Raw genomic sequence first — 216413 nt, 5'->3', positions numbered from 1 at the left:
TGTGTGTGTGTGTGTGTGTGTGTGTGTGTGTGTGTGTGTGTGTGTGTGTAAATACACACGCACATATATATATATATACACACATATACATATATAAAGTATGTATGTGTGTGTGTGTGTATACACACACATGCTATTGACACAGAGATAATGTGAGAGCTGATGAGATGAATAAGATGTCTGGAGAGAACAGGGCTCACTCAAGTTGTTGACTTGGGAAATGGGAGGGTGGGAGTTGGATGTTGATCCAGCAATTTGAGAAGTGGTCAGATGGGTGAGATAGCAGTGTTAACCGAAGTCAAAAGAGGACTGTTGTTGTTTGTCCTTCGTTCTTGAAGAAGACTATGGGAGGTGATGCTGTGACTTGCATGTGAATTAGATTTAAGTGAGGCAGGACTGTGTAAAGTCACCAGCCTCACTTTCTCCTCTGGAGACATCTGAGCCCAGTGGCAAGATGTAGATCAGGACTACTGGAGATGTCAAAAAGAGGACGTAGCATCTCAGAGGAGGGAGGGAGTAGTCAGGATTTTCAACAACAGTATAAAGTCAAGGAGATTGAGGCCTGAGAAAAGGCCATTGGGTTGGAATGATCCTTGTTGACTTTGGTAAGAGCAGTTTTAGTCGAGAGGTTGGGTTGAAAGTTAGATTATGAGAGACATTGTATGTGAGGAAGGACACTGTTTCTCTGCTATGTTGTCTTGCTTTTGGCCTCCCTAGATGTAAGGGAATGGTGAAATCCAGGAGACTTGGCCCTTTCATTAGCTAGCTTTTTATCTTGAACAAACAATTTCCTCTCTTTGCCCTCAATTTCCTCATTTATAAAGTAAAAGGAATGAGTGAAATGATCTCCAAGGCGCTTGCTAACTTTGGATTCTTTGTCATCCAAGAAAATTTAGACTTTCAAAATTCAGCTTGAAAATCAGCTAATAGAATCGGTGGTACAAGCTACTGCCAAGGCCAGCCAGGTATTTAACACCTGGTGAAGTTTTGCTCTACTCCAGTGTCCAAAGTAGCTCCTCAAACGTGTTCTTAATCTACCTAGGAAGCATTAGAACAAGCTTATCAATATTACTCCTTATCTGTGTGGTCTTATCAACTGTGCCCATTGTAGCAAATAAGAAAAGTCCTGATAAGCAAGTGGTGGTGACTTATAATTATAAATTTTATTGATGCTTTTAAAAAATACACAGTCATTTCCCAGTATAACCTCACTCACATCAAACCTGCCCTGGTAAAGAAAAATTCTACCGAAACCAGTTGATGTAACAACTACCTCTGAAAGTATATACCGAATTCTGCACCCTTGATTTTGTTCCACTTTACTGAGGGAAGATGGTATCACCAAATTCATTAGGTAGGTTTCATCCTTTGTTCTTTAGGACTAAGATTGGTCATTATGATTTATCGTAATGGAATTATCTTTTAGTGTGACTTTCATTTACCATATTATAATAATTGAATATAGTGTTATCGTTCTGCTTAACTTGCTGTACAACAGTTCGTGTGAGTCTTCTCCTGTCAACATTTGTATACCATGATTTATTCAGCTATTCTTTGATGATGGGTGTTTACCTTTTTTTTTTTAATTTTTTTATTTTTTAAAGCAGCTAAGTGGCTCAGTGAATAGAATGCTGGGCCCAGAGTCAGGAACACTGGAATTCAAATAGGGCTATTGACACTTACTAGCTGTGTGACCCTGGGCAAGTCACTTAACCTTTGCCTCAGTTTCAACATCTGTAAAATGGGGATAATAATAGCACCTACCTCCCAGGGTTATTGTGAGGCTCAAATGAGGCAATAATTGTAAAGTGCTTAGCACATTGCCTGTGCAACTCCTGCTCTCAGAGAGCTCACAGGGTATTGAGGGAAGCCCTATGCAAACAGCTATATACTGACAAGAGATAAATACAGGATAAATTGGAGATAATCTCAGGGGGAAGGCACTGGCATTAGGAAAGATCTGGAGAAGCTTCATGTGGAAGGTGGAATTTTAGCTGAGACTTGAAGGAAGCCAGGAGGTGGAGATGAAGAGACAGAGAATTCCACACATGTGAGATACTTCATCTAACATCTTCACTCCATTTTACAGAGAAGGAAGATAAGACTCAGAATCCTTAAATGACTTGGCGAAGGTCACGGAGCTAGGAGCGTGATGCAGAACTCAAGGACGAATCTTCCTGACTCCAGCTCCATTACACCATTCACTGTGTCGGGCTGCTTTCTGCCTCATAGATGCTCCTAAATTGCAGCATGAGAGATGGGAACAACCTGTTTTAAAGTGATATTCTATTGGGTGGAGGTGGTGATAGCCAACTCTAACGGGGAAGGCTGAGTTTGATGGATTATGGATAGCTTGAGTTTGAGTGTTCTGTGCTGCAGCAGGATTAAAGACATCAGGTATCCCCACTAAGTTGGGAACCAGTAGGTTTATCCCTAGGGAGCAGAGGGCCACCCCGCTATGTAAAGAGGGGTGCACCAACCTAGGTCAGAGATGGAGTAAGTGAAATCGCCCTTTGGGATCAGTAGTGGGCTCTAGCCTGGGCCAGATAGGGAGACTCAGGTTAATTAATAGATAAATGGATAGAGTAGTTCTTTAAAAAAAAAAGTACTGTTTTAATATGGAGTCCCAGAAATGGGTCTTCTCAAGAAGATGGGCAGTAACTATTTCTAAAGGAAAACTTGACTAATTCTAAAATGCACACCTACTTTTTAAGGGGACCATTATAGAAATGCTCATTTCTCCTGAAAGGTTGAAGACTTTTTATGTTTCTCTTGGATTGCTTAAGTCCTTAAAGTAATTTTTTTTCTTTTACTGGGAGAATTTCCTCCTCTGAAACTGAGAAACCATTTTATGGAATGTCTCCAGCAAAATTACTCTAACCGCCAGTAGTTATTTGGGTCAGAATTCACTGCAGCATTGATTTTAAGCTTATCATTTGAAATACTATCTCGTGCCCCCAAATCATGAAATTCTTCAAAGTAATTCATCAGAAACTGATCCTTCTATCGCCTATCAGTTGTGGGAGCAGTTTGTTAATGTTCAGACAAACAGGAAGATGGTCAAGGTTGCTTTCTGAGTGTTGATTTTCCGGTTAAAGTCCAAGAGAACCTTCAAGACTGCTTTGGAAAGTGATAGTACTGGGTTGTAGGTCTAAAAAAGGTATTGATCTGTTTGTGTGTCTCCTTTGTTCCTGCTACTTCCTTACCCTGTATTTCTTCTGCCTCTCACCACTGTTCTTATGAACCCTTTCTCTGTGCCCCTGCATTCTTTTTTACTATTTTCCCCTCATTTTCTTTTGTGTTCGTTACTATTCCAGTGAGGCTCCTAATTTTTTTCTCATCTTTAGGGCAGACAACAAAATTGCCACCATATAGATGTAAGTGCTCAGTAATGTTTACCCCTCATGAACAGGATCAGGGACTCTTTTGGCAGTCTGGTGAAGGCTCTGAATGCCTTCTCAAAATAGGGTTTTTAAATGGATGAAGTAGAATACATAATATTACAAAGGAAACCAATTCTACCAAAAATACAGTTATCAAAAAATTTTAATTTCATGGACCCCCTCCCCCAAAATCTTATCAATGGACTAGTGAACCCTAGGTTAAGAACACCTGCTCTATTGGGTCCCCCTTGGTGGTGTGCTGGTATTTTATTTCTACCAAAGGATGATAGATTTTATTAAGTACTTAGAATGTGTCCAGCACTGTGATTAGCACTGGGGGTCCAATTATATGTAAGCAAGAAGGTCCTTGCCCTTAAGGAACTTAACCTTCAATTTAGAGAGGAGCTGGAAAGGGGGATGGGAGGGAGGACACGCCAGAGAGGATCATGGAAAAAAAACCAGTCCTTTGTAACTTGTCCTGTATTGGTTTTTGTGTTGAGAAGGAGGAAGAGAAGGAGGATTTCTTTTCAAGAGAGAAAGATAAAAAACTAGTCTGGGTTCCTGGGCTGGTTGTGACATTGCCAGTCCCAAAAGAGGCCCCCAGGTGGGTCACCAGGGCTGCCCACCTCACAGCTGTTCATTCTACAAGCCAGCTGTGAACTGAGTTGGCCCGAGCCTAGCTCCTAGGGAGTGAGTGTGAAGTCTATAACTGCCCAGGTCTGTTTCAGAGAGGGAGAAAGAGCCCTGGAGGTCAGGATTAACAGAGGGAAAAATGTTTCTCTCTGAGGCTACCCTTCTTTTAAGAAAGAACAGCAGAAGCCTTATGGGTCTTGGGGTCTTCCCCAAATAATACCCTTTTAAAGAACATTCAGCTTCACTTTTATCCATTTGAGAAAAAGAATGATACTAATAATAATGTGGTTTCATTTTGTCCATCTATGGAGAGATGGCTAAAACTGGAATCAAACTCATACCCTTACTTCCCTCTTCTAAAAAGGAAAAAAAAATTCCTGGAGCTTGAGGGTAGGGAAAAAGCAAAGAAAATGAGATGTTGGTTTGAGATCCAGCAAATGAAGGCAGCTGGGGCTTGGGGCTTTAGCTTTGTGGCTTTTAAGGGGGAGTGCATTTTGTTTTTGTAAGAATGGGCACTGCCAGTCTTCTTGGGGGAAGCCAGGCTTTTGCCAGCTCTCTCTACGTTTCTTGGCCTGATTCTCATACCTTGTGGCTCTTCAGCTTGTGGAAAATGGTCTCCCAATTTTAAGGATGTTGGAATTAGGTTTCTTTCCCTTTTCCCCCCTTTACTATTTTTAAAGAAAGAAGGTCATCAAGATGTATTGAAAGGCCAGCGATAACTCTCCAAGGACTGAATTTGGGGCTTAGCCAATGGTTTTTGTAAAACCTGCAGTTTGGGCCTGTTTCAGCAGTCTTTTTGGCTGGCTCTGGCCATGAGCTGACATGCTACTTTTCAATAACTGGGATTAACTAAGCTGCTAAAAACAATTTAGCAGTTGGGTGGTGCTGATTTTTATCCCTTGTGTTTGATTTGGGGAAGTCGGACAAGTGTTTAACATTAGCTCATAGAATTTAAAACTTGATGGGGTCTTAGAGATCATCTAGTCCAATTCCTGTACGGCGTTCCAAGAATTTAAACTAGGACACTGTGTTTAAAGCCGGGAGCCTTACGGCTCTCTGCTACAGGACCCCTTTGGGGACTCTTTTCCTGTATGGGTCCTCCAACGTAATTAAACCTTACACCACCCTGAGCCCCAGAAAAGAGAACCGTGGATTGCTTCACTCCTGAAATCCACAGTGTCTGGGCTGGAAGGTGGCAGCCATTACAGGCTGGATGTGATTAGGTTAGGAGATAGGACGAGAGAGCATTGAAAAGGGAAGGGAAGGAGAGGGCTAAATGTGATGGATATTTTATATTAAAATGACTACAGGAGAGGGGGAGTGTGTGTGTGTGTGTGTGTGTGTGTGTGTGTTTTGGCTGATACCTTACTTCCTTAAGGTCTTCAGACACTGCTCTTTGTGACCATAGACTGGCATCTGTATTCACCTAAGACAGGAGTGAGGAACCTGTGGCCTCCAGGCCATATATGGCCTCGAGCCCAAAGGTTCCCTACCCCTGCGTCCTAACAGCTTCCCTTCTGTGCAGTTACCTGTTTTAGCACCAGAAAGATACAGTTGCGCTGGGGATGGGAAGATAGCAGCTGTACTCAGTTGTTCTGAGGAGTATCCTCTCCTCTCACACTGGGCCTACCTGCTTCCATTAAAAAGCACATAAAAACGATGAGAAGCACTGCTAATATTACTCCTTCGAATAGTTTCCCTCCCTTCTTACCTGTCAGTAGAAAGCATGACACTCTGTAAGGACTCTTAGGACACTAATTGGTCTCTCTCTGTTCCAGTCTTGTCTTCCATACAGTTACCAATGGATTTTTTCATAAGTACACGTCCTGACCAAGTTCTTTCTCTACTCAGTGAACTCTAGCAGCTCCCTGTTGCCTCTAGGATAAAATCTAAACTCCGGTTTGGTTTTTAAGGCCCTTCCCACCCTGGCCTCCGCCTATTTTCCCAGTCTCGTTGGTTATTATTCCCCCTTCCTCACTCTGCAGTCTGGCCAAGCTGGCCTTCTCCCTGTACCTCACACTATCCTCCATTTCCCATCTCCATCCTACAGGGCTGGAATGTACTTCCTTCCCACCTGTGCCCCGTAGAATACTTTTCTTTCAAGATGCGGTTCTAACACCACCTTCTTACAGGATGCCTTTCCTGATTTCCCTACTAGTACCCTCCTTCCCAAACTACCTTGTATTTAACTACTTTGTATTTTTTTCCCCTGTATATACTTACGTGTGTACTTGTTGTCTATTCCATTGGAGTGTAAGCTCCTTGAGAATAGACCTTGTTTAATTTTTTGTATCCCTATTGCCTAGCACAGTGTCTGGCATATAGTAGATGCCTAATAAATGTTTGTCGACTGTCCATTGATTAGTCCTCTTGATTTTCCTTAACTTTAATAAGTTTACATTTTATAGTGCCTTAAGGATTATAAAGTATTTTCCACTCACTCAACACTCAGAGGTGTGTTAAGTAAAGAATGTCTGTCCCCATTTTACAGATAAGAAAACCTCAGGCTTAGAGGTGAAATATTTTCTCATAGAGCAAGAGAATAAGCCACTTATACAGTGCCTACTGTGTGCAGGACACTGTGCTATGTGGTTTTTTTTTTTAATAAATAATATCTCTTTTGACCTTCACAACAACCATTTAGGTAGATGCTATTATTACCCCAGTTTTAGGATTGAAACTGAGGCAGAGGTTAAATGACTTGCCCAGGGTCACACAGCTAGTAAGTGTCCAAGGCTAGATAATAATATAGTAATAGCTATCATTTATATAGTGCTTAATATGTGCCAGGCACAGTGTTAAGTGTTTTATAATTATTATCTCATTTGATCCTCACAGCAACACTGAGATGTGTTTTACAGATAAGGGAACTGAGGCAGACAAGTTAAGTGACTTGCCAGGGGTTACGCAGAAAGTATCTGAGACTGGATTTGAACTCAGGTCTTCCTGATTCCAAGCTCCAGCGCTCTAGCGCTCTATCTGCTCGTACCATCAGCTGTCTCATAGTTCTAAAGCTCAAATAAATGTCAGAGTCAGAATGTGAACTCCTGTGCCCCACCTTCAGTGAGATTGGACAGAGCCCTTGGCCCAGAAACCTCACCTAGTACCGTCCAGGTTCCCAGCTCACAAGGAATCTTATTCAGCCAACTGAATTTACTGCTTCTTCCTTCCCATAGTTTTGTTTTTGGTTAACAAACCTCACTCCTCCCTGAATTGCTTTTCCTAAGTGATGTATCTTTTCTTGGAACCTGAGTAGTGATTTTTCATCTCTACTCTTGACAAATTGTACTGTTTGTCATCCAATAGCTCGAAAGCCAGGGTCCTCCATCAGGACCAGTCATGTCAGCAGTTTTATAGGATAAAAAGCCCTGAGAAGCTCACTTTGGCGGTTATTTATTTCTCCCTGTCCTATTTTTTTTCCACCTCCCTTGGGTTTGGAGATTGGCCAGCAGCGGGTATACACTGCAGTGTCAGTCGCTTCTTTGCTCCGTTTGTTAAAATCCTGCTTGCCTTCTAAAAGCCCCGTTCAGCATTTCTCTCTTCTGTGAAACCTTCTCCGAAGCTAAGAATGATCTCTTCCTCTTTACCTGTGTCCCCACATTGAAAACATGGGCTGTGCTGGGGATGAGGAATAAATAATTATTAAAGGATTGATATAAAATAAATGTAGTAAGAGTGGGATTAGTAGCACTGGGAGAATCAGGAAAGGCCTCCTAAAAGAAATAAAAGCAGTTTATTTTCCTTCCTTTTACAAATATTTATTTTCTAAAGCCACAGACTAAAAATAGAAAGGATAATGGGGGCCATGGGTATCAGTTGCATTATCATAAACAGAAGGGGAGTCATTCTTCTGAGTTGAGGAAGAAGATGATAATTTCTGTTGACTTATGTTTTGGTGCTCAATGCTGTAATCACCAGCACAACAATGTTGTGGCTGAGGCTTGTCTGAAGAAATATGCCATTTGAGGACATGTTTAGGCAAGAGGGCCCCTGTTAGTAAAGATCCTGGTGGTATTGGTTCATTTGTAGGGCTAATGACTTTTGGAAGGCTCCTTTTAGTGTTTTGGTCCTCTCAAGCAAAATTCCAGATGTGTTTTAGCAGATGTCCAGTGATGCCACCATTGTCTCCAGATCTATGGGGAAGTGAGAGGGAGGGGTGTTCCCAGGCGTTCAAGGGGGAAGGGAGACTTACCTATTTTGAAATTGGGGTTTGCCTAGTCCCAGGTACTTAACCTTTTATTGTGTCATGGACCCTGTTTGGCACTCTGGTGAAGCCTGTGGACCCCTTCTCAGAATAATGTTTTTAAATATATAGGATTACAAGAAAAACTAATTATATTGAAATATAGTTATAAGTGTATTTTAAGAAAACAGAGTTAATGTTTTTGAACTGTTGGTTGAGGGGCTCAGAAGGGCAGGATATTGGCTTCATTGGGCAAGGTAAAGGAGTTTTCTGACATTTATTTGCAAAGAGTAACTTTGGAAGGGGGAAAGAAAGGAGGAAGCCAAGTGTTGACTTATTAACTGGTTCTATTGGCTTGTATAGGGGTTGGGTTTTTTGTAAGGGCCCTAAGCAGGCCAAAGGGAGGGGGAAGGGGGGAGGGGGGAACCACTAAGCGTTGCTTCAGAGAAGCTGGGCTGCAGAGAGAAAACTGTCTTGCTTTTGCAAGCACCCCATGTGCTAATCCCTAGGGGTTAGCCTGTCTGGCAGGGTTTCAAAAGGGACTAATTAGGTTTGCTAGTCAGTGATGCCAGGTTAACCAGTCTTAAGGTGGAATGGTTCTGCCCAATCTCGAAGCTTTCTAGGATTGGTAATAAAGATTCAATAGTTCTCTCATCCTTTAAGACTTACAAAGTGATCTCCTGGCCACAATAACAATAAATGATATTTATATATTCCTGCAATTTTTCAAAGTACTTTATTTATGCATTATTTCATTTGACCCTCACTATAACCCTGTAAGGTACTGCATCTTTTTTAAAAAGCCTGAACCTATGATTTCTACATCCTGGAGAAGTGAGGAAACTCCCTCCCTCCATGTAGTGTAGACAGGTATCTATTCAACAATACATTGTCTTAGAGAGTAGCCTGGGGTACTGAAAGGTTAATTGTTAGTGTTTCTCTTACCACAGGAGATAGGCCTTGCAAATTCACCCATTTTGTAAAGAAAGCAAATTAAGCCACTGAGATTTGAAGATGTGCTGAGGGGCAATGAGTTTTCTTCAGTTAGGGGCACCCCTTCACTAAGTAAAATTGAGGAAATATGCCAGGCTCTGGTGGTATTTTATGCTTTTAAAAACCTTCTGAGAAGGGGTCCATAGGCCTCATCAAATTTCACCCTGTCTCTTGATGAGGGATGCAGGAATAAATAAGCTTGGTACTGCTTGTTCCTCTCCTCCTGGGGGGAGGGGTGTGGAGGAGGGCGGTTTGCCACCCCTACCCTGTTTTCACACTGACAGGCTTTTAAAATGTTGATTTTCCCCCTGCAGATAGAGATGCCATATGTCAGGTTCCCTGGGGCTCTGTGCCCCTGATGGTGGGGGGCGGGAGGGGACTGGAAAGGAAGGAGTGGAAATTTAAATTGATTGTTTTAAACTGTGTCTGGCCTGCCTGACTCCCAAGAGGCCTCTTGTTTTTAGGCTTAACAAGGACATTTCTCTCCTAGTTTCATAAATTTATTGGTTCCTTCCATAAGTCATCCAGGTTCATCTTTTTTACCCCCAGCCTGTGGTATAATAATTAATATTATGACCACAAAATGTCTTCATACTTAAGTATTTTTTAAAAATAATCTCTTGATATGGTTGTTGAGATTTGGGGTAATTTGCCCCTAATGGAGGAGAACGCTAGTCATTGAATCTTAGGAGGTAGAGCTAAAAGGGTTTTTTGGAAAAGCTTCTTTTATTCCCCCTGCCCCCCAGTTTTTTACAGTTGAAGAAACTGAGCCCCACACATGTGAAGTGACTTGCTCAAGATCACACAGGGAGTAAATATTTAGTCTTTGACATTTCAGCTTTTGCAGAACATTGTTTTCAGGTCAAGAATTTATAAAATTAGAATTTAGAATTTGCAAAATTGCATTTTTCAGTTCAACTTAATAAAGTACCTACCTTGTGGAAGGCATTATACTATTTGGGAATTTAGAGATAGAAAATGATGAGGCCCCTGCCCTCAAGGAACTTACAGTCTAGCAGGAGATATGACATGTACAGATGAGTAGGGTACAAGGTACAATGTGATAGGGTAAAGGAGACCCAAACACAGTAATTTAGGAAAATTTGAGAGAGACTGTTTTTCACGAGGAGGATCAGAAAAAGCTTCATGAAATATGGTTCACTTGAGCTGGTCCTTGAGGAGAATTTTAACTGGCAGAGATGAGGAAATGGTTCCTTAGAAGCTGAAGCTTTGACATTTTAAAGATTTTTGGAAAAGAGAAGGAAAAAGCTAGGGATTTCTTGAATCTTTTCACCTTTTCCCTTTCCCTTTTAAAAATGAGTTTTATTGGTACCTCTTGCTGTTATAGTACAGTCATTTCTGGATAAGTACCCCCATTAGCCCCAGACAACAAAGAAAAACCGACAAAGGGATTGTGTTTGACAGCTTATATCACATTCTTCACTCTCAATACTTCACCTTTCGCAGGAACAAAATCGTCAGTCACTTAGAATTGGCTTTATTTTAGTGTTCTTTTCCAGTTTTTGTAATTCTTATGTATGCCGTATTCCCGATTCTGTTCACTTCCCTCCGTATCAGTTCATAAAAGTCATGCTTTATTTCTCTCATTCTTCGTAGCTGCTGTTTCATGTAGTACAACTAATATTCCATTATTCATGTAACACAGTTTGTTTAAGCCCTCCATTCTTGGGTTAATGGTCACTCATATTCTTCCTCTTACTTTGTTACTACAAAAAGTGGTGCCAGGCATATGTTGGTATATACAGGGTCTTTTCTGTCCTTTGACCTCTTTATCTTATCTGCCCAGTAGTAGGGTCTCTGGGTCAAGGGTTTAATAGTTTAGTGACTTTTCTCCCTTCAGTCTAAATTATTTTCTGGAAGGATTGTTGAAGCCACACCTTTTTTTTTTTTTTTTTTTGCCCCAAAGGAATTTTGCTGTTATTAATTCAGAATTTAGGCCCCCAAATCTCAAGAATATTGTTTGTGGGCTGTTGTGTGGTTTTGTGCATGAGAACAGAGATTCTCTGATTTCAGGCTTTTTTCTTTCTAACCCTGTATTCTGCTCTATCTATCTGTTTGGTTTGTAATGTCTGTAATATTCACCTTTTTTTCATTCCTGCTGCTGTCCTGGAGGCCATCAGGCCCTCTTCCATCACATTTGGATTTCTGTGTCTAGTTTTCCTGACTTCCGGTCCCTCCAATTCATTCTATCTACGGCTGTCTGATTAGTTACCCTAAGATGCTGCCATTTTGGTGCGGTAGAAACAAAGAATGTTCATTTGTGACTGCAGTCCTGCTTCTCATTCTTCCTTGGATGCTGTAACATTAAGCTTGAATTCTTCTGCCAGGCTTGTTCTGTAATTTGGCCTGATTTTAATCTGTCTGATCTTACCTTCCACTAGGATCATAGAGTTTAGATCTGGAAGCCAGGAACACAGATAGATGGTCCGTAGCAGAGTCAGGATTCGAACCTAGGGCTTTCTGATTCCACATCCTTTCCCCACAATACCTTGTTCCCTCTTCTCTGAAGTAACACCTCCCATTCCAGTCAGTCTCCTTATTGACCCTTTAATAAATCATTCTGACTCTAGGCCTTTACATTTCTGTCCCTTGTCATGTCCTCTGAAATCCAGTTTCCTTTCTGCAATAGGCTTCCTGTTTAGGCCTCAGTCTGTTCATTTGTTCCCCACCCTATGGGCCATGTTGTCTGTGGGTTCTTTTTTTGGCAAAGATACTGGAGGGGTTTGCCATTTCCTTCTTCAGTAGATTAAGGCAAACAGAAGTTGTGACTTACATGTCCAAGGTCACATAGCTAGTAAATGTCTGAGGCTGGATTTGAACACAGGTCTTCCTGACATCAGTCCCAGTGCTCTATCCACTGTATCACTTAGCTGCCCTTCTGCCAGATGCCAAGTTCTAGCTGCCTACCCTTCTCTGATTAGTTTAACCCAAATCTACTAGGTTAAAATTTGTATTTCTCACAGTGCTTACTTAGCAGAGGGCTAGGAGCGCAGTAGACACTCAATAAATACTTGCTCAGCTCAGGAATCTGTTGGTACCAACACTGTGGTATCCTTGATAACCAACTTGCTTCCTGCATGTATTAAGTTCCTGTTGTGTGCAGAGTGCTGAATTTGGAGTCAGAAAGACTTGAGCTCACATTTAGAGTCTGGTACTTACTATACCTGGGTAACTGACTGAGTCCTAGAAGAAGGGTATTGATCTGCTTGAAGAGAATTCTCACTGATGAAATCAGTATTGATTAACTGTAAACAGGATTTTAGGCTGGGCAATAAGGGAGACACAAGTTTGGGGGAAAATGTGGAACCTCTGTGACTCTAGGCTGCCTGCCTCAGTTTCCTCAACTGTAAAACAGGCAAAATAATAACATCAGGGTGGTTGTGAGGTTGTGATGAAATATTTGTAAAGCACTTAGTACACTGCTGAGCACTTAATATGGGATCAATAAATGTTTGTTTCCTTCCTTCCACTAAAAGTGGAGTTCAGAATTTTATAGAATGATTTTTTTTAAAGGAAGCCTTTTAGTTAAAATAAACTTTTCATCCTTTGAAACTTTGTCCTCATACAAAAATGAATTTAACAAAATCAGTTCAGTTTTGAGCTGATCTTCACATTTCTCCTAGATTTTTGACTTTGTGATTTCACTCCGTGTCTCTAGGGAAGTCCACGGGGGTCACGTCTAGTTATATCATGGCCTCTGTCTCTGTTTACATATAGGGCACACATAAACACACATATATATGCACACACCCCTAGTTTTGAGAGTAGTATTAGTTTCTGGCAGGGTAAATATTAGTGCATTCCTGATGTTTCTAAGCTGCTCCTGTGGAATGCTAAGCTACTGAAAGTTCAGAAGGAAGATTTTGAAAATTCTCCGAAAGAGTAGGAGGTGGTTCTGGTATAGTGGACAGAGCTCTGGACTCAAAGTCAGGAAGGCCTCACTTCAAATCACTACGTGGATACTTAATACCTCTGTGATCATAGATAAGTCATTAATGCCTCCACACTTCAGTTTCCTCATGTAAAATGAGGGGGTTGGCTTGATGGCTTCTAAATGTCCCCTCTCGCTCTAAATTTATTGTCCTGTAATGCAGGAAAGAAACTTCAGAGGCATGGATCTTATACCAGGAATGAGGATTGTGTTTTGGAATTAATGTCAGTTTGGGGGCCACTGGGTTGTGTGTGTATGTGGTACTGCTTAGTGTCCCTGTGAAGTCTGGACACTGGAAGGAAGGAGTAAATTGGATTATGTCATTTTGTGGTTTCATGTAAAAATCTAGGTGTAACTTTAAAAAATTTCTTTTAAAAAGAATCTATATGTCACGGACAGAGAGATGGCCTTGAGTCAAGATGGTCAGAGTTCTAACTCCTTTTCTGACACATGCTGACCATGTGACCCTGTACAAACCAATTTTTCTCTGAGAGTGCCTCTGGGAACTCTCTGAGACTCTTAAGTTACATACTGTTTCAGGTGTTCTACCTAAACAAATGAGACCACAGGTTCCTCTCCTCTCTACCAAAACAAAAATACTACAGAGTATGCAAAGCAAAGGGTTTTTTTTTTACTTATAAAATATTTAAAGATTTAAAAAAATTGGAAGGTAGCTTGTTTGAGACAGCTGTTCAGTCCTGCCCTTTTTTTTTCCACTTAGAAAATCATTTAAGATTCTTACTGTCTTTTGACAGTAAGGCCTCAGTTTCTTTTATCTATAAAATAAATGTAAATGGAAGGAAGAAAGGAAACCTAATTCTACCATTTTGATGACTAAAGTTGGTCCCAGACAAGAATTGTGAAAATATACCTCTGTTCTTTATTTTTAGAGAAGGGCCGTGGATTTGTAATATTGACATACACTGTCAGATATGGGTGATATGTTGTTGTTTTTTCCCCACTCTTTTTCATTTTTTTTCCTATTTACAGTATTCTTTGTCCCAAGTGATGGTTCATTGTCTAGGGGAAGGAAGAGGGATATATTTAGAAAGGAAGGCAAGTAGAAGAATATCAATAAAAGTAAGATTTAAAATGTGAGGGTTGAAATAGATTACCTCTAAGGTCCCTTCTAGTTTTGAATCCCATGAAAAGTCATGTGTTTATTACCTGCCTCATAAATGAACCAGTCAATAAGCATTTATTGAATACCTATTAAGTGCCAAATGGGCTGGAAATCTAAAGAAAATCCAAATAAAGCCCCTGTTCTTAAGGAACCCACTCAAATGGGGGAGATGACATGAAAGCAACTGTGTATGTGTAAAAACAAGCCATATAGATGATAAATTGAAAATAATCAATGGAAGGAAGGCACTAACATTAAGGGGGATTGGGAAAAGCTTATTGTAGAAGATGGGATTTTAGCTGGGATTTGAAAGAAGCCAGGATTATTAATTAAAAGGAACTGATTCAACATGTATCTGAGGATTTAGTCACTTATTAGTGACTATTATTCATTTGAACAGTCTACAGTATTTTCTTGGTGGTTGGTACCAATGTTATAAACTTAGCACTGTGCTTGGCACATAGTAGGCACTTAATAAATGTTGACTGATTATAAACTGTAGAACACCCTAGCAGAAGTCAAACTTTGTGCTTTGCTTCATGGCCTATATCTAGAGCTGTCCAGTGCTTTATTCTGCTTTGGATTCGGAATGACAGTGACAAATGACAGGGAGAATTGGGTTCCATTTTCTTCTCTTTCTGTCTCTGGGAGTGTTAAAATAAAAGGGAGAATCGGTTGTTGGCTTGATAGAGGGGAATAAAAGAGAAGGTTGGACTTGTCTTAAGGTGACTTGGGTTCTAGTCAGTATTGCTTCTGCTGTATAACTTCAGGCATATCACGGAGCCATAATTTAAATTTTTAAAATTGCCATAATAATATATGTACTTCCAACTTCTTTGTGGAAAAAGGCTTATCCCCTTAAAGTCTGATTATTATTAGTGTTTTTTGTTTTTGTTTTGTTTTTGGCATTCTTACCAGCCCTTAAAAGGTTGTGATCCATGAGGAGGTCACTGGGATTGCGTCTCTCCAATTCATTTTCCTTACAGTCAATCTCGAGTCAGTGAACTAGCATTTTTTTAAACACCTGTTATGTGCCAGGCACTGTGCTAACCGCTGGGGACACAAAAAAATCCCTGCTCTTAGTGAGCTCAAATTACTCTTCCTAATATTCTCATCTGACTTTGTCACTGTAGTGTTTAAGAAACTTTAATGGCTCTCAGTGGCCTCTAAGATCAATGCCAAATTCTCTGTTTAACACTGGAAGCCCTTCACAGCAATCTAGCTCAACCTCTCCTCCCAAACTGGTTTCATGTTACTTCCTTTTATGGATTTCATGTTCCAATCAAATGCCCCTGCTCGCTTTCCCTGGAACAGAACATTTCATTTCTCACCTCTTTGCCTTTGTCCAGGCTGTCTCTTATGTCTGCTTTGCCCTCTTTCACCTCCGCATCGAGGATGCTACTTCATACGTGAAGGCCTTTGCTGATTTCCCCCAGTTCGTACTAGTATTTACCTACCTCTCTGTGTGTTGTTTCCTTCCACAATTGAATGTAAGCTCCTTGAGGGGCAGGTGGCTGTTTCAGTTTTGTGTTTTTGTATCCTTATGATCTGACATATTATCTAGCATATAGGCTTTCAATAAATACTGAGATGAATTATGAAATCATGGGGCTTTCACAGTGTCAGAGTAAAAAGTCCTATTTCTCTGAAGAGACTGAGAGGCATTCAATTATAAATATGGACAGTGATACCTGATATTTTAATCAGCATGACACAGACTGAGCCCCGTAGCCTCTGTCACATCCTGTGAATGAAGAGCTGTGCCTATACTTTCAGCTGAGAGTATATTATGTATATTATAATATTAAAATATGTTAATGTATTATATGAATCTTGTAACATACCACAATATTAAAAACAAATTCATGCTAGAATAGCACAAGCTGAAGAATATCTGCAAAGCAAGATCAGAATGTGGTACAGTGGAACAAACACTACGTTTGGAGTCCAGAGACTTAGGTTCTAAATCTGGCTCCTGTCATTAACTGACCAAGTGACCTTGGGAAACGACTTTACTTCTCAGCTCATTTTTAAAATGAGGATTTGGGCTGGAGAGGATCTCTAAGGTCCTACCAGTGTGGAACAGCAAGCTTCTGACTCAGTTTTTCCCACCATTGGGCTTGGCTGGCCTTAACTCTCAGGACTGTCCCTTCCCACAGTTTGACTGACCAGTGATTCTTGTTTGTGAAACCAAAATAACAATTGCTCAACATTTTTCTGCAGGTGATCCTGGGAGCCCAGGCATTGGAGACCGTTTCTTTTCAGATTATTCTGCCTTAAGGCCAGGGTCTGTCTTTTGCTGGTTTTGGGGGTTTTTTTTGTATAACTGCACTGACACTTGTTGTTTTCAGTCTTGTCTCATTCTCTGTGACCCCATTTGGGGTTTTCTTGGCAGAGATACTGGAGTGGTTTGTCATTGCCTTCTCCAGCTCATTTTACAGATGAGGAAACTGAGGCAGACAGGGTTGTGATTTGCCCAGGGTCACATAGCTAGTAAGTGTCTGAGGCTGGGTATGAAATCATGAAGGTGAGACTTTCAGACTTCAGGCCCTTACTCTATCTGTTCTAGCTAGTTGCCCCATCTCTGGAGAGATAGGAAATGATACAGGTTACAGAGTTATCTAAGGCAGAGTTAGATTTAGTAGAACCCAAGTCTTGTAACTATTACTCTAGAGATCCTTGTATCACATACCTGTTGCCTCCTTTTCTTTCCTTTTTTTTTTTTTTTGGCTAGGCAGTGGGGTTAAATGACTGCCCAGGGTCACACAGCTAGTAAGTGTTGTGTGTGAGGTCAGATTTGAACTCAGATCCTCTTGAATCCAGGACCGGTGTTCTATCCACTATGCCACTTCTGCCCATTCTTTCCTCTTTTCAATATTTGTTGCTTTTCAGTTAGTTATGGGACATAGTGTGACACACTGGGAAGACCATTGACTCTGAAGTCAGGGGACTGGGTTCAGATCCTACCTTTGTAACTACCTGTGTGACCTTGGGTAAATCACTTAGCCTCCTTGGGCTTAGTTATTACTTAGCCTCAGTTTCCTTATCTCTGTAAAATGATAAGAGTTGGACTAGAATAGTTGTGAAGTGCCTTGGGATGAGCTCTTAATCTATGATTGTATAGTTATATAAGCCGGTAAAAAGCTAGCCTTTCCATAGCCTTAAATTCAATGCTGTCTTTAATCTGACTCTGATATACCTGTCTAGACTTACATTTCTCTCCTTCATATTCTCTTTTTCAGCCAGGCTGGGCCATTCTCCAATCTATGTTCTCATCTTGTTAGTTCCCACACAGTCGATGGGTAGAGCTTCTGGTCTGGAGTCAGGAAGACCTGAGTTCAAATCCAGACTTAGACACTTCCCAGTTGTGGGACCCTGGGTAGGGCACTTAAACTCACTCTCCTCTGTTGTAAAATGAGAAAATAATAGCATCCACCTTCCAGTGTTGTTGTGAGGATTGAATGAGATGATATTTGTAAAGTGTCTAGCACAGTACCTGGCATATATAAATGTCAGCTAGTGATGATGGTGATGCCCATGTTACCTTTGCTTATGTCTTCCCATCCCTAGTGTCTGTTTTCCCCTTTCCTCTTAGTTTCTCCTTATTGATTTCCTTTCCTCTTATTTTATGTTCAGATGCCACCTCCCTCCAGAATGTTTTTGGGAATTTTGCCTCCCTTCTAGGTGAAAGCCATCTGTCCACTAATTTCCTGTAGTACTTTGTATGGACTTTTCCTTCATATTCATTCTTCATTATCTAGTTACTAGTACTTGAGTTTTCCTTCCTTTCAGGTTGTAAACATATAGTTTGTTATAAAAAAAAAAAAGAATTTCACCAGTGCTGTGTTCAGATCTTGCCTGTGTGACAGCTTACAACCTGTGTGACTCTGAGCTTACCTTCTCTGGGTCTTTTAATATCCTTCTCTGTAAAATGAAAAGAATGGACTAGACCAGTAGTGTCAGATTCTGTTAGAGAAAGATATCCCTGGGGAAGGGAGTAAGAGCTGCTTAGAAAACCACAAATTAACATTATCTATGTTTTATTGCCTTTTTATTATTTTGTTAATGATTTCTCAATTCTATTTTACTTTTTTTTTTTCTGGTTAGGCAATTGGGGTTAAGTGACTTAAGCCCAGGGTCACTCAGCTAGTAAGTGTCAAGTGTTTGGTCTGAGACCAGATTTGAACTCAGGTCCTCCTGACTTCAGGGCTGATGCTCTATCCACTGTGCTGCCTAGCTGCCCCTCAGTTGTATTTTAATCTGGTTTTGGCCTTACTAGGAGGTTTTGCTGGCAGCTTGCTTGTGTCCTTGCAGTAAATGACTTATGATATCCCTTCTAGCTCCAAGTCTATGATGCTTTCAAGGCAAGAATTGTCTTATTTCATTTTTTTGTATCTTCATTGCTTAGCCCAGGGTGTTTTGCACAGAGTAAACCCATAAAAAATGTTGGTTGAACTGAATTCAAATAACTCTTTCTAGTTCCCAGTGCAGTAAATAAATACTCTGCTTTGTTTGGTGCTTAGCAGAGTGCCTTAATAAACGCTTGAGCTGAGTTGAATTGAATTTTGCCATGGTGAGTGATTCCCCAGCCAACCATGTAATAAATAATGTTAGAGCTAGAAAACACCTTAGAAATCTTCCCCTTATTTTACAGAATAGGCAGCTGAGGCCCAGGGAGGAAGTCATTTGCATTCCATCATCCATTTACCTTGTAGCAGAAGGTAGACCAGAAGCAGGCTATAGGTGCCAGTGGTGATTTTTCTTTCTTATTTGTGCTGTACTTCCTCCTCTTTGATGTCGTTTGGGGAAGTTGTAAGACGTGTTTTAACTTGTCTTGGGAGGTCAAAAGAAAGGTGGAGGAGAAGTATAACTCAGGGGTATAAGTCACATCCTGAAATGGTCTGAAAGAGTTAATAGCATCACCGCCTCCCTCCCCTCCAAATTTGCATCTTACTCATTCTTCCACTGGTAGAATCAAGGACAACATTTTTTAAAAATTTAGTGCCTTTCTTGTTTGGCGCTTGATACACTTGGAAGATGTGTCTTTTTTAGTTATTTCCCTGTTTTCTCGTAATTGACATTCTATGACAGCTTGTGGTGTGTATGTCTTATTTACAAACTAACTGTGAGAATAATCTTGAAAGTCTTGTGTTAAGTGGAGAATCTCTGTGTGGGATACCCACCAAGGAAATTAGAGAGCCAGCTGGGGCGGCATGAAAAGTAGTGGATTTAATCAGAATTTGTGTAAGGATTCTAGCTTTCCCCCCTTTGACTTGTGTCCTCATCAATAACATGAAGGGTTTGGACCCCCTCACCAGTTCTGTGGATGGAGGTTCCTGTTCTGCTCTAGGTAGAGGCCGGGGGTGTTAAGGTGAATCAAATGACCTCTGACCACCCTCTTTTGCTGTGAGATTCTGTCCCTGAGCCCATTTCCTTTCCCCCACCCCTTTTTAGCCACCATCTTTAGGGGCTGTAAGGAATATGCATTTACGTGTAAGGGCATGAAGACTAAATTAGTCTTGATTGAGAATATCACCAGCATATTTCAGAGAAAGGTGAGTTATTTGGAGTCACATGCCAGCTACTACTTTCTTATATGAACTTGGTCAAATAATTTGCTTTCTCTGGGATTTGAATTAGAGGGAAACAATGAAGAGATTTCTGAAGTGTTAGGACCATTATTTCAAGGGAGGGGTATGTGTAGAGCCAGCCCAGTGTGGGTTTCAATGGAACAGGTTTCCTTTGTAATCCTGTGTATTTTATTTTCTACAATTAAAAACATTATTCAGAGAAGGGGTCTGTAAGCTTTCCTAGATTGCTAGACACACAAAAAAGGTGAAAAACCTCTCTGTCCTAGGTGGTACAGGACCCCTTATTTTTCACAGATAGCTTCCTGGGACAGCTTGCTTTGGGAGTGCATTGCTAATTTATAAATCTGTCAGAAGAAAAACTGTTTTGAGAGTCTGCAGAACTATGCAGATTTTCAGGGTTTAATACAAATAAATAAAATATTATGTTCTCATTTTGAGACTGGCTTTGGAAATTTGAGGGGGGGGGACTTTGAGGAAGAAATGAAGCCACAAAATAACAACATTTTAACTGGAAGGGTATTTTACGGGATACCTCATCTGTACCTGGGACTGGTTTTTTGTTTTTTGTTTCCTTTAGTGTTGTAACTTGTTGGGTGTGTGTGTATGTGTGTGCATGCTCATGTGGGTGCAGGTGTTTTTAACATCCTTTTGATGCCTTCACCCTCATTTCTGTATTTTTCTGCAGAGAGGATGGTTCTATAGCCGGGCAGTTCCTCACTTAAATGTCTAGGCCCTGGATTGGCTTAGCTGGCCTCTCTGGTGACTGTACAAAGACTCTCAGAATCCAGTCTCCAGCCCCCTGTTGGGTTGAGAGCTGGACTCCCATCCCCCCTTCCCTTGTCATTTAGAAGCAGTGTTCCGAAAAGCAGCAAAGCAGAAAAAGCAAGTAATAAAATTATCTCCAGGCTGTTGCCTTGTGAAAAGCACTTGTCCCCTTTAAGCCCTGTTGATCTTTGCCTTGATGCAGGGTTTGGAGACAAAACCCTTTTTTTACTCCTAGGATGCAGAGGTCTTTGGTGTTTCCCCTCAGAATCAATAGCCTCTCTCACATGCTAACTGGGAGTAGGAGTTACATATTTTTGTTTATCTGGTGCACCCTACTCAAGCCCTTCTGAGTATCTGCCCCTTGTTAATTATTATAATTATTGTACAATATATAATAATTATAATTATTTCCTATTTATCTTGTATATAGCTTGCTTTATATATATTTATTTGCAGTTGTCTCCTCTTTTGGATTAGAAGCTCCTTGAGGGCAGGAACTGTCTCTTGACTTTTTGTATCCCAGGTGTTTGGCACTGCGTCTGGCACATAGTAGGTGATTAATAAATGTTGCTTGATGAAGCATTTGTTTCATTTCTTTCCCCTTATGGGGCACTGTTGAGTCATAGAGCTGCCATAACACTCACTGATATACCTGCTAATTAAAAAATGACAGTAACGGCAATGATAACTAGCGTTTATTGTTGTTTAGTTGTTTCTCAGTCATGTCTGACTTTTTGTGACTGCATTTGGGGTTTGCTTGCCAGAGATACTGGAGTGGTTTGCCATTTCCTTCTCCAGCTCATTTTGCAGGTGCGGAAACTGAGGCAAACAGTGACTTTCCCCAGGTCACAGAGCTAGTAAGTGTCTGAGGCTCGATTTGAACTCAGGAGGATGTCTTCCTGACTTCAGGCCTGCCATTCTATCCACTGGGCCACCTAACTGCCCTAGCTAGATAGCATTTATATAGCACTTTAAAGTTTCCAAGACACTTTTAAAACATTATCTCATTTTATCTTCACAATGACCCTGGGAGGTAGGTACTTTTATTTTACCCATTTTGCAGATGAGGAAATTGAGGCAAATAGGTTAAGTGACTTTTCCCAGGGCCATACACCTAGGAGAGGTATCTGAGGCTGGTTTTGAACTCTTTAGTTAGACTTGGTCTACTGTCCCTCCGTAGAAAAGGCGGTGGGGGGGGGCATAGAGTGAGTGCTAAAGAGTTATCTTGACCCAGTATGAACTCACTGGGCTAGGCAGGTTTGGTCAGAGGAATAATTTTCCTTCTCAGGGAAATGAACTTCTTCCTGGACTCACTTTCCAGGACCCCAGGAAGTATAAAGCATTTACCAAGGGCTGCCTGTTATGCTGAAGCCTCAGTCTTCCTACTAATATTGTCTCTTGCTTTAAATTTTCTGGAAATGCACTTTAATTTTTTCCCATAAGAAAATCCTAGAGATGAAACATTTGGGGGGTATTTAAAAATTCTCTCCTTTTAAGATTGAGGAATAGAGGATGTAGAGCTTTATTTTCCCCCAAATGGAAAAAAAAATCTTGTGTCACAAGAAAGTAAGAAACATGTCCATACATACACCACAGAGAGAAGACAGAGGATGCCCTGAAGGATTGTAGTCGTTAAACAACCATCAAATCAGGAATGAAGCAGGAAAATGTGTTGAAACCAGTCTTAAGGATAGAGATGTTTAAGTGTATGTGTATTTCTGTATATATAATACAGCCTGTAATTTTGGGGTATGTTCGAAGCTTGCAGTTATAAGGAGGTGTTTTTTTTTTTAATCCAAGGTGAGTCATTTCAGAAAGTTATCTCACTAGGAAACATCCTGAACAACCTTTCCCATGTTAATTTAGGACTTATAACGACACCGAGCAAAAACGTCCAATAAAATTAAAGTTATGTAAGAGATGGAAGCTGCCATTTGGAATTGTCTGTTCCTGTATGAGATGTTAATAATTCTGCAGTATACTAGTAAACCAACACATCCTTTCAGCCCTGTACTTAATTTTGTTTCAGATCTTCCAGATTCATAGAATCTAATAAGGTTTTATTTGAGAAGGACACTAGAATGTAAAATGTTAAAGAGTTGAAAGGGGACCTTAGAGAGGTATAGAGTTTAATCTCATTATTTTTACATATGAGGAAACTGAGACCTGGAGAATTAAAATACTTCCTCTTGGTTACAGAGAGAGTTAATGACTGAAGTATGAGTAGAATTCAGGCCCTTTTATTACATCCCTCTTTCTTTCCATTGTTTCCCTGCCTCTCAAGATGGAGACAACCTGCCTGTATTCCTTGCATCTCATAAGATCTCGTGAGGTTGCATTCTTCTCCACCCCTATGTCCCTTTCAAGGCAACCATCACCCTTTAATTTATTTCAGGATCCTGCAGGCAACCTAGAAAAAGTGGCTACCCTCCTCCCCCAATCATAGATTTAGAAATGTAAGGGACCTTTGAGGTTATCTCATCTGATCCCCTTCATTTTATATTTGAGAAAACTGAAGTCTTGGGAAATTCTGTGATTTGGCCAAGGTCTGTCAGAATTGGAACCTCTGAGGCTAAATCCAGTAGTCTTACTTACTGTACCAACACTGTTCTCCCACCCCGATTATGCCTTTTCAAATAAGAGACAGCCAAAAAAAAAAAGTTATGGGCAGCTGTTTGAATTTGAGCAATCAGAAATGGAAATTAAATGCTAAGAAAGTTATTGGGTAAGGAGAGCATTTATGGAAGACATGCTCTGAATTCAAATCAAGATGTTCTAGTGTGCTTGTCCTAACAACCTAGGGTCCCCCCAGGCATTTTCCAGGAGTTACCAGTTATGAGGCTACCTTAGTTTTCCCAGTAACTGTGTCTTGAGGTTTAATTCAGTTCTACAAATATTTTACTAAGTGCCTTTCAGGTGAAAGGGATATAAAGGTGAAAGATTACACAGTCCCAGCAGGGTCTTTTTTTCTTAGCCACAGCAGCTCTCAGAGACCATTTACTAAGTTAGAAAGAGGTCACAGTTAGGTGTTAGGAGGAGAGCACATAATGAAATTATAAATTCTTGAATTCTTGAAGTAAGGCTGGAATGGTAGGTCACAGCAAAATTAAGGAGACCTTTGAATGCTAGGTCTAAGACATTTATGCTTTTGTTCTTTAGGCAATGGGAAGCCGTTGAGGACTTTTGAGCAGAGAATTGATGTGAGCGGTGCATTAGGAAAATTACAGGGTAGTATTAGGAAGGCTCGATTAGGGGAAAGGAGACTGCAGACAGAGAAACTAGTTAATTAGGATGTAGTGCAGTGATCCAAGGGGAGTGAGGGCTTGAATGAGGGTGGTTACTGTGGTGGTAAGAAAGAAGCGGCTAATTTGAGAGAGATGATAAAGAATGGCAATGGACACGTTAGATAATAGATTGGATATGTTGGGTGGATGGAGTTCCTAAGATGATTTTTCTAGGGTACCAATGTCTTCTTGGTTTGAGGAGTATGGATCATTTAAGTTGTGGGTTATGAGCTCAAATCTTGGTGGAACCAAAAATGAGAAAGGCTTATTTTTTCTTGGCCAAATGAGGCAGAAATAGGAGAAATGGGTGGGAATTGGAGAGAGGTGGATTTCTATCTGGATGTCAGGAAATAATTTGAACAATCCCTGAATGGGTCTGCTTCAAGAAGGGAGAGAATGTCATAAGTGGATTCTTGTTCCAGGTTTAGGACAAGAATCAGGACAGGAATCATTATCCTGCAGTCCATGAACTTATTTTTAAAAATGTTTGCATAACCATATTTGAATGTTATTGTTTTCCTTTGTAATTCTGTGTATTTTATATTTTACACTTAAAAAAATATTCTGAGAATTTGCCAGATTGCCAAAAGGGTCTATGTTTTGAGCTACAAAGACTCCAAGATTCTTTCCGACCCTTAAATTCTGTGACCTTTTTTTAGACACTGAGGCTTGTATGCATTGTGACATGGTGTATGAGGTTGAAAAGGCAGGTGTATAAGGATAGCCCTCCCTAATATCTTACGCAGAGCTTCCAAAAGATTAAAAATGTTGAACAAGGTGTATCAGATTGTGACCTAGTATAAAAGAAAGTAACCCTACTCTTTTGCTTCATCATCTAGTAATAGGTGATGAGACAGAGCTGTGAAGGTCAGTAAATGAGTCAGGGTTTGCAAAGGTAGGATTGCTGATAAAGAGTAAAACATAAGGCCAGGTAGAGGGAGAAGAGGGGGAAAAGCATTTTTTTTGTGGTTGATGGGCAGGGAGGTAGAAGTTTTCCACTTGGAATTTGTTTAAAAGATGGACCAGTCTGGAGATATGAAAGGGAATACAGCGCCCCCCCCCCAAATCAGGAAACACATGATTTGCCAGCTGCTGGTGCTAACCAGTCTGTTGTACCCATTTTGGAATGGGGAGGTGCTCATTAAACATTAATTGTGAGATGCCACCTTGTTTTTGTCTCCCTGGCTGCCTTCTTTCCCATGAACACTCAGCTGTTCTCTTCCCCCGCCCTGCTTTATGTGCCCTCTCCTGGAAGGGTTACCCCTGCCTTTCTCATTTTTTAACATTAGTCAGTCTGTGTTTGCTGTGCATGTCTTTCAGATCTCCAGAAATAGCTTACTTCACAAATCCAGGGTAAGGTGGTGTTTGCATGAAATCAGACATACAGATTTCCACCAAAATCCAGATGCCTTAATGTCATTTATATAGAATACTGTTCCTTGCATAGTCTCCATTTTCTTAATTTGTTTTCAGGTGTCATATAGTCACAGCTTAACAACTCTTTTAAAAGGGACTGTATCCTTGGAACTGGGGTTTTGGGTGGTGGAGGAAACTTAGTCTTTCCTAGGGGATCAGGGGTCAGAAAAAGAAACGAAATAAAATGTTCTATTCTCCATAAATGCCTTTGTAACAACCATAATGATATTAGCTAGTATTTATATAGTGCTTACTATGTGTCAGGCATTGTGTTAAGTGCTTTACAATTATTATCTTATTTGATCCTCACAACAGATAGGTGCTATTATCCTAATTTTACAGATGAGGAAACTGAGGCAAAAAGAGGTTAAATGGCTTCCCAAGGGTCACACAAGCCAGTAAGTAAGTGTCTGAAGCTTGATTTGAACTCAAGTCTTCCTGACTCCAGGCCTGGTGCTCTATTCACTGTGCCACCTTAACTTGGGATCCATGAACTTGTTTTTAAAAATATATATTTCAGTAAGTATTTCAAAATGATAATAATAAATAGCTAGCATTTAAATAATGTTTGAGGTTTGCTAAAGTACTCTACAAATATTATCAAATTTTATTTGCAGATCAACCCTGGGAGGTGGCTGCAATTATTAAGTGACTTGCCAGGGTTACATAGTGTTTGAGGTTGGATTTTATTTTATGCATTTAATAACATTCTGAGAAGGGTTCATAGGTTTCCCCAAATGGCCAAAAGGGAGTCCATGACATGCAGAAAAGGTTAAGGACCCTTTCCCCTTTGAGAAGTAGTATTTCTTGATCAGAAGTATTCCAGAGTTGGGAAAGGGAAAATGTTTTCATAATCTCGAAGACATGCTGTCCTTATGGATGCCAAGGTAATACTACTGGTTGCCAGCAATAGGGTGTGTTTGCCCTTCTACCATATATCATCTTTAATTGTATACATCTGTTTTATATCTCTTATTAGATTATACATAAACTTCTTGAGAACAGGGGTCTTGTTAGCAGAAAGGGGGCTGACCTTGATTCAAATCCAACATCTGACACTCACTACAGGAATATAGTGTCAAGTCCCTTGGATTTTCTGAGTTTCAGTTTCCTGATCTTTAAGATCAGTAGGATACACCTTTAGGGTCCCTTCTAGCTCTCAATTTATTGTCCTATAACCCCTCATCTGTAAAACAAAGATAATACCTGTGGCGCTTACTTCCCAGAATCATGAAGATTGAATGAGATAGTGGCTGTAGAGCACTTTGCAGACTTAAAAAAAAACTATATGAACCTCAGTTTTCATTTTTAAAAAGTATAAGTAAGGGAGACATTATGATGGAGTGGATAGAGAGTTGGCCCCATGTGAGGAAGACATGGGTATAAATCCAGCCTGTAATATTTACTGGCTCTATGACCCTGGACAGGTCAATTAACCTTTCAGTGCCCCAGTCAAATCTCAAAGACTCAAAATTTCACAACAGTTGAAAATATTCATTGGTGGAGGGAGTTTTGTTACCTAGAGTTTCCCACAACTCTGAAATCTTATGTCCAAACAACAATAAAAAATTCTGAACTGTTACTCTTTATTATCATTATTATCCATTAACTCCCCTTCATCTACTTATGAGGGGTAGGGCACATTCATAGAGGAGTTGGCCTTGATTAGGGGACCAGTCAGAATATCAGAGCTGTTTCTTTATACAGTGATCGTTTCTAGGATCCTTTTCAGTTCTGTATCCAGTGATCTTCTGACCTCAGAGGCTATCAAGTTCAACCTGACCCTAAATAGGATACCTCTTCAACATTTCCAACTAAAGTCATCATTGGAAAGATTCCCCAGTTGTAGTAACCTGCCCTAAGGACAGGTGAAGTTTGAAGAAGTGCTGTTAGTCTCTGGTGGACAAGGACATCCTAAAGTTTTGTATGAAAGTATGTATTTATTGTCCATGTCTTCCAAATCTCTTGTACTTAACCCCACTCATCAAAAAACTGGATCAAGTATAAGAGCCAAAGGTGAACTGTTTTTGATTTGAGTCCAAAGAATGAGATGGAACTGCCTCAGAACAAGATGTCACTGTTTCAGACTTTGTACCCTCCCTCCCTCCTTTCCTTCCTTCCTTCCTTCCTTCCTTCCTTCCTTCCTTCCTTCCTCCCTCCCTCCCTTCCTCCCTTCCTTCCTTCCTCCCTATCTCCCTCCCTTCTTCCCTCACATCCTTCTACCTCATCCTGTGTCTCTGGAAATGGTTTACCCCACTCATCAAAAACTAAGTCAGATATAAGACCCAAAGATGAACTATTCCTGATTTGAGTCCCAAGAATGAGATAGAACTGCCCCAGACTTTGTATCCATCCACATATCCATGCTTGCTCCCTTCCATCTCTCTGACCGGGTGTCCCTACCTCACCCAGGCTGAAAGTGTAGCCGCCACTCACATGTACAGATCCTGTAGTGATTGACATAGGACGTTCTTTGTTTGTGTCCTGGATTGGTTTGCCTCTCCTTCTGGCAAGCTGGTGGCCTCCTGCTTCAGGGACTGTCTTTATCGGTGCTGGACTCAGTACAGACGTGCTATCAGTGTTAGCCCTACTGTAGCTCTGAAGTCCTGAACTCACGAGATCGACCAGCCTTAGCTTCCTCCACGAGTAGGATTACAGGTGTGTGCCACTGCCCAGCTGCACTGTCAATGTTAATTCAGATCCCTCTGAGATGAAAGGGTTCTGGACAGTCTGTAACCCCCAGACCTGATCCCTCTCCTTTCCTCTTTCACTTTCTTGATCTTTTTTTTTTGGTAGGTGATTAAAATAATTAAAAAAATTAATAATACATTTTGTTTTGACACAACAAACACTTCCAAATACCCAGACAAGCAGTGCTCCCAAGTTCCCCACAACAGTTCGTTTATTGATTGGTAATAGAAAAAGCAAGATTTGCCTTAAAGTTGATAGTGTGGTACTTTGACCCTTGCATTTCACCAGAATTTTGTTGTCTTAGTGTTGACTTTATTTATGCTCTTATTTTTCTATGTAATTTTTTTATAATAAGGAACTTGGTAAATATCAAGAAATACGAACATTTTCTTATATAAAGGAGAATAAGACAAAGAGGAACGTATATGAAACTAGGTTTACCTTGGTTTTTAAAAAGTTTACATTATTTACACTCTTTTAGTATTTCTATTATTTCCATTATTTATGTTGACTTTCTTTAACCTTGTTCTTTTGGCTCTGTGGTGGTTGATATCCTGGCATAGTAATTCTTTTCTTTTCTTCGGTGAGGCAATTGGGGTTAAGTGACTTGCCCAGAGTCACACAGCTAGTGAATGTTATGTGTCTGAGGGTGGATTTGAACTCAGGTCCTCCTGACTCCAGGGCCAGTGCTCTATCCACTGCTGCCCCTCTGGCATAGTAATTAGAGAATCAATCTTGTAGTCTGGAAGACCTGAGTTAGTCTTGCCTCTGACACATTATCTCCTGGGCTTGTCATTTAACCTCCTGCAACTCCCTACATGGATGAAATTATAGTTCTAACTCCTAATCTTTCTGCCCACACACATTTTTTGCTTTGCCATCACTTTATACACATTTTCCCACATGTCTCTGAATTCACTTGTTCCTTATGCTGCTGTATTATCTCACCTAATTCATGTACCATAATCAGTTTGGCCGTTTCCCAGTTGTGGGACGCACATTTTTTTTCTAGGCTTTTGTTCTAAGTAATGCTTCCTTGAACATTTTTGTACTAAGCCTTACTCTCAGTTGCCTCCTTGGAGTATGTTGTACTCATGGAATTTCTGGGTTTTCCATTTAATAACTTTTCCTGCCAGTGTCCAGATTGGTTTCCAGAATGGTTGAACCATTTCACTATGGCACCAGTAGTGAATTAGCATCCCTGTCTTTCCACAGTCTGAAGGATGATTTTTTTCAGAGTTCTTTTCATTGGGTTTTCCTTTTCTCTGGAGATTTGGGCTTCATGCTTGGTTTCTTCTCATTTAAAACTATCCTTCTTTTGAAAAAACAAACACAAAAAAATAGCTTTCAGTGTCCATGGAACAGAATGAAGTTAACTAATACACATAGGGACTGTGCTAAGGGGCTAAGCCTCATTAGCACCATGGTCTCTTACCAGCTGAGCAGACCAGCTGGACTGTGGAGTAGCCAGATGTGCCCTGGGAATATGTCTTATTCATGAAACTGGTCATCAGTGAGGGAGCCTGTGTTTGCTGTCCCTTAGAAAAGGTACCTACAGCAGATGGATATGTGTCTCAATAATGCTGTAACATGGAGTGTAGTTAGACTCATCAAATTAAGGGGATTTAGGGCTGGAAGGACCAGAGAGCCTGTGATCCAACCTTTTTGTTTGAAAAAAAGGAGAAACTGAGGCATAGTAAGCTTCCAGAATTGGTTTCCCTGTTTCTAGTTTCACCCTGATCCAAACCATCCTACACATAATTGCCAAATTGGTTTTCCTAAAGCATAGGTCTGACCTTGTGACTCCCTGTAGAGTCAATTTTGGTGTCTCCCTTGTAGGATCAAACATAAGCTCCCTTGTTTGGCATTTAAAGATCTTCATAACCTGGCCCCTTCCTGCCTTCCTAGCTTTATTATACATTATTCACTTCTTCTTACGTATTCACTTATATATCTATATTCCATCAACATAATGTAAATGACTTGAGGGCAAGAATTGTTTTGCTTTAGTCTGCATCACCAGCACTTTGCCTGGTGCCTAGTACATATTAGGTGCTTAATACTTGTTGATTGATTGTTCAGGGCACCATGGTATATTGGAAAGCTTTTTAGGTCAGAAAACCTGAGTTGGATTCTGCACTACCAGCTGGTAGCATTGTATCCCCAGTCTAGTCATTTAACTTCCCATGGCCCTAATTTCATTAGTTGTGAAAAGGGGAAATCAATATTAAAATAATAATAAAAATAAAGTGGCATTTATATAGAACCCTAATTTTGTACAGAATTTTACATATATTATCTCATACTATGAGGATCAAATGAAAAAAGCTATGTATATAAGGCACTTTATAAAATCTAAGCTAGAGTTATTATTAATTATGACTGCAACATCATATTACTACTTCTCCCTTTTCCCTTCCCCTCTCTTTTTCCCCTTCCCTCCCACAGCTAGAGCTATTGGTCAGATAATCCATATGACTTTGATTTTAGTGAATTATATCCTAGGGTTTCATTTGGTTGAACATAAAATTGCTCCTTGGCACAGTCTTGGATGAAAGAAATACCACCATTTGGAATGCCTTCCAGATGTTAAGTGGCTAATTTGGGCAGAAAAGAAAAAATATTGCCTATCTGCATATTTCAGTATATCAATGTTAGCATCTCACTCTTCTTACTTTTTTATATTATAAACTTAGTAACCATAAAAAATTAAAATGAAATCATACATAAAACCATAAAATCCAAACCAATTATAATTTGCTGCAGAAAAGTGGAGTACATAGCTTTTAAAAAATACAACTATGACATGCTTATTGGCAGAAGCAATCTCTGTGGTGCTTATGAGATTTTATTTTGATGGATTTAAAAAAAAGCAGTTATAATCAGTATGCATATTCTGGTTCTGCTTTCTTTTCTCTGTATCACCTAGAATCATAGCATTTAGGGCTGAAAGGAATCGATCTAGTCCAACCTAATTTTACAGGTGAGGAAACTGAGGTCCAGAGAGATAAAGGGATTTGCTTAAACAAGCAATAATTTGTAAAGCTGGGATTTTATTAGCTCCAGGACTTTCTATGCTAAATAAATTGCTTTTTCTACTACACTAAGTACATATTTATTTCTTTATATTATTTATATCTGTCATTTCTTAGTGCATAGCAATATTCTATCATATTGATAAGCCACATTTTTTTTACCTCTTCTCCAGTGGTTGAATAGATAGATTGTTTACAGGGTTTTTTTTTTCTATTACAGTAAAGCCATCTTGGCTATTTTTGTACATGCCAGTATTATTTTTCCTCCTTTGAATGTCATATATACATAGATAGAATGTATCCTACTACTGTGATCACTAGGTTTGAGGATCTGATCAGTTTTCTAGATCTTAACTATCTGTTGCCCTATTGCTTTCCAGAAAAATGGCACCAATTCCCATCTCCACCAGCAGTTTAATAGTGTGTGTTTCTCAACAGCCCTACCACCATGGGCAGAGATTACTAAAAGGGACAAAATCCAGTTTGGTGGATATAAGGCAGTAGCTTCAAGTTGTTTTAATTTTCATTTGATTATTATGGAGTGTGAATAGTTTTTCAGGTATTTTTGGTATTCTTATAGATTTAGAACTGTAAGTAACCTTCTAGCACAGAGAGCACTTGCCTAGGATCACACAATGAGTAATCATTGTTTTTCCAGATTCCAAGTCCAGTGCCCTGTGCACCATACCGTACCACTTTACATAATAAATGATAATTTGTGGTTCTTTGAGATCTTCCTGTTTATATCTTTTGACCATTTTTTTCCCCATGGGGGGAAGGAGGAGGGAGGGTTGTGGTCTCATTCTTATTGGAGTTTACTCTCTTAAGGTAGCAACCTGAAAATATGAGTGGATTGCCTTTGTGTCTCCCAAGTGAGTCGTAGAAATGATCTTCCCATCAGAAGTGGGTATTCCCATGTTAAATCTGGCCCTGCTTAAGTTAGATTTATTATAAATCCCCCAGTTCCTTGTTCCAGCGTGCAGTGTACAATAAAATGCTTTATAACCCGTGCAAAGGGCTTTTGTCTTTCCACAATCACTGCATTTCTGAAAGAAGTGTTCTGTTCCCATAGGTGTCCAGTTTCTCATCAGCCATTCACCAGTTACTTAGTCTTTGGAACAGGTTTTGCAAAGTAAACCGACACCTCTGAGCAGTGCCCTCTAAGGAGGAGGATGGGAAAATTTAATAAGTTACTTGAAAAATGTATACTGAGCCAGAATCAGTTACTCTGTTCTCACTCTTTTCTCTCCTCACTCTTAATTTAGAGAACAAAGTGCTTTATTTTTCTTCCTTGATGTTGGAAGTTGAGGGTTTGATCAGAATTAGCAGCTTGTCATTCAGTCTGTGGACAAGCATTTATTAAGCGCCTACTCTGTCCCAGGAACTTCGCTGAGGGCTAGAGATACAAAAAAAGGCAAATGAAATATCCCTTACTGGCAAGGATCTCTAGTAGGGGAGATGACATGAAAACACCTATGTGCAAACAAGATATACTCAGGATAAATGAGAGAGATTTTCAGAAGGAAGATGTTAGGATGAGGCAAGACTCCTATCAGAAGATGGGATTTGAGCAGAGATGTTGAAGAGTCCGGGGATGTCAGGAGGCAGAGATGAGAAGGAAGAGAGTTTCAGCCAGCAGAACGCCCAGGAGATAGAGTGACAGACTTGGTTGACCTGAATAGTTTAGCTTCTGCTTTTAGAGCAGGATAAATGTTGACCTTCTCTCTGATAGCCCTGGGACTGAAGGCAGCCTGGAAAAACTTGTACCTTCATGAAGGCTCTCAGGAGAGACTTGGAGACCTTTCTAAGGAATTAAATCCCAGTACTTGGAACACTTAGAGCTGGGGTATAGCAGGTTAATTTTTCACGAAATGAAAAGGGGCCAAGCTCACCAGCCCCGTGGCAGATGGTGAGAAGAAAGGAGAGGGGGCACCTTGTAAGGCAGCTGCCTGCATTTAAACTTTTCATGTGGTTTCACAGGAATGCCTTTGGGCCTGGAAATATCAAGTATACAGGGGTGCATGGGTGAATAGAGATCATGCAGGTTGAGATGGTGATTGCTGGGTTGGATGAATGAATGGACTTTGAAGTGGAGAGCTTTCGATGGCCAGTGTAGTGGTGTAGGGAGGCATGGATTGGGAGTATTAGCTTACAGGATGCTAAGCTCCCGAGCAGGGTGATGATGGATGGTGATGGAATGGGGGCAGAAATCCTCACCTTTTGTGTAGTTGGCAAACAAAGCAGTTAAAAAAAAAAACATCAAGAGCCTTTTTTTTTTTTTTTTTTTTTTTTGCATAAGGAAGTGTGGAGTAGTTGATTAGATTGATAAAGACTGCTGGTCTTGAGAATAAGGAAGACTGGAGTTCAGAGTCCTCCTTATACTGGCTGGGTGTCCAGTGCCCAGGCAGCTCTCTAAACCTGGAAATGCAGATTATGCTGGCGGAGGGAGCTTCCACACCAGGACTTCCTTAGATTGATGAAATGCGTCAGACCCCGCTCTTACTGTACAAGGCAGAGGCATTGAGACTTTGGTTTAGTTGATAACAGTGTTGGGCTTGAAACCAGGAAAACCTGGGTTGATAGCCTGTCTTTTCATTTATCCTGAGTAAGTCAGTTAACTTCTATGTGCCTTGAATGATTCCTGGTGCTTATTCTAGTTAGATAGTTCTGATCAGTGTCAAAAAATCACAGTTCTTTTGAGTATTTGTATTTGTGAAAGATACTCTGTTATGCTCTTGCTAGGTAACAAGGCTTGGAAGTAGACCTGTGCCCAGATAAAGAAATTCCCTTCACTAGCGCAGGTTGGCATTTTTGCAATCTTTAGTGTTTTTTTTTCTAATAGATTTTTATTGATCTTTTTTATTTTCTTTCTTTTTTTTTGGCTAGGCAATGGGTTTAAGTGACTTGCCCAGGGTCACACAACTAGTAAGTGTTATGTGTCTGAGGCTGGATTTGAACTCAGGTCCTCCTGAATTCAGGACCGATGCTCTGTGCCCTACTGTTCTTCTCCCTCCTCCAATCAGTGAGCCATCTCATATAACAAATAGCACTTTTTTTAAAACACAAAAGAGGGAGAGAGAAATGAGGAAAAATAATCAGCACAACCCATCCAAACCTCAAAAAAGTCTGAAAACTATGTGCAGTGTACATTTGTAGACCTCTCCTGCCTCTGCTAACAGATGGGGTCAGGGTGTCTTATATCTCTTTTTCAGACCATGCTTATTGTCTTTAATTTTGCAGCGTTAATTTTGATTTTGTGTATGTGTGTGCATGTGCGAGAGATTCTTTCCATTCACCTTGTTGTGGTTGTTATACATTATTTTCTTGGCATTGCTTACTTTACTCTGCATCAGTTCATGTAGTATTTCCATACTTTTCTGTATTCATCCCATTTATATTTCTTACATCGCTGTGATATTCTGTTACATTCATGTACCACAATTTGTTTAGCCATTCCCAGTTGATGGACATTGACTTTGTTTCTAATTCTTTGCTATCACAGTGATATTTTAGTGTATAGAAGGACTTCTTAGCAATAAAGTGATTTGCCCAGGGTCACACAGCCAGTATGCATCCATATGTGTCAGAAGTAGGTGATGGGGTCATGAAAAAAGATTATACAACCTCTGCGGGACTAATGAGTGTGGTCAGTTGTGCTATTTGTTTTAAGAGACGATTGGCTGGTAGATTGATTTCTCATTTCAAATTGTTACAGAGTAGGATTTCAAAATTGGTATTCCGGCCAGTTAAAACCAGAGCAAAGCTGTACTGGGGTCGTTTATGGGAAGAAATGGACAAGAACAACACAGCATAAGGTTGTAGATGAGTGGTGATCTGCACTGGTGGAGGGGGTGCTTACATTGCTGAGTCACAGATACAGAACATTTTGCCATGCATTTAAGGAATTAGGTGTTTTCTCCTCCAAAAGTCTTCATGTCTGAGGATCACAGTCTTTCCTCTGTACTTCTCTTGAGAGCACTGAACTTGGAGTCAGGAGACCTGGGTTTTGTCTGACAATCAAGCTTTTGTAATTCCCTGTTTCAATTCATTGCAGTGAAATAGTTTTATGAGATATTCTTAGAGACATCCTCAGATGGATGAATGACACATTTAAAGAAAGCAGGCTGATTTTACATTGCTGAGAAAATGAAGGAAACAAAAGAGCTTGTAGAAGGCAAAAAAAAATCATGGGAAGAAATGAAGTTAGAATGAAAGGATGCTCAAAAAGATTAGGAAGAGATAATAAAGAAAATCACCAATATGGAGCATATAACAGTAAACTGTGAAATAAACAGTGCATAACCGACAACTGATTTACCCAGTGGAATGTAAGCTTTTGGTGGTGGTGGGAGGGAAGGGGGCTATTTTTCATTCTTGTGTTTGTATCCACTGTACCTACTAACAAAATGCTTTTCAAATAGTATTCACTTAATATTTATTTAATGGTATATTTCGATTTGACAAGTATTAAGCACCTGCTGTGTTCATGAAAATGATCTGGGGTTCAGAATGGAATTAAAATCTGGCCTCATATATCTACCAACTGTGTGACTCTGGAAAAGTCACTTAACCTTCTGTTTGCCTCAGTTCCTCATCTATAAAATGGGAATAATAATAGCATCTATCTCCCAGAGTTGTTGTGAGAATCAAATGAGATAATTGTAAAGTGATTAGCAACAGTAGCTGGCACAAAGAAAGCGCTATATAAATATTAGCTTCTATTATTGTTATTATACAAATGTGAAAAATGACTCACTCTCTGTAGAGAAGATATGACCATCCACACATGATAGAGACAAAGAGAAATAATAAGCTGCTCCAGGACAGTAGTGTCAAACATAAATAAAAATAGAGGTCACTAAACTATACATAAGGGGCAGCTAGGTGGCACAGTGGTTAGAGCGCTGGGCCTGGAGTTAGGAAGATCTACAAGCCTCAGATACTTCTTAGCTGTGTGACCTTGGGCAAGTCACTTAACCCTGGATGCTTCAGTTTCCTCATCTGTAAAATGTGCTGGAGAAGGACATGGCAATCCACTTCAGTACCTTTACCAAGAAAACTCCAAATAGGGTCACAAAGAATCAGACATGACTGAAACAACTCAACAACAAACTGTATGTAAGAATCCCTGTGGGCCATATATTGACTTAGATAACCACACATTCCTTTTTAAATGAATTCATCTGTATATTAAAGTCAGATAGGAAATACATTTTAATCTGGTTTGGGCTGCACTGGGGAGTATTGTGGGCTGGATATTTGACACCTTGGCTCTAGGACAGTGTGAAGAGGGAAAAATCCCTTTTAGCTAAAGAGATCAAGGGAGGCTTCCTGGAGGAGGGGGTAACATCTGAGGTACATCTTGAAGAAGGAGGCATTTGAAGGTGGGAACTTCTAGAGCTGAAGGGTGTCCTTCCTGAATGTATAGAGATGAGAGAGGGCAGGACAATATGAGGGTGTAGTCAGTGGTCCAGTTTGGCTGAAACATGAAGAGGAGTTATCCGATATAGGGATGGAAAGGTAGATTGGAGCAAGATTTTTGAGACCCTGAAGAGCTAGGTTAAGGATTTTGTATTTTATCCCGTAGGTAATAGGGAGATTTTGAAGATTTTTGAATAGAGGAGTAACTCGAACCCAGTGCATTTTGCTCCCAGGCTGCCTGGCACAGTCATTGCCCCAGCTGGAAGGAACTTTGAGGCTGGATTTCAAGTGCAAAAACCCTTCAGTTTTAGGTTAATAGTGCTTCTTTCCAGCTACTGAAACATGGATTCTGACCAGCACCTCTTTATCATGTTTCTCTTCTCTAAGTTTTCTTTCTCCTTGGAGAATGTACCTTATAGAAAATCAGCCACATTAATGCACTGTTGGTGGACCTGTGAACTGGTCTGGCCTTTCTGGAAAGTAATTTGGAATTTTGCCCAAGGAGCTGTTAATTAAATTGTGCGTTCCCTTTGACCTAGTGATAACAGCTACTAGGTCTATATCCTCAAAGAGATCATAGAAAGAAGACAAGGACTGATATGTACAAAAAATTTTTTTAGCAGGTCTTTTCATGGGGGCATAAAATTGGTTACTGAGGGGGAGCTTATCAATTGGAGAATGGCTGAAAAAGTTATGGTAAATGAAGGTGATGGAAAATTATTGTGCTATAAGAAATGATGAAGGGACAGTCTTAGAGAAACCTGGGAAGATTTGTATGAACTGATGCAGAGTGAAGTGAACAGAACCAGGAGAATAATTTATACAATAATAATAATAATAATATCATAAAGATAACTTGAAAAGGCTTAGGAACTCTGAGTGATACAGTGGACCCACTATGATTCTGGAGAGCTCATGATGAATCATGCTACCTGTCTCCTGAATATGGACTCAGAGTATACATTGAGACGTATTGTTGAGGGGGATGTGACCAATGTTGGAATTTGTTTTGCCTGACTATATACATGTTTGTAACAGAGGTTTTGTTTTTCTTTTTATTATGAATGAGGGTAGAGGAAGTGGGAGGGAGAAATGGATTTTTGTTGATTGACAAAAAATTAAAAAAAAAGAATTTCCCTCTGATCAATCTCATCAGCTAATACACTGCTTCCTAAGTTTTTCCAGCTGTAGCCCTTCCAATTTGGATAAAGTCATTGCATTTTCAAGCCCCTTTTGAAAACCTTTCTTTTTGTCACCAACAATATCTGACATATTAGTGATTAGTCTTTCAGGGGGTGGCAGGGAGAAATAGCTGGACCAGGTTAATTCAGACAAGCCTTTATTTCTCTAAAGTCTTCTAGCCTTATTAGGAACAATGGATAGAAGTTTCAGAAGGGCAGATCTGGGTTTAATACAAGGAGGAACTTCCCAATGGAGCTATCCAACAATGTGTCCTTTACAAAGGGATGATGGGTGGATATTTTCCAGGGGAAACTGAATAACCGCCTGTCAGGGATTTTCTGGATGGGATTGCCCCCTAGATAAGGATTGAACAAGATGGCCTCCAAGGTGTCTTCCAGTAAGTTCAAAGGTTTTACGAGTCTGTGATGTTGTTGTCATAACCATAGCCGCCACTTTCTGATGTTCCTCAGGGTAGGGCTAGGAAGGTGTGGCCTTCTATTAGTTAGCAGGATCCCGTTTCGATAAATGATTGTGAACCAATATCGAGATTATATTTCATTTTGAGTTGCCAGCTCTTCATTCTTCCTTCTCATTTCCTCTTGTGTTATTTGCTATCCCTGATGAGGACGTCTTGCAGATACTTTGCAAATAAGACAGGAAGAGGAAGCTTGGAATCAGAGCAGGTCTGAGGGACTATCATATCCTTTGTTACATCTCAATTTGGAGATCTCTTTGACAGAATACTTGTTCCTTCTTAGGTTCACTTCCAAATTCCATTCAGTCTAACAAATATTTTATTGCATGACTACTATGTGTCAAGCACTGTGTGGAGAGTTCAAAAGAAACATCCCCTATTCTCAAGGAGCTAGGACCTAGGTTCAAATCTCAGCCTCTCTAACTTTTGAGTACTTCAGCTCTTAGCCGTAATTTCCTCATCTATCAAATGAGGACTAGGAATGAAATGAAAGTTTTTTGTTTTGTTTTGTTTTGTTTTTTTTTTGGTAAAGTGTCTTTCTGAGTTATTGTAGTCTCTTTTGGTTGGAGCAGAGAGTCGGGGCAGGGCATGCTAGTTAATGCTGGGCCTGGAGTCAGGAAGATTCATTTTCTTGAATTCACATCTGGCCTCAGACACCACGGCAAGTTGCTTAACTCTGTTTGCCTTGGTTTTCTCATATGTGAAATGACCTGGAACAGGACATAGCAAACTGTTCCAGTATCTTTGCGAAGAAAACTCCCAATGGCGTCATGAAGAGGCAGACACGACTGCAAAATGATTGAGTCACAACAAAGAAGAAAGTGTTGAAGTGGAAAAAGCCCAAGCTCTGGAGTTAGAGGACCTGAGTTCAAATCCTGCCTCAAATGCATGCTACCTGTGACCTTTGGCAAGTCACTTATTTCCCCAAGCCTCCGTTTCCTCAACTCTAAAAAGAGGAGGTTGGAGTAGGTGGCTTCTGACATGGCTTCTAGCTCTGAATCTATAAACATATTAACACTAACTTCCAGGCCACTTAGGGCAAGAGTGTCTTATAGACAAACCACCAGGGGACAGGGCAAGATGATATAATTAGATTCTAAAATGGACACAGAAGTACTTACCTTAGGAGGTCAGAAAGTTTTTGAATTCTAGGAGAACTGGGCTCATCAGGACCTGTGAAAATTGTAGGCAAATTCTGTACCTTACTTTACTCATTTGTTGTGTAAGTTTACTTACTTTATGCTATGCATGAGTATATGATGAAACCACTTGCTTGTGGTGTAAGGGGTTTTGAATAAATGAACTCTAAGGTCCCTTCTGGTCCTAACACTGTGATTTGAGGCAGTGTCCAACCTGGGTCTTGAAAAAGTGATGATTTGGATGGTTAATAAATATTTTAAACTGTCCTTGGCCATGACTTTTTGTTTTTATTTTCTTAAATAGATTTTTATTGATATCTTTCATTTTCATATCACCCATAAACCTCTTCCTCCTACCTCGCAGAGTTATCCTTTATAAGAAAGAATTTTAAAAGAGGAAGGAAAAAAAGTTACACAAAATGAATCAACACAGGGCCTTGACTTTCAAAGAAACAAAGGCCAAGTGGTTACATCATGGGCTTGTGTATAATTAAACTTAATGCCATCAACCCTCCATGTACTTAGCATGTTGCGGTATTTTTTTGGTTTTGTTTTAATAATTAACAACCAGGAATGGAGAAAATATATGACTGTCACAGGCTTAATTTTATATTAAAAAAGACAAAGATCCAGATCATAAACCACAAGAGAGCTTTCCTGTATCTGGATACTTGTCATCTAGATGGAATGCTAGTTTCTACTTGGCCAGATGAAGAAAGCCCTTAAAGTGGTTGTTAAAAGATTTGGGGTTTCATCATCTGGATGATTAGTGACCAGCCTTCAAGAGTGCATCTCATACAACCCCAAAATCTTAGGTAAGAAACAGCAGTGAATCAATTCTCCAATATACGGGATGTCTCAAGAGTCTTAATGCTGTTTCAAGCTAGTAAAACCTATCACTGTCACGTCATTTCTTTGTTTCTGGATGTTAATTAATAAAACAAAACCAAAATACATGTTTTAAGCTACTAACGCTGAAACAGCTAAGACTTTTGGGACACCTTGTTGTGTATCCCCAAAGTGTGGGGAGAACTCAACTCTGCACTTGTTAACTCCTATCTGAATAGGTCCCTTATTGTACTTTTAGGGTACATGCATGGTGTGGGGTGTAGTGTTTCCAGTGATGGAAGTGTTAACTTTCTTTTAAGAGAATTCGGACGGAGGTTCAAAGCTCTCTTTTCGAGCGTTGGATTTCTGTTTGGCCATTTTCAGATGGTTGAGGTTGATATCTCTTCTTTCTTGCCCCGCTTGGTTGAAAATCAGCCCAGCCCTTCCTAAAGTAACTTCATCCTCCAACCTCTGGCGCCACTGCTTTGATTGAGTGACCTCTTTTTTGACTGTATTTTGTGAAGCCTCAGACAAAGTAAGGCAGTCTCCTGATTTCCATGGTAAGATATACCATGGGCCGCTGTTCTCTGTTGTGTGTGGTCATAAGTCACGGGATAAAGAAAACATAAACCAGAGAATATTATTTCTCTGTGTTGGCCATGAAACTTGGAAACAACCGAAGCATCAGGTTATTGGAATACCTCTGTACTTCCTAAATCTGTTGTTAATCTTACTTGCTACATTCTTTCTTCTTCCTCCTTGTCTAATCGGACTTTCTAGAGCTGCCCTGCCGGGGCCCAGGAAAGTACAGGTGTTCTTTACTTTGGATTTCAGCTGGATTCGGGCCACATTTTTATAAACTGATGCTGTGTTTCCATAAGCTTATATTATAATTTTACAAATGAGTTGTTTTTCTTAGAGATGAGTTGCTAAGAATTTAGGGCAATGTTTCTTTCCTCTAGATTTTTCATCAAGTAAAGGAATTCCTACTTGTCTTCAACGGAGGTGTCCAAACTCAGGTCCCATGGGAAGCAGGAAACAGATTAAAATGTAATTGAAAAGTGTTTAACAAAATAAATAAAAATACAATTCAACGTAGATTATGTTAATTTGTAGTTTTCTAAGTATGTGGCAGGCAAGCAGGGATCTGTTTCTGATAGAGTGTGACACCACTGGTCTAAAATACAGTTCAAATTTTGCTGAAAAATTACATATAAATCCAATTAGTACACTGAAAGGAAACTTAAGGTGACCCTTTTTGCAAACTTCAGTTTCATTTAGTAATGCAAAAAATTATTTTGAATGTGTAAGTTTTGTTTTGTAAGTTTTCTATGTATGTGCCCCCATGCATGATTATTGTGTATTCTCAATTATCCTACCAATAATTTTTGTGTTTGTGAGTGTGCCCTAAGTTTATGGTGCAGGAATTTTTCTTAACATGGTACTTTATGCAATGCCTTTATTTTGAACTAGGTATGTCTTTGGCTGATTAGAGAAAGAGTAAACACACCAATTGGGGCTTATCAGCTATGGTTTTGAGTGGATTCAGACCTACAGAGTATCTTGAACTGGGTCGCAGCTCTGTGTATGCCAACCCAAGCTACTCCATTTTTATAGTTCTTTAGCTCTTCAAATCTGTTACCTCATAACAACCCTTTGAGATAAGTGGTGTAATCTCCATTTTTTAAGAGGAAGAAACAGGAGAAGAATTTAAATGATTTGTCCATAGTTACAAGGATAAACCTTGTGACTGAACAAGGCTCAACCTACAGTCAACCTCGGAGAACGCCATTAAGATGAAATATAAAGTGCCAAAAGTTTTGGGCAGATTATATGTAGAGGGAGAGGTCAGGAAGGTGGGAGATTTGTGTAGAGAAAATGTAGTAGTCTTTCTGCTCCAAGGCCAACATTATACTGGCCAACGTCCTTGTAAATTGAATGAAACTGAATTGGAACCACAGAAAAATGAATGAGAAACTAATCAGTTAAGGTGTAATTGAAAGAGCCCTAGCCTGGGAGTCAGAGTATTATTTCTGGGTTCAAATCCCACCTTCGATACATACTATCTGTATGACCTCGGACAAATACTTTCCCTGAACCTCAGTTTTCTCCTGTGTAAAATGATGAAATTTGGAATAGATGGCCTCTTCTTGCTCTAGGTCTGTGATTCTTTGACCTTGACCAGCAAAGAGGTTGAATGAGTAAAAGCTAAGCTAAGCTAATCGTCAAATTGCTTTTAGGGTTACCTTTATAGAATTTCATACTGTGAACTATTAGTCAAGCTCAGCTGGCATGTGGTACCTGGGAGTTGACAGCTAACAAGGTGAACAGATGTAAGCAAGTGGTTTTGCTGGGATAAAATCTGATGGGGAATGACTGGAGTGGTTTCAGGGGAGTGAGCGCAGATGGAGAGAGTATTGATTTGGCTATTTATGTCAAATTCTCATTCTTTGGATTGTGTGGACTTGCTTCAAGGAAGTGGGTGGTTCAGTAGCATCGAGCTAATTGAGTAATGAAGTACGTTGGGTGCCACTCAAATCCTATCGAGGAGAGGGAGGAGCCCTACCATGTGGGTGCTCTCTCACTGCAGCCCCTGGGGCAGAGAGGAAAAAAAGGGGAGTCAGAGTTTATTCGTTACTCAAGACAAACCCCAAAGAGATAAAAAGGCGATCATGTTTGGACTGCTCTGAGTTTTTGTTTTTCTTTTTTTTTTTCCCCATGTCAACTGGGCTGCTAGTGTGTTCTTGGGCTCTTTACTCTGACATTGCCAGGTGGATTGAGGTGTCTTGAAGATTTTGATGTAAACTCTTCAGTGGTACTTCATTCTTTCTCCATTCTGGACAAATTTTCCTTGAGCCTGTGCACTTGGAAATTAATTGTGTTAGTACCCTAAGGATTGTTCTGTTTTTACCTTTATATCTCTCCAAACTCCTCCCTGGCACATACTAAGTTCTTAATACTTGTTGATTGATTTTCACCACCGGATTTATCCTTCTTGCCTGGAATGGCTTTTCCTTTCTCCCCACCCTTCCCATCAACCCTTCCAAACCCAGCTGAAGTCCCTATAGGAAGACTTCCCTAATGATTCCAGTCAACACCTCTCATTTCTCTTGTTATCTAAAAATAAGGTGCCAGTTGTGTATCATATGTGTGTGTGTCTCTATCTTTCTGTGAACTCTTTGACAGTTGTGATCACTTGTGTTTCTTGTATCATTTCCCATAGTATATGAATTATATATAAGCATTTACTAAATGCTTACTATGTGCTAGGCACATAGTATGCACACAGACGTAAATGAGATCTCTGCTCTCAAGCAGATAGGATAATCTATCATATATAGAAGCTGGCAAACAGAGTTTGTACTCAAAATGTACTTGCTGGTTTCCTGATTGTTTTTGATGTCATAAAGTAGGATTTTGTTTTACCTTTTGAGGCTCCTCAAAATCCAGTCATCTGACAAAAATCGTTAGCTCAGCTACCAAAATCTTCATAAAGCCTTCCCTAATTCCCTTGAGTTATTATTACTTCTCTCCGTCAAATTACCTATTGTTATAGTTCTTTGTGTATATGGTGCCCCTAGTACAGGAATTTTTAGCCTTTTTGTATCATGAACGCCTTTGGAAGTTTAGGGACAGACCTCACAATAATGTGGTGATGTTTAAATTCATAACAAAAGGAAAATGCTAAATGTTAGAGGTGAGTGAACTTTATGGTGTATTTTTTTGGGGGGGGCGGAGTTTAGGCAGTGGGGTTAAGTGACTTGCCCAGAGTCCCACAGCTAGTAAGTGTCAAGCAAGTGTCTGAGACTGGATTTGAACTCAGGTCCTTTTGACTCCAAGGCCAGAGCTCTATCCACTGCGCCACCTAGCTGTCCCCCACATAATAGGCTCTTAATAAATGTTTACTATTGAATTGAACGGAATTGAATTAATGAGATTTTGCCATGTCCACTGTACTCTGAGTGCGGGGTCCTCTTCCTACACCAAGTTACTACATTCTTGGCAAGCTCAAGACATACCAGAGAGAGTATAAGGATAGAGTTGATGTCATTTGCCTCTCCATCTGTTCTCCCTACCGCTGACCAGAAATAATCTTTCCTCTCTTCTCTATCTCCATAGCATTCTTTTGACTCTTTTGACTTCCTCATAGTGCCTTGTATTGTAATTGTATGTATTTTGTTTCCTTCTATTAGCGTGTGATTACATGCGGAAAATTTCCCCCCACTTTTAAAAAAACAGTTGTTTAATCCACAACTCTTATCATAGTACTTTGCTCATAGATTTAGAACTGGAAGGGATGCTGGGGGTCACCAAGTCTGGCCTCTCATTTTACAGGTGAAGAAACTGACCTTGCCCAGGGTTACCCACCTAGCAGGTATCTGCCCACATCTTACTAGTTTCAGTCAGATCTAGTTCCTCTGTGCATTACACCACAGCTGCAGCTGAATTTGAGTGTTTTAGAGTCAAGGTAGCCTGTCTGACCACCACCTGGGACTAAATTTCAGAGCTCCCACCGAGGCAGACCCAGAATTGTCTTCACCCTGAGTACTCAGTTTTCTAGGAGAAGCTCTGGGGCAGCCTGGGAGATCAGTCTATTTTTGAGACAGAAGTCACAGAGCATAGAAAGAAGACATATCTGGGTTTTTGCTCTCTTTCCCAAACTACCTTGTATATATTTGTATTTATTCACTTGAAGCTGTATATATTTTCATGGATCCTTTGCTACTAGAAATTGTTACGTTCTTTGTACTTGTGTTCCTAGTGTCTGTGAGCACGTTGCTTGGTTCATAGGAGGTGCTTAATAAGGGCTTATTGATTTATTGATTTTTCTCTAACACAGCCCACATTTGGACGTGAATGGACTCACACTTGGCAACTTAGCCACCTTACTGTTGAGGAGTAGTTGCTTTGTTCTCCCCCTGGAAAATATTCCAAGAGAGGGTCAATGTCTGCCCAGGACGGCGCCTGTTTGTGTAGGGAAGGCTTTGGCCATTGGTTCTGGGTAGATGGGCTGTTGGTCACAGCATCATTTGTGTTTGTACATAGCCACTGGTAAAGAGCTGCCAGGAGACTGTTTGAATAAACATGGCAGTTTAATTTGATTTGTAAGTATTGGTCTTTTTTTATTGAGTCTACCTTCCCACTAATGTCTCTACACCGTGGTGGGTGGAGACTCATGTGGTTTCCTCAGTCTGTAAAAAAACTTAGTTCTGTGGTGTGGGAAAGAAAGTCCCTGTAGATGAATGAGCATCCTTTACAATAGAGTGCCATAGATTTCTATCTTTAGCCCTGTTGCTGTTCAACAATTTTATTGATGTTTTCATTGAAAACAAATGGCATGCTTATGAAAGTTGTGGGAGATACAGTGTTGGGAAGGATAGTCAATACATGGGATAACAAAATTGGGATCCCAAAACATTTAGAAAGACAGGGATGGTAGGCTGAAACTAACAAGATGAAAGTTACCAAGGCTTGGGATTCACATCAGTGAGGATGAGAGGGAAGGCATATGTCTAGAGAACAGTTCTTGGGTACTACTTGATCTCTGCTGGCAGCTGAAAAAAATAAAGTAATCTGACATTGTATTAATAGAAGGGAGGCGATAGTCCTGTCATATTCTGCCCTGGGCACACCACTTCTGGAATATAGTATGTCTAGTTTTGGGCACATTTTAGAAGGGAGTACATCCAGAAGAGTGAAGGGACTCAAAACCACGTAATGAGTAATGAATGGTTGAAAGAAATGATGATGTTTTACCTTGATGAAAACAACTTTAGAGGGTAACTCATAGCAGTTTTAGACATATTATAGAGAATGCCATGTAAAAGTGAGATTATTGGATTTATTCTGTTTGATCCCAGAGAGGAGGGTGAGGACTAGTGAATGGAAAATGCAGGGATTCAAATTTTGGTTCAAGGTAAGGAAAAACTTCCTAACCATTCAGGCTGTCCTAGGTGTACTGTGCTACCTAAGAAGGTAGGGAGTTCTCTGATGCTGGAGATGCTTAAGTTGACCAGTCCTTGAAAAAAGTACAGAGGGACAGAATTTCTGTCCAGTTTCTGGTTGATCCTGTGAGGTCCCTTTCAGCCTTGAGATTCTGTGAAGAAGATACTGTCCTTGCCTACAGGAAACTTAGAACAGGCATGATGGAGTGGGGAGCGTGGCAAGACAGACATTCATTCATTATTTGTTATTATTTTGCTATGTAGCAGTCCATGTAGAACACTGAGCTGTTAGTTGCTGGGATACAGTACAAAATTTAGGTAAGGCGTAACTGCTGCCATATTTCATAGAATTTCAGGTCTAGTAGACCAGTACAAAATCATCATTGTAATGATAGCTAACATTTATATAGTTCTTACTACATGCCTGCCAGTGTGCAATTCTTTGTTGTTGTTCCTTCATTTCAGTTGTGTCCAATTCTTCCTGACCCCATTTGGGGTTTTCTTAGCAAAGATACTGGAGTGGTTTGCTATTTCCTTCTCCAGCCCATTTTACAGATGAGGAAACTGAGGCAAACAAGGTTAAGTGACTTGCCCAGGGTCACACAGCTAGTTAAGTGTCTAAGGCTGGATTTGGACTCCGGAAGAAGAGTCTTCCTGATTCCAAGCCCATTTCCTTATCCACTGCACTGCCTTTACAGTTATTAAATAACCATAATCCAAGGTATAATGTGTAAAAAAGGGTACAAAGGTAGTATGGTGGGGGCTTAGAGGATGGAGCCCTTACTATTAGCTGGGGTGATCCTCTATTCTTTGTATCAAAAGCAAGCTGAAGTTTGGAGTATTTGCTCATGCCTGTGCGTAGACAAATTCCTAAATTCTTAGTGCTACCTAGTTGGTTTGGTTTTTTTTTTTTGGAGGGGGTTGTTTATTTTAAAATGTCATTAGTAATTTGCCCTAAGGAAGTATTTTAATAACATTATAATGTGGCTTTAAACTTGTGGCTGTGGGCATATTTTTTGGGGGAGAAAAAACACCCAGTTCCCTTTTACTTAACTTTTTTAATCACAAAAGACTTCATTCCAGCTGTAATTTAAGGGTTGCTTGGGTTTCAGTGAAAGCTGTTGGAAAGAGAAAAAAGAGGCCAAGACCCTCCCCCTTTTGGTTTGACTTACTCTCTTGTTCTGTATTGTTTTTTGCATTTTCCTGATCAGTCCAGAGACACATGAATGGTGGACGGACCTCCCTGACCTTGAGTTATTTTAGCTGGTGAAGCTTACAGACTTTAGCTCAAGTGAGTTTTATACATAAATGCACATTATTAAAAGTCTCTAGGAAGGATTACCAGAATCTTCTACTGTTAGGAGTCTCATCCCCATTTTACAGATGAGAAAATCATGACCCACAGAGGCTGCTGTCTTAGGTCGTATAGCCCTTTAAAAGAAATGCACTAGAAACTTCAGAATGCTGAGTAAATGTGAACTCTTACTTTATTATTGTTAATACTGCAGCCCAGTTTTCTGTGCCTTAGTCTCTTAAGATTTCAGCCAGGCAAACAGGAGGTACATGGTCAATAACTCTTACTTAATGAGCTGACATTAACAATTAGACAAGCATTTGTATAGTGCATTAAGATGTACATAGCACCTTACAAAATTACTATTTTTTTTATCCTCACAACAATCCTGTGTGGTAGAAATGCGGATATTATTATTGCCATTTTGCTGATGTTCGCTAAATATATGTTTTGTATTTTTCTTTGCTCATATTCTTGCTCTCTCTTGAAATGCCATCCTTCATTGATGGGATAATAGGATTTAGAGCTTGCAGGGAATTGGTGGGAAACTGAGGCAGTCAGAGGTTAAATGACCCACCCAGGATCACACAGCTACTAAAAATCTAAAGCTGGATTTGAACACAGGTCTTCTTGACTCCAGGTCCGGTGCTCTCTACTGTATTAACCTCGGTGCCTCTGTAGTCCAATATAATGGACTCTGTGTATTTTATTTTGTGCATTTAGAAACATTGTTCTTACAAGGAGCAGTAGAGTTCACCAAAGGTTTCCATTAAAAAGGTTAAGAATATCTGGCTTAGTCACTGTTCCCCAAATACACCTTCCTTGTGTTCCTTTGTTCATACTATTTCTCTCTTGGACTGTTATTCATGGTTCATTGGACCACAGGATTTAGAGCTTGGAGGGCATGGGTGGGAATTAGATTTATCTAGATCTGTCCCATAATTTAACAGATGAGGAAGGAAACTGGAGGCCAGAAGGAGGGACTTGCTTAAGGCCACTTGTGTCATGTATTTTAAAATCAATACTCTGTCCTTGATACTGTGCTCTTTTGTGCGTATCCAAATCCCACCCTTCCTTTAAATTCCACTTCTTTATTTCAACATGGACTTATATGTTTCTATTTGTATAAATTTTATTGTATAAATTTGTATTTTGATGGCATTTGTTTTGTATCACCTAGATTTTCCCCTGTATCTTGCCTCCCTTCCCTCTCCCTAGAGAGCTATCCTGTCCTATCCCATCCTATCCTATCTGATATATATCATATGTGATATATTATTTATATCATGTATACTTAATATCTATGATATGTGATGAATATATAGCATATATTAGTGGGTTTTTTGCTTGTTTGTTTGTTTGTTTTTTAAGAAAAAGAGGCAAGGGGGAAGCTAGGTGGCGCAGTGGATAGAGCACCAACCTTGAAGTCAGGAGGACCTGAGTTCAAATTCGGCCTCAGACCAAACACTTGACACTTACTAGCTGTGTGACCCTGGGCAAGTCACTTAACCCCAATTGTCTTAAAAAAAAAACCAAAAAACAAAAAGAGGCAGTAGAACTGATTGGAAAATCTGACATTATATTCCATCTTGCCCACCTGTGCACCCAACCTCTGCAGAAGAGTTGGGGAAGGGTCTTTGTCATCTCTCTTCTTTGAGGCCAACCATGTTCTTCATAATTACGTAAGGCTCGGTTGTGATTGTTTTGTGGTGGCTCTTTCCAAGTATTCTGTTGAAGTCGTTATGCCTAATTGTTCCTCCTGGCTGTGCTTACTTTACTTTGCATCTGTTCATATAAACCTTTCCATGCTTTTCTGTATTCATCATGTTTGTCATTCCTTATAGCATAGTCATAACTCCTTGAATTCATGTACGTTTTAGAAAGCTTTCCCTGGACCTGTCAGTTTCTTCATTTGTAAAATGGCAGAATTGGACTAGATGGTCTCTGAGGTCTCTTTTAGCAGAAAAATTCTGGGAGGCATTAGTGATGGAACCAGGAATTGTCAAGATGTCTGACTTGCCAGGAAATCAGCAAGCATTTATTCATTGCTTACTGTGTACAGGCATGATGCAGGGAATACAAAGACAGAAAAATCAGTGTCTGTCCTTAAGGAAATGATATTCAATTTCCTTTACAGTTATTAAATAACCATAATCCAAGGTATAATGTGTACAAAAAAGGGGACAAAGGCAGTATGGTGAGGGCTCAGAGGATGGAGCCCTACGATTAGCCAGGGTGATCCTCTATTCCAAAGCACACTGAAGTTTGGGGGTTTTGCTCATGCCTGTGAGAAGACAAAGTCCTAAATTCTTGACACCTGTCAGGGTGGAGACAACATGTACATATTATATATGTACATATATATATAATATTATGTGTGTATATGTTTTATATGTATACATAATACTTCATATATAGTATTTGTAAAAGTATATATAAAATTAATGTATTAGTATATTATAGTATAGTTAGTATAATATAATTATAGCATAATGATTAGTATAATAATATAATTAGTATAATATAAAATAAATAAAAGGTGGTTCTGTGGTCAGGGAAAAGGGAGGGTCATGAAAGGCTTCAGTTTGAAGGTGGCCCTTAAAGAAGACTATTGTTTTCAGAGATTAGGAAGGAGTTCATTCAAGCATATGGGTTAACCTATGAAAAAGTCCAGAGATGGGAGATAAGTATGTGTGTGAGGCACAACCAGAAGGCCAGTTTGGCTGGACTGTAGAGTGCATATATTATGAAGCTGAAAAGTTAGGTTGGAACCGGGATAAGAATTTTAAATGCTCAGGGAGTTTGTACTTGATTCTTGAGGCAGTAGGGAGGGAGTCATTGGTGTTTATAGAGCAGGGGAGTGACATGGGTTCAGAACTTTGCTGTCACTTTGGCAGCATTGTGAAGGATCAGTTGGAAAGGGGAAAAACTTGAGGGCAGAGAGACCAATTAGGAAGTTACTGAAATGGGCTAGAAAGGGATGATGAGGGCAGTGGCAGCCTTGTGAACAGAGAGAAGGAGAATGGCTGTTAGAGATGCGTTCTACTGAGTTCAAATCCAGCCTCAGACACATAACACTTACTAGCTGTGTGACCCTGGGCAAGTCATTTAACCCCCATTGCCCCCCGCCCCCCAAAAAAAGAAAAAAAGAAATGTGCTCTAGATAAAAGCATCAAAATGTGGATACTTGAGGGAAAGGGGGGCATTGATGGCAACTTCAGATTTTTAAGCCTCATGGACTAGAAGGATGCTGAGTATCCTTCATAGAAATAGCGACATTCTGATGACTTTTTTTTTTTTTGACATGACCATCCTGTGAACATGTTGGGAGATTCTCATTCCTGTGATGACAGATCTTCAGATGGAATTTCTTGGATTGGGAACGACTGCTGCTTCCCTGCCCAGCAAGAAATGTCTCCTCTGTTCTGGCATGTACTTATGACATAATGTCATGTAGCGCTGTTTTGTAAGCGTGTGTCTCATCCACCCAGTAAGAGTGTACATTTCTTGAGGGTAAGGATCAGGTCTTAAGACCTTTTTTCCAGAGACCCTGTAAGAAGAGCTTAGCTCTTCATTTATTCACTCATTTCAGTTGTGTCTGACTCTTTGTGACCCCATTTGGGGTTTTCTTGGCAAAGATACTAGGCTGGTTGGCCATTTCCTTCTTCAGCTCATTTTATAGATGAGGAAACGGAGGCAAACAGGGTGAAGTGACTTGCCCAGGTTCACACAGCTAGTAAGTGTCTGAGGCCAGATATGAATTCAGGAAGATGCAGGGTTCTATCCACTTTACCACCGAGCTGTTCCTCAGTACTTGGCTAATTAAGTGATTACGAGGTCATCCTGGTGATCATTGCCTTCTGTCCAAATCAGTCGGGCTGAACTTAGAGAAGGATGCCAGTATCCAGCTAACTGGGAGTAGTTTCTTGTGGGTGTATGTAATCCAATACTTGGGGACCGAGAGTTTGTCAGCCTATTTAGTCAGTCAGTTAGTGAGTGGTGCCGCTGAGGCTGTGGTCATGAATTTAATCCTTATATAGATACCAATTATTTTCAAATATGACCATGGGTGATATTCTTGACCCTAGCCAGCTGTCTCAAAAATCTTTGTTGTTAGTCATAATGGGGCCTAGGTAAGAGAGGGTGGATGGCTCGGCCCAAATCTAACATCTCCACTGGAAAAGTAACTCCGAGTACATCTTGCATGCCTGTTGGTAGGGTCATTTTTGTGTAGAAATAACAATACTAATAATATTTGACATTTATATAGCTCTTTGTGTACTTTCTGTTCTAAAGCACTATGCCCTTGTTTTCAAGTCACTTATAAGGAACTGAATATAATACTTTTTATTAGACAACACGGAGACAAATTAGACCCAATAAAAAGTGATTTGTGAAAGACTTAAACAGACCACAAAAAACAAACACAAACCAAACAATTAACGTCTTAAACCTTGCAAACCATTAATAATAAGTGACATTAATATGTCATGTCATCTCATTTTGTCATAAAAAGCAACCCCTTGAGATTGGTAGTTAAAATTATTATCCTCATTTTACCGATGGAAGGATCAAGATTAGGTAATTTACACATAACTGGTAAGTGGCTTAGGCTGGGCTTTTGAACACAGATCTCCCAACTACAAATCCAGTCCTCTTTCCTCTTTGATCAAGGCTGTCTCTATTTGATCCTCACTACAGACCTAGGCTAAAAGTAGTATTCTCCATTTACAATTGAAGAAACTGAGGCTTAGAGAAGGAATTGAGGTCTCCAAGGCTTGTGGAAATGGGTATTCAGACTCAGGTGTCAGCTCCCCAGTCCAGGGGTCTTTTTTCACTGGCCACATTGTGGCCTCTGGAAAATGCTTCTATCTTAAATGAGGAAGGAATTCACCGTTTGCATTTCTTGGACATGTGGCTTTGAATATGGAATGGTGTGGCATTTGTTGTTTCATTTGGAGTGTGCAGCTGTTTTCTTGTGTCCCTGTAAGAGGACAGTTTTAATTTTTTTTTTGTCTGTCTTCTTCACTAGGAAATCTCATTGGGGTTTTACCAATTCAAAATTTACTCTTTAAAGTTTTCCTAAGCCCCATCACTCTTAGTCTTAGGTCACAAAATGATGCAGAAACCTTCCTGACAGTTTCTGTATTACGTGGTACTTTTAATTCAGTTGTTCAGACAGTTGCCCAGAAAGAAAGCCAGTTTATGCTTGGAAAGTAATTGTAATTTTTGACTTTGTTTATTTTGCCTCTCTCATGTTCACTGCCAAGCTCATACTATACTCTCAACACCTCTTAGATCAAGACATTTAACTGGGGGTGGGTGTAGTAGGGGCCTGGAAGGCCTGACTGATACCATCATGCCTCCACCATCGTCTTTAGTAGACAATAAATAGCTGAATCTAAGAATCAGCCTTTGTTAAGTTCATACCATGATTAAAAATAATCCCCAAATAATTTCTGCCCTCAAGGAGCTTACATTCTTTTGGAGAAAACAATAGAAAAAAAATTGAAATAAACTCCAACCTTTAAGGAGCTTACTTACTTTTAGAGAATACAACATTAAAAAAACTTTTTTAAAAAAATAACTCCTGCTGTCAAGGAGTTTGCATTCTTTTGGGGAAGACAACACAGAAAAAAAATTTGAAATAATTCCTTCCCTTAAGGAATTTTACATTCTTTTGAGGAAGACATCATGGATATATAAGTACAAAATAAATGAAAATATTCAGGGTAATTTTTGGTGAGGAAAGCCTAAACAATGGATAGAACCAGAAAGGCCTCATAGAAAGTGGTATTTGAAGTATAAGCAATTAAAAACACATCTCAAATGAATAACCATTTGTGGAAGACATTATGGGGAAAATTCACCTACAGGATAGAGGCAGTGTGACTAGATGGTCAAGTCTAGGAGGTTTCCTTTGGCACAATGAAAAGAACATTTACCCTGGAAGTCAGGAGATTGGGTCTCCCCTTGGGTACTAACATACCATATCACTTTTCTTCTCTTTTTGGTTCCGCAATTATAAAATGAAGGTGTTAGATTCAGTGTTTTCTCAGGCAGAGGTTCTTAACCTGGTATCTGGTGAACTTAAAAATACGTTTTTGGTAACTATTTCAATATAATTGGTTTCCTTTGTAATTTTATGTGTTTTAAAACATTATTCTGAGATGGAGTCTGTAGACTTTACCAGATTGGGTCCTGGACAAAAAAAAAAGGTTTAAAAAATCCCCAAATTCCCCCTCATTCTAAGGCCTCTTTCAGCTCCAAAAGTGCTTCCTTTAATATTCTCTGGTTATTTGCTTTTAACCCAATAACTTGACCCTATTGAGTCACCTGCCTTGAAAGTGATGATGTCTGTTGAAATGTTAATTTCCTGCTAAGATATTAGTCATAAAGAGCCAGTCATTTCTTCATCTCCTCAATTCTTAGGCCTTGGGCTTTGACCTTGGTCACCATCCCCTACGGACTAGCTGCAGGAGAAAAATACTCATATGAATTAGAAAAATCTCTATTTTCTGATGCTTTCGTTTTTGGATATTTTTGAAGCCTTGCTGTGTACCTCTTCTTGGAGGTATAAGATTCTTCTAATTCTGAGAAATGACTGGTTTACAGGGACACAGTTGGTCTTGGCATGATGGCACAGCTCTTAATGTTTTATTTGCAGGTTTTCTTTCAAGACCCACTGGAAATTAGTGTGTAATGATACTTTGATATAGACCACAATCTATCCTTGCCTTCTCATATATACTGTATGATTTCTCCCATGCCCTTCCAGAAATCCTCCAAGAAGATCCACCACACTTGTTGAAAGCTCTTTTTAGAGCTCTATTAAAATTGAATAGATAACAATGCAGGCTCTCCATTTGTTACAGGGGTAAAATTATGAGTGTCTCCTGAAATGTCTAGAAGAGCTATAACTTGGTCTGGCTGAAGTATATACTAACCAACTGTGGGGTTAAATATGTCCTCACTCTCATCCTTTACATTCTTAAAATGCTTCTCCACCGCGCCCCCCATTCTCCATATGTTGAGTTATCCCACTATCTTTGTTACCCTGCACTTAACAGTATTTATAATAGTAATTATTGCAATTAAGCTTACAAAGTGACTTCCTCATAATACTCATTTGAGGTAATGGTTCAAGGGCTATTATCTCGATTTTACAGAAGAGGAAACTGAGGCTTAGGGAAAGATGCCATGATCATGGGCGTACAACCAGGGTATCAGAACTGCAACTCCCATCTGAGTCTCCAAAGCCAGTGATCCTCATTCTGTACTGTGCTGGCTGTGCATTCATGGGATAATAGCTGTAGAAAAGCTATCCATCTAGGCCAGCCCCCTTGTTTTACATAGGAGAAAACTGAGGCTCAAGGAGGTTGGTTGTGGCTTTTTTGCTTCCTTCCTTCATTCCACCATTATTTCTAGAATGCTGTAGGAAGCCTTCAGTGAATATTTGTTAAATTGAACTGAATACTAACATGGCGCAGGGAAGGGTGTTGGATTTGGATTTAGGATTTGTGTTCAATTTCTTCCACTGTTGCTAACTGTATGGCTTTGGGCAGCTCACCTGTTTCTTCATCTGTAAAATGAGAGGGGTATGTAGAGTTAGATGGCCTCTAAGGTCCCTTTCAGCTTTGCATCTGTGATTTGGTAATCCAGTCTTAGAGATTTACTTAGAGCCCAGAATGCCAAAGCCAAGACTTGAACCCTGATGTCTCTGGCTTTGAGGGCTGCCCTCTCTCTAGGGGGATAAAATAAGGAGGGAGACTAATATTGGTGAATTTCCCTATTGGGAGAAGGATTTATATAAATAAATTTATAAAGATCAGCTTTATAAAGATTTGCCCAGGATTAATAAGTCTTTTGTATTGTTTTAAAATTATGTTTCTGGCTAACATGGAAATGTGTTCTCCATGACTGCACATGTATAATCTGTAGCAAATTGTTTTTGTCTTCTCAAGAAGGGGAGGGAAGGAAGGGAAAGAGAGAATTTGGAGCTCTAAATTTTATAAAACGTGTTAAAAATTTTAATGTAATTGAGAAAAAAATAAAAATAAATCAGTTATGTTTTTAAGAGTCCAGCCTTCTCATTTTACAGAAGACCAAACTGTGGGGCCCAGTGATTTTCCCAAGATCACATTGCTAGCGAGTTGCCCAAGAGTGACATTCATAGGATTTAATGCTAGAAGAGACCTTAGGAGACCATCTAGTCCCCACCCTGCATTTTATACTTGAGGAAACTGAAGCCCTAAGAGGAGAGATAACTTACTTAATAAGTACCAGAGAAGTACATAATAGAAATTTGTCTGTTGGTGCTTTTTTCTTTTAGATTCAGAGATCCTCTGGAGCAGGGAGTCCTTGACCCCAGCCACTTCTGTCTCTTAGCTGTGATCTTGAGAACCACTGATGGCTGCAGCCACTTAGAAGGTGGAGGGAGGGGGAAAGGCCACCAGCCGCACACCCTTCTGGCAAGGTTTTTTTTTTTTTTTTGGCTGCTTCTGTGACTCAGGAAACTTCACTCTCAGTGCCTCAGGTCCATGTCTGTTGATCTTATTCACAGCTTGCTTTGCTGATTACTGGTTGTCTGTGACTGGTTTTAGATTTGTTCCCAGCTGGGTGTTTGGTGTTTCATGGTGCTGTTCCCCCCACCTCCCTCAGCCAGAGTCAGGTTCATGTTTAAACAAGCTTGCTTGTTGGTTTGGGGAAAACCAACCTGCCGCTGGAAGCTTCTTAATATGCTCTCCCATTCCTGCTCCAGCTTGCATATCAGTGATGAGAAAGCCAACCATCAAAACCATTAGGCATTTATTATAGAAGCTCTTTTTGTGTTGGAGGTGAATTAGAAATCGAGAGGATGCCTGTCAATTGGGAAACTGCTCAATGAGTTACAGCATAGGATTATAATGGAAAACTGTTGTGCTGTATGAAATCAAGCAGGATCGTTTTGGAAAAACTTGGGAAGCCTTATATGAACTCATGCAAAGTGAAGTGAGCAGAACCAGGAGAACATTGAACAGAGTAATAGCAGTTAACAATGACGAACTGTGAAAGACTCAGCTGCAGTGATTAAGACAGTGATCCAAGACAATTCCAAAAGGACCCGTGATGAAAACTATTCAACACCTCCAGCAGGAGAGCTGATGAACTCTGAATATGGATTTGAAGCACACTTTTTTAAAACTTTATTATTCTTGTTTTGTTTTTCGTCTGTTTTCTTTTGCAACATGGCTAGTATGGAAATATATTTTACATGATTTGTATAATCAATATCAATTGCTTGCCTTCTCAAGGAGTGGGGAGGCAAGGGAGAGAAGGAGAGAGAGAATTTAGAACCCCAAATTCTAAAAAATTACTTAATTTTTTTTTACACGTAATTGGGAAATATTTAATGAAATAAATATATTTTTTTAAAATTAGGTATCTGGAATGGTGACATCAGATATGCCAGCTGTGTGGGATTGTCTCGGGTTTCTGTTGGACGCCCTGCTGTTGAGTGGGTGATGATGTACCTTAAATCCCTTTTCCTGTACTTGTCCCAGAGGAAGGCCTCTTCTTGCCCTGTCTCAGGGGTAGATGTGCCCAGGGCAGGTAGGCAGGGCTTCCAAGGACACAGTAAAAACCGGCTTGGAATAGCCCAGTCTTGCCTGACTCATCTGAGAAGCACCTGATTGTTTCTCATCTCAAGTCCTCTGACCCTATGCTATAACTGGGGGCCTGAAACTGCTCGTTTCAACCTCTGACATTTCAGCCAAAAGAGTAGAGCCACTGCTTTCATTTCAACCATGGATGGCCCCACCCCTCTGGCCTCGGTAAAGGGCAGAGGGCTTAGGATTGGAAGGAAGTTTTATTTTTATTTTATTTTACTTTTTTAAAGAAGGGACCTTTGAAATAGACTGGCTTCATCCCTTCCTTTTACAGATGAGTTATGACACGTGGCCAGGGTAGAACAGGAAGAAGGCAGACTCCAGATCCTTTGATTTGAAATACTCAGAAGCAGGAAGGGACAGTCCAACTGTTTTCTTTCAACCTTCATACTTTTTCTTCAGGCGGAACTGCCCCTATGCCATCTGAGGGGAGTAAGAATTTATATTGCTGTTCTTTTTTTCTAAAAGATCCTCAGAAAAGGTTCTACAACCACCTTTGGTTGCCTGTTTTATTATCTTAACAGTTCTTGCTGCCCTGAAAGTTGTATCTGATCTTAGATCCCTTATGCTGCTGTTTCAGTCCAACCTTGCAGATTCCATATGGCAGAGAATGAAGAGAGAGGACAAGAGGAAGGGAAATCAGCATTTATACAGTGCCTACTACGTGCCAGATACTTTGGGGGAGGGAATAACCATTTGTGGAACACCTGCTATGTGCCAGGCCCTGGACCAAGCACTATACAAATGTTATCTCATTTGATCTGCACAACAACCCTGCATGGCAGGTGCTGTTCATATCTTTGTTTTACAGTTGAGGAAACCAAGGCAGACAAAAGTTAAGGAACTTGCCCAAATGAACCTTTCTCCTTAATCACTGAGGAACAACAGTATTAACTCATTTCTTTCTGCAGATACTGGCACTGAAGAAAGGAAAGAAACATTCCCCTCCCTTAATCCTAATACCTTCCCTCTGTTGATTACTTCCCAATTTGTATTGTGTATATATTGTTTTCTTGTTACCTCTCTCATTAGACTTTATCTAAATCCCAGTGCTTAGCACAGTGCCTGACACATAAAAGTCACTTAAGAAAAGCTTGACCAGCTGACTCACTATTGAAATGTCCAGCTGTTATTAGATATATCAAATTGGATATCCAAAACAGAACAACTTGTTATTTACCCCAAATCTATCCCCCTTCCTAACTCCCCTGTGATTCTGTGAGGCACTGCTTACCTCCAAGACACCCTGACTTGCAGCCTTGGAATCCTCCATCACTCTCCTTTACCTCCCATGTTCAATTCACCGTGTCAGTTCCACCTTTACGGTATCTTTAAAATCTCCATCTGTTGTGTTTTCTCCATTCAGAGGCTGCCACCCTGTTTCAGGACCTCATCACCTCTCACCTGGAGTCTTTTATTAATCAACTAACAGCTCTCCCTGCCTTCAGTCTTACTCACTGCAGTCCATAAGTTGCCAAACTATTTCTGATGCACAGTTCTATCTATGCTGTGCTCCCTTGCTCAGAATTCTCCAGCAGTTCTGTATTGCCTCGAGGGATTAAACATAAACTCTTCTGTTTGGCATTTTGACAGCTTTTGAAAACTGGCTTCTTCCACGCTTGGTCTTCTTGCTGTTTCTCACACATGATAGTCCATCTCTGTATCCATGCCTTTGACTGGCGACTGTCCCCAGTGTCTGGAATACCCTCTCTGGGCTACCTCTGCCTTTTAGAATCCCTAGATCCTTCAAAACTCAGTGCTGCCCCCTTAATACGAGGCCTTCCTTGATCCATCTCCCATTCCCTGATAATTTTATGTTTATAGTTTTTATTTACTTATCTGAGCATGTGCTGTTTGCTCCAACAGAATATAGGTTTTTTCAGGGTAGACTCTCTATCCTTAAAGTCCACTAAAATAAATACTTAAATAAAAAGTAAAGTAAATCATTAAATATTTGTGGATTCTTTGGTTACTTATTGAGTATAGGTTGCTGACTTGCTGGGGCTGTTGAAGAGTTTTTAAAAAGTTCGTCCCTTGAGGCTATATCCTAAAGAGATCACACAAATGGGAAAAGGACCTACGTGTGCAAAAATATTCATAGCAGTTCTTTTTGTGGTGGAAAAGAACTGGAAATTGAGAGGATGCCCATCAATGGGGGAATGGCTGAGCAAGTTGTGGTATATGAATGTGATGGAATACTATTGTGCTATAAGAAATGATGAACAGGCTGACTTCAGAAAAACCTGGAAAGACTTGTACGGTCTGATGCTGAGTGAAGTGAGCAGGACCAAGAGAACGTTGTACACAATAACAGCCACGTTGTGTGATGACTAATATTGATAAACTTAACCCTTCCTGGTAATACAAGGATCTAAGACATCTCCAGAGGCCTTGTGATGGAAAATGCTATCCACACCCAAAGAAAGAACTATGGAAGCCGAATTGTTATTTTTTTTTTCTCTTCTGTTGAGTTTTGTTTCCTCTTTCTGATGGTTCCTCCTATTGGTTTTAATTTCTAATTACAACATCACTAATGTGAAAATATGTTTAATATGAATGTAAATGTATAGCCTATATCAGATTATGCACTGTCTTGGGGAGGGTGATGGGGAGGGAGGGGGAGAAAAATTTTAAACTCAAAAGCATATGGAAGTGATTATTGATAAATCAAAATAAATTAATAAAAAATTTAAAAAAAGTTAGTCCCTTGAGATGAAAAAAATTTCTAGTAGAATAATTCTGGGATCTATGTTTATTAAAGCCTTGTGTTGCTTAACATTATTATCAGAGATTTGGATAAAAGCATAAATCGATCAAGTCAAATGGACAACGAGCATTTATTAAGGGCCTACTATGTGTCAAGTGCTGGGGATACTAAGAAAGACAAAAAAATAGTCTTTACCCTGACGGGGCTCCCAGTTTAGTGATGTGGAGAACTTAAAGTTATGTACAAACAAGATGTGTACACTGGATAAATAGGGAGTAGTTTCAGAGGGAAGGCACTAAGATTAAGGAGGGCTGGGAAGGGCTTCTTGCAGAAGGTGGGACTTTCAGAGAGCCAAGGAATACAGGAGGTGGAGTTGGGGAGGGGGAGAATTTCAGGCATGGGGGAGAGCCAGTGAAAATGCCAGGATAGGGAGATGGAGTGTCAGTGTGAGATGAACATCATGGTAGCCAGTGTCATGGGATTGAGGAGTATGCAGAGTAAGAGGGTAAGGGGGAGAGGGAGAGTAAGGTGTATGAAAACTGGAAAGGTAGGAAGAAGTCAGATAAATTTGCATGGTTCGTTAATGGTCCTCTACAGTTCTGGTTGGTCATCAGATTCCTCAGAGTTCAAAATTGCTTGTCTTTATAGTGTTGTTATTGTCTAAATTATTTTCCTGGTTCTGCTCACTTCACTCTGCATCACTTCATATAGGTCTTTTCATGTTTCTCTAAAAGCATTCCTTTCTTTTTAAAAAAATTATTTTATTTTTAATTATGAAATGAGATGAAAATTTCCATAACATAGTAGAATTAAAAAAAAAAGATGATTGCGCATGAAACCGCAAACCTATCATTTGTACAACTTCTATTCCTTTTAAATGTATAATAAAGTTATGAAACCACAAACCTATCATTTGTACAACTTCTATTCCTTTTAAATGTATAATAAAGTTATCTTGTAAATTTGTTTTTCTCCTCCCTGCCCTAGAGATGGCTGTCTGGACATATCTATATATCTATTTGTCAGTCTGTCTATCTTTGTAAAACCATTCTATACATATTTCTATTGATCAGTTCTTTCTGGATACAGACAGCATCTTCCTTCATAGATTTTTTTGGAGTTAATTTGGGTATTTATAATAGTCAAAATGAACTTAGTCGCCCAAATTTGTCCTTAAAACAGTATTGCTGTTATTGTAGACAACGTTCTCTTGGTTCTGCTCATTTCTCTCTTCATTATTTTGTGCATGTCTATCCATGTTTTTCTAAGCTCGTGGAGCTCATCATTTCTTATAGCCCAGTAGTATTCCATCACAATCATGGACCACAATTTGTTCAGCCATTTCTTTCATCATTTCTTATATCACAGCAGTATTCCATTACATTCGTATATGTTTATTTGTTCAAACATTCCCCAATTTATGAACACCCATCAGTTTCCATTTCTTTGCTACCTTGAAGAGAGCCGCCATACCTATTTTTGTACACATAGGTTCTTTCCTTCTTTTCTCTGATCGCTTTGGGGACTAGACATAGTAGCAGTGTTGCTGGGTCAAAGGGTCTGCAGTTTAGTAACATTTTACAATGCTGCGATTCTCTGAAAAGTCCAGTTTTTGCTTCCTGCAGCTACTTTTTCATTTACTTTTCATGACAGTTTATATATACTTTGCAAATAGTTTTCTAAGTATCATTTGCTTGCAGAAGGTTCCCTTTGATGTGGAAATTCGTATTTATTTGGGTGGTGCAATGGATAGAGCTCCAGTCCTGGAATCAGGAAGACCTGAGTTCAAATGTGGCCTCACACACCAGCTGTGTGACCCTGGGCAAGTCACTTAACCCTAATTGCCCCCCAAAAAAATAAAAAGAAGGGACTATACCTCTATCATTCCTAGGTAATTAGGTAACTATCTACATATACCATCCACCTCTTGGAGAGGGTTGAGGTGAGGAAGAGACTGTAGTAGCATATTACAGAGGAAAGACAATTGACCATGAAGCAAGTTGTTTTTCAGTGGTTTCAGTCCTGTTTGACTCTTTGTGACCCCCTTGGGATTTCCTTGGCAGAGATACCAGAATGGTTTGCTCTTCCTTTCTCCAGCTCATTTTATAGATGAGGAAGTTGAGGCTAACAGGGTTAAGTGACTTGCCCAGGGTCACACAGCTAGTAAGTGTCAGAGGCCAGATTTGAACTCGGGTCTTCCTGACTACAGGCTAGGTGCTCTATCCACCGTGCCACCTAGCAGCCCATGGAGCAAGAAGGCACAGTGTTCAAATCTCGGGGCCTTTGACATTCACTTCCTGTGTAATCTTGGCCAAATCACCTAATCTTCAAGAGCCTCAGTTTCCTCACCTATGAAATAGGGATATTGGAATAGATGGGCTCTGAGTGCCCTTCCAGCTTTATATCTGTGATCTCCTTGAAACACATAAGGCTAGGGGAAGGGAATAAGCATTTATGTATCTCCTACTATGTTCCAGGTACTGTGCTAGGCATTCTTTTATAAATATGTCACGTAATCCTCATAACCACCTTGGGAGGCAAGTGCTATTATTATCCTAATTTTGCAGTTGAGAAAACTGAGGCAAAACCTGATTTTACCATCAAACATAGTGAGTATAGGCATGAAAATCATTCCAAGGGAATTTAGACTAGTTAATTAGATGAATAACATTTCCTGAAGTTGTGCCCGGTTAACTTTGTTTTGCTGCTGCAGTAATGGGACTTATAGGGTAGGGAAGGTAGATATGGTACCGGCCTCTCCTCCCCACCCCACCATGTGCAGCACACAGGGGTATAAATAGGAATACTTTTTCATGGGACTTTTTATAGATATGGCTATTTTTAATGCCAGTAAATTCCTTTCTCCTTGGAATGAGGTTATTTATTTTGTGATACACCAAGTGGTATGCATTAAAGTAAAGACTCAAAGGTTCCTGTGGCAGGCCAGCAGCACTCGAGGGGGGCCAATTTTCATGCCTTGCTAATAAAGGCACATGAACATTTTTGCTTTGTCTCTGCTTCTGGCCCACTTTATAGCAACCTTTGGGCTGATGATATGCCAGCCCACTAGTGTCTCAGTAGAGACAAGAGCTAGAGCTGGAGAGGGCTTTGGTTTGAATTCTGGTTTTAGTACTTATTCCCTGTGTGACTTTGGCCAAGTCACTTTCCCTCCTTAGGCCTCTTTTTCCTCATTTGTAAAATGCCAGGGTTGGACTTTGACTTCCAAGCTCCTTTCTGTCTCTAAATTCTGTGATCCCTACCTTTCTACTCAGTCCCTCTCCTTTATCAGCCCCGTTGATGGGGACACCATCCAATGTATGCTTAGGACGGGGACTGCTCTTATCATTAGCATCAATTATCTGAAGTCACAGTGAGTTTTTGCTTCTTGGTGGTGTAACTCATTTATTCTCCCGGATCCCTTCTCCCTCCCCCAAAGCATGCAGAACAAAATTATGCCATTAACTCAAAATTGGTACTTAAGCACGGTTATCAAGTCCAGCTGGAGACTTGAGATGTAAGTGTTACCCAATTTATTCCATAGGATGCCCTATTTCTATACCCTTCTAGCTTTGTGCACCCTCGTGGCACGGTTTTAGAAGTTTCTCTGTGTTTGGTTCTGACTTTTGCTCTATGGTCAAATCAGAATAGAAGATATTTCTTCCTGTCTATCCCAAATGGACCTTTCCTGTCTCTGTAAACACAGTCATTAGGATGGTTGTGCTGTGATTATCAGATTATTAAGTATTTGGCAGTGAGAGTGTTCATGGTGCTTACTGGATAATGGCGCATTTGGAACTCAGTATAGAAGTGAATATTGTTTAACTTGGACACAGTTGACTCACAGATTCTAAATCTCAATGAATTAATTTGAAGATGCCAGGCAACTTTATCAGGCCAACTAGGTCATTCTGTGTGCTTGTGTTTAAAACTGCTTTGGGACCCTGGAGACCACCTTAGATTAATTGAAATTATGTGGAACAGATGGATTGAATCTAGGGGTACTTTTCAGTGATAGCCCTTTAACAGAGCACACTTCATTACCTACTCATTTTGCTGTTAGTAAAGCTTTTCAGGACTAGTTTGAGAATGAATTTTAAAAAGGGAAAAAAAATACTGGGAAACATTTGTCCATGTGGAATTACAAACACATGGTGCCTTCGGCCCAAGCTCTAAAAGGAGATTTGGAGCATTAATCAGCAGACTTTTTATTTCCACTCAGTAGTAGAGTTAGTAAGTAGATATGCTCTTGGTTATAAGATCCAGAGAACAGAAGCTGGTGTCTGACTCATAGAATTTTAAAACTGTTAGGGACCTTGAAGATTTTCTAGTTTGTTTTCCCAGAGGGATTCCAAGAGAGGAGGAAGTTTGTGACTTACCCAGGGTTCACACAGCAAGCCAGTGGAGTGTCAAGGCCGAGGCTGGAACCCAGGTCTGCTAATAATCCTTAACCTGATGTTCTTTTCCCTTATACCACATTATACCACTTCGTCCTTGCTGGGGTTGTACCAGTGTTGGAGAAGAGATGATCTTTAAAGAATCCTAGGATGAGTTCCTATACTGAATGCTTGTAGGTGCTCTCTTTGCTGACTTATTTAAAACTCTTACTCCAGATCATTAGCATACTGCCTCTGCCTGTTGATTTCAAGAGATCTGTCACAATCTGCATTAGCCAACAATAAAATCCTTTCTGTCAGGGATCTTCAGGTGACCCTACAATCACTGGATTTTAGAACTTGGAGAGATCTTAGATGTCATCTAATCTCGCCTCTTCATTATACAGATGAAGAAATTGAGTCTTAGGTTAATTGACTTGTCCAAGATTACATAGGTGTAAGTGGCTTCTGAATGTATATCAGATGTCTTCCAAGTATAATGTGCTTCTTCAGTCTTTCAAATCATAATCCTAGAATTGGTTACTTAAAAAAACAAACACGCCAGAGCAGAAGTCCCTGAGGGATTAGGTTGGGGAGTTAAGAGATGATTTAGGCCTTCACATCATCTCTTGCAGAGGGCACTGAACATCTCATGCTGCCTTTTTTTTTTCTTTTTTTAAATCAGTATTTCTGGCCAATGGTCAAGAGGCAGCACAGGTAACTAATATTATTAGAGAGGCATAGTATTAGAATATCAGGCTTTTATTACTATGTCAGTACTTGTATTTCCATTCTGGAGTCTTAGTCTGAGATTGAGACATTGACTACTCTGGCTGATTGATTAATTGCAACAAAATTATTGTTGTTATTTGTGTAGTAGGTTTATTTTTCCTTAAACTGAAACCTTGATTTTATTACCTCTTTAGCTCTGATTTTCTCCATATACCCTTCTCTAGGGAACTTCTGCCTACCCCTCTCATAGGAGCATGCACACATTTTGCTTAGAAGGGAGTGAGCAATCCAGTTTCTCTGCCTTTGTCTTTTCTGTTCCCACTGAGACTTCGCTGCATAACTGTCAGAATCAATTATTCAGAAGAGATGAAGCAGTGTGTGTTGAATGACATTCCATTTGTTTCTACCCAGGGAGGTGCATTTTGCTTTAAAAAAAAAATTGGACCTCAGTTAATTTTCTGATGGCCTGTATACAAACAGTGAATCATTGCAGAGGAAACTAAAATTCTTAATCAAATAGTTAGGTCATGCAGTTGATGAGTGTGCTAGGTTGCCTAGGAGACAAGGACCTCAGAATACAAGTTCCCTGAGTGGCTCTGCATGAAGTAGAATGTATGTATAAACCCATGCAATTAGGAATTTAAACTATTATCCTCTCTCTTGAAAAACCCTATTATGTTATTCTTTAAAACAACGACAGCAAAAATCAGCAAACATCTGTGATTTCATTGGTGTAATGAACTGTGGATAAGGAAATTCTTACTGCCAATATAGAAAATTATCCTTTTAGAGAGTTAACTGGGGCAATGAGAGGTTAAGTGACTTTTCCATTAGAATGTAAGTGATTTGAAAGTAGAGATTGTTTTATTCGTTGTATTTGTATTCTCAGCACCTAACACAGTGCCCTGCACACAGTAGGCAACCTGAGTAGCCCTGGGACTTAACCATCTGCTTCACTTTTGCACCTTTAGAAATTCTGGGCCTTGCTATCTGCCCTGCAGCTGAATACTGCTTTATGTGTTGTCTGCCTCAATTAGAGTGTGAGCTCCCGGAGAGCAAGGACAGTCTCATTTTTTCTGTTTGTAGACCTAGCATTTAGTGCATAATACTAAGCGCATTGTAAACACTTCATAAATGCTTTTTCGTTCATTCCGTAAATGTTTATTGATTGATTCCCACAGGTAATTACTAAGAGTAACACAGTTATTCTTGGTTTCCACTCTTTGCCATCACAAAAATAACTGCTACAAATATTTTTGTGCATATAGATCCTTTAACTATTTCCTCTCCAGGTTGCACTCTAGATTTCCTGCCTACTAAGCCCAGAACAAGATACCTTTGTTTCCTCCTCCATGAGAGCAAGGCCTGTCATTCTTTCTGCTTGAATTCGTGTTCTCAGCCTTCGGGGTGGTGCCAGGCACTTAGGAAGCAATTAATAAATGCTTTTCAACTGACCAGGTCTTCCTAATTCTGAGGCCAGTTTCCTTTTTATTATACCAGAGTGGTTCTCATGCATTCCACATTTATTGTAAGTCAGTGTTTGATGTTTTGATGGGAAGTGTTGGGCCTTCATTCAAGATTTTTATGCTATTATTTTTATTAATTTGGATTGATGTGATTATTTTTATTAAGACCAAGAGCTTATTATTACTAATTATAACTCACTTCTGTGTAATAATTTTTTGCAAAGAGCTTTCCTTACAACAAGTGCCTACAGGGGCCATCATTTGTCTTAGCCATAGATCTGAACATACTTATCATGGAGCTCTTTGACCCTTAAGGCCAAGCAAACAGCACACAAACTTCAACTAATTAATTATTTTTCAGAGTTGATCAACATGCACTTTCTCTTCCATTTCAGGTCAGATCCTTAACTAGTTACTAGAAGTTGTATTGTAGAGTTATTTCATATATATTTGTTGGTGGCAAGCACAGCACTACCTTGGGCAATGTGATTTTATTTTATTTATTTATTTTTTTTTTATTTTTTGGCAGTGTGATTTTAAAGAACAGTGATAAACAGCATCTGTTGTCCTGAAGGAGCTTACAGTCAATCAATAAACATTTATTAAGTGCCTACTGTGTACCAGGCCCTGTGCTAATTATAGGTACATCCTAAATATTCCATACAAAGTAGAGAGCATGAAACACAAACAAACAAACAAAAAGGAAAGAATTAGCTTGGGTTTAGCACATCTCTTTGGTAAAGCTATTGGATTTCTCTTTCTTTGTAATAATTACAGACAAGACTAATTCTGAATAACTAGATCTTTAAAAAATCCTTTTTTTATCTCTTAAAGGCTTGTATGTGTGTTTAATAAAATGAAACTCCAAATAAAAAAAAAACAAAAAAAAATCAAAGAATATGACAAGTATGGAAGAAGAGTAGTATAAAGTATAAAGAGCCAGTATAAAGTATAAAGCAGTATAAAGAGTAGTACAAAGTAGTATAAAGTATTAGGAGAACAAAAAAGGGAGAGATCACATGCAGTTTTGGGAGTGAGAGGGGTGATTTAAGGGGAGGCCTGGAAATGTCTGAGCCCTTCTGTTACAAAGAAACAGAGAAGAGGATTTTTGTGAGCTGGTATTTTGTGTTTGCATCTTTTCTTATTTTTTCTTGTTAAATCAACCCTGAAATTCCTTCAGATCTCTCCTTATTTTTAATAAAAATTTATTTTTCAAAGAGGATCTTCCAGTCCTTGCACATAGTAAAGCCCTTAATAAAAAATACATTTTTTAAAAACATTTTACTTTGGTTCAGCTGCAATTGAGATTCACTTGTCTGGATCAGTGAGCCAAGGTCCTAATGGAATGTGCATCTTTCATTCTACCCCCCCCCCCCCATCCCCATATTCTGTATATTCCAACCAAAACAACTCCTTAATGTACTCCCGAACACATCTTTTGCCTTCTCACCTTCAGGCTTTTTAAAATTCAATGCTTTTTAAAGAATTTTGAGAGGTAAATGGAACGTCCTCTAACTTAAATGATTCTTGACCTCTAGATTCCTTCCTACAACCTGACTGGCAGGTGATCATCTATCTACCATATTCACTTCTGTATAGTTCTAATTTGGCGTGATGTCATTAAATACTATTTCTGCTACTCTTCACCTTTCATCCATTGCTCTTAATTCTGGTCTTTGGCGTTCAACGGAACAAATGGGATCCCTCTTCTTTTACCTTAAAGACTGCTCTCAGACTGTCTTCTTCTGCCCAGCTTTTCTCTCTGCTAAACATCCACAATTTCTTTAACTGAATCATTTGAACAAACATTTAAGAGCATCCTGTATTGCAAAGCGCTGTGCTAAGTGTTGGAAATATAAAAACAAAAATGAACTTTCCCGTTGCCATGAGGCTGAGCCTTGAAGGATGGTAGGAATTCTGAGAAAGAGTTGAGGAACGAGTACCTTCTAGACATGAGGACAGCCTGTGACTTTTATGACTCTCACACTTTTGGACAGAGTTTGCTTCGTCTGCATCCTTTAAAAAATGAGTTGCTCCAGAAACAGAACTGTATTCCAGATCTAATCAGTCTATTACTTCCCTCATTCTGGATATTACATCATTCAGTGCCACTTTGACTTTTGGCTGCTGTGCCCCACGGTTGGCTCATTATTGCATACAATTTATTTAAAACCCCCATATCTTTTCCACAGAAATTGTTGCTTAACCATACCTCCCCATTCTTTAGTTGTGAGGTTGTTGGGTTTTGTTGGTTTTTTTTTTAATCTCCAAGTATAAGACTTTAAATCTCATCTTTTTCAACCCATCCTATTACCATGCTCACCTGTGCAGCTCATTGTAGAACCTTATTTGGTCTTCTGATCTGTTACCAACTTCTCTCAGCTTTGCAGATTTGACTAGCATGCCTTCTATACTTTCATTCAGGTCATTGATAAGAATGTTAAACAGCATGGAGCTAAGGACAGATTGCTGGGATGCTCCATTAAAGACCTCTCCAAGTCCATGTCCATCCGTTAGTGACCCATTAGTGTTTATGGTGCCCAGAGTGCCCTCCCTATGTTGACAGTTGTATCCAGTTTTTAAGACCTAATTCAAATTGTACTTCTGTTTTAAAGAAGTCTGATGTCACAAGCTGGAAGGATTCCTCCAAAATCTGATCTCATAGAACTTTGAACTCCCCTTATGCAGGTATTCCAACTGTATCCTCATAAGGAGGAAGGGTGATAGATTGGAGAGAGTTTTAGATGTGGAACCAGCACACTCAGTTTCACCACTACAACCCCCACCCCAACCCCAATTATCTGTGAGACTTTGGCCATGTTTTTTAATTTCTGTTGTTAAATCAAGATGAGTGTCTCTAAAATGTAAAATGAGAAGATTGGACTGTATAGATCTCTAAGGTAGATCCCTTTTTGCTATCAGTCTGTGGTCTTAGGATTCCCCTTGCATAATTATCCTGGCTTACCTAGTGGGATTACCCCATTTATTTTTATTATATTTGTCTATATGCATGATCTTTCTCCCCAACTAGATTATGAGCTCCTTGTGGTTAGGGACTACATAATAATATATCTTTGTGTGTCTTCCTTAGTACTAAGGACTGTTTTATGTATAGGGGGGAGGGTAGGGACAGCAAGAAATGGACCAGTGGTTTTCATGGGTATAGGAAGCTCCACCTTCTAATGCAGATCAGCACAAGCTCTGAATGAATGAATGAATGAATGAAACAAAGTATTTATGTAAGTGCTTACTGTGTGCTAAGTCCTGCAACTCTTTATCATGTATCTTAGTTGTCTGACCAGAGTGCTTTAATATTTAAGGAAGGAGTAAATAAACTTGATTTCTGCTGTAAAAATTTTAACTGAAGAGTAAATTATTTTCTTTCCCTTTCTTCCCCTCCCATGCTTTTTTGGCCCTGCTCAGTTAACTTCAGCTGTCAACTAATTGTTGGTTATAGAGCCCTAGTAGCATGCCCAGACCTTGCCTTAAAGAGACAGTTGTGAAATAGGGGTCTTTCCTTAGAGTTTTTCTTCTAGCAGAGGAGACGGGACAAATGCATATAACATGTAGGTAGTACAAATGAAAAAGTCACGTGAGTCTGTCAGTATCAACCGTAGCCGTTATTCTTAAGGGCAGGAACTGTTTCTGGTATTCCTTGTAGGAGCGGAATAAGTTCCATTTGGTTAATGGATTGATTAATTGATGACTCATCTGATCTGATTGAGAATAGTCTGGGTAGACTTCGTGGAGGAAGTGAGTTTTGAGTAATAACAATGATAATGATGGCAGCTAACATTGATATAGCACTTACTATGGGCCAAGCACTGTGCTAAACACTTTACAATTATTAGCTCATTTGAGTTGAATTCTGAATGCAGGTCGTTTTGGTAGAGATAAAGGGAAAGACTGAAGAGAGAGTAGTGAGGAGGTGGGGAGACCTAGCAGCAGGGGTGAGTTAATTGTGTTGGAGACAGAAAGAATGTGGCTGCCTGGGTGCATTAGGGAATGGGCCTGAATTTGAAATAGGGCAGTAGTACCTCAATGGGTTCTGACAAACTGTTTATTAGTGATAGCTAATGGCCAGTTTCTTGGTCTCTAAGGGCCTGTGTGTACCTCACCCCTAGTGCCCCCACCACTTACTGTGTTCAGGACAGTGTCTAAGAGATTATCAACATATGCTTTGACTGTTAACTTATTGTTCAGTCAAGTGTTAGTTTAGCAGGTAAAATCATTAACTGGATCTCTTCTGGAACTCATTAACTGCTTATGTCTCTTACTCTTCCATTCCCCTTCATCTCCCACAGAGCATGAAAAATTTTCACGAATCTGTCTGTGGTCTGTTGTGGCTTCTTATTGTGACCGTTTTCCTTAGTTTTTCTCCTCCCCTTGACATTTTCAAAAATAATTGAACAATTTATGACAGGAGCAAGGAATAAGAAAAAGGAGAAGAAAGGGTTTGCTTTTTCTTGTAATCTCCCTGTTTTCAACATTTTAATCCAGTCCCTATACAGCTTTAGCTCTTCTGCCTTTTTAAAAAAATACATTTTAATTGCTATGCTTTGTTTTTTACATCCTTGAATTTTCCATGTAGCTGTTATTTCAAGGGAGTGAGGAAAGTCCTACAAGGCCCGGCTTCTGGTTGTTTACAGCATGGGCTGTGCCTTTTTCATCTGCTTGGGTCTTCCTCATCCCTTGCAAACACAGATGCATCCTTTCTCTGGTGGCAGCTGGTGTGATAGACAAGTGTTGCAGCTTCTCTGGAAAGATTAACGACATATTTACATTTTCTTGGCCAATATTGCCCGTGATTCCATGGGTTCTTTTTTAAAAAAAGTTATATCTTATTTTTGTTGATCCCTTTTGTTTTTATATGGCACTCATTTCTGGATCTGTCCTTCCATCCCAGAGAACCATCCTTTGTAAGAGAGATTTAAAAAGAAATGGGGAAAAAACTGCTCAGCAAAACTAACTAATGCATCAACCCATGGCTAAGAGTACATATGGTATTCAATCAATTAATAAACATTTATGAAGCTCCTATTATATGCCATACATTGTGTCTACCTGTACAATGAAGGAGAGGTATATTTTCTCATCTCTTCTTTGGAAATCGTCTTGGTCATTATAATTACTCAGGACTTGAGTTTTGTTTCTTTCTATTCTTTTGATTTATATAGTTGTAGTTGTGTATATTGTTTTCCTGGTTCTACTTATTTGACTCTGTATTAGTTGGTATAATTCTTTCTCATGTATCTTCACATCCTTAGTATTATTTCTTACAGCTCAGTAATGTTCGTATAACACAATTTGGTTCGCTATTACCCAAATGATGTACACCTACTTGGATTCAAGTTCTTTGGGGGAAAAAAGTGGTGTGATGAATAATACGGTGTGCGTGGGACTTCTCTTTTCCATATGCATATGACATATATACATGTGAGTGTGTACACAAGTACACACGAATAAAGAACAGTAGGCTCTTTGGATTAAAGAGTAGGGACATTTTAGTTACTTTATTCCTACAGTTCCACATTCCCTTTCAGAGTGTTGAATGGATTCTCAGCTCTACTTAATTTTTTAGCAGGGGGAAGTCTTCTTGATGTATTTTGTTTTTTATACCCCAGTCACATCCCAATGTTACTATCCACAACATATACACCTCACTAACATTCCATACCAGAGAGCTTTTAGATAAGGGTTAATTTATCACGTTCTTAAGGAAAACTATAACCCTTAGTTGGACTTGAGCACTCAACCAGGTCTTGTATTTTAGGCTCTTGAATCTTAGGACTGTATTCTGTAAAGAATTACTGGGTGGGTATGAAATAGGTTTTTCCCCCCGTTTCTCTTCCCCTTTAAACATTACTAAGGACTTTCCACTCCCTCTTCCCCTACTTTCCAAGCTCCTCTGACAGAGTCCAAGAAGACCCTCTCCGGGTCCCTATGTTGTGATTTACTTTCAGTTGGTTATGGTTGATTAACTGTGGGGATTATGCTGTAAAACATTGTGTATGCTTTCATATATTAGAAAGAAAATATACTTCCTTTTTTCTGTCATTTTATATAGAATCTCTTCTTATTGTAAACCTTTGTAAAGAGAACTTAGGTGGTCTGAGGAGGAAAAGGACAGGGGACAGAAGGGACTAGTCCTTAGGCCTCGAGCCTGGGTTGCCCCTACCCTGCAGAGAGTAGTCACTGGGAACACCGCAAACTTTTGGCAGTCTGGATTCACCCCACATTCTGTGTCTAGCTACTAAGACCATAACAGAGCTGTGGATTAGACAAAAGCAACAAGAATTTTTTATCCATTCTTGCTTCAGGACTTTGTAAATACAGTTCTCTTGACTGTTCCGCCCCTTTTCTAAAGGAATGCTGAGGGGGTTGGGGGGGGCGTTGTCTTGGTATTTGCATTAAAGTCAGTGTGCTGCAAAGCCCATTAGCAGCAGGTAGGATTATTTGGTGGTAAACTCAAGGACATAATTTGTGTTACATCTTTTTGAGACCAAGGGCTGGCAAAGTTTTGTTGAGTCCCTCCCTGCCTGGGGAAAAAATGTGTAAAAGAGCTTTTGGATTGTGACTCAGCAAAAGGGTTAGCCTTGAGTTATAAGTGCCTATTGCAGTCCAGGATTTGGTTAAAGGGCTGATTGTGGAAGATCTAGGCTGGCTGTGCCAGAGTTTTTAATTGGGGAGAGGGGGAGGAGAGAAGGGGAGAAAGAGAGAGAGAGAGAGGAGATGGAGGAAGGGAGAGAGAGAAAGGGGCTGGGGGGGAAGGAGAGAGAGAGAAAAGATAGATGGGGGCAGGGGCAGAGAGAAAGAGAGAGAGAGAGAGTCCGAGTACTGAGCAGGCAAGGGAGAACTGTTGCCCTAACAATAGTTTTCTGTTTGGCCATCCAGACCCTGGGCACTGGGCGCCTTCCTTTAAAGAGCGGTCTCTGCTTTGTGGACAGACACTGTCGTAGCAGAGCAACGAGCCTGTCAGAAATCTCCTCACGTTCCTCCCAGACGTATAACTGGCTCCATCAGTCCCCAGCGTTTCCCAGAGGTCCGAGCTGGTGAATGGCTTTTTGGAAAGAGTTTACATGAAGGCACAGAGAGAAAGTGTTCAGTCTGATTGAAATTCAGTCCCCCTCTATTTTGGTTGAATTAGGGAGAAGGGGCAGCAGGGAAGGGAGGTGAGAAAGGAAAAGCAGAAGTATCTGATTCTTCATAGAAGCTCTGCCTCCTTTATGAGTTTCATGACGTTCAAATTCTTGATGGTTTACCTATTATTGAATACCTGGAACGCATTGCCTCTGAAACCTGGCCAAATCTCTACGCTCCTTCAAGGCAAGAGCCTTAGCTGCCACCTTCCTTGAATGAATGAATACATGAATAAATGAATGAAAGACCAAGCATTAGTTGGTCCTTGCTGTGTGCCAAGCACTGTGTTAATTGCCAGGGATGCCTACTCTTGAGGAATTAACATTCTTACTGGGGAAGGCAACATATAGAGGGGAGTTCAGCGGCAGGCTTGGTGATTACTAGGATGTGTGTAGTTGCTGGGCAGATGGCAAGGCTGTGAGGGGTCCTTAGGGTGCATCAGTTTGTCAGATGGTAGTGCCCAGGGCTTTGGAAGATACAGTAGCAGACAGATGATAATGCCTGATGGTCCTCCATCTTACCAGAAGGATTGTAATTAGTGACTCCCCATACCTCTAAATGATATGACCAGCCATGTCCACCCTGCTAGGAAGTTTGGGGAATGGGTTGAAGGATCCTGGCCCAGTACCCTTGGGTGGTAAGGGTTCTAGGGTTGTCACAGCGTAGGCTCTTGGTTCCTCCTGAGAGGGTTGGAGATAGTGGTATCAGCATCCAGCCAAGAGAGAGGGGAAAGGAGCATTGGTAGGAAGATTGGGGGATGGCTTCCTGTAGCACTTGACCCTCCAATACCTGGTAGACTCTAGCCCTGGAAAGCCTTTCCTGATGCCCCTCAGAAGACCCTCTACCATTTCAAATTATTTATTATTTTGTTACTAATATGTACTGTATCCCCAAAGTGGATTGTAAGCTCTTTGAAGAGAGTTATCTTTTGGGTTTTGGCTTTGTATTCCTAGCTTCTGGTACACTTCCTTGAACATAGCAGACCTTTAATTTATAACTGTCAAATTGAAATTAATTTCATCCATTAAAAACTGACCAAAGTGCAGGTTAATTGAGATTTCTGAGAGAAGCAAGCAGTTCATTAACTATTGGGATTAGAGCAGGAGTCTAGACGTAGCTACCTCTTGGTGGTTTGTAAATGAATAAGTCAAAATGTCCCTGTTGTTTCAAGATTAATCAGCATACGGGCAGCTAGGTGGCACAGTGGATAGAGCACCGGCCCTGCAGTCAAGAGGACCTGAGTTCAAATCAGACCAAACACTTGACACTTACTAGCTGTGTGACCCTGGGCAAGTCACTTAACCCCAATTGCCTAAAAAACAAAAAATAAAACAAGAAAAAAGATTAATCAGCATAAATATCATACATGCAGATCTCAAATGTCCCTGCTGAAGAAGGGAAGAAATGATTCAGAATGTACTATATGTGATTGGGAGGAGGGGAGGGGTAGAGAAGTCACGAGTGACATCTCAGGTTTATCTTCCGAACAATGATTTGCTTGCATTTGCCATAATGATAATAATTTTGTGTTTACAAAGTGACTTCAAGGTTTACCAAGTTTTTAAAGCCTCACAAACCCTGTTCAATAATTGGTACAAGTATCATTGTTCCCATTTTACAGATGAGGAAATTGAAATTTAAGAGAGATCAAAGGATTATGTATTTACAACTGAAAAGGAACTCAAAAGTGAGCTAGACAAACCCTCTCATTTTACCGTTGAGAAAACTGATGTCCAGAGAAGGTAACCATAGTGTCACAGGCATCATAGTAAGTAGTGGATCCAGAATTTGAACCCCAGGTCTTCTGACTCCCAAGGCCAGCACTCTTTCCACCACACCATTTTGACAGTATCTGTGTCTCTTCTCCAATGCAGAATCACAAATTTTTTGGCCATAGCAACTCTCCAGTACTATCTACTAACTCTTGGAGGGATTGGTGTGACTGTGGTGGAGAGAATATCCCCACCAGTGAAATTGCAGATCATTGAAAGGTTGATACATTTTGGTAGCTTTTTAAGGTCTCCATGTTGTTCTCCTTTTCATTCATATAACAGACATTTATTAAGGACCAACTGTATTCCAGGTACTAGGTGAAGTGTCGTGATACAAAGACAAAAATTGAAATAATGCTTGCCCTCAAATAGCTCACTAGGTCTCCTCAGAACAATCCTGTTGGGTAGTTAGTGTAACCTTTATTCACTTATTAACAATAAATATGTGAGTTACTATGTAAAATGATGTATTATAGAAATGTTATTATTATTCCTATTATTTTATATAGGATCCTTGATTAAGAGCTGAAAGAAAACTTAGTGGTCATTTAGTTCATTTTACAGTGGAACAGCCGAGACCCAGAAAAACTTGGTGACCGACCCTTGGTCACAAAGGTAGTAACTAGCAGAACTAAGATGTGAACTCAGGTCTTTTGACACCTGGTAACCTCTTTCTTTTGTGCTGTGCTGTTTCTGTGAGTGTGGCCAGACTTCGGAATAGACAGAGGAGAGGGCGGATATAGGGGAAGGGAGGGAGGGAGGGAGGAAAACAAAATTCTTGGTTCTGTGGACATTAAATTTGTGATGAGTAGACCTTACCATATGGATAGAAACCAAGGAGCATTATGTGACATCCCAGAATTAGCAGGATCTAACAGCTTGAAAGCTAGCCCTGGAGAAGTCTCTGGGTGAGTTTGTGGGCCTTGAAGATTTTGAAGAGATGAGCCACGAAGTCTTATTTCCTTTTAGGGATACCTATGAGTAGATGGTACTTTCTCTCCCCTTTCCTAGTGAGAGAACAGAGGTTTGCCTTCACTTAGCTCCCAACCAGGGGGAACCAGTCAATCGATATTTATTAAGTGCCTACTGGTTGCCAAACATTTTATCTAGAGACTAAGTTTCCGCTTGGGTATGATGAGAAAGATGGACTTCAGCTGAGAAAGAGCTTTCTGCCTTTGGAAGGGGTTAGGTCCTGGGTCTAAATGGAATGTGCAGTCTTTGTGCTATGCTTCAGTGATGCTTAAATTTTTGTTATGTTCTGTATAATCCAATTAAGTGCTTTGTGCAGTATGCCCTTGTGAGTAATCTTAAATGGGGATGAATGGGAGGAACCAGCAGCATGAGCTATGAGATTTGATTAGATAATGTAGACCCAATCCCAGTCTAAGAAGGAATCCAAATCCACAAAGGGGCAGAATGAAGATGTGAGTGACAGCTAGCTTCTCTGAGGGCCTGACAGAGGCAAAGGAAAAATGAAGCCTGGCAGGTACTTCCCTGCCATACCATACTTGGTGATGTATGTGCCATGTAGATAAGAAACTGAGGTGCTAAAATGATGCATGCATTGGCTATAACAGAATAATAATGACTAAACCAGTAGTTTATACTCAAGCTGAACAAGGAGGTATTTTAAGAGACCCTAGTTGCCCATGTCATGTAATCTGACCCCGAAGAGTTAGATGCTTGGGTATTGAATGAATTAGCATGTGTGATTCCTAGGACATCGGCAGTGGTTGTTGAAAGATTGTAAAGAAAGGGAGAAGTCCTACAGGTCTGGAGAAAGAGCAAATATCCTCATTTTCATAAAAGGGAAGAAAGCCTGCAACCTGTAGGTCAGTGAGACTGACATTGATTTTTTGGAAAAATTGTAGAGAGCATTATAAGCCACAGTTTGGTGAAGATTTAGAAAAAAGGGATCTATGATCCCAGAGAACTAACATGGCCTCATCAAGAACAGGGATGTCAGATGTAAGCTTTTTGGAAAGGATTTATAAATGAATGGATGGGGAGAATGTTGTCAATGTTGTTTACCTAGATTTTAGCAAAGCATTTGAGAAAGTATCTCATGGTATTTTTTACACAAGAGATATGTAGTAGACAATAATAATCAAATGCATTAAGAACTGGTTGAATAGTGGGACTCAATTTCCACTTGAATCAGTTACAGCTTTGTAGGAAGTTCCTAGTGGAGTACCCCGCTTGTGCTTGGCACTGTGCTCTTTGTATGATTTGAGTATAGTCATAGATGCCATGTTCATCAAATTTTCAGATGGAATCGCCAGTGGCATCTGGGATGGACAGCTAACAGATCACATGAGAAGACAGGTCATGATCCAAAAAGATCTTAATAGGCTACAGCATTTGGGCTGAATCTAATATAATGCAACTCAGTAGCAATAAATATAAATTCTTATACTTAGATTCAGAAAAGTCAAGTTCACAGGGATGAGTGTGAAATGGTTAGAATTTCTGAAAAAGATCTTTGATAGTTTTAGTGGATTGCAAACCCAATTTTCTACAGTAGTCAAAAAAGGCTCAAAAAACCATCTTTGGTTGCATTAGGAGAGGCATAACTTCCAGGAATAAGCAAGTGTACTCTTTGTACTCTACCCTGGTCAGCCACATCTGATTGTGTTCTGTTCTGGGCACCACACTTCAAGGAAAACGCTGATAATCTAGAGAGTGCCTAAAGGAGGGCAACCAGGATGGTGAATAGCCTTGAGGTCACACAGTATTAGAATTAGTTGATTCCAAGTCCAGAACACTTTATACTCAACCATATCACCTTTGTGGGTGCATCTTCACAGCCCAGCATGCACCAGATGGGCACCTGGGTTTAGGCTCTGCAAGATTGCTTTTCTTTCTCTTTAGTACTACAACAGGGTTGTAAGGGTCAAGTAAGATAATGTGTGTAAAATGATTGGTAAACCTTAAAGGTATTATGTTGTTAACTTCTGTTTATTTCCACTGCAGATTAATTAAGTAGTTATGGTGTCTTTTCTCCTACACCAAGTCAAAAATAAGTGTAAGGATGATTTGATTCTTTGGATTTTCCATAGGGTGGCTGGTCCACCATCCTGGGCTTGTTGCTATATTCATCCACTCCATTTATACCCTTGTATAAGGCTAAGGCTGATATAACTGGCAACATAATTTTTGATTTATCTGACAATTTAGAATACCTCACTATAACTTCCTTCTATTAGCACATTTCATTGTTAACTGGCAGTATTATAAATGGGGCACGCTTCCCTCTTTGTGCTAAGGCTGCTTTGAAAGTTGTAATTTTTGTAAATTATTGAGTCCTGTTTTAACTATACCAGAGGAGTTTGACATGAAAAAGAATCCCAGAATGAACTCATTTTATATGGGTTCTATGGCTCCATTTGGACAAATCTCTAATTATATGGAGAGAGGAGGCCAGGAGAGGGGCCACTAGATTTGGTCAGAGGACTTGGGTTCAAATTTGCTACTTAGTACTTGTGTGATATAGGGCAGTAATCCTGTAACCTTTCTGGTCCTGAATTTCCTTTCCTATAAAGTGACAGGTTTACATGATCTCTAATTATTCGACTCTAAATCCTTCTATATTTTATATTTTAATATATAAATTTTAATTTATTACATATATTTTATTTTTATTTAATGTATTTTATATTAGATTTGTTTAAAGCTAGGGACTCTGTATAAGGAAGAAAAAAAACAGTGTCAGTCAAGACTCAGTAAATATTTTGCATGGAAAGCCTTCATTGACTGAACCTGTATTTTACATGCCTCTAAGCCTCCTAGGCAGGAAAATCCTTGCATTATCCTTTACAGCAAGTTCAGGTACCTGTACTGTAAAACTGCTAGGATCCTCCCAGCATCCAGAGAGTGAAAAGACTTGTAAAACACACCTTTCAAGATATGACTGATAGCTTTCTCAGTGAGAGGGGGGCAGGGAGGGAAGGAGAGAATTTGGAACTCAAAATTTAAAAAAAAGTTAAAATTTTTTCACATGTAATGGGAAAAAATTAAATATTTAAAAAATAAAAAAGTGGTTTAATGTGTAAAAGAAAAGAAAAGATATGATTGATAGCCAATACTGGGACCTCCTTCTAAGAGGGCTCAGATTACTCTGGACCCTTAAAGGCCCAGAATGCAGCCAATTTCCTCAAGCACAGTAGTCCAGATAGGGCATAGATTAGCTGTGATTTATGTCCATTCTAGAGAAGTCAGTGCTGTTTGAACTTAACAATTTGCAATGTTTCTCATTTGGGACTTGCCCCCATGACCCATTTTAGGTGGTCTTCCATCCCACATTGCTTGGTTGTGCATGAAGTAAAATCTCTCTGAGCTTTGTTTCTTATCTCCTTTCTTTAGGAAGTCCTCCAGCAGCTGATTGTAATGAATTTACCCAATGTTTTGATGATTGGCAAAGACCCCCTGTCTGGTAAGTATGTTCTTACATCTCCAAGCCTGGTCAGTTCCACAGGTTTTTTGTACAGCTCATGGCAAAGGGCTGCTAGGTTGGATCCAACACAATGTGGAGGATCTCCATGGTCTCCAGATTTAAAACGATAGGTTTATTATCAGTGGCATTAAGGCAAGAGCACATTTTCTCCTATAAGGATAAATCACTTTCCATTTCCCATCCAGCTGATTCTTGAGGGTGATAAGATATATTCCAGCCCTGAAATTCTCTGATCCCAAGAACTTAACATCTGACTTGCAGTTTGTCTTGGAGGACTTGTCTGTGCCATTCATTTGTTCATTCATTCATTTATTCATTCATACATGCTTTCTCCCAAATAAAATGTGTGGGCATATTAATCAGTAGTGGCGTGGATGTTATGTGTACATTCATTAGTAAACCTGCATTAAGCACCTACTCTATGTAGTAGTCTCTGTTTGAAATTAAGCAGCAATCTCTCTGTAAAATTGATGTAAACAGAATTAAGTGTTCTAATGCCCTGCCCCTGACACAGAGTAGGACATTGTGAAATAGCTGTGGATGGATTGATGGATAAGCAAGGCTAAGACCTTTGTTTCTTGTTGACATTTCACTTTATTGGTAGGTGGTAGACATAAGCTTTCAGGTCCAGAAGAGGTCATGTTACTAATTGTAACCCTTTCCTGTCTTTGTTGACACTTGATTCAGTTTTCTCATCTATTAAGTGGGATATTAATGTCACCTTTAGAACCTACCTCCCTGACTGTGAAGCCAGCATGGATTTGGTGTGGCCCCAGGGGAAGGAAAGGTAACAAGCATTTATGAAACCCCTACTATGTGCTATGCACTATGCTAAGTGATAGAAAGATTTTATTTCATTTGAACCTCACAACAACTCTGGAAGGGATGTGCTCTTTTTATCTCCATTACACAATTGAGGAAACTGAGACCGAAAGGTTAAGTGGCTTGCCTGGGGTCACGTGGCCTAGCATCTGAAGTAGGATTTGAGCTCAGGTCTTCCCAGTGCTCTGTCCACTATGCCCTGCCCCAAGGTGTGCTGGAACACCTGACCACCCTCTTTGTAGTCAGACTTATGCCTCTCGCATTGGCTTGTTGTGAGAACCAAAGGGGATGATACACATAAGGCGCTTTGCAGACTTTAAAAATACTCTACAACTGTCAGCTGTTGTTGTTATTCATCTTTTCTGAGCATTTTGTAACGAGGGGAATAGGAAAATCAGTCGAGTCTAAGTCAGTAGGAAATGAAGAAGTGCGAGATCGCCAATTTAAAATGTATTTCAGTAACTCCCATTTACCAAGGCACAATGGTAGGTGCTAGGTATGCAAAGACTAAAATCCCTCCCCCAAAACCCAATATTCCCTGCCATCTCGAAGCTTACCTTCTTGAGGGTCAGAGTGATGATGACAATATAGCATGTACATGGTTGCATATAATTCAAATAATCTAGAAGAAAGAAAAACAGCTACTAACTAAAGTAATCAGGGAGTGTGCTTCACAGAGGGGGTGACAGGCCTGAGGACAGTCTGGAAAGAAGATAGGAATTCAAATGAGGTAATATTTGTCAAGTGATTCGCATAGTGCCTGGCACATAGTAGGTGCTATATTTCCTTCCCTTCTTCAAAGCATTGATTACATATTTGGCCCCATAGGGATATGTAGTCCAGTAGAGGTACTGCTGCCATGTATGGTCTGTCATGGCGTAGTTAGAAACAGGTTTAGAAAGCAGAAATGTGTTCCCCCTCTCCGCACCTGCTGTGCCTTCCATCTTCCATCTTCCATCTCTGTTTAATATTAAAAAGTCTGAATCCTGGATTCTGGAGCTGTGTATTTGTTTTCCCCCTCTGTATCCCCAGTGCCCAGCCCAGTATCTGATAGATATGTAGTAGGTGATTAATGAAATGTTGTTAATTAAATTGATTGACAAGGAAACAACAGACACATGTGGATGACAGAGGGAGAAAACCAACTTTTTTTTTTTTAAGCAACATTAACCCCGAGTTGAATTCCCATCTCTTCAGTTTTAGAATCCAGGGAAGGCTTTAGGCCATTCTGCCTGACAAATCTCTGTATCACGAGATCTGAAGATGGGACCTTGGAGACTTTTTAATCCACCCCCCCCATTTTATTTTTTTCTTAAATTTAATTTAATTTTATTTTCTGTTCTAAATTATCTCCCTCTCCCTCTTAATTCCCCACTCATAGAGAGGGCAAGAAAAACAAAGCACATTACAAATATGTGTAGTTATGCAAAAGAAATTCCCACAATAGCTGAGTAAGAGAGAAAGGAAGGAAGAGAAAGAAGGCAAGAAAATATACTTTGATCTGCACTGCAGCTGTCTCTTCTCTATCTAGAGGTTCTTCATCATGAATCCTTTGGAAATGTAATTGGTCATTGCAACCTCCTCATTTTACAGAGGAGGATGCTGAGGCCCACAGAGTTAGAAGAAAGTTGGTTAAGGCCACCCAGTTATTTGGGATTTGGACTAACTCCAGTCTTCTTTCTGCTCCACCCTGCTTGTGTCCCAGTCCTTTGGGTTAAGTCAGCTTTGGCGGTCCAGTTTGGTTTCTGTTCTCTACCTGGTCGACCTAGCAGTTAACTTTTAGCGTATTCAAAGAAACAGATTTACTTAGGCTCAGGCCTAGCTGGATCATAAACACCACATAGCAGGAAACCCCATTTAAGTTAGGGGAACATTGACCTTGTCAGTTCCTGGTAGTAAACACCTCTAGTAAATGCTTCTCACTAAAATCCTCAAGAAGTTAGATCCTTCACCAATTGACTTTTCTATCATTTGCTTCTTTATTTTGTTTCACAGCTGTCCTAAGGAATGACTAAAATATGAAATGCAGGTTTTCTTCTCTTCAGTTCTCCCTTTCTGATGACCCCTTTCTCATGTTAGACTTCCTTAAGACAGAGAGTGACTTGAATGAAAGAGGCCCTGCCGTCCTGCAGACTCAGAGTTTGGGGGGTTCAGTATTTTAAGGACATTAACAAACATTAGACTGGACTCAGAGGATCCTAGTGAAGACTGTTGAAAGGTCTTGAGACCAGACTACACAAAGATCAGTTGAAGAAATAAGAGTTTTTGGAGCAGCGAGGTGGCGCAGAGCACCAGCCTTGAAGTCACAGGACCTGAGTTCAAATCTGGCCTCGGACCAAACACTTGACACTTACTAGCTGTGTGACTCTGGGCAAGTCACTTAACCCCAACCCAGTTGCCTTGAAAAAAAATGAAGAATTTTTAACCATGAGAAGACTTGGGTAGGGACAAGGGGGTATGATTTTTCCTTTCCTTGGCAATTATTTTACTTTGATTAAACTTTAATAGGAAATGATGATTGCCTTTATTAATGCCTGTTCTATTCCATTTCCTCTCTAGGTCAGGTTGGAGCTGTTTTAATTGTACACCTTATCTTGTCTTTATCCTTAATTCTAAATTGATGTTTTTCCTTTCATTAGATTGTAAACTCCTTGAGGGCAGGGACTGCCTTTTTGTATCTTTGTATCCCCATCACTTAGCACAGTGCCTAGTACATAGTAGGCACTTAGTAAATGTTTATTGATTGATTTTCTTAGGATACTTGGTTATCCCTCCTGGAAGTGTTAATGATGACAATTAGTGCTGGAGTTGGAGTCAGGAAGACTTTATTTCAGATCTCAGCTCAAGACTTAGCTATGTGATGACTGGACAAGTCATTTAACCTCTTTTAACCCAAGTTTCCTCATCTGTAAAATAAGGGTAATAGTAGCACCCACTTCCAAGCTTGTTGTGAGGTTCAAATGAAATAATATATGCAAAGTACTTTGAAAACCTTAAAGTGTTATATAAATGCTAGCTATTATTATCAAATTATTATTATTATTAGCATTAGCCTACATCTGCTGCAGGGATGAGGAGATAGAGAAATTCTATAAAGGATTTGATAAGTCTTTCCAAATTAAAAAATATCTACATAAATAAGTACTTGAATATTTGATGATTTCAATGCAAAAAAGGACATGGGAGGTTGGAAAAAATATGTTGGAAAATATGACTCAGACTTAAGAAACGTAAGAGGCCAAAGGCTTTTTGACGACATAGCTTCTGTTTATCATGAATGTTTGCTTTACGAAGAGGCATCAGACATGACAAACACTAAATAACACCACCAGAAAATGAAATTGATTGTGTGTTTACAGACAGGAAATGACGACTTACCAATGTGAGCGCCATTTCTGATTCATCTGACTGCATAGGTTGGACCTTTGGCTGGTTGGAACATAGATCAAAAACCCAATTAACTTTGTGGAAAATATAGGAGTAGAAGATTTGCTGCAAGACAGTACGCAAGTGATTCAGACGGTGATCCGTGGGCGCTCCTAAGGTTATAGAGTCAGAGATTTAAAACTCAAAGGACCCTCAAAAACCGTGGAGACGAGCTCCCTTTTTGTACAGATGAGGAAGCTGAAGCCCAGAAAAGACTTAAGTGCCTTGTCTTCAAATGAATAGCTGATTTGGGAGGGATTCTTCTGCCCTGGAGCAGCCAGGGAGGACCCCGTGGATCTCGAATTTGATTTTGGGTAGGCAGAGACAGTGGAAAAGGCGTTTCAGTCACAAGCGAGACTGAAGAAAAGACTTGGAAAGAGGAAAGCTGAAAACATTTGCTGGATAGAATTTGTTTTCATTGTTCCATATTTTCCAAGATGATGTGAAAAATGTTTTGTATTTCTCTTTTTAAAAAACCATTAAGTTGCTTTTTAATTCTTTTAAATTTTAATTAATTGCTTTTTAAAGTTAATTTAACATGGTTATCTTGGGGTTGCTTTTTTATTTGCTCATACCAGTGGTGGCATCTGCAGTAGGTATTTGTCTTATCATAGAATCACAGGTTGTTAGTGCTGAGAAGTATGGTTGAAACCATTTATTTCAACACCCTTCACTTACAGAGAAGCAAAGTAATCAGCAAAGTGGATTGTCAGTTTTGTTTCTGACCAAGAAATGTTTTAATTATAAAAATCATAGGTCACTTTGCTCATCTGTAAAGTGAAGGGTGTTGAATTCTAACGTTTTATTTTCTTTGGATGATGAATGAACCGTGCTCTATCAATTCCAAGAGTAAGAACGGACCTGAACCAAGTCATCTTACCTGTCTTCCCACCTCTAAGCAGGACTATATTTAGGCCACACTCAATAGATAAGCATCTCTCTTACTTCCCAAGATCTTCATAGAAGATCATTTCATGCCCTTCCATTTGTGCAATTTACCGTCAGCAAATTTTTCTGTAGGTATAAATCGCTTAACCAGTTAATGACATATCCTGTTTTTCTCTTCTTGTTCAAGGACAACTCATTGTAACTTTGTGTATAAATTCTCCCTATTTTTAAAATATGATTTTACAAGTCTCTCTTTGGCCTTTTCATCTTTAAGTTTCCTTTGACACTCTATTTACTTTGTATCATCTCTGTGGTTTCCATCCCCTGAATACCTGCAAGTTTTACCTCTATTCTCTTGAGCGGTAGAGATTTGCTGATAATGGCTTGTTCACTGCTGAGCTTGATGTGGGATTTACCTCCCTGTCTGCTTTTATTTCTGCATGTTTACATTTTTGTGTCCAGTATCATGTTTGCTTTTTAAGTTTCATATTCTTGTCTACTTTGTCAGTTTTCCTGTGTATTTGCACATGATGCATAATCTACTTTATAGTCAAGAAGTGTGTATGTGTGTGTGTGTTTCTTCTCAGTCACCATTTCCAAACTTTGCCTCCTGTACTCCCGCCTTCATTGTCATCCCTATCTTCGCAGCCCCCAACATTGGACTCTACTCTTGGAACCACCCTAGGCTCTTAGGGTTGAGCTTTTAACTTGTCTTGCCCAGAAAAAGGCCTCTTTGTCATGTCCCTGCTACTCTTTTAAAACCCCAAAGCCTGCTCTCCACCCCCTCCCACAGTAACTGCCCTTTATGTTGTCTTTCCACTATTACATATAAGGTCCATAAGGGCAGAGACTTTCTTATATTTGCATTTACACTTTATACTTAGCACAGTGCCTGAGACATACTTAGTAAGCTTTAATAAATGTGCTCTCACTTTGTGTGCTCTCTCTGTGTCTCTGTCTCTGTCTCTCTGTCTCTGTCTGTCTGTCTCTCTCTCATCTTTGTCAGGAGAGCCCCAAATGGAGTCATTACTAGTTGGACACAACTGAACAGCATCTATCTATCCATCCATTCATCTATGTCTGTCTGTCATCTGTCCGAATGTCATATTTTGTTTATACCTATTTTTACTTACCACTTAGAAACTGAATAAACTTTTATCCATGAATTTTTTATTTATATCGTTTGTCTTTACATCACCTACATTTTCCAACGTACCGTACTCCTACCAAAACAGTCACTTAAAACAAAAAAATGAAAAGGAGTGAGGGAAAAGGAATTTTAGCACAATCAACTAACAGATCAAAAAATTTCCCTCATTTCTACCAGGAAGGGGATGGAGGGAGGTGTCCTCCTAGCTCTTCTTTGGGGTCAAGCATTGTCATAATTTTTCAGTGTTCGATTTACATTGTTTTGTTGAAGTTGCATATGTTGTTTTCCTGGTTTTGCTTCACTTTATAACTGTTCATGTGAATCTTCCCATGCTTCTTCATATTTCTTATTTCTTGTTTTGTTTTGTTTTGAGGCATTCAGGGTTAAGTGACTTGCCCAGGGTCACACAGCTAGTATGTGTCTAAGGTCAGATTTGAACTCAGATCCTCCTGACTCCAGGGCCAGTGCTCTATCCACTGTGCTACCTAGGTCCCCCCATATTTCTTATTTCTTACAACACAGTAATATTACATTGCATTCGTTCACCCCAAATTGTTTACCTATTCCCCAGTTGAAGGGCATCTCCTTTCTTTCTAATTTGTTGCTACTACAAAAAAAACTCCTATAAATATTGGGGCACTTATGGGGCCTTTCTTGTTCTCATTGACCTGCCTGGGGGTATATGCCTGGCAGTGGAATCTCTGGGTCAAAAGGTAGAGACATTTTAGTCACTTTCTTCACATAATTCCAAATTGAACATGAATGTTTTTTCATTCTTCTAGTTCACTGATAAAAATGTCAAGTGTCAGTGGACCAATACTACTTATGTCCAGGCTGCTGGTCATTCATCGATGTCAGTCTCTCTGACTACTGTATTCCAGCCAGCTGTGTAGTGTATCTGCCTTCACATGTTTACCCAATTAATTGATGATTGGCTTGGACACAGTGGAATCTGCAGCATTGTTGAAACCAGGAGAAATCATAGCTACTTCTTTCTCTGGATCAACCAGGTTTATCACTCTTATCATGTAAGGAGATTAGATTGGCCTGACAATCAATATAAATCAGTAAGCATTTATTAAACGCCTGCTGCGTGCTGGGCATTGTGTTAAATGCTGGGTAGGAAGCAAGAGTTATTCTTAACCAGTACCCAAGGTGTTAACAATTTGATTTTTGTTACAATCCCCTCTTTTTGGTAAGTCTAGAAGCTATATAGTTTCCAGGATATCATTTTATTATCTAGGCATGTATATAATGACACATTAGGCAATGGAAATTATGTACATACAGTAATGGAATGTTAGACCTGAACCAGACCTTCAAAATTGTCTAGTCCAACTCTTCATTTTCAGATAAGAAAACCAAAGCAAAGAGATGGACACTCATCACAGAAAAAGTAAACGTCAGAGGTGGCACTGCAACCCAGGTGTCCAAGGGTAGTGCTTTGTCCGTAGCATCACCTACCTCCTGTTTGTAGAAATAGGAGCATCTGATCATAGGCAGGGAACTGCCACCGTCATTTATTTGTCTGCCTTGATGGAAGCTGACTCTAGCTACCAGGCTAGAATTCCAGTGGGCTCAAAAAAATAGACTAGCCATCCCTTTACTCCTTTCCCATTATGACTGACAAGGACAGAGATGGCGCTTGAGAATGGTCAGAGAGAGGGTTTCCATCACCACTGTCTCATACTTTGAATCTGCTTTTCTCTCAAACTCTACTCCTGGTGTGACAATAGAAGTGTTTTTCAGTAGATTTTAAAGTTCTTTTTGAAAGGCAGAATCAAAACATTATAAAAAGATAAGACGTTATTGTGGGTTTTTTCAGGATTTTAATTGTTTTTTGTTATTTGGCTAGACTCAATTACTAATTCTTTCTACTTCTTTTGTTGATCTCTGAAGTTGAAGTTGGTTTTGTTTGTGATTCTGACCTCTCCACCTGACCCCTCCCTTTTTAAATCGCTCCCTTACTTGCCTGTTTCTCTGAATGTAGTGTGTTTCTATACCAAACACTGTAAATGTGTGCTTAAGATAAGAAAGAGGTCCGTGTGATGCCCACTCCCCCATCCCTTCCTCCATATTTGTATCCTCTTCTTTTTAATTGGTTACATTTTATTTGTTTTGCTGAAGATGCTTTACACAAGGTAGGCGCTATTCAAACAGGAAGGCCGTTTTTGATAATTGATACCTTACATTTTCCTAAGTTTTTTAATCTTTTGAATTTGTTCTAATATTTCTTGTTGTCTCCTGAATCATTGAGTTCTGTTTTCTTTATTTTTATTTTCAGGGAGTCCACTATTATAGTAAGAAAGTACCGCTTTTTGTTCAAAAGCTATTTATTTGACTTCCTGGTTTTTTTTTCCCTCCAGAACTAATTTTTTTATTATTTTTTAATGTCTTGCTTTTTCCACATACTCTTGAAGTCTTTGAGGCCAAGCCTAAGCCTTTTAATTTCCCTGAGATTCTGCTTATACTTGTGAAGTTACTCTCTACTTTTGGCTTTAATTCTTGAGTTGCTGTAGATGCACAGTATTATTTCTTCTTTGTGTTTGGTCATCTTCTGTTTACTAATTTTCCTAATCTTCCTGATTTGAGACTTTGTGCCAAAGCTGGGCTGCATCCCTCCATACTTTTGGATAGAATAGGTAGGGTCTGACCTCAAGCTGGTGGGATCCTGCATAGCATTTGAAGGTTTCAGTTTTCCTCTGAATCATCATAGATCAAAGCCCTGCAGTCTAAAAGGCTCCCTGGAGTATCTATGATCAGAATGTGACAGAGTCACGCCCACCCCACCCACCCCCAGCTTCCCTATCAGAAGACAGCCTCCAGTAATCCCATCTCCCAGAAGAGCATCCCAGTCTTAGGGTATCTCTGAAGTATTATTGGTAGCTCTGGCAAACTTTTGTGCTATATGTTATATTTACTCTGATGTTCTTAGTGGGACTATCTCCTAGTCCAGTCCTAGTTTGGATAGAGAAATTTATTATTGTTCTTCTTAGCTTTACTTATCCTTATTCGATCTGGTGTCCTTTTTAAATCTTTGCTGGAGTATATGTGGGAGAACTGGGCCCTTCAGTGACCTTTCCTAACCAGTGGTCATTATTCTTATGCAGCTAAGAGCAGGGTAAGCTGGATGCTAATGATAATTTGTGGTTATGTTCAGTCCATTTGGCTGAGAACGCTTATTGCATTAAAGCAATGGCTAGCTGTTTGTCCAGTATAAAACACCAAGAGGTTCTTTATACACTTAATATATCCAGCTTGGACCAGTAGCAACTGCTTATGATTGAGATAAGTCAATAAGCATTTATTAAGCGCCTACTACGTGACAGCTACTAGGGAAGAAATGACCTTGCCCATCATTTCAAACGATTTTGTAAGATTAGAGAGAAATAGAATTTCTGAAAACATGGTCTGTAATCTTAAATCCACTTAGTGCTTGTTTTCTCTTGTCAAGTCTGCCCTTGGCCTGCCTTTCAAACCTCACTCTTTGGCCTCCATCAGAATCTTTCCATCTATTATGTGCTGCCCTGATGCTTACAACTAGTCATCACTCTGGTGAGCAGACAAAACTTACTGACCTCCATGCTGGAAACAGGACAAGTTTTTAAAAATGTGGTATTTGAGTAAGTGTTAGAAAACAGCCTTGTGCAGTCTTATGTTGTCCCTCTGAGTATAGTCAAGTGGGCTTTCTGTTTCTTTCCTTCCTAACCCTTGCTTAAGCCATGTCAGCATTTGGGGGGAAATGAGAGGGGCTGTCCCAGTAGAAATTAGTCTGATTGTACCAGCAATCACTGAAAGGGTGAAGTTTCTGTTCTGCATACTAATGAGATGAGAATTGTCAGAAAAGAAACCTAACCCCATGACAAACGATCCTGCTTGGTGCTTTACACTCATGCATCATATCCATTTAGGGGGCTAGAAAATGAGTTCTTGATTCTTTCTGAAAGTGGGAGGCTCTTGGGGTACTTGGACTGGTTTTGCTTTTCTCAGACTCTCTAGTGGGTACCTAGCACAGGAGTGTGGGGCAGACAGTCACAAGCTAGCATGCCGAGTTTTACCAAACTGACTGTCAGATACTGCTGCCTGGTTACCAAACTTTGTTTGCTGGACCTCTTAGAGACCGTCTGTAAGCACGGAGAATATGCTCACACCGCAGCCAGCCTGGAACCCACCATGGCTTCTAACAGGATTGCCTTTGCATGCGGCATCCGTCTTAGGAGCGGAGACGTGTTGTTGGTTAAAGGTTATTTTGTTGGTATACTAATGTTGGGGCTCTGAATTTTCTAGATAATAGTGATCCTCCCCTCCCCTCCCCCCACCTCCCTCTGCCCTCCTTCCTCACCTAGTTGATTCTAGATCTATCATTGAAATCTTTGTAACTGGTCATGATTTTGCTTTTTCTTTCTAAGTTTGGAGCTAGGAAATAAAGTAGATTCTGCCTGTTGTTTGGATAAGAGTGGGGGTTGAAAGAAGGGGTGGTATTTTGTTATCATTCTGAGATACTCCTATTTTGGTTGTGTGTTTATGGTAAATGTGGAATCCAGCTGTTTTAAATTGCCCTGGGAAGCTATTTCATGTGCTAAGATTAAAGGCTGGGTTCAGATCCTGCTTCTCAAGCATACTACCTGGATGACCTTTTGCAGGGCACTTAACTTGCCTGAATCTCAGTTGGTGATTAGACAAGGTGACTTTTGAGGTCCCTCCTACTCAAGATCTCTGATGACTCTATGATATCTGAGGCTTTTTAGGGACACACATACTAAAACTGTAGGGGATGGAAGCTGTTTTCATGGAAAAATTCCCCTGCCTGGAGTTTCCTTCCCTTGTTAACCCTTGAATTATGAGTTAATCTGGCCTCCATCCATGTTGTGTTTATCTGTGGCCACAGGTGGTGGATCTTGTCATTGGTACAGTATTCTATAAAGTGAAAGACATTGGTTGTAGGAGATACTGAGATATCGCCACAATATGTGTGCTGTTTGATTGCCTCCCTAACTCCCAGTCAATTAACCAGTAAATAATTTCTTATTGATCACTCCAGTGCGGGGTTCTGAGGAAAGCAGTTTAAAAGGAGTTGATAGTGTTTGTTCAAGTGTGGTCCTTGAGGTCAAAACTAATTTCCTAATAATGTTAAGATGTTTTCATTTCCATTTTAGTAAATATCAACAGATATAACCCACATAATCAAAAGCTCTTATTAATTTTCAAGAGTATAAAGGGATTCTCAGATAAAATAAAATTTGAGAACTGTTGGTCTACACAAATCTGAGCAGGGCCAGTGAGGGGTGTAAAGGGGGACTTTTAACGGTGGCAAATGGACAGAAATCTCAGGTGGATTAGAAGTACTATACATAGCTTTAAGGGGTAGGGGTTTGACTATGAAATTCTAGGAGAGGCAAATTGGGTCATTTCCAGAGAACTTGGTTATTCTGAAAAAGTGGTTGGTAGGCTGTGCTGATGTGACTCACTATTTAAAAAACCCATCCTTACTACCCTGTAATCATGCCTAGGAATTTATCAGTATTTGAATCAACAGAGTATAGTCAGATGTTGACTTTAATATGAGAGGCATGAAAGAACAGAGTAGAGGATTTTCAGTTATCATTTAAAACATCTCATCCTGGAAGGCAGTACAGTAGCTAACATTTATATATAATACTTTAAGGTTTGCAAAGCATTTTGTGTTTATTATCCTATTTGATCATTGCAACAGTTTTGTGGTGCAACAGTCCTGATTCTTTGTTACCCACTTGGGATTTTCTTGGAAAAGATACTGGAGTGGTTTACCATTTCCTTCTCTAACTCATTTTACAGATGAGGAAACGGAGGCAAAGAGGGTTAAGTGACTTGCCCAGGGTTACAGAGATTAGTAAGTGCTCCCATTTGGAATTTTCTTGGCAAAGATACTGGAGGACTTTACATTTTCTTCTCCAACTCATTTTATAGACGAGGAAACTGAGACAAAAACAGGGTTAAATGACTTGCCCGGGGTCATACAGCTAGGAAGTGTCTGAGGTTGTATTTGAACTCAGGTCTTCCAGCCTCCAGGCTCAGCACTCTATCTACCATGACGTTTAGCTGTCCTTAAATCCTGTGAGTTAGGCACTATTTCTGTTTCCATTTTACAGATGAGAAAGTTGAGATGGAGAGAGGTTAAGTAACTTCTAGGATCATACAGCTTTTGTCTGAGGCAGGATTAGAAGTCAGATTTACTTAAATTTTAAATTTATGGTGTCTCTTTGATTTATTCCAAGCAGTATTTTCTCTTAACAGTGAACATTAGTTGGAGGCAGTTGGACTGTAAGTTATAAAAATAAAACCCAGCCTTGGTGTTTTGTAGGCCACTGTACCTTTGTAGCAGTGGCGTGCCAGGCAAACATCATAGATTTCTAATTTTCACTCTCATCTCTGCCGTTCATTAGCCACTGCACCATTGTGAGCTAAGACAACCTCAGCCGGGACAGTGTGGTCAGCTGTGGGGAGATTCCAGTTGGTAAAGGAGATCTGCTTCTATTTGTTAACCAACCTGAATACCCTACTATAACACGTCTCAGTGAGAGAAAATGACAATATGTCTTAGTTATTTAGAAACTCTGGAAGGAAGAGCAATCGTGTTCACCTACAGAAGGGTAAATTTTATAGATGCATAGAATTCTAGAAATGGAAGAGGACAGGGAACTTGGAATATTGGGGTGATGGGGAGGCATCATTTAGCACCCTTATTCTGTATTGTTCTTTCACTGATCCTCTACTCCACCCACTCCATTACCACCATGGGTGGGTGACTTTAGACAGTTTCCTCCTGTTTTAGAATGGATTGCTGTAAACAGTGTGCAGCTGTGTATGTTTGGCTGCAAATGTCCACCTCCCATTTTCTGCCAAGAAGTCTTGAGTTAGGTTACTTTGCTTGTTAATCTCCAGGATGCAGATAATACCGGCGCATGTTTTCCTTAGGCCTTGCCCTTCTGGCTTGTGCTCTAGGTTGGATTTCCACAGTGATTCCCCTTCTCCAAGCCTCCCTGGGGACGCAGTTCTGTGGAGTATGGTGAATGGTCTTTCCAGGTTCCTCACCTCAGCAGTGTGACTGCTTATGACTCACAATGGGAATCTGCATGCACTTTTCCTTTGTATATATTTGTGGTCTCCTCCAATAGAATGGAAGCTCCTTGAGGGCTGAAACTGTTGATTTTTGTCTTTGAATCTCCATCTAATCCAGTCTATCTGTCTGCCCATCCATCTGTCTATCCATCCATCCATCCATCTAATTATTTTATTCATTCCTTCGTTTATTGGTCCAGGTTTGTGATTTTTATTGTTGAAGGGCAGCATGCTGAATTTGGAGTCAGGAAGACCTGGGTTCGAATCCTACCTCATACTCATACCAGTTCTGAGACTCTGGGCAAGTCATGTAATCTCTCAAAGAATCTCATTTGTAAAATGAGAGAGTTGGACTTAACTTCTGAGGTCCCTTCTAGCTCAGTGATCCTAGGATTCCAAAGTGGAAACCTTCCTTCCCATTGATGCATCTCTAATTTGTAGTTTTTTGTTTTTGTTTTTGTTTTTGTTTTTAAGCAAGGCAATTGGGGTTAAGTGACTTGCCCAGGGTCACACAGCTAATAAGTGTTATGTGTCTGAGGCAGGATTTGAACTCCGGTCCTCCTGACTCTAGGACCAGTGCTCTATCCACTGTGCTGCCTAGCTTCCTCTCTAATTTGTAGTTCTTGAGAGCTGCCTACATCACTGAGAGGCCGAATGATTTTTCTCAAGCACATACAGCCAGTTTGTGTCAGAGACAAAACTTGAACCCAGGTCTTCCAGAGTCCAAGGCTAGCCCTTTCTCCCATAGACTGTGCTGCCTCTCATTTTACGGATGGGGCAACTCATAGGCCCCCAGCAAAGTTAGATGGTTTTTCCAAGGTAATAATAAGCCTATCTGAGAATTGAACTCAGGTCCTCTAATTTTAAATTCAGCGTTCTTTTCATACGCCACTGCCCCTGTTTTCAAAGAGCCCGTGTTCTACTTGGGTGGATTAAAAATGTATGTAAATAACTATTATATAGGTAGAATGTGGGGAGAGGTCCAGGCAGAGAGCTGCTTTGAGAAATCTGAGGAGGGTAGGAGTCACTTTTAGGTAGCTAATTGCAAAGACTAGGGCTGGAACCAGTTAGCAGATTTTATATAATTATAACTTCAAAGAGTGCCATCAAATACAGGCCACCACTGGACTTGTCCATAAATAAATGGCTAGTGGTTAGTAGAGTAGTGTGTGTATACATGAGTTAAATTTCCTATGTGACTCTTCTTTTGTTTTAGGTAAAAGTATGGATGAAATTAAGAAGGTCCTCTTACTGGTGCTGGGCTGTGCTGTTCAGGTTGGTGCATGGAGTTGGGGATCTGGGGGTTGGGGAATTGGGGCTGGGTGAGGGATGAGATTATTGTTATGATACATGGTGTTTTAGTTGGTTGATGGTACAGCCCAAGGATGTATCAAAGCCAACTATTCTAGAATAAATAAGAACTTAATAATGTTATTAATTAACCTAACAGATGTGCCTAATACATAAATGACCTGTGACTTTTATCCCCCTGGAAACTCCCTTCCCTCATGAACATTGCAGCTGTCTCTAATTTATATAGCCTTAGAGAGTTAGTATCAGAGGTAGTATTTGAACCTAATTCTTACTGACTCGGTGTCCACCATTTTATCCCCAGTACCATGCTGCCCCTCTAGGAACATGCAGCTCCTATAATAAATTACACTTTGTGTAGGTAAGCCAGGTAAAGGGAGCATTTGCCCTGTGCCCCTGAGTAGAGATTGGACAGTTCTTTGATCAGTTGCTACATGTTGCTTTTGCCTGGATTTATGGTTTCATTGGTATAAGGAACTCCTGGTGAGAAACTCTTGGGGACAGCTAGGTGGCGCAGTGGATAAAGCACCTGCCCTGGAGTCAGCAGGACCTGAGTTCAAATCCAGCCTCAGACACATAACACGCACTAGCTGTGTGACCCTGGGCAAGTCACTTAACCCCAATTGCCTAGAAAAGAAAAGAAAAAGAAAAAAAAAACTGTTACTGCTTGGTACCTGTTCTGAGATCTCTAGTCTTAAAGAGTTGCTTGGGCCACAGAAAAGTTAAGGGACTTGTCCAGGTTCACATAACTAGCATGTGTCTCAGGATCAGGATTTAAATCCACATCTTACGGACTCCAGCCCAGCTCTCTATCCACTGTATCTTGCTGTGTTCATGTGTGGGTGTGTGTGCATTTGTATATGAAAGGGAGTATGCTATAGAGACTAGAAGACTGGCCTTGGAGTTAGGAAGACCTAGGTCCAAGTACTGCTTCTCAAACATGACTCTGACCCTCTCAGTTAAAGATGAGCTTTCAGCTTGATATTGGTGGAGGGTGTTTCAACACTGGGAGTTCCCTCAAACGATGAAATAATAGGTTGAGTGCCTCACTGCCTCCTCAAAAGTGCATGTGTATATCTATGTATATCCACCTCTAATATAGTGACACTTTAGAGTAGAAATGGATCTGAGAGCCTGCTCTGACAAGAACATCCAGGTGCAGAGAGGTGATTTGTTTCGTGGTAAAACTGGGAATAGAAACCAGATAATCATAATAATGACTAACTTGTATATTGTGCTTTAGAGTTTGTAAAACTTCTTTATCTACGTGCAGTCAAACTGACAGATTGCATAGATACATATGCATACACTTTTGGGATACTCAGCCTGTTATTTCATTATTTTATGGAATTTCCAGTATAGAAGTGCCCTCTGCAAATATCAGCTTGAAAGCTCATCTTTGACTTAAAATCTTTTTTTGTGGGGGGAGGGCAATTGGAGTTATGTGACTTGCCCAGGGTCACCCAGCTAGTGTCAAGTGTTTGGTCTGAGGCCGGATTTGAACTCAGGTCCTCCTGACTTCAGGGCCGGTGCTCTAGCCACTGTGCCACCTACCTGCCCTGACTTAAAATCTTAGATGCCTACAGCCCTCGGAGGTTAAGAGGCTGGCCTGTAGTCAGATTTATGTAATTTATCTCATTGATGCTTACAACAACCCGAGAGTTGGGTGCTGCGATTACCCCATTTTACAGATGAGAGAACTGAGGTTGGCTTGCCTGGAGTCACACAGCTACTAAGTGTCTCTGGTAGGATTCAGACTCAGGTCTGCCTGCCTCTTCAGTCCAGTGGTCTCTCCATTGTATCCTCTAAGTGTCCATGTCTGCTGACTCACAGGGCAGCACACGTTTAAATACACCAAGTGACTAGGTATTAGATTTGTTTCCACCTTGGGCTGCTTGTGTGGTGGCCAGAGGAGGATCCTCTGGGCCTGGGGACTGACTGCCCTGATCATGGAATAGTCAGTGCTGTGGGGAAAGTGCCTCCACTGCTTCTGGCTATTTGCAGCGCTTTTTGTTAAAGAGTCTCTGTACCGTAGGCGTCATTGCCTTTCTTCAGCATGGGGCACGTCACCCAAAGGAATCAGGCACTGAGGCTAAATGACCCCACGATCCCTGTGTGGAAACTTGAATGGAAGTGTTAACCAGAGCGCCATGGGGAGAACTTCTAGGACGTTAAGAGAGGTAGCCAGATTGGGCAAGAAGGAAGTTTCCTTTTCTTTTTAAATTCATTTATGTACCTGAGGTAGCCTCTCCGTTAAAAAACGGAACCTGTTGTTGACCAAGAAAGCAACTTCCATTAACATTTCATCCCTTTACAGTGTGAAAGGAAAGAGGAGTTTATTGAAAAAATCAAACAGCTGGACATCGAAACCCAGGCTGGGATTGTGGCACACATCCAGGAGGTGCGTTGGTTCTTCTTCTTAGCTTTTGTGAGGTGGGCTGTGTCTTTAGGGGTACGTGGCTGTGGGGTACCACGCCGGTGATGATTATGAGGTTTGAGCTCTCAGTACTGGATTAGCTTAAGGTCAACACCATTGCTAGTGCTTTTTATTAATTTGGAATTTCATCCAGCACAGGCAAGATAATTACGTTTGGAAATACGATCATAAGCCATTTAACATATGTGTGTGTTCTCTCTGTCTGTCTCCGTCTCTCTCTCTCCTTTTTTTTATAAGCCCTTAATTAAATCCCCTTTTGTTTCCTACTTATTACCTAATATGGGCTGAGACTATTTTTAAGAGTGATGTTGTCAGTTGGTTTAGGCTCAGAATTGATTTACATACTTCTAAAATGTACTCTGGCAAATGTCACCCTGCTTTCAAATATTCGTTTCTTTTTAAAGAAAAAGACTCTGCTACTGTCAGTAGCGAGGAGAAAAGACACTGAGTTGCTGTCATTTTAAAGGATGAAATCAGAAATTTCTAGAAGTGCTGCCCCCCCCCCAATCCCAGTGCAATGAGAGTCAGCTTGGGTATTCCTGGTGGGACTTTGCAGCTCTCTCTCAGAGAGAGAGAGAGAGAGAAAGAGAGAGAGAGAGTGTGTGTGTGTGTGTGTGTGTGTGTTCAAATGCATGTGCCTGCAGGCTTGTCTTGGTGAGTCAACTATTTTAATGTAGCTGTCATACTCTTGAGACAATAATTGGTAGTACTTTGGGCACTTACCTACTTTCCCCCCATCTTGATCAAGGAAGATAACACTATTGCTGAAGCTGTTACCACTACAGCTAATAGTAATCATCATTATAACCAGCTTCAGGTCTTCGAGCAGGGCTATGGTGGATACCTGTAAGGAGTGCTGTAGACAGAGAGTTAGAATCCTACTAATTAGGTGGTTGGTAATAAATATAAAACCTGGTAGACTTGAGAGTATTGGGGAGGGGGGTATTGTGATTAGGGGCAGGATAATTGAGAAAGGGAATCTACTTAGTGTTATTAAATTGATTTTTCTTGACTCTTGACTGACTTCAGTGAAAATCTCTTTTTTGGCATTAGTTTCTGGAGTTAGGGCTACTCAGTAGAACAACGCATCCAGGTATTCTCGGGACAAGTATGACTTTGTTCAATAAGGCTTAGTTTAAGATAATTTTTGAAGTGCTACCTGTTTCTGATTCCATTTGGCAAATTGCCTCGGTGTGATGGGATTAATAATTCACCTGCCTTCCAAAGGAGACAGGTGTTCAGCAGAAATTTAAAGCCTACATCTTATATTTGTTCTGATCCATTTACCATTACCAATTCCCTGCTCATAATTAACTTGAGCCGTATTCTTTCCTCCTCCCTCCTTTTCTAAGAGCCCCCATCAACAGTGTCTGTCATTGTTTGCAGGTGACCCAGAACCAAGAAAACGTGTTTGACCTGCAGTGGTTGGAGTTGCCAGACATGGCCCCAGAGGAGCTGGAGTCTCTCTCAAGAAACATGGTGTTTCATCTCAAACGACTCATCGATGAGAGAGACGAATGCACAGAAGTATGTCTGAGAGGTCCCCCCAGTACTCGAAAGAATGGCCTGGCAGAGGATGGGGAGGGATTGTGCAGAAAGGCTGCAGGGGGCTGGTGATAATAGCAGTCTTTGCCAGGGCATTAATATCTCTGATTTCTTTTCTTTCTTCCTTCCTTTCTTTCTTTCTTTCCTTCCTTCCTTCCTTCCTTCCTTTTCGTGAGACAGTTGGGGTTAAGTGATTTGCCCAGGGTCACACAGCTAGTAAGTGTCAAATATCTGAAGCTGGATTTGAACTCGGGTCCTCCTGACTCCATGACCAATACTCTATCTGCTGTACCACCTAGCTGCCCTTCTGCTGCCTTTCCCTGGGACAAGTTTTTTATTTTTTTTTCCTGATATTCCTCTTCAGCCTCTTAAGACTCATCTAATTTAATATGCCCTCTTCTTTCTCTCTACTCATTCTCTGGTCCATATCTAGAACTGTAGACTTTAGAAGTGGAGGGCCCCAAGAGAATATCTAGTCAATCTCTCCAAGAACTAGTGAGGGACAGGTATAATGCAAGGGATTTGGAGTCAGAAAGACCAGAGTTCAAACTCTACCTCAGACACTACCTCATACTCACAAGCTATGTGACCCTTGACGAATGGTTTAACCTCTCTGAAACTCCGTTTCCTCACCTGTAAAACTAGAGGCTGTATCATTGGCCTTTAAGGTACCTTCCAACTCTAAATCTACAATACTATGATACATGAAATTGTATGACGAGAATACAGCATAAGTGATTTGGAGGGAACCATCGTTGTATGGCCCTGGGCAAGTCACTTAACTCGGAGCCTCAGTTTGCTCATCTATAAAATGACTTGTACGCCTTTAAGGGTCCTTTCCAGTTTTAAATTGATGATCCCATGCTCATCTTTCTTCCTTTGTCTCTTTTTTCCCTCCTAACTGAAGTTAATAGTGGATCTTACCCAGGAAAGAGATTATCTGCAGTCTCAGCAGCCACCCAGCCCCCTGAAACTGTCCAGCACTGACTCCACCCCCAGCCCAACCAGTAGCCTCTCCAGTGAGGACAAACAGCATCTGGCCGTAGAGCTCGCCGACACCAAGGCCAGGCTACGGAGGATCCGGCAGGAATTGTAAGTCATCGGGAAACTTGTCCCTTCATCAAAGAGCTCAAAGTTGCGTTTTAAATTGTCATTTAGTTATGTGATGAGTGAATTTCATTTGATACGGTTCTTACTATACTTAACTGTGTTGTTTTTTTTTTAAAATGTCATATTTTATTTCCCTCCAAATTACACGTTAAAACAATTTCTAACATTTGTTTTAAAAAAAAATTTTAGAGTTCTCAATTCTCTCCCTTCCTTTCTTCCCTCCCCCCTCATTGAGAAGGAAAGCAGTTTGATATGGATTATACATGTGCAGTCATGTGAAACTGTGTTGCTTTTCAAAAAAACATATCTTTTATCCCTTCCTCTTCCTCCCAACCCTTCCAACAAATTAGGGCCTGAATTAAATATTACCTTGTTATACAAGGTGTCCCAAAAGTCTTAGGGGAGTTTTAAGCCTTAAACTTAAAACTGTCAGAAAACTTTTGGGACACCCTGTTTAACAAACAGTTGGTTTTTATTAAGATTCAAATTCAAAATGACTTTATGACTTTTGGGACACTTTGTATTTTCTCAGTTGGAGACAGGCAAACTTAAATATTGTTATTCTAAAAGTGCCCCACCTCCCTTTGATTACTTTGTCTTTCCTCCCATTGGTTGGTTTTCACGGTGGTCTCTCCGTCTCTCCTTTATCTTGGGGTTGCTCTTTACTCCTCCACCCTCAGCGGAAGTCCCCAAAACTTCTTGGTTCAGGGGAAGAGGGCTGGAGGAGATGGTGCTTGCAGCAGGAACTCAGATCCCTGTGATCAGACCTTGGTCATAAGAGTAATTTGTGGAGATGAGTTCTTCTTTGTCTGGTACAGGTAGTACCTTGGCAGGGGATCTGTCATGCCTGGTGGATATGAGCTTAGGGAAAGGCCAGGAGAAAACAGAAGGAATTCATAAGGCAGATTCATTTCTGCAAACTCCATTTACATTTGTGGCTTTTCCCAAAGGACTCAATTTCCTTTCCCCCTCCCACTCCCTCTCTGACCCTGTACAGGCTTTGTGTTGTTGATATTGTTATCTCTCTGAGCTCTCACCTCTAAATCCCTTTCTTCAGGGAGGAGAAATCAGAGCAGCTAGTCGATGCTCGGCATGAAATTGATCAGCTGGTGCTGGAACTGCAGAAAATCAAGCAGGAGGTAAGGAGGGATAGGCTTCCATCTGGCAAACATTTATTAAGCACCTACAGTGTATAGAATACCATGTTTTAGGATTAAGAGTTAGAGGAGTGGGATTGGGAAGGTTAATAATAAAAGCCAAGAAGTTAAGGCATTCTTCATCGGGAATTCTTTTGGTTTTGTTTTTTAAAGCAGAAGCACATTTATTTCCCAGTATATTCCGAGGTGATAGCCATCTCCCACAGCAGTGCTCAGTATGTGCCCAGCCAACCATGTAGTTAAGGAGTACTTCATCAGAAGTTGGTTTTTTTTTTTTTTAAAGCAAAAGTAAAATTATTTCCCATATAGTTTCTTAAGAGTTTTCTGAGGATAAAGCTAACTGAGAATATTAAGAATTATAGTAGCAATAGCCATCTTCTGCAGCAATTCTCTGCATGTGCCCACCTACCTACTTGGTAATGAATGGTTGGTAGACAGTTTCTTCAGACACCAGCATTTTCCTTTTCCTGCAATTCCTGGATACCCTTAATTCCCCATGTTTCTTTTTTCAAGCAATAGATCCCTCTCTCCCTGGCTCCCTAGCTCTTGTTAACATGCCTTGACATCTGAAGATAACATGGTGCCCGGTTTTCTTCTTTCATTGTCCATCTATCCAGAATATCCACCTTGGCGCTGATGCCCGCTCTGCACGAGCCTACAGAGATGAACTGGATTCTTTGAGAGAGCGGGCCAACAGAGTGGAGAGGCTTGAAATGGAATTGGTCAGGTGCAAGGAAAAACTGCATGATGTGGATTTCTATAAAGCCCGTATGGAGGTGAGGCTTATTACTAAGAAACAGTTGTCTTGGGTAGTTTCTTTTTCTGGGGTCAGGGTTGTTACCTCTGGTTGGTCATCAGAAGCATATTTGGATGGATCTGTCTGTGCTCTCCTTTGAAGGAACTATGAAGGTTTATGTAGGTTCTGTCTCTCTACTTTCGAGCCAGTGTAGACCTCCACAAAGTACCCCTCCCATTCTCCTATTCAGTAGATCCCGGACTGGAAGTCAAGAGATCCTAGGTTCAAACCCTGACTTGAACATTCAATAATTATGTGTCTCAAGACAAATGACTTAACCTCTCTTTGCTTCGGTTTCCTCACGTGCAAAGAAAGCATGGTTGGAATGGGTGGCTTCTCTTCTAGCTATAAATCTAACCATCATTACTTCAGTTTTTGGATCTGTACACATGGCATCTACTCAATTAAGGATCCAATTTCTGTTTTCTCTCCTAGATTTTAGTTTCCTTATTTGGGCTAGACTTAAAATAACCAATATTTATGTAGCATTTTAAACTTAACAAAACACTTTCCTCACAGCAGTCTTGGTTGTAGGTAATTTTTTTTAATTGTTGTTTTACAGATGAGTCAGCATAGACTCAGGTCCAAGGAAATAAAGCTGGAGACTAAATCAAGACACCAACTCTTGTATTCTGACCTAAAATCCAGTGCTTTCTGCTCTGTACAATGTAGTAACATGCATGGTGACTTTTGGGGAGAAAATACTACCATCCCCAAATACCTCCCTCATGCCCTACTAATAGTTTCTGAAATCCTATCATGAGAGCTTTATTACTTTGAATTATGACATGGTTACAGTTTAAAATGCAAATATCCCTGGGGAGATAGTGAGGTTGAGTTTTAATAAACAGCTTAGCATGAATTAATTTATTGGATTCCCTTAGGACAACAGAAATGAGAGGAATTAGATGGAAAGCTCTTAGAAATGAGATTCTGAATCCCCAAGAAGAAATTATTCTGATGAGGAATAAGTTGAGCTGCTTAAAGAGACTGATATGGATATACAAAGAACTTACTGGGGATCGGGATAGGGCCTGTGTTTTCATCAGTATTGAAGATTTCCGGGTGAGGAAATTCCCTTCACCAATGCAGGTCAGTGCCTTTTTTCCAAGGTATTATCTCAGTGCCTGGAGCACTGAGAAATGAAGTGATTTTTCTGGGCTTCCACAGCCAGTACATGTCAGTATGCAAGACTTGAACCGAGGTCTTCCTGACTTTGAAACTGACTTTCTCTCCATTTTGCCACACTGCCTCACTGACAGATTTTTAAAAGACATGTATAGAAGATGGAACCAAGGATAAGTAATTGAGGATTAATAGAAATAGAAAAGAGCAGAATGGTCTTGGAGGAATTGTCAGGCATCCTAAATTCCAGAATGATGTGAATTTGGAAAAAATGCTAAGACCAACAAAAAGCTTATTTCTTTTTTATGATTTTAAAATCTTTGTTAGAGACAAAAGATGGATTGAAGAAGGGATAATAGGACCACTGAGAATAGGATAATAATAGAGCAGACACACGTGAGAAGGCTGAAAGCTTCAACTTAGTTTGCTTCTGTTTTCTCTTCCAAGGATAAGATCTTTGGACCAGAAGAATAGGGGCGGAAAAGTTAGCAGGAAATGGAAATGCAAAATAAATGAAGGAAATGATCAAACAGTATTTGGTCGTACTCAGTGAGTTCAAGTCAACAGGCCTACTAGATCATTAACATTCTAGGGTACCGAAATAGCTGATAGCTGTCCTTTGTGGGCCTCTGTCAGTGATCTTTGAAAGATCTTGGAAAATAGGAGAGATGTCATAAAGGCTAATGTAATAGGGCTATTACTCTACCAGTTTGGAGTGGGGGGAAGAGGGAAGGAGGAAAAAGTGGAATCTATAAGCTGTAAACCAAGGAGTCTGACTTCTAGAATTTTGCCAACAATAAATAGAACACATCAAAGGAACGGTTTGTGGGCACTTTGAAAGGGAAACAGTGATTTTTGAAAGACAACATGACTGTTAAAAACTGGTCATCCTAGACTTAAATGCCGTTCCTGTTTTTGGCAGGTTAGTCTGACTTGAACACGGAATATAGTAGATATATAGCATACTTAGATTTCAGCAAAGCACTTGAAAAAGACTTTAATGCTAAATCTATGCATAAGATGGAATAATTGGTCTAGATCAGGGATTCTTAACCTGGGGTCGGAGAACTTTAAAAAATATTTGGATAACTGTGTATTTAAATAGAATTGGTTTCCTTTGTAATCCTATGTACTTTCTGCATTTAAAAACATTATAAGAAGGGGTCCAAAGGCTTTACCAGAGTGCTGAAGGGGTCTTTGGGAAGAAAGCTATGGCAAATCTAGACAGCATACTAAAAAGCAGAGATATCACTTTGCTGACAAAGGTCTGTGTAGTCAAAGCTGTGGTTTTTCCGGTAGCAATGTATGGCTGAGAGTTGGACTATAAGGAAAACTGAGCATTGCAGAATTGATGCTTTTATATCTGGTGCTGGAGAAGACTTTTGAGAGTCCCTCAGATAGCAAGGAGTTAAATCAGTTAATACTAAAAGAAATCAATTCAGGCCATTCACTGGAAGGTCAAATACTGAAGCTAAAGCTTAAATACGTTAGCCACATAATGAGATACCAGGATTCATTGGAAAAAAAACCCCTGATGTTGGGAAAGATTAAAGGCAGGGGCAGCAAGGTGGCGCAGTGGATAGAGCACTGGCCCTGAAGTCAGGAGGACCTGAGTTCAAATCCAGCCTCAGACTAAACACTTGACACTTACTAGCTGTGTGACCCTGGGCATGTCACTTAACCCCAATTGCCTAAAAAACAAACAAAAAAAGGTTTAAAGGCAAAAGAAGAGGACAGCAGAAGATGATATGGATAGATAGTGTCATGGAAGCAACGAACATGAGGTTGAACAGACTTTGAGAGATAGTGGAGGATAGAAGGACCAGGCGTGCTACGGCCTACAGGGTCGTGGAGATTCAGACATGACTGAACAAAAACAAAGGTGCTCGTGAAACAGAAATGATTACGCCCCCTGGGGCTAGAAGATAATACAGTTATGGGGATTTGGAACTGCATGAATGACCATACCCAAACAATCGTCCACTGAGTTCCATATTTTTTCAAGTTACTATCTACCTTATTAATCACTACTCAAAGAAGTCAACTTGAACTTAACTAGCTTAATATAATATTTTAAAGTTTACAAAATACTTTCCCCTAACAGCCATGTGAAATATTGTAAATATTATCCTTGTTTTATAGAAAAGGAGATTGGAGTTCAGACATTATCTCACGTGTCTGTCCTTGGCCCTGAGCTGATCAACATTTTTTATGTTGGATGACCTAACCTCGAGGGATTCTTAACATTTTTTGTGTCATGAACCTTTTAGCAGTCTGGTGAAAACTACAGATCCCTTAGAATAATGCTTTTAAATTCATAGAAAATGCATAAGATCACAAGGGAAGCCAAATATGTTGAAATACACCCCCCAAATTTTTTAAAAATCAAATTCCTGGACCCAAAGTTAACAACTCCTGGTGAGGTTCCACAAGGATCTCAGAAACACCAAAGGATGTGATGGTCCAAATCAAAGAAGATAAAACTTTAATAGGAATAAATGTGCAGATCTACACTTGGGTTCAAAAAACCAACCACTAGTAGATGATGTTAGGTGTGGGACTAGACAACAAATCTTTTGGTGAAAAAAAAAATTCTGATCATTTCATTGTAGTAAAAAGTTCAATATGAATCAATAGTGTGAGATGGTAGCTAAAAAAAAAAAAAAAAAAGGAATGCTATCTCACTCTGAATTTAGAAAGTCAGAATGCCCAGAACACAGGAGGTAATACTAGTTCTGATATTCTATACCTTGATCAGGTCATATCGTTGTTTGGTTCTTAGCACCATTTTTTAAAAATAAAATTTTATCTTTTTTTTTTTTTAAATATCACCTACCTTTCCCAATGTATAACTTCCTTCCCAGAAAGCCATACCTTATAATAAAGAATAAAAAAGAGGAGAAAAAAGTTCAGCAATACTAACCAACCTATAAAAAAAGTCTGAATATATGCAGTATTTCATTGTTTGGTACTTCTGCAAAGAAGGAAGCAAGTACCATTTTTAAAAAGTGAGGGGTATTTTTTGTTTCTCTATCACCTACGCTCCCTCTATTCTGTTTTTTCCCCCTCCAGCCAACTCGTAAAACAAAGATTTTTTTTTTTAAGAAGAAGAGAAAATAACATCCAGGGGCAGCTAGATGGTGCAGTGGATAGAGCAACTAGGACCTGAGTTCAAATCTGTTCTCAGATGCTTACTAGCTGTGTGACCCAGGGCAAGTCACTTAACTCCAATCACCTCAACAAACCAAAAAAAAAAAAAAAAAGGAAAAAAAGAAAATAACATCCAAATCTATCAGTTCATTGAACAACATTTGATTATATATTGGGCACCATGTTTTAAGAAAGACTTGCTGGAGCAAGTTTAGAAGAAAGCAACCAGGATAGTGACAGGACTAGCAGATTATCAAAGGAACTAGAGAGAGAGTTTATCTTAGAGAACAATAGATTAGGGATAATCTGAGAGCTGTTTTAAAGTATCTGGAGGGCCATCATGTGGAAGAGAGATTAGATTTTTTTCTACTTGGCTTCAGAAGGTGAAACTAGAAACAATGGACGGAAGGAGAAGAGGGGCAGATTTAGGCTTGACGTAAGCTCAGACTTCATCACAGCCCAAAGGCGGTGGGCTGCCTGCCCAAGAGTTGGTGGGTTCCCCATCATTGGAGGGCTCCAGCTAAATGCTCGGTGGCACCTTGTTGGGAAGATTGTAGTGAGACTGTTCAGGGACAGGTTGAATTAGACTCTTTGTTTCCTTCTAGCTCTTAGGCTCTGTGGTTCTCTCCTTTGGGAAGGAGAGAGGGAGGAGACTTTTGGAAATGGAGCCCGCAGAGGAGCAGGAGGGATAGTCAGAGAAGCAGGGGAATATTCTAAACAGACCTCGAGTGTGTCATGAATTGGACAAGACTTGAAGACATTGTCCCATCCAAAGAGGGGAGACTGGCTATAGCAGGATGGGAAGTCATGCCGCCCTGATGTGTGTGTGTCTTTGAGACTGACGACGCAGAGGTGCTGGTCTCAGCAGCCTGGTATGCTCCAGAAGGATCCCCGGCCAGCGTGGCTGGGCGTTCTGCACCCTTCTGACCAGAGGGAGGTCAGGACTCACTGTCACATAGCTCACAGGGAGTGACCAAAGCGTGTTGGCCCAACAGGACACATTTTCTTTGAGCGATAAGCAATCAATTAGCACTTTATTTTAAGAAGATGCATTCTCACTATCAGCACCCTACCCACCCCCGAGGGTGATGGTAGAGGGGGGCTATGAAAGTCATATGGCAATAATATTAAACGTATGACCTGGGCACAGTCCTTGAAAGGCAGCAGAAGTAGTCTTATCAGAATAGAATTCCTTGTCGTGTCAGATTTAAACAGCTGCTATGAGATATTTTGTCCCATTGGGTGAAATTGTGCCTGGTGGCCTTCTCTGGGAAATGTCATGTATAACTTGAAATCTAGCCTGCTGTGCAAACCTGGGTGACACATTTAAGCAGCCGCCCCCAGCAAGGACATACCAGCCGTAGGATTGTTCCTTCAGGAAATACCGATGGGATTTAGATGAAATCCGGGCATGTGTTCAAAGGAGTGGAAAAACAACAGTGCCTTTTTTTTTTTTAACCCAGCTGTACATATTTGGCTATATTAATTGGATAAAAATTGAATTATCATTTCCCCCTTCTATATTTATACACATACACATATACATATATGTACGTAATGTGCTTGCATGTAAAATATGTACATATTCATGTATATACTCACATAACACAAATGGTATTTCTAAATACATACACACATAGTAAGCTATTTCTGCTAATGGGCATGACTAAGGACATAGATAATTTAAAACCATTGCATTTGGATTTGAACCACTTGAGGGCATAGTGAAAATTTAGTGCCCTAATTATGTTTTACATTGACTAATGGGATATGTTTTGAAAGGGGCACTGGTAGAGGCAGAAGCTTCTCATCCCCTCTGACACTTAGCAGCTGTGTGATCCTTTCCAGGCCTTCATATAAAATGGGAGAGATAATAACATTACCTGCGGGAAAGGAGGGGCTCACTGTATATTAGATGTTTTTCTGAAGGCTCTTCTTTACTAATACCAGTTTATCTTATAAATCTGAAAATGGGCAGTGATTTCGTTGTTATAGATCAGGTCTGCTTAACCTGTGGCCCCCTCGGGCCACTTGCAGCGTGCCAAAGGATCTTGGGTGGCCCTCGAAAAGTGTAGAGGAAAACATTCTTTGTATGTAGATTCAGAAATCCTTTGGTGGGTGGCAGGTTGGGCAGGCCTGTTATGGAGAAATCCCTGGTATAGAAACTTCCTCATCAGTAGCTAACGCATATGTATGCTTTAATGTTTGCAAAGCACTTTACACGTTAACTCATTTCATCCTCACTCCAACCAACCAATCATTAAACATTTAAATGCCTGTTATGTGCCAGGCACTAGAAAAAGTGCTAGGGATACAAAAAGAGGTGAAAGACAGTCCCTGCTCTCAAGAAACTCACAATCAAATGGATTAGACAGCGTGCAAACAAATGTATACAAATAAGCTACATACAAAATAAATAGGAAGTAACAGAGGGAATGCATGCACTAGGACAACCCTATGGGGAAAGTGCTATTGTTATTCTCATTTTGCAGATGAGGAAGCTGAGTCAAGTTAAGTGACTTCCCTAGGGTTATAATCTAGTAAGTGTCTGAGGTAGGATTTGAACTCAGATCTTCCGACTCCAGGTCCAGTACTTTATCCGCTGCACCACTTAGCTTCTTCTTAGTAATTACCTCTATCAGTGTAGGCCAATGCCTTCCTTTTCTGCAACTTAATCTTTTTTAATTATATTTTTAATTTTTTTATTTTTTACATTTATTTTTTAAAATGTTGAATTCCAAAATTCTCTCCTTTCCTCCATCCTCTCCCCTAGTCACTGAAAAGGCATGCAGTATGATTAGACATGTAAAGTCATGCAAAACATGTATCCCTGTTATCCATGTCTGCAATTTAATCTTGCTGCCTAGAGCACAGAGAGGTTGGTAACTTTGGTAAGGTCACACAGGCAGCATTTGTCAGAAGAGCACTTGAATCCATGACTTCCTGGCAACATGGAGGACACTGGACTCAAAGTCAGGCAGACCTAGGTTCAAATCCAGCTTCAGACACTTAGTGTCTGTTCAGCCTTAGACAAGTCAGGTAACTTCTCTGAATTGTAGTTTTCCACTTTGTAAAATGGAAGGGTTCGACTAAGATGACTTCTAGAGTATCTTCCTGCTCCTAATCTATGGATGTCTGTGGTAGTTTTAAAACTAATTTGTATTCCCTGAACATAGACCAACTCATTTAATTCATGTGCAGCCCAAATGGGTATTGGGTGTGTTGGCAAGCCATCTTGAGATTTTGAAAAATTGGTCTTTGATAATCCACGGAGTGAGTACGGAAATAATTAGAAATGGACTCTGTGTGTGTATGTGTGTACGTGTACACACTATATATATACACAGACACACATATATACATATGTGTGTGTATATATATATGTATATATATGCAACAAGTATAATAAGGTGTGTAAAGTGGTTTGCTAGCCATAGTGCATTATGTGAGTGTCCAGCATTGTTATTTAATTCTTCCATGTACTTAGGCAGGGATGTGTTGGAACCAGTTTGTGCTAGCTCTCAAGAGCCAGTTAAATTTTCTGTTTGAGCATTTACACCTTGGAAAGCAAACACTACAAATCAGAGCTTGACTTATTGTTTTGTTGATTGTTTAAACTTAAGAAAATGATGGAGAATATGTTAATAATGTAGATTAAACTTTAAAGTGTGTCATGAGTACTTTTTTGTGGAGAATTGGTTGTTAAACATTTACCAACACACCTCCGCCTGGGACACACATTTCATTTCATTTATTTATTTATTTATTCATTCATTCATTTATTTATTTATTTGACTAGGCAATGGGGTTTAGTGACTTGCCCAAGGTCACACAGCTAGCAAGTGTCAAGTGTCTGAGGCTGGATTTGAACTCGGGTCCTCCTGACTCCAGAGCCAGTACTTTATCTCCTGTACCACCTAGCTGCCCCTGGGCATACATTTTTTAAAATATTTTAATACATGAAAACATACATGATTTCACTAGCATTGCTTCTTATCATACTGATACAAACCTTAATGCCGTCACACTTCAAAGGATAGTTTCTGTGAGTTCTGTGAGCAAAACAAAAAATTTTCACCTCATTTTATAGCCAACTTTTTTTTTTTTTTTGGTGTTTGTTTTTTAGGCAGTTGGGGTTAAGTGACTTGCCCAGGGTCACACAGCTAGTGAATGTCAAGTGTTTGGTATGAGGCTGGATTTGAACTTAGGTCCTCCAGACTTCAGGGCTGGTGCTCTATCCACTGCGCCACCTAGCTACCCCTATAGCCAACTTTCTGGTGATGATTCTTTCTCAACTAAGACACAAGATTATTCTGTTGTGTATTAGAGATATAGTCACAAAGAACTGTATGGGAGTCCGGGGAAAGGTCATTAATGGCAAGAAAATTAGGAAACCCTTCATGGAGGAGGCAGCATTTGAATTGGGATTTAATGTTTGGGAAGGAGGAGGAAAACAGCCCATGCTTAGGGAATACTGTGAGCAGATATGGAGAAAACCCATGAGTGTTTCAGGAAGAGAGTATTTCAGCATTCTGGCTTAGCTGAGATACTTAGTTCATGGAGGAAAGTGATGAGATAAGCCTGGATATGTAGGAGGGCACCAGGTCGCAGGGTATATTGACTGCTCACCTGTTAAATTGTCACTCTCTAGATTTTTTTTTTTAATCCTACTTTATAATGCAAAAGGACCAAAGGAAAAATAAGCAACTGAGACATATGCTGGAGTCCAGTGAACCAGCATACTTATTATATGGAGAGATGTGGACTAGATAATATAATTAGATGCATTCATAACTTGGTGGGGTGGCCAGACTCAAAACAGAATCATTAAAGGTTAAGGGGTCTCCAGTGGGATTGTACTTGGCCCTGTGCTTTAAACATTTTTATCAGTAACCTGGGTAAAGGCATAATATGCAATTTACAGAACATATTAAGATGGGAGGAATAGTTAATACAGTGGGTAACAGAACCAGAATCTAAAATTATCGTGGCAGGCTGGAACATAGGGTTGAGTCTAATCAAATGAGCTATTATAGGGATCGATGTGCAGGCTTATCCTTGAGATGATGATATTAATAATACGAATAATGATAACTAGCCTTTATATACCACTTTAAGGTTTGCATAGAGCTTTATATAGATTATCTTGATTGATCTCATGAGGTAGGTGCTAATTATTATTATCCCCATTTTACAGATAAGGAAACTGAGGTGCAAAGAGGTTTGTTTTGCTCGTAGTACCTTTTCTGGTTATTTCTGATGTTCATGTCAATTGTACTTATCATGAAAGGGGTCCAATTGATGTCTATTTATTTGGATATATTTATTGGTAGTAAACAAGAGAATTCCCTTCCAACCTCTGCCCCTAGAAATAACATGATTAAAATTGCAGAGTAGGGAATTTTTTATTGTTTCTGTAGGGGGATGAGAGCTGTGTTGACTTTGGGGGAAGAACTTGGTGATCGTATGTTTTTGAACTTACGGTCAACGATATTAAATGATTAATAAATAATTGTTGACTTGATTCAACATCTTTGTGTAGTTCTTTGTTAAGTTTACACATTTTTTAAATTCATGTGTTATCTGTGGATTCAGGAAGTGGAAGAGATTAATTTTACAGGGTCATCTGTGTTTCAACCTGATCTTTTATTTCCCTTTGAAAACATCTTTATTTGTCTCTGTTCTGCTAGGGGTGGGGCATCACTTGTAGATGAGAAGGGAAAGGGCAAGCAAAAGCAGAAATTCCCAGGAAGATTACACTGGTTATGATGTCCTTATTGTTGTCTTATAGATGAATTCCTATAACCCCCAAACATTGAGAAAGCCAACTGAATCTTCTTGGTTGACTGTTGCTGTTGATATCTGTTCCTGGCAGTTCTGTGAGGTTCCATTTGTCTACTTAAGTTCAGCATCCAACCAGCATTTACTAAGCATCAGCTGTGATTGATCCAAAGTTTAAAGAAGAGTTAGTTTCTGCCCTCATGGAGCTTACAGTTTTGGATGGTATGTGATACCTCCAAGGTTGTTTGTGTACAGTACCCTGACACAACTTATTTTCCGCCTAGTTTATAGTTGTTGGGAATTTTTGTAATCTCTAGAGCAGTGAGTTTAATTTCTTTTTTTTTTAATTATTCTTAACATTTAAACATTTTTTTGAGTTCCAAATTCTTTCCCTACCTTTAGCCCCTCCCCAATCACCGAGAAGGCAGGCAATATGATTCCCATTATGTATGTGAAATCTAGTTTAGAATCTTCTAATCACTGTAGTCTCATGGAAAGAGCAAGAGATTGGGAGTTAGGAGACCTGAGTTCTGGTCCCATCCAACACTGCCTCCATCTTACTTGGGCGAATAACTAAAAGAGTTGGGCCAGATGATATCCTGTCTCTGTGGTTCCATGGTTTCAAGAGCATATTGGGAATGAACCTATCGTTGTAAGAACATTTAGTCAAAACTCTTCTGAGACGTGAATTCTCTGAACTTAATTACTCCAGAGAAGGTTGTTGAAAGTCCTCATGCTGTTTCTGCCATTTTAAGAGTAGATACCTGTTTCTGCAGATATCTTACTGTTCTGTGAACAATCTTTAAAATGTTATATAGCTTTTCAGACAATAAAATATAATTTAGGCACAAACTGTGCAAAGTTCTGTCTTGTGTTGAAAGGGATGTAATAATTGTGAGATTGAATTCCTGTCATTGAAAGTGATGGGTATAATTTAGTGGAAGCAACACTGAATCAGAAGACCTAGGTTCAGGTCCCAACTTCAGATGCTCATTATGTCTGTGACTTTTTCAGCAAGTGATTTTGTCTGTCTGGATCTCAGTTTCCTCATCTGTAAAATGGGGAAGGGGGTAATTGGACAAGATGATTTCTGAAGTCCTTTGTAGCTCTAAACCTATAATCCTAAGGCTGGGCTTAGAGTGCTTTGGTGCTATGTTGCTAGGTGACACAATGGATAGAGCTCTGGGCCTGGAGTCAAGAAGACCTGAGTTCAAATCCAGCCTCAAACCCTTGCGAGCTGTGTGACCTTACACAAGTCACCTAACCCTGTTTACTTCAGTTTCCTCATTTGCAAAATGAGCTGGAGAGGGAAATGGCAAATCATTCCAGTCTCTGCTAAGAAATCCCTGAATGGGCTTATGAAGAGTCAGACACAACTGAAATAACGAAACAACAACATTTTGGTGCCGGAGAAGACCTTATAACAGGGGTGGGGAACCTGCGACCTCGAGGCCACATGTGGCCCTCTAGGTCCCTCGAGTGCAGCCCTTTGACTGAATCCAAACTTCACAGAACAGATCCCCTTAATAAAAGAATTTGTTCTGTAAAACTTGGACTCGGTCAAAAGGCTGCACCCAAGGACCTGGAAGGCCACATGTGGCCTCGAGACCACGGTTTCCCCACCCCTGCTTTAAGAGATCATCTTGTCCCAAAGTCCTGCTCACTATTTTTTCAGATGAAGAAAACAAGGTTGTAGAAGTAGTGAATTACCCAAAGTCTCATAGCCAGTTAGTGGTAGGACCAGGACTACTAAGACTTCTGGCTTCTGTCTTACCAGCTGTGGTAAGAGTAGGGCTTGGTTCACCTTGGCTAAGCCAGAGACCACCAGCCCCCTTTACCAAGGTTTTCCCAGTAAAGTCGAACAATCCTGGCTGCTATTGACAGGTCTAAGAGTTAGCTGGATTGAAGGAAGAAAGAGACAAGAAGTTAAAAGGATAGGAGAGGGTTAAGAGGGAGAGCTGTCTAAGTTAGAGAATTGAGTGTGTGGAGTGCCGCTGAGGTTTGCTTCAGATAACAGGTAGTGGTATCTCTCCAAGGATCATGGTATAATAGGAGCAGTATCATCTCACCCTCGCTGATGTTTATGTAGCACCTTAACATTAGCAAACTGCTTTACGGATGTTATCTCTTTTAATCTTCACAACAACCCTGCTGAATTAGGTGCTACCCTAATGTGGAAAACAAACAGAAAAAAACAAAAGTGTCTTTCATGACTTCTTCAACCAGTTCTTTTCTATCAGTGAGGGTGAATCCACCACATTTGGACTTTTAACGTCACAGTTCCTCTGTGACACTCAGGAAAGCAAAGACGAGAAGAGCACTGAGAATAAATCAGAGGACACAGAGGGAAGTCTGTTCAGGTGGCAACACAAATTTGAGGACATTGAGGGTTAAAAGGAGAAAGATGGCAAACACTTGGAAAATCTGGCATTGTGATGGGGGGGGGGAAGGTTAGAGAGAATCACGATAACTACCAACCCATGCCCTACCTTCTCTTCTCTGTAAAATTTTATATGGATAAAAAGATAATAATAAGAGCTAACATTTATATAGTACTTACTATGTGCCAGGCACTGTGTGAAGCACCTTATAGTTATTATCTATCTCATTTGAACCACACAACCACCCTGGGAGATAGAGGCTACTATTATCCCCATTTTACAGTTGAGCAAAGTGAGGCAGATGGAGATTAAGTGATTTGTTCAGGTTTGAGACAGGTTTTGAACTTGGGTCTTCTGACTCCAGGTCTGGTGTTCTGTCCTCTGCCACCTAATAATCTGCACATATATGGGCTTTCTTGAGAGATGTTGTAGAGGAGAATCCTGCTAAAATAGAACTAGATGATTTTCTCAGTCCCTTCCAGCATGGATATTCAGTGTTACTTATTAAGTTCCTATGACTCAGTTTCTGGAGGCTGAGTGCAGTTCCAGACTTGCCTTGTCAGGAGGTTTGGGTGCCTCCCCTTAAATCTTCAGGGCTGAAACTATAATGAGAGTGTCTGAGGTATTTCAAATACTTCACCCACCCATCTTCTTTTAACAGTTTTTAAAAGTTCATAACTGAAACACCCTCAAAAATGAGCATTTCTGTATGTATATAGAACACAAAAAAGAGGATTCTGTTTCAATCTATGAATTTCTTTTCATTCTGCTTGCTTTTTTGAAAAAGCATGTGATAAAGTAAATGCATCACTTTCAAAATTACCATGCTTGTCCAGGTTTCCTTATGTTCTCCTCTTTACCTAAAAAATGTTTCTATGACTCTTTCTTTTTGGTATTACTATTGCTTACTTCTTCTTTGAACTTGGCCCTCCGTTTATAAACAGAGAGGGGAAAAAACCCCTTGTAACAATAAGCATAGTCAAAATAAATCCACCCAGTGTCCATGTTCAAAAATATATGTCTCTTAATCTTATTGCATCTTGCCTTTATCATCTTTTTGTAGGTAATATGCTTCATCATATATCTTTTGGAGATGCGGTTGGTCATTGCTTTGATCAGAGTTCAGTTTTTTTTTTTGTTGTTTTTAAATAGTGTTATTGTCCCTGTATTAATTGTTTTACTGGTTCTGCTTACTTCATTCTTTATCTGATCATTCTTTCCATGATTATCTAAAACTGCCCTCTTCTAGCTATCTCTTGAATCTTGTACTTACATTTCAAAGTTCCTATTTGGTTCACAAGTCTTAATCAGAGATGCTTGAAAGCCCCTGTATTCCATTAAATGTCCACATGTGTGATCCTGTGTTTCCTTGGTCCTTGACCAAAAAAAAAAAAAAAAAAGAATGAAAGAAAGAAAATAAAAAAGAAACTGGATTTTAGCTATAACATTCCTGGGACTTTTTTCATTTTGGGGCTCATTTGAGGAAATGATCAATGGATACTTTCTGTTTCTACTTTGCCCTCTGGTTCTTGGCAATTATTTGGGATTTCTTGAGCTATGTCCTGGATGTTTTTTTAAATTACGGATTTTAGAGAGTCTAATGATTCTAAATGATCTTACCTTAACCTTTTTTTTTCCAGGACAGTTTTTCATAGTATATAGATTTTATATGTTCTTTTTTTTTTAAATCCTTAATTTGGTTCTAATATTTTTTACTCTTTCATGAAGTCCTTGATTTTTGTCCGCTTTCTGTTCTAGTTTTCAGGGAGTCTTTCTTAGGAAGATTCATCACTTTTCTCTTCTGAAAGTCTTATTCTCCTTTCCTTTAGACCTTTTATTTCCTTTTTTAAAAATTTTGCTTCATTTCTAGGTATTTATCTAGTTTTTGTGGAAAGTAAATTTTTTCCTTTGAATCACTGCTTATTGTTGTGGTGTTACTCACTTTGAGTTTGAAATTTTAAGTGTATCTCTTAATCTGTAATAATTCTTGATAATGGTCAGTATCCTCTTCTGTTTGCTCATATCTCTCTTGATTCTCTTCCTGAATTGGAGCCTGGTGAAAGGGCTAGGCTCTACCCTCTGATGTGCTTTTGGGTGAAATAGTCAGCTCTGCCTGTTCTTGACTTAGGTCACCTTTGCTATCTCTAGGCTTCTGGGTGACTTTTTATGTAGTTCTGGGGTGGTAAAAGTCACTTACTTATGTTTCTCATTTGATTTCTTGATCCATATTTGGTCTGATGTGATTTTCAGGGTTTTTTCTCAAGTAGATATGTGGGAGCTGGGCTCCCTGACTCCATCCAGTAGCCTTCTTAGCCAGAAGTCTTCATATCCAACATCTGATAAGCTAGATAGGATAGGGAAATGCAGAAAACAGGAATGAAATATTTCAGGTGTAGAATAAAATTATTTTCCTAAACTGAAAAACCAAGAGAAAGACTAAACAATATAGCTGAATAGTTAAAGATAATATCTCAACCTAACAACCATTTCAACACTTCTTTGTTCTCTGCTTTCCAGCCCCTTGGCCCTTAGCCCTAAATGACTAGCCCCTCTCCCTTCCACCTCCATCTATCTCCTCTGATCCTGCTCTTGAGCTAGGATAGCTACTGTCCTTATGACTAGATACATTACAAATTTATATAATATAACTTCACCTGGGCCCTCCCTACATCAAGGCAATCCTTTTTCCCTCACTAACTGATTCCATTTCTCACTCCTTGCAGAGACATAATTCCCTACTTTGACCTTTCTCCTAGTCATTGACAAAGAAATAGATTTCCTTGTCCAAGGCCAACCCCTCTACATGTACATTTCATCCTTTCCCATCCTTTCCTCCTTAGTAGATTATATTCTCAAAATCATTCCCCTACCCCCATCTTCAACTTCTCCCTATATACTGGTTCTTTCCCTGTTGCCTTTGAACATAACCCAAGTCTTTCTCATTCTTAAGAAACATTCACTAGACCTTCCCATCTCCTCAACTTATTGTCTTATACTTCTCCTTCCTTTCCCAACCAGATTGCTTGAAAAAGTCATCTACACTAACTGTCTCTCCTCCATCTCCTCTCTCTCTCATTCTTCAGCCCTTTGCAGTCTGGCTTCCATTCTCATCCTTCCACAGCTCTGCTCTCTGAAAAGTTACCAGTGATCTCTTGATTGCCAAAACTCATGGTCTTTTCTAGGTTCTAATCCTTCTCAGCCTGCCTGCTGCATTTCACACTATTGACAACCCTCTCCTCTTGGATACTCTGTACTGTCTAGGATTTTATATCAATATTGGTTATTGTCCTGCCCATCTGATAGTCCTCTGTCTCTTTTCCTGACTCATCATCCATATGCTGCCTCCAGCCATACGTGTTCCCCAAGATTCTTCTGTAGTTTACTTCTCCTTCTATATTCTCTCTTGATAATGTCATTAGTTCTCATAGGTTTAACTATTATATGTATGCAAATGAATGAAATAGATATATTTAATTCTTAAATCGATGTAGTTTATATATTTTACATACATCTGTATTTGTGTATAGAGAGTATGTATATATATACATGCATGCTCATGTACATATACACACATATATACACGTGTGTGTGTGTGTGTGTGTGTGTGTGTGTGTGTGTGTGTATGTGTGTATCTGGCCCCAGACTCCCCCATGATCTTCATTTACACATTACATTTAAAAGTGGATGTCCCGGAGACATTCCAAACTCCACATGTCCAAAACTGAAGTCATTATCTTTCCTTTCCTCCAAATATCCCTGTTTTTGTCAAAGGCACCACCATCTTTCCAGTCTCGTGGGTTCATAACTTCAGCATTGTTCTCAACTCCTCAGCTTCTGTCACCCCACGTATGGCCAAATCGTGCTTTTTCTGCCTCCACAAAACCTCTCATGTGTGATCCCTTCTCCCCACTCTCATAGCTACCACCTTAATAGTTCAGGCCCTCACCATTTTTCTTCTTGAGTATTGTGGTTGCCTCCTAATTGGTTACTTTGATTGAAGTCTCTGATCCCTACAGTCTGTCCTATACACTGCTGCCGAAGTGATTTTCCTTAAGCATAGAGCTGACTATGGAACTTCTCTACTCAGCCAGCTCCAGTGACTTCCTTTTGCTTCTTGGTTAAAATATAAGCTCATTTATTTAGCTTTTAAAGGCCTGCCCAATCAGCAACATATCTGTTCAATCACACTGGACATTGTTCACACTGGCCATTGCTCTGCTTTCCTGCATCCCCATCCAGCCAAATTGGTTTTGCCTGTGTTCTTCATGCACAACACTCATCTCTATCCTCCGCACCTTTGCATTGGCTGCACCACCTGCTTGAAATGTGCTTCATTCTGTCTCTGGCTCATTGAGTGTCTCTCTCTTCCTTTGAGATGTAGCTGAAACACTATTTCTATATCACATATTTCCTGATCCATTAATAGCTAGTGCCCTCCCTTTCAAACTACCTTGTAATTTAACTACTAAGTATTTACTTGAATTTATTAATTTAGTATTTATGTGAGATATGTGTATACATATATCTATATGTGTACATATACATGTCTATGTATATATACATACATACCTATACTGTATACCTATCTATATGCATGTATACATATGTATGTATATACACACATACCTGTACATGTATCTATACATATATTTATATGCTTATATATCTCACATAAATATTAACATGACTATAGATATTATATATTTATGTATATATGTGTGTATGTATGTGTATTATATATTCATACACGCACACACACACACCCCAATTTATTTATTTATTAACTCCCCCATTAGAATGTAACTTCATTGTGAGTAGGAATTGTTTCTTTCTTTGTACTTGTTTCTATATTGCATAACATAATGCCTGGTATATAATATGTGTTTTAAAATGCTTCTTGACTGATTGATTTTTTAAAAATAATCAATGGTTTATAATTTTTTCTTAGTATTTTTAAAAACAACTTCTTTCAGTTATCAGTTCCAGTTTTTTGATCCATTTTATCTGCTTCTCTGATTTTCTTCTTTTGTGCTTGTTTTGGAGTTATTAATTAGTTGATTTTTCTAGTTGACTTAATTAATAAATTTTTATTGCTACCTTTTAGTTTTAGATCAGATACATTTCCCAATCCATCTCTCTCTTCCTCCTTCCCCTTCTCAGAGAGTTATCCCTTAGAACACCAAACAAAAAAAGAAATTTAAAAAAAGGTTAATAAAACTAACCACAATGTTCCATACCCATAGTTCCCCACCTTTGACCCCATTTGGGGGAATGCCTTCTTGAGATATAGCCAAACCATCTACAGTTCTTCATTCTACCCTTTGATTACAACTTTGCCCATTGACCAAAGGGAGTGATTTTTTTTTTTTCCCACCAGTCCTTTTGGATTCCGGCCTAAGTGTGCCCCAGCCAATTTTTCTTGCATCTCTGTGGGCAACCAGCCAGCTGCAGGATATGAATGACCTACCTAACCCTGTTCTTTGTATTATAATCAGTGAGAGTAAGGGGGTAGAAAAACTAATAACAGGCTTCTTGTCCACCCAGAAAAGACTGTCCGGATTCCCAGTGCGTGCTTGAAGGCATTCAAGGGCGTGGGGGGGCATTCTTGCAGGGCCCCAAAATGGCTTTTCAGAATGGTGAAAGGTAAATACAAAGAAAATGAAAACAGTTTTCCGTGGGCCCTTCTAATGTGGAGTGCAGCAGTGATGTGAAGCGAGAGCACAATTGTTTCCTTCAGATTTGTTTAGCAGTTGGTCACAGGGCTAAAGTGGCAAATGTACCCCTACCCTCTTAGGTCTCTGTGGGGCAGGCAGAATTGCTGTGTTTGATTTTGGGGCATTACCTTTGCTGGAGAATGAGAATTTTTCAAGGCAGAGAACTTTTAATTTTCTGAAGGCACAAATGTGGCATTAGAAAATCCACTTTGAAAAAGGAAGATGGACCGAATAGGTATTTTAGTGCCAACTGCTTCCTTGAATCTCTAAGGCTACCTACTTTATTTAAACCTCCTGTGTGCTTCATTATTTTCTAACTTGCATTATGATTAAAGGTATCTTATCATCTCTTTCCTCTTCCCCTCTCCTATTATAATCTTAGGTCTTTAAGGACAGACATTCAGGTAGTCTTTTTTTCTCACACATGATACCCCATCTACCATCCTACACCCTCTTACCTAGACAATTTTCCTTCAATACAGACCTAACTGTATTACTCCCCTACTCAGCCAACTCCAATGGTTTCATATTGCCTTTTGGATAAGTAATAGCTAGTATTTAAATATCAGCTGCTATGTGCCAGGCACTGTGCTAAGCACTTTACAAATATTATCTCATTTTACCCTCATGACAACCCTGGATGTTATTATTATTTACCCAATTTTACAGATGAGGAAATTGAGGCACAGAGAGGTTACAAAGCTAGTGTTTGAGGCTAGATTTGAGCTCAGGTCTTCCTGACTCCAGGTCAGAGCTGCCCCACCTAGCTGTCCTAAGTTCATAAGATACCAAGTTTTCCGCTTGGTTTCTGAACGCCTACAGAGTCTGCCCCAACCTATCTTTCCAGCCTCACTGTACATCACTCTTTCTTCCTCTAGTCTGCTATCCAGCCAAACTGGCCTTCTCTCTGATCCTTATATACAGTAATCCATCCCCAAAGTCCTTCCCTTTGCAGTGGCCTCCCATGAGCCAGAAATCTACTTGCTCCTTATCTCTGCGTCATAGACCTTCTTCTCTTCTTTTAAGGTGCAGTTCGGATACCTTTTTTTTTTCTTTTTTTTTTTTTTAGTGAGGCAGTTGGGGTTAAGTGACTTGCCCAGAGTCACACAGCTAGGAAGTATCATGTGTCTGAGGTTGGATTTGAACTCAGGTCCTCCTGACTCCAGGGCTGGTGCTCTGTCCACTGCGCCACCTAGCTGCCCCATGGATACCTTTTTTTGCATGAAACCTTTCCTCATCTCCCTTAGCTGCTAGTGCTTTTCCTCCCAAACCACATTGTGTTTGAGTTAAAGAATGAATGAAGTAATCCCAACTTGCACTGTGCTTATATTCTAATAGAAGAGACAAGTATATATACAAATACATACAGCTTAAATGAGTAAATAAATACAAGTAAGGATTATTTCATCCATTCAATGAATATGCATTTATTATTGTTGTTCAGTCTTTTCAGGCATGTCTGATTCTACATGACCCCATTTAGGGTTTTCTTAGCAAAGATATTGGAGTGGTTTTCCATTTCCTTCTCTCCAGCTCATTTTTCAGGTGAAGAAACTGAGGCAGACAGAATTAAGTGACTTGCCCAGGGTCACACAGTAAGTGTCTGAGGCCAGATTTGAATTCAGAAAGACAAGTCTTCCTGGTTTCAGATCCAGCATTCTATCTACTGCACCACTAGCTGTATAGGAGGTACTTAATAAATACTTGTTGATTGATTGATTGATTGATTGATTGAATTATAGCTCTGTGCCTAGCACAGGACCTTGTACATAGTAGGTGCATGATAAATTTGTAGTTGAATCTGATTATAATATGATTAGGTGATCTGATGATAATATTCTAGATAACTTATCACAGTTTTTCTAGTTAGAAATGAATGCCTGTTTTAAAAAGGTATATCTCAATTTGGATTTTTTAGAATGTAGAAAATTGATTTGAATTGATCCAATGAGATGATATTGTTAATGACCAAATGTTACTCATAGACAAAATTTCCTACAGTGTGTTTGTTGCCTGGTTGTCTTTTATTTAGACTCACTTGGCCTAAATAACTGGAATTGGCAGAAGGGAAAAGTTCTCAACAAAGAAGTTATTTTACCTAAATGCATTATGTTTGTTTATACTGTCTAGGAGTTGAGAGAAGATAACATCATCCTAATTGAAACCAAGGCAATGTTGGAAGAACAGCTGACAGCCGCTCGAGCCCGAGGTGATAAAGTCCACGAGCTGGAAAAGGAAAATTTGCAGCTGAAATCAAAACTTCATGATGTGGAGCTGGTAGTGAAGCTTTGTTATTAAATTATATTTCAGGAGTGACAATCTCTTCAGCTTTTTTAGCTGTTTTGTTTTTTTAATAGAGGATGTAGACCTCTGACAGTAATAGCACTCATCTACAAGGTGCTTTTTTTTTGCATTTCATGTTTTTCGAATAAGAGATAGCTACTCTCTCTCTCTTTTTCTCCATCTCTCTCTTTCTCTGTGTCTGTGTCTCTGTTTCTCTCCCTGTCTCTCTGTGTCTCTATCCATCTCTGTCTATCTGTCTGTCTTTGTCTGTGTCTCTCTGTCTGGCTCTCTCTGTGTCTCTGTCTCCGTCTCTATTCTGAGTACTGGGATGAGGATACAGAGAAGAGCAAAAATCCTCCTTGTCTTCAAGAAATGCTTCTGTTTAAGTAGAAGTCATTTCACTTCTCTGGGATTCAGTTTCCTCATCTGTAAGGTGGGGCTGATGATGCTTTTGTACTACTTCCTCCCAGGGTGGTTGGAAGGAAAGTGCTTTGCAAACTTATAAGGTACCATAGAAATCTGAGTTACTATTACCTGGAAATGAGGCACTGTTCTTCTTTTAAATGGTGTCACTTGCAGGTACTGCTGTGTCTACTCTAGCAGGGTTCTTTCCCTGCATATTTTTTGATAGGGATGCACATCTAAGTTTTGACAAACGCATCAGTTCTTGCGCATCTTTCACCCTTTTCTTTTAATGACTTTTTGTTGATATCCTCTGTTTTCATACCACCTGAATTTCCCCTACATCCTTTTTTCGTGAAGCTGTCATGACACATCCTCCATGAAATGTTTTGTGCTTCTGCCCTGCCAGGAGCAGCTGGTTTGTTAATGCGAGGGACCGGTCCCTGCACTTGCTGAGTTTTATCCTGTCCCTCCCTATGCTCTTCCTTCTTCCCTAGGACAGGGACACAGATAAGAAGCGAATTGAAGAGCTTTTGGAAGAAAACATGGTCCTGGAGATCGCTCAGAAGCAGAGTATGAATGAATCTGCGCACCTGGGCTGGGAGTTGGAACAGCTATCCAAGAATGCTGACCTTTCAGATGGTAAATAGACCCAGGAGGCAGTGACTCAGTCTTCACTGTCCTTTCCCTTTCCATCCCATGGAACTAAGTCTGACATCATTTCCCTTGGAGTCCACAGCTAAGCCTGATAATTCAACCCCAAAGACCTAATTACCTTTAAAATGCCACTTGGAGTGGTCTCTGTCTATTCCCTCCCCACCCCTTGAAAATAAAAAGTTCAATAGCCTTTTCTCTGGAGTGAGAAATATGGATTGTCACTATGTCATTTCCTTTCCCTATGGGAACTCCGTGGCATTCTGAGTGTAAGCCAGCATGGCGCCCAGAGGCCATCTTAAGCAGATTTATGAATGGCTAAGAGTACTTGATGGCAAAGGAAGCTCCCAAATCACCATTTTCCCCCACTGAAGCCTGTGCCTTGGGCATTCTTATGCCCATTATATATTTGCCAAAGTGGAAAAAGATGTCGGCCATTTTTTCCCACTCTCTGAGATATACCAAATGGGTGTTTCTCTTGTTTTGCACAAATCAGCAAGCATTTATTAAACATTTACTATGTGCCAGGCACTATGCTAAATACTTATGATACAAAGAAAGCCTAAAACATAGCATGCACAGTAGTCTGTCAGATTGTTGGATAATTTGCCTACACCTCCCAACTTATTCTCCATATACACTATTTCCCGTTGAAGAATTTCCCAGGGGGAAAAGCCTTCTTGTTGGAAAGGGTTTTATGAACAAGGACTCAGAATTACACTAGGAAGCACTAGCACCAAACCAGTGATAGAAGGTTCTAAAAAAGGACATATGCATAGTCACCACTGATAGCAGTGATTTAGTATTTTTCATTAGTATTTTAGTATTTGCAACTCTACAAAGTGGATTCTTTTTTGTGAAAATCTTGGATTTGTTTCTCAGCAGAGGAATAATATTGGTTATCAATTCACCAGAAGTATTTCAGTATTGTGGAAGAGCATAGTCTAAATCTTGATCATTGATTCATTCTGAAAGTATGTATTATTGGGGAAACAGGGAACTGTTAAGCTCATTCATTTATTTATCTGTTCAACAACCATTTTATTAAGTGCTTATTCTATGCAAATTTAATTCGCATGATACTTATTCAAGCCATCCAGTCTGGCAATTTTTTATTAGGGAAATAAGCATTTTTAAAATTTACTAATAAGTCTTTATTAGTATATTTTTGAACGCCTCTTATGTGCATGGCACACTATTAGGCATTAAAGATACAAAGATGATAGAAAGGAGTCTGATCCTCCAGTAATCTATCTTTTACTAGAAGGATAAATAACAAATAAGTACATATTCCTGATAATTTGAGTGGGGTAGGAGTGCTAGCAAATAAGAATGTATGAGGAAGGGCTCCTTGTAAGAGGTGGCTCTGGAGCTGAGCCTCAAAGGAAAGATGAGGAGGAGGAATACATTGTAGGCATCCATTTTTGCAGATGCACAGAAGTGGTGGATGGGGCACCGTATTTGTAGGCCAATTTGGCTAGAATGTATTGCATGTGACTTGAGACAGTGATAATAAGGATGGAAAGGTACCCTGGTGCAAGATTGTGGAGGACTTTAAATGACAGGCTAAAAAGCTTGTCTTTTATTAGAATGTAGCAGAGGTAGTGAACCTGCAGCATGTGGCTCTCTAGGTCCTCAAGTGCGGCCCTTTGACAGAATCTAAACTTCACAGAACAAAAAGGCTGCACCCAAGGACCTAGAAAGCCACATGTGGCCTCAAGGCCACAGGTTCTCTATCTCTGGACTATAGCAGTCTATTGAAGGGTTATTAAGTAAGGAGAAGATAAGGACAAGGGATATGGTGACAAAAATGGGGACAGTCAGGTCATACAGTAGATGGAGCGCTGGGCCTGGAGTCAGGAAGACCTGAGTTTAGATTTGGCCTTACTAGCTGTGTGACCCTGGGAAAGTCGCTTAACCTCTGTTTGCCTCAGTGTCCTCATCTGTAAAATGGGAATAATAACGGCACTTCCTAGGGTTGTTCTGAGGATCAAATTAAATAATATTTATAAAGCACTTAGCATAGAGTGTATAATTTGGAGAAAAGCTAGCATCCCAATTTGTCTAGAATTCAGAATTTGTTAAGAGGAATAGGATGATAAATGGGGCCATGGACCAAATCATCTCTCTCTTTTTTGGTCATTTTATCTAGATGGATCAATGGGAAAGAGCAGTAAGTTTGGAGGCAAGAAGAGCTAAGTTCAGAGACAGGTGCCATGTGACCCTGGACAAGTCACTTGACCTCACTAGCCTCAGTTGCCTCATCTGTTCAGTGGGGATAATAAAAGGACCTACTATTATTCAGGGTTGTTGTCAAAGTATCAAGTAGAATAACATGTAAAGTGGTCTGCAAACTTTAAAGCACAATATAAATGCTAGCTGTTATTATTTTTGATGTTTGTGAGTATTCTAGGCACATTTCTGATCATGTCATTCTGCTTTAGATTCTTCAGAAGCTCACTTTAGCCTGCCAGATATAGCCCAAACCCCTTATCCTGGCATTCAAGGCCCTTCATCCTAATTTATATTTTTAATTATTAGTTAAAACTTTTTTATTTCACAAATGATTTGGTTACATTGCTGTCTGTGGGGAATAGTATATGGTCAAAGAAAACTAGGAATTCAAAGGCATGAAGGTGAACATGGGAATAAGGGTGGGGGGACAGTCTGAACAAATGTTCCCCTGCTTTTTCCGGTCTTATCTCATGCTGTTCTCTACATGGGCTGGCTCCTGCCATATTGAACTACTCCCTCTTCCCTGTATGTGTCCTGTGCATTCTACCTCTCTGCTTTTGCCTAGGCCAAAACATAAAAGGCCAGTTAATTGAGTATTGCTGGGCGCTCACGAATTTTTTTTAAAGTAAGATCTGTGATTTCAGGTTGAGAGCTCCAGGTGAGCTCCTCAGCATCTTTTCTGAGGTTTATAATAATCTTAGAGCAGTGCTTTTGGCATTGAGACATTAAGTGACCTGCCCAGGGTCATATATCTAATCCATATAGGAGGTAGGATCTGAACGCGCAACTTTTCTGTACTCAAGGCCTGTTCTACGCTGTCCTGTCACTCATGACTTGGGCTCAGAAATCCTAATTCGTTGCTTTACAAGCTCCTTAGGCTCATATTTAAGGCCCTCCATTGTCTGACTCCAGCCTACTCATCTTTAATGCAGGATATCCCAAAAATCTGAGTGTAGTTTTAATTTTTTTTTAAGAGGCAGTCAGCAGCTAGCAAGTATCTTGAGGCTAGATTTGAACTCAGGTCTTCCACACTGAAAGGCCTGTGCTCTTGTCTACTGTGCCACCTAACTGCCCAGTTTTAATAGCTTTAAATTGCACTAAGACTTTTGGGACGCACTGTACATGTGTATATGTGTCTAACGTCACTGCCCCACCCTACCCTCCCACAACAAAAGCTCTTTGAGAGCTATATATAATATATATATAAAACTATATAATTTTTCACTGTTTTTAAAAATCCCCAGTCCTTATCATAATGACTTCCACATTTTTGTTTTGTTTTAGGATCTTGTTTTGTTTCATTCCCTCATTCACTTTTATTTATCCATTTATTTATTTCTCTATCTAGCAATCTATCTATCTTTATTTATTCATTCATTTGTTTGTTTATTTATTTATTTATCCATTCATTCATTTGTTTATGTCCAGACCTGTTTTTTTAGCAATGTAGGGAACTCTTCAGTGATGATGGAACTTCTACCAATGCAGATCAGCAGTTGTTCAGTAATTTATAGTTACAGAGAGAGTGACCTGGGGCACTTGTGAGTTAAATGACTTGCCCAGCCAGGATCATACTGTTAGCCAGTTAGTATCAGAGCCAGGACTTGAACTCGGGTCTTCCTGAGTGTGTGACAGGTGCCTGATTCAGTACTCCTTGTTGTCTCTGACAAGTAGCCACATATCAGTGGGGGTGGAATTGCTTCCATTCAGGGCACTCCAGGGATATGCTTTAGAGCCCTGAGTTCTGATCCTGTCAATCTTCTCTTAGCATCTAGGAAGTCGTTTGTGTTTGAGTTGAACGAGTGCTCCTCAAGTCGAATTTTGAAGCTGGAGAAGGAGAATCAGAGCCTTCAGAACACCATCCAGGAGCTGAGAGATGCCTCCCTGATTGCAGAAGAAAGCAAATTAAAATTTGTGGAGCTTGAAACAGAAAATCACCAACTCAGCCGAAAGGTAACCCCCTCCTTCTGCTCTGCCGGCCAGGTACTGTGGGACCTTTAAAGCCCACAAGACAATGAGAGGTCAAGACAAAGGCTGTCTAGTAAAGAACCTTGCCATCACCTGTACCACGTTCCCAGGAAAGGCTGTGTAACAAAATCAGGAAATAACAGCACAGTGGTAAGAACAGTTAATAATTGATATGGAGTGAATAAGATCATGCAGTAAACAGTAATTAAAAAAAGATGCTCATGTTTGAAAAAAAAAAAAAACTAAAAATGAGATGTTGGACAAGAGCTATTTTGTGATTGAGTGTACCTATGAGAAAACTAAGTTAGAGACCAGGAGTAGGGAACCTGCAGCCTCAAGGCCACATGTGGTCATCTAGGTCCTCAATTGCAGCCCTTTGACTGACTCCAAACTTCACAGAAGAAATCACTTTAATAAAAGGATGGATGAATAAATAAATAAATAAAAGGCTAATGTAGACTCAAGAGGCAGCAGAAGTAGGAAAAGCAGGACTAGAAGTCAGAAGATTGGATTTTAATCACAGCCCTTCTCTGAGACCTTAAACAAGTCGCTTTGCTTTCCTGAGCCTCAGCTTTCTTATCTGTAAAACAGGCATGAAAACTTCTTGCCTTATCTATTTCACTGTTCTGTTAAACTAATTAATTTTTAATTATTAATTAGTATAATTAATTATAATATTTAAACCGTTAAACTAATATATTTGAAAGCACTTAGAATACAGAGACAAAAATGAAAATACTATATAAAATGTGAGTATTATTCTGTGTGTAAAAATGGTGAATGGTTGAGTGATTTTCAAAGCGCATAGGAAAGAGTGAGACACAGTGGTCATTGTTCATGTAACTGCTCATTGGGGTTAGAAATAGGGCGTGGCCAAACTACGTGTATGCAGGGTGGGCTTCTTGGCCCAAGTTTCCTATTGGATGCTTAAGAAACTGCTGTAAGCAGCCTCCTTTTTTTAGTGGAGTCAGGAAGACCTGATTTCCAGTATAGTCTCATATTCTTCTTACTAGCTGAGTGACCATGTGAAAGTCACCATCTCAGTTTTCTCATCTGTCAAATGGGGAAATAATGGCAACTACCTTCCAGGGTTATAGGAGGTTCAAATGAGATGATATTTGTAAAATGCTTTGTAAACCTTATAGTACTATAAACCCTAGCTATTATCATCGTCATCCATTTCTCCATCCCCATCCCTATGCTCTTCTCCACCCCCATCTCCATCTCCATTCTTATCCTCATCTCCATCTTCATCCTCATCTCTCCACAGGTAGAAATCACAGTTCCTCCATATCTTCTCATCTTGCACGATTCATGTCCTTGTCTCTGTGGGTACTATACCTACCCAACACTGCAGTCCTCTTTTTGGATTAATTCACTATCTCAATGCAACTCTTAAGCTGTTTTCTCCTTATTCTCCATGTTCACTTCATGGCCGACTTTGTTTTCTGGTCCTACCATTTTCTTTCGTTTGCCCATCTAGTAGAGTTAAGATAGGTTGCCATAAAAGTACTTTTCTCCAAATGGTATAATGTAATAGGAAAAACTCTAGCTTCAGGAGTTGAAGCCTGCATTTCTAGTTTTTTATCTGTTATCAGTTAGCTGTGTGACCATGAACTCATTTTTCCCATGCATAGCTTGGTCAAGATGATCCCCTAAGGCCCCTTGGCTGGGCTCTAAAAGGATTTTGTAGTTTCTTAGATTTGGGTGCAGGAGTAAGGTAACAGTTGTCGTACCCAATCACTGAATGTGGCCCTCACCCCTTTGGACTTTAACTTCTTCATTTAGAAAAATGAAAAGGTTAGATTAGATACTCCCCAAAGTCCCAAATCTAATATTTGTGATTCTTCAGAACTCACTATCTTTTTTCCCTTAGCCCCTCTTCCAAACTTCTACCATTTTATTTCTGTCCAAGGTACCACCATCCTCACTCAGGTTCACCATCTCCACATAGTCCACATATCCATTCAGTTGCCAGCTCTTGTCCCTTCTTACACAATATCGCCCCGGTCTGTCTCCTTCTCTTTACTCGGGGTCACCATTCTCTCTATCCGGCCTCCTAAGTGGTCTTCCTGATTTCAGTCTTCCCCCTCTCCAATTCCATCTTCCACACAGCCTCCAAAGTGATTTTTCTAAAGCACAAAGCATGGACCGTGTTATTACTTTTCTACTCAGTAAACTCCAATGGCTCCCTCTTAACTCTCGGCTCACATACAAACCCCATTTGGCATTTGGAGCCCTTTAAAACTTGGCTCCCGACCACTTGTCTAGTCTTAATAAACATTATTCCCCTTCACATATGGTGTAGTCCAGCCAAACTGTCCGTATTACTCTTCCTCACACAAGATTCTCTTCTCTAGTTTTCCTTCCAGTTTTTACCCTGGCTGTCTCCTAGGTCTACTATAGGCGTGGGGAACCTATAGCATTGAGACCACATGTGGCTTTCTAGGTGCTTGGGTACAACCTTTTCATTGAGTCCAGGTTTTACAGAACAAATCCTTTTATTAAGGGGATTTGTTCTGTGAAGTTTAGATTCAGTCAAAGGCCACACATGAGGACCTAGAGGGCCACGTGTGGCCTTGAGGCCAAAGGTTCCCACCCTTGGTCTAGAATTTCTAGTGTTTCTTCTCTTCAGTCTCTTAGAGTTCCTTATTTTCTTTCTTTAATCACTTTTTACATGAAGTTTTTTTTTTAAATTCTTCCCTGGACACTACTCTTTTATCTCATTCTACCTTATATTTGTTTGGTGTGTAAATATTTTATATACCTATAAATGTGATCTCCAGCAAAATAAAATAACAACCTACAAAATAAATTTATGTATATACACGTGGTCTCCTTTTATAGAATATAAACTTCTTGAGGGCAAGTACTGCCTATTGCATTTTATAGTCTTTGTGTGTCTCCGGTACCTAGTACAGTGCTGATATGCAGAATTAGCTAGGTGTCATAGTAGATAGAGAGCTAGACCTGGAGTCAGGAAGCCCTGAGTTCAAATGTGGCTGAAAGACACTTACTATCTCTGTGACCCCAGGCAAGTCACTTGGCCTCTATTTACATCATTTGTAAAATGGGATTAATAATAGCACCTACTTCCCTGGGTTGATATAAAGATAAAATGAGATAATATATGTAAAGTATTTTGCAAACCTAAAAGTGCTATATAACTACTATCATTATTATTAATAATAATAATGATAACAAATACATGCTAATCATTTTATTCTCGTGCCCATCCTAAGTATGTTTTCCCCGTCTGGGATGCTGCCTACCCACCCCCATTTCAACTGCCCTTTTTGTACCTAAAGTTTCAGCTGCCCACAGGTTTTTCTTTTCAGTTCCAGGGGATAAAAAAGTCCCACGTGTCTGCTGCTTACACCTTCTGCTGAAAACAGAGAATACAGAATTATCGGGCTTGTTTTACGGGCCGTATTAACCAATTAGAGGAAATGACTGGATTAAGAAAGCATTCAGGCATTGCTCCAGATAAGGAAGATTTGACATTTAGGAAGATAAGGATTATAGGGTTCCAGGGAGCCCCATTGAGCTGTTTATTGAATGTTAATTGAAAGACTGGAAGGTAATGCTAGTATATGGAGGTGACTAAAGATTGTCCTCCCTGTAGGTCTCAGGAAATGCTTTTTTTCCCCTTCCAGTTTCCCATTGTTCTTTTTACTGCCCTCATATGCCACCTTCCATATAGCCCTTCCTGCCTGTACAAACAGGAATTGGCATTCATTGCTGGCTGGAGCGCCTTCTTATTCTCTGGTTTTTCTCTTCCCCAGAGGGTTCCCCCCCTCCCATTTTCCACTTTCTGGTAGCATTCCATCTGGCCTTTCCAATTGTCAAAGAAAAAAAAAACAGTGTTTAAAGTAAAGCCATCAGGATACGCTGCCTTGGCAGAATTCGTAGGGAAAAGGGGATTACCCACTTGCTGGAGTGTGTCTTAAAAATCAGCAAATGTTAAAAGGTGATTTCCCCAGCCTGGCTAAGGTAGGCAGGTAGCTCCTCCACAAGATTTACCATGCATACGACTGCAGTCCTCTTGAGATAGGTAGTGAAAGTGTTATTTATCCCATTTTACAAATGAGGAAACAGCCTTAGAGGAATTTGTTTTCAGGGTGAATTGTAGATAGCTGCCTGTTCTTGGAGAGCCAGTAGGGTGTGAGTTCTGATTCTGCCTTTGATATTTAGCTGTGTGACTATGGGCAGGTCAGTTAACATCTCTGAACCTCATCTGTAAAAAATCAACAAGGCAGCAAGCATTTATTAAATACTTCAGCAAACAGAATAACAGCCCCTGGCCTCAGGGAGCTTACATTCTAATAGGGGAAGATGGTACATAAAAAGAGTCCCCAAAGGATAGGGTAGGGGAGAAGGTACCCTAGGGAACTTGGTAGAGAAAGAAATCTAGAGAGCCAAGAATGGAACTGGGAGGGGAATGAAGGAATCAACTTGGCTGGCCTGGGGCCTTCCTTAAAATGGAGGTTCCAGGAAGAACTCACATCAAAGAAAAGGGTCACAGAGACAGGGACATCTTCCAGGGTGAGGAGGCTTCTAGGACATGGTGGAGAAAAAGATCAAGGGCATAGCTCAGTAAGGGATGAAGGAAGTAAAACTGGACATCCTGAGGCAGCTAGGTGCCTCTACGGTAGGTAGAGCTCCAGGCCTGGAGTCAGGAAGACCCGAGTTCAAATGTGACCTCAGACATGTACTAGCTATGGGACCTAGGGTAAGTCACTTGACCTCTATTTGCCTCAGTTTCCTCAGCTGTTAAAATGGGAATAATAACAGCACCTACCTTGCAGGGCTGTTGTGAGATCAAATGAGATAATGTTTATAAGGTCTTTAACATAGTGCCTGGCATATAGTAGGTGCTATATAAATGCTTTTTCCCTTTCTTTCCACCTTAATACATGTAATACCTATCTCAGAGTTTTTCTAAAACTCAAGTGAAATGATCTATGTGTAAAGTGCTTTGCAAACTTTAAAGTAGGACTTCTTAGCCTGGGGTCCATGAACTTGATTTTACAAAATACTTTGAGAACTCTTTCATTATAATTGGTTTCCTTTGTAATGCTGTGTATTTTATTTCATACATTTAAAAACATGATTCTGGGCAGCTTGGTGGTACAGTGGATAGAGCACCGACCCTGAAGTCAGGAGGACCTGAGGTCAAATCCGGCCTCGGACCAAACACTTGACACTTACTAGTTGTGTGACCTTAAGTAAGTCACTTAACCCCAGTTGCCTTAAAAAAATAAATAAATAAATAAATAAATAAAGACATAATTCTGAGAATGGACTTGACTCAAGGGCCAAAGGGGTCAGAGACACAAAAAAATTTAGGAACCTCTGCTTAAAAATACATGTAAGTATAAGTTATTAAGCTCATAAACAAGCGAGTGTTGAGTCGATGATAGCCAATATTTATATGGCACTTTCAGGTTTGTAAAATACTTAACGTAGATCTTGTCTTTTGGTCCTCTGTGTGGGAGGTGCTGTCGGATCCTAATTTTATGTATGAGGAAACTGAGGCTTGTGTCTCTTGATTGCAGGCCTGTTGCTCTCTGTGGGGCTTTGGCCTGCCCAGGCCTGAGCCAGGCTTTCCTGGTGCCTGTTGTCCCATCAGTTTAACTGTTGGCTGACTTAATTTTCTCCTCCATACTTGGGCCCCCAGGTACAAGACAGGACACAACCAACCCGGATCTAACTGTGCTTCAAAAATTATCTTAAGAAAAATAAATCAATTGATTAAAAAAATTTTTTTAACTTCTGCCCCACCCATGCTGTGCATATCTTGGTGAATATTTTAACTGCCTTAAGACTGTTTCATTCTTTGTTGATGCCTGGCCTACATATTCCTTTCTAGTCATTGCTGCCCACTTCACTTTTGGATAAAGCAAGTCATCCAGCTTTCAATCTGACTGTAGATTTAATATCTCTAGGGTAGAGGAAAGATAAACCCAATGGGTGACCAGCCTACAGCTGGAGAAGGTCCTGGGCCGCACTGGGGTGGGAGGTGGGGCAGGAGAAGATCAGGAAAGTCAGCAGGGCACTGGGAGTCTTACCCCCTGGCATGAAGTGCTAGAACATACCCTAGTTCATGTCTTGACAGGATCAAGCTGCCAGGGTATGATTGGGTGTAGGGACAGTTTTTTTTTTTTAGAATAGATGAAACTTTTAGGTAAATTAATGAGAGGTTTTTTTTCTTTTACCACCAGTAGCCTCTGGGAACATAAAACCAAATACTTATGTGATCTAGACAGACAGATCAGGTGATTTAAGGAAAACCCAAAATCTCATCATTGTAATGGAATGGCACTGGCATGTTGAGTAGAAATTAATGTTTCCTAAGTTTAGGAGAACAGCCAACACACTCATTACCCGAAATGAAAGCAAACCTCTCTGGGGCTTTGTGGTCTACACAACAGAATGTGGACTCTGGCAGAGGACCATAAAAGGATGGGGAGGTAAAGGGCGGGGCGAGGGGAAAGAACCAAAAGCTGCCAACGGCAGCAAGGAAGCCTGATTACAGATGAAATCACATTTTTAAACCCCAAAGGGTGATAAACTGAAAAAGGGAGGAAATAGCATTGGCCTCCCTTGGCTTTCGGTTCTTCAACAGCAAAGTGTAGTATGTGGGTGGTTCAGAAAGAATTAGGGAGTGGCTGCAGATCAGAGAGGGTAGGCAAGACCACTGATAGGACTGGTTAGATGTCCACCTGAAGGGGCAGAGGCAGATGCTAAAAACCCACAGGGACATGCTCCTCACCTTCTAGCCGTCTAGAGAGTGTTGATCTTAGAAGCTTAATGCTTGAGAAATTGAGGAAGGCCATTGAGGTTGGCATACCCCCTTAGACAAAGGAAGTCTGAGTTAGTCTGGATAGAATGAAAGAAGAACTGTAGATTCTCCTGTTTGAGAAGGGACTTCAGAAGCCTTCTAGTGGGGTACAATATGGTTCACAAATAGCTATCCTCTCTCTTCTTAAACACTTAATTTATTGGGGAACTCACTGCCTAAGTTGGGATTAACATTAGAAGCTCCTCAGGAGGAATCAGAGCATTTATTTATTTTATTTTTTTTACATCTCATCATTAGAAAGTTATTTCTTTATATTGAACAGTAATAGACCTTTTAAAGTAACTTATAAAAAAGATGTGAAGAATTGAGATATTAGTTCAAAGGGAAGGCCCTTATTCCTGAAAAGAATAATAGATCTCGATAGGAGGAGACTTAAATGACAGTTGCCTAGAATCTATTAGCTGCTATATGATAATTTCCATCAAGTCATTTCTCTGAGCCTCTACTAGCTTTTAAAGGCTTATGCAGTGTTTTACGTGTCTTTTCTCATTTGATCCTTACACGACCTTGTAAAGTAGGTGCTGTTATTATCCCCATTTTGCAGATGACAAAACCAAGGCTAAGTGTATGGGCAAGTGACTTACCTAGGGTCATGGGGCTGGCAATACCTTCCCTGACTATCTCACAGGTTGCTGTAAGGGTAGAACACAGTGATATATCTAGTGATTTGTACATATACATTTTTACATAAATGTCCACAATTATGTGATGATGATATGGGAGAATAAGACAATAATAATCTAATTATTATAAATACAGTCTGCATGGGTAGGAGGGTAATAAGCACTTATTATGTGCTTAGTGCTTTGCAAATATTATATCATTTGATCCTAGGAGGTAGTGCTATTGTGATCCTAATTTTACAGTTGAGGAAACCGAGGCAAACAGAAGTTAAGTGATTTGGCCAGATTCATGTAGATGGGAAGAGTCTGAGGCAAGATTTGAAGTCAGATCTTCCTGACTTGTGGCCCAGCACTTTATCCTCTGTGCCACCTAACTAATAAGAAACATTCATGAGGTTCGTCATGTTCAGTCATTTTAAGTCTTTTCCGCCTCTTCATGACCCCCATTTGGGGTTTCCTTGGCAGATACTGGAATGGTTTGCTATTTCCTTCTCCAGCTCATTTTGCAGATGAGGAAACTGAGGCAAACCAGTTTAAGTGACTTGCCCAGGGTCACACAGCTAGTAAAGATACGAGGCAGGATTCGAGCTCAGGAAGATGAGTCTTCCTGACACTGCAACCCGTCGCTGCCCCTGGGTCTCATTAGGAAGCATCAGTACTGCGGTATTGATCTGGAAAGGAAACTTGGTTAGGTTTTTGACGGGCTGGTGCATTTTTTAATAATGACTCCCTTTTTTCTTTTTGTTTGCCTCTTGGACTTGCTGAAGATTGAAAAGTTACAAACTCAGCTTGAAAGAGAGAAGCAGAGTAACCAGGACCTGGAGGCCCTCAGCGAGGAGCTAATCCAAGAGAAGGAGCAGCTTCAGAGTGACACGGAGACGCAGAAGGCGGATAAAGACAGACAGGTACCGTCCTCGTGTCTCAAGTTAGCTGGTTCCCTTTGCCCCCTGTTAATGTCATATGTTCACTTGTGACTTGGCAAAAGCCAATGGAGAGTTTTAGTGATCTGCAGTATTTACTGGGGATCTGGAGGTGAGACCCTTTTCTCAACTGTTAGATTTTCAGGTGAGAAAGTATTTTAACCCTTTATATCATCATCATCATCATCATCATCATTGGCTGCATTTGTATGATGATTTAAGGTTTGCAAAGCACTTTACAAATATTTTTCATGGAACTCTTAAGAGATAGTTGCTATTATCCATATTTTACATTTGAGGAAACTGAGGCAGATGTAGGTTGGCTCAGGGTCACAGAGCTAGTTAAAATGTCCAAGGCTGGATTCAAACACAGGTCTTCGTATTTCAGGTCCATTGCTTTGTCTACTGTGCCACCGTGATTTTCTCAGTTCACCCTTCTTTAAGGATATAGATATTACCTTATTACAGAGGATCTTAACTTTTTCTTATGTCTTATGTTTGGTGAAGCCTATAGACTCCAGGTCAAAATGATCTTTTTTTTTCCTCCCAGGCAATCGGAGTTAAGTGACTTGCCCAGGGTCGCACAGCTAGTAAGTGTCTGAGGCCAGCTTTGAATTTTGGTCCTCCTAATTCCAGGGCTGGTGCTCTATCCATTGTGCCACCTAGCTGCCCCAATAATGTTTTTAATTACATAAAACACATGAGATTACAAAGTAATCTTATGGGGCAAAGTAAGTGTCCAGTGCTTAGCACAGTGCCTGCAACATAGCTGCTTATTCAATGTTAATTGGTAAAGGAAACTATTATTCATATAGTTATAACAAAGTAAAAAAGAAAGCTTCACAGACCCCAGGTTGAGAACTCCTTCTGTCTTAAAGAGTAAGCTACAGGAGCAGCTGGGTGGAGCAGTGAATAGAGCACCAGCCCTGGAGTCAGGAGGACCTGAGTTCAAATCCAGTCTCAGACACATGATACTCACTAGGGGCAAGTCACTTAACCCCAGTTGCCTTGCCAAAAAAAAAAAAGAGTAAGCCAGAATTCAGTCTGGGTGTTTGGTATTTATAATGGCCTCATCAGTACCAAATTCTAGGGCATTTAATTTCAACTTACATTTGGGTTCATATCATACTTTTTATATTAACTATATATGACCTTGGGCAAATCACTTATTTTCCCTGGGTCTCAGTTTCCTTATCTGTAAAAATGAGAGAGATGAACTAGATGACATTTAAGATCCCGTCTAACCCTTGATCTGTGATCCTATTTAACCTGAGAGAGCTATGTTGCACAGTAGAGAGAATGATGGACCTAGAGTGAGTAAGACCCGAGTTCAAATTCAGTATCAAATACTTACTAGCTGGAAGTCATTTAACTCCATCTACCTAAATCACCTAATTTGCGAAATAGGGAGAATAAAAGTGCCTACCTCCCAGGGATTAATGTGAGGATCAAATGAGATAATATTTATAAAGCACTTTGGAAACCAAAAAAGAGCCATGTAAGTGCTGGCTAGTAGCTAACTAATCTGTCTTGGATTACTTTTTTTTTTTTGGTTGTGTTTTTATGTAGATAAAGGACCTTGAACAAGAAAAAGACCATCTCAATCAGCTGGTTTGGTCCTTAAGAGAAAGATCTCAGGTCAGTAATGAAGCTCGAGTAAAAGACATTGAAAAGGAAAACAGATCTCTGCACGAAACCATCACAGAGATGAGCAGCAAACTCAACAAGACTGAGTTTGAAAAGAAGCAGCTGCACAAGGATTTTGAGCACGTCAAAGAGAAGGTTGAACGGCTGGAGACGATGGAGAAGGAACTGCACCGGCTAGAAAGGGAGAATGAAAAGTTGGCCCAAAAAATGACGTCCATGAAAATGGTCACCGAGAAAGTCGAAGCGCTGGAGAATGAAAACGGGGGTCTGGAGGTAGAGAACAGGAAGCTGAGGAAGTCTCTGGATACCTTGCAGAATGTCTCCGTCCGGCTGGAGGGCCTGGAGCATGACAACAAACAGCTCGATGAAGAGAATCTGGAGCTGCGGAAGATGCTTGAGACGATGAGGTTCACGAGCGCCAAAATGGCCCAGATTGAGATTGAGAACAAGGAGCTAGAGAAGGAGAAGGAAGAGCTCCAGAAAACCATATTGCTGTTGAAGGCCCTGAGCAAGAAGTCTGAGAGACTAGAGCTCAGTTACCAGGGTCTGAATGCTGAGAACCTGAGGCTTCAGCAGATTCTGGAATCTAGCAACAGGAAGACTCAGGAGCTTGAGAAGGAGCTCGAGGAGGTAGAGACGCAAAACCAGACCTTGCATCGGAATCTGGAAGAGCTGAGGATTACCAACAAGCAGCTAGAACGATTTGAAAATGATAAGAAGGTTCTGGAGCAGGAAGTGTCCCAGTTAGAGAAAGATAAAAAAATGCTGGATAAGGAGACGAAGCGATTGTGGCAACAGGTAGAGCTCAAGGATGCCATTTTGGATGACAACGTCATGAAGTTAGCAGCTGCCGAGAAAGAAAACAAAACACTAGAAAAAGAAATTGCTCGGTTTAAGGACTCTTCCAGTAAGCTGAAAGAACTAGAAAAGGACAATAAGGATCTCACCAAGCAAGTCACTATTCACATGAGAACCCTCACGACACTAAGAGAGGTAAGCCATTGGGCATACTTCTTCCACCATTTTATTTCATCTCTCATCTTTTGGGGATGTACCTCTGAAGGGGAGACGTTGAAATGTTTAAAGACAGTGCTTGCATGTGGCAGAAATCACAAGGGCTGTGCCGTGCTGTCCTCTCCTCTGCAGTTTTGTCCAGGGCCATACAATTAAAAATTCATTTAACCTTTTAGGTCAGTAGATGTTTTTTTGACCATTCAACTATTCAGGAGATGAAGTGGTTTGGAGCCTTTAAGCTTAGAATCATAAGTTCAACACCTAGTTTTGAAAACTAAAAGCAAACTAAGATAATAGAACTGGAAGGATTATAGCATAAAATCTCTATTAGCTGATCAACAAAAAGATACATAAAAATAGATACAATCGTATGAACTACCAGGTTGGAAACTCTGCTGCAGACAGAAGTCCTGTCTAAACTTTATATTTCCCCTAGTGCCTGGTTTAATATTCTGCCTACTGTAGGTACTTAATACTTCCTGATTGAATAAATGAATGGTGGGAAAAGCACCAGATTTGGATTCAGAGGCCTAGGTTTAAGCCCCACTTCTTAAAATTGCTACCTGTGTGGCTACTGAAAAGTCACTTTAACTCTGAGCTTCCTTATTAAAATGGGGATAGTGACACTTACTTTATGATCTGTGACACAGAGATGTTGTGATAAACAGTTAGCCTTTATGAGATTTACATAGAGAAATAAGAGAAATTATTATTTGTAATAGTTCATAATAATTTTGATAAGAATAAAATAATGTAAAGATGGCCTTTACTGAACAAGGTCAACAAAATCCATGTTCTCATTCAAAGTATGTCTGTTAGGTGCATACTGTGTGTCAGTGGGACAGCTAGGTAGCCCAGTGGATAGAGTGCTGGACTTGGAGTCAGGAAGAGTCTACTTCTTGAGTTCCCATCCAGCCTTGGACACTGATTAGCTATGTATGACCCTGAGCGAGTCATTTAATCTCGTTTGCCTCAGTTTCCTTATTTGTAAAATGAGCTGGAGAAGGAAATGGCAAACCAGCCCAGTATCTTTGCCAAAAAACATAAACCCAAATGGGGTCATGAAGAGTTGAATATGACTGAACCAACAGCAATAATAACAGTGTGTCCTAAGATGAATAAGATAGAATACTTCCCCTCAAGGAACTTATAGTCTAGTTAGTAAATATCACCAAGTTATTTTCACCATAAACTTCAGATGAAAGGGACCTCGGAGGTCATCTGGTTTATGTGTACTGGAACAGAAGTTCAAGTACATGTAAATTCAGGTTCAGACCCCCTTTATGCTGACCTCAGTAAGTAATCACTCATCTCAGCTCGAAGACCTCCACTGGAGGGTGACCTCCCCAAGGCCATTCTTTGTGCAGCTCTGATTATTAGGAAGTTTTACCTTAGTTTGAATCAAAATTGTTGACACGGGATCAGAAGAGGACAGTGGAAAAATCCCCCCTCCCCTTTTTTGGCCACAATTTGGGGGTGGGGAGGGGATATGAGACAGTATTATTGCCTTTATTTTATCTGTCAAGTCAGAGTAGGAGATCCAAATCCATCTCAATTTGAGAAGTTGGTGCGCCTGCGCGCGCGCGCGTTTTTGTGTGTGTACGTGTGTGTTAGAATTACAGCGGGTTAATATGTGAATCTCCCATCTTGCTTTGTATCTTCTATTACTTGGTTAATGATGTGAATGCTGTTATTGCAGGACTTGGTCCTTGAGAAACTGAAGAGCCAGCAGTTGTCCAGCGAGCGGGACAAGCTGAGCCAAGAATTGGAAAAAGTTGGACTGAACAAAGGGCCCCTGCTGGAGGATGATAACAGCAACGATGACAAGTGAGGAAATTAGCTCCCGTAGCGGCTTCCTCTGCTGTTTAGTCTGAGCTTAATATATCTGTCGCACAGAATTCGCCCAGCATGTTTGTTTCCCTCGTGTTTTGATTTTTAGGGCATGTGTTAAAAAAAAATATGAGCGTGGCTCTCGTCGCCGGCTTTGCTGTGGGGACAGCGCTTTGTAAACCTCAAGGTGCTATGGAAATGGGAGCTCTTGTTTTCAGGCGCTTGTCCAGCAAGGTCAGAGGGCTCTGTGAGCCTGTTCCATATAAACAGAAGCTTCCACCTCCAGGGCCTTCCAAGTGAGCCCAGAAATAAATAGCCTGGAATTTTAAATGCCCGTTAAAATCTCTGCTTAATTGTTGGTGTGACAGCTTTATAACCTGGCCATCCTGCAACACTAACTGTCAAAATAATCTTGCTTGAAAGGAGGCTCCATATCTTGGGCATATCAAGAACTGTAATGGAGCTAGAATTGTGACCTGGGCATAGAATCACAGGTCTGGAGCCGGGGACGGACCTCAAGAAGCTGTCAGGTCTGACCCATCTCGTTTTAGGAGCAGCTACGTGTTGCGGTGGATAGACCCCTGAATCCGCAGTAAGGAAAGCCTGAGTTCAACTCCAGCTACAGACAGTTAATTTGCTGTGTGATCCTGGACGGGTCACTTAATCTGCCTCAGTTTCCTCCACTATAAAACATGATAAATAACAGCTAGCATCTACCTTCCGTGGTTGTTGTGAGGTTCAAATGAGATAATGATTACGTAGCACAATGCCTGGTATGGAGTAAATGCTATATAAATGCTGTAAGTGCTATTACTATTCTTGTGAACATCAAATAAAATAATTATTAATTATTAAGATAATTATTAAGCATTTAGCAAAGTGCCTGGCACATAATAAGTGCTATATAAATGTTATTATTATTATTATTATTATTAAAACAAAATTAATATTTATATAATTTATAAAAACTCTAAGGTTGTGAGGATCAAATGAGATAATTTGTAAAGTATTCAGCACAGTGCCTAGAACAAACTTAATAACTGCTTGTTTTCTTCCATCCTTACTTATAGATAAGGAATCTTTGTCCTAGAGAATTTACATTATTTGCTCAGGTTCACACACCATGATTTGAACTTAAGTCTTCCTGACTCCAAGTCTAGGACTCTATCCTGAGGCCAGCTGTTTTTACAGATGAGAAAAATGATACCCAGAGATCAGAATTGTGAGAATAATAAGAATTGTAATTGTAATAAAGTGAGCAGTAAAGAGGGTCACAGATGTAGAGCTGGGAATGGACCTCAGAGAATATAAGTCCATACCCTTCATTTTATAGCTGGGGGAATTGAGGCCCCTGTAGGTTAAATGTTTTGTCCAGGCCCATGCTGTTAATCGTTGTCTGAGATCTGAATCACCAATACACACCCGCCTTACATCAGCTTAGGGGGCTCTGCAGCGTGAGTTTTAGGCCTTCTTTTGTTTCACAAGGATCAAATAGTGCAACACAGGCCAATGGGAGGAAGGAAACGTAGGTAATTGTGAGATTGGGAGCCAAGGTGGCAAGAGATCGGGGGAGGAAGGACCGAGAGAGAAATTTTCCTATTGAGCTCACTTTATAAACTAGAGTGAGGCAGGATGTAATGCTATTGTACCCTCTGATTTCAGAAAATACAAACTCCTGGAGAACAAAAATGAATCAGCCCTCAGAACAACACTAGCCATGAAAGAAGAAAAGATTGTATTCTTACAGGCCCAGATGGAGGGGACGGTTAATTTAAATCATCAACTACAAAATGAACTAAAAACGGTGAGGCCCATGCTCTGAATGCGGAGGTGAAGGATTTGTTGTTATTCAGTCATGTCTGATTCTTTGTGACCCTATTTGGGTTTTTTTGGGTAAAGATACTGGAGTGGTTTGCCATTTCCTTCTCCACCTCGTTTTACAGATGAGGAAGCTGAGGCAAACAGGGTGAAGTGACTTGCCATGGGTCACAGAGCTACTAAGAATCTGAGGCTGGATTTGAACTCGGGTCTTCCTGACTCCAGACCTGGCATTCTATCTATAGTGCTACCTAGCTACCCATCAGATGCATGAGTGCACACTTATAGTCCCACCCTCTCAGCTCTCAGTCCTGATCTCCATATCTGATCTTCCCAATGTTGTATACTTTGAGGAGGGGAAATTAAAAATTTGGTAATTCCCAAGCTTATAGTAGCAGACACTTGATCATTGAGTGTTTCCCACATTCTTCCCAAGGGGTTGGATGCAAAGTATCTCTCTTACTTAACTGGGCCTCAGAAATCCACACTGGGTAGGGTGATTATTCCCAGCCCCTACATTATGCTTAGATTTAGTCATACTTCTTTCTTTCTCTCTTTCTTTTTTTCTTTCTTTCTTTCTCTCTCTCTCTTTCTCTCTCTTTCTTTCTTTCCTTTCTTTCTTTCCTTCCTTCCTTCCTTCCTTTCTTTCTTTCTTTCTTTCTTTCTTTCTTTCTTTCTTTCTTTCTTTCTTTCTTTCTTTCTCTCTCTCTCTCTTTCTTTCTCTCTCTTTCTTTCTTTCTTTTCTTTCTTTCCTTCCTTCCTTCCTTCCTTCCTTCCTTCCTTTCTTTCTTTCTCTCTTTCTCTCTCTCTTTCTTTCTTTCTTTCTTTTTCTTTCTTATTTTAAATTATATTTTCCCCAAGTACATGTGAAACATTTTTTAAACTTCATTTTTTAGTTTTGAGTTTCAAGTTCCCTCCCTCCCAGACTCCCATCTCATTGAGAGTAATTTGATAAAGGTCATACATGTACAGTCATGAAAAATATATTTTCTAAAGTTCATTTTTGCTTACAACCCCTCCAGATGAAGAGAGAATATGAAGTACTCAGGCAGAGCCAGGAAGAAGGGAAACAGTTACAGAACTCTTGTAAGCATCCAGTGGGGAAAGTAGTCCTCAACCACCAGGTGAAAGAGAACTGGGAGACTGGCCACCGTGACGCCACAGCGGAGCTGTTGAAAGTCAAGGACAGGGCCATAGAGTTGGAAAGGAATGTAAGTCTTTCTGGACGTAAGCCCCAGTTCCTTTCTCCAGTGGCTGCTCGGCTCCCATCCCCAGATGTGATTTCCTTTCTTCACTCCCATGAAAGACCTTCTAGTCCCTCTTCTGCCTTTCATTGGACGCTCATCCCAAGTGCCTGGCAGGGATTTCAATACCAGAAAGCACACCAGAAAGCACACCAGAAGCACAAAACTAACGTTTCTGGCCTGGTTTTGCCTTCTGGAAGTTACTTTTAACGTTATTTTCTTCTTCTTCTCCTCCTCCTCTTCCCTTCTTCCTCTCCCTCCTCTACTTTCCTTCTCCTTGTATTATCATTGTTACTGTCATTCTATGAGTTGCAGGTGTTCCAGAGTGAACCTGCAGCAGCCTCCTGATGTTACCTCTTCAGTCTGCCTTAGGACTAAGCGTGTGTTACTGGAAATTTCGTTGTTCAGACGATGCTCGTGATCAGTTAGCATTTCCCCTAGGATCCTGTTCTCTAATGATCTCACTAATGATGGTTCGTGTGGTGGGGTTTGTGCCTCTGCTCTAGAACGCGGCCCTTCATGCCGAGAAGCAGCTGCTCAAGGAACAGCTCAAGCATTTGGAGACACAGAACACGGCCTTCAGTAACCAGGTCTTGACGCTTCAGAAGCAAAGCGCCTTCCTCCAGGAGCACAACACGGTCCTGCAGACTCAGACCGCTCAGCTGCAGGTCAGTGGCCCAGAGGCGTTGCTAGAGCAGGGGTTATTCACTCAAAAGTCAGTGTCAGAAGACCAGTTATGATGGGCAAAGACAGCTGGTAGTGTGGTATGGGGGGTAGAGCGTTGGGCATGGAGTCAGGAAGATCTGAGTTCAAATCTAGCTTCAGACACTCACTATCTGTGTGATCCTGGGCAAGTCACTTAGCTTCTCTCTTCCTCAGTTTCCTGATCTGTAAAATGGGGATGATAATAATATCACCTGACTGCCAGGGTTGTTGTAAGAATCAAATGAGATAATATTTGTAAAGCACTTAGCCGTGTCTGGCACATATTAGGCATTTTATAAATGTAGCTGTTGTGATCATCATTTTTAGGCAGAGGTTGTATAGGAAGGTGGAAAATCAAGAGCCCTGAGTTCTAGTCCCAATTGTCTTACCTGTGTGACCTTGAATCAAGTCCCTTAACCACTCTGGGCTTCAGTTGGGCCTTACTGATAAAATAAAGAGGGTGGACTATCACTGATTCTCACACTTTTTGGTCTCATGACCCTCTTTTCACTCTTAAAAATTATTGAAACCCCCTTTCCATCAATTACTTTGTCTATATGGGTTATATCTATTACTATTTGATGATGTTGTTCAGTCATTTTTCGGTTGTGTCTGATTCTTTGTGACCCCATTTGAGGTTTTCTTGGCAAAGATACTAGAGTGGTTTGCCATTTCAATCTCCAGCTCATTTTATAGATGAGGAAGCTGAGGCCAATAGGGTTAAATGACTTGCCCAGGGTCACACAGCTAGTAAGTGTCTGAGGCCAGATTTGAACTCAGGAAGATGAGTCTTCTGATTCCAAGCGCAGTGCTTTATCCACAGTGCCACCGAGCTGCTGCCATTGGTATTTACCGTACTAGAAATTAAAACGTTTTAGTATTGTTATGAAAACAGTTTTTACCTCACTGAGCCCCTCAGTGGGTTCTCAGTGAATTAGATGATTCCTAGGTCCTTTCTCTTTCCAGTAAATCTTGTGATCTCCCAGATGCCTTCCAATCCTGGGACTAGTAGAATGGCCAGAACAAAAGAGAAGTTAGTTATTAATAGATAAAGATCAGCTGGGAAGGAGCTCTGCAGCGGCGTGCCCCGCAGCTGTGCCTCTGATCCTGCTATTATGGTGTCTTTTATAAAGGCATAGATGCTTTGCTTTCAGATTTTCAGATAACATAGAAGTTAGGAATGATTTGTAAAATATTAGGTGACAGAGTCAGGATACAAAAAAAATGTTGACATTCTGGACCAATGGGCCAAATCCAGTAAGATAATATAATAAGGATGACTATGAAGTCTTACAGTTGGGTTAAAAAAGCCAGCTTCACAGGTACAAGATGAGAAATATTGACTAGAGAACAGTTCACATAGAAAAAGAAGTCTGAGAATTTTATTTGATTGTAAGCTTGATATGAGCTGTTAGGGTGATAGCAGCCAGAAAAAGCTAATGTCTTCTTACCAGCCAGTCCAACGCTGTCCTTTTACAGATGAGGAAACTGAGGCCCAGAGAGATGAAGTTACTTATCTGGGATCACACAGGCTTTGTCAGGAGGGGACAACTGAACCCACATCTTCCTTCTCCAAAGTCAGTGTTCTTCCCACCATGCCACACTGATAGTCTTGGTATAATCTGTCCTGATCAGAACATGTCTGGGATAGTGTATTCTAGGCCGCAAATTTAAGAGGACATTTGATAAGCTGCAAGAAACAGTCTTATAATGCAGAGCTTCAAACACAGGTGATAGGAGGGTGATTTGAAGGAATTGAGGATTTTTAGCCTAGAAAAGAGACTATATTGGATGGGTGGGTGGGAGTGATCATAAAATTATCTTCGTATATTTGAAAGACTATCTTATGGAAGAAGGATTAGACTTTTCTGATTGGTCCTTCCCTAGGCCAGAACTGAGAACAGTTATTAGTAGGAGTTACAGAGAGTCAGATAATGTAAAATATAAGAAAAACTTCCGTAACAATGAGAACTGTGCCTTTGTGGAGGTTGCCTTGAGAGTGAATTCAGCTCTTCAGTCTAGCTTATTAGGAGGTGGGGTAGGTATTACAAGGTTTCCTTGGAGAAGCACCTTGTTAGGACCAGGATTTAATGTCCCTCAATCTTGACTGCAGGGATTAAGGAGTCTGGCTGTAGTGTTTCAGTCCATCTCAGTGGGTGTGAATGGATAATCCTGCCATCCAGTGTCTTCTCATCTGAGAGCAAGGTGCCGTGTTTTTCTTTCTCTGAAGGTGGAGAACTCGACCCTGAGCTCTCAGAATTCTTCTCTCACGGCCCAGTACACTTTGCTCCAAAACCAGCAGGTGGTGAAGGAGAATGAGAATGAAAGCCTGCTGAAGCAGAAGGAGCAGATGATGACGGCTTATGAGTCACTGCTTCAGGACCACGAGCACCTGAGCTCCCTGCACGAGCGGCAGTCCACGGAGTACGAGATGCTCATACATCAGCACAGCTGTCTGAAGACCCTGCACAAGAATCTGGAAATGGAACACAAGGAGCTGGGGGACAGGTAAGGATCTGGAGACCCCCGAGAAAGCTCTGAGGGTAGATGGAGCTTGTCGGGGGTCTGGAGAGGTTTGAGAAAAGGGAGGGTCTGCCTCAGAGAGCTTCCCCTTGCAACATCACCTTCTGCGATTGTAACAAAAGTTGATTTTGCTAATAACAAGGTTTGCAAAGCACTTTTACACACCTATCTTATTCGGTCCTCAAAAGCAACCCTATGAAGTGTAAGTGTTAATAGTTATTCTTATAATTAAGTGAAGTGAATTATTATTCTTATTATCTTAAGTGAAATGATTATTTTATTAAATGAAATTAATTATTCCCATGTAATTCTCTTATTATTAAGAGAAATGAGTTATTATTCTCATTACCAATTTTAGTATATTAAGTGAATTATCAGTATTATCTTATTAAGTTAAATGAATTATTCTCATTACTTTATTAAGTGAAATGAGTTATTAGTCTCATTAATTATCTTATTAAGTGACGTGAATGGGCTATGCTCACATAACTAATGAATATCTGAGTCAGAATTCGAACACAGATCTCTCTCTAATCCCAAGTTGAGCCCTTTGCTTCTTAAAATAATAATAACTGACTTTTATATAAGGCTTTAAGGTTTGCTTAGCACTTCAAATAGGTTATTTCATTTGAGCCTTACAAAAGCCCTGTGAGATAGATCTTTCTGGTATTATCATCATCCTCATTTTACAGATGAGGAATTGGGTCCATAGAATTTGTCCATGATCACACAGCTAGTATTGGTGGGAAACCATCTCTGACCCCCCCCCACCCCCCATTAAAGCATTCTGTTACTCTATAGGCATCACATTTTATTGCTATTTGTTTGGTTGGTTTTTTTGGCTAGGCAGTGGGGTTAAGTGACTTGCCCAGGGTCACACATCTAGTAAGTGTCAAGTGTCTACGGTCAGATTTGAACTCAGGTCCTCCTAACTCCAGGGCCAGTGCTCTATCCACTGCGCCACCTAGCTGCCCCCAAGGCATCACATTTTAGAAAGGACATTGGACATTGAGGAATTAGATTTCATTTGGAAGAGAGGGACTAGAAACCATGGCCATTTAGGATTGGCCAAAGGAAATAGATTGTATTGATTAGTTGGGAGAAGAGATTTTACTGGAGGAGCAAGGGAAAGATGGGCATATAAACAAGGCAGTCAGGTGGCACAGTGGAGAGAACGCTGGGCCTCAACTCAGACCTGAGTTCAAACTCAGACTTACTAGCTGTGTAACTGTGGGAAGGTCACTTATTAACCCGTTTGCCTCAGTTTCCTCATCTGTGAAATGGGGATAATGATTGCCGCTACCTCCCAGGGTTGTTGGTGAGGATGAAACGAAATCATAAATTGTAAAGTGTAAATTGTAAAGCACAGAACCTGGCACATAGCAAGTACTACATAAATGTTAGCTGTTATTATTAAGTGTTTGAAGATGCAAGAGGAATTAGGATCAGTCTTGTTCTGTTTGATCCCAGAGAAAAGTGTTAGAAATCAAAATTGTAGAAATTGTAGAGGCAGGTTTTGGCATGATTTAAGAGAAAATCTGAGAACAGTTCAGAGTTGTTCCAAAGTAGAGTGAGTGGTCTTGGCAGGCACTGAGGTCACCATTAACTGGACGTGTTTAGATGGAATTTTCCTGACTATTTCATTTGCTGGACAAGTTGTTGAGTGGATTTCTCTGGGTTCTTGCTGGACTGATGGACCTCTGAGTCCCCTTCAAACTTTGAGACTCTATGATTATCTGAAGTTACCCTTCTTTCCCCCGAATGCCTATCTTTGTCACTCACTTGTTGGGCATTTGCTCTCTTATATCAAGTGAGATAATATGCATAAAGCACTTTGTGAACTTTCAAAGGGGACAGCTAGGTGGTGCAGTGGATAGAGCACCGGCCCTGGATTCAGGAGAACCTGGGTTCAGATCCAGCTTCAGACATATAACACTTACTAGCTGTGTGACCCTGGGCAAGTCACTTAACCCCCTTGCCTCACAAAAACCCTATCAGGGTAGGTGTCATTATTATCCTCATTTTATAGATGAGGAAACTGAGACTGAGAGAAATGAAGTCACTTACCCTAGTACATGTCTGAGGCAGGATTTGAACTAGGGTCTTCCTGACCGCAGGACTAGCCTCTCTGACCATCATGTCCTGCATGCTGACCCTTAAGTCACCTCACCTCCAACCCTCAGTTTCCTCTGGGCTAATAATAATCATACTACCAACAGGGCCGCTCTGAGGATTAAATGAGATCCTGTTCATCGTGTAACTTATAAACCTTTAGTCACTCTATAAGCTTTGGAAATAATCATTTGCATTGGCCAGCTTCCTCACAGGATGATGAATTGTCCTTTCCTGCCTTCCTCCCACATGCTTACTCCCCCCTCTATTTCCCCTAATTTCGTCTCTCCCTCTCCACTGCATTTCTCGTCGTTATCTTTGGGTTCCATGAACTTTCCCAGGGAGCAGTAAATAAAACCTTCACCACCTCTGAGATGGAAGCAATAAGATGCAAATCTGGATAATTTGCAGATAATAGGACCTTTCTCTTCTCAGTTTTCTCATGTTCTTTATTACCAATTTACTCTTTGCTACTCACACCAACCCAGCTAGTAAAGTAATGATGGTTACACTAGTTAACATTTATAGAGCACTTTAAAGCTTGCAAAAGCACGTCACATTTGCTATCTTATCTTGCAACAACCCCAAGTGGGGTAGGCCTTATTATTAACCCCATTTTACAGATGAGGAAACTGAGGATGAGTGATGGTAAATATCTGAGGCAGGATTAAGACTCAGGTTGTCCAGCCTCCAGATCCAGCACTCTACCTGGCTGCCTCCGGTCCTATTTTCACTCCATTTTTTACACTCTGGCCTGAGAAATCGTTCCCAAGCACAGTTCTTATTGTTTCTTTTTTGCTTCAAAGAATCATCAACTCTTCGTTTTCTACAGAATACTCCTGGCAGTCAAGACCCTCTTCAGTCCATTCCTAACCCATATTACGAGCCTTCTCATGATGCTCTCTATCACATAGACTGCCTTCTAGCCAAACTGGACCATACTACATCCCCTATTCTTCTCATTTCCATGTATCATGTCTTATTTTTATCAGCCTCCTCCTTCCCTCTTCTCTTCCCCTCCCTCTGTCCCTTGAATGGGCTCCCACCTTTTCTTCCTATTGAAATTTCTTTCTTTTCTTCTAGCCAAGGTGTCATCTCCTCCAGGAAGCTTTCCATGGCCCCAAAGTTCAAAGTGAACCCTCCCTCCCCAAATTTCTAATCCTCCTTTGCCTGGACATTCCCCTTGTGGTTATATCTTCCTGTATCATAGTTACTTGTATACTTTTTTCTAATTCTCCTTCAATTAGAATATAAGATGCTTAAGGAAAGGGATGTATTCTGCAGTGTCTTATTTTTTCAATGGATTCATGATTTTGTGTTGGTTCTCAACCCAGAAGTATAGGTCATCATCTCTCCCTAACTCTCCCAAGTAAGTGGCCTTCATGAGTGGCCAAAAATCCACGGTGAGATTCTTGTAATTTAGCTAAACTGATCCTCAGATGACAGACCCACAGTCCGTTTCAGGGCCTGTACTCTAAATCTTTCCATCAGTAGGCATTTATTAAGCATTTACAATATGCCAGACATTGTGCTAAGACTGAAGATACAAAGAAAAAAAAGCAAGACTGTCTCTACTTTCATGGACCTCACTGGGGTATGCAGCACATGAAAGAAAGCTTAGCTGCAGGGCTGACAGCAAGGAATGCCTAAAAGTGGTCCACTATCCCATCAGAAAGAATGGTGTTGTTATGGTGACCCTCATCTCATCCAGGATCCTGAGTGGTGGTGGGGCTTCCCACTCCTAGCAGTCATAGATGGGTTCAGAAACAGCCGTAGGTCCTGGGGAGGGTCAAGAATGAAGGGCAAGAGAATTGTCTATGTCCCTTCCCAACTTGACTGGTCTCTCCATACTCATCTTCCCAAATGGGTTCTGATGAGAGAGTCCTAACAATTAGAGATGTCCCAAAGTAGAATGGGCTGTTTCAAAGGCTGCTGGGGATTCTCTTTCCTAGGTAGGTCTTCAAGCAGAAGCGAGATGACCACTTGTTAGGTGTGTTATATATAGTAATTCTTTTGCTTTGTGGGTTGGACTAGATGGTCACTGAGGCCTGGCCACCAACTTCCAAACTTTGATTTTTGTGACCCTTGAATTTGGATGCAGGGGAATTCCCAGTAATAAGATGGAAAGATTATCATCTCTCTTGAGGCAGCTAGGTGATACAGTAGGGCCTGAAGTCAGGAAGATTTGAATTCAGATCTACCGTGAGGCACTGTGTGATTCTGGGCAATCCACTTAACCTCTGTTTGCCCACATTTCCTCAGCTGTAAAATGTAGACCATGACAGCATCTACCTTCTAGGGTTGTTGTGTAGATCTAATGAAAAGCACCTTAGCACTGTTCCTGGCACATAGTAGGCACTTAATAAATGCTTGTTTCTTTTCTTCCCTCCTTCCTCCAGGATGCTTAAATATGGAACTTCCTGAAAAGCTGGTTAAATTTATTGTACTTTAGAATTTCTGTGTGATTGTCTTCACAACAATATAATGAAGTAGATAGTAATAGATACTATCTCTGTTTTATGGGTGAGGAAATTGAGGCTTAGAAAGTAGTTTGCCCGAGGCAAATGGTGGAGCCAGTACTAGGATTAGAATATTCTGCTTCAGAAAATATTCACTGTGTGGCAGGTAGGATTATAGGGATTGGATTGTGCCTAGGGTTAGAAGCCACTGCTCCGAATTGTCCTCTTTACTTGTCTTAGACTTTTTTTTTTTTCCATATTCCCTCTTCTAATGACCTGGTTGTTTCCTTCTTCACACCTCAAGTTAAAATTCCTTCCTCCTTCCCTCTTTTCCTAGAGTAGGAAGAGACTTGGGAAATTGTGTAATATGAGGATCAGCTTAAGGAAGCAGAGTTGTTTATTCTACTATTGTATAAAATCTTCTCCTGGTTCTACTTACTTCACTTTGCATTAGTTGATATAAATCTTCCCAGGTTTCTCTGAAACCATCCCTTTCATCATTTCCTTCTTTTTTCTTTTTCTTTTTTAGTTTTTCGTGGTATTTTCTGTTTCTTGCATCACCATAATTGTCCCAAATATCCCTCTCCCTCCCCCTCCTAGAGAGTCCTCCCATATGAAAAAATGATTATATTTTTGGAGAAGAAAAACAAAAGTTGGCACAACTGATCTGATACGTTGGAAAAAGTACAAAAGCATGTTTGAATGTGTAATACCTGTCAACCTCCCACCTCCACAAAGGAGTAGGTTGTGGGCATTTTCTGATTTCTCTTCATTCAATTCATTTTGTTTGTTGTTGTTCAGTCATTTCAGTCATGTGTGACTCTTTGTGACCCCATTTGGGGTTTTCTCAGCAGAGATCCTAGAGTGGTTTGCCATTTCCTTCTCCAACTCATTTTATATGAGGAAACTGAGGCAAATGGGGTTAAGTGACTTGCCCAGGGTCACACAGCTAGTAAGTAAGTGTCTGAGGCTGCATTTGAACTCATAAAGATGAGTTTTCCTGACTCCAGGCCCGGCACTCTGTCCACTGTGCCACCTAGCTGCTCATTTTAGTTTTAATTTCTTGGATTGTAAAAGCATTTCCTAATCCCCCTTGATACTAGTGCCTTCCCTCTGCTGATTTTCCTATCTATATCTTGTTTGTACAAAGTTGTTTGCATGTTGTCACCCACATTAGAATGTGAGCACCTTCAGATCAGAGACTCTTTTACCTTTCCTTGTATCTTCAGTGCTTAGCACAGTTTCTGTCACATAGTAGGCATTTAAATGGTAGTTGATTGATGAATAGTTAGGACTTGGGAAGGTTTTGTTATCCTGAGGCTACTGTCTACAGGATTATTACAAAGGGCTCTCGTGAGCATGTGTCTCAACCATTTGTGATCAATTAATGCCCCCCTGTAAAAAAAAAAATCTTTAACCAAAGACCCAAGGAAGGAATTGGTGTCACTGACAATGGGTGTGATAGCTAAGTGGGCGGGCCAGAGACTGAGTCCCCATAGCAACCCTCTGGGTGGTCTTTGTCCCGGAATTGGCTTCCTGATCACACTTATGGGCCTGGTCTCTGGGCTGAGCACACATGGCCCTGTGAAACCCTGGGACAGGAGGAGAGGTGCAATGTGCCTCCATGTGTGAAAGGAGCTTTCTCTGTCATCCCTTCCCCACTCCTAATCTTCTGTTCACTCTGGACCTAACACTTTCCCGCTGCCAGGGACACAGGGGACATCTCAGGAAACCAGTTAAACTTTTGTAAGTCCTTACAGGCGACCAGGAAGAAAAGAAAAAAAAAACACCTTGATTTTAGGCAATTTAGGTGGCTTTCTCAAACTTAGATATTTCTTTGAGTTTGTTCCATTTGCCACTCTCTATAGATCATAATTCAGCCAAAGGACTAGTAAGTACTGAGAAGGACAAGACAAGGAAACTTGTTTATACTTGTGAATTTAAAATAATTTTCTTTGCACATAGCGGCAAGCTCTCCTTCAGTGTGCATGATTTTTATATATTGTTTTAGTATATTGAAAAGTGCTTTGTTCGCTATCTACATCCAGAAAAAGAACTATGCAGTCCGAATGCAGATGGAATCATACTATTTTCACTTTTTTTCCCCATTTTTTTCCCCCTTTTGTTCTTTTTCTTCTTTCACAGCATGACTGATGTGGAAATGTGTTTAACGTGATTGCACATGTATAACCTATATCAGATTGCTTGTCGTCTTGGGGAGGAGGGAGGGAGCAAAATTTGGAATTCAAAATATTATAAAAAATGAATGTTGAAAACTATCTTTACGTGTAATTGGAAAAAAATACAATGCTGTTTACATAAGAAAAAGAAGTGCTTTACTCACACTCACTTTAATCTGGGAGATTAAATTAACATTACTGTTTTTATCTCCATTTTATAGATGAGGAGACTAAAACTCAGAGAGATGAACTAATTTGAAAGAACACTGAATTTGGAACAAGGAGACTTGAATTTGAGCCTTAGCTTAAATTTCCTGTTTGTCCTTGGGCAAAGCTTTTACCTTTTTTTTTTTTTAAGCCTCGGTTTCCTCCTCTGTAAATGAGGGGTTTGGATTAGATGACTCCTTAAACCCTTTCACTTTTCATCTTAGAATCCTGCCCAAAGTTCTAGGCCTTGTAAGGTTTAGAATTTTGACTTGAACCCAAGGCTCCTGATTCTAGATATTTTTTACTCTATCACATAATATTTGAATCTGAGATTCTTATGTTTACATGATGTCTTCCTGTTCTTTTATATCCCAGTGCTTAGCACAGGGCTTGGTCCGAAGAAGCACTTGGTAAATGCTTTTTCATTCATGTAAATGACTTACATTTAAGTGAGAAATCCTTGTCTCCCCCTGGAGACTCTAAACACTTCTCAGTTTAGAGAGAAGGACAAGCTTAGAATAGTCAAGCATTCAAAGTGAATGAGGAAGTTTTTTTTTTTTTTTTTAATTTTAGGCAGTTGGGGTTAAGTAACTTGCCCAGGGTCACACAGCTGGTATCAAGTATTTGGTCTGAGGTTGGGTTTGAACTCAGGCCCTCCTGACTTCAGGGCCAGTGCTCTATCCACTGCGCCACCTAGCTGCCCTGATAATTTTCTTTTAAAAGAATTTAGTTCAGGGGAGAATTCAAAGTTTGTACTCAGTCAACATTTACTATGTGCCAGGCGCTGTGCTGAGTACTAAAGATACATCACAACCTGATGAGAAGACAGCTACATGCAGGATAAAGCAGAAGTAATCGCCAGAAAACAGGCATTTGAATGAAGAGAATCCAGAAAGACTTCTTGTAGAAGCTGAGACTTGAAGGAAGCCGGGAGTCGCTATGAAGAAGGAGAATCTAGTAACTAGGCAGAATCATGAGATGGAATGTCTAGTTTGAGAAAAGACAAGGAGGCCAGTGTCACTGCTGTGGGAGTACGCGGGGGAAGTGTAAGGTGTAAGAAGCCTGGGAAGGGGTGAGGGATGGGCTTTGGAGGCCAGAGGATTTTGGTATTCAGTCCTAGAGGTGATCGAGAGCCACTGGAGTTTATTGAGGAGGGAGTGATGTGGTGAGATCTGAGAGCACTTTGACAGCTGAGTGGAGGATGGACAGGAGTGGGGAGAGATTTGAGGTAGGCAGACCCACTAGCAGGCTATTGCCATAATCCAGGTGATGAGGCTTGTACTGGAGTAGTGGCAGTGTCAGAGGAGAGAAGGGGGCGTTTTTCAAAGATGGTGCAAAGGCAGAATCACCACACCTTGACAACAGATTGGATTTAGGACACTCCAGTACTTCAGTAGCTGAAGAAGAAAGCTCAGCTCTGACCAGTCAATCAAAAACTATTTATTAAGTGCTTATCATGTGCCAGGCAAAAACATGCCCTTCTCAAAAGGCATTCCCATCCTAATGGGGATCAGGATGTTGGTGGGATTCTTAATTAGGACTAGACTGGATTGAGGGCAGGGGTCCTTGGCCTTTTGTGTGTGTGTCACAGACCCCTTTGGCAATCTGGTGAAGCCTAAAGACCCCTTCTCAGAATGTTTGTATATAGCTAACATAAAATAGATAGGAATACAAAGGAAACTAGTTATTGAAGTGCAGGTACAGGAAAGATTTAGGGTGCGGAATGAGGTATGCAGACATATATGCATAACACATTCTTACATATACATCTGTACATGTGATATATACATATACATCTATATACATATACGTGAATATATATGTATGTATACACAGCCATTGAGGGAATTTGTTTTGCTTGATTTTCATTTGTGTCAATATATGTATATTTATATGTAAAATATACTTACTTTCCTTTCCTCCCCGTGGGGTGAAGGACAATAGGGAGAAAAAAATCAATTTGTTAATTTTTTTTTTAAAGGCAGGTGGGGTTAAGTGACTTGCCCGGGGTCACACAGCTAGTAAGTGTCAAGTGTTTGGTCTGAGGTCAGATTTGAACTCAGGTCCTCCTGACTTTAGGTGCAGTGCTCTATCCACTGCGCCACCTAGCTGCCCATTAATTTTTTTTAAAAGGAGAGGAGAGCTCCAAATGTGAAGTGTTACATACATTCCAGATGAAGATCACTACACTGTTACGCTGGCTATTAAACTGTACACTAACTGTTTTATTTGTTTTACTTTATTAGAAGAGATCACTTACAAAATGGGACTAATCTGCAGATATTTGTAATGTAAAAGCAAAACATATCAGTAAAACTTAATAATTTGGGGGGGGGCTAGTCAGTGGGGTTAAGTGACTTGCCCAGGGTCACACAGCTAGTAAGTGTTGTGTGTCTGAGGTCAGATTTGAACTCAGGTCCTCCTGAATCCAGGGCTGGTGCTCTATCCACTGCACCCCCTAGTTGCCCCTCAAGAGGAATCACCCTACATCTTTTATGTTTTTGTTTTGTTTTGTTGTTTTAATGGGGCAATGGGCTTAAGGGACTTGCCCAGGGCCATGCAGTGAGTGTTATGTGTCTGAGGTCGGATTTGAACTCAAGTCCTCCTGACTCCAGGGCTGGTGCTGTATCCACTGTGCCACCTAGTTGCCCCAACTTAGTAATTTTTTTAAAAAATAAATTCATGGGCCCCAGGTTTAGAACCCTCCCGCTCTAGGGGTTTGGACTGAGTTATATAGAGTAAGGGAAATCCGTAATCGATCTTTCTAAAGCTGGACTCTATGCCTGTGTTATGGACTTGTGTGTGTGTGTGTGTGTGTGTGTGTGTGTGTTTGTCTGTGTGTGTGTTTCTAGAAATCATTTTTACCAGTTTACACCTGATTTGACTGCTTCTTTCAGTGACGTTAATAATTGTGTCACCCTGGACAAGTCACAGCCTTAGTTTCTTCAGCTGTAAAATAGGGATGATAACAATAGCACCCACTTCCCAGAGTTATTGTAAGGATCGAGTGAGTTCATATGTGTAAAGTGCTTGGTGCAGGGCTTGGAACATAGCAGGTGGTTAATAAATCACCTTTCTCTCATCCCATACCTTTTTAGTTACCAGGTCCTCATGATGACCACTTTGACTTCCACACAGATCTCTTTTTTTCCACTCTCTTCTCACTACCACCATATTCACACAGGCCCTGGTTATTACTACCCTGGATTATTGAAGTATCTTCCTAAATAGGCTTTCTCAGTCTATTTTTCTGCCTCCCTCTTCCCCTTTCCCCCCTTTCTTTCCCAGTATCTGAGATTAATCTTTTTATACAGAACTGACCATGTCACTCCTTTGCTCAGAGATCTTCAGTGTTTCCCCTCTTGATGGCTGATTAAACTTCCTACTCCTTTTTCTGGAATTCAGTTTGACATCACCCTAACCTTTCCAGTCTTTTTTCATATTATTCCTTATCATGTATTCTGTATTCCAGGACAATTGGACGTATCCTAAGTTTTCTTGCGTCCGTGCTTGTTTTTATTCCCAGTGCCTGAGATCTCCCCCCACCCTTAATCCAGCTCTTCTTTGCTTGTTTGATTTCCACCTGGGGTGTATGAGGTGTTCGAGGAGGACTAGCGAGGTGTGAGGTCTGCTCATCCACCTTTGATGTGTCTACCTTTCACCCAACTCTCACTGATAGCTCCAAGAAGGTGCAGCATGTGCAGCAGTCACACCCTGGTAAAACTGTCCCAGCAGATGAGCTAAACCAGGGTGAGGGTAACCGATGGACAGTTTAAGGGGGTGTCTCTCCCAAACATGTGAAGATTCCCCCGGCGGAATGGACAGATGAGAACAGTTTGTTCCAGTGGCCATGAAGGCGGCTGAAGCAGGCACTGTGGAGTGCTTAGAGCTTGGTCAGATATCAAAGATGCCAAGATCATCTCCTGCATCCTGGGCTGTCTTGCAACTGGACTTTGATGACTCTGGAAGAGTGAGGCTGATGACTTTATTCAATTCTGCCTCACTTAAATCCAATTTGCAATGAGTTAAGACATCATCCTGAGATGTCATTGGTTCTCACTGAAAATGTAGGATGAACAAGAATTTCCACCCATAGCTTATAGGAATTACCTGCCCCCTCAAACTTCACATAGCATTTTGTTTCTCTCTAATACTGAGATGTGTATTTAAATATGTGTTCTGGTTCTCAGTATTGAGGGATAGCATGGTGTGTAGATAAGAGAGCTATTCTTAGAATCAAGAAAACTTGGGTTTAAGTCCTATATCAGTTACATCTCGACTGTATGACCCTGAACCAATCAGTTAAGTTCCTCTCAGAGCTCTAACCAGTGCTTCTTAAACTGTGCATCACAATCCTATGTGGGCTTGCAACCCACAGCTTAAGAAGTGCTGAAGGGGTCTTGAGTGGAAAAAGTTTAAGAAGCCCTGCTCTAAGCAACTCTTTAAGACGATATGTAGGGGCAGCTAGATGGCACGGTGGATAGAACACCGGCCCTGATTCAGAAGGACCTGAGTTCAAATGCGGCCTCAGACACATAACACTTACTAGCTGTGTGACCCTGGGCAAGTCACTTAACCCCGTCACCTAGCCAAAACAAAACAAAACAAAAAAGACTATATGTTGTATTTCTAGAGAAAAATCCTTCACTGGGATTGCCTAATATTGATGAAATCATAGGTCTCATTTATTTAAAAAAAAGTTATCTGTGTGTATGCCATCACCCTCCTAGAGTGGAAATTACATGATGGCAGAGACTGTATCTTATCTAAATTTTCTGTCCCCTAGTTTTAAGACAGTGCTGTACAAACATTTGGCACTCAATAAATGTTTGCTGAAATAAGTAACCTATGCTCATCCTTGCTGCCTGTAGTAAAATCATTACTGCCACACTTGAGAGTGACTCAAGCATGTGTTGCTGTTATAACCACTTCCATTTATGTTACTTTGCTCCAATTGTCCTCTGTGCCTGTCCCTACCTCCACTTCTTGGAATCCCTAGATTCCCCTCAGGGCTTGGCTCACATGCTACCTCCTTATGTGAGGCCTTTCCTGATCTCCCCAATTATTGATCTTTCTTTCTCACCCTCAACCCCTGCCATCACCTGTGATTATAGTTACATTGCATATAATTTATATATTCTTGTTTTGGTAAGTGTTGTTCCCACTGCCACCTCTGGGAAATTCAAGTTCCTTGAGTGCTAGGATGATTTTATTTTTGTCTTTGTATTACCAGTTCCTTTTACAGTGCCTGTCACCTCCACATTTGTGATTTCATCAGTGTCTAATTAGGGCATTCCTAATGTGGAAACTCACTCATTAATACAGACCAGCACCCTTGGTAACTTACAGTCTTAGAGAGTTGCTTTGGGTCCTCATAAGTTAAGTCACTTGCCCACAGTTATAAAATTAGTTTATGTCAAGGGTAGGACTTGAATCTTGGTCTTCCTGACTCCAGTACTTCCTGGAACATAGTAGAACTCAATAAATGCTTACTGCTACTACGAGTTACTATTTATATAGTGTTTGAAGGTTTGCAAAGTGCTTTACATATATTGTTTAATCTTTACAACAGCCCTGTGAAGTACAGTTATCAGAATAATTTTAAAAGTAGGTCCATGGTCCTCCAGGTTAAACTGGGTGGAGAAAAAAAATGAGCTGGAACCAGAAGGAAGAGGACGTCAGTAAGACTAGAGATGCTTCTGGAAAGTTAATATTTGAAGGGCGTCCACTCTGTTGATTACCACCTGGGAAAGAAGGGACCACAGACTGTCCAAGGGGGCCCTGATAACTCTCCCTCTCCCTTTTTCACAAAGTATCTAAAGGAAATTCGTTTCTTTCCAACAGGTACAGTGGCGTGATGAAACAGAAATCAGAATTAGAAGAGCTGGAGAGCATTTTAAAGGCGGAGAGAGAAGCTTTGCAGCAAGAAAAGAGAACGAATGTGATCGCTTCTGGAGAAAACCAGAGGCTAAGGGACGAACTAGAGAGGTGAGCCTCAGATTGGATGGTGGACAAAGCCAGTCTTCCCCCGGCATCTAATCATGAAACTAATCGGGCATTTTATTTGGAATAGATTAAGCAATGTCCTAGTAATCCCCTCATGATATCTTGTTTTTTCTTTATCTTGACCAAGAAAGCTTAACAGCTTGTTGACTGGTAATCTGTTTTTGTAGATTATAGATCTCCATAGTGCCCATAGTTCCCTGTGGTTCTCTATCTTTTCACCCAGTGATGACAGCCAGCGGTATGCTGGTAAATGTTCAACAACCAGATCTCTGAAAATTCAAGACACGCTTTTCAAATTTAGCCTACGTTAGCCCATCATTTGCTTAAGTCTAGACAATAAATCAGTCCCTGATTTGTAACATTTATCCATTTCCAAGGTGTGTATATGCTCACACTGAAAATTTAGTAATCAGAGCTTAAGGCAGCTCCTAATGACCCCCTTTCCCCAAGCTCAGTGGCACCTATAGTTCCTTCCTTTTTTATCCATTCCTTAGAAGCCCAGGAAAAAAAATCTAAAATTGAGCTGTGTGTCATTTTGAGAGGTTGAGGAGGGTAGGAGAGAAGCGGAGCTGTTTCATGAGGCTGTCCTCAAGAAGGGGCTTGGGTCTGGGTCTCTTTATCCTTTAAGGCAGGGATTCTTAACTTTTTCTGTATTGTACAGCTCTTTGGCAGTCTGATGAAACCTATGTGTTCCTTCTCAGAATATTATTTTTAAATTCACAAAATAAAATACACAGATTTAAAAAGGAAACTAGTTATAGTGAAATAATTATCAAAATATTTTTAAAAGTAAGTTCATTGCCCTCCAGGTTAAGGACCTCTAATTTAAGGGAAGAAAAAAGATCTGGAACCAGAGACAGGAAGATGTCCGACAGTAAGATCAGAGAAGGTTAATATTTGAAGGGTACCCCCTGTCTTGGTCACCACCTGGAAAAGAAGGAAACATGGATTCACCAAGGGGCCCCTGATGACTCTCCCCATTGATTTTTCACAAAGTGTCTAACTTCTCAAATGAATGTAAATCAACTGGGATTTTCACGGTTCCATCTTATTCTGTCATAGGTTTGTTTAGATAAGATAGGTCTAGGAAAAGAGAGGAAGAGTGTGTGTAGGATTATGGTTATATTTACTTAGTGCTGAAATAATGAATTTTTAGTCCAAGTAACCCAGGAACCCTATAGATAGATGCAGCCTTGACTTTGTGCTAGGACTTTGGCTGAATTGTAAGATAAGACTGGCCAATGGTCAGTGACTGTCCCACCCAGCCTTTAATGGTATGTTTGCACCAGTCAGTTCTCAATCAATCAGTAAGCATTTATTAATCGCCTACTTTGTGCTGGGCACTGTGCCTAAGATCCAAAGACACAAAAAGAGGCAAAAGACAGTCCCCTGAAGAAGGTCACAGTCCAATGGAGAGGGGACTTCCGAATACCATTTCTCTTTATTTTTCAGCAGATGGCGATAGAGAGAGAAATATTTCATATCCAGAATTATCAGTACATTTTTTTTCCTCTTGAATAATATTCATTTAGCAGCAAAGTGCCCTAAAATCTCAATCCCAGGAGAACCGTTTATACTGATGTGCCATATACTAAATTTTGTCCATAAAAAAAGGCAAAATCTTTTCTGACGAGTCCAATTAGATAATAACATTAGAAGTAATGGTAATTACAGGAGAGAGTTTGATTTTTGTTTTTGCATCTTGAACATGTAGTACAGGGCCTTGCACATGCCAGTTGTTTGATAAATGGTTGTAGACTTGGATTTACGTTACCTTTCAGATACAAAGCACCTTAATTTCTAGTCATTCATTTTTGCCTCTGGGTTAGAAAGGAGCAACTTGGCAAGGCTCAAGACTGTGGGAAAGAGTTAGACATTGAAGCATTACGGCTAAAATGGGCTATAGAGAGCCTCTGATCTAACTGTCTTATTTTTCATTGGAGGAAACCGAGGCCCAGAGAGGGTCTTCAACTTGATGAAGTTCACATAGGTAATTGTTGGTAAAGCCAGGCATGGAACCCCAGACCTTCCTGGGTCATAGATCATACGATCATCTGTTTAAAGCCTGGAAGGATTTTAGAGGCCATTGGAGTCTAACCCTTTCATTTTACAGATGAGGAAACTGAGGCTCAGAGGTTGTAAGTGACTCGTCCAGGATCACATAGCTAATAAAGGGTCTTCCTGACTTTAGTCTCAGGACTCTTATCTCCTATGCCACTTGGCTGCCCTGATTTCATTTGCTTTGTGGCTTGCCTGCTGACAGAGTGACCTTCCTGCACGGCCAGCTGAAGGGGGAGTATGAAGAGCTTCACTCCCACACAAAGGAACTAAAGACCTCCCTCAACAACTCCCAGCTCGAACTGAACCGCTGGCAAGCCCGATTTGATGAACTGAGAGAGCAGAATCAGAGCATGGACATCTCCATGACCAAATTGGACAACCACTGTGAAGTGAGTCTGTTCTCACCTTGTTACGCTGGCCGTCACCCCTGCCCAAGCTGACTGTTGAGCCTTTTAAAAAAAAAATGATTATTGCTATTATCGGATTACTGGTTTACAGCCGAAAAGGCCCCAAGCCCCTCCTTTTGCAGATGAGGAAACTGAGGCTGAGTGAGGTCACACAAGCAGGATTTAAACCCAGGTCTTCCTGACCAAAAGCTTAGCACTTTTTATTGACTGTATTAGCAAGCAACTTGTCTGGTAGTAGAATGAATGAGATGCTGCTCTGGAGACCTCTAGCTTGTACACCAAAGTGTCAGAATCCTTGGATTTGGAGGCTACAGTGTCCACAGGGAATTTTTATTCTGATTGACATGCTGAGATCATTTTTATGGAGGTTGTTGAGAGCATTTGAGAGACACAAAATCCCACAAGATTAGGTGTTGAGGGGGAACATTACTCTCTAGTCAGTTTTGGGTGGTGGTGTTGGGGGAATAACTGTTTTGGCCACATGGTGAGAAGATAGAAGGCCCAGATGTTGGGAAAGATTGAAGGCAAAGGGAAAAGGGGATGGCAGAGGATGAGATGGATAGAGAGTGTCATGGAAGCAATGAACGTGAGCTCGGACAGACGTGAGGAGATAGCGGAGGATAGACGGGCCTGGCCTAATGTGGTCTACGGAGTCACGAAGAGTCAGACATTGCTGAACAGCTGAATGACAGCAATGGGGGAGGTGATTTCAACTCTTGCCAAAGACAGGGAGAAAGCTATACTTTGGCAGGGTAATGGGTGATTTCCATCCCTTAAGGCATGTCTGCCTGACTTTTCCCATATGACCTTTCTGGTATAATATTTTTTGCTACGTTTGAAAAATAGCTTCATTTGCCCCATTCTTGAATTTGGAGAGACTTATAGCAGGGCTTTAGCTCCTTCCCAGCAGCGAAGAAGGTAATTAGAATTCAGGCATCTGGATATAGAAGACTTAGTTTCTTTTTGGAAGTGCTAGTCCATATGCTTCCCAAGAGGATAAACCTAAGATCAGTGATATTAGTACTTGAATTTGTCTGTTATTTCATGCAGTAAACTCTGTTAAGTACTTTTTTTTTTTTTTTGAACTGGAGAGCAGACCCATGATTTCATTATTGTAAGGAATTCTTAAGTGGAGAAAAACCTAATAATGCAGACTCTCAGTCCCTTAGTTACTTAGTCATAGATAAATAGAACAAGCATTTATTAACCATTTACTATAAGGCACAATGCTTCCTCTGTCACTTGGAATCATGGATAGACAGACAGACAATGTTTATACTTTGTTGCTCTGTGTGATATAAAGATAGAGCATTTATTAAGCGCTTACTATATACAAGGCAAATGCTAAATCTTGTGGACACATACAAACAACAACAGTAACAAAAACCTAAGATGGTTCATTCCTACTTTCAATGAGTTTCCATTCCACAAAAGAAAAACTTAAAACATAAAGTAGAACTGGTAAGTGGGAGTGGGGGAGGTATATCAAGATACTCCCCTGCTGATGGGAAGGTGGAGCAGACCAGATTGTAATAAGAGCTAGGAGATAAGTGAACAGTGTGACTGAGGCCCCCCAGGAAATGGTGATCCTGGCCAGGAGCACACCAATGAAGAGAGAGGTGTCAGGGTGGAATCATCCCAAGGGGGCTCTTAAGACAGATAGTTGGGAGATGGAACAGCCCAGAGAGTGGGTTGAACTGGGAGTGAATAGAATCCCTTCAAGCACTGAGAGGTTAAGTCAGTCAATCAGTAAACATGTATTAAGCACCTACTATGTGCCAAGTCCTGTACTGGAGGTTAAATGACTTGCCTATTGTCATACACATTAGTCAATGTCAGAGACAGGATTTGAACCTGTGTCTTCCTAACTCCAAAGCCAGCCTTCTATCATGAAGTACATGGTGTAAGCATTATTATCTTCATTCTACAGATGAAGAGGAAGCCCTTAAGGTAAAATGATTTGCCCTAGCTCTGACAGCAAGTTCATTTCTAGTCCTGGTGATTATTGCATTCTAGCGTTCGTTCCATAGCTCCATCTCTCCGTCCCCCCCACCCTTCCATCCATCCTTATTAATTCAGAGACTTTTACAGTACCAGACGTTCCTTGTGGTGCCTTGTGAGAATATGAAGTGTGATCAGGTATTTTCCCAAGGGGATGCTACTTCTGGGAATTCCCTAAAGAATTATAGTACTGGGGGCTGGAGAAATCAGAATTCCAGGACTTTTAGCAAAATCTATCAGAGGGTAGGGATATTATCATAGGTTAATAGGATTCAGACCTAGAAGAGATTCTATAAATCATCCAGTCAAACGCCCTCAATTTACAGGTTAGGAAACTGAGGAACAAAGAGGGGAAACGATTTGGGTGAAGTTACAGAGTTAATAAAAAGTAAAGCCAAGATTCAGATGCAGGCCTCCTGACTCCCAATCCATTGCTCTGTGGCGCCTGGAGTCAGGAAGACCTGAGCTTAAATTTAACCTCAGACCCTTAGTAGTTGTGTGGTCCTGGGCAAGTCTATCTATATCAGTTTCCTGACCTATAGAATGGGCATAATGATAGCACCCACCTCCCGGAGTTGTTGTAAAGATTAAATAAATTAAGATTTATAAAGCACTTAGCACAGTGCCTGGTATGTAGTAATTACTATATAAATGTTAACTATCTTCATTGTTGTTTTTTGTCATTATTATCATCATTGTTAAATGTTAGCTATTATTGCTGTTATTTTTTATTATCATTATCATCATTTGTTTAATTACTTTTACCATCAAACCACAAACCCAGTCTAGCCTGAGCTATTTAAACCCAGATTTCTCTCTGACTGGAAGGAGAATCTTTCTCAGTTTTTTGAGTGGGAGGTATAGCCTACTCTCTCATTAAGACAATAAGCTTACTTTTATCTGGAATTTTAAAGCTTATGAAAAGCTTGTGCCTCAACAACCTTGTGAGGTAAACAAGAGAAGGGTAATTATTCTCTTTTGACCACTGAGGAACCAGACTGAGGATGATGAAGGGATTTGTCCATTGTCAGTGGGCAGGGTAGGTGGTATATGACATAGGCTGGGAACAAGAATACTTCCGCAGGGTGTTTTGGTAAACCCAACCTGCATTACAAGATTAGAATGGCGAGTGAGTGGAAGAGTAAAGAACCCTTATTTTTGACTAAAGTCTGTCGTAGACCCAAAGTCTTTCTACTTTGCCATTTTGCTTCCCATTGAGATGATTTTTTTAATATTTGTTTTTTAAATTTTCGGATCCAAATTCTCTCCCTCCCTCCAGCGCCCCCCTCCACCCACCATGAAAGCAAGAAATACAATTCACATTACACACGTCAAGTCATTTAAAATCTATTCCTATGTTAACCATGTTTTTGCCAGAAAAAAAAGAGCAAGAAAAATAAAAGTGAAAAAATTGCACTAAGTTCATCTGTCCTCTAGATACTGTGCAAATATCGGATATTTCTACATCTTTTAACGCATTGCCTAGAACATAATTGTTGTTCAGTCATTTTTCAGTCGTGTCCAACTCTTTGTGACATTAATTTTGGGTTTTCTTGGCAAAGGTGCTAGAATGGTTTGCCATTTCCTTCTCCAGCTCATTTTACAAATGAAGAAACCAAGGCAAACAGGGTTCAGTGACTTGCCCAGGGTCACAGAGCTAGTAAGTGTCTGAGGCCGGATTTGAACTCAGGTCTTCCTGACTCCAGGCTCAATAAATGATTATTTCTCTTCCTCGTCTCCATCCCATTTTTAATCCCTAAGCTTTCATCTCTCTAGTATGTCCATTTGTTGTTAATTATATTTATGGGTTGTTGTTTTTTTTTGTGAGCTGCCAGTGTCTAATGAGGTAAAATACCATCTGGTGTTATGATCATCATTATCATGGTCTAATATATTAACTATAATAGATAGTCTAATTGTAGCCTCCCCCACCACAGGAAGAGAGAGATGGATTTGTCTCCATGACCTCTGTAGTGATACGTATGTCTTCACTCTCTCATCCTCAGACTCGGAATCTCGTTCCCCCCAAGTGGGAGCAGGGCAAACGTTCAGTGTAGAGACTGTCCCCCAGACCCTTGGCTCAGGGTGTAATACCGGAGCCTGATGGAGCCCTCCAGGCCGTGACAAGTGTCTGTGAGCTCTCCTTTGTTCTGTTTCAGCTGCTTTCCCGTCTCAAGGGGAACTTGGAAGAGGAAAACCATCATCTGCTGAACCAGATCCAGATACTGAGTCAGCAAAACCAGATGCTTCTGGAGCAGAACATGGAGAACAAGGAGCAGTTCCACGAGGAGCAGAAGCAGTACATGTATGACCGAGGCAGAGGATCTTATAAAGGGGATTTGTGTCTGCTGTGCTGGATGCATGAGGCTACTGTGCCTGCAGGGGGGACGGGAGTCGTGAGAACTCATGTTTCATGAAATTTGGTGGTTTTAATAGTGGGGGGGGCGGCGGCAGATAGGAACTCTACCTGTGAACTCCCAAGTGAGCAAACTCTTTTTGCCAGTGCTAGTCAGCCCCTCTTCTACAACTTATAGTCTTTTTAAAGTCTTTTTAAAAATATGTGTGTACATATATGTTTATCTTAAATATTTCCCAATTACATTTTTTTTAATGCGGCAGTTGGGGTTAAGTGACTTGCCCAGGGTCACACAGCTAGTGTTAAGTGTCTTGTCTGAGACCAGATTTGAATTCGGGTCCTCCTGACTCCAGAGCCAGTGCTTTATACACTGTGCCACCTAGCTGTCCCCCAATTACATTTTTAAAAAATTTTGACATTCATTTAAAAAATTTTGAGTTCCAAATTCTTTCCCTCCCATCCTTCCCCCACCCCTTGAGAAGGCATATAGTATGATGTCGATAATACCTGTGAAGTCATGCAGAGCCTATTTCCATATTAACCATGTTCCACTTAAAGAAATCTATCTTACCTACAGGAAAATGGGGAGGGGAAGGGGACAAGAGAGCAGGGGGATGATAGAGGGGAGGGCAGATTGGGGGAGGGGCTAATCAGAAGCAAACACTTCTAAGGATGGACAGGGTCGAAAGAGAGAAGAGAGTAAATGGGGGGCAGGATGGGATTAAGGGAAATATACTTAGGTTTTCACAACATGAAAAAAAAAGAGTTGAGTAGAGCAGTGAGAAGTTAGGTGATTTGCGCAGGGTCACACAGTCCAATATGTGTCATAGGTAAGACTTGAACTCAGGTCTCCATGGCTTCAAGACCCATATCTTGTCTCCTACACCATGCTGCCTTTTAATAATAGCTCATATTTGTATACTCTATTAAGTTAGAAAACAATTTACATGTTTACCTCATTTGATTGTGATAGCAGCCCTGTAAAGTAGATTGTGTAAATATTACTAAGTGGTGTAGTGGATAGAGCACCAGACCTTGAATCAGGAAGACTTATCTTCCTGAGTTCAAATCTGGCCTCAGAAACTTACTAATTATGTGACCCTGGCCAAGTCACTTAACCCTGTTTGCCTCAGTTTCTTTATCTGTAAAATGAGCTGGAGAAGGAAATGGCAAACCTCTCCAGTGTTTCAGCCAAGAAAACTCCAAATAGAGTCACAAAGAGTCAGACATGACTGAAAAAATGAGTGAACTGTAAATATTATTATCCTCAGTTATAGATTAGAGAAACAAAATCCAATATAGTTCAATGACTTCTCCTCAGTCACAGGGCTAATCAGGGGTAGGGTATCTGCAGCCTTGAGACCACATGTGTTGCCTTCTAGGTTCTTGGGTGTGGCCTTTTTATTGAGTTCAGGTTTTACAGAACACATCCTTTTATTAAGGGGATTTGTTCTGTGAAGTTTGGATTCAGTCAAAGAGCTGCACTTGGGGACCTAGAGGGTGCCAGTGCTAATATTAATGATAACGAGTCCAGCGTTCATTTTGTGGCGCCATCTTACTTTTGTAGTGGAGGATTTTATTTGCCCAGTCTTCTTATTGACCCTGCCTCTGGTGAATTTGACTTGGCATTTGGGGGTGTATTCTCTATTTCTGGCAACTTATGTACCTCCTCCCCCTTCCTTTTTTAAAACCAAGATGTATAACAGAGTTGTTAGTTAGCAGGTGTCTTTGTCATATGGTCAGGAGTCCCATCTTATTAACACACCATTAGCTTTTTGACAGCAAACTTCTCTGGGGGCCTGGCAGGAGCCAGAAGTGCCCTATAGAGACCCCTCTCTCCCCAGCGTGACTTTTCCATTCATCACTGGTGTTATTTATCTTTGTTTGATCTACAAAAACTGTATCCTAGATCCAAAAGACTCAGTGTCATTTCTGAAGCTGATAAGTTTTAGTGATTTTTTTAAAGCCAAAACATTGATTGGGCTTAAAAATCAACCATGCACATTGGTTTGTGCTCAGTGCTAAAAAAACATTGTCATAGATGTAAAAGACATCTAGCAGACAGCTGAAAATATGTAATACATTCTTCCTTTCCTTTCTGTTAACCTTTTAATAATAATAATAATAATAATAATAACTAATGGTTAGCATTTATACAACTCTTTAAGTTTTGCAAAGTGCATTACAAATATATCTCGTTTGGTCCTCACAACAATCTTGGGAAGTAGGTGCATTTATTATCCCCTTTTATGGATAAAGAAACTGAGACAGATGGAGGTTAAGTGACTTTCCCAGGATCACACAGCTAGTAAGTTTCTGAGGTTGGATTTGAACTCAGGTGTTCCTGACTCCAGGTTCAGTGCTTTATCCACTCTGCCACCAAGCTGCCTTTCTCCTCCAAGGCTGCCTTAAAAGTGAATTTTTGCAGTTGAAGTCAGAGGATATTAACTGCAGTTGCATTCGTTCAGGAAATGTTTAATGACCATCCACTGTGCCATATGGCATAGGACTTGGTGCAGTGTGGGAATACAGAGATGGGTTAGCAATGGGCTGTTTCCAAGGAATAACTACAGAAGTTCTACTCTGTTACATCATCATGGCGTGAAGATGACTGTATCAAAAATTTAGGGCTTTGAGGGATGTTCGAGGTCATCATTTCCAACACCCTCATTTTACAGACGAGGAAACAGACGTGCAGCTGACTGGGTAGCCTATCAAAATTAGTCTATCACTGTGTATTCTGGCCAAGCACTTTAGTTGTGCAGTGAACTGCGTCCAGAACTTGGGGAAAGGGAATCAATCCAATTTGTATTGTTCAGAGCTACAAAAGCATATCTCTTTACGACTACTGTCCTCCCCTTGCTGCTATCTAGACATGAATACTATGGTGTTGGAAAAATTGGAATCACAAGTAACCTGAAAGGGCAATGAAAAGAACTCTGGCATACATAAGCAAGCTGTAGGATGTTACCAGTGATAACTTATTTGTGAGAAACATAGTTAAAGATATCACCAAGCACTTGGACGACTGGAAAAGTGATAAAATACAGACCCATTAAGGAGGGAGAATGAGTAACAACAGATGAAGGCTGGAGTGCTACGCTGAAATACCCGAGGTATCAAAGGAAACAAAAGAAACCCTCCACCATGTTGGATTGACTCCCTGTGAAGGACGCGGACAAGAATCTTAACAAGATGAGACGGCGTAGAGGTTGCAGTCTATATCATTGGAGTAAATTACCCACCCTAGTCAAGTCATAGACCTATCAAAGAGATTAAATATAATACAAAGCAGCATTTAATAAGTACCACTGTTGTGGTGCATAGAGTGATGACTTATGTCTGGGAGAGCGACGTTGAGAGATGATATCATGGGATTTTGACAGGCGGCAGTGAGGAAGGCATTCTAGATAAAAGGAACTGAATGAGCCAAGGTGCAGAGGTGGGCAAGGGCAAAGTATTTTAATAGAGTCACAACCAATCCAAGATAGTCAGAGCATAGGATATGTAAAGTGGAAAATAAAGACTAGAAAAATAGATGATAGTGATATAGTGGAGTGACTTGAATGCCAGGCTGAGGAGTTCAAATTTTTGTGGGTAGACAGTAGGGAGCTCTTGATAGTTTTTGACCAAGGGTGTGTGGCTCAATCAAAGCAATGCTTTGTGGATGTTTAGGAAGTTCAAGACAGAGGCTGGGAAGCCAGGCCTAGTATTTTATAAGGGAATTAAACACAAATCTCTCTCCACCTAATCTAGATTAGTTTATAACATTATTTAGTGTCAAAGTCCAGATATCTTATGAATTCTAAATAATGATGATGTTGGCTTCATAAATAGACCTTGGTCATACTTGTTTGGGATCAATCATTCAGCGAAAATGGGAGATTATTACTTAATCAGGCCTGTTAGTGTTGACATCTGTGCTAAGTGAGTGACACATTAATATGTTCTTAGAGAGTAATGACTGAGATAATAAAGTAGAGGGAAAATATGGAAACTTTGTTGTTCATTCATATCAGTTGTGTCTGACTCTTCGTGGCCCTGTTTGGGATTTTCTTGGCAGATACTGGAGTAGTTTGCCATTTCCTCCTCCAGCTCATTTTACAGGTGATGAAACTGAGGCAAACAGGGTTAAGTGACTTGCCCAGGGTCACACAGCTAGTAAGTGTGTGAGGATTTGAACTCAGAAAGATGAGTATTCCTAACTCCAGGCCTGGTGCTCTAGCCACTATACCACCTGTTTCTACTATATTTATGCCTGTTAGATACAGTTGTTTTTGTTTTAAATTGTAAATAATTTTTAAAGCCAGGTATATCTACTGTTTGATGTTTTACATAAAACCACGATACTGTTTAGTATTTGAAGTTATAAAAGGCCGTAGATTTTTGGAGCTGAGAGAGTAGTCCATATTATACCCTCATGTTTAGATGAGGAAAGGGAGGCCCACAGAGTCTCATGACTTGCTCCAAGTTCACAGGTAGTGTATATGTGAGACTTTTAGTCTCAGCTCTCAAGAAGATTTAAGTACTAAAAGTCACTTGAATTTTCTGAGTCTCCGTTTCTTCATCAGTAAAATTCAAGGGTTGTTTTAGATGATCTCTGAAGTCCCTTTCATCTCTAAATCTTAGGATCTCATCCATGACTTTAGTTTGGTTCTGCTATGGGTCTCAGCTTAGGGGTTCTTTTAAATATTAAAACAAAACAAAACAAAACAGTCCTAACATGACCAAGGTACATCCTCAAGTGGACATAGGTCAGGAGCCCCATTTTACTAATTTTGCTTTCTTCCAGGGTTGAGTCACTCCAAGTCTCTTCATTTTTAATGTTTCCCAAGGGTCTGGTACAGTCTTATGTGTGCCAAATGGGCATCAGGAACTCTTTATTAACTGACTAGTATTGCCATCAGGGGTTTTAGTCTTTTTAATTCAGACAAATGGGGAAGAGAGGTTATTCCCTTGAATTTTAAGGTACAGTTAGAGGTGGACATACTGAAAAGGCATTTAGAGGGGCTGCAGTGCTGAGATCCCACTGAATATTTATGTTTGGTATTTCTCTGCTGCTTAAACAAGGTCAATTTAATTTTTATACCTTTGTTTCTTGCTGTTTTCCCAGAGATAAACTGAATGCCTTAAGAAGACATAAAGAAAAACTAGAAGAAAAAATTATGGATCAATATAAATTCTATGATCCTGCTCCAAAGAAGTAAGTTTAATGAAGCTATGTTGCTATTTGCCTTTTTTTTTAAGCTTTGACTATGCAGGAAGGAGGCATTGTGGTACAGAGGGAAGAACACTATCTCTGAGGTCAGAGGACCTGAGTTCAGATCCTACCTCTGATCTTCATTGCCATTGTGACGTTGGGTACAAGTCACTAACTTCCCTTGGCCTCATTTCTCCCATCTGTAAAATAAGGGCGTTGGGCTTGATGACTTCTGAGGTTCCTGGAGCTTAAAAATCTATATTCCTGTGAGTCATAATAGTTTAAGTGGGACAGGGATTAGAAAAGTGCTTATTCAATTCAAAAGGAGATGTAGAACTACGTGTACTTTGTGTATTTATCACTGGAAAGATAACATGCACAGAAATCCGTTCAGCCCTTGGCTGTTGAATCCCAGTTAAGGGCCCGTTAGAAATATAAATTGGCCACACCAAGATACATGTTCCAGTTTAAGTGCAGCCCCATTTGTAGGCCCAGTTGTAGAATCACCGTCTCAGAGTTGGAGGGAATCTTAGAAGGGTCATCTGGGACAACCTCTCCCTGAAGCAGCACCCCCACCCACCCCCTCAACGTTGATGAAAAGTGGCCATGTGGTCCCTCCTCAGAAGCCCATTCTGATGGTGAGGAAGCTTTTCCTTATATTTAGCTTTTAATCTCATTTGCTTTATTTTCCATTCACTGTTTCTGGTTCTGGCCTCTGGGGTCAAGCAGAATTCATTTTGACAAGCATTTATTAAATCTCTCCTATGGGAAAAAAAATGCTGTGCTGCATACTAGGCATACCAAGAGGGAAAAACATTAAAAGCCTTGTCCTCAAGGAGCTCACGTTCTATTTGGAGCTGCAGCATATGAACATAAATAAAATTCATGATTATTTGAGGAGGGAGAGGGCACTAACCACTGAGTGGAGTGAGGATGGTGAGAAGACTTTTAGGTGATTGTGTCTAGCTAGAAATGTCCCATCCCCATGTGTTAGCCATGCTCTGCTTTTTCTTTTCTTTATTTTTTCTTTTCCTTCCTTCTCTTTTGGTGCATTGCGCCTTGGTAGGAAGCTGCTAATTACCAGGCAAAGGCAAGTTGAAAAGCCCGCTATAAATATATGAAATAATATACAGAAGGCCATTTGCCATCACATTAGTGGAGTTGGCCATGAGTGCTCCCCATAAAAATTAGTGAGGATGGAGGATCTTTGAAGGGCATGGGGAATTTATCAGTAATAAGCACAATGTTCGTCTTCCTGTTATTGCCAAGTAACTGCTATATATGTACAAATTATGGCCTGGCATCTGTAAGTGACATGTTAAAAGGGCTAGAGGAATGCTTTCCCAGGTTTCAGGTTGTTAGAAGAGAACAGAGCATTCCTTGAAGAAAATCGAAGTGTTGCTTTAAGGTAAAAATCAAAGAAGGAAAAGGATTTGGAGAGGATGCGTGGAAAGGTACCCTGACCCTTTATCAGATCAAGAAAGGAAAAATTCTGCCAGAGAACGAACTAGTGAAATATCAGAGTTAAGTAATAGGCTTAGTTGTAAGCCTATTATAATATTTAGCAATAGGTAATTAATAAGTACTGAACAATAAATAAGTACTTAATTGAGAATAAATATTAATAATAATAATAAATAGTAAGACTCTTCCTGTAATAATGGCAGACTTTCCTCCTTAAGGAGACCAGGAGTGATGGTTTGAATCCACAGGTAACCTTCAGAAGACAGGTCATACAGTTAGGGTCAAAAGAAGGAATGGTTAGTGGTGGTTGGTGAGTCCCTGCAGAGGAGGACCCAGGAAACTGTTTGTCTACCTGGTAGTAGTAGAGAGATCTTTTGTCTTTGTAGTACTTAGGTCAGACATGGTGGATTCTTTCAAACTCATGATCGAGGTTCAGAAATACATTTATCAGAGATTTTAATGTCCTAGGAAGGGAATGGAAGTGTTTTCATCACTGCAGATGGTAGGTTGTCACATGCTATGTGACTTGCCCAGGGTCACACAGCTAGTAAGTATCTGAGGCCAGATTTGAACTCAGGAAGATGAGTCTTCCTGACCACCCCCTCGCTGCCCTCAACTATACAAATATTAGCTAGCTGTCATTGAGAAGCATACTGTCCTGGACTACTCATGTGATATGTTGTGCTCCATCAGCCCTAGTCAGATGACATCTGGAATGTGAAGTTCCATTCTGAGGAGCACATTTTAAGAGCACAGGTCCATTGACAAACTGGTGTATTCCAAAGAGAAAGCCTAGGTGGAGAGCTAGAAGAGCTCAGGACTGGTGGAAGGGTTCTTCTCGGAACTGTAGATGTTGTGTCTGGACAAGAAAAGATATAAGGAAGATGTGACAGAATTCTTAAAATATTTAAAGGAAGAGATTTCACTCATTCCCTTTAGGTCCAAGTAGAACTACGAGAAACAATAGATGCAGGTCTTGAAAGGCAGAAACTTCCTAACGGTCATTGAAAAGTAAGATGGCAATTGTAGTTGGTTTCCTCTACACGAGAACATTTCAAGTGATGGCTAGATGACACCTTAAACATGGTAGGCAGTTTGAAAATGCTTGTCAAATTGAATCAATTACCTACAAACTATAGGCTTGTTGTGAGAGTTGATTGGGCACTTTTGGTGATGTCTTGCTAGCTTTGTTTTAAATTCTGGTTCCTTAGACCTCAGAGATGCCAGATAGATGGAATGAACTATTTCTAAGGCATCTCCTCTACCCTGGGCTCTGCCATTAACTTGTTTTGTGACCTGAGGCCAGGTACCAGAGACCTCTCTGCTTGTGAACCTGGTCACTGGGGAATACAGTCTGCCGAGGAGAGGAAGAGATTCTAGGTCAGGGGTGGGGAACCTGCGGCCTCGAGGCCACACGTGACCCTTTAGGTCCTCAAGTGCAGCCCTTTGACTGAATCCAAACTTCACAGAACAAATCCCCTTAATGATAGGATTTGTTTTGTAAAACTTGGACTCAGTCAAAAGGCCGCACCCTAGAGGACCTAGCAGTCCACATGTGGCCTTGAGGCTGCAGGTTCCCCACCCCTGTTCTAGATCTTATCTATTCCTGATTCCTGAAATTCTCCCACCTCAAGGAATTTGAATATTATAGCATGAAGTAGCATGCTAAATGAATGATCTTGTCTGTGTGCTTTTCATCTTACCCATTTCTCTGATTCCTTTTCAGTTTCCTGAAAGGTAGCCAAACAAGCAGAAAACTGTCTTAAAGTCAAAATGGCACATAGTAGTGATTCCTCTTTGAGATACATCTCTTTAAGGGATCATGTAATTTGAGAATTATCTGATAAAATCTCTTCATTTTACAGATGAGGCACCCAAAAAAGAAGTGTACAAAGCTAGATAGTAACTTAAGTCTTCTTATTCCCAGGCTAATCCTGCTTCTACTGTACTAGGATGAAATTAGCTGTCAGTTAACCACAAGCTTATTATCCAGTCTGTAAATTGTTGTTTTTGTTGTTTTCGGGCTAACTTCCATTTCATTCAACATTCTAGGCCGGAGTCTCTTTAGGAAATATCATTTTGTTCTATAATTACAATGCTGTGTCCCTCTACTAACTCAATTATTTGAGAATTGACTTTATTTCCTTTGAAATAATTCTCTTTTAGACCAAAAGGGAATTTGGGTTTTAATAATGACACTCACTGTACCACCCCAGCCCTGTGCCCAGCTTGTTAAATACCCTTGTTTCCCTGCATCTCCAATGACCGACCCAGCCCCCACATTGATATTTGAAGGGTTGAGCAGCTTCAAGAAACACAGCTCCTAAGGGTATCTTATAGTAGTTTCTTCTTGAAAAATCTCTTTCCAAATAGAAAAAACCACTGGATTGGAGCCAAAGCCTTAGTCAAACTCATCAAACCAAAGAAAGAGGGTTCAAGAGAACGCCCCAAATCAACTGCTGATAGCCCTCCCTGGCAGCTGGAGTCCACAGATCCTGCTTCTCCATCTGCTTCCCAGCATCTCAAATTACAGCCAGAGACTCCAGATAATGTTGCTGCTACAGGTTCCAACAGCCAGGATGAGAGAGATGCGCATAGTGGACCTGGGGGCAAAGGTAGGCTTTTCCTTCCCTTACCCTGACTTACCCTGGTCCCAGTTTGGGTAACATGCTAAATTATTGATTAGATAAGTGGAAAGAGTGAAAGAGAGAGAGGGGGAGAGAGAGAGTGTGTGTGTGTATGTATACACTTCCAACTCAGGTAGGGATTCTATGACAGGTTATTTTCCAAATGGCAAAACATAAACATGTATCAGTTGGTCTTAAAGTTCTGTCATGTCCTAATGACTCTTTCATTATAGAGCCGGAAGCATTATTTACCAGGTAGGAGTTCTAAACATTTGCAACTGTCATCCCAGTTGGTACATTAGAGAAAGTGTGCCTGTGTATGTTTTTATGCCCACTTAGTATTTATAATGAAATATTTCTTTGTAAAGAGCTAATACATCTTCACATAGCCTGTACGAACCCTCAGGATCTGCACAGAATTCCTGGGCAGGTTTGTTTTAAGCTTTATTGATATTACAGAAGCAATCTATTAAGTAACATTTCCTTGCCTGTACTAATGATACTTCAGATTTGTAAAGCACTTTACAAAGCACTTTTGTCACAACCCTCCCAAGAAGAGACTATGTAGTTGGTTCAGTTATTATCCGATGTTACAGAAAAGAAAGTTGACACTCAGGTTGGTGGGGTTATTGGTCACATGGCTAGTATGTAGCACTGGAGTGAACTCCATTATAATAAATGACAGCCTATGGCTTAACCCCCCCAGGTCTTCCCAATGCAAGTCCAGTGTTCTTTCCAACGCTCCATGTTTCCTCTCCAGTTTAATTTTCTTCTTGTTGATATAGACTTCAATTCCTCTTACAAAACAAATTTCCACATTAGTTATGCTCCTTCAAAAAAAAAAACACAAAAATGTCTCAATTGGCAGTCTAAGTCCATCAGATCTCTATCTGGAAGTGTTTCATCATGTATTTGGAATTGAGAATTGGAATTATCGTGAGTCATTGTGTTAATCAGAGTTATCAGATCTTTCCAAATTGATTATCTTTACAATGTTGCTGTCATTGTAAATTATTCTTCTGGTTCTGCTCACTACACTTTGAATCAGTTCATAAATATCTTCCCAGGTTTTTCTAAAACCATCTCTTTCATTACTTCTTACAGCATAAGAGCATTCCATCACATTCATAAATGATAATTTTTTTGGCCATTCACCGCTTGATGGGCATCCCTTCAGTTTTTTATTCTTTCATGTGGCGAATTGTTTAGCCCAACATACAGCTGCCTCTAGTGATTGCCACTAGGTACATATCTTCAGATATAGAAACAGTAACACATACATATCTATGCAAAAGTAATATATGTATTCAGAATTAGGGGATCCTACTTGGTCTACCCCTGGCTCTGCCGTTAATTTGTTCTGTGACCTGAGGCCAGGTCCCTTCTCTCTCTAGCTTCCGTTTCTTCATCTCTGAAATGGGGAGTTTAGACAAGATGGTCTTAAAGGACCCATCCACAAGTCTGTGACTTTGGTCCTTGTGATGTAGCACAAAACCTTATGCAGATAAGAGATACAGATGTAGAGACTTTCCTACAGACCTGTAAAAATTTGCCATGGGCCAGTGCCCATCATTTTAAAATTCTGGATTAAACCTGATACTGTTTTTTTAAGGGAAAGGAAAACTCTGATACTAGTGAGTGTATTACTTTTTGAACTAGGCCCATGATTCCCATTGATATAGGTAGCTTCCAGCTTGGAAATGCCCCTTCCCAATGCACAATGGCCCCCACTCTATGACTTAGAGAAAGTTACTTGGCATCACTGCAAAGTTTAGTAATTTACCCAGGGTCACACTGCTAGTATCTATCAAAGGCAAGACTTGAACTAAGGTTGTTCTGACTCTGAAACCAGCTCTCTATTCACAATGACTTGGACCTACCAACCTTTTTAGATAAATTAGGCTTTTTAAAAAAACTAACTTGATTTTTCTACATCCAGACATTTTTGTTTCTTGATATGTGTGATGTAACATTATAGGCGGGTAGTTTGGTGCAGTGGATAGAATGTTGGACCTGGAGTCAGTAGGACTTGAGTTCTAATCCAGCTTCAGAAACTTACTAACTGTGTGACCCTGGGCAAGTCACTTAACCCTGTTTGCCTCAGTTTCCTCATTTGTAAAATGAGCTGGAGAAGGAAATGGCAAACCACTACAGTATCTCTGCCAAGAATACCCCAGATGGGGTCATGGAGAGCTGGAAGCAACTTTAGAAATCACCTATTTAGTTAAGCTTCCTCATTTTATAGATGAGGCCCAGAGGAGGAAATCCATAGGATCATTGATAATCATAACTAGCATTTATGTAGTACTTTTAAGTTTGCAAAGCACTTTATATGTTTTATCACTTAATTCTCACAACCACCCAGTAAGGTAGATGCTATTATCATCCCCCTTTTTGGTGGTTGTCCTTTATTCTTGAAGAGGACCAAAATGGCATCACTATGTTGAGATCAGTGTACATTGTGGCCAGCTGTGGCTAACATAGACCAGTACGAGGTCAGAAGGCTCTACAACAGGTTGGGGATAAATAGTTTGTATGAATATTTGGAGTGGAGATGTCTCTAAATTTGTGCATCTCATGTTTCTTTTGAGCCACTGATATCCCCATTTTATAGATAAGGAAACTGAGTCTGAGAGAGTGACTTGCCCAAAGTCACACAGCTGATGAATGTTTAAGGCAAAATCCACATTCAGGTCATCCTGACTCTGTGTCCACTGTGTTCCTTTGCTGCTCCTAGAGCCAGACACAGAACTTATCTCGTCCAACCACTTTACAGATAAAGAAACAGAATGAGGGAAATTAAAGGGACCTTGCTGAAGATAACACGTTTAATAAGTAGCAGAACAGAGGTGCTAACCCAGCCCCTCTATCTCCAAATCCAACCTTCTTCCTCCATTCCAGTTTGCGATTTGTTGTAAATTGGCTTTGTCAGTTATAATGAGCCTAAATCCATAAAGAAAACTGCAGAAATTAAATGCCCATCTAGTCCATCTTGGTAAACTTACCCATGTGTGGGGAGGTTAAAGAACATTATTTTGTAGCTATTTTTCCTTTTTCAAGCTCTATTCCATGCTTGTAAAATATCTAAATTTGATACTACAGGCTCACCCGTTCTCTGCCACATTCTGATAGCTCAAAGCATCTCAAAACATGCACCAGGGAACCAGGGAAAAGGAGCAATTAGAAGAAGGGAAGGACTTGGCACAAAGGAATAGGGATCTGTTTTGTTCTTGTTGTTTTAGTTTTGTTTTTTAAAGTTTTAAGAAGTAAAGAGCTTTGTTAATATCAATTCTGCAGACCAGTAAAATGTGCCGTGGACCAGGGTTCTTGGTTTTAAAATTCCAGATTAAACCTAGATTACCATTTTTAAAAAAGGAAAGGAATGTTCTGATTACCTCCAAGACCTCCACAAACTCAAAATAAACCTAATGGATGTTACCAGGACCTTGGTTCCTTTACAATCCGTGAAATGAAACGTCATCAGTAGATGGCACTGTTGTTGAAGAAATTATGGCAAAGGAAGAAAAAATCTACAGTCTGAACTGTTAAAATTGTTGGAGGGAATGAGAAGAAAAAGTACAAACCATGGTGATTATCAACTTAAAGTTAGTTTCCTGAAGTCCCAAAAGTCCTTGTGCAGTTTAAACCAATTAAAAACTTAAATCTGATTCACTCAAACATTTGGGTAAAAATAATCATTGATTAAAATCCAGAAATATAGAATTGAGTGGGAGGGTACTGGAGCAGAAAAAAGAAATTATAGCAGTATAGAGTTTGTTGGATTCTTTGATAGGTTAAAGGAAAAAAAGCAAATCAGAATTCAGACTAAAGAAATGTTTTCATAGAAAATCAAAGAAAATTGGAGTTGTGCTTCGGAATTAAATTTATTAAATTAAAATTTTAATTTAAAATCAAATTTATTAGATTAAAAATTCACTTCAATTGATTGGAAAACCATAGAACATCTAGATATTCTATCAGGAAGAGGCCTTGGGAATTTGTTTTTGCTGTTTTTACTGAAATAGCAACTGTAGAATTGTATTCTGTGCTCTAAATTCATGATTCCCTTCTATTTAATAACTAAAAACCGTTACATTTAAATATACTCCAGATTGTCTCACCAGTGGTCAGGGTATGATTCTCCACCAGTGCTGTATGGATGGATGAAATTTTGGCCTTAAAGAATTTGCCACACTGACAAGTTTGATCCCAGTCCTAATTGGGATCTGAGTACAGTGTATGACTTTTCCAACCAAATCAGTCAACCGTCATTCATTAAATGCTTTAGATATGCGTCACTATGCTGTAGGCCTTTCTGCTTTATGAGCTAATGTTGGGATCTTAAGTCTGTAGAGATAATTTTGTTTTCATTTCTGACATTTCTGTTCATTTCATTTATTTTGTTTTCTTTTTTTTGGGCCACCCGGGTGATGATAATTTAGCAGCACCACGCAAAAAGAGTCCCTTCTTGAGAAGCAAAAGCAAGGACAAAGAAAAGTCTCCAACAGCTCTCTCTAAACGCCTGCGATTCTGGTCTTCCTCCGACATCCCACCCTCTCCTAACGAGTCTCTCTCTTTCTCGGCCATTGGAGATTTCTAATACCACCTTTTCTTTTATCATTTTTCTTCATCACGTACCTTCATTCATCTCTGGAATTCCAAAGCAAAAACAATAGTGTAAATGCTAAATGACCAGTGGGCATGAGTGACCCTCCCTTCCCTTTTGATACCAATGCTATAAGGTACTCCAATCACAAACCCAAGCTAAGTTTTAACCTAGACAATGTGGATTGTAATTCCAAAGTAGAAGATGAGTTCTTACACCTGCTGGATTGTTTCTTCAGTGCATTAGTTTAGGGGAACCTCCTGGTACACACAGCACACGTATGTGTCTCTTGGACCAGGGCTCCATAGTAAGTGAGCAAAGTTGTGTGTGCTTCCAAGTCTCTCGTCATTGCAGGCTTATTTCATGTCCGGCTGTAAATTGGTATTGGTCAGCTATTGCTACACTTCCTAAAATGTAATGCTTTCCATAAAGTGGGATTTTTTAAAAAAAAACTATCTCTTGTGCAACTGAGTTTTAAGTCACCACCCTTTTCCTGTTGCCATGTTATAGTATCCTAACAAATGCGACCACCTGTTAATATGCTGCTCTTATTAAAAGCTCAATTCCCATGTCTCTATGTTCCATGTTTGTTTTTTAGGGATCTGCTGCTCCTTTTATGTATTTTGAAAAATTGGATCAGTCTGTCCTGGGACAGATTCCAGCTTAGGACAGAGCTTTATATCTATGAAAATTTTCTACGTAAAAATAGTTGTTGACAACACCAACGCTGTCAGGAAAAGGAAGAAACAGTCAGTCAGCACAGGCCTTTAGCTAAAGCACAGCTGCGGTTTTACCCTTTCTTTCTGTCCTTCTGGCATGTTTTCTAAGACCATATTATTTCTGTCCTCCATGCTAACTGCTCACTTCATCCTTCCCCATCTCCTCTCATCTCTGTCCTCCCTCCCATTTGGTCCTTGTTTTAACTTAACTCCTACATAATCTATGCAGATTCATTTCACCAAACTTGAATCTTGCTTCTCATCAAGGTTACCTCCCGAAATACGAAATGTGCTTAGAGCTATGGGCCATTTAAATGGTTGGCACATGGAGCCCAATTCTCTAATTTCTGAGAGGGTACAGAAGGTCAGGTGCATGTGAAAGAGACTCCAGATTGGGGGTAGAGAGGCTCTGGACTAAGACAATTGGTCGTATGATACCTTGGTCATCAAAATGAAACATTTTAGAATATTGTTGGTTTGCTTTTACTTTTCAGTTATACTACTGTCAGGAAAGTTTGGCTGTTGAGTTAATTTGTACTTTGTGATATAAAAAAACCATTCACGTTTTTGGAAATCAAAGGGAAAAAAATACAGTTTTTTTTCCTTTTGGGGGAAGGAATATGTATGATGGTCCACATTTTTCCTTTTAAAAAAATCATGAGGTGTTAAATCTTCTAAGATAATGAATAATACCAAGTATTATAGAAAAATCGCCCAACAGTCCAATTTCCTAAGCCGCTAAAGTTTCTACTAAAAGTTTTTTTTTTTTAAATCATAGAATTTTTTCAGGAGACACTATTTTTAAACGATTTTGAAATTTGGTTAAAATATTAAAAAGGGAGCTTGCCCCCAGCTAATCTTTTGGGGCTTATCTTCCTTTCTGTTTCTTTTCTTCAATACTTTCTTCTCTCTCATTCTTTGGTCTGTACCTGATAAGACAGGTAAGGGTCCATTTTAAAACAGGCCCCAAGAGGCCTTAAATGGAATCAGGTTTCCTTTGAAACAGACTACTGGGGGGAATGCTGATTAATAGTTTGTCCATCAAGCTGCTTGTTTGTGCAGTTCTGTGTGTCTGTCCTTCCTCCCCGGCTTCTTGGTTTTCTTTGTGATCGATAACCTGGGAGAAATCTTTTAACTCTTAATTTTTCTCCCCCCCTCCCCCATCCTCTGCTCTTCCTGCCACAGTCACCAGTGATCTGAAGCAGAAACGAGGTTCCCCTCATGGAGGCAGCAGTGACCACTTTGAGGGTTCCACGGACTCCATGGTCAAACACTGGCACACAGAGCTGAGCTCAAGGGCTCACTCCACCTCGGCCATCCATCTAACCCCTTCTAGCTCAACCCCCATTGCCAGGCACACAGGCCTACCCAAAGGTAGGTAAGAAAAGGCCGTCATCCCTGGAATTATCTGTTATCCATCTCGGGCTTGAAGTCAAGATTTTCACCTTCACTGCATTTTTGCATTCTGATTTCCAGTACATGTAGGAAAACATGCATTCCATTTCCATAAAAATTCTATAGAAACCCATCATGAGAAGCAGCCAACCTATGATCCATAAGCTGTTAGTCAACCAGACAATTTATCAGATGTGTCCTATATGCCTTTCACAGTTCTGGGCATACGTACCAAGACAAAAGTGAAAACTGTTCCTGCCCTCAAGGAGCTTAGTTTCTACAAAGGAGACAAAACATAAATAACCATATACAAAATGAATAAAAAGTAGTTTTGGGAGGGAGGCTGCTGGGGCCTAGGGTGAATCCGTTTACCAAGTATTTATTAAGCACCTACTATGTGCTAAGCAATATACTATAAATATAGGTAGGAGCGGCTAGGTGGCACAGTGGATTGAGTGCTGGGCCTGAGGTCAAGAAGACTCATCTTCCTGAGTTCAAACCTGGCTGGGTGATCTTGGGCAAGTCATTTAACCCTGTTTGTCTCAGTTTCCTCATCTGTAAAATGAGCTGGAGAAAGACATGGCAAATCACTCCAGTGTCTCTGCCAAGACAAACCCAAATGGGGTCACGAAGAGTCAGACAGGGCTGAAACAACTGAACAAATCCAAGTACAAGTACAAAGAATGAAACAATCCCTACCCATTGACAAGCCAGATGATCTCAAGTAAACTGTTTGCAGTTTGCTCAGGATTACTTAGCTTGTTGGAGAATAGAAAATTCCCAGGGTGGTGAGCAGGCTGAAATGAGGATGTGATTCAAAGCAATCTTTTGAAATTCCTAATGGGAAAATGTGGCAAAGCAAAATACTTGAGTACTGGAAATTATATGTAAATGGTCTTGGCATAAGATCAAGAGATAGCTAGAAAGGCCTTTGGAGATCATGTGCCACTTTTTTGCCCTTCTCAGAATAATGTTTTTAAATAATTGAAGGAAGTGCTACGTTTCTGTTAGAGGTTAGTGAAAATAAAAATTTATAGTTTTTACTTGTTTACAGGGCCACTGCCTAGAATTTCTCCATGGATCCCAAGTAAAGAACCCCTGATATGGACTTTTTCACATGTGGACTGAGGCCCAAATCAGGGAAATTTTATCCTCAAGGCCACTTAGCACTGTGTAGGCACTTAATTAAATGTTTATTGAATTGATTATAGGTTGTTATTGTTGTTTAGTTGTTTCAGTCATGTTGGACTCTTCATGACCCCATTTAGGGTTTTCTTGGCAAAGATACTGGAGTGATTTGCCATGTCCTTCTCCAGTTCATTTTACAGATGAGGAAACTGAGGCAGATCAGGTTAAGTGACTTGCCCAGGGTCACACAGCTAGTAAGTATCTGAGGCTGGATTTGAACTCCTATCTTCCTGACTCTAGGCCTGGTCCTCTATGTACTGTATCACCTAGGCACCCCTTGATTATGGGTAGTAAGTGAAAAATATAAGATATGTATCTTTGTCCTCTTTCTGTGAAATACCACTGAGGCAAACATTTGTAGCTCAGTGTATCAGTGTCCACTTTTGGGAGGACAGCTTTCAAATCCTAATTCATCTCAGAACCAGGGACTGTTTCAGAAAATAATTTTGCTTCCTACAGAGCTGGAGCCTTTCCCTCAAGGCTCATTGTTCTGGGCTGACCTACCACCTAATTATCTGTTTCAACTATGATGGAGCTATGTTCTTGGAGTGGCTTATGGCTTGACCCCATCAGGCCAGGCCTGATCCATTGTCATTTACAAAATGCTGTTGGGAGAGGATATTGAAGTGATTCCTACTCTTGGAACTGTGCACCACAGTCAGATCCAGTTAGAACTCGAACTGTTCTGTTTCCCCAACATTGATTCTTCAAGTAACTGAGCTTTTAAGTATCCAGAATACATTATACATGTATGCACGTAGAATTTTTGTTAGTGTGGAAGATAAACCTTTGTTTTGTAGGGGAAGTCATGAATTTTTGCCAAATTAGAATTGGACTGGTGCCTAGCTGGTTTTAAGAAGAGGACTTTTTCCCATCTTTTCGAAACAAAATGGGAATTAATTTGCAGCATTTCATTTCCTGATGGTTCTTTGCTGTTATGAGCTAATCTTACAGAGTTTAGTTTACTAAGCAGTTCCCTTCTCCCCTGGCTAACAGCATTTCCCTTAGCATGTTCTTAATGGAGCAGCAGCATTTCAAATAATGGTATTTCAATTCAATAAACATTTTTAAGTGCCCGCTATGTGCCAGGCACTATGCTAAGCACTGAGGATATAAAAAGAGACAAAAGACAGCCCCTGCCCTCAAGGATTTTATAGTCTAATTGTGGGAGACAGCATGCAAACAAATATATAGAAAGCAAGCTATGTACAGGATAAATAGGAAATAGTTAAAAGAGGGGAAGAGATGAATTTAAGAAGGTTTAAGGAAGGCTTCTTATAGAAGGATTTTAATTGGGACTTAAAGGAAGCCAGGGAGGTAAGTAGTTAGAGCAGAGAAAGGGGAGTATTCCAGGCATAGGAGACAGCCAGAGAAAATTCCAGGAACGGAGAGATCAAGAGTGTCCGTGGAAGAGCAAGGAGGGCAGTGTCCCTGGATTAAAGAGTATAGGGAAGAAGACTGGAAAGGCAGGAGGGAGCTAGGTCACAAAGGGCACCCCGAGAGTGGTGCCAGTGTCAGAATGGAGAAGGGGGCATATTTGAGAGATGCCACAGGGGTGAAAGCAGCAGACTTTGGCAGCATCTTGCAGATGGGGGAGTGAGAGAGAATGGGGAATCCAGGATGATTCCTGGGTTATGAGCCAGAGGAACTAACTAGGAGGATGTTATTGCCTTCCCAAGGTGGGAGTGGGTGTGGGAGGGTTTGGGGGAAAGATAATGAGTTTAAGGTGTCTGTTGGACACCTAGTTTGAGATGTCTGAAAGGCAGTTGGAGATTCGAGATTGGAGGTCCGCAGAGAGATTTGGGCAGGTAGGTAGATTTGAGAATCATCTCCATAGAGATGGTAATTAAATCCATGGGAGCTGATGAGGTCACCAAGTAAAATAGTATAGAGACAGAAGAGAAGCTAGTAATAATATTAATAGCTAGCAATTATATAGTGCTTTTAAAGTTTACAGTGTACTTTACATATATTACCTTATTTGATAATTGAAAAAGGTTCAGTTTTTTTCCTCTTGACCTTCCATTGTTTGGAAGCCCGTTACAGAAGGCAGACAGGTACTGATAGACGAGCTATAGCTATGTGTTTCCGGTCAGCTCTCTTTGACCAGCTGGTTTCTTGGCCCAGCTTTGCCACTAATAAGCTATAAAGACTTAGACAAATCATTTCACCTCTCCATGAAGCCATTCTTGGTCCTGGCAAATGCTAGTGACTCCATCCCCAAACTACTTTGTTTTCGCTTTGTGTATATTGTATAATATACATATTATATATATATATGTATGTATGTATGTATATATTATATTGTATAATATACATATTATTATTATATGTTATATATAATATGTGTTAGTACACGAGAGACCGTGGGGGTATGGTGAATAAATAATAATTTAATAATTATAGTTATCATTTATATAATGCTTTAAGCTTTGCAAAACAGTTTACAAGTATCTCATTTTATTATAATTATGATAGCTAGCATTCATACAATGCTTTAAGTTGTGCAAAGGCCTTTACAAATGTCTCATTTTATTCTCAAAACAACCCTCAGAAGCAGGTGCTATCGTTGTCCCTGTTTTACAAATGGGAATACTGAGGGAAACAGATTAAGTGACTTGCCTAGGGTCACAGAGCTAGTAAGTGTCTGAGGCTGAATTTGAACTCAGACCTTCCTGACTCTGGTCCAGCACTCTTGCCACCTGAGAACTAGCCTCAGAGCCAGGAAGATCTGGGTTCAAATTCTACCTCTGACACATACTGGCAGTGTGATCTAAGTGATCAAGTCATTTAACTGCAATACCCTGGGCAGATTTCTTGATCTTTATCTTGCAGAAAAGGCACTGATATGCCTACGTTGACAGAGGTGGTTTCTTCATCCAGGAGTTCACCATGTCATTGAAATCATAGGCTGTATCCCTCCCCCTGTCAAGAAATGTGGACCCATGCATAATCAATAATATGTTGCTTGTTTTCTCAAGGGCGGGGGAATGGGCAGGAGAGAATTTGGAATTCAAAATTGTTTAAAAATGAACGTTCAAAAGTTTTTTATGTAATTGGAAAATATTTAGCAAAATATATATTTAAATTTTTTTAAGTGGGGAAAAAAAAGGAAATGTGGACCCATGTATAATTGATAATATATTGCTTGTCTTCTCAAGGGGTGAAGGAAGGTTAGGAGGGAGAGAATTTAGAACAAAAAGTTTTTAAAATCAGGGTTAAAAAATTTCTTATGGAATTGGGAGATATTTAGCAAAATAAAATAGATTAAAATTTTTTTTTAAATTGGGGAAAAAGGGGGATGTGTACCAAGTTGATAGATTTTTGTTAATTAAAGATTCTGGTGAGCCTTTCCAGTTTCCCTGCTCCCTCTACTCTCTCCCTACTCCAAGGGAAATAAGTAAAAGTCCAGGGTGGAGAAAGACTAATTAATTACCTTCAGGGTGACCTCCTTTTGGTCTGGCTTTGATGCCAAAAAGCATGACTCAGTGGTTTAAATATTAAACTTCTTTTATTTTATCCTTAGACCAGTTTTCTCCAGAGCACCCAGAGTATCCATCTTGTTTCAGAGGGAAATAAGCCCTGTTAAAGGTTATAGAGGTAAATAGAAAAGAAAGGCCTAGACTTGAATGGAGAAGTAAGTCAGTGGGTTCCTAGAGGGAAAAGTAGAGAAAAAAGGCAACATGGCTTCCTGTCCTGGAAACAGCCCTGAGAATGGATCCCACTAGAGTTAGAGGGCACTGAACAGAGCTCTCATTCATTCCTTCAACAAGCATGTAGTAAACTCTTGCTGTTTGTAAGTTCCTGGGGAAACAAAAATAGACTGGGGGAGGGAGAATTTGGAACTCAAAATTTTTTTAAACGAATGTTAAAAAAAATTCTTATCTGTAAATTGGGAAATAGCAAAATAAATAAAAATATATTCAATAAGCTTTTTGGTCAAAGGCTGGGGACAGAAGAATTCACATATTTAGATAGTGCTAGTGCCAGTTACAATTGTTATCTCATTTGATCCTCACAGTAACCCAGGGAAGTAGGTGCCTTGAATATCCCCATTTTACAGATGAAGAGACTGAGGCAAACAGAGGTGAAGTGACTTGCCCAGAGTCCCACACCTAATTAGTGTCTGAGGTCAGATTTGAATTCAGGTCTGGCCCCTCTACCCATTTCACCACCTTGCAAAGTGCTCTAGGGAATTTGAATTTGAATTTCCTTAAAGGAAGGCAGGAAGGAATTTTAGTAGAAGAAAGGAGACCTGTTCCAAAGACATGCATTGGAGACATTGGGAGTAAGAGCACAGAACTGAGAGAATCCAGCATGAAACTAGGGGACAGAGAGTAATCTTGTGTGTGAAAATACAGGAATATGTGAAGGAGAGTAATAAGTGCTTTGCATGTGTTATTTCAGTTGGTCATAATAAGAGGTAAAACTGGAAAGGTATATTGGAGACATCGTGAGGATAGAAACATGAAGGCAGGGATCAGGAGTTTCTGCTTAATTCATTAGGCAATGTGGAGGCGCTAAATGGTAGCAGACAGAGGTCTCTGAGGTGAGATTTTGATGCCAAAAAGCCACTGACTAGCTTCCCTTTTCTATCTGTCTTTACTTCTCTCTCCCAGTCCTGCCCAAGATTTTTAAAGTGGTGGGGCTTCAGGTCTGTGGATATGAATTATTCTGATAATTTGCATTTTTTTCCACCTTAGGTTATAATTCTGATGATAACCTTTGTGAGCCAAGCCCAGATCTAGAGTTCACAAACCACAGGCAGCATGGTAAGTAGGCCACATTATGTCATTTGGCTAGGAAAGTGTCTCATTTTAGAAATGTATCCCCCACAAGCACCCAGTTAAATAAACATTCATTAAGCCTTTATGATATGAAAGGTACTATGTGTGTTAGGTGCTAGGCATAGAAAGACCCTCCCCCCACAAAAAAAAAGCCTTCCCTCAAGAAACTTGCATTCTGATAGTGGGGTGAGATGTCTGTTGTCCAGTTTTCCTAAGAACCGGCCATTTCTTGTTTTTTGTGTCTAGTATGGTGTCCAGTTTGGGACGCTCAGTAGAAGTGGGCATATGCCCTTGGGGAAGGAAACTCACTTCACTTATATTCCTCCTGGCTTCTAATTGAAGCTCCAGTCATTTGGAAGACTGCAACTACTTCACAGAGGAGGGTTGTGTTCTTAAAATAAGATAATGTATGCAGAGCTCCATGTAGGCCTTAAAGTGTGGTGTTCTCTCTCTCTCTCTCTCTCTCCCCTCCCCTCCCCATTTCTTCCCTTCTCTCCTCCTCTCCCTCTCTCCTCCATCTCCCTCTCCCTACCTCCTTCCCTCTGTCTTCCTTCTCTCCCTTCTCCCTGCTAGATGAGATATGTATGTATATATATGTGTGTGTGTGTATGTATGTCTATAATATTTGTGTATGTGTGTATATATGTGTATATATCTATTTGTCTCCCTCCTCTCTCCCTTTCTCTCTCTCTCTCTCTCTGCCTCTGTCTCTCTCCCTCTTTCTCTGTCTCTCTTCCTCTCTCTCTATCTCTGTCTCTGTCTCTCTCTCTCTCTGTCTGTCTGTCTACCTTTCTCTCTCTCTCTCTCTCTCTCTCTCTCTCTCTCTCTCTCGTTGGACTGGGGCTATACCTGTGATTTCATTCCCATAGAAGCCTCTCTGATGAGGAAACTCCCTTTACCAATTCAAGTCCACACCTTCTCTAGTCTCAGGGACTTGCCTAGAGCATTGTAAGGTTAAATGACTTATTACTCAGGTTGTATAACCAGTCTCTGTCAGGCAGAACTTGAACTCAGGTCTTCTTGGCTTTGCGGCTGCCTCTCTAGGCGCTATATCATGCTTAATATTGTTTTTATTGTTATCATTATTAATAATATTATTAATCTCATTTCTGAGGGTAGTTTCTTTGCAAAGGACCCTGTCTTATCTGATCCCTTACCATTCTGAAATCTTTATAGAAACACATGAAAGAGTCAGATGGGCAGTTTTCTATTTTTGTTAGGCTGGAAGCTGGGTTGTCCTCTTTAATCAAGTAGAAGTCAGAAGCAAATGAAATGAACAGGCTGAAGAAATACAATTATAAGTTGCGTTTCCTCTGACTGACTTCTGTTAAGGACATCCATTAGGTATGAGCTAGCTGTGCAGTCAAAGGGATGTGACTTATATGCTAATGACTCTATTACCAGACCAGTACATGTAGGAAGATATAAGCAGGGATGTGTTGGAGCCAGCTTATGAGAAACAATCGTTTTGATTTTCAGCATGAGCTAAAAATTGGCACCTCATAAATCAGCAAACCTACAAATCCAGGGCTTGACCCATTGCTCTGCTGATTGTCTAGACATAGAAAAGTGATAGAGAAAATATCAATAATTGAGATTATTTGGGGGGGGGCGTGGAGTCAGTTGTTAATCTTTACCAGCAGACCTCTGGGTATAAGCAAAGTACCCTGTGAGGTCTAAGGAAGGAAGGTTTCTTCAAAGAAATGACCTCTGGGGAGGATCTGAAGGATGGGTATTAATTCAAACTGGTGGAATAGCTGGGGCAGGAGAGCTCAGGGCCTGTTCCAGGGACATGGGAGTCCCTGGATTGGAGGAGTCCCGTTTGGATTGTAGCATAGTCTGACATTGAGTGTTGAGGAAAGAGGCACTGTGGGAGCTGCCAGTCATTCTCCAGCTTATTTAAGAATAAGGGTTTGCCCTCAGTACTGGCAAAAGGTGTGGCAGGAATGGAATGGGAAAGCTTTTATTAAGTACTTACTTGGTAGTAAGGTGCCAGTCATTGTAGTAAAGGAAAACAGTGGAAAATTGAGACATTTCCTGCTCTCAAAGAGAGGACCTGCTGATTGGAGGAGACAAAGGCAGAAAGTATGCCTAGTGCCCAGGACACCATAGGTGCTTAATACATGCTTGATTGATTTATACAAAAAAAAATACAACATAATTTGGGGCAGGCACCAGCAACTGGGGGATAGATGCTAAGAAAGTCACGATATAGGAAATTTCGTTTCAGCTGAGCTTTGGGAGATTCTGCCAGGGAGAAGTGAAGGGGGAGGGAGCACATTCCAGGCATGGGGAACAGCCAGTGCAAAAACATGGAGGCAGGAGATGGGGTGTTCTGTGTTAGGAACAACAGGAATGGATGCCATTTTAGCTAAACCGATGTGTGATCCTGAGCTCTTCACAGTAAATAATCCCTGGGATTTCCATCCCTCTTCACACCTTTCTTCCCTGACACCACCTGTTGAAGTTAATACCCATGCTTTAGAGCCCAACTACCCTGGAATGTCACTCCTTCAGAGAAACCTTCTCTATTCCCCTGCCTTCTGCCCTGTGGTCTGCTGGTAAAGATAGAACAACTGTATCTCAAAAAATGCCAAATGTCCTGCCCTATCCGTAGCATTTCCAGAAACGGAGCGGAGCTGATGGAAACCAGTTGTCTTTCTGTCTGGACTGCACCTGGTCATGCACTCTTTAAAAAAATATTGCTGTTCTCTTTCAGTGTCCCGGCCCCATAGCTTAGAGAGCAGCAGGACTGCATCAGGCAACAGCTCGCCCCTTAACCTAAAAGGTAAGCACCATGGTTCTGTTCCTGCTGGGTTCTTCAGGCTAAAAGTCTGCACAAAGGAGCAGTGACTAATGCCAACTCTTAGATGATAGTGTCTTCCAGAGGGTTTGTCAAATTATTTAATCTCTCTGGGCCTCAGTTTTCTAATCTGTAAAATGGGAAGATTGGACTAGATGATACAGTTGATAGAGTGCTGGGCCTGGAGTCGGGGAAGAACTGGGTTCAGATACAGGCCCAGGTGATGACTGGTTGTGTGACCCTGGGGCAAGTTACTTAAGTGCTGTTTATCTCAGTTTCCTCATCTGTAAAATAGGGATAATAATCTCATGTACCTCCAAGGCTGAAGATCAGATGGTATAATATTTGTAAAATGCTTATCACAGTACCTGGCACATAATTAGGCATTTAATAGTTACTTGTTTCATTCATTATTAGATTTGTGATAATTTTAATATTAGGCTAATATAATATGTAATTATACTACTTATTAGTAAATATAATTATTAATATTAAATAATAGCAATAGTGTATGTGGAATGTTATATAATTAAATATATTAAATATATATTTAATACGTAATTATATTGCATATTTATTAGATATAATTTAACTTTTAAGCAATAGTGATATTATTTAATTAAATATGAAATTATATTTAAAGTTAAGATCCTATTTAATAATGGAGTGCTAGATAATAGAAATTGATTTTATGAAGTTCTAATTTAAACCAATTTAGGCAAAGCTTCTATTATTTTAGAAGACAAGTATACTTAAAAAAAAAACCTAAGTCCAATGCCACCATTAAATAAAAAGAAATGGTAAAATAGTGAATTAGGAACCATTGAAAAGTCCTGGTGTTCTCTTGCTTGTCCGGATAGGTGTGTTTCTGAAAAGAGCTGTATTGAAGTAATACTTTTTGTAAATAAAAATCGTTTTTTTAAATGTACTAGATGAGCTCATTTTATTAAAGGAACTCTATAGGAAATCTCTTTGAATAAGGAAGAGCCATCCATTACTGTTTTATAAGGTTAGCTTTTATTTTATCTAAGTTGTTTGTTTTAATAACGACCAGGGATTTCACTAATAACAAAATCCACCAATGTGCCATAAATTCCATTTGAGTCTATTGTGTGTACCTAAAAGCTGTGCAGAGGAGAAATGAGATGAATTGAATTTACACCTACCATTTTTCCTTTCCTTAGGGCGGGTTAATTTGCTGTGAAATGATTAACTCAGGGAAAGTGAGAATAGCCAGGAAGAAAAGTAGCTAAAAAATCCATAAATGAAATCACAGAAACAGGTGGTGCAGTGGATAGAGCACTAGGCCTGGAGTCAGGAAAACCTGAGTTCAAATCCTCCCTTACACATTTACTAGCTGTGTGACCCTGGACAAGTCACTTAACCTCTTTCTGCTTCAGTTTCTTCATCTGTAAAATAGGGTTAATAATAGTACCTACCTCTCAGGGTTGTTGTGAGAATCAAATGAGATAAAGTTTATAAAGCGTTTTGCAAAACCTTAAAGTGCTAAATAAATACTAGTTATTACTACTAGTATTATAATTGGGAGGGACCTTAGAGACCGTCAAGTCCAACCCTTTCATTTTGCAGATGAGGAAACTGAGGCACGGATTGGTAGGACAGACTTGCCCAGGATCATACAGCTAGTAAGTGTCTGAGGTAGAATTTGAACCCAGGTCTTCCTGTCTCCATATCCCTCTATCTAATCAGGTCTAGGATTGAATGATCAAATGCCAGTGTGGGAGGCTTTAAGCACACCACACCCTTTTATATGTAGGGACAATTTAACTTTTTAAGCAATCTTTCAATTGTATTGTACTCCAGTACTGAGAAGATCTCCAATCTCTGGTGTGTATCACCCTTTGTATCTTAAGAGAAAATCTCATAAGTCTCTGTGACTTAAAAAAAAGTCCTTCTTTGGTTGGCAGCCACAGTCTGTCATTGGCAGGTCTGCCCAGAGGCCTTTCCTGCTTCCTAACATCTACCAGCACTCTCAGAAGCCCAAACGTGGCCTGCACGCGGGAAGGCATCAGTAAAGGTTTACTTTCAGTTATCTTGCTTTTTTCTTCTTAATTTCTAGTGAAAGTTTCAAATCCATTCCTTCTGAAAATTCCAAATTGTCCTTTAAAATCTAGTTTATAAAATCTTTAAAATCTAAATCGTATTAAGATCAGTAAGGTACTATATTCCTTTTAATATCTGTTCAAAATCAACTTATGAAATAAGTTGTCCATTGAAGACAGGAACACATATGTGCAATGTGGTGTTCTCTCCATACTCTTCCTCCTTCGGTTAAAATGTGAGCTCCTTGAGGGCCGGGACTGTTTCTGCCCTCTTTTGTATTCCCAGGACTCATCACGTTGCCTAGCATATAGTAAATCGCATAAATAAATACTAATAGACCATCTGACTGCCACCCCAATTCAGGTTCTTCTGATCGTATCCACGGCAGATCGGAGAGCCTTGGGAATGAAGACCTGGTCCCCAGTAGGGATGTGGCCACTTTGCCTCGAGACGTTGCCTTTGGTCGTTCAGCCCTGTCCATGAGCCGACAAGAGCATCCCCCACCCTGGAATGGGTCCATTCCACAGGAGTCTCTGCAGAAGAGTAATCCTGGCCAGCCTCATGCCGTCAGGCAAAACTCTGCTTCTCCAGGCAGTGAGATGGTGACTTTGGAAGAGTTTTTGGAAGAGAGCAACAGGGGATCTCCCTCCAATGTAAGTTAGGTGTTGCTAGTGAATAAGCAGCTTTGGTTTTCAGCTGGGGAAAGAGGTGTACCGGTATGCAGGAGGGACAGTAGCATGGTCCTATGGGCAGGGCTCTGGATAAAGACCCAGTGGTGGTTGATATATGATGAGGAATAATTCATTAATTTGGGGGCATCAGTTTTCCCAGTTGTGAATTGAACTGGTAACACCAATGGATAGGGGTAGCTCCATGGTACCGTAGATAAAATGCTGGACCTGGAAGACCCCGGTTCCGATCTAACCTCAGACAATTACTGGCTGCATGACCTTGGGCAAATCACTTAATCTCTGCCTCAATTTCTTTATTGGTAAAATGGAGGTAATACTAGTACCTACCTCCCAAGGTTGTTTTGAGGATCAAATGAGATAATATTTCTAAAGTGCTATGTAAACCTTAAAGCACTAGATAAATGTTAGCTGCTGCTAATTATGATGAAGATGATGTTTGCAAACTCCTTTGAGCCTCTCAGAAGAAAGGGAACATCATTGCCCCAAACAACAGAATGTCCCAGACCATTTTCCGTGGGGTGCCCTGGTGGCACCAGGCTTCATATTATAGATATTCCAAAGCAACCTTACGACCAAAATACCACCTGAGTTGTTGATCCAGGGATGCCTCATCACACCTTTTCAGTGCCTTTTTTCAGTCAGGTAACAGTGGAGTGGTAGGCAATTAGTGCCAGGGCTATGTCTCTCCTGACTCCCAAGCTCTGACGCTCATTGCATGACCTTCAAACAGTCATTCAGACTTTGCTTGGCTTCCTCATCTGTAAAATGGGGAGAATGTTACTTGGTTCTTTCAGAGAAAGCGCTTAAAGTCTTACACAGGTATGAGTTCTTATTCATGAAGATAAAATGCAAACAGTACACATTTATTAACTGCCTGCTGTGTGACAGGCTCTGTGCTGGGGATACAGATGAGATCATGGGTCTTTTTCAACTAGTGTTGTGTCATTCTAGTTACCTGGTGTAACATAATGCCTTTGATGGTTAAGAGAGCTCTTCTTTTCCAAGTTACAGTTGTTGGACTGTACCAGGGATGGGAAACCTGCAGCCTGGAGCCACATGTGGCCTCTAGTTCCTCAAGTGCGGCCCTTTGACTGAATCCAAACGCCACAGAACAAATCCCCTTGATAAAAGGATTTGTTTTATCAAACTTGTACTGCACCCAGGGACCGAGAAGGCCTCATGTGGCCACAGCTTCCCCACCCCTGGAGTATACCATACCTTCAAGGTATATCTTTCCTCCCTTTTCTGTCTAATCTAGAAAAAGCTGTCTACCCCAGCTGCCTCTGCTTCTACTCTTCTCCCTCACTCTTCAACCGTTTGCAGTCTGGCTTTCACCCTGATCACTCAACAGAAACTACTTTCTCTGGAGTTACCAGTGATCTTTTTAATTGCCAAATATGGTTGTCTTTTATTTTTTCTCATTTCTAGTCCTTCTCAGTAGTATCTGTTGCATTCAACACTGTTGACTACGCTTTCCTCCTGGATACTTTCTCCTCTGTGGGTTTTCATGATGCTTCTTTCTTCTTACCTTTGTGATCAATCCTCAATCTCCATCATTGGATCAGCATACACACTACAACCCCTAACTGTTGCTGTTCCCAAAGATTTTGTCCTGGACCCTCTTTTCCCTCTGTATTCTCTCTTCGTAACCTGGTTAATAACTTCATGGGTTTAATTGTCCTGTATGATGACTCTCAGATCTACATATCCAACCCCAGTATCCCTCTTACTAATTGTCTATTGGATTTTGAACTGGATGTGCCAGAGACCTATTAAACTCATTAATAATGACCTAATAAATTCATTATCTTTTGCCCAAATTTTCCTTTCTTGTGAACCTCCCTTTTTCTGTTGGAGGCACCATCATCCTTCAAATGTCTCAGATTTATAACCTTGGTGTTATGCTGAACTCCACATCGTCACCCCACATATCAAATCAGTTGCCCAATATTGCTATTTCTTCCTCCACAACATCTCTTGTACCCAAACCTTAGTTCAGGCCGTCATTACCTCTTACCTAGATTATTCCAATAACCCCCTAAATTGGTCTCCATGTCTCAAACCTCTCACCACTCTGGTCTATGCGATTCATTGCTACAAAAGTAATTTTCTTTAAGCTCAGATCTGACTGTGTGTCTTCTCTACTTAACCAACTCCAGTAGCTTCTTCTTGCCTCAAAAATAAAATATAAATTCTTCTGCTTAGCCTTCAAAACCCAGCACACCCTGACTGTAGCTTCTATTCCAGCCTCACTGAACATTAATATCCCTCCTCCTATGTGCTATCACTCAGCCAAGGTGACCTCTCTGTTCCTCACTCGTGGTGCTCTGTCTCCTGTCTACTTTGCACTGGTTGTCTCTTATGCCTGTAATGCATTCTTTCCTTACTTACGCTTTTTTTTTTTTCCAGCCAAAGACAAGATTCATTAAAGATCCGCCATATTGGCCAGACTCTTAAGGAATCTAAACATTTGTGAGCTATTGACTAGGTTCTTAAGGAATCAGAGCCTTTGGCTAGGCTCTTAAGAATCTCAGCCTTACTTAGATTTTTTAGAGTCCTTCCCTCTCCTCGGGAAATATCTCAATCACATCTTCTTCATTGTGCCTTTCTTGATCCCCCCAACTGCTAGTATCTTCCCTCCCATAGTACTTTGCCTTTGTCTAATTTATGTGTACATGCATATATGTATTTAATAACTTTATGTTTATGTTGTTTATATCTTTCTATATACTTGTCTTACCCACTAGAATGTAAGTTCGTTATGAGTAGGGATTGTTTCATTCTTTGTATTTTTGTAAGTGTACCCCTAGCAGTTAACACAGTAGCCAGGAAAATAGTACATGCTTAATAAGTGCTGGATTGTTGATTGGTTAGGGCTTACTAATAGTATGATTAATTTTTGATTATCTGCTCTAATAAGGTAGATAGAGTAGCAGAGAAACCAAAACTGGATGTCCTATTATGTATAATAATTCTTCAGGGATCCTTAATTTCATCAGTAGGGGTACCCCATTCTTTCCTCACAGTGTAGACTGAAATGCTTACATGCCTTAGTAGACACTGAGTTGCTATGACTGAAAAATATTCTTGGCCTCAATAAACATAACTAGGCTTGTCTGAGGCAACAGATTTTTAGTACATCATCAGTCCCATATTCAGGGTTCCCAAGTTGGTAGGACCTATCCAAGCTTGTGCTTGTGGTAGGATCACTTCCACAACATAATGAGGCATTCATTGGAGGAAAACTTAAGTAATGCAATCTCAGGGTACACCAATTAGAAGTATATGGTTTATAATAGAGGTTCCCAAACTTATTTGGCCTACCACCCCCATTTCAAAAGAAAATTACTCAGTGCCTCCCTGGAAATATACTTTCTTTAATGCTTTAATGGTTTTTTCTTAAATTTCATCATTTCAAAAAAAAATAAGATATTTTTTAAATGACACATCTTAAATTTAATAATTTATTGTAAATTTGTGGGGGTTTTCCTGCATTGCAGTTTTGATGATACAATATTTTGTCATGTAACCGTATAGTATTGTATTGTAAAAAAGTCATTACATGCCCAACAACACATGACATACTCGCCTGCCACCACTTGCTTGTTAAGACCTGTTGGTGTACTTGACCACTGATCAGTTATAACTTGGATTTTGTATGTTTATTTGGAAAATAATGTAATCACTATGACTTTAACTCTAGATGAAACCTGTGCAAACAGTTTTACAAAATTTTCTTCTCTTCTCTTCTTTCCTTATACTTCCACAGCCCCCTTATTTTTATTCAGTGCCCCTCCCAATTGCACCCGAGACTACTACCGCCCCCTGAATCATTTCAGTGCCCCCCAGGGGGTGGAATCGTCCACTTTGGAAACTTCTGTTTTATTAATGAGGGAGATGATAATGTTGCTTTACTCTGGCCTGATTTCACCACCCCAAGAGCATTGCATTCAGTATTAGGCACCACATTTGCACAAGACTGCCAGATCAGTTTAGGCAGGAGAAGAGAAGACTTAAGAGGGAAAATAGTTATATTTCAGGGGTTGTCCAGCAGGAAAGGGATTATATTGTGTATCTCCTTGACGACCCAAACTAGGGCCTGTGGTTGTAGGAAGTTGTAGAAAGGCAGATTTCAGCTCAGTGTAAGGAACTGTATAATATAGCCAATATTTGAATGGACTGTTTTGTGAAGCATCCTTTTAATAGACCTTTTGTGTTCAGAACACTGTGCTAGGCATTAGGAGAAATGCAAATTTTAGAGACCATGTGGTCCTCACTCGTGGAGCTTACTTTATAGTCACTGAGGGGGAGATAGATGACTAATATACTATTACCTGATGAGTGCATGTAGGAATTGCAAAACAATTTTTTAACAATCCAAAGGAGGAAATTATTGCTGAAGAGGAGGGCTCAGCAAAGGCTGCCTGGAATAGGTTGCATTCAGGTTGGAGTTTAAAGGATAAGAGCGAATGCAAAAGATGGAAGAGAGAGTATATGGAATATCATGAGCATAGTTACAGAAGTAAGAGACTCCATGGTATATGTTGTAAGGCAGAGCAGAGAGTAGATCAGCTTGGCTGGAGAAGAGAATGCCATGGACGGTGACAGGAGATGACCAGAAAGCTAGCATCAGCTACACACATACAAAGGAAGTCTCTGGAGGTTTTAGAGCGGTGGATGTCATCATGGCTAACTTGGTTTCTATATTTAAAAAAAGATTATTTTCTCATCAGTGTGCAAGGTAGTTTATTATGAGGAGAGGTTGGAAGCCCTGGCAGGTAGGAAGCTGGTGGAGTAGTCTAGGGTCCGGGTGGGCAACAGGTGCTCAGAGTGGCAGTAAAAATAAAGGGGAGATTTGGGAGTTGTTATGGAGCTTAAATTGGCAGGACTTGGTGACCGGAGAAGGGAAAGTCAACAGTAAGCTCAAGGTTTCAAGTGGTCGTGTCATAAACAGACATAGTGAAGTCAGAGGGAGGCAGAAATGTGGGGCTGGAGTGTGGGGGCATAAATTGGATCTCGAGCCTGTTGAGTTTGAGATGCTAATGGAAACCCAAATTCAACATGTCCAAAACAGAACTTGTTGCTTTTTCTCTCCATGCCCTCAACCCCCTCCTTTTCCAGACTTCCCTGTTACTATCAAGGACACCAATCATTGAGGTTCACCACTTTGAAGTCAATTCTCACACTCACCCACCTATCCAATCTGTTGCCTCTTGTCATAGTTCTACCTTCACAACATCTTTTCTATGCTTCCCTTTCTCTCCATGTATGTAGCTGCCACCCTGGTGTAGGCCCTCATTGTCTCATGCCTAGACTGCAGCAGTAATAGCTGTCTGGTTGATCTCCCTCCAATCCATCCTCCTTTCAGCTGCTAAAGTGATTTTTCCTAAAGCTCAGTAAATTCTATTGATTCCCTTTCATCTTCAGGATCAGATATAAACTTGAAGCCACCTGGTCCCTTCCTGCCTTTCCTTATCTACCTATGCTTCTTGTCCTCCACTCCCCTTCATGACCCAACAACTGACCTTCTTTCTGTTCCTTGTACAAGACACTCGCATTTCCCATCTCCATGCTTTTTCACTGGCTAACTTCCTCACCACCACTGTTTTTCCTCCTTACCCGCTGCTTTTTCTGACTTCTTGTAAGAGTCAACTCAAATCCTGCCTTCTACAGACCTTTCCTGATCCTCCTCACTGCTAATGCCTCTCCTCTGAGTTTGCCTTTACTTACACTGTCCATATCTTATGTATACATATTTTTATGTTGTCTTTCTGTTTAGAATATAAGCTTCTCTAAAGCAAGAAATATGCTTTTACCTTTGTATCCCAAGAGCTTAGCACATAGTAAGCCCTTAGTAAGTGTTGACTGCTCAACATCCAGGTAGAAATTTCCTCTAAGTAGTTAGAGAAATAAGTTAATAGATTTAAACCACAGAGACCATCTAGCCCAACTTCTCCTTGCTCATTATATAAAGAACTAAAACTCAGAGAGGGGCTTAAACCATGGTATTTCTCACTTCAAGGCCATCTCCATCCACCATATGGTGATAGAGCTCAGAGGAGAATTCAGTACTGGAGGTGCAGATTTGAGAGTCATCTGTATAGAGGTGATAATTGAAGCCATTGGAGTGACTTGAGATTGGGGAGGGAGAGAGTGTAGAGAAGATTGGAGAGACAAGGACAAATCCTTGGAGAGTGTGTATTAAGCAGTTTGTCATCAAAGTAGACAGAGAATGGACAGCTGGAGAGAAAAACCAAGAGGGTGGTGTCCCTGAGGCCAACACAGGAGAGAATAGTGGGTGGGTGTCAACAACTGCAAAGAGGTCAAAAAGGATGAGTATTGACTTCACAATCTCAGATTCAGTGAGTAACGTAATTGGTGACCTTTGAAAGAGAAGTTTCAGTAGAGTGTTGGGGGTGGGAGCCAAATTTAGGAGAGAGTTGAATGGTTAGGAAGTGGAGACAATTCAATAATAGGGAACTTTTTTAGAAGGTTAGCAGTAAATGGGAAAAGAGAGTCGTCATGGTAGCTGATTGGAGTGGATGGGTCATCATTAGAAGGGTCCAAGCAGAGTTTGGATGACCATTGGTCAATACTGAGGGAAAGCTGCTCAAACCAGGGTAGTATGTGAAGCCAAACTTCAGTCCCCAGCCACTACTCTTGGCTCTCCAAGATTAGCCCAGCTCCCCAAAGCCTGCCACTGGGCATGCTACCCCCTCCCTTAAGTGGCCCAGCTGGTAGGAGTGCTTCACTAAGCAGAGCCTTCATTCTGGCTTCAGCAGACTCTCAGGTTCCTTCCTCCCCGAGATACAAGATTGTGTCATGATAGGCACAATCAGCTAGGAGAATTGTAAAACAGTCCTTGACCCCAAATCACTGATAATATGACTCTTGTATGTATTATCTCCTCTAGTCCTATGTATTACATGACTTTGTAGAGCCTTCCCTTCCTAAGTATGTTTTAAGCACCCACTCTGTGCCAGGCACTATGCTGGAGACACAGATAGTCCTGCCCTCAGGAAGCTTATATTCTTTTTGGAATGCCTGTTCTTTAAAAAGAAAAAAAAGAAAATTAAGAAAAAGGGGGCAGCTGGGTGGCGCAGTGGATAGAGCACTGGCCTTGGAGTTGGGAGGGCCTGAGTTCAAATCCAGCCTCAAACCAAACATTTGACACTTACTAGCTGTGTGACCCTGGGCAAGCCACTTAACCCCAATTGCCTAAAAGTTAAAAAAAAATTTTTAAAAATGGAATGCCTGTTCTTCCTAAGATAATTAATTGGTGGGAGGTAAGAGGGGAGGAGGAGGCAGCCCAGAAATTGTCTGGGTGACTGGGAACAACAGCCAGACTGGTATTAAAAGTATATAAAAGATATAATCTAAAAATTAGATCACCTCCATTCTGGTCATCGTGCATTACCTGTGTTACCATATATCTAAATTTGTTTTCATGATCACCATCTGTCTTCAGTCCCATTCTCATTCTGTCCCATTGCTTATTCCCTTTCAGTGCCGACACAGCTTAAAAGAGACTGAAATGATTTCATTGCAGCAGTTTCTGTTAGAAGCTGATTCACTGTACCCTTCTTGTCATTCCCCTCCTCCTTTCTTCCAACATCTGGAGCCTCGGGGCCTGGAGGACCCAGTCCTTGGGCCTGCAATTCGTGAAGAGATGCTGAGGCCAGGCGTGGGCAGGGCCAGCCGGAGAACGACTTCCCTGTGTCTCCCAAGGGTACCCATCCCCGTGCTAACACCGCTGTCACCAGGGCCCCTGACTCACCCCATCTCGAGTAGGCTCATTGGCACAGTTGGCAGCCTCACTCTGGATTTGCATTGATGCTCACAACTTCTTGGAGGAATAACCTAAATAACTTATGCTTTCACTGCTGGATAAGGATGGTGTGGGATGGCTGTGTCCTAGTGTGGGACTCCGGTCGACTTGGGCAGCCAGGTGGGAGAATAATCCCCGTTAATTAGAGGGTTTTTTAAAAATTATATTTGTCAGGATATTGGCCTTGAAGTCAAGAGAGCCCAGATTTGAGTACAAGCTCTGCCTTTTCTCTTTGTGACTTTTGACAAGTCATATCACCTCAAAGTTTGTTTTCTCTGTAAAACAAAGGGTTTAGACTTGATCTCTTACGGGCCCTTACAGCCCCAAAAACCTATGATTTATCTGAATCCCAGGTTTTGCTAACCACGATGGCTGTGGCCCGCTCCAGCTCAGGTCGTAGTAGGTTCCTTACAAGTAGGAATTATTTCATCCTTTGCATTTATTGTCCCAGTGCCTGACACGTAGTAGGTGCTTAATAAATGTTTGTTTATTGGTATAGCTTCTTCATCACCTTTAGCACAAAAACATTTATAAAAGCCAGATTAAGCTCCTTCTTAAGGTGTAGACCCCAAATTGCTGAAACCCTCTCTAGAAGCTCACATTCACTAACAATTCACGGTTTGCTAAGCCCTAACAGCATCAGCTCCTGAAGTCTAACTCTCACATCCTGCATGAATTCACCTGCCTTCATTTTGTTGTCATGTGATCATAGGGCAGGGGTTGGGAGGGTTTAAGGGAAAATGTGGGAGAGAGAGGGTGGGGGCCAATGTCTTCCTCAAACAACTCAAATAAGACTTGCTGCTGTCTGTAGTGGCTTTGAGAAGTTCTGCAGATGCTACAAGATGTGGTCAAACCTTGCCTTATATTTTCTCCCTTTGCCACCAGGTTGGTGGTAAAGGCCTCTCTGTAGGGACGGAAGGCACTGATGAGTTCACTGGATTGGGCTGAAATGGTTCTGCCACTCAGGTAGTGGGGGCCCATGGATGCTGCTGCTTGAGTGTTTAGAAATTGGCAATTAGACTGGTCAGTCAGGATGTCGCAATGTAATTCTTTCACATGCATCCCGTCGATGATCTCTTTAGGTTCTCTAACTTTCTCATTCTGTCTTTTTTCCTATCTCCTTTTCCCTTTCCTTTATTTCCCTTTTCCTTCCCTCTTCTTTTCCGTCCCTCCTCTTTCTCCCTTCCCTCCCTTTCCCCTTCTCCCCTTTCTCCATCTCTTCTCCTGCTTCCCTATTCAGGGTAGTTCCTTACTAAAATGAAAGGAAGCTGTTAGGATGGTGAGTACTAGCAATCCTTCATTAGACAATTTATGAATCATCCTTCCCTTTTGCTAACTCCGGGTAATTTTGATGCTCACTTACATCTTCAGGTTGCAAACAAAAAGCAGTAGAATTCAGACCAGTCGGTTTTCTAAGTCTTTGACCGGTTGAATACAAGAGAAAGAGAAGTTAAAACTGGTAACCACATATTTGGGTTTTAGTCCTGGCTCTGCCACTAATTAGCTATGTGATCTTGGGTAAGAAACTTTCCTTCTCAGTTTCATCCTCTGAAAAATAAGAGAATTGGCTCACATAGCTCTTTCTGTCTCTAACGTTCTATGATTTTCTTTAAATCCGTTATGGAGTCTGATTCTGCAGATTGTCCCTCTCATCCACTACCACAACTAATTAGGTGAGGATTTCCCACAAGAAACAGCAGGGGCAATTCATTTTGATTCACTTTGGCTCATTTGTGTGCTTTTTGTTGAACACCTTCCATGGACCATGTGTAGAATTCCATTGTGACACCCTGGGACAGAAAATGGATTTTCAAAAGTATCCCTTTATATTCTCATGCACTTTGATTTTTCCTCCCTACTTTTCCAGGATACTTCCACTGGCCGGGACGACCTGCTGAATGACTACTTTAGAAAAGCCAATGATCCTCCTGCCATTGGAAGCCCACTGGGTCCCCCTGTCAGGAAAGAGGGAACGAAAATGCCCACCAACTTTGTGGCACCCACCATCAAAATGGCGGTCAACACAGCTGAGGGAAAGCTGCTCAAACCAGGGCAGTATGTGAAGCCAAACTTCAGACACACAGAGCCTGAGCCCCAAGCCAGTACTCCTGGCTCCCTGAGATTGGCCCAGCCTCCCCAGAGCCTGCCACTGGGCAGACCTAAACAGGCCACACTACCACCTTCCTCAAGTGCCCCAGCTGGTAGGAGTGCTTCACTAAGCAGAGCCTTCAGCCTGGCTTCAGCAGACCTTCTTCGTGCTAGTGGGCCAGAAGGATACAGACAAGAATCTCCACCGAAGCTTGGGGGAGATGCCCGTGGGGGCAAGGAACCAGGCAGCCAGACCCTCAGGCTCCCTCCGTCTTCCAGCCTGCACACCCTCTCCAGAGAGAGGCCCCAGTCTGCCAAGATCATTGGCTCTTCTCAGGGTCCCAGCTCCCGTAACCGTCAGTTTGACTCAAGGCGCTTCTCCTTGGCTCCCCCAAAGGAAGAGAGACTGCTTCCTCATCAGCAGTCTTCCACATCTCCCGCCATTTCCATGAGTGGCAGTGGGACGGGCATTTCCCAGCAGCAAGAACACCTCAGCCCCGGGGTAGGACAGCCCTTCTCATCCATACCTATCTCAGCGGCCAGGGCCAAACCCAAGACCCCACCACACACTGGGGAGGTGGCTACTATTGCTCCCGTCCGCATGATACCCCACCTTCCGGAGGGAGAAGGGGCCTCTTGGCAAGGCCAGAATGATGGATTCATGTCCACGAGCCAGACTAAAGCTCCCGATTCTGCTCACTCTCCTGGACTGGAGGAGTTCAGTAGAGGAGGAGGCTCAAAGAGTACCCCTGGGTCTCCTGAGCCTAGTGGGGACCAGCAGACTGTGTGGTACGAATATGGGTGTGTGTGACCTGTCCCCTGTTATAAGCAGAGCCATTCAGTGAAACTACTGATGCTTTGGTATCGGAGTATCTTGGCTTGACTTGTCGTCTTGGTTTTTGTTTTTTGCCTGTGGTGCAGGGAAGAAAGGGGCAGCTTTAGAATAAGGGAGGGGATTCTGAGGAGATTTTTTTTTAATTGAAACACTGTGCCAAGTCTTAAAGAGCATTCCACCCCCAAATTTGTAACATGTCCTGTTTTATCTGCTGCTTCCAGTAATTTATTTCTCCTGAATGAAGTACACTTTAGCATGGTCAATATTTAAAATTAAATGTTAAAATTTTCCTTCCCTCTGTTCCAGACACTATCATAAATCCCTACTAAGACACTTATTTTGTTTTTGTACTTTTGGAACCAGTCTTTAAGAACAGACACATTCATAAAATTGAAAGCTGGTTTGAACTGGGTTGGTGTAAAAGAAATTCAAGGTGTCATCACTGTGAGTACTCTCTCCATAGACATGGACCTCTCCACTCATTAATAATAGTCTTTTTGATTTACTCTTTCTCTCCCTCTCCCCAACACCCCCTGCCCAAATTAATCTCTTGGTGGCCAATTTTCTGGTGATAACTTTTCCAAATTTAGCTAGATTGGCTAGCAGGTAATGGATGTATGTTCTATCGCTAGGCCCCATCCTCAGAGCTTTCTTACATGGAAGGATCAGCCCAAGCTTGCAATCCACTCCTGGAAAAAATAGAGAAAACAAGTCATCAGAGGACTTTAAGTGGAAGTTGAGGATTGGGAGCAGGGTTTACATTAGGCCCAAATCAGTCCCAAGAGATAACTGAGAACCATTGTGTTAACCAATGCAGCTATCATGGGGGAATGTCCCAGAGCTGAGTTTATTTTTAAAAATGAAGCCTTCAGCAGCTAGGTTTTAAAAGTCCCAAGTACCCTGTGGATCCTTAATCCAAGGATTCTTTGTTTGCTTTGACACTGGTGATAGACAGGGTTAAGTCAGGGTGCTTACCTGCCAACACACTCCAGGTAGCATATGCCTCAGCTTTCAAGCCCCAAGAGCAAAGCTGAGTTACCTTTCCTTTATTTTTTCTACAAACACTGGAGCTAATATGTTCTGGGACATATTATAGAAGATGGCCCTGGGGAAAGTAAGAGGAAGGCTATTTCCCAGGCCTACCATTTGTAAATAACATGTAAATGAAAAGAGGCTTAGGGGCTTCCCCCACCCCCCTTATAGGGGATGACCATTTCTCTCTCTCTGAATAATTTTTCAGAGTAGAAACCAAATTTCTTTTAATATATTATATATATAATCTATAAACACACACACATTGGGGAGGGGGGAATCTATTTATGTTTCCTGTGGGTGTTCCTCTTTTCTGTCAGGAATCTCCTTGGCTGCTTGTATGTATCTGATCAGACTCATGTCATTCATTCTGTCTCAAAGTTGTTTATAAAGGTGCTTTTCCTGTGATATATGAAAACGATTTTTTTTTTCCTCCCTAAAGATGTCCCTTTTGGTGATTTGCTGACTTGATCTGGTGAGAGGGATGGAAAGAAATTGTAAAATGTTAATAAGATTGCTTTAGGAGTTGTTCCTGGTAACTTGTAGTAAACCACATTCTGGAACACAAAGACAGGATTTTAATAAAAGTGGAGAAAGAAACGTGCTGGGCTCTGTTTTTGTATAACAGAATATTTCTTTGGAGAAAGCTGCCAGGAGCTTTCTGTCTTTACCGCTTAATTATTAAGCTGTCTTCATTTGTAATCTGGCTGCGGATGCTGTAAGTGCTAGCTTGCTTTCCTGAGACCCTTGTGACAGGCAGGCATTTTAAATGTGCTAGAGAGCAGCAGAGAATACACTTAGACCTTTCTTTATACAATACAGGCTTTCTTGAAAAACTGGATAAATTGAATTTTTTTCTTAATCTTATTTTTATTGATATCTTTTTTTAACACTGCTTTCTTTTTCAAATATTTCCCCCACCTTACCCAGAAAGTTTTTTTTTTTTTAAGATAAACAGAAAACCCAACATAATCAACTCTAACAGTATATGCAGTAGCCCACACCCATAGTCTTCTACCTCTGCAAAGAAAGAAGGAAACTACGTTGTCTCAGCTCGTCTTGAGGAGGCCGAGCTTAGTCATAGTTACATAGTTACATAGCATTCAGTTAGAGGTTTTTGTACTTTATGTTTTATAGGTATTCGTTTTCTTTTCTCTTCTGTATCAGTTTATATTAATCTTCCCTTCTCTAAGGTGGATGGAATTTTGTGAATTAAGTCTAATATTAAATGGCCTATAAGCTATGTGTATTAAGGAAATCCAGTGAATAGTTTTGTGATATAAATTTATCCCCACTCTATAGTATAAAGAGCATTAAAGTCGGGGGACAGAGCGCCTGAGTTCAAATTCTGATTCAGCTACTTGCTTCCTGGGTAGCCTCAAGTCTAGTCTAGGTCTTGGTTTACTCAACTACAAAATTAAAGGTTTAGACTTGATAATTCCTAAGGTCCTTTCCAGCTCCTATACTCTGTTTTAAAAGGCAAGATTTTAATAAAACACCATTTTAACTGCACAAATACAGAATGGGAAGGCATGATTAGACACGAGAGATGGCTCTGGGGTTTTTTGTGGACTTCAAGCTCAGTATGGGTCAACAACAAGTCATGGTAGCCCAAGAAATTTAGCATGGACTTAGGTTACATTAGAAGAGGTATAATGTCCAGGGCTAGGTGGCACAGTGGATAGAGTGCCAGGCCTGGAGTCAGGAAGACTCCTCTTCCTGAGTTCAAATCTAGCCACAGATACTAGTCCCTTAACCCTATTTGTTTCAGTTTCCTTATCTGTAAAATGAGCTGAAGAAGGAAATGGCAAACCATTCTAGTATCTTTTCCAAGAAGACCCCAAATGGGGTCATGAAGAGTCAGACACAGCTGAAAAACAACTGAACAGTGATATATCCAGGGCAGCGAGAAGCAAGAGTCTTAGTATATTAAGTCTTAGGTCGTATCTGGAGTGTTATGATACTAGCATTTATATAACCTTTTAAAGTTTGCAATGCATTTCACACATATCTCATTTTATCTTCACAGCCCTGAAAGGTAGGTACTGCCATTATCTTTGTTTTACAGTTGAGAAGCAGGTGGAGGTTAAGTGATTTACCTAGAGTACGTGTGAAAGGCCAGACTTGAACTCAAGTCTTTTAGACTCCAGGTTCAGTGCACAGCTCTGGGCACCATATTTTAGGGAGAACATTTATAGGCTGTACTCTCTCTGCAGTAGTGAAGAGGCTAGAACTTACGGCATACAAACAGCTATTGAAGAAAGCAGAAAGCTTAAAGGAGTTAAGATCGAAGGGGTCCAGTGATTCATATCAAAGTGGGGTGAGACTTTTCTGCTTGGTTGCGGAGGTTACAACTGGGAGGGAGCAAGTTAGGCGGTTTTGGGGTTCAATGTAAGGAAAAGTTACCTACTGGTTAGAACTGTCCTCAAATGGAACGAACAGCCTTAGTGGCTAGTGGATTCCGCTGAAGGCCTTCCAGGAGAGAAATGGTAACTGCTTGTCTGTGTTGTTCTTCCTTTGTATTGGAAGAGGGACCAAAGTGACATCACAGTGTCATCGATGGGCAGTGTGTCTGGCTGTGGCTGATCAGACCAGTATGGGCTCAGAAGGCTCTCCCACAAGTCAGACACAAATAGTCTGTATGAACTTTCAGGATAGAGTTGTCTCTAAATTTGCACATCTCGCATTTTTTTTTGAGTTGATTTTTTTTTTATTTTCACATTAGTCATGTTGTAAGGAAGAATTAGAGCCAATAGAAGGAATGACAAGAAAGAGGAAACAAAACAAAACAGAAGAAAAAAAATAGCAAATAGTATGGTTCAGTCTGCATTCCAACTCAGTCATTCTTTCTTTGTATGTGGATAGCATTTTCCATCATGAGACCTTTGGAGATGTCATAGATCCTTGTATTGCTGAGAAGGGTTAAGTCTATCAATGTGACTTTTACTGTGTACATCGTTCTCCTGGTTCTGCTCACTTCACTCAGCATCAGACCGTACAAGTCTTTCCAGGTTTTTCTGAAGTCCACTTGCTCATTCTTTCTTATAGCACGATAGTATTCCATTACATTCATATCAGTTATTCCCCAATTGATTGGCATCCCCTCAATTTCCAATTCTTGGCCACCACAAAAAGAGCTGCTGTAAATATTTTTGTACATATGGGTCCTTTTCCCATTTTTATGATCTCTTCGGAATACAGCCCTAGAAGTGCTATTGCTGGATCAAAGGGTATGCACATTTTTATAGCCCTTTGGGCATAATTCCGAATTGCTCTCCAGAATGGTTGGATCATTTTACAACTCCACCAACAATTCATTAGTGTTCCAATTTTTCCACATCTTCTCCAACATTTATCATTTATTTGTTTTGTCATGTTGGCCAATCTGATAGGTGTGATGGGGTACCTCAGAGTCATTTTTGATTTTCATTTCTCTAATCAATAGTGATTTAGAGCATTTTTTCATATGACTATAAATAGCTTTAATTTCTTCATCTGAAAACTGCGTTTTCATATCCTTCGGCCATTTATCAGTTGGGGAATGACTTGTATTCTTGTAAGTTTGACTTAGTTCTCTATATATTTTAGAAATGAGTCTCTTATCAGAGACACTGGTTGTGAAAATTCTTTCTCAGTTTTTTCCTTCCCTCCTAATCTTGGTTGCTTTGGCTTGGTTTGTGCAAAACCTTTTCAATTTAATGTAATCACAATTATAGGATCGATTATTTTGAGCCAGAAGGGACCATCTAGTCCCTCCCTCTCACTGCAGATGAGGAACCGAGGTTCCAGAAACAAACTGAGCCCTGAAACACACCCAGCTACAGGGATTCGAACCCTCTGACTCCAGTTTGAATTCTCTCCACTTCACTGCACTCACCTCCTATGAGTGGCTTGATCAGAGTTAATAATAAAAATGCCCAACATTTATATAGTGCTTACTGTGTGCCAGGCACTGTGATAAATGCTTCACAATTTTTTAATCCACTCGATCCTCACGGTGACCCTGGGAGGTAGGTGCTGTTGTTGTCCCTATTCTGGAGTCAGAGGACCTGAGTTTAAATCCCCTGTGTGACCTTAGCCAGATTGTTTAACCTCTTTAGAACTTACTGTCCTTACCTGTAAAATAAAAGGTTGGATTAGGTGACCTCTAAGGTCCGGTCCCTCCAGCTCTGAACCTGTGATCCTATGATGTGTGACTTCTTTGTGCTCGGCCTTCCTGGGTGCTTGGTGGGTATGAGACATGGTTCTTACTTGCAAGGAGTATGTGCTATAGAGGGCAGCTAGGCGGTGCAGTGGATAGAACCCTGGACCTGGAGTCAGGAAGACCTGAATTCAAATCCTGCTTCAAACATTTAACTAACTATGTGACTTGGGGCAGGTACTGAAGGGGCTTGCCATTTCCTTCTCCAGCTCATTTTACAGATGAGGAAACTGAGGCCAACAGTTAAGCGGTTTGCCTAGGGTCACACAGCTAGCAAGTGTCTGAGGCTGGATTTGAACTCGGGTCTTCCTGACTCCAGAGCTGGCACACTATCCACTGTGCCCCCTAGCTGCCCCAATCCACTCATTTGGCAAATAAGGAAATAGCTCTTACACAAAGCTGGTTGTCGTCCTACTTGGGTCTTCTGGTACCAAATCCAATGTGCTTCCACTATGCCAACCTGTTGAAGTGACTTCAGCTTTATTTCATAAGATTATAGATTTGGAGCTGGAAGGGACATTGGAAATCATCTACCCAACACCCTCTGCCTCAGTTTCCTCAACTGTAAAATGTGCGTAATGCACCTACTTTCCAAGATGGTTGTCAGGGTAAAATAGTATTACACTGTTAAGCATCTATAATGAAGAGATGAGGGTGTGGGGCGGGCAAACGTATGTTTTATTAGGACACAGATAATAGGGTGTCAGTAGCAGATTGTAATCAGCAGCAGTCGTTCAGGACAACTGGGCAGGCTAGAAGAGACTGAGCCAGGGCACTATGTTAGGTCTGCAGATCACGAAATGCAATAGAGAAAACTGGCAAATGGTCCGACCACCAGGTGGCCTGGTGGCAGTGGAGGTGGGGAGGGCTTGAGTATAGAAAGGGGAATGGGGGCAGCTAGGTGGCACAGTGGATAGAGCACCGGCCCTGAAGTCAGGAGGACCTGAGTTCAAATCCGGCCTCAGACCAAACACTTGACACTTACTAGCTGTGTGACCTTGGGCAAGTCACTTAACCCTAACTGCCTTTAAAAAAAAAAAGAAAGAAAGAAAGGGGAATGGATATTCTGTGCAGTAAGAGCACTGGACTTAAAGTCAAGAAGACCTGAGTTCAGATCCTACCTCAGACACTTAACCAATAGTGTGACTCTGGGCAAATTACTTAACCTCTCTTGGCCTCCTTGTCTGTAAAATGGAGAAGACAATAGAGCATTATCAGGGCAAATGGCAAAAATATGGCCAAAGTGAAGCTGGTTCTTACCGGTTTAGGGTTGGTTAGATACAGTAGGCAAGCCCTAAGACACCATCCAACTTCAAACATTCTGTATTAATTATACTGAAGGGTATATTTTTATTTTTTTACTTTTTTAATCTAGCCTCAGCCTTCTCTTCTTCCTGAATACTTATCTCACCCCAAATCAGAGAAGAGGTCACGAAAGCATTCAGTTTTGTTTCTGGTTGTTTGTCAGGTTGGGGAGCTGAGTAGGCTTTTTTTTTTTAAACCTAAGTTGCCTGGTGAGGCCCAAGAGTGAGAACAAGTTGGGGCTGGGAGGTTATAGAATTTCCCTGAAGCTCAGTGCCCACCTCATCCACATGTGATGACCTGGGGCTCTGGAAGAGATCCCATAAATTGGGAAGGGAAGAAGCATTTATTAAACACATACCATGTGTCAGGCATGGTGCTAACTGCTTTACAAGTAATAATAATAGCTAACATTTATGTAACACTATGGACTAGACACTGTACTAAGTGCTTTACAATTATACATTTGATCTTCCCAACAACCCTGGGAAGTAAATGCCTTTAATATCCCCATTTTACAGATAAGGGAGTTGAGGCAAACAGAGGTTAAATAACTTGCCTAGGATCACACAGCTAGTAAATATCTGAGGCCAGATCTAAACTCAAGTCTTTTTGAGTCTCAGTTTCCTCATCTGTAAAATGGGAGACAGTAACACCCATAATATTTATCTCACAGGGTTGTGAGATAAGATGAGAGAATATATATAAAGTACTTTTATAGATTGTAAAGAGGTGTTTAAATAAGGTGTCACTCTAGTTGTTTTGGAAAAAAAACACTGGATTTAGGATCTGGAGACTCGAGTTTGAATCATTGCTCTACTGCTCCCTCATTGTATAATGTTGGCAAGTCCCCATGCCTCTTTGGGCTTCAGTTTCCCCCCTCTGTAAAATGGGGGAGATACTTGTGCTAGCTATCTCTCAGTACTATCAATGCCAATTATTGCTATTTGATGCGATCCAGCTGTGATCCCAATTATCTGCGAGTGGCCGTCTTCCAGATGTTGCCCTCCCCTCCTCCTGCCCCAGCCTCATTATGCCCCAGTGGGTTCTCCACTGACGGAAGCCTAGACTCTCTTCCAGGGCAGAAGGTCTGGCCCATCCCAGAGGTGAGCGCACACCACTTTCCAGTCCTCCAGACGTGTTTGTTTGAACTTCACCTGAACGGGAGTGCAGGGCTGATTCTGTCGGCTTCAGAGTTTCCTGGCTTGGAGAGTCACCTATTACTCATGGTTTATTGGAAAGCACACGGATGATCTGAGTGGGAGTGGAAATAAATATGTGGTGTTTATCTTGTCATTTCCCTTAATCTTATCAGACCCTGGAATTGTGGAGAATAATCTAATCTCCAAAGACCTCCTCAGGAAACGTGTTGGGGTGGTGATGGTGGTGGTTCCATCTTTTCAGTTGTGACCCTGTTTGGGGTTTTCTTGGCAAGAATACCAGAGTGGTTTGCCATTGCCTTCTCCAGCTCATTTTCCAGAAGAGGAAAATTGAGGCAAACAGGGTTAAGTGGCTTGCCCAGGGTCACACAGCTAGTAAGTGTCTGAGGTCAGATTGGAACTGAAGTCCTGACTCCCAGGCCTGGTGCTTTATCCACTATACCAATTAGCTGCCCTCGTGTAGGGGTGAGGAGAGGGCCAATATTGGAAAAAGGCACCACCAGAATGGGAATCAGGAGACCTGCCTGGGCTTTTGTCCTGGGTCTTCCACTAACTCTGAGTCTAGGCAAGCCATTTACCCTCATAATAATTAGCTAATATTTATATGGCACAATAGGGTTTACAAAGCATTTTACCTATATTATCTCATTTGATTCTCAGACAACTCAGGCCCTAGAGGTCAAGTGACTTGCTCAGGACCACACAGCTGGTAAGTGTCTGAGGCCGGATTTTGGGTCTTTCTGGCTCTGACTCTAACATTCTACCACACCCCATAGCTGCCAAGTCATCACCCACAAAATGGGTAAGACTCATCCTACCTCCTAGAAGTTGATCTGAGGATCAAAAAAGATCATGAAAGAACTTTGTAACTGTAAAGTCTATAGAAATGTAAAATGTTAGTGTGTGGTAGTGATTTTTTAACCTTCTAGAAGGACTTTTTCAATTAAGAAGCATTGTTTTCTCTTCATTCTGTCTCCTCCTTTTGTTTTGAAAGCAAATGAGAAACAAAACCCTTCTAATAAATGTGGGTAGTCAAGCAAAACAAAACATCTGTCTCATTCTGCATCCTGTCTGTCTCTCCCTCCTCGGACAGGACGTGGGCAGAATCAGTCATTATCAGTCCCCTGGAATCCTGATTATTTATTGGTCTGATCAGAGTTGTCATTTATAGTTCAAAATTGTCTTAACGTTTCTGTATAAATTGTGATAGTAACTTACTACTCTATGAACCCCCAGAGATCTGGGGATGTACTTACTGACAATGAAAATTGCACTTAGGCTAACTTAAAAACAAAAAAAAAGCCTACCTGCCCTGTCCTGGCCTATGGATGTTTTGATACCACGTCATTGGTTAATGAGTTTTTCACATCATAACCCCAAACTGGCTTTGTCGTAGGACATAGGATTCGGACATGGGAAGCACCTTAGACATCATTTTACAGGTAGAAAAATGACATTATTCATCCTGAATCATATAGGCTTACTAATGATGGAATTTAGACTGCATCCTCAAAGACTGGTGTAATAGTGTTGTTCAGTCATTTCAGTCATGTCTGACTCTTGGTGACCCCCTTGTGGGTATTTCTTGGCAAAGATACTGGAGTGGTTGGCCATTTCTTTCTCCAACTCATTTTACAGATGAAGAAACTGAAGCAAACAGGGTTATGTGACTTGCCCAGAGTCACATAGCTAATAAGTATCTTAGGCTCAGACGCTAAACTCAGGTCCTCCTGACTGCAGGCCAGGTGTTCTATCCACTTCTATACACTCTATCCACTGGCGGCGGCGGCGGCGGAGGCGGTGGTGGTGGTGGTAGTAGTAGTAGTAGTAAGTAGTAGTAGTAGTAAGTAGTAGTAGTAGTAAGTAGCAGTAGTAGTAAGTAGTAGTAGTAGTAGTAGTAAACAATAATAGCTAGTGCTTTAAGGTTCACAATGAACTTCACAAATATTATCCCTAGAAAGAACAATGTGTGTCCAGTCATGGGACCTGTGTTCTGATCCCAGCTTTGCCCCACCTGTGTGACTTGGGGCAAGTCTCTTAACCTCTGGACCTCAGTTTTCTAATCTATAAATTGAGGATTGTACTTGAGGTCATCCAGTAAACAAACAGCCCAGCTGGGATTTGAACCTAGCTTGCAGCTCTTAAACTACAGCCCTCAGACTCAGGGTTCAGGTTCATTGTTTTTTTTCAGGCACCAATCTGCAAGACAATGGCATTCTTTTGTCTTGGCCCTCAGACCTAATGTTCTTAAGTAGAGGGTGGGTCTGACAAGCTGAGGAATTGCTTCAGAAGGATAAATTCCTGTTCTGTCTGCAGCTGCCGCAGGATAAATCCAGTCCAAGTCTCTGAAGGGTGAAATTTATTGACCCATCAAGATGAGATGGCTTTTGGAATCTCTAGCTGACGGGACAGTCTTAAACATGTCCGGGCCTCTGCAAAGAGAGTCTGGACCTGTGGGAGAGTGGAGTGTGGTGGTGGTGGAGGGAGGCAGCAGGTACCAAGTTCCAGCGTGTTAACGTTGTGCCTCATCAACGTCAGAACTGAGGGTGTAGCCGTAGAAAGCTAACCTTACAAGCACCACTGTCCTCTTTGCTTTGTGTAACCTGTGAGAGACAGATTTGGCTTCTGCAATTTGGGGTTTCTTTTTTAAGCACACCCATATTTTAATAGTATGACATTTTCATCCAGGCACTGTCTATTGCAAAGATGTCAAAAGGAGGTTTTGAGATCTCAGAACAAGAACAAGGAAAACTCATTAACAGGTGCTGAGCCAGGGTTTGGGGATGAAACTACTGGAAATGTGTTTTCTCCCTGGCACTTGTTCAATAGAAGAGGGGGGGAATCCCTAACCACCCCAGCCCAACCATACCATACTCTGCTGGTAATTACAAAAACTCTTTTCCTCTTAAATCCATCCCCTTTCAGAGATTAATTTTAGTGGTCCAAGTGAAAGGACAACACTACTCTTGCAAGGCTGAACAAAAGAATCAAAAGTGAAAGGGATTAATAATTTCCTCTGTCTTTGTCCTGTTTCCTTATCTGTAAAATCGCTGAATTTAGAAATGGAAAGGACCATAGATATGATTTAGTCAAATCAGCCTCATCTTTTCTAGAGGGAGAAGCAAGAGGCCAGGAGAGGGGGAGAGACCTGCTAAGGTCACATAGCTAGGATATAGGCCAGCGGGGATTTGAACCCAAGTCCCTTGACTTCAAAAGGAGTGCGTTTTACCCTAAATGAATGATTAAACTAAACAGCCTCGAAGGTTTCTTCCAGGTGTGGGATACTAAGAGTCTGTAGCCTCCTTTTATTAGCCTTTTTCTTAGTGACCTAGTTTCCCATCTGTCCCCACACCCACCCCCCCACCCCCCACCCCCGTTTTCTGCTAATTACTCCACCCTGCAATCTGAGTCGAGGGGCACCAATGAGGCAGGAACACTAGATCAGAGCTGCCTGACACGCGCAGGCCCTCAAGAGTTTGGAAGGAAGCATATGGGGTAGATGTCAGAGTGTGTGGTCCGAGTGCGTGGGGGCCCCCAGGCTTGTGAAGGGCTGTGTGTGTGTGTGTGTGTGTGCCTGCATGTCACCCCTACCTGGAGGAGGGTGGTGATTGTGTATGTCCCTGGAGCTCCATTTGCATGATTCCCGAACTGGCCTAAATCACTTTTCAGGTCCTTTGTAACACTTTGGATGTCCTTTGTAAAGCTGTAGATTGCGACATCCTAGGATGCTCGGTGGCCGGAGGGCTGTGTTCCCGTGGGTCTGGTCTGACTCCATCTATCTCTGGGTGTTTGGACCGAGTGTGGGAGGGAGGTTAGGTGGGCGGAGGGGAAAATGAATCTGGGACAGCCCTCTCCCGAGGCGCAGACGCTGATCCCCGGTGCTCGGGCATATGACGCCGGGCTGCTTCCTCTCTGCCCTGGAGTGAGCATGTGTGTGCTGTGTGCCCGTGGGAGACACAGCCCGGCCGGCCGGCGGCTGACCGCGGCGGGAGGACTCCTCGCTGGACCGGAGCTGGGCGCGCGCTGAGCCCGCCTTCGCCTCGGGCCGCTCTCAGGTGCGTCTCCCTTCTCCTGCCAGCTCCACTCGTCACTTGGAGCCAGGCTTGGGGAAGGCTGGGGAGGTGGGGAGTGGTGGGGATCCTGCCTTAGTGATAATAAGCCCTCCGGGCCACGTCTGGGAGAGAAGACACAAGTTTGAATAAAAGTGTATTCTCCCCAGACTCCCCCCCACTCTCCTGCAGCACACCCGCCCCGGGAGCAAGAGATGGGGAAAGGGGGACACACACGGCCACATGCACCTCGAACTAGGAGCTAGAGATGGGGAAAAGGCATGCGCGCGCGCACACACACACACACACACACACACACACACACACACACACACACAC

General features: G+C 40.6%; 2 protein-coding genes across 5 annotated transcripts in view; both read left to right on the top strand.

The window, feature by feature from the left end:
• The first annotated feature begins 79536 nt into the window (after nt 1-79536).
• CCDC88C (coiled-coil domain containing 88C) lies at nt 79537-205962 on the top strand. Of its 4 annotated transcripts, none has more exons than XM_027869910.1 (28): nt 79537-79602; nt 94224-94282; nt 96636-96719; nt 98142-98282; nt 99208-99392; nt 100468-100549; nt 101185-101343; nt 121645-121791; nt 122697-122841; nt 126857-127041; nt 135312-135449; nt 137034-138104; nt 139825-139952; nt 141618-141759; nt 142796-142984; nt 143524-143685; nt 145953-146230; nt 159048-159191; nt 161473-161659; nt 165838-165983; nt 171148-171237; nt 175072-175313; nt 181836-182024; nt 187937-188005; nt 190740-190808; nt 193251-193540; nt 201087-201308; nt 203275-205962. In XM_027869910.1, the coding sequence occupies exons 1-28, from the start codon at nt 79557-79559 to the stop codon at nt 204304-204306; spliced, it is 6021 nt and encodes a 2006-aa protein (XP_027725711.1). In that variant the 5' UTR covers nt 79537-79556; the 3' UTR covers nt 204307-205962. The 4 variants fall into 4 exon arrangements, with proteins under 4 accessions (XP_027725711.1, XP_027725713.1, XP_027725714.1 ...); XM_027869912.1 differs by having other exon boundaries at nt 201087-201366; nt 203275-203394; XM_027869913.1 differs by lacking the exon at nt 203275-205962 and adding an exon at nt 202293-202513 and having other exon boundaries at nt 201087-201366.
• Nucleotides 205963-216032: 10070 nt separating this feature from the next.
• GPR68 (G protein-coupled receptor 68) overlaps nt 216033-216413 on the top strand; it is a 51512-nt gene continuing 51131 nt past the window's right edge. Inside the window, exon 1 of the mRNA XM_027869831.1 lies at nt 216033-216080. The gene's annotated coding sequence lies outside the window, so the exon portion shown is untranslated. The remainder of the gene's footprint in view (nt 216081-216413) is intronic.

The sequence above is a fragment of the Vombatus ursinus genome, unplaced genomic scaffold, assembly GCF_900497805.2.
Source record: "Vombatus ursinus unplaced genomic scaffold, bare-nosed wombat genome assembly UNPS02014794.1, whole genome shotgun sequence".
Taxonomy (NCBI): domain Eukaryota; kingdom Metazoa; phylum Chordata; class Mammalia; order Diprotodontia; family Vombatidae; genus Vombatus; species Vombatus ursinus.
The sequence above is the reverse complement of the archived record's forward strand: the minus strand, read 5'-3'. Positions and strand labels throughout refer to the sequence as shown.

Bases quoted from the DNA above. Each gene is read 5' to 3' on its own strand.
- CCDC88C (XM_027869910.1), top strand. From the start codon at position 79,557: ATGAATTTACCCAATGTTTTGATGATTGGCAAAGACCCCCTGTCTG. The intron at 94,283-96,635 runs GTTGGTGCATGG...ATCCCTTTACAG, and splicing joins TGCTGGGCTGTGCTGTTCAG to TGTGAAAGGAAAGAGGAGTT. The intron at 98,283-99,207 runs GTATGTCTGAGA...TCCTAACTGAAG, and splicing joins AGAGAGACGAATGCACAGAA to TTAATAGTGGATCTTACCCA.